This window comes from Pleurodeles waltl, chromosome 5 (assembly GCF_031143425.1).
Source record: "Pleurodeles waltl isolate 20211129_DDA chromosome 5, aPleWal1.hap1.20221129, whole genome shotgun sequence".
NCBI lineage: Eukaryota > Metazoa > Chordata > Amphibia > Caudata > Salamandridae > Pleurodeles > Pleurodeles waltl.
The window spans coordinates 113,429,155-113,683,640 of record NC_090444.1 but is presented as its reverse complement, the minus strand read 5'-3'; the positions used below and the strand labels follow the sequence as shown (position 1 = coordinate 113,683,640).

Sequence of the window (254,486 nt, the reverse complement as noted above, 5' to 3'; positions counted from 1 at the left end):
CCGTCGCACAGCTTCCACTCCGCCGGCTCGATTCCGAGCCGGCTTCATCGTGGAAGCCTCTTTCCCGCTGGGCTGGCGGGCGGTCTGAAGGCGACCGCCCGCCAGCCCAGCGGGAAAGTCAGAATTACCGCGGCGGTCTTTCGACCGCGGAACGGTAACCTGACGGCAGGACTTTGGCGGGCGGCCTCCGCCGCCCGCCAAGGTCAGAATCAGGCCCTATATGTCCTACCTTATCCATACACTGCACCCTGCCCTTGGGGCTACCTAGGGCCTACCTTAGGGGTGCCTTACACGTAAGAAAAGGGAAGGTTTAGGCCTGGCAAGTGGGTACACTTGCCAAGTCGAATTTATAGTGTAAAAATACACACACAGACACTGCAGTGGCAGGTCTGAGACATGATTACAGGGTTACTTATGTGGGTGGCACAATCAGTGCTGCAGGCCCACTAGTAACATTTGATTTACAGGGCCTGGGCACCTCTAGTGCACTTTACTAGGGACTTAATAGTAAAACAAATATGCCAATCATGGAGAACCAATTACGTACACATTTTAAACAGGAGCACTTGCACTTTAGCACTGGTTAGCAGTGGTAAAGTGCCCAGAGTAACAAAAACAGTAAAATCAGAGTCCAGCACACATCATCAAGCTGGGGAACAGAGGCAAAAAGTTAAGGGAGACCACGCTAAGGATGAAAAGTCTAAGACGTGTCCCCCCCAGCTAAAAGTGGGGAGCAACTACCCAACCTCATGGAAGTTCTCATCACTAAGGCGGAAGAACTTGGACAGACCATCAGCATTGGCGTACTCTGTACCAGGACGATGTTCCACTGTAAAGTCCATCCCCTGTAGGGAAATGGACCACCTCAACAGTTTTGAATTCTCACCCCTCATCTGTATTAACCATCTGAGGGGTCTGTGGTCGGTCTGAACTCGGAAGTGAGTCCCAAACAAGTAGGGTCTTAGCTTCTTCAGTGCCCAGACCACAGCAAACGCTTCATGTTCTATGGCACTCCACCTACGTTCCCTGGGCAGTAACCTCCTGCTAATGAAGGCTACGGGTTGATCTAGGCCCTCTTCATTAAGCTGTGAGAGTACTGCTCCAATACCATGCTCTGAGGTGTCTGTTTGCACAACAAATTCCTTGGAGTAGTCAGGTGCCTGCAGCACAGGTGCTGTGCACATGGCAGCCTTCAGGGCATCAAAAGCGTTCTGGCAAGCCTCTGTCCAGATCACTTTCTTCGGTTGCTTCTTAGAAGTCAACTCAGTTAAGGGAGTAACAATGGTACCATATCCCTTAACAAACCTCCTGTAATATCCTGTGAGACCTAAAAAGGCTCTCACTTCAGTCTGGGTCTTGGGAGGCTCCCAAGCCAGAATCGTGTCAATCTTAGGCTGTAGGGGTGCCACCTGGCCACTCCCCACCTGGTGTCCTAAGTACACCACAGAACCCTGCCCTATTTGGCACTTGCTCGCCTTAATAGTGAGGCCTGCCTTCTGCAGGGCCTCTAACACTCTCCAGAGGTGTTGCAGGTGTTCCTCCCATGTGGAACTAAACACAGCAATGTCATCCAGGTAGGCGGCACTGAACTCATCCAGTCCTGCCAATACCTGGTTGACCATCCTCTGAAAGGTGGCAGGGGCATTCTTCATCCCAAAGGTCATCATGTTGAAGTGGAAGTGCCCATCTGGGGTAGAGAATGCTGACCTCTCCCTTGCCCCCTCAGTTAAGGCAATCTGCCAGTACCAAGATGTTAAATCAAACGTACTGAGGTACTTGGCAGCTCCTAACTGATCAATGAGCTCATCAGCTCGGGGGATGGGGTGTGCATCAATCTTGCTGACCGCATTGAGACCCCGGTAGGCCACACAGAACCTAAGTTCTGGAGTGGCACCAGGAGCAGCAGCCTTGGGGACCAATACCACTGGGCTGGCCCAAGGACTGCTGGAGTGCTCAATATTCCCAAGGGTTAACATTTTGGAGACTTCCTCCTTAATGCAAGCCCTGACCCTGTCAGTCACCCTGTAAACCTTGTGTTTAACAGGTGTACTGTCCCCAGTGTCCACATCATGTGTGCACAGGTGTGTGACTCCTGGGATCAGGGAAAACAGCGAGGCGAACTGTTCCAACACATGGCAACAGTCCCTCTGCTGTTCCTCAGTCAGGGAAGGGGAGAGGATCACTCCCTCCACACACCCATCCTTCTCTCCTGCAGACAGGAGGTCAGGAAGAGGCTCACTCTCTTCCTCCACCCCATCATCTGTCGCTAGGAGCATGGATAGCTCAGTTCGCTCAAAGTGTGGTTTGAGGCGGTTGACATGTAGGACCCTCAAAGGGTTCCTGGGGGATTGCAAGTCTACCAGATAGGTGACCTCGCTCTTTCTTTCTACCACCTCAAAAGGCCCAGTCCACTTATCTTGGAGAGCCCTAGGCTCCACTGGTGCCATGACCCACACTTTTTGTCCAGGCTGAAACTCAACCAGAGTGGCATTCTGGTCGTACCACCGTTTCATATCCTCCTGGCTTGCTTCCAGGTTCACCTGAGCGAGACTCCTGAAGCGGGCAGTCTGGTTTCTTAGTGCCAGCATGTAGCTAAATACATCCTGGGGTGGTTTACTAGGAGCCTTCTCCAAAGCCTCCTTCACCAGACTGAGCGGTCCCCTCACAGGGTGGCCATAGATGAGCTCAAAGGGGCTAAAGCCAAGTCCCTTTTGAGGCACCTCCCTGTAAGCGAACAGAAGGCATGGCAAGAGGACGTCCAACTTACGCCTCAAGGGCTATGACAGGCGCTGAATCGTGCCTTTCAAGGTGCGGTTGAATCTCTCAACCAGACCATTACTTTGGGGGTGGTAAGGTGAACTTGTACGTTACCCCACACACCTTCCACAGAGACTTCATATAAGTGGATATGAAGTTTGTACCTCTATCAGATACCACTTCCTTGGGGAACCCCATGCGGGTAAAAACTCCCATCAAGGCACGTCCCACCACAGGGGCAGTGACCGTCCTTAGAGGAATGGCTTCTGGGTACCGTGTGGCATGGTCCACCAAGACCAGGATGAACCTGTTGCCCAGGGCTGTCTTGGGATCCAGAGGCCCCACAATGTCAATTCCTACCCGTTCAAAGGGAGTACTGACAACAGGCAAAGGCTGGAGGGGAGCTTTACATTTCCTCCCACTCTTGCCACTTGCCTGACAAGTCTGACAAGACCTGCAATGTGCATCTGAGTGCCTGCGCATTAGGGGCCAGTAAAAGTGGGTGACAAGCCTCTCAAAGGTCTTGTCCTGCCCCAAATGTCCAGCTAACGGCACATCATGAGCCAACCCCAGTAGGAAGGCCCTGAAGCAAAGGGGTACCACCAGCACACGGGCTGACCCAGGCTCAGGAACCTTAGGCTCGCTATACAGGAGGTCATCCTCCCAATCAATCAGGTGTGATCCTGGCTCCTTGCCAGCCGCCTGGTCTGCTGCCGCAAACCCTCCAAAGTAGGGCATGACTTCTGTGCTGCACAGAATGCTTCCCTGGTGGGCCCCCCTTCCTGCTGCCACTGCGACAGCTCAGGGACCTCCCCCAGTTCAGCCACATGTTCCCATGTAGGCTCCGGGGCATCACCCTCAGACTCTGCCTCCTCCCGGACCGTGGGAACTTCTGGGGCCGGTTTCCCACGCCCCCTGCCCTTCCTCTTCTTGGCGGTCCCCTGGGCCACTGTTTCAGGCTCCAGGGGCTCTTGACTACCCTCATTGGCTGCCATAGACCGGGTGGATATGCATACCCACCCAAGCAGACCCAACATCTCCAAGTGAGACCTGTGTTCCATCTCCTTCCAAGGGGAATCCTCCAGGTCGTTGCCTAGCAAACAATCAACAGGCATGGTTGAACTCACAGCTACTTTCCAGGAACCTGAGACCCCCCCCCATTCAAAGGGAACCTGCGCCACTCTGCAGAGGCGCTCAGAGTTGTCTACTGCAACTACTTGGTGAAGTACTCGGGGATCAATCTGCTCTTCAGACACCAGGTGACTCCTCACTGTAGTCACACTGGCTCCTGTGTCTCTCGGAGCCTCCACCCTCTGTCCATTGATGGTCACACATTGCCTGTACTTCTTAGTGTTATCAGGCACTAGGTTTCTCTGGACCATCTCACTGTCCCCTAGTGAGACAAGGGTCATTTCTGCTGGTTCCCACCCACCTGAAACCAACTCCTCCCCAAGCGCTACACTGGCCAAACCCTGGGACGGTGCACCAGTGGGTGCCGGTGTACTTTTGGGGCATTTGGGGTCCCCCCTCACATGACCCACCTGGTCACATGCATAGCACTTTCGTGGGGGACCACCTGCCACTGGCTTCCCTTTGGACAACCATGGCTTCTTCTCACTGGGGGGTTGGGAATCCTTACCATGGGAATCAGTTTGGGGCCCTTTAGAGAACTCCCCCTGTTTGCCCTTACCCCCCCCCTTTCTTCTGAGAGGGACCCTGCCCACACTTGGCGTGGTCTCCCCCATACCTCTTTTGGACCCTGGTGCTCTCCCAGCGGTCAGCTTCTTGCGCAAGCTTCCTGGGGTCAGTCAGCTTGCTGTCAATCAGGTGCTGGCACAGCTCTGGAAAACATAAACTGTACAAGTGCTCCCAAGCAATCAGATTGTAAAGCCCCTCATACGTGTTTACCTTACTGCCCTTCACCCAACCATCCAGTGACCTCCAAAAAGAATCAACACATTCCAACCATGTTTGGGTTTCCTTTCTTTTGTAGGATCTAAACTTCTCCTTGTACTGCTCAGGGGTGAGACCATACCTGGTGAGTAAGGCATCCTTCATGACAGGGTAGGTGAGATTTTGAGCATCCCCTAAGGCTGTCAGTGTGTCCCTCCCCTCTGCCTCAAAATGCTTCCACAGGGCTGCCCCTCAATGAGCTTCAGGGACCAGGTTCATGTGGAGAGCTGACTCATAACCCTTGAACCACAAGTAGATATCATCCTCCCTCTTATAATCCCTCACAAGGTCTTTTGGGATGTGTACCCTTCTCTCAGACTACACTGTAGGATTGCTGCCACCATCTCTACTGGACTGGCTTCTATGATCCATCTCTCTCAAGCTAAGCTCAGGAGCCATCGCTAACTTCCTCTCCTCAAGGGCTAGCCTCCTCTGCTCTAATTGGTACTCCCTTTCTGCCTGTCTGTCCTGTAACTCCTCAGGTATCAGACCCTTAGATGAGACACTGCTACCTGCCCTGGAGACCTTCTCCCTGGACATAACAGGCCCACCCACAAAACCATTGTGTACTGAACACTCTTCCTCATCCTCCTCATCTCCCTCATCCTCTGTGTGCCCTTCAGTGCTCTTGGCTGTTACCCAGGCCCTCAGTGTCTTTTGCAGCTCCTCCTTCCTGGATGAGCTCTTAATGGGACAGTCAAAACTTTTACAGAACTGCTTCAACTGAGCTTTGGTATAACTCTCCAATTTCTCAAGGTCAAAGTCAGCTCCAACTGATGCATCTCCAAGTAGAGACATGATGAAAGGTTAAAAAGAGTGCAATGTTCCAAATGCAGAAAACAAGTTCCAAAATGAAGTTCCAGAAAAGTCAATCACAGGATCAGCGAAAAGAGAAACTGAATGCAGAGCAAAAACAGTCCAAATAGAAAAAAAAACAAAAATCACAAGACTGAACTCAAACGGTAGTGTACACTTAATTACTGTATGTCAAGAACAAATACAAGTCCAAATCCCAACCGCTGATCACCAATGTTCAATGTTAGAAATGGGGTCTTTGGTTGACAGTCAGGTTACCCCCTGTTCAAGCAAGGACACTCACTCTAGTCAGGGTAAAAGAGAATCACCCTCAGCTAACCCCTGCTTACCCCCCTGGTAGCTTGGCAGAGCAGTAGGCTTAACTTCAGAGCGCTAAGTGTAAAGTATTTGTACCAACACACACAGTAACTTAAGGAAAACACTACAAAATGACACAACACCGCTTTAGAAAAATAGGAAGTATTTATCTAAACAAAACAAGACCAAAACAACAAAAATCCGACATACACAAGTCAAGTTATGAATTTTTAAAGATTAAACTCAAAAATAGCGCTTAGAAACAAAAATGCTTCGATGAGATGTTAACATGGCGTCGTGACGGAGTCGTTTCCAACAAGCCGACACCAGCGGCGCCGGACACGGAGTCGTGTAGACCCCCAAGTACAGTACCTTCGGTGAAGAGTGAAAATAAGTCGATGCGCGAAGTCGGGGATCGCGGCGTCTGTGCGAAACGTTGAATCTGTGCACTTCGAGCGGCGTCGGTCACGACCTGGTGCGGCGACTTCCACGGAGTCGCGGACTTCAGCGGGGCTGCAGCGGCGTCGGGCCTGCGAAGAGCGTCGCGTTCCAGCGAAGGTCACGGCGTCGGGTGCAGGCGGCGTTACCGGATTCAGCAGCGGCCCGGAGTCGTCCAAAGTGGATTTCCCTGGATTTCCACCAGCTTTCCTTTCAAGGGCCCAGGGACTGGATAGGGCACCACTTGTCAGAGCAGGAGTCTCTCCAAAGACTCCAGGTGCTGGCAGAGAGAAGTCTTTGCTGTTCCTGAGACTTCAAACAACAGGAGGCAAGCTCTAACTCAAGCCCTTGGAGATTTCTTCACAAGATGGAAGGCACACAAAGTCCAGTCTTTGCCCTCTTACTCTGGCAGAAGCAGCACTGCAGGAAAGCTCCACAAAGCACAGTCACAGGCAGGGCAGCACTTCTTCCTCAGCTATCAGCTCTTCTCCAGGCAGAGGTTCCTCTTGGTTCCAGAAGTGTTTCTAAAGTCTGTAGATTTGGGTGCCCTTCTTATACCCATTTTAGTCTTTGAAGTTACCTTTCTTCAAAGGGGACTCACACCTACTTGTGAAATCCTGCCTTTCCCAGGCAAGGCCTCAGACACACACCAGGGGGTTGGAGCCGGCATTGTCAGAGGCAGGCACAGTCCTTTCAGATGAGAGTGACCACTCCACCCCTCCCTCCTAGCAGAGATGGCTAATCAGGAAATGCAGGTTACACGCCAGCCCCCTTTGTGTCACTGTCTAGTGCGAGGTGAAAAACAACCCAACTGTCAAACTGACCCAGGCAGGGAATCCACAAACAAGACAGAGTCACAGAATGGTTTAAGCAAGAAAATGCTCCCTTTCTAAAAGTGGCATTTTCAAACGCACAATCTTAAAATCAACTTTACTAAAAGATGTATTTTTAAATTGTGAGTTCAGGGACCCCAAACTCCACATGTCCATCTACTCTCCAGGGAAATCTACAATTTAATCATATTTAAAGGTAGCCCCCATGTTATCCTATGAGAGAGACAGGCCTTGCAACAGTGAAAAACGAAGTTGGCAGTATTTCACTGTCAGGACATATAACCCACATTACTATGGGCCTGATTCTAACTTTGGAGGACGGTGTTAAACCGTCCCAAAAGTGGCGGATATACCACCTACCGTATTACGAGTTCCATAGGATATAATGGACTCGTAATATGGTAGGTGGTATATCCGCCACTTTTGGGACGGTTTAACACCGTCCTCCAAAGTTAGAATCAGGCCCTATATGTCCTACCTTATCCATACACTGCACCCTGCCCTTGGGGCTACCTGGGGCCTACCTTAGGAGTACCTTACATGTAAGAAAAGGGAAGGTTTAGGCCTGGCAAGTAGGTACACTTGCCAAGTCGAATTTATAGTGTAAAAATACACACACAGACACTGCAGTGGCAGGTTTGAGACATGATTACAGGGTTACTTATGTGGGTGGCACAATCAGTGCTGCAGGCCCACTAGTAACATTTGATTTACAGGCCCTGGGCACCTCTAGTGCACTTTACTAGGGACTTAATAGTAAAACAAATATGCCAATCATGGAGAACCAATTACGTACACATTTTAAACAGGAGCACTTGCACTTTAGCACTGGTTAGCAGTGGTAAAGTGCCCAGAGTAACAAAAACAGTAAAATCAGAGTCCAGCACTCATCAACAACCTGGGGAACAGAGGCAAAAAGTTAAGGGAGACCAAGCCAAGGATGAAAAGTCTAACACATTTGGTATAAGACGTTGGCTATCCATTAATTCCGTTTAGCAACCTTTAATTCTTTGCTGTATTCAAGGATTGTTTTCCAGAGCCAAAAAAAAGACATTTGTTCAGTCTAAGCAGTCCGTGATAGGCTGCATAGTTGTAGTGGAACAGAGAAGTGTTCCTAGAGTTGTACAGGTGGAGGATGTAGCTAGATTGATCACATTCATCACACGCCCAAAACAGACTTTTCCAGTAGGAGATGTAGAGTCTGTATACAAAGAGATGTGCTGAAGGAGAGTCGTATGTACTGCCCTGACTGTCCTTCTAAACCTGGGCTATGTGTGCCCACATGTTTTAAATTATGCCACACGCAACAGTGTTGTTGAGAAACCACGAGCATAAAAGTAAACTCACTGGTTTGTTTTGTTTCATATTTTTTGTTCAGATTTCACTGTTGACATTAGTGTGACATATTAAGTTAGAGCTGTTGTGTTCTAAATTTGTATTTACTTTCATTTGGTTTCTGTTTTCTTTTTTGCTACAAAATGTGATGGCGGTGAGTGTCGACTGGCACTTGGCTGGCGGTGTGCATGGACTGGTGCTTGGCTGGCAGTGTGCATGGACTGGCGCTTGGCTGGCGGTGTGCGTGGACTGGGTCTTGGCTGGCGGTGTGCATGGACTGGTGCTTGGCTGGCAGTGTGCATGGGCTGGCACTTGGCGGCAGTGTGCGTGGACTGGTGCTGGGATGGCAGTGTGCACAGACTGGCGCTTGACTGCTGGTGTGCATGGACTGGTGCTTGGCTGGGGGTGTGCATGGACTGGCGCTTGGCTAGGGGTATGCGTGGACTGGTGTTTGGCTGATGGTGTGCATGGAATGTGCTTGGCCCACGGCTGGCGGTGTGAATGGTCTTGTGTGTATCACATTTGAAAGGTGTGTGAATGGCCTGTTAAGTGGTTTTTGCCTTGTTGCAGCTTTACAGATCATGAGCTGTGAGTCATTGGTTCAGTTTTCTGCCCTTTCAACTATTAACAGTGTATTTCATTTTTGTGAAATCTCTTGTTAACAACATTTTATGTTCTGAACCTTCACTCAACCTTATACCAAATCCAACCATGATGTGTGTCTACTTGAGGAATACATGGTTGTGAAGTAATATTTGTCTTTTCTGTCTTTCTCTGCCAAGGTATACATTGTCTCTAGGGATAATCTAAAGGGTAACAACAAAGGGAGTGAGAAGAGAGAGCTCGCTCACCTTCCCAGATTACTATAAAAAAACCACAAGAAGTGAGAATGCCACCAAGCGTCTTAATTCTGTGATGTCCCAAACACTCAAATTATAAAAATCACAGTTTTTAACCTGTGTACAAGGTTTCCATGATTAAAAACAGGCAATATTGGTGGGTAACCACAAGACAATTTTAGTGTACTTCTCATCTCAGTTGGGAATTCAACTCAGGGGAAAAAAACACTTCACTGTTATCAGGCATTGAAGCCCACCCCTGACACGCTAGGTGCCTCAGATGGGACTCAAATGATGAAGCATGCAACCAACTATGTTGGTGGGTGAGAAGTTGTTTTAACAAAACCTAGGGGCATTCACAAGTTGAGTGTTTAGGAAATTACAGAAGAGACTTTGTAGCGTGCTCTCTTTTTGTCTAGGGATAATCTACCAACTCTAAATATGTTCAAAAACTAGACACACAGGGAAGTACAAGGTGGTGTGCCTCTCATGGGTCCCAACAAGTTTTCTTTCCCACAATGCCCTGCAAACCTCAAAATGTGACTAAAATCACACATTTTCCTTGATTTTCTGTGCCGTCTTCTTCCAAAAACAGAAATAAACCACAAATTTCCTGCCAACTAGCTTTCCCCTTGCTCTCCCCATAAAAATGATACTGTACTTGTGTGGGTGCCCAAAGCAGAGTCAGCCTAAAAACGTATTTTAAAAAACTGTCCTTTTGGACCCTCAAACTCTACACGTTTTTAGTCCTTCCCTGGCGCAGGCACTTAGCCCACCCACACAAGTCAGGTGTCATTTTGATCAGGAGACTGAGGGGAATGATGAGGTTTTCCTCAGATTTCAGAACTTTCCACCACAGAAATGTGAGGAAAATGTGTTTTGTAGGCAAATTTTGAGGTTTGCAATGGATTCTTAGTGACAGAACTTGGCGAGAGCCTCATAAGTTACCCTATCCTGGATTCCCTAGGTGTCTAGTTTTCAAAGATTTACAGGTTTACTAGGTAGGTTTCCATGAGAGCCAGCTGAGCTAGGGCCCAAAATCCACAGCTAGGCACACTGCAAAAAGGGGCTCAGTTTTCAGTGGAGAATTGTGATGCGTCCACATTGCCTTTTGGGCCATTTTCTGTTGTGGGCACTAGACCTACCCACGCAAGTGAGGTATCATTTTTATTGGGAGACTTGGGGGAACACAGAATAGTGGAACAAGTGTTAGTACCAATTGTCTTTCTCTGCACTTCCAAATGTAAGACAGTGCATAAGAAGTCATTTTAAGAAATACCCTATAATTCACATGCTAGTATGGGTACTCACAAATTCTGAGATGTGCAAATAACCACCACTTCTAAACTCCATATGTTGTGCAAATTTTGGAAATACATAGGTTTCCTTGATACCTATTTTTCACTCTTAATATTTTACCAAATAAATTGCTATGTACCTGGTACACAATGAAAAAACATTGCAAGGTGCAGTTCAGTTATTGGCTCTGGGTACTTTGGGTTCTTGGTGAACCCACAAGCTCAAACATCTCCGCAACCAGAAGGGTCCAGTAAATGTAATGGTGTATTGGTTTTGAAAATATGCCTTAGTTAGAAAAAGTTACCAATGAAAAACATAAACACAAGTGGCTGTTTTTTACAAATCAATTTCAAAATGTTACTGTTTCAACTGTTACTTTCTGTAGGAAAACCTTAAAGGATCTACACAAATGATCCCTGGCTAAATTTAGAATTTTGTTAGACATGTATAACGTTTTGGGAGCCACCATTGGTTTCACACCCATTTCTACGACTAACTGGAAGGAGGTTGAAAGCACAAAAAATAGGAAAAATGGGATATGGCCCAATAAAATGCCAAAACTGGGTTGAAAATTTTGTTTTTCTGATTAAAGTCTGCTTGTTCCTGAAAGCTGGGAAGCTGGCGATTTTAGCACCGCAAACCTTTCATTGATGCCATTTGCGGGCGAAAATCAGACGCTTTCTTCTGCAGCACTTTTTCCTCAAAAATCCCAAAAGTAGCTGTATTTTGACATTTTTCTCAGTCCCCTCCAGGGAAATCCACAAACCCTTGATACCTAAAGACTCCTCAGGATGTTGGAAAAAAGGACGCAAAATTGGCATGGATACTTTATGTGGACAAAAGGTTATCAGGGCTTAAGAACAAACTACCCCAAATAGCCAAATAAAGGCTTAGCACGGGGTTGGGGGGTAAAGGCTTAGCTGCAAAGGGGTTAATTTGGCCTGAGCTTGGGAGTTGTTGCAACCTGTGTTAGAAATTCAGGCAGTTACATCTATCGATCAATCATTAGATGTTAGGAAGGTCTGTTGAGTCTCCTTTTTGACTTACCAAGGACTCCTCCCAGTGGCCACAATGCCACCCGTCACGGAAAAGTATACTTGAAAGGTGTCAAGTGCAGAGACATTTTACGTCCTGGGCAAAGTAGGCTCTGTCCCAGGGCCACAGCCTTTCAGGGGGGGCCTTGATAGAGGCAGCTCTGTTCTGCAGACAGTCTGGCCCCGATGACCTTGATTCATTCTTAAACAGATTGCTTTAAACACAGGTTTCCTTTAATTTATTTTCAATGTGGGTGATGTGTGAGAGTCTACTACAGAGAAATTATGCTATTCTTTTAGATCAAAGCAGGACCTCACATATGAGAATGTGTGACAGAGAGTATTTGCAGTACTATGTGTGAGTTGCTGTTGTGTTACGATATTGAAAACACACATCACTATCCCTGAATACTAGAGGTAAACAGATTTAGAATTTGGATCAATGTGCCTGTGCAATATCAATGACCTGGTCAAAGAGGGCATGAGAGCTGAAATTGGATAATAAATTCAAAGCTGTCCGAGCAGGGGCACCCAAAATATGTTTGGCTCAGGGCCCCCAAAATCCTTAAGATGGCCCTGGTCAAGTGTCTCCTGGGTAAGAACACATAAAAGTGGAAAAAACTAATTTACAATAGTATGGCTCCTGGTTGAAGATGAAGATTAGAATTGAAAAAATCTTCAAGGCACCAAACTCGACTTGAGCTCTGGAAAGAGAAAAGAGCAAAGTAAGAATCCAGGCAATGAAATCTAGACAGTCAACCTGTTGAAAACCAACATCTAGAACAGAAAATGTAGCAAAAGGGAGAAGAAAGCAATGAAAAAATAAGGGAATTAATGCACTGTGATGTATCTTCCTCTTTTGACCAGCTCCTTTCCATAGGATGAAACAGCATCTGACATCACAGGAAAAGGCCCAACTGCATTTGGAATATTGAATAAAGTTCCACAGTCAAAACACCACCTTGGGAAGGGCTAGTTTTAGGGCTCGTCCACGCTCTAAAAGTCATGGTATTTATTAATTTGCAGATCTCTGAAAAAGCCCAAGTTCAACAACCCCGATTCAATGCTGGATTCCAGGACCCCGCAACTGCCTTCCATGCCTTGCACTCCAGTCAACTCATTGAAATCATGCTCAGTGACAGTAAGTGTGGAGATGTAGAGATGCTCAGCATTTACAGAGTGTGATGTGCTTGGAACACACATGCCTTCAGTACAATGAGAGCTCCTTCATTTCTTGAATGAAGGCAACCCTCTGTAAGATCTTGACACAGATGTAACTCTAGACCTATAACATGTGTAGTTGCAATGAGCACTTATCCATCCCTTCCCACTGGAAAGAATTTATTTTGTTTGCCGGTTCTTCTCTTCGTCCTCTCACCCTTCCTTTCTAAATGATTGTTATCTTTTTCTGTTTTAATCTTTTAAAATCAGATTTTCGAAAATTGAAAATTAACTCAACATGTTTTCTGTAATTTTGCGTGTTGGACTTAGATAAAAGACCTGAAGGGGCCAATAATGCTAAAATAATAAAAGAAACGCTACAAAATATCACAAGAATTATTAGTGAAAATTGTGAGATTTTGAAGGCAGCACACCTAAAATCAGTTTATTGAGTGTCACACTGAAACAGTTTCAGACTATTAAACCAAAAGCATCCTTGGAAAATGTTGTAATATCAGCCCAATGTTGCACTTACAAAAACCCAGGGCCTCATTTACAAGCCTATTGTGCTGCCGCAGCATCATTATTTTTTTCGTAGCAGTGGCACAGCCAGTGCTCTACACTGCCCCATATTTACAAACTGACGCATTGGGCCCAATGCGTCAGCTTGTAAAGCCCTGCGTCACATTATACCTGAGCCAGTTATAATGTATGCACGGTAGGCATTCCACTGATGCACTGACATCACACTGATCAGTGAAATTTACAACTTTTCACTGCATCACTCTACCACCTCACTGCGTCAAAATTTTAATGCCATCTCAGACCAGGCGTAAAATTAATGCAGGGCTTTTTACAATGGGACTCTCCTCTGTGTTCTGATGCAGCAATGGGTCACTTGAGCGCCAACAGATGAGTCAGAACTTCTGACGCAATAAATCCAGCATCTGTGTCCCATGTCAGATGCAATCATTATCACAACCGCTAAAATCCAACATCGAGGTGTGTAGAGTTTATTGGATGCCATTATTATCGTCTAGTCAACCTTTTGGGTCAAAAACTGGCAGATTTTGGTGCTACTGGTAAATACAGGATCCGGTCCCCTTGTTAAATTCCAGCAGATTTAACCTGCCGGAATTTAAGGAAGGTTGCAATCTTCATGGCACCTGGTAATCACTTGGGGTTAAAAACAACGCATCCCTTGTTGTTGCAAGCCGGGATTGCAATTTACCAACGCAATTGTAATCAAAACCTAACTGGCTGTAACTAATAGAGCAGTCATCCTTCATTATTGGTGACAATTGTAATTTTGTTCAATAAATTAATGCTTTACACAAACTGATTATTTGCAAGTTTTACACTTGTACACGTTGCCAGATATTGTATAGGTGCGACTTTGCTTAAATTCCTAATATGTTGTGTTTCATACAGAACTGAGAACTCGGCGTCGCCTTTACCAGTCAATACATATACTGAAATATTTCTTGGGACACTGCTTCACATGACAAAGAGTACAAGAGAAGAAATTATACTATGTTGAGAAATTCAAAACCTAACAAAGAACACGGGAGCACACAAAATTCACACTGCCGGTACCAGCTTGCAGGTTATCTATAGCGCTCGACTTCGTCTAATGCACTTATGTTAGGTCCAGTCCCAGCCAATCTGAAATAGATAATCTCGAGTTGTATTCAAGACTGCTCGCTTTCCCTGCCCCTAACTGCATTTCCATTCCCATTGGAGGAGGCGGCTTCTTTCTTGCAGGCCAGGTTTTATGGGATGCGCTATCAAATGTTGTAGCAATTAGCTCCACTCCGAGCTGTAAAACACTCCTTTTAAGTGCGGGTGCACACGCATCGCCTTGCTGTTCCAAAGCATCTACTGGGAAGTCTAGTGCAAGAAGAGCAAAAGGATGCTGACCAAATACAATCAAATGTGAACAAGAACTCAAGCTTGGACGGTGTGAGCCGCAGCCATCCTTCGTTCTTCCCACAGTCCTCGGTCACTGAACACAGTTGACCAGCGAGGACCCTAATCACCTGCAATAAGACTACAAACCAGTGCTTAATTTGTAAATGGAAAAGTGCCGGTGCTCAGAGCCCTCCTCTGAAACATGCGGCTGCTGAAGTTAAAAGTGTGAGCGCGGAATACTGAGGCAGCGTGATCCTGAAGCCATCTCGGGCCTCTTCAATCCATTTAAAGCCACTCCCTGTCCCTTCAGCTGACTCTTGCAGCTTTCCGCTTTCTCCCGTTGTGAGGCTTTTTCGTTTTTCTCTTCCTCCGTCTTTCCCATGTGTGTCTTTTGCTCGCAACAAATGCTTGAGGCGAAGACTAAGCCCTGGCCCTCAAAAATAAGTGCCGGTGGTCAGCACCGGAAACAAGTACAAGCACTGGTGCAAACTCATGAATATTAAACATTCATGGATGATGTGGGCAATACTGTGGTCCCTCCCATGCAGCAGTATTGCCACTGCAACGCCAGTGGAGTAACGAAACTTGAGGGGACCCCCTTGCAAACTACACTGAGGGCCTCCCTCCGGATCACTAGGAGCCCTCTGTCCTGAAGAGGCCCCCTGGAGTTCCGGCTCCACCGGCACCGCGGGGGCTGCGGGAGCCTTTGTTACGCCACTGTGCAAGCATCCCTGGAGAAGCGGTCACCTGCCCTTGTGTTATCCCACAGGGGGGTGTTTCCCCCGCTACCTAGACAGGCCACAGGCGCTTATGGGAGGCAGAAACCGCCTCTTGGGATTACAAGCCGACTTACAACAGAGAACAGGTTTGGTGGGGCAGGCGGGAGGGAAGGTATTAAGAAAATAATTAGTATATTTGCTGGGATTAGGCAGTGGAATTGTCTGTGCTCTGTCTGCTGTGGGTCTGTGGCTGCGGGTGAAAGCCTCCATCAGACCATCAAGGCACTGGCGCACGGCGGTGGCGGGACTCCCTTTGGGCTGCTGCAAAAAGGTTTGCAATATTTCTTTTCGTTGGGGATTTTTTCTCCGTTTTATGTGTATTCCTTTAAGGCCCATCCTGTGGTTTGTACACTGCTTGCACGGATTCGCTTTGCCTTAGCCAATGGAATGCTGTTAATGGAAAGATCTGTTTCACTGCCAACAACTGGTTGCATTGTCAGTCTGTGATATCACTCGTATGGCATTGATTATTTGCCGTCTTTCAGGGTGATTTAGACCCTAGTTATACAGCTTTTTTAGGATTTCAGCACAGGAGTTGAGTGCAAGCTGTCCTGACTGTTCTCACTCAACCACCAACCACCATCAGGTGGAACCTGGTGGTAGTTGCTTATAAAAACCAGTGACTCATTGGTCATAAATTGTGTCATAAGGGTGTTTACATCGTTTGCACATATTATTCCCCTATTTTTGGCAAACGGGTGAGAATCAGGTGCAGAAACACACCCAGTCGGTGTTTAAACGCCGATTACTACAGTACGGGTGTAAATGAACAGAAGTTATTTTAAAGAATGACTTATTCGGCTCCCTGTGCCTGGACGCATAGGCACGTGCAGGAGGGGGTAGGACACGTGACACTAATGACGTTTGTGAGCTGTGCTTTTGTAAACAAGGGGGCAACTTGGCCTTCTAATGTAATTATTGATAACATAACCTCCCACTGACCTGCATGAATGCATGGCCCTCAGCATTTCAAGACTTTAATAGCCCTGGCATTGAATTGCTGGTCCAGAGTGAAGTTTCCACTGAAATACGCTGGAATGAAAGAAGAATTTGGAGAGTCATTGCAGGAAAATTGTTCCATGACTGTCAGACCTTTCAAATGAGGGCCACTCGAGAGGTCTAGGCAAGGAAGGTGGCAGCATTTTAGTCTAGTGCAGGGTTCTGCTAAGTCGATCCTGGAGAGCCGGATCCATGCCAGATTTTTAGCATATCCACATTTAGAAAAGAGATGTTTCAGAAATCTACATTTTTCGAAATGTTGATATGCTAAAAATCTGGCATGGGCCCGGCTCTCCAGGACCGACTTTGCAGAACCCTGGTCCAGTGCTTTGTATTTAATGTAATTCTTATATTTCTGCTTATTTTAGACTTTGAAAAGTATGTGCTTGTTGGACGATGAATTTTGTAAACTTCTATGTTCAAGTAATGATGAATCACAAAATAACTTATAGAAATAACAACCCCCAGTGCTGTTTCAAATGCAGTTGTAGCAAATATCAAAGTGAATCTGAATATCTTGTGATCTTCCCTTGTGAAAAATTTGCAAGTGGACATTACAGTTTCAAAATGAGCAGAGCTCAGATTCCTTAGCCTTGTCCAAGCATAAGAGACCCCTCCTTCCACTGTACCCATACAGCATCATAGTTGCAGATGTGTAGTGCATAGAAGAGGGACAGTAGCGCTACAGTAATGGCTCGTCCTGCTCCACCTGAACCTCAAAGACAGCTGGAGAAGGAGCAGAGGTCTCATTGGTAGGTGGAGTGGGGGGATCGGGCCAGGCTGGTGAGTGATGGAGCCAGAAAGTAATCTAGAGCCAGTCAGGGGAAGGGAAACCAGAGATGTCAGAACTATGGATTAAGTTAAAAAGAAAGATGGCTAAATAAAGTTAAAGAGTCAGAGCGGAATAATTTAAACAGAGAACAAATATATACTGGATTACCATGAGTGGTCACTGTAGGATATGACCTTTTCTGTAGGGTTATCCCCAAACTTTTTGCCTTTCTCTCCCTATTTTCCTGACCTTCTTTTTGTAATCAGTGCTAAAGCGCATGTTATCTCTCTCCAAAACTTAGTATGATTGACTTGCACCTGTTTGGCATATTTAGTTTACCTGTATGTCCCTTGTAAAGTGGTATACCATGCTCCCTAGGCCTGTAAATTAAATGCTACTAGTGGGTCTGCAGTGCTGGTTGTGCCACCCACAGAAAAAGCATTCCAAACCTGTCTCAGGCCTACCACTGCAGGGCCTGGGTGTGCAGTTTACTGCCACAGTGACTTGGCATTTCAAACTACTTGCCAAGGCCTAAACTCCCCTTTTAGTGCACCTAAGTCACCCCTAAGATAGGCTGTAGATAGCCCTATGGGCAAGGGGCTGTGTATGTAAAAGTTAGGACATGTACTCTTTTACATGTCCTTGTTGTGACAAACGGCCTATTTTTCACTGTTGTGATGGCTGCTCTTCCCATAGTTTAGCATTGGGAATTCCCTAATATATAAGGAGTAGCGTTGGCGTGTTTGGTATGTTTGGAATGGTAGTGAAAAATCTGTGTCACTGGTGTAGTTGGATTTTGCATTACTATTTTAGAAATGCCACTTTTAGAAAGTGTGCATTTCTCTGTACTTATAACTCCTTGTGCTTTGCAGCCTGCCTCAAATCCACATCTAGGGCAAAGTGACAGCTACACTTTGTGCATACTTTTCAGACAGCCATCACACAGGAGGGGCTGGTGCCTCTGCATACTGTTAGTCTTCTTAGGCTGGGAGAAAGGGAGGTGGGGAAAACTTACATGTGAATAGGTTGTGTCCCTGCCTCATACAATTGGCTGATTTACCCCCTACTGATATCTGGAGCCTGGGCTGAAAGAGGTTGTGTTACACTTGAAAGGGGTTCTTTGAAGTCGCCCCTTGAACAAAGACATGTTGGAGTATGAGTACAGGGGCTCTGACCCCATGTTTTTAGAGCACTTTTGGAACTGGGACTGAACCTCTGTTCGTTGCCCCAAAGGACTAAAATGGACTGCTCTTCTGCTGTTGCCCTGTTGCCTGCTGTCTGTAGTGTGGCATAAAGGACTCACTGGATTGCATTTCTGCTTGTTACACTCCTGCCACCTGCTCCCTGACTTTGGTTTCCCTAGCCACTGCTGGTGCTGCCAGGAGGGACCACCATTTGGACTATTTGCTTGTTGTGCTGGTCTCCTGGGCTGCTGGGGGGACTACCACTCTGCAAGTGGACTATATGTGCTGGCCTGCCTTCTGCTCTCTGTGCCCCCCCAGTGCTCTCAAGGGGCTTGTTGGCTTACAGCCCCCCTCCCTGTTCCCTAGAACCTCAGGGATTAAAAAGGATTTCACCAAAATGGCCTGAAACTGGCTCTGGGACTCATGAGTCCTTTCGCCTGAATACAATCGGCCATGCCGAACCATAAAAAAATGATTGTCTTCTTCCCCAGCTTCCCTAGCGTGTGCAGGGAACTTTGAGCATCTTTATTCACAGTGCGGAAGGCGGAGCATAGTAGATCATCATCTGAGTGCAGCTATAAACCTACGCTCTGCTTGAGGGCAGAGAAACCACTTTTCCTTGCGAGGAGCAGTGCCCCAGTCCACCCAACATTTGCTGTACCTGTGGTGGCTGTGTATGCCGAGGTCAGTCATCGCCACTGAGCCGGATCCCACATTCCTGGGTTGAGAGAAGAGGTCCAGGGCCGTCCGCCATCCCAAGCCAGGCTGGTCATGCTCCACTCCTCCAAGCTGCTGAGTTGCCGGGCAATGCTGGACCCTGCCTCCCACCCGCCGGAGAAGGGAGACCATCATCGTGTCGCCGTTCCTGGACTCAGTATCAGAACCAGGTATTGTGCCACTAAGGCTGGTTCTGTCCAGGGGATTACTAAGGATTGCCAGCACTCGTGCCGGAGGAGCAGGCCTTTCACTTGCTGCTATTCTTTATTTTTACTTGCCTCCGGAACAGGCCTCATCTGGAGGCCACTGGCTTGCCAACGTGGTGGGAAACTTTGTAGATAACCCCCGTGGTGTGATTGTTCCAGCTAAACTTGATCTTTTTGACACTATCCCTGGGACCACAAAATTACTGGGGAATATTCCCCCTTCTCTGCACAATTGGAATTAATATTATTTCATGACCCATGGGTAGCAAGGGCTGTCTAGTCCCTCAGGCTACCTTAGTACCAAGTCATATGCCTATGATGAGATGTTTTATGCCATATAGGAAACTGTTTACTATAGGTACAGAGGTACTTTGAAAAGCTCCTAGGTGAGACATGACCAGTGATATCTGAAATAGCTATTCTCTGTACCTAGGGTGACATTTTAAACTGTATTACATGCCAAGTACTTACTAATGTATGATGATCTGATGCTTGCATTAGCTAGGATAATGAGTACTATTTGAGTAATTACACTGGATACCGAGCTTTTGTGATTCATGTTGTTTGGTCCTGTTTCTGTACAATATACTAGATATATTTTTATATAACCCTGTGTGGAGTTTCTGTTGTTGCATGATTTATTGTGTAACTGGTGTGGGTGTGTTGCGCAAACGCTTTCCACATGACCTCCGGGGATAAGCCTGGCTGCTCTGCGCCAAACTACCAGGGGGTGACCACAGCTTATCTTTGGTGTGTAACTTACTTGTCCTGACTATAGTTCTTGGTACTGCCTGACTTAGGTGCATATCCAGCCAGCCAGTATGCCCATTTCTAACAGTCATGATAAAGAATCTTCTTTACGAAAGAAGTGGGAACATGCACTCAATGAAAAGGCAGCGTACAGTTAAGGTCACATGGCAAAACACATTTCTTTCTTGATTCACCTTCCGAGTTCTCGATGTTGTAATTTGAGATCAAAGAAACTTGATGTGGAGGCATTCAACACTGCAACATCTTTGTGGCCAAGGTTTCAAATGTGCTTATGTGGGGCATTTTTAGTTATCAAGTATGCCTATGTGTGACACTTTAAGGCCATATGTGTGACAGTTTGAGTGGTTCTATAATTTTTTATAGAGCACAGCAGTTATATCCATGAAATAGAATTATTGGAAAACACTGACTTTCCACAATAACATGCTTTAGAAATGGCCCTAAAAGAGGCCAGAATGCAAAGTGATCTTAATAAAAAGTAAAGACAGACTGAAGATTTCAGCCATTCAGGGCACAGGACAACTTGCCATCTATTTCGTGGCTTGCAGCTTTCACAGCATACCCCATATTTAAGGGGGAGGGTGGAATATATACACAGCACACAAATATGTACACACAGAGAATTTCAAATTTCGCAAAATGCTTTGTTTAGTTTTCTCTTGCAAAATGAATGGCCGGTAAACGCCAGTTTATTATTAACAAAACCACTAAAATCTGGTACAAATATGTGGTTAAACCGCTGTAGACTTCTTTATCAATACCACTCATTCTCCTCCCCTTAAAGGTTAAACGATGGAGCAGTACAGCATCCATTTTAGGACATCCTCACTCCTCACTCTTTACCCCTACTTCTCATCCCTGCTTCTCATCCATCATCCCTACTTCTCATCCATCATACATCATCCCTACTTCTCATCCATCATCCCTACTTCTCTTCCATCATTCCTACTTCTCATCCCTGCGTCTCATCTCTGCTTCTCATCCATCATCCCTACTTCTCATTGATGCTTCTCATCCATCATCCCTACTTCTCATTCATCATTCCTTCTTCTCTTCCATCACCCCTACTTCACATCCATCATCGCTACTTCTCATCCATCATATATCATCCCTACTTCTCATCCATCACCCCTACTTCTCATCCATCATACATCATCCCTACCTCTCATTCATCATCCCTACTTCTCTTCCATCACCCCTACTTCTCATCCATCATCCCTACTTCTCATCCATCATACATCATCATTACTTCTCATCCATCATCCTTACTTCTCTTCCATCAGCCCTACTTCTCATCTATCATACATCATCCTTACTTCTCGTCCCTCATCCCTGCTTCTCATCCCTACTCTTAATCCATCATCCCTACTTCTCATCCATCATCCCTACTTCTCATCCATCATACATCATCCCTACTTGTCATCCATCACCCCTCCTTCTCACCCATCATCCCTACTTCTCATTCATCATACATCATCCCTACTTCTCATCCATCATCCTTACTTCTCTTCCATCATCCAAACATCTCAACCCTGCTTCTCATCCATACTTCTCTTCCATCATCCCTACTTCTCTTCCATCATCCCTACTTCTCATCCCTCATTCCTGCTTCTCATCCATCATCCCTACTCCTCAATCCTCATCCCTCAGGCATACCAACACATTTTCAGTTTTGTGAAACACACCTTCACACTGATTGGTTTGTGAAATACTTACATGTAGCACTGAAACACTTGTCCTGGCATTTAATCTGAGTGTTGAGTGTTTGTATATGTGTGGTAGATGGTAGCAAGACTCTGTATTGTAGCAAGAGTCTGATTGCTTGGGTCAATGAGATCCATTTTGGATAGCTCCTGTTTCAACACGCCATCAGATGGAGGATGCCGTAGATATTAGGAGTGTATGGACTATATTCCTGGAGCAGAAGGGAGGATAATTAGACACTGAAGTGAGGTGGGTGTATACAAGGTACCCTTTAAAATTCTATGAGAAGCTTTTAGCAGGGAATTGCTCATTAGTCCAATCTGAGCACCACAATTTTGTGGATGATAAGGTAGATTGGTGGGTTAGCAGATTCTGTTTTTAAGGTTGAGGAAGTTTCAGGACAGGGCCTGCCGTTTTATGTTTCTGTGATTGCTATTGAAGGCTCATAACAGAGAGGTGCAGTTCCTCACATCTCATTGTGCACATGTTTTGGACACTCCTGCTTGGAGCCAGCATCATCAATGTCTGAAGTGAGACCGATCATCTTACACAAAGGCTGGATTGGCAGTGTGCCAGAAAATGCCATTTAAAAGGCAATCACCTCAAACCAGTTCCAGGACTGTAGGCAGTGGATTAATGTCTCCTATCTGGACAATAAGTCTATAGGTGGGGTCCAAGCCTTCCCACTTTCTTCCAGTTCCATTTTCTTCTTGATTAAGGAAGGGCGTGCTTCATAGAATGTTTGAAGACCTGAAGTTATCTAGGACTAGGGTTACTCTGAAAGCTAGTCTCCCAGAGATGAAAAATATCATGTAAAGACCTTATTTTTTGGAGAAGATGTTGGCCGGCCTAGCACAGATAGGAAAGGAGAGTGCCTGGCACTGCAGGAAGAAGATAAACTGGTCAGGAGACGAAATCCAGTCATGTTCCCAATTGCATGGAACACCCAGAAGAAGCTGATTTGAGTTTGTGGGCATGCCCTGTTCCGGCCTAAGCTAAAAGGAATCATGCGACCTCCTGAGTCAAACAGTATTATGTGATAAGAAACCCAGCAATATCAGCATGCCATGCTGGCACCTCTGCCATAATCTCTGAGGGACCTGTTCTGCCACCTCTAATGGGGTGTGGAACAAGACGTAATCACCACTATAGCAGCGGGCCTCTCACAGCCTGGAGGCAAGAATTTCGTAATGGATATATGAATGCTGTACTCAGAAAGTTGTGCCTGTTCATCAATGCCAGGAGAGGTGGGACCACTGCTTCGATCTTGCTCCTGCTGACATGCAACCCATGTGAGTGCAACACTGAACCACATTCACACCACAAGTAAAATACAAGGCCACAGGAGAGACTAAAAGACTGATCTTGCCGTAGAACTGCACCTTGCAAAGCAAACCAAGTGATGATAAGAACTCGGTCACAAGATCAACTGAACTGACCTCCAGGTCTTCACAACGAGAGGTCGCACAATTTTAGCCACTTACTGATGAAGCCTTATCCGTAGCATGTTTTCCTGTACAGTGCTCAGAGGAGATGTTTATGCCTACTATTGGATGCTGTTACTCAGACTTTGGTAGTGCAGTGGCACAATTGTGGTAACAGGACCCTACCCTAGCCTTAGTCCCTAACCTTGACTGTTCCCAGTTGAGCCTAGACTCAAAGGCTCACTATTGCTGTGTCACCATTTAGTGTACAGTTTGCTTAATCCACATATAATGACAGTTTGACATTGACCATCCATTGAATGCTACCATGTTGATCATAACCTGCTGTGTGCCGCTGGCCTTAGTACGCCACAGAAGATCTTACACCTAGGGGGTGATTTACTAACATTTTTCACTGGGTTTGCGTGATGAAAGTGAAGCAAATCAGTACAAAATATTCTTTTTATTTACTTTCGAGCACAAAACTTGTTTTGTACTAGCAAATGACTAAAAATAACACAAAGTAGTGTGGAGCGCTGCATTGCATTACTTAGCGTCAAGAGGGAATTTACATGGGCGTTCCCATGCAACCACCCACCCTCTTTGATACAAAACTGTATCTACCAAAAATGTGAGAAAGGGTTTTGCGTAAAAAAATATCACCTTTTAAAGCCAGGTGTTAAAAGGAGAACTGTTGTCATTTCTCCTTTCTTTTCCTACTTTGCATGTGTGCTGCACACATACAAAGCAGGAAACATTTTAAATGTTGTCTAGGCCTAGTATTTTGTACTGGAAGCCTATAAAACCTATGCTAGACTCTTGCAGTATGGCGCAAAGGGTATGCTTGACGCACAGCAGCCAAAATCATCACCGGTGCTAGGGAGAAGGGAGGCGTGAGCCTTTTCTCTGTAGATATGGCACTGTCCTGCTCACGCACCTCAACACAGAGCAACATTATCGGCTGCTGCGCTGCGTTGCCTGACAGTTTGGTAAATCTGTCCCCTAGTCTTACTTACAATCTAGCTCTTCACAACTTTGTGAACTCTGATGCACTTTTCTACAAGTTTGAAACGCCCTCTAAACTTTCCTATGTTCTAATTTTTTCTTCCCTAAGTGATTCTGAACTGATCTCATTAAAGTCTGGAAAGCTTCAATTATATTTCATTTGAGGTCAGAAATACCTTTGAATGGACGACCAAGTGGATCTTACTCAGAGCTGCCACCAAGGGACCTGCAGCACCGGTTCCACTTACCTACCTTATTTATGAAAAGTCGGCTTTAAGGCATCAAATGAGCAGCATTTGAGTCAATTGATCGATAGACACAGGCCAAGGCTGAGGGCGGTGGGTTTGATCTTTAGAAATTAAATGACTTCGCTTTTTTTTCATTTTTTTCAGAGAAACCACATTTTTGAGACCTTTTTGTCGCTTTCGGCTTCAGAAACGCTTGCAAATGGCGATCTGGCTCAGTAAAAGGGAAGCCTGAAAAGAAGAGCTTTGAACAAGCAAGCTTTTAAAGGCTCTTACAAATTGAAAAACACCATATCCCCTTTATTCCTAGTCTATAGTGGACTCCGTCTGTCTACAGCGGTAGTCGTGGACGGGTGGATGAAGACTCTTGGGTTTATGTAAAATGTGATGATAATGGCTTTCATTAGGACATGTGGAGAGTATTTCTATTTTTTGCCAGACAATGTCCTTAAAAGCCAACTGCATCATGCAAGGAAATTGCTTGTCTAATAGGTTCACTTAATTGCAGTGCCCCTGGGAGGGGGGGGGGGGGGTAGTGGAAATAAAGATTTGCAACCATTGATCGATGAGAGGCAGCTGTGTCCATCTACTTCAAGTGTCCAATGTACCACATACGAATATATCCATTTAGCATCCACCTAATGGTGTTTCGATGGCTATTTCACGTAATAGTCCAGGTCTGTATAGGTCTGCAGCTTTAGTGGAGAGTTCGAAGTCAAGCGTGGGTTGATGATCGAAATGTGGGGGTGAATGTGGGACATAGCAAGACAAAATGATGTGAAGCTTGAGGAGACCAAAATGGCCGCCCATTGTTGCTTTCCCAAGAAAATGGCTGATGTTGCCTCATTTGCCTGTGAGAGTTACTTTTATATTTCTGTGCAGCGAAGACAGGTATTGGTGTTGCACAGCTATGTACAATCTGCTATGTATATCTGCAAAAATTGGCTCATTGGTAGACTTTATGGCAGAAAGGGATTAGTAAAAGATTAAATTAAATAAGATTAGATTAAAATAAACATAAAAGTAGCTTCTGAGCAGCTTCTGAATGAGGAAAGCACATGAATGAAAAATCACACTTTTACCGGTAAACACGACGTGAAAACTGTGAAAGTTAGTGCATAAACTGTTGTGATTTTCAAATTTAGGAAACATTTCAGGAACTCTGCTTATAATTCCATAAAAATTGCCCTGGTGTAGTTCCATGTAAACAAATTTAAAACACACTTTGCAAGTTTTGAAATTTTATTGGGCGGCTTTGGTGTAATAGTGACAGAAGTCTGGTGCAGGATTGAGATCACCAGCATCCTTCAAACAGAATCATATTTTCACTCATGGACTGGGACCAAATGTACTTTTCAGACTTCTACCACAATTTACAACAATTCTCTGGCATCTTCCTTGTTAGCAAGTAGAAAATTCCTGACACCAATCAGAGGCAACCAAAACCTCCCAACTGAGATTATTGATGTAAGCACTGCAGGAAAAGAGAGGGATCCAGCCGAATCCCACATCACCAGCTATTATTAAGCTGGATCTGGGATCCGTCCGCCCCCCCCCCCCCCCCGAATTATGCTGAATTTGACCCAATCTAATTTGTCAACACCTGGGTCTATTCAGCATTGCCTGCACGCAGTGGCATAGCCAGTGTGTCATGTGCCCTGGTGCAAGGAAGGAAATGTGCCCTTTGGCCAGTATACTCTGAAATTCAGCAATAGTCAGGGTTCAGTGGGCCCCAGAGCCTATGGACCCCTGTGCCACTATACCTGCTGCACCAATAGAAGATACTCCCCTGCCTGCACGTTTCCAGCTTCCTGTTGTTTCAGGTGGGCCCAACACAAAGATCTAACTTCAAGGGACATCAGTCCTCTTTTTGTAGGAGGCGCATTCTGTCTTGGAGCTTTCCGGAACCCAACACCTAGATACCAATGCAATGGAGGGAAATAAAAGGATTCAGCTTGTTATCACCTCACAAGTGCTTAAGAGAAACTATGATTTGGAGGCAGGTTTTTAACTTTGTTCAACACCTGTGTGTAAGAGATATGCATTATTTGTACAAATGTCAGATGCTTCTGTCTGTTTCGGTAGTTACACTAATATAATATAGATAACACCTACTAATTTTTTTGTTTTATTTCATTCATCCTAGAGGGCTACTCATCCCAGTGCAGGGTACAAGAGTGCCTTACATCACTCACAAATATTATACAAAGACAATCATTCACACAAGTGTATAACTCAATGTAGGGAAAGGTTACATAAGACAATGAGTGTTATACAGTGTAGGAGTCACATATCATGCATACTGGCGAGCACTATGGGCCACACATACGATCAAAAACATTTTGCAAGTTCCTAACTGCGACTTTTTTTACTCACAATTAGGAACTCGCAAAATGTGAGTCAGACACTATCTGTGATTCCCAAATGGGTCGCAAAGGATCTGCCTCATCCATATTCATGAGGCAGGTCACAGTTTGCGACCCATTGGGAATGGCCGCACTCACAGGGATGGTGGCCTGCTGGGTTCAGCAGACCACCATGTCTATGATTGTTTTTAAAATCCGTTTTCCTTAAAGAAAACGGGATGCATTTCAAAATAAAAAATGAATAGTGATTTTTTCATTTTTTAAGAGTAGGCAGTATTCCGTGGGGCCAGTGCCTGCTCTAAATAAATGTTGGAGCCCACATTCACAAAGGGAAAGGGGGTCCCGTGAGGAACCCTTCCCATTTGCAAATGGTTACCACCTTCTTCACAGTGTTGGTAAAGTGTGAATGTTTTGCGACCTCATTCCAGTCGCAAAACATTCACACATGTCCCTGCGACTCGCTATTAGTAAGGGATGCCCTTAACACACCCCTTCCTAATACCAAATCACAAACCATATTTTGTGAGTCAGTAATTGGTTGGCGACTCACAAAATAGGGTTAGTACATGTAAAAAGGCTTTTTAGCAGTTGCAAATGGCTCAATTTTGTGTTTGCGCCCGCTACAACCTTTCGTACATGTGGCCCTATATGTTAATACTGCTTGGTCCGGAGAAACACAAAGTTAGACTTTAAAAAGCAACAGAGCGGTTGGAGGTTGTCTGTATTTTATTTCTACCCAGAGAAACCCTCCTGCGCAACATCAGAAAAACAAAAGATTTAGAAAAAAAATAAGGTTCTAATCCTACGCCTTGGCATAGCTTTGGAGCCTTATGCCAGTTCATAGGTTCACCTCCCTGATACCAGTTCATAGCTTACTGTTCTATCTTAGCGTAACCTATAAACTGCAATTAACAAAAGGATATCTGTGACAAATGCAGGGGAAACAATGTTTACCACATAGTGCCTTTGCCACGCAAGTTTTTACCGCACATATGCCTTTACACATATGCCATTACAACGAAAATGTAAGTATATATCAGGTAAGTGAAAATTTCACTCTCTATATATATATTTGGAATTAGTGGAAGGATTTTTCAGGGTTTAGGGGTTGGTAAGGGAATAGAGTGGTAAGGGTGATTTTAGGGCTCGAGTGTGGGTAAGGGTAATGGGTGGGAAGGGTATTTTTAGGGTTCAGGGGTGGGTAATGGCACATGGTGGTAAAGGTGATTTTAGCATTTTGGACTGGGTAAGGGTGTTGGGTGGTAAAGGTAGTTTTAGAGTTTAGGGTTGGTAAGGGTATTTGGGTGGTAAGTATATTTTTAGTGTTTATGGTGGGCAAGGGTATTTGAGTGGTAAGTGTGTCAGTAAGGGTATTTAGGTGTTAAGTGTATTTTAGAGTTTGGGGTGTGGAGGGGTATTCTGGTGGTAATGCTATTTTTATGGTTTATTGTGGGTAGGAGTATTTGGTTGGTAAAAGCATTTTTAGGGTGGGTAAGGGTATTTGGGTGGTAAGGGCATGTTTAGGATTTTGTGTGGGTAAGGGTGTTTGGGTGGTAAGGGCATGTTTAGGATTTTGTTTGGGTAAGGGTATTTGGGTGGTAAGGGTGTTTTTAGTGTTTAGGGTGGGTAAGGGTATTTGAGTGGTGAGGGTTTTTTTAGGGTTCAAGGTGGGTCGGGGTATTTTGGTGGTAAGGGCGTTTTTAGAGTTTAGGGTGGGTAAGGGTATTTGGGTGGTAAGGGTATTTTTTTAGGGTTCCTGATGGGTAAAGGCATTCGGTTTTTAAGGCATTTTTAGGGTGTGGAGGTTGAGTTTAGGGTTGATAAGGTAATATATATAGATATTTATATGGATATATATATATATATATATATACATATATATATATATATATATATAGATATATATACACTCATATATATAAAAGCTTATATGTGTGTGTGTGTGTATATATATATATATATAGATATATTTTAGGGATGTTATAGTTAGGCTCACATTTTAAACGTACAAAACCATAGAAATGCGACCTTTTTATTATTTGGTGTAAATCCGTTCAGTACTTTTTTAGTGATTAAAGAAAAAACAAATTTGTATATATAGGGATGTGAAGGCTCTGCAAACCCTCCCGATCTCATGCTGAGATTTGATTGGCAGCTATCACTTCAACAAGGAAGTGTTGGCAGCCATCTTGGGACCCGCCTCCGAACGAGTCCCTGAAAAAAATATATAAAAAAAGGGGCCTGGGTAGGGACACCCTGACACCTTAGCTCTGGTGCTGGGACCCCAGGGCTTAAAAAAGCTTTTTTTTGGAACGGATCTACTGAAAAGTAAAAAAAACAAGAGTGGGCTCCTGTGCTTGAATTAGAAACAGCCCCCAGGGGGTCCGGGTGCTGGGGGTAATTACATTTTTTATGGGTGGGCGCCTGGCCCCCCTGCAGGCCCGGGTACTGCCACCTCCTGGAGGCACTTATCAAAATGGAGGCGGGGGGTCTGGCCACCCGCCCTCCCCCGGCAGCCTCCAGGACCAACACCTCCTCGGGGCTTTGAACTGATATGATGTAGGAGCCGCGCGGCACCCTTACAGCCCCGGGGACTGCCACTTCTCTGGGGGCTCTATTTAAATACAGTGCGGTGGGGCGCACATCCCCCCTGTAATCCCAGGGGCTCTATTTAAATACAGTGGGGGGGGAGCACAGCCCCACTTCAGCCCTGGGGACCACCACCTCCCCAGGGCTCAATTAAAATACAGAGCGGGGGGATGCACAGCCCCTCCGCAGTCCCGGGGACAAACACCTCCCCACGGATTTGAACTGATATGATGCGGGGGCTGCATGGTCCCCCCCACAGCCCTGGGGACTGCCACCTCCCTGGGGCTCTATTTAAATACAGTGCAGGGGGGCATCGCAGCTCTCAAGCAGCAACAACAATTCATGTCAGTGTGAAATACAAGCAAACCCAAAGTGAACCTGTGCTTAACTCACTGGCAGCTTGGCACAAAAGCAGTCAGGCTTAATTTAAAAACAATGTGTTCAATATTTATGCAACACACAAACAATTATAAAGTGAAAACAAATACACCAATGTTGAAAATTTGAAAAAAGTTGAGCAAATTATTTGACACCAAAATGACAAAAATCCCATCAGTAGAACTAGAGATAGGCAATTTGAAAGATTTGGGTAAAAATAGTGCCTAAAAGCACAAGGCACTAACTGTACTAATCTGGTCGTGCTGACCCAGGACAAAGTCAGAAGTTGAGGCTAACCACAATGGAGCATAGGCTGGATACAGGGACTAAATTAGGTCAGCTGGGAGATGTACCTTAAATCCTAGTAGCAGAGTGATGCGCTGTGCAACAGAGGTTCCACGTCAGAGATGTGTTGTACAGCAATGGTTCCGAAGTGGCAGGGCTGCATAGCGAGGTCCTGCCTTGGAGACGCATTGAGCAGCAGCAGTTACAAAGAGCTGCATGGCTGCAATGCGAGGTCCTGCAGGGAAGATGCATCTCACAACAGCTGTTCCAATGTGAGGCTGCAAGGAGTTGAATCATACTGAGTTGGTTCAGCTGACGATCACAGCTGGGCTATCACAGCACATTTAGCACCACTTTCGAGTGTCCACGACTAGAGAGGCACCACTTGGGGGGTAAGGACTCACAGCAGGTAAAGTCCAGATGCAAAGCTCAAGATGGTTCCAGCCTTTTCCAACAATGAGGCACTGATCAGGAGGACAGCTAACTAGCCCCTGGAGTAACTCTGGTGGTCCTGCTTTCAAGATGGAGGTCTAGTACTTCTCAGTCAGGCAGCAGGGCAGCAAAGCAGCAGGGTAGTACCTCTTGCAGCAGAGCAGCATAGCAATATTTCTTGTGAGCCTTTCACAGGTTCAGAGGTGTACTGAAGAGCTGAGAAGAGGGAGACATTTCTAGAGTCCTCCCCCAACAGAGCTGTCTGGAATTTCCTGCCTCCCTGCCCTGGCCCAAGCTTGTCTGGTGGCACAAAAGACTAATGTGAAGCCCGGGGTGAGTGTGCTGAGGCAGAGCTTTGGTGATGTGCAAGTGTGGTAGGTAACTGCTCCTCGTCCACATCTTGACAGATGGCCCATCCTGCAACACCTATTCCCCCTTTGTTTTACTGTCTGAGAGCAATACAGAAAGACCACCTGCCAGCTACACTTAGTCATATGACCCAGGTTACAGGCTGCAGACACCAAATAGTTACGACAAGAAAATGTCAACTTTCTAAAAGTGGCATTTTCAGAATTGTGACTTAAAATTCAACTTTACCATTTTTTGCATGCAATTGTTCAGAGACCAAACTTGACTTTCTTACCTGCTCCCATTTGAACGTTATCACTTATCAAATGTGATAAGGTAAGCCAATATGGTCCTATGAGAGAGGCAGGCCTTGCAGTAGTGAAAAATTAATTTAAGAGTTTTTCACTAACACAACATGTAAAAGTTAAAAGTACATGTCCAACCTTTTAACTACACTCCATCATGTCCTATGGGCTGTTTAGAGCCTACACTAGGGGTGATCTATATGTATTAAAAAGGAAGGTTTAGATTTGGCAAAAGCTTTATTTTGCCACGTTGAAATGGAAGTTTAAAACTGCGCACACAGGTTGCATTGGCACACCTGGGGCACATTTAAGTGGCTACTTAAGTAGGTGGCACAATCAGTGCTGCTGGTCCACTAGTAGCATTTAATTTTCAGGCCCTGGATACATGTAGTACCACTTTACAAGGGGGATACAAGTAAATTAATTGTGCCAACTGGGTGTAAACCAATTTCATCATGTTTAAATGAGCGAGTACAATACTTTAGCACTGATTATCAGTAGTAAAGTTTGCAGAGTCCTAAGGCCAACAAAACAATTCACCAAAAGCAGGAAAAGTAATGGAAAACAGTTAGGAGAAGACCATCCTAAGGCTGACTGGCCTAACAGTACATTTGAAACTTTTCTGTATTAATCTGTTCTCTTTTTACTATGCATGAAGTACACAAAGCGAAAGCTTCAATATTATACATGTAAATTCAAAACACTTTATTCGGTATAAAAATATTCAACCATAAAACAAATAACAATACAGTACATAAAACCAATTAGCAATAAATCAGTATATAAAAATGTCAATCCAAAATTCAAAAAAATAAAAATAAAACATCAATATTGAGAATTATAAAACCATTCTTAAAAGTGCTCTAAATTACTGCGCCAGGTGATAGCTCCCTTCAGAAAAGATCCCAGCCCCCGCCACACCAATACATCATAAGCCATTCGCAACCACAAAAAGGAAGGGCGATATTGCACAAAACCCTTGGGCCTCAGCAGGGGGAATAAAAAACGACACCTAAAAGGTGCATAAAAAACACAAAATAATGTAAAATGAGTCAAAGTCTGCAAAGACACCCCATCACAGGGACATGGTCTAATGGATTTTTCACCATACTGGCCTAGCGGTAAACATAAATCACTTCTAATAACCCCAAGGCGGAATCGTGAAATAAGAAACCTTTCCCTCACATCACTTATCTCTAAAAGATAGGGCTCAGGCTTGCCCCCATCTTAAGCATGATAAAATCCCTACCAGATTTTTTCCTTAAAACCTCCTCCTCTCTTTTGGCCCCCAGGATTCTCAGAAAAGTGTCCTTTACCCAGTTTTTATTTTGGCTGGTCAGACCCTTGGGAGTCTCAAACATGTCAGGCCGCCCCAGTTCGTAGGCCACCTTTCTTATATACATTAGCCAGTGGATATTCTTCCCATGGTCCCAAGCCAAGCAATCCCGTAAAATCTCTCTATTAAAAGAGGCATACTCATTCATCCAAATAGAGATCCATAACAAGAAGGGAACAAGCTGGATGGTGTCTTGTACAAACTCAAGATCTAATTCCAAGTGAAGACAGAAACCAGAGGTGTTTTGGCTAACTCCCAGTAACCTTCTGCAGAAACGGTTTTTTTTCTACAGTGGGGGCTCGGGTATCCATATACCCCCAAAGTGCAGCACCATACAGCAGGATTGGGAGACATTTTCGCCTGTAAACTTCAAGCAGAGCCTTAATGGGTTTATTTCCTACTCTAGCAGCAAAATCAAATGCAGCACCAACTGTAGCATAGAAAAGCATTCCTCTTCTGGCAATACAGGGTTTCCATGTACCTTTATCATCAAAGATAACCTCTAAATATGGGAAGCCGTGGACCCTAATAATAGTTTGCTCTTTGATCTTAAAAGGCATAAAAGACACATAGGCTCTAACTGCTTCACGGAGGCCATTCATAGTGTGGGCCATAATGATCGCATCATCCGCATAAATCAATACAGGGACACTATTACAATTAACCTTAGGAGCATCCCTACAATGTTCCACCAAAAAAATCAAGCAATCCATTTGTATATAAAAGAAAGAGAGTAGGGGCCAGGACGCAACCCTGGCGTTCGCCCCTATTAAGCTTGAAAGCATCCGAACACTCCCCATTTGTCCCCACCCTCACATTTGCAACCGTTCCTAAGAGGAGGTACCGAAGCACCTCCACAATATTAGGATCCATCCCTAACTGATTAAGCCTCTCCCACAGTATAGCCCGATTTACCTTATCAAAGGCACAGCTGAGGTCCATAAAGGCAAGAAAGAGGGTGCCCTTCCTGGCTTGAGTATATTTCCCACTCACCATCAGCAGATTTAGGCACTGTTCCCGGGTACCAAGCCCTTCCCTAAAGCCGTACTGGGCCCGGCTCAGAATTTCATTATCGGCCATCCAAGCCTCAATGCGCCTTAAAATAATCCGGCCCATGATTTCCACTGAAGAATCAAGGAGGGAAATAGGGCAATAAGACTTAGGATCATTCCGGTCCCCCTTTTTAAACACTGGAATGATACAGGCCAATCTCCAAGAGGCAGGAATTCCCACAGTGACTGCTGCACTGAGAACATTTAGCAGGATAGGAGCCCATAACTGTGGACAGGATTTATAAAGATCCATAGGGATCGAATCCGGGCCTGGGGCTTTGTTGCTGGCGCTACCCTGGAGTGCATCCCTGACCTCCTGAAGTGAAAACCTAATAGTTAGATTGGGAGTCACATCAAACTCTCTATCCCAGTTATTTCTTAAAGGGCTTTCCTGAAAAATTCTGCAGAAATAATTTACCCAGACCTCCGGGGCAATATTGCAGCCCAGGCCCTCAGATGTTTCAGTTTCAAAAGAGTCCCTATTTAGCACCTTCCAAAACAAACCAGGGTTCTTAAGCACTGTTGCACGCTCCAATTCCTCCCAGGTTATTTCCTGAAGTTTTAGCTTTCTGTCCCTCAGAGCACTTTTATACTTAACCCTTGCATCTCTAACAAGGGCCCTATCTCTGGGGTGTTCTTTTAGGGCCTTCTTCAAGTTTTCCTTAGCATCATAACAGGCCCTACTGAACCACCCACACCTACACTTACTGGGGGGATGAACAGCTGATAATAGACAGTCTTTAAAGGCTGTGTTTATGCTGAGCATCGCAGCCATAACTTCCTTTGGACTGGGAGTCTCTGCCAGAAGTATACCAGTGATCAGATTTAGGTTGTCACCCACAACCCTTTCTACAACTTGCTGAGTTTTTACCTGTTTCCAACCAACTCTCCTGCCCTGATCTTTTATCCTCACTGATGCAGGCCCACCCCGTCCTAGTTTGCATAAGGCCCCTGGGAGATTAAAACAGACTGTGAGGGGGTTATGATCGCTCAGGAACTTCCCTAGCACTTCTCCTCCTATCACCAAATCTTTTAGTGGTGGGGACACAAAGATGTAATCAATTGTTGAGCCAGACCCTCTACCTACAAAAGTTGGGAGCTGGTAAGTGTCCACCACTTCAATGTCACAGATGTTCAGAAGGCCCATCTTCCTTAGTCCCTTAGTCAAAACCCTACCTCTAGAATCCTGTACACCTTCCGCCGAGTGATCCTCACAATCAGACTCAAAAGGATTTACCACTGTGCTAAGTCGTCCTATCTTTGCATTAAAATCTCCTGACACAATAGCACAGAATTCCAGCCCCCACCTCCTCCATTCTACACTTCAGTATCTGAAGAACTGAAAAAAGGGCCCTGATTTGGCACCCCACATCCCAGACAGCATCATAAAAATTAACCAAAAAGACATTAAAGCTGTTCGGAAAAATTTCCCAGACAAGCAATATAACCTGATGGTTACAGTTAATTTGAAATGCACCCACTATTTTGGAGAAACAGATAAGGGTAATCAGACCACCTTTAGAGCGGCTGCCAAGAGACCGCGCACCCGGGACTGTAAATCTATTATATCCATCCATGCAGCCTGCCCATCTGACCAGGTTTCTTGAAGCATAATAATATCATGGTTAGCCAGGCACTTGACCCATGCCTGTTCAGATAGCTTAGCATCATACCCTGCAAAGTTCCATGAAATAAGGCAATACTGTGTAGCCTTCCCCTCCTGCACCACCCTCGACATATCAGCATTAGGGGATACTACCAGGTTTGCTGTATGTCTCCTAGCACATCGTCAATCCACCTCTTCCAAGTCAGGGTCTTTAGTGAAATCAGCTCTCCTACTGGTTGGCTGTAGGGCACTCTGACCTTGGGGGGGGATTCCTACCGATTTCAGGTAAAAACTCAGCACCCTGTCGCATATGATTATAAAAATAACTCAAAGGGACCATGCCAATTTTTCCCACTCTTGAGGAGGCTAGGCTACATGTGGAGAGAAGCCGTTGGGCCAGGCCGGGATATCTAACATTTATAATAATACAAACCTCATTACCCTCTTTTTTTTGGGGCCCGACCCAATCAATTCTTCTAACAACCAAAATAGCCCTAAGGTCCTTGCATGCAAAATCACAGTTTTTTCTTAGCCAATGGCCAGTTTTATATTCTAATTGGTCCGTGGATTCACTGGAGCCAGGGGCAAGAGCAGGAACGTTAGTCAACACCACCACATAGGGGGCACAGGCCAGGGGAAGCTCCAAACAGACCAACAGGGAACTTTTCTTCAACAAGTACTGATTATGATTTCCACCATTCTGTTAAGAATCCCCCCAACTGCCACAAACCCACTCTCAAGTTGCCTGCCACCACTAGATCTAGTTTCTGCCCTCACACCTGTTGATTGGACAATTGGTGGAAACGGCACAGACTCAGCACAGGCACCCTGTGCCCCAAGGTTTGCAAGTTTTTCCGATTGCCGTGTCACTCTCTCCAAAGCCCTAGAAGCATACTCCTGCAAAAACACCTTCTCACTTGATTGATACAAACAACTGGGACCACGTGACCGCCTGTGAATTGGCTTGCCCTCTCCTGCTCACATAACCAGGAGACTGCTTTTTAAATAGCCAGTAGTTTCGCCACAATTGGAGACAAGATGGCCTCAATCATCTCCTTAAATGTTGACAATAAATTGGTTACATAACAACCCGAGTGCTGGCAAGAGTCAGTACCATTATTCAACCCCAAAGAGCTTTCAAAAAGGGATGATTTCACTTTGGTCCCTGCTTTCTTCAATATCTTTTTCTTTCTCGGGGGAGGGCTACAATTATCCAGGGAGCAAGCCAGGGGAGAGGCCAACAGGAGCCTCTTACTTTTTCTTGGAGGCCCCGGACCACCAAGATCCCTTATTACAGCAGATAGGGCGGTCTCAGGGGCAGCGCATTGTTCTCTCACAAAATGAGTTGCATCCTCATCCAGGCCCCCAAGGGATCACTAACTACAGAAGCATGGCGCCAATCATCCATCTCCATGGAGAGCCTCCTCTCCGCCAGATCAATCTCCTTGGCCACAACCCCAACGGCTCTGGGAAGGAAGGAATCCAAGGTGGTATTTGAGCTCCCCTGCCTTCCACCACCACTCAGGGCTCCAGTTTGCTGACCCCTTTTCCTACCCATCTTCACAAAAAATGTGTCCTAACTGGATAAGTCAGCAAGAGTCACAGATAAGAATGTGATCAATAACTTAAATCTCACAAGGGATCTCATGTACTAAAAATGGCTAGAATAGTCCCAGACTCACCCTCCACACAAGAATTAAGGGGGGTGGCCCAGCCCGGCCTCTGTCAGTCGATGACAGGCGAAGGACGGGTCTGCCTTTGGCCCGGGCTTTGCCCGGGCTTTGTCCGCACGCCTCCCACGCGGCGGTAGAAGTTTTCCCGATATGTAGCGCTGACGGGGCTTGCTCCGCCCCCTGCCTCAGCCACCTTCTGGGACACGGAGTCCCTGTTTCCCAGACAGCAAATGCGCGTCCCGTGCAGCGGTAGAATTTTTCGCGCTATGTAGCGCTGGCGGGCTTGCTCCGCCCCCTGCCTCAGCCACCTTCTGGGACACAGAGTCCCTGTTTCCCAGACAACAAATGTGCATCCCGCACGGCGGTAGAAGTTTTCGCGCTATGTAGCGCAGACGGGGCTTGCTCCGCCCGCTGCCTCAGCCAACTTCTGGGACACGGAGTCCCTGTTTCCCAGACAAACAAATGCGCGTAAATTCATAAGCAGACAATTCTTCAGAATGCGGTTGTTCTAGACTCAATGTCACCAATGGTACTTTAATACTTTTGCCCTGCAAGAAAATCAACCTTTATTGTGTTTAATTTGCTGCACTTGAGCAACCTTTTTAAATGTCCTTCTTTCTTTGATTCTTGTCTTTGTATGTTTGTTTCAACATCTTTCATTCCTTCTTTCTTTCCTTCCTTCTTGATTTTTCCTCCTTTCCTGCTTTCTTTGTTTTTTTCTTTCCATATTTCCTTCTTTCTTTCTACCTTTACTTCCAATATTCTTTCCTGCTTTCTTGCTTTCCTCCGTCTTTTTTAATTTCTTTCCTTTTTTATGTCCTTCCTTTTTTCCTACTTTCTTTCTTTCCTTTCTTCTTTCTTTCTCTTCATTCTTCATTCTTTCCTTCTTTCTTTCTATATTTACTTCTTCCTTGCCTTCTTTCTTTCTTGCATTTTCCTTTCTTTCCTTCCTGCTTTTGTTATTTCTTTCCCTCTCTCATGCTTTCTTTCCTGATTTCTTTCCTGCTTTCATTTTTCTTCCTGTCCTTCTTTCTTTCTTTGTTTCATACTTCCCTGCTTTCTTCCTTTCATTCTTTCTAAGAGGCAGGAGGCTGCCAGCCAATGACAGAGTGATTGGATTTTTGAGGTCTGTGTTATCCAATACCGTTTGATTTTACTAAAATTATGTGTATGACATAGTTACTTATAATAGTTTTCCACTACACTTCATCTATTTCTCGGTGGTTGTGTCATTCACATTTCTCCAACCAACTCAAGCATGCACTAAGGGGCAATGTGTCAGCTCACTTCAGCCATTTGGATGACTTGGTTGTGAGTTACAGCATCCTGTCCTTTCACTATGAGCATATCCACACACAAAGTAGTTACCTTCAGTGCCAGTGATTACTAGGGTACTGTGTGCTTTCTTGAGACCAAAAAACATTTTTGCCTCTAGTCAATGTTTTTTGTAAATTGGTGATAGCCCAGCAGCTTCCAGAACAAGTAAGTTTTGAAAAAATCATGACAAAACAAAACAAGAATTTCCAAAAGGCTGGCGAACAACTCCAGGGCTATTGGCCTTGCCAATGCTTGTTTTAATTATGCAGCGTTTCGCCCTGAGCACTATCGATTGGATTGGAGTTGATTCTTCTGCAGTAAACAATATTTCAGACAGATTTATCACCGGTTTTGTGTAACCATCAGTCTGTGGAATTAACAACAGCATAATTCCAGCTGTGATGAGTAAAGACGTTTGCTATATCCAGTAAAAATTATTCTAAATCGCAATACTCTTTGGCCCTCTCCATCCAGTGTTTGATACATGTCTCTTTTAATGTGGATAGCTCAGTGGGTTACCGCTTTTGTCACAGAGATCCTTTTGTTACTTGCAGTTCATAAGTTTCATTCCTAAATTAACACAGTGACTTTTGAACCAAAAAACTCTTATGGTACCAAAAAACTATTGCACCGGATGCCATCAGCGCCAAAGCCAGTCATGTACGGCAGACCTTGTGAAATATATCGACTGATGCCTTCGTGGCAGACAGATATTCTGTTGCCATCCCAAGAGTCACTTAACCCCTGCTACCTGGAGGGGATGGATTATATTTTGGGTTTTGGTGACTGTGGCTAACACACTGATCGTCTCTGCATAGTTCAAGAACTTCCAAACCATGCCAACACCTTCTCAGATGTGATTCTGATTACAATGAAGACTTCAAGGAATCGACCATGGTTATACAAGTCTGCTAACTCACCACAGAAGGATTCCCCATTCATTACCCAAAACAGGGAAGAGCACTAAACCCTCTCTAACTCCCTGCTCATAAAATTTAGGGGCATATTTACAAGCCCCTAGCATCACCTTGCACCGCCCTAGCATAATTTTTTTAATGCTACGACAGCATTAAGGAGGCCTTTCTCCGGCGCATGCATTGTGCCACTTTGTAAACCCTTGGGCCACATTATGCCTGCGTCAGGAACAAAGTATGCAAGGGGGGCGTTCCGACGCATGGAGGCCCGAACAAATGGTGCAGTGAAATTAACAACATTTTACTGCACCATTTTTTCCATCATTTTTAGTGCTTGCTCAGAGCAGGCAATAAAATAACTCACCCACTTTAATCAATGTGCCTCCCTGTGCTTTGCTGCATTAGCGTAAAAATTTGTGACGCTTGTGAAGGAAAGCACCATAAGAGCGTCAACATTTTTGACGCTATTGTTCTAACGACTGCCATGTTGCGCTGTATTGTAAATACAGTGCAAACATGGTGTCGTTAGGTGGGGCAGGGGCAACGCAAGAAAAGTGGCGCATCTGGACTGATGCACCACTTTCTCGTAAATATGCCCCCTAGTTCCATAGCAGGAATTGTTGTTATGGAATCTTACATTCACCCAGGTGATGTGGCACAACTGGCTAATGACCTGAAAAAGCCACAGTAGGGCCTACTGCTGTGCTAACTTGGCTAACAGCTGTAGATTGCAGTTGTGCAAAAAGTTAATGTAGCCAAACCATCAGTCTCAAACTTTTTAACTAGACTTTCTCCTTAATCCCGCCTATATCATTTATCTGATTCTTCCTTACTACAAGCACTGTCAGGCTGTCTTGTGTGTGGTACTTTTAAAGTATACCAAATGAATAACTAGGAAAATATATTGGAGTTTCAGATTCAATATCATTTCAAAGGGCTGGTTGGTGGTTACCATTTGCACACATCTGCATGCCAATGGCAGCAATTCATTTTCAGCTTTGTATGTCAAAAAATAAAACTTCATGTCCATCAATTGAAGTATTCATATGTGTATAATCACACAATTCTGGTGTACTTTTATGCACAAGTAAATCCCACAGGAGCGGGCTGTGGCCATTCTGTGGTGGGGATACCTGTGAATTTCAGCGAACTCCTGCAAACTTGCCAGTTTTGGCATGTTCAGAAAGTGTGTCCAGCCTGAAAAGGGTCAGAGATTTACTCAGGGTGGTAAAGTGGAGGGAACAGCACCAAAGTTTGTGAGTTTGCTTGCAGACGTAGTAAAATGAAAAATGTAACTAATAAGATAAGTGTAAATGCACTTATGCATTACATTTTCCCATGTATAGACGTACACTTGTTCTATTATCAAAAGCGTGTGCGTCGCCCCTCGCCAGCAGCGGCAGCAGCAAACCTTTTCCCAAAAAACGATCATAAACTGTGTTTATAATTGTTTTTTGGGGAAAAGGGGCGGGGCCACCGGGGTAACGTGCACTGAGGTGGAGTGCACAGCACTGCCTCTCACCGTGCATGTATGTTTGGCCGGCTGTCTTGGGCAGGCCAAACACACATGCGCACAGGACTCTCTCCAGCCCGGCAACATAGTTGCCGGGCTGGAGAGAGCATGCACAGGCTCCCCCAGCCAATCCTGACGCTGCTTTGAGCAGCGTCAGGATTGGCCGCAGAGCAGGCTGGAAGCCTGTGCCTGCAGTCGACGAGGGACTGAGGATCGGCGCGCGGCGGAGGAGGTAAGTGTTTGTTTTTTGTTTTTTCAATTATTTTTTATTATTGTATGTAATTCACTCGCCCCCCGCATGCCGCCCTGCCCCTACTGCTTAGTGCGAGCTGAGACTGGTGAGTACTCTTGTGAAGCTGCAACAGTAGAAACTTCCTAGTGGTATTTTGGCTATTTTCTGTTATATTCAACAAGTCTTACAATTTCATCAAATGGAGGAGTGACCCTAAAGAAGCAACTTTGACTTTCTTTTTCAATGGGGCCACAAAGTACCCTAGCGTGGCACTGCACACACCATAGCCAGTGTCGAGGGCATGATTTGTCTGCTCGTGAATAGAGCAGTTACTAAAAGGACATGCCTGTGGGTTGTCAGGATGGGGACTTTAATTGAGAATGATTGCATTTAATATGTTTACAGAGCTATTTCCATTCTGTAGAGAACAAAAAAATGTATGCCCTTTTTTTAAATAATCCAATCTCTGGAAAATTGTTGCAGGGAGAATGGGTATCAGTAAAAGCTTTATGTCTTAATCATGCGTTTAATTTACAGTGAAGGGTCTCTCTTTTTAGAAGAAATGTTCTTTTGCCCGAGAAATGTTTTGTTTTACACGCATGAGCACAAACACACATCTCAGAGGTAGTAGTTCCCAGTGTGAACATTACAGTGTTTAGACTTACATTTAGAAAGATGTCCGGTATATTGAATTTTAGCAGCTGATTTGAAATCAAAGCTACTAATGTCATTTACAACCTTACAATGAAAAGTCCAGCATCAAAAGCAATTGTATAGTTTACATGTTCTTCTTTTTAAATACCAGGCACCCTGCCCTATGAACCATTTGTGCCTGCCTTAGGGGTAACTTGTAAGTATTGTAAATATTAGAAAGAAAGGTTTAGGCCTCGCATCTAAAAGTCAGACTTGGAATCTTATCTCTGCACACCTTGATTTGAAAGCAATCACTTAAAGATAATAATGCTGTAGTTTTTTTAATTTTTATATGTGTTATTGTGGGTGACAAATTATTTTTGAATGCTAATGATTTTATGATGATTCTACTCGAAGCCAATGAATTATTAAAATGTAACTTGAACCAAAATTGATTTGATGTTTATAATTGTCTTTATTGATGTAGTTTAATCCTGGCACATTTTTGCAGAGACGCCATTTTATTAAAAATGGATGCTGCTTTGGTGTTCTCTTTATCTTGCTCCTGCTTATTGCCATTTCTCCCAATCAATGTTCCCATGAGTGTCTTCTTTCACGACAGTCTTCACAGAGCATACGGTACTGTGACGTAACTGGTTATTTTCATTTGAGCGTTTGTATTGTGAATAGACTTTTCTTTGTGTACTGAAAGTATCAACTTTACAAGGTCCGTCCACTGAAAATTCCAAAGTGGACCTGCTAGCAGACACTGCTGTATGGATTTTTGTTTGAAAATCTTTCATACGGGGCGGGACGGTGCATCCAAGAACCACTGAATCCCATTAGTGTGCAAAAGGCCACTTTAATGAGCAACCCTACAATTGATAAAAAAAACTTCTGCCTCTAATGCCTAACCTCCTAATATTCTCCCAGCCTCACTATACATAGCCAACTCTATACAAAAATCCTGACAATCCTGTCAGTCAAACTTCACTTCTTGCCTCAAGGAACTGCTGTTGACTTTATTCTGATCCTCAATTCATTTGCCCCTACCCCCCACCCCTCCAAATTCTCAACTAGCTATTAAATTGACCAACTTTTTCTGCTGCTATAACTCATTAAATTGACCAAAAACCTGCCCCGCTCCTGCTCACTGTCAGCGATTAAACCTACCCACAAACCCCATCTTACCACTAGATAAACCCCTCCCTACCAACCCAGGCAAAATTATACCTGCCTCATTAAAGAACGGTAGACGGGGAGGGAGGGGGAGAACATTTTTACAATGGCTCCCACTGACCCTTGCAACTGGTGCGTACCTGTAAAATGGCACCTGCTAATGGTTAACCGAGACTATATTCACTAACCCCACAACCCCGACCCACAAACTGTCCAATCAGCTCATCCCTGAGCCCTTGGACCCTAGCACCCACCCAAAACACCTGGAGGGGGAAGTAGGGCATTCTGCCACCCATCTCCCTCCAACAAATCCAGCACCAGGCGTGATGGCACATACAAAAACCACTGACACCCATTTGTGTGCAAAAGACTGCTTTACTGAAACAGGTGCAATCCTAAAATTGATACAAAATGTCTGGCTCTAATGCCTTACATCTTAATATTCTCCCAGCTTCACTATACATAGCCATAACTACCCAAGAAATCCTCCCCGTCACCTAATTATCCCTTCCCAACCCTGTCAGTCAAACTTCACAAACAACACTCTTGCCACCCAGATCACTGTCGCCCCACTTCTTGCTTCAGGGAATTGCTGTTGACCTTTTTCTGATCCTCAGTTTGTTTGTCCCTACCTCTCCCCACCCTCCAGATTCTCAACTAGGTATTAACCTGACCAACTTTTTCTTTTGCTATAACTCATTAAACTTACCAAAAACCTACTACCAGAAAAGCCACAGAGTTCTTCTGTCCCTAGAAAACCTATTACCCACCCCTCCCAATTTTTTCTCCTTTACATCACAAGCTGTAAATGCAGAGAGTCTAGTATGATACCCTTTATCTGCACAAGGTATAGCTCCACACGAACACTGAAAGATGCACCCGTCATTCCTGAAAAACTCTACAAATTCATATTTGATATCCTTGTACTCAAGGAAGAAGAAAACAGCTGTCCTGCAAAACTTTCAAAGCTCCCTGTCTCCCTTCCTGCGTGCTTCTGTTCCATCGCCATGCCAATTCAGAATGGATGGTTTCCAAAATCATAAGCCCTGTAACCCAGAACCTGGAGCAGCAAAAGCCCCAAATGCTGCACCGCTGAAAAATTCTAACCATTCCTGTGGTGAAAAATCAACCCCACACCCTTTCTTTGCAAGCACAGTGCCAACCAACTCACACGGGGGCAGATACCTTGGTTTAGATACACCCTCATGGTGACGCATATACACCCCTGTCTGAGTGATCCGTTTTGGAACACGGTCCCATATCTATGCAGCCAAGGTCAGCACTTGCAGATTCTCCCGCCAGACGCCTTTCCGCGATTTGGATCCCACCACACCCATGACAAAAGCCCCAAAAAAGAGGCACACCATGATGACCGAAAAAAGCAGCGTCTCCCTCTCCTCTTGGTATATGCTCTGGAGTCCCAATATAACCTTCTTCAATATGTCCAATAAGATGGGCTTCTTCACTCATGGTTCTTTACCCCGTTCACAGCCCTATCCTTCAAGCATCCTTCTACCCATCTTCCCCGCCAATGGTTTATAACCCCAGAACAGTTTCCCAAAGAACGCAATACCCCCTAGGATTCCTGCATTGGTGACTGCTGAAAGCCCGTTGTCAATCAGATTCAGTATGAAAGTTACCACATCATTCTGCTGTGAAAGCCTGCCATCATCGTCACTGTGCCTCTCAGCCCCAGACCGCTGAAACTCCTCCCACGCCAGCCTATACTCTTGTCTCTTGGACCTCGAAAGGGAGCCCAAAAGCAACTGCCTCACTCGTTCTCGCCGTTCACCCACAGATGTGCAGTACCTCATTTTTTGACTCGTGTGCCCATGGTGCAAGCCCACGGAACCTGGTCCACTGGAAATGAGAAATTTCCATCCATCAGCAATTTAATATACTGCTCCAGCTACGTGTTGAGCCTTATATGTAACACTCATTAGCAAGCATTCCAGGACAAAAACACGCAACCACACCATTGGGTCTCTTGCAGACTAACTGTTAACCATGTGTACCACAGATATATTATCCACATTAAACCAAACCTAATCGTTGGCAAACCATTGCTCCCCCAAAGAGACAGCCACCACTAGTGAAAAAACATGAAGAAAGACCCTCCTTTTTCACAATTCTTGCCACTCTTCAGCCCACCTCCTGCCCTGCCAGAAGTGACTAAAACCGTGCCCTCCTGCAGCATCCAAGAACAATTGAATAGACCACTCCATCTCATCCACCAGACCAGTCATAGGCACTCCACTTAATTCCTCCAGAAAAATGTGCCAGAGTCGCAGATCCTCTTTCACACCAGCTGTGAGACGTAGAAAATGGTGAGGAAGGCCTAACCCCAAGATCACCTACCCCAGCCTCCTGCAGAAGTACTGTCAGCCTGTACTGCCCTATAAGTGAAATTCAAATGGCCCAATAGGACCTGAATGTCTTTAACTTGTGCCTTCTTTTTCTGTAATGCCTTATACAACAAATCCAAACAGCATTGTTTCTTATCTCCCAGCACCCTGATCTCCATCTTCAGGGAATCCACTGCACCCCCAGAAACTTGATCACCTGCACCGGTCCCACTGTTTTGTCTGGTGCCAAAGGGACCCCCAGCTCTTGCATAAGGCCTTGAAACAAATCCAAACTCCTTTGGCATTCCTGGGTCTCAGCTGAACCGACCAGAAAGAAATCATTCAAATAATGAGTCATGGTGTCTCTTCTTCCAACATGAACAAAAGCGTTTTGTAGGAATTAACTGAAAGCTTCGAACAGAGAAAATGAAACAGAGCAACCCATTAGCAAAGCCTTCTCAAAAGGAAATCATCCCTCAAACTGAATGCACAGCAACTCATAATCCGCTGGGTGAACTGGCAAAAGGGGTAATGCAGACTTAACATCACACTTGGCCATCAACGCAACCCTGCCAAGTTGGTTCATCAACCGCACAGTTGTGTCCACTGACAAATAATGCACCTGGCTACAAACTTTAGGGATACAATTCACAGGCAGTCCCTTGGGCCAAGACAGGTGATGGATAAATCTGAATTCTCCAAGTTCCTTCTTAGACACCACACCAATCGGCAAAATCTGCAAGTTCTCCAAAGGCGCATCCCTAAAGGGGCCTGCAATCCACTCCTGCATCTCCTTCGTCAACTTGTGCCACACCAACTGTTCCTTCCTGCCCCTTCACAGACTTTAGATTTTCTGCAAATTGATGCCCACGCGGTCCCTCATAACACAAATGAAAACCGTCCGAAAAACCAGGCCCCAACAACTCCCTGCTTGCCGAACCCAACAAATTAAGTCAATGATGCAACTTGTCCAGTTTACGTGCCTTTTCCCGGGCTCTGCAGATTCACTTGTCCCCTACTGCAGCCCTCAGGACACACCCATCATTCACTTGATTGTGCGACACCCCCGCTCTGCAGCCCACACTGGGTAAGCATAAGTTTTACCCCACATTTGGAGCACTCATGCTTGTATTTACAAACTTCTCACCAACATTGTCCCCTGTTGTACGGCCAGCATGCCCCTGATGTTCCTGCCTGCCCCCTCCCCGCTGTCCCCACCCCAGCCGAGGTGGGGTGCCCTCGAAAGGGCTTGTCAATGACTGGCCAGCTGCTCGCCATACAAGTTCATGTTCTGGTGTCATGGTCTGTAAAAAGCACTTGTTATCCAAATGTCCCAGATGCCATCTGCATCCTCTGCCAACCTGACCTTTCCTGTCCTTTGTCCCTCCTCGTCCCCTGGGGATCTGTGGCCTGATCCTGTACATACTTACCCTTCTGCAAACGGATATCCTGCTCTGCAAAAGCCTGTGTATCCCTCACTGGTGTCTGTACCCCAATCTCTACACCCCCATCCATCCCTTTCTTATTTGGCCTCAGGGTCAGGGCCCGCACTAAAGCCGTCCAACATAGTGCATGTCTCAGCTCTGCTATGCTGTCAACCAACTTGCCCATTGACTCCGTAGCATTCTGAAAAACCCCAAGCCTCCTCTCCCCGTTAGTGCTCTCCTGTCCCTTCTGCATATCATGTGGGGCCCCCCAGCATTCCCACTCCTGGTCATCCACGATTTCCCCTTCTTCACATTTGTCTACATCAAAGTCCAAATCACGCTCCTCCAAAACCCCACTCCTACAACACTCTGCACTGGTGCTGGGCACCTCTCCATCACCCACCCCGCCATCTCCAAACGGGACGTCATACAAATCCTGGGAAGGGTCAAAACCAGGCAGGTACAGATCCTATACCCTGCCTTCTTTCCACCTGGTCCATTGCAGTCCCAGAGCTGGCTGCACTGACTGGAGATCTGACTTCAGGCCAAGGTTCCAAAACCTGCACTAGACCATCTCAACTGGATCCAATCTGTACCGCCACACCTACTCGTGACACTTGGCTGCCTACAAGTTGTCCCTGACCCACCAGACTGGGCATTACAGCTGGGGGTCCATAACCCAAAACCCACCCCCCTGGACCTCCATCCTTGAAAACCTCTCCTTCCACCCACACCACCAAGAGGGCCATGGCCACCTGTACTAAATCACCCACCTACTCACCCATGGTACCTGACCCACTTAGCAGGACCCTGTCCCCTTGACCCTAAAGCACCCCTACCCTGGCAGACAAATCACTTCCAAAGTGAGTCCTCACTTTCTTATTCCCTTTTCCAATGACCTCCTCTTGGCCTTGCCTAAGGCTTGGAAAACCCACATCCTGAGCCATGGGGGGGGCACCCCATCTTCCCCACCCCTCTGTGCAAGAACTGTTGCTGTGGGTTCATTAACCCCTCACCCTCCTCCAGCCTCCCCAAACATGAATCGCCCTCCTGCCCCACTGGCACCAGATCAGCTTGTGCTAACCGACGGGGACTGGAGAGGTCCAAAGTGCCATCCCCCCCCCCGGCTCCACCCATCAGCGAGGTGACAATGAAATCCCCTGCACGGCTTTGCAGCATCACCTTGCTCACAGGCCGCACAGGAGAGAGGGCTGAGAGATCAAGCACGACAGCCAACGTAGAAGCTGCCCATGTGTGCACCGGAGCCTGAGTCCTTCCCCCAGGTAAGCAACTTGAATTACTGTCAGCTCCCCCGTAGCCCTCCACCCACCACTGAGGGGCTATGCTGGGCTCCATGCTCAACTGCTGCCTGCCGCTATTGATTGCCCTGGCACAAGGAGCACTGGCCAGGGCCGTGACCCTGCTCTCGTGTAGTCACCCGGCGGGAAACAATAGCCTGTGGTGGCTGGCCCGCAACATTCCCTGGGCCCTCCCTCTTGTAACCTTCGACTCACAGGCCATTTGTGATCAGGGGATGCACAGGCTACAACCGCTACCATGACCCTGCCTGCAGCCGTTCAGTTTCAAAGGCCCCATCTGCCAACAAATCAGACGTCCCTCCTTTCCTCAAAGTTTCAAGGGCTTTAAGCACCCTCTCATCCTGGGATGACATGTTGAAACCACAAGTGAAAACCACTGCACAACACAATCAAGGGAAAAAGGAACCCCCACCTCAAGCCAAAGAGTGCTACAAAATTTGTATAACATTTTTATTATGGCTCCCACTGACTCTTGCAGCCGGTGCGTACCTGTAAAATGGCACCCGCTAATGGTCAACAGTGACTATATTCACTAACCCCACATCTCCTGCTTCACAAACTGTCCAATCAGCTTGCCTCTGAGCCTTTGAACACTATCACCTGAGTTAAACTCTTGGGGAGGTAGGGCATTCTGACCACCCACCCAACCCCAAACCGGCATTGTGTTGTGCATCTCCTAACTACGCTGTTGTTGCTGTAGAAGCTGATAAAGTTTCCTTTTCTTAAAAATGGGGAAGCGTTATTTGATTATGTGTGACAATCTAAAATCTAATTTGCTCAATATGTGCTACCACTAGTCATTCCATGTTGAATTTGCAGTTTGTTCTCATCTTGTATTCATAAAATGTGCATGAAACCTCCTGGTTTTGGGGTTGAGCCAGATAAGTTTCCTATTTCTCCTGGAACTCTGTCCAGTCCACTTATGACTTTTGTTGCTTATTGGCTCTTAGAATAATTTTGATTTCTGACTTATGTCCACCAAACTTTCAAAGCATTTACCAGAACCACTGTGCAAGAGATGTCCGCTGGGAAACATCTCTAAATTTGATGAGCGGAGTTCCCTCCCCATGGCTGGAGTAAAGTACTCTCCCATGGCAACTGTACTTAATCTATCTCCTGAAGTGAAGTCTAGGCCATTAGTTGTCTCCAGTTTCTTATGCATTCCAAAGTTATTTGCAGTCATTTGAAACACACATCCAGTCTTAATAGTAATATTATTTGTGAATGCATGAGTTTCTGAAATATTTGTGATGACCATTGTTGCTATGGGGCTTTTAACTCCAGCTCTGTGCAATCTTTTCACTAGTTCTGCTCTCTGAACCACATCATAGTCTGTTATCTATGTGTCACCATATTCTTTCAATTATTTGAAATTACCTTGGTAGAGCAAGGCAGCATGGATAATAATTTGGTTAGTCAGTAGTAGCCAGTATTAGCAGCTGCTACTGAGGGCCTGATTCACAAAGAGCCTCTGCAGCCATAGCAGAGATTCTCTACTCAGGGAAAAATCTCAGCACTGCAGTTTCTGATTGTGGAGACTCCACCATGACTGCAGAGCCTCCGCCACAAGTGCAAGGTTCTTTGAGAATCGGTCCCTCAGTGTTTACCCCATGGTTCTTCAAATACAGCTCCTCCTACCTCTATTCTCACAAACAGGAACAGAAAGTAGACAGTTGTACCTTGTCCAGTATACCACTCCCTGCATTTTCTTAGGCACCTCAGCCGCATATAGGAGACTGTTGATTGGCTATGGGTGGGATAAGGGGTCGACCCAGCGATTATCATCTTGGTGTGAGATGCCACCCGGCTAACCCTAACATTTGATGAATCAAACTTCACATGGTGCTTCTTTCTTCCACCACCATGCTTTTTCTGTCTTTTTATATCACTCTTGTAGTTTCATTTTCATCTCTTCTTTCTCCCGTTGTCATTGTGTTCCTTTTTCTCTTTCTTTTCTATCTCCCTTTTCTCCCTTCACCTCTCTCTAACTCTAGATCAAAGTCTGTTGATGAAAACTAAGCCGTGGACCCCAGAAATGAGTACTGACGCAACCACCAGCACAAAGCAAGCACTGGGCAGTAGCACCAACAATATTTTGTTAATTGAAAAGGCAGTCCGAAAAACAAGTATGAATATTCTCTTACAAGGGCCTGTGAGTAGATGACGATACTTTATTACAAAAACAAAAGTTTGCAATACACCTCCATCGTTGGTGTGCTAGTAGTGTTTGAACCGTGATCCCCATCATATGAAACTGTGGGTGAAAGGCTGCAGCAGCCTGCCTGCATTCAATCCAGCTCCAGCAACTGTTCATTATGGCAGAATCATGAACTGTCACCACAATAACCTTGTGCAGGATCAGACATGCGTTAATTTAACTCCCAGTTTCATTGCAAGCTTTTCCTTCCCTAACATTATCCTCACCAAGCACACGTTTTTGAGTATCATGTCCTTCCCTGACTCCCATCTTCAACAGAGCCCTTGGACTGATCATGGTGAGAAGTCCAACCACAGTAGTGAGCTCCTTAGAGGAAGCCTACCCGTATCTTTGCATGATGAGAACAAGATTCTCCAGTTCTTTGATGACTTCAAAGTCAGTGTTGTCCTGGTGCAAAAACCCCATCTCTCACTGTTCACTATGCTTACTTCATTTGGCCAATGCTTAACTGGTAAAACATATAAGGCCCAAAGAAGTTTTTATGACGTTGCTTTGGGCCAAAATATTCCAGATATCAAGGCTGCCCACTTTTGATTGACCCTCATGTCTCTTTCTGCTTCTACCGTACAATTTCTATGTTCATCCCACTCTAATAGGTGTGGTACCAGAATTTCATTGTCAGAATAGCATTATAAATGTTGGCCGACTGAAGTTATTTACATATATCTCTACTTAGTGGGGCAATACTTTTCGAAGTGATTTTCAGGACAAAATGTTTATGTCAGACAATATTTCTGTAGAGGATATTCTAATACTCCGCCCCCCCTGAAATACCTCGGCAAAAAACAAATCAAAATGAAAATCTCTGGACAACAATTCTTTTACGGAGGTTTATCAAGGGGCCAGGACTATAACATGCAACCCACGTGCTGTAATCCTTCCTTTCTCCCTATGCCAATGTTTTCTCATCTTTCTTTTCCTGCTACTTTTGCCTTTTCTACCTTTATATCTCTTGCTCTGGAACAATGTTTGCTGGTGACAAAAAGTCTTGATCCCTGAAAATTAATGCTAGTGCCCACCACCTCCAACTATTGACACGTATTAAGCACTGTATTTGTTTCTAGGACTCCTTCTCCCTCTTTCTATCATCACTATCGGTCTCCTTTTGATTTCTTCCCTCTATCTCCTCCTCTCTCAGGCATAACTGGTGGCAAGGCTTTATTTTAATGTTTTGTAAATTGTCTACTACAAACTCAGTCTGAATTTCTTCCTTAGAGATTTTCTCTGAAAATTGAAACCCCCTGGTGTCAAGCCAGCTCCAGTTCTTCAACCAGATGCCCCTGTGTATTATTCACTTTCTCTGCCAATGACCTGAAATGAAGCAGAGTGCTCACAAGGCAAAAATGAGGAATCAAACAAGTAGAAGGTCTGATTCCCTCAGAAAGTTGGAAATCTAGGTGAGCTGAAATATACCATCTCTTCTCTTTGATTTCCAACTTTATTTGCATTTGTAAAACAAACACACCTTAGAAATTATGATTCCTTGTTTTTCAAGAATAAGTACACTGCCCTGGCCATATCTTAATTTTTCATGAATAGGTCTATTATTCCTGGAGAGTACCCATGGTGGAAAACCCGCCCGGTTTGACATTATTCTAAAATGATAATTTTCTCTTTATTTTTCCTGTTTTTTTTCCCCACAAGTAAATATTTATTCAATGAGTCAACTCCTTTGTGTAAGTTCCATTGAATATAGTGGCTCTGGACTTCCTTTTCACCCAAAAAGCACACTTAGACATCCAAATTATAATGTTGCTTTGAAAGAATCTTATTCTACACCTTATCTGTCTATCGATGGCTTTGTGAATGAGAACAAAATCCCTGGTGTTACCTCTCAGCATAAACATACCTGTACCACTGGTCTAAATATTGCAGTCTTAAAAAAAAAAATATTCAAATGAAGATGGATCTAGATTTTACCAAACTCACTACAAGCATAAATCCTAGTGGACTGTGATGGTCAGAGACCTTTCAGCTGCACGGCGCTCAGGCAGCCAATTTAATTGATTACACTGAGATTTTAGTTTAGAATAAGTTGCTGGTTTGGTGTTGACATTGACTGACATTTTGATAATTATTTGTTTTGCAGGGCAAGCGTCATTCTTAATGCAATTCTTAAAAGAAGAGGAACCCTGATTGGAATGCCATGGGATGATCAATTGTATTTTCCTGAGGTCCACACTGACTCCCATAATGTTTTATCTTCCTTCCCTCAAAATGGGTGAATTAACAAATTGTTAGAAGAGGAGTATAAATCTCTCCCATAGTACCACTCCCAGCTGTGATAACAAACTTACCCGACCTGGTCATTCCAGGGTGGACAGGATCGACCTGTGAAATCGTGGTTACAAGAACAGTCATTACGTCCTAGGAATGTCTACAAGGTACTTCAAAGATCTCCGGGAAAGTTCTGAAAGTTTTCAAAAGTTTATGAAAACACTTAAACTAAATTAGAATATGCTTTATCAAGCAATCAGATGAGTGATAGTTTTTACAACTATTTTTAGTACTTCTGCAAAGCAGTCATGGGACCTTGCATAGAATAGATCATGACGTCATGAATGTATGATGACTAGTGATCCTTTGTTGCACTTTGAACACTGGGTGCCATTGAGACTTATATGATCACTAAATACTGGAGTATTATTATTATTAGATGAAGCCCCTTTCAAACACAGTCAACTGAGAGCACACAGCTGCAGTTGGGTTCCAGCCTGTTGCATTTCTTCGCACTTGCATCAGAGTATCAAGTTTTGCTCTGATGTTCATGTAGAAATCTGAATGGCTCAAGCAGAGATGGGAGACTGGCAGTTATGTTGCTAAAGCATGAATCTTTTAACAAAGTATGCATCTCTAATACTCTTTGAGTTGAGAAGATGTTTCTGAACATGAACAAAATGTACATTGCGAAATATTGAACCTTACTGAAGACTGTTTGAGTGTAAGAGACTTAAACAATGAGATTTCTCATCCTTGCGATCATCCTAAACTGCCGGATATTGCACAAATCGCGTGCCGTGCCTGGGGGACGCAGCAGTTACCGTGATGCCCCACATGAGAACCCTGGACTTATCCAGTGTGGGGAGTACAGTAACCAGGTACTGCCCAATGGGAAATGTAAGATCATTGCTACGTTGCCACAGCTGGATGATCACAGGTGCCCAGATATGTTCCGCTGCACAGATGAGGTCTCCTACTGGCTGCATGAGAATGAAGAACGAAAACAGCAGATTATGGAGCTGAGGGAGTTGATCGCTGAGCTTCAGGAGGAACTGAGAAACCACAGGCACCGCATCAAAATATTGGAAATGCAGGTAAGAGCTCACCTGGTCTTCTCACGTGAGCTAAACATTATCATTTATACTGGATTCAATATAGTGGCTGATTAACCTGACCCTCTCTTGTGGATCACCAGGTGGCATGGGTTGGATATCTAACTTCACAAAAAGACAAGGCAGGCTCTTTGTAGTTGTAAATTCAGTGTTTGGGTACTCTGAGTGTTCAGGCCCATCACTATCTATCTATCTATCTATCTATCCATCTATCTTTATCTATCTATCTGAATGAACTGATGGAAAGATGGATGCAGAAGAGTAGATTTTAGAATATAAAGATGGTCTCAGTTTATCAAGTTTCACATGTACAATGGCCAGCATTCTGAGCAAGTTCATATATAACATAACCTATTTTCTGACATTGGCAACTGCGGACCAATGAGAAATAATCTGAAATGACTCTCATAATTAGTTGGGATTGCTTGAGGTGTCAATGTAGGTATATAGTTTGGTGTGGATGTGGTACAACAAAACTTTTAACTTGTATGTTGAGCAAACTTTCCTCTACTTCCTTAGGGAGTGCTATAATTCATAAAACCTATCGGTATTGTCAATCATTGATTTCAAATAAAAGTATGAGAAAACCCTATTAGAATCATAGTCACAAATATCCCAGTAAGTAAATATCAATGTTTTTAATTGTGTTTTACAACTGCAGGTATTACAGTAATTACACCAAAACAATTACCTTGCATTTAAAACAAGATATTACATATCTTATTTTGTGTACTAGTGTGATAAAATTAACCACCAACTTGTGGGTTCAAAATAACAATGTTATTTTGACTTAATTATCTATTCAATTATCAGTTTTGCAATAATGATTGACACTGGCAGTGCTGGGTGCACTTGGATGCCTGAGGGTGGCACAATCTGTGCTGCTAAACCCGAGGGGCCTGCCTTAGTACTCCATGCCCTGAGTACCTAAGTACCATTTACTAGGGACTTATAGTGGCAGGTACAGGTGTTGCCAATTGTACCAATGTATCACAACAGTTTTGGGAAAGAGATCTGGCCCAGGGAACTTGGCTAGCAGAGGCCCTGGGCACTAACAACTTTGAATCCACATCAAATACCAGGCAAAAAAGTGTGGGGCTAACCATGTCAAAAGAGGCACTTTCTCACACCACACGGACCCCTCACCCTTGGGCCACAGGAACCACCACCTCCGGGGCTAAATGTAATTTTTTTTAAGCTGGGACCAAATGGATTACCCTGGACCACAGGGGCCACGATTTCCCCGGGGACAAACACTTAATTTAAAAAGGGAGGGGCACATATATATATTCACTAATGAAAACAAAGGTTAAAGTGGAGTTACACGTGAGGAAGGTAGTACGATTTTAATTTACATTAAAAAAAAACTCACCAATTCCCTTAAATAGCACTACTATTTAAAAAAACAAAGAAATTCCCAGATATTATCTGTAAATGCTGACGGAGGTCAACCTCTTCACTTAAAATTGTGGGGCATGTGAAGTATTCAAGTGGGCAATTACATTAAGGTGAATAGAATATTGTCTAAGCCTGTAGTGTGAATCATTATTTCAAGGCCATAACCCTATTGAATGGTCTCACAATGATTGTATGATTGTATCAGTGATATCATCAGATGTTGTTTGAGATGGCATCAGTGATGTCATCAATTATGTCATTTAACATGTCATGAGTGATGAAATATGTGAGGTCACTGCATGGCGGGGGCAGAAGCTATAGTTAGCTCTGTAAGTTATAACTGGTGAATTTCGATATTTTTTTGCTTGAGCCTGTGTCCAAACCCCATGGAAGATCAAGCCCCAACTGCACACAGCTGTCAGACCTACACCCAAGCCCCTGAGGCCAGCCCTCCAGTGGCAGCCAAAGCCCAATTGCTGGTCAATCCACCACAGTGATACAACCCCGAATGAACATTTACCCCCCATTTTTTGTCCGCAGGGGCCTTGCTGAGACCCGCTGCAGTACTCTGGGACATGCAGCACAATGTATGTTTGTTTCTTTATTTGACCATGGGGCGCCTTTCTAGTTCTCCCAGCCACCTTGATGGTCAGGAGATCATGATACCCCTTCCTGGCTCCTGATGTTTTTTTTTCCTTAACTTCAGGACGACCTTTTTGCATTATTAAATGTTGTTTTTGTCTATTACATTATATTTATTTATAATGGATATATTTTTTATTTTCAATATTTTAACATGTTTATGCTGTTATGTTCTTAGGTTTTCAATGTTTTTTTAAATGATTAGGAATAGGAATGGTATATCGAATTCCTTCAAAGTTTAACACTTTCCCTGCTTTTGCTTATGTTTGAGTGGGAGCAGTAAATCTAAAACCTCCAAAGTACAACATTCTCCCTACTGTTGCTTAACTTGGAGTGAAAATAGTAGATCTAACCCCCTAAAGACCAACATTTCCCTGCTGTTCCTCACACTGGAGTGGAATAGCAAACATAACCCTTCCAAAGTCCAATGCTTTCCTTTCTATTGCTTGGATTGGAGTGGGAATTGTCAATGTAAAGCCTCCGAAGTTGAGCACTTTCTTTGCTGTAGCTTAGATTACAGTGGGGCTAGTAAATACAACCTGTCCCACTCCAACACTTTTCCTACTGTTGCTTAGATTGGAGTGGGAATAGTAAATTTAACCCCTTCAAGGTCTCAGAAGTTTCCTACGTTTGCTTAAATTGGAGTTATAATAGTACATCTGACTTCTTTAAAGTCGAACACCTTTGCTAGTGTTGTTCATTTTGACTTACTGTTTTTTTTTTTTTTTTTTTTTTAATGTATTTTTTAATATTATTTACAAAAAAATGTATTTAAATGTAATTTTTGTTTCTTATATTAATTGTATTTTTTAAATTTGTAGGTAATTGTCAATATTTTTAAATGTGATTTATTTCAAAATTATATATATTATTATTAATATATATATATATATATATATATAATATAATATCGAATCATAGTCCTGCTGCTCCCCATTACAACCACCAAGCGGGGCAGTGCTGGACCAGCGAGCGCAGGACCCAGTCAAATATGAAAGCTCTCCCTCGGCAGGATTAGTACTGATAAAGACGGGAGAAGGTCTGCACTCCTGGATTATCTTTTACTGCCAAAGTTTTGCACCATGCAGTGGCTCTGATGAAGACCAGTTGGTCGAAGCGCGTGAGCCCGCCCTAATAAAACTTTGCAGATAAAAGATCATCCAGGAGTGCGGACATTTTCTCATTTTTATCGGTACTTATCCTGACGAGGGAGCACTTTCACATATGTATACATATTTATATATGTGTGCGTGTGTGTGTATTTACATTAGTAATTTAAATGTGCCAAGCAGTTCTAACACCCTTTCCAGGTAACCTTCCCACTATAGAATAATGGGTGTCACATTAAGCACAACACAACAGCGCAATCTTTCTAAAATCACAATAGGAGCAGAGGGTGAAAGTACACTGCTGGCATCTCAGCACCAGTCCTCCCAGACGCATTATGTTCAATAAAGTTCAATGTAATTATTATTACTCGCAAGTAAAAAACGTTCACCACCAGTGTCACTGCAGCCATTGATTGACACCTCTGGACATGTGTCCCAAAGGTAGTTGTCGTTCATCAGCAAAGAGTAGTCTTTTAAATGTGGGGGTACTTGGTATACAGCTCTTAATTTTGTCAGGTCAAGTACCTCTTCAGGCATATGGTGTATCTGTTGATTCATATCTAGAAGGTGCGTACCAGTTGCAGGGGGTACATGTGAAGCTTACGGAAATATTTTAGGATATCCAATCATAACTATACCTCATAAAGTGTATATGGTAAGAATCTACTGTTCTGCAAAATACAATTGCAATTTTGTTCTCCTCTATACTACCACATCATGAATATCTATTCAAAGAACCTCTTAATACAGCTGACATAATGTTAGCTTGCATTGTGAATATGACTAAAGTTGTTCCTATTCTTGAGTCATACAAAAATAAAAACAATCATGAGTACGGTTAGAAGGTGGCATGATAAATAGAGCCACTAAAGAAAGGCTACATTTATGTGAAAAATCAAAAGGGAAACCCTCATTTATAAAGTTTACATCCAAAAAGTGAGAAGAGTCTTGTGGCACAAAAAACAATAGTGGGAACAAGATTATTGTGGGCCCTGAAATTGCCATCAATTACTATGCAGAGCTTTTATTTTATCGAATTATAACTGGGGGGGTGTATTCTATTACAATATGGAAGTTGTAAAATTGACTGACACTTAAATTGACACCACAATATTACATATCAAAATACCATCAAGAGATGCAGACGTGAAGTTCAGAGTACTAGAACTATACTTCCCTATTTGTGCTTACCTGGTTGATTTGTTGGTAGCTGGGATGGTGAGACCACATATGTGCTTTTTGATCGATGTTAATGACTTCACTATTGAGACATAGAACCTAATTGGGAGTCCAACATTTATTTCCCTCCGGGAACTCATACTGCTGAGGAGAATAAGTGTTGTTTTTCTGCACTCTGTGCTAGTAGGTAGCAAAAATGTGGAAGTGCACAACCATACTCTGCCGTAAAGTGGGTGTGGTCAAAAGATTCTACCTGCAGTTTGGTGGGAGAGCTATTTCTACCCCAGATTTACTTGGCCAATGCTTTTACTGCAGCATTACAAGGAGATTAATTATGGGGTTACATGAGTATCTATAAAGCAACAGCCCTACAGAAGGTCTTTAAAAACATATTGAAATCAACTCTCCTCTAGTGGTCCACTGATTGCCATATATTTGAGAGCATTGCTGGAGTAAACCCACATCATATTGGTTCAAACTACGAATTAAACTGTGATCGTCACTATCTTCATGGGCAATAAGGCAGGACTTGATCAACATTTGGAAGACCCTAGACCTAACTCTACCTTGATTCTATTGTATTTATTTGGTATCATCTAAAATCAGCCAGTCTGATATAGATTATGGCAAAGCCCAACAACCAGAAACATGATGTCTAACTAAAAAGAGGAATTTCAATAGTGACATAGATATGAACAGCTCCAGTATCATGAGAGAAACAAATTGTTGCGCCAATTATTAGCCTTGAAAGACAACCCTACTTTATTTGACCTGACCCAAGAGGGAAATCCCCCTTTCATTAACCTTCACCAGGGAATGCTTCCAGTGGCATTGTTGAACTTGAAGAGGGGAGGAAGGCCCTGCTTTCTGCAGCTTATTTTTCAATCAGGCGGAGAGAGAGGCAATCAATGCAGAAGATCACAAAAAAAGGAGAGTCCCTTGATAAAGAAGATCCAAGATTAATATAGACTGGCCTTGCATTCTGTGAAACAATATAATTCAGGATGATAATAAGAGCAGTTTACTCCTTGGTCATGGAAAGAAGTTGTCACTATATTGAAAAGTGTGAAACGTTGAGGCTGGTGAAATCAGTGTTACGATACAAAATTATGTGAATGCACAAAAGTTGTATATTCTAGTAATTGTCTATAAAAACAATCCACACCAAGCTGCTAGTTTGTAATATATTATGCCACCGTGGACGATAGAGAGTTTATTTGAGGAAAATTATATTTCTGATACTGCTACCAGATAATGCATGAATATGCATCAAAGTGAGAGTTGAAAGGTCGTATGAATTTATGCATATTAGTTTCTTGAATCTTTTGTACAATTTGTTAGTTGCATGTAGCACTTTTCCTGTGATTTTATGTGATATATTTTGGATGAAGGAGACGTTTCTTTATTATATGTATACATTTCTCTTCTTCATGAATTGGATGTAGATGTGTTGCGGTTTTTGCTGACAAAAACATATTTAAAAATATTAATAATTGAAGTTAATAGGATAACCTTAGTTTGTTTACAAAGAGGGTCAGATAGGTTCATAGCACTATCAAGCTAATCTTTAGTGGTGTTAGGAGCACTGCTCACATAATCCTGGTAGCTTTCATCATGAGCTGTATTCAAAGATTTCTTATAGCCCTTCAAAACTACTAAACATAAGTCTTTAGGCTTCAGTGGGTAAATATACACCATAGGTTCTAAGCTCGTTTTCACGGAGATTTGATTATGGTGACCATCAAAGAATATCACTGCTCAGAAAGTTTGAACAGCAAGAAGTAAAGGGAATGAGTGGAACAACCTTTTTGGTAACTGCCACGACCCAGTCCTTCAACTGCTGCAAACTCACCGTGGGATGTAGCGACTGTTTACAGGGTGAATTGGCAAGGACAAGATTTCAGATGACACCAGAGAGCATACCAAACTGTATGAGTAAAAAGGACTGTCTATGGAGACCCCCATAACATCTGCAGAAACTGTTTTTCCAGATGATCCAACAAGTGCAAAAGCTGGTTTTAATGTAAGGAAACGTAGGGGCGATTTAAGAGCCCCTAGTGCCTCCTTGCGCAACATTAGTGTCAAATCAATTGCTCAGATATTCAGTGGAAGAGTATTTCAAATGCTTGAACTAACAAGTCGAAAAGATCTTCCACCCATTCGAACTTTATAGATCTTCAGCATTTTGGTCAGTAAAGCAGTGCTAGATTGCAGTGTTCTGAATGGGCACTACAGAATAATCAGCTCTGAAAGAAAGGAAGGTATGGTTTTATTGAAAGCTCTGTGCCCAAGGGAAGCAATTTTTAAGTGCAATCCTTTTCTCAACAGACATCTTGCCATGTGTCCTCTGGCGCCTCAACCATGTTTGATTTCCTTTAGGCAACCCTCAGTTCTTACACACATATTCTGAAGGTGCTAGAGCTTTGCTCTAGGCATGGGCGCACAGGTGAAGTTATAATAATATGTGAGAGGACATAAGCACCACTTACTTGGGCAAGTAAAGATCTCTCTCTTCTGAGTGTTGTTAACGTGCCAACTCCAGTGGTCCACACCTAATGAAATTGAGGCGAAATGATAAATGCTCTTGAATAGAACCCTGAGGCTCTTCACAGTAGTACCAGGTATGGGTGTGCCTGCCAGTTGCAAAGGCCAGAGACCTGAAGACCAGCTTTCATTTGACCTTTCACTAGAAAGTGCTTCAATTTTATCTTTTATCTTCATTGTGTTTAAGTAATTTGGGCCAACCACTTCTGGATGTCCACCAGGCGTTGTTGTTATCTTGCCAATGAATTCAAATTTGAAAAGCAGTTAAGTATCATCAGCATTCCAAAAGTTGAAAAAACCATGGGCCCTAATCAGGATGTTAAATGGCGGCACATACAGATTAGAAAGAACAGTAGTTACTATATTAATGAAGACATCACACATTTAGAAACATGGCATAAATAGAGGAACCATTGAGAGGCCAGGCAGCAGGGCCAGAGTGTGTAAAGGACCACATTCCAAAAATATGGATCTAATGGCTGTCAGCGACCATTCAGCCAGCTGTGTACTCACATGGAAATGGTAACAGCTTTTCACATCAAGATGCTAACCAAGTTGGAAAGAGCACCTGTATCCATCTCTGCACTGCCACCAAACTTAGCAAGGATAGGCACAAAGATTTAGGCCCACTTTCAGCACACCACCAGTCCAGTGTAAACAGTGGTCTCAGACAGGTAGCCACTTTCACAGTCACATTGGTGGTCCATTCTTCATGAATGCTCAAATCTTAGTGTGTGGCTTCAATCTCTAGTGGCGAAGTGTCATCTTATGCAGATGGTTCTCATTTTCATATTTATGTATCCCATCTTGTTCTTCTTGAAGTTGGCAGGTTGGCCTCAGTCATAGGGTAAGAGGCAGTGAGTTTCTCTCGGTTCTGAACAACCTCTGGATTACATTTATTGAGAACAAACAGTAGATGTAACCATTTTTTAAATCTGTGAAACTGTCCTATTGTGCAACTGCTGGTGCGAGCTGGAAAACTTTGTTAATCCAAAAATAATTTAAATAGATTAAACTATTACAAAAGGGGGTGTGTGTGTGCATCCACGTGTGTGTGTGTGTGTGTGTAATGACACATTTATCAAGAACTACAGGAAGAGGTATAGTTGAAAGTGGAAGAATCCAGAGTGGACACAACATCATTTCCAGGTGAACAAGGAGTGTTCTAGTATTTTAGAATTCACATACTAAATGTGGGAAGTAGATGAATAGAATAAGAATCGAGCCACAGTAAGTGCATATTAATAAAATGGAAGAATAGTGGAAAACGTAAATGAGATCCTGCATAGATCATTGAAAAATAATTTACTGGGAAAAACATGTATCATCTTACCTTGATAACGGTTGTTGAGTGTGCTGGTGTCATTTAAATCTTTCTTTATGTTATTATTGTATATGTTAGACTGCTGAATATATACATAAAATGTATTGAGTCAGAAACAAAGAAAACAAACATGGACTCATTGATAGAAGGAATTTCAGATATTTAAAGGGCTATATATAAATTGCTGAACAAATTGATGGAATCATCAACACTGTCACTTAGACCGTACACCAGTGATGTCATCATTAAAAAACATCTAAAACATTGCTATGTCCTCAATAGCTCTTGCTTCACTGTTTAGGCACCAAAATGACCTCATCAGCTCATAAAGGCACAATCACAAAGTGTCAGAAAGCCTTTGAGTGTTTGAGCAGTCCGCTATAGCGCATATGCATATATACGTAGATTACATGGCACACTTCTAAATTGCAAGATCAAGATTGTGTAGCAGTACATTTTGATATAAAGATAACCTGGGGTTTATAAACCCTTCGCTGCCAGTGCCAGGCCTTTCCCCCTCATCTGCCAATCCTTTTTTTAGCTATTTTGGGTAGTTCGCGCTTAGGCCCTCATAACGTTTTAGCCACATAAGCTACCCAATCCACATTTGGTTCCTTTTTCCCACCATACTAGGGATTCTAGAGGTACCCAGAGTTTGTGGGTTCCCCTAGAGGAGACCAAAAAATTAGTAAAAATATTGCTAAAATGTCATGTTTTTTAAAAAAAAATTGAAAAAAGTGCTGCAGAAGAAAGCATGTGGTTTTCCCCCTGAAAATGGCATCAACAAAGGGTTTGTGGTGCTAAAATCACCATCTTCCCAGCTTTCAGGAACAGGCAGACTTGAATCAGAAAACCACATTTTTCAACACAATGTTGGCATTTTACTGGGACATACCCCATTTTAACTATTGTTTGTGCTTTCAGCCTCCTTCCAGTTATTGTCAGAAATGGGTGTGAAACCAATGCTGGATCCTGGACAGCTAAACATTTCTGAAAAGTAGACAAAATTCTGAATTCAGCAAGGAGTTATTTGTGTAGATCCTTCAAAGTTTTCCTACAGAAAGTAACAGCTAAAATAAAAATAAAAATGAAATTGAGGTGAAAAAAGAGCCATTTCTGTCCACGTTTTTTCTATAACTTTTTCCAGCTATGGCAGACTTTTTAAAGCAATATACCATTATGTCTGATTGACTCTTCTGGTTGCGGGGATATACAGGGCTTCTAGGTTCATCAAGAACCCTAGGTACCCAGAGCCAATAAATGAGCTGCACCTTGCAATGGTTTTCATAGTATACCAGGTATACCGCAATTCACTTGGTGAAATATAAAGAACGAAAAATAGGTATCAAGGAAACCTTTGTATTTCCAAAATGAGCACAAGATAAGGTGTTGAGAAGCAGTGGTTATTTGCACATCTCTGAATTCCGAGGTCCCCATACTAGCATGTGAATTACAGGGCATTTCTCAAATAGACTTCTTTATTACACACTGTCTTACATTTGGAAGGACTTGTGGGGCTCTCATCAAGTTCTGTTACCCAGAAGCCCTTGCAAACCTCATAATTTGTCAAAAATAAACTTTTCCCTCACATTTTGGTGCTGCAAAGTTCTGGAATCTGAGGGGAGCCACAAATTTCCTTCTACCCAGCATTCCCCCACAGCTCCCGATAAAAATGGTACTTCACTTGTGTGGGTAGGCCTAGTGTACGTGACAGGAATGCTCCAAAACACTATGTGGACACATCAAAATTATCAATTACAAAATGACCTGTTTTTGTGTGGGTGGGGGGGCACCTGCGCTTTTGGTCCTGGGCTCAGCAGCCATTTAGGGAAACCTACCAAACCCAGACATTTCTGAAAACTAGACACCCGAGGAAGTCCAGGGAGGTGTGACTTGCGTGGATCCCTAGTGTTTACTTAACCAGAATCCTCAGCAGTCTCCCGATACAAATGATACCTCACTTGTCTAGGTGGGCCAAGTGCCTGTGACAGGGAAGAGCCAAAAACATGTCAAAATTGAGGGGGAACCAAAGCAGGTCCAAAAGGGTAGTTTGAAAAAAAACATTTTTATCCTGACAAGTGGGGTAGAATTTTTATTGGTATAGATGCGACAATCCTGGGTGGTAGGAATTTCGTGCATTCCTGCAGATTCCAGAAGGTTCCATCACAAAAATGTGGGGAAAATGTGTTATTTCAAGCAAAGTTGGAGGTTTGCAGGGCATTGTGGGTAAGAAAATGGTGCAGGGTGCATGTGCAGCACACCACCCTGGACTCAATAAGATGTTTAGTTTTCAGATGTGTCTAGGTCTCGTAGATTTTTCTACATGGCAGCGTCCCAAAAGGTGCAGCGGTCATCATTCCAAGTGGGACGATTTTGAGAGTTAGCCAAGCTCTCATGGCCCAAATGTAAAACCAAAACTCAAAATAATCAAATGTCCTATTGCTTGCCGTTGGGATAATATCTTTTAGTGTGCGAGGGTAGAGCTGAAAGACTGTTACTCCTTTCAGTTGGGGTGGGGGCATAACCATGCCCATACTGCTTGGTAGCAACCAACCCATTATTTTGTATTTTTTTTAATTCCCTGGCATCTAGTAGTCTTTCTGCCCCCACCAGGGAGTGGATCGGGGGTAATTGCCCCATCTGCCCACCGGTGGGCAGAACAACTTTGTCCCCAATTATTTGGGGTAGGGGCTTTGGCCATACCCCCAAACTATTTTTTTTTAATTCTTCCCTGGTGTCTAGTGGGCTTTCTGCCCCCCTCGGTGGCAGATGCGCCTTACAAAAATAGGCCGATCGTCCCCCAAGGGACGCAGAAATGGCCAACAGTACTGTGCTCCCATGGGGAGCGACCCTTGCCCAAGGGGCTGCCCCTAAACAAAACACACACACCAATTCCTGGTGCCTAGTGGTTTCTGCCCCCCCCCCCTTAGAGGCAGATTGGCCTAATAAAAATAGGCCGATCTGCCCCCAAGGGCGGCAGAAATGGCCTAAAATACATTTGGCCCCCAGAGGAGTGACCCTTGCCCAAGGGGTCGCTCTCCTCATGCCACTTACAAAAAACCCAAACTCCCTGGTGTGTAGTGGGCATTTCTGAAGCACGGGCTGCAGAAATGCTCAGAGAGACATGAAAGGAAAGGAAAAGCCTTTCCTTTCCTTTTGTGCCTCTCTGGTCACCCCCACCCCCGATCGGAAGAGAAATGAAAGCATTTCTCTTTCGATCGCGCTGGAAGCTCAGCTTCCAGAGCGGTGGAGGCGACCTCTGATGAGGTCAGCGTGCAATCGTGCGCTGAAGTCATCAGATGTCACGGGGGGTCAGGAGGTCCCCTTCCATCCCTGCTGAGGAGAGGGGGGTGGGAGGCCCAGGGGTGGAGTGCTAACGATCCCCCCTTAGTCCGGGTGCAGGACAAGCTGGTTACGTTCTCAGCACCCGAGCGACGGGGCCGAGACGTAACCAACTCGTCCCAGGCACTCAAGAGGTTAACCATATGGAACTCAAAGGTTTGTCTTATTTAGTACACCCGCAATCAAATAAGATATTTATTTGAGATTCTCGTCCAAATTAAAATTAACAATCTCATTTAGAGTCTGGCAGGTGCCTTAACAGCCCATCAGGTTAGTAAAAGTTCTAACCTCTGCACGATAGAAGAATGCCTATCAGACTTAGAGATCCCAAAATGTCTGACAGTGAGCACCTCTCTTCAGTGGAGTTACCACTGCAGCTCCATTACGAGCAGGGATCCTTTGCTGATAGGGCATCATGTTTTTTGTGCCCACTTGGCATAGAGTTTTATTTTTCATGAACCAACTCCCAAAGAAAGAGTCTGATTTTTGCAGAAATAAATAACCATGACCTAACAAAAAAGAGAAATATGTAGGTTCCCTACCCAGAACCTCCATATCTCGCATAGTCGTCCATGGTAGAGAAAAAGAGAGAGGGGCAACCATATAATGAGGCAACCACCATTATAATCTGGTGTCCCATGATAAACAGAATGCCAGGTCAAGCGTTTCTACTACCAGAACTAACAAAGGCTCTGACAGCAGAAACCCAGTTGTCCTTCCACCACTAAATGGGCAAGGGAACCTCCAATTCAACAGAACATCTGCTGTTCTATGTTGCATGTACTATTTTGAGAATCACTAAATGACACTTTAAGTCTAAAAAAAAGTGATACCAATTTCTTTAAGAAAAATAGTTATTGAAAGACTACAGGACAAATTCTTGAAATATACACATTAAGACTGATCATCCATTTGTGAGGTATTTACCCCTAATAACCTCTAATGGTTTGCTTGAAACTTAGCTAAAATGCACCATCAAATAGATTGAGTACTATTTACAAGAGTTATATTATGAGATTAACCCTTTAGAAATATTTGACTGTGAATAGTGCATAGGAAAGGAACTTAGCAAATATTTGCCTTACTATGTATGTTCCGGAAAATTGATAGAAGAACGTGCCCTTTTTCAATTGTTATGAAAATATCTTGTGTGACCTTTTTGTAGGATCATCAAGGTACCTGCCCAGATATGCACCTGTAAGAAGATCGCCAGATTCTTCTGTGCACCATTGATAAAAATATGTAATGTATATTGTCTCCCTTCCTATTAGGAAGCGAAATGTAGCTATCCTGGAGTGCTATTAGATTAGGTTTCCTACAGTACTACTATTTGATGCCTATATCCTATAAACTGAGAATTCCTTTAAATTACAGCAAATATGCTGCTTTATTGTAAAATATAAAAATTCATTTGCATATTGGAATCATTGACCCGTCCGAGAAATGGTAAGGAGCAATATACAGGAATTGTTCAACTATCTTTTTTTTTTTTTTTTTGGTAGTAAAGTACACATTCCTGGATAATGGATTGGCAGATTAGAAATGGGAAAGAAATAGGTTTAGTGTGGGGGAATTGTATATTGTAGAAAAAACTTCAGCTTGTTGTTATAGTGGCAAATAGATCACTAGGATGGAGCAGTATTAAGATGTACATGTATGAAACTTGACTGTATCATTTTTCACTGTCAATGAGGATACAGTTAATCATGGTCAAAGTTGTCAGTGATTTGTAGATGACCATTTCTACATGATAGTTTGTTAGGGATACCTACTGGGGGCAATTCAGTCGGTAGCATCAACTAAGCTGCTTTTGCCTTGGTGTTTTAGACCAGTGGTTCCCAAATTTTTGACTTCTGTGGACCCCTGCTTTATCAATACTGGAACCCGGGGACCCCCACTGAATCATTATTGGAATGCGGGGACCCCCCCACTAAGTCATTATGCAAAGCAGGGGACCTAATCTGTTGAAATTATTACATTTTCTAAGCAGTCGCGGACCCCCTGGGGAGGCTTTGCTGACCCCCAGGGGTCCCCAGACCACAGGTTGGGAACCACTGTTTTAGACTATTGTCTAATCCTGATATTTAAATCTGAGATAACATGTAGATCCCCACTTTATGAGAAAAAATGCAACATAGTGCTGGATGCTCTTATCTAAGAGGAACTAAAAAAACCTATTACTGTAATGAAATTGATAATTAATGAATAAATATTTTTTTAATAAACTGTATAGTGTTTTTTGGATTTATTTCTGACTAAAATCAAATTGAATTGATATACATTGATTACGTAGGGGACATTTCTCATGTGTATGGGGTATTTCTCAAATATATGAAGAGATCACAGATACAAGACATCTCTAAAGTTGCCTACAGGTTGTAATATTTGATTATGGGATATGCCGGAGTGGAGGGGAATGGAATAATTCACAGACCAACTGGGGAAACCCATATTTGGTGTCATGGGGATTCCTAGTAGGTCTTCCAGGCGCTCTTTAAGGCACATTGTGGCTCACATTGTGCTGGGTTATTGTTTGCATATGCTTCATCTCATCCTGCCATTATTGTAGGGGTGCACACTGTTACATCACCATATTTCTGGGGGAGCGCAGACATCCCTTAAAGCAGTGGTTCATAACCAGTGATCCAAAGCCACAAAGCCTTCTCAGGGGGTCCACAACTGCTTTAAAACTTAAATAGTATTAGCAGATTAATGAAACATAAATAAAGCCACAAAATGTACAAATAAAAATTTTAAAACCTGTAAATGTGACAGGACTTGAAATTGGATTCTAAAAAGTAAGTTAGTATGCTCAGATGGATTTGCTAAAGCAGTGCAAGGGCATTAAAGGGACTATAATATGGCTCATGAATGGCGTCAATTGAATTTAGAAAAGCCACAACCTTCCTATTAAAGTTAAAATGTGGATTTGTTTCATATTTATTCATGAATTAAATACATGATTGGATCATTTTTTGCTTTTGTTTAATGAATGTGTGTTTCTGTATATTTTTGTGAATATTTTTGCAGCTCAAATCATAGAAATTGTTTAGGCTGGGATCCCTGGAATTCCAATAATGATTCAGTGGGGGTCCACGGATTTCAGTAAAGATTAAGTGTGCGTCCACAGAAGTCTAAAGGTTAAGAACCACAGCCTTAAAGGATAGGGGATCTACACAAACTGAGAAAAGGGGTGTTTCAGGTCTTCTGTCTGTGGGCTTGTTGCAGAGGGGCATCGGCACATAAGTGTGCACCAGCCCTGCTCCTTCCAGGTGTAAATTACACAATGGGGCTCCGGGCACTCTGTCAATAATAATGAGCCAGGAGTCATGTTCTGCCACTCTCGCAATTAAACATATCTACTATGTGGGAGTGTAAACCTAGGTTCACTGCGTCTAACCATTCATAATATAATAAAGGGTTCCAGTTTTCCATTTTTACTGACTTTGCATGTAACTCAGACAACAAATGTGTTCCCTGTCCGTATGTATTTCTAGAAAGGGGAAAAACTGAAATCAGGCCTTTTTCAGGGTCACTGCACTCTCTGTTGTGACTGCCTGGCTGGCAGCTTTGCACATTAGCAGCATAGGGTGAGATTTTGTAAACATAGCTGCACGCTACTTCTCTGCTTGCCCTACAGTGCTTGTTTTTCAGGTGATTAGTCACCATTAAAGTGTGGTGAGTATACTTTTGGCACTAAAATAAATAATGAACTTCATTTTTTCACCCACAAAAAATAAATAACTGTCTGTCTCTCACACACACACATATATATGTGTGTGTGTGTCGGTATGCGGATTACGCTTTCACTTATTTGGTGTGAATCTGCTCAGTAGTTTTGGAGAAATTTAGGGAAATGCAAATTTGTTTATCTCTGGCCGCAAAGTATTCATGAAAAAAGACGAACTCATGCAGGTAAATGCACAGCTCTGATTGGCTGTCAACACTTCAAACCAGTAAGTGTTGGCAGCTATCTTGGGACTCGGCTTCAGCCTAGTCCCAGAAAAAACAGTAAAAACAAAATAAAAGGGGCGGGGAGAGACACTCTGACCCCTTAGCACTGGTGTTGGGGGGGGTCCCAGAGGGATTTTTAAATATATGGGGCACAGCCCCCCACTGCCCTGGTGACTGCCACCTCCCCGGGGCTTTCATCTATGAATATGCAGGGAGGTCTGGGCTCCCCCCGGCTGCCCTAGGGACCACCACCTCTCCAGGGCTTTCTTTTATATAAATGCAATGGGGCCCGCAGCCCCACCCTGCTGCCCTGGGGACCGCCACCTCCCCTGGGCTTTCCTTTTTATGTATGCGGGGGAGCTGCGGCAAGACATGCACTGCTAATTACCCCACAAATTACGGCTCCCATGACATCTTTGATAACATCCTTGATAATATCAGTGTAATATCTGCAGTAAAAAAAATCTTGAAAAAAACGTGCATGACAGGGCCACAAGTTATAGTTACCTTAGGGCACGAGTTATAGTTATTTGAGGTGACTCTAACTGCTGAATTTCTATGGTTTTGTACGCTTGAAATGTGAGTCTACCTATAACTTCCCTGTAACCTTTGTTTTGTTCAGTGAATTTCTATGTTTTTTGTTTAAATCTATTTCCTAACTATAACTTCCCGGTAACCTTTGTTTTTTTCAGTGAAAAAAAATATATATATACACAAATAAATAGGAAGTCCCATAAACCCGTGAGCACTAATTGTACAAGAGACATTAGTTTAAAACACAAAAGTCAGTGGATGGAAACTTTCCACCAGAGTGGGAATGAAGAGCCTGGATTTCATGTTTGATGGGTCCAAGCCACTTGGCCTCGGATGAGCCTTCCAGGTAAAAGCTGCTTTCATCGGCTAATAAGGCTTACGGAGGTTAAGCCGATTCTGCCAAGCAGTGTTTTCAAACAGTGACAAGTACATCTCTGTACTCAAGACTGCATTAATGCGGGTCACCCTCTCCCAAAGGCAGCCGCCTTTTCTCACATTGTTAAATGACAATGTTTAAAGGTGGGAAGGGCCTGCGGGCATTGTCATTATTGCAAAACGTTCCACCGACCCTGTGGAGACGGAACTTAGGGTGATTTCATTGCATCAGGGAGACGTTATTATCATATTCAGACATTTGCACAAGTTCAAGATAAAATCTGAGGCCAAATTCCTTTCCACCTTTTTTCTGCTTGAATATTCGAAATGGAGGCAATAGAATTTGGATAATGGCAAAGCATGGACCAGACAGATTTCACTAAGAGAATAAATATTCTCCACTCTTCGGATGTTTCATTTGCATTTCCTAAGTTACAAAAATAGTGCAAAATCAGTAACTTTTTTTTTTTTGTTTAGAAAGTTTATTTAACTGATATTTCTTTGTTGAAATATGTTTTCTACTCCTAAAATTATTTACAAGCACAAACAAGTCTTCTGTAGTTTTAGCAAAGGTTATGCTATTCACTCCAGTTTACAGTTGGTGCAAAAGCTGTCCTCTAATATGGGCTGGGGAGATTTGCTTTCTCCTCTCAGGATTACACAAGCAGTAACATTGTTCAAAATGCATTTGCTCTGTTTGTGCACCATCAGAGAGTTGTAGTAATACGGCACCCAGGTGTCTGAAATGAGGCATACATCCATGTTCTAATGAGGCAAGCTCATAGCCGATGCAAATACAGTGAGCGCCTTGAAGCCGCAAGAGTCACAAGCAAGGCAAAGCAACAGAAAGATGGTGTTTTTACCTCTCAAAGATATTGAACATCTTATCATCCAGTACCTACCGTGAAGATATTGAGCACTTTCAGATCCCGGCATTGTTGGGTATATGTAGACATATTCTTTAAAATACCCCTTTTGGAACACCTGTGAAAATTTTTTTTGATGAAGAAGCCCCGCACCACCCCAGGGTCATAAACTATTGTACAAGGCTGGCTTGCTCCTTGAGCTTGCCTGTTAAATGACACCCACAATGGACTTGCAGATGGATTGTTTACAAAATCCTGATCATTATACTTTTTGCATCAGTCTAAAATGTTCTGGGAGGAAAACATGAATTCCCTGTGTTGAATACATGTTTTGGCATTTGGTTACTTAAAATAATTAAATGGCACCAAACACATGTTTGTAAAATAAACATTAAGGAATTCATGTCATATGTTTCACCAGGCGCTTATGTTTAATTTGTCTGCTGTGCAAACTAAGACAAGCACAGACTTTGAACCCGAAAGTGCTTCAGACCTCGTTAATTTAACATGGCTGCAGCTTTAGACCGGAAGTGTCTGAAACACCTTCAGGATTGTTGGTTTAAGGAGTTCTACATCTTTGTGAGGAGATGCGATTGAGAAGATTTCATCCCATAGTCCATGTGGGAAAATGGCTCACTGGTTGACTGGGGTGCAGCAACCACAGTCCTTTTCAGAGTAAGGCACAAGCAACGCCCAAATTAACCTGTTCTCTACCATCTGGTAGCTTTGCACAGAGCAGTCAGGCTTAACGTAGAGGCAATGTGCAAAGTTTTCACACAGCACTTCAAACAGTGATACAGTGAAAATACCACACAAAAATGGTCCCACAACAAGCTAGAAAATAGGGCAACGTTTAATAAATGAAACAAGACCAAAACGACAAGAATCTAATCAGTGGAACTGGAGGTATGCAATTTTAAAGATTTTAGTGAAAATAAAGCATGAAAACACAAATCGCTAACTGTGGTTATCTGGTTGCGCCGAACCAGAGCAACGTCACAAGTTCAGGCCGACTGCGAGGGAGAACGGGCTGGCTACAGGGACCCACCTAGGTCTGCTGAACACAGTACCTTAAATACTGGTGCGTGGTTTGCATGGCATTGCTTTCCGAGACTTCGTGCTGTCTGGCGTTGGTTCAGAGGAAGCTGTGCAGTGAGGCTTTGCAGGGCTTGGCATCGGCTACCATTGGTTCCCTGGAGTTGTGCGGCGAGGCTTTGCAAGGCTTGGTTCCAAGGAGCTGTACAACAAATCTTTGTGGGTCTCATGTCACTTTGCGTCGGTTCCGATGAGCTGTTGTGCGGCAAGGCTTTGTGGGCTTGGCAATGCTTGGCATCAATGCTGATGAGGCTGGCACTTGTGCGTCTAGGCTTTGCAGGGCTTCACGTCGCTTTGTGCCAGATCCAATGAGGACCACAGCAGGGTTTGGCAGGCCCTGGGTACGTGCAGGACCACTCTACTGGGGACTTACAAGTAAATTAAATCTGCCAATTGGGTATAAGCCATTTCTACCATGCTTTAAGATGAAAGCACAAGCATTGGTTTACAGTAGTAAAGTACACAGAGTCCTAAAGGCCAACAAAAGCATGTTCAGAAAACAGGAGTGTGAAGGCAAAATGTCTAGGGATGACCCTGCAGAAAGGGCCAAGTTCAACACTAGTGCTTTGACTTTGTCTTCCACTGTGTTAAGGAGGAGTTATGGCCCAAGAGCAAGAGCTACTGACTTTGGAACGGGGAAAATGGCTCCAATCCTAGTGTTGGGGCACCATCGTGTGATTTTGAGCAAATCACGTAATTTCATCCTGCTAAAGAAATTACATTGTATAACGTAATCGCATGATCGTGTGAAGTGCTCCAAAACCCTTGGGCCAAGTTCAGGCAAACTGCATAAAAGAGGGAATACGTCCCTTTGATTTACATTATTTCTTACTGACAATGTACCTTCATTTGATTTATGTTTTATTTTTATTTTATGTCTACTTTTCTCTGAATAAAAGCTACATTTGGACTCATGCATCTCATGCATGTGAAAGTGTCCTTTTGTGCTTCCAGTATTAGTGTACAACTGTGTCAATGTTTTCCGTGGATCACAGTGACTACTTTCATGGGTGTAGGGTTGGTTATTACAAGACTTGCTGTCCTGTTCCATGGCTATCTGCTTGTCTGTTTGCTCGTTATGAATGTCATTTTCCATAGCTGAATGCTAAGATTTTCATCTGTATGTCTTGGATGCATCTTCCATCTTCTCTATTTTTATTATTTAACATTTTCTGGATCGGTTACATGAAAAAAATCTGTTACAGTTGATATATTTTTTGTTTCCAGGCTATTTCGAATTATTTTTTTATATGCATGAACAGCTACAAGTTTTGCAAAAAAGGGAAATTGGCAAAATACATCCTGCTTTTTTTCAGTCTGTGTGAAAAGGCGAAACTCTGGGGTAAATTTACTAAAACTTATGTAACAGAGTGCAAAAAACACAAGTCGCAGGGCTGTGTTGTACTGTGTTTTTGTTGCTGTCCACCTAGCTTTGGCATACAATCAGACTGCCTAACTCCACGTACCTTTGCATCGTGCAAAGGTGTCTCTGTCATGTCTAGTACAGATTGTGCTCTGGAAGGGCACCCTTCCAGTACAAAATAAGATGCCTAAACAAACTTTAAAGTGCTACACATAGCAAAGTCAGACACAGTTCTTTTTAACGCCTGCCTCAAAGAGGTATTTTGGGAACAAAGCAATGTCTACCATTGTTTCTAGATAGTGCTTTGTGTCAAAAACATTGGGTGGTTGCATGGGAACACCCATGTAACACCCACGCTCCTTTGCATTACTTTCAAGCATCTTTCCACAGCAAAACACGTTTTTATTAAGAAAATCCCCAATATACATATTTTGCTGGTTTGCACCTCTTTTGGGTTGCCAACCTGGCACAAAAACGTTAATAAATCTGTCCTTCACTTTGAAAAACTTACAAAATATACTCAGAAGGCAGACTACTTGCTTGCAGCCAATCAGAATAACCCTGGTACTTACTACCCCTGGCTTGTGTATGGGTCGGTAATATTGCATAGGACCTTGGTCCGTAGTAGGATACTATCTGATATTTGTGCTTTTTTCACATTTTTGATAGGTGGAGGCAGATATCCTGAAAAGGATAAATTTGTCCTGCGATTCACTTCCATTTTGCACAAACTTGATAAAAATGATCCCATTCCATTATGATCTATGGTTTGTACATGGTCAGCCATATGTGACCATGAGTTAATCCTATTTATCAAGAATAACTTATCGTGTATTCAATGTATGAACTGTGGCAATGCATTTCTGTCTTATATTGTGTGTAACCGAGTACTCTACGTAATAATTACTCTTGTAATGTGTGTAAACAATGAGAACTCTATGTAATAAACATCATACAGGAGATGCCCACACGTTGCCAAGAATCACCTCCATTTCAGAGGACCGCCACGGTCATGGTGGTCCCAAAGAAAGTTAGACCCCCAGAGAGATGCGCCTCCTACAGGCCCATCTCCCTATTAAATACGGAGGTTAAAGTCGTACCAAAGGTCTTGGCGGCTAGGCTGAGCGTAATTATTACTAAACTGGTGCATCCAGACCAATCAGGCTTCATACCATCCAGGTCTACGCGTCTGAACCTGTGGAGACTGTACGGAGTCTTACATATGATGAAAGGTCAGAGTAGGGAGCAGGCAGGGAGCAGGCAGCGCTTCTGTCCCTAAATGCCTGGATGGCCTTCGACAGTGTGGAATGGCCCTATATTTTCGCTGTGCTCAAAAGATTTGGGGTTGGCCCGCGATTTTTGTCATGGATCAGATTTCTGTACCGGCATCCAATGGCCTGGGTGAGGGCCAATGCTGCGTTGTTGCGGCTCTTTTCCCTCCACAGGGGAACCCGGCAGGGGTGTCTGCTTTCTCCCATCCCGTTTGCCCTGGCACTCGAACCACTGGCAGCATGGATCCGGCAGGATCTGTTTATTTTGGGCATAGGCTCGGGTGCAACTTGGGAGGAACGTATCTTCCTATACGCAGATGATGTCCTGCTATATGTCACGCAGCCCTGGCAGTGCATTGACAGAATAATGCAAGTCTTTGGTATCTTTGGGGACTACTACGGTTACCGGATTAAGTGGGAGAAGTTGTTGGTCTTCGCCGTTGGCGGGGGCCCCACCCGCCCTGCCCCAGGGTTGTGGTGTGCCAATCTGCGTGGTGGGCTTCAAGTACCTGGGGATATATGTCACTAGGAATCAGGAGTGCTTTTTGAGAGAAAATCTTTAACGCCAGCTGTTGGACTTTTTTGCTAATGCAGGGTCATCCCCAATCTTTTTGCCTCCTGCCTCCTATTTTTTCTGACCTGTTGCTGTTGGCTTTTGAACTCTGAGCACTTTACCACTGCTAACCAGTGCTAAAGTGCATATGCTCTCTGTGTAAATTGTATTGTTGATTGTTTTATCCATGATTGGCATATTTGATTTACTAGTAAGTCCCTAGTAAAGTGCACTGGAGGTGCCAGGACCTGTACATCAAATGCTACTAGTGGGCCTGCAGCACTGGTTGTGCCACCCACATGAGTAGCTCTGTAATCATGTATCAGACCTGCCACTGCAGTGTCTGTGTGTGCAGTTTTAACTGTAAATTCGACTTGGCAGGTGTACCCCCTTGCCAGGCCTAAACCTTCCCTTTTCTTACATGTAAGGCACCCCTAAGGTAGGCCCTAGGTAGCCCCAAGGGCAGGGTGCAGTGTATAGTTAAGGTAGGACATATAGTAATGTGTTTTATATGTCCTGACAGTGAAATATTGCTAAATTCTTTTTTTCACTGTTGCAAGGCCTGTCCCTCTCATAGGTTAACATGGGGGCTGCCTTTAAATCTGATTAAAGTGTAGATTCCCTTTGGGAGCGGATGGACATGTGGAGTTTGAGGTCTCGGAGCTCACAATTTAAAAATACATCTTTTAGTAAAGTTGATTTGAAGATTGTGTGTTTGAAAATGCCACTTTTAGAAAGTGAGCATTTTCTTGCTTATACCATTTCTGTGACTCTGCCTGTTTGTGGATTCCCTGTCTGGGTCAGTTTGACAGTTGGGCTGTTTGCACCTCACACTAGACAGTGACACAGAAGGAGCTGGGGTGTAGTCTGCATTTCCTGATGAGCCATCTGTGCTAGGAGGGAGGGGAGGAGTGGTCACTTACACTTGAAAGGGCTGTGCCTGTCCTCACACAATGCAGTCTTCGAACCCCTGGTGAGTGTCTGGGGCCTGGCCTGGGCAAGGCAGGATTTCACATTCAAAAGAGACTTTACTTTGAAGTAGGCCTACTTCAAAGGGGAAACTGGGTATAAGAAGGGCACCCAAAACCACAGACTTTAGATCACTTCTGGACATCAAGAGGAACCTCTGCCTGGAGAAGAGCTGAAGAGCTGAGGAAGAAGAGCTGTCCTGCCTGTGACTGTGCTTTGTGGAGCTATCCTGCAGTTGCTGCTTCTGCTAGAGTAAGAGGGCAAAGACTGGATTTTGTGTGCCTTCCATCTTGTGAAGAAATCTCCAAGGGCTTGATGTAGAGCTTGCCTCCTGATGTTTGAAATCTCAGGGACAGCAAAGACTTCTCTCTGCCAGCACCTGGAGTCTCTGGAGAGACTCCTGCTCTGACAAGTGGTGTCCTATCCAGTTCCTGGGCCCTTGAAAGGAAAGCTGGTGGAAATCCAAGGAAATGAACTTTGGACAACTTCGGATCGACGCCGCTGCTGAATCCGGTCACGCTGCCTGCAACCAACTCCGTGATCTTCGCTGGAACGTGACGACCTTCGCAGGCCCGACCCCGGTGCAGCCCCGCTGTAGTCTGCGACTCCGTGGAAGTCGCCGCACCACGTCGTGACTGATGCCGCTCGAAGTGCGCGGATTCAACGTTTCGCACAGACACCGCGATCCCCGACTTCACGCATCGACTTGTTTTCACTCTTCACCAAAGGTACTGTACTTGGGGGTCTACGCGACTCCGTGTCCGGTGCCGCTGGTGTTGGCTTGTTGGGAACGACTTCGTCACGACGCAGTGTTAACACCTCATCGAAGCATTTTGTGTTTCTAAGCGCTATTTTTGAGCTTAATCTTTAAAAGTTCATAACTTGACTTGTGTATGTCGGATTTTTGTCATTTTGGTCTTGTTTTGTTTAGATAAATATTTCCTATTGTTCTAAACTGGTGTTGTGTCATTTTGTAGTGTTTTCATTAAGTTACTGTGTGTGTTGGTACAAATATGTTACACCTAGAACTCTGAAGTTAAGCCTACTGCTCTGCCAAGCTACCAAGGGGGTAAGCAGGGGTTAGCTGAGGGTGATTCTCTTTTACCCTGACTAGAGTGAGGGTCCTTGCTTGAACAGGGGGTAACCTGACTGTCAACCAAAAGACCCATTTCTAAGATTGGTGATCAGCGGTTGGGATTTGGACTTGCATTTGTACTTGACATACAGTGATTAAGTGTACACTACTGTTTTGATTGCAGACCACTATGTGACCACATACTACTTGTTTGGTGATCTTTCATTTTTCTCTTTGGGACTCCTTTTTGTTCTACTCCCATGATTTTGCTGATCCCTTGACTGATTCTTTTTACTTCATTGGGAACTTGTTTTCTGCCGTTGGAACTTTGCACTTTTTGCCATCATGTCTCAATCTGGAGATGCAACAGCTAGAGCTGTGTTTGAATTAGGGAAACTGAAGAGGTACTCAGTTGTTCAAATGAAACAGTTCTGTGAAGATCTTGCCTGTCCCGTTAAGAGCTCCACCAGGAAGGGGGAGCTGCAAGAGGCATTGAGGGACTCAGTGAGAGCCAAGGAAGCTGGGGGGCACATAGAAAAATGGATGGGAAAGTGCAGAGTCTACACCGTGGTGTAGTAGAGGTACCTGTTACACCTGGGGGGAGGGTCTCCAGGAGTGGTACTAGTAGGTCCTCTAAGGGTCTGACTCCTAAAGATGTGCAGGACAGACAGGCAGAAAGGGCTCGCCGGCTGGAGGCAGAAAAGTTGAGGATGCAAAGGGAGTACGACGAGTGGAAAAGGGACTTCGAGATAGGAACTATGATTTTGGCTTATGAGCTAAAACTGGAAGAGCTGGCAGTCAGGAGGGCTGAGTCCAGCTGGAATGGTGGCAGCAACAATTTTATATCCAGTGCTGCTGAAGAAGTGCACATGCCCAGAGATGTGGTGCCCTACTTGAAGGAGGGAGTTAACACACGCCAGGAGGTTCAGGGGTATGCGGTAGCTCCAGTGATGCACAGGGTCCTTGAGGTGGATTGGGGAACTGGCATGGGGAGTCATATTCCTACTGGTAGGAGGGACACTCTACTGACTCTAGTTGAGAGTGACAGGGAGAGGGGTTCCCCCAGGTAGAAGTCCTGGTTATGGAGTGTGAAGACATCCCAGAAGAGTGTGGGTTGAGTGTCAGGGACAGTCAGGTACTGTCTCACTAGTCTCAGGAGGGTGATGTGGGGTGCTTTTTCAAGGCTGAGTCACTGGATGGTTGGGTGAAGGGTACTTTGGTTAATTCATGTGAGGGGCTGAGTGATGTAATTGCTGGAGAGCATATGTCTAGTCCTTATTTTCCAGAGCTACGCCAACACCAGGTGGAGTGTGAGTTCTCTGACCCAGAAGCAGACATCTGGGTGAGTACCAGAGGGTTTGAAGAGGCATTTGGGGGTGCTCCTGAGAGGAGTAGTCTAGGAATTTCCCAACCAGGTGAGGTAGGGAAGGATTGTAGTGTCCCAGGTAGGTCCCAGTGTTGTGGGATGGGTGAGGGACCCCATGTCCAGTCTCAGAGGAGAGGGAATGGGGATAGGTTGAGGCCCAAGGCGCCCAATATCCGGTCCCAGGTCCTGGAGGGTTCCATGAGGGAACACCAGGAGGGGAGCCTAGCCTGTACCATAGGGCCATCTGTTGAGGGAGACCCCACAGTGTCAGGAGAACTTGGAGGGGTGGCTGTAGCCAGCGTCCCACAAGTTCTGGTGTCTGGCAGTACCACTCCTAGTGAGGGGGTGCAGAAGTCCAGACAGAGGGTTGAGAGGGGGTTGCGGACCCCAGTGGAGAACCTGAAGGGTCAGGGGTCAGCTCTGAGAGCAGAGCCCCCCAGAGGCCCATGTGAGGCGTGTGACTTTTAAAAAGTGTAAACAAACAAAGCCAGGCCCGCTTCTCTGAGTCTGAGAGATCGGGGCTTCAGTGTTCAGTCAACAAAGCTCACCAGTAGAGGCAGGGTAGAGCTGAAGGCATCCTAGCCAAAAATGTGCTGCTCCCATGACTCTAGCTGGGGTTCAGTTCACTATGGGCCTGAGCACAACCCTGGTGGTCTTCAGACTGCCCGAGTCACGGTGGCAGTCTGACGGCTGCCAAAGCGGTGGTCCGACCGCTTTGGTGGTGGTCTGACCTCCACATTATGACTGTGGTGGTCATGCCTTGGTCAGACGGCCAGCACCGCCAGTTCTCCATAGGAGGGACTGGCAGTCCTAATCGTCCAGGGCAGCTCTGCAAGCAGCGCCGCCCTGGGGATTACAACCCCCCTTCCTGCCAGCGTTTACATGGTGGTAGCACTGCCATGTAAAGGCTGGTGGAGACAGGGCACAGGGTGCCCCATGGGGGCCCCTGCACTGCCACTGCATGGGCAGTGCAGGGGCCCCCCTGGCCAGCCCTGTCGCAATGTTCACTGTCTACATTAACTAAAGCAATAATTACAAAATTAAAAATATTGAACACCAGAAAATTAACATAATTATAATGCAAACATTCCAAATTATATGACATATATACATACAAATATATGAAAAATAACATAAATATACATTGCATTTAAAACGAAAACACTAATTAGTGGTTACCATAAATGGTAACAAAAAGTCAAACTAGTCTCCACAAAAATCAAGGAATTAAATTTAAAAACAGATACAAATAGAAATAATTTCATATTTTAAAAAGACTGGGGCATATTTACAAGCCCCTTGCGTTTCTGGTGCGTCACTTTTTGTGATGTACCGGCAGCGCATCATGCAGACCCATATCTACAAAGGCACGCAAAGCCAATATGCATGGCTTTTCATAGCCTCGTGAATATGGTGTAGGGCAATGCAACACCCATGGGTTGTGACGCATTCCCAGATTTACAAGGATCTGTAAACCTGGGAATGCATCAAAACTGTAACCTGCCCAGGGCAGGCGTAACAAGGAGAAATATCTTTATTGTCCCTTGTTTTTTCCTATTTCTGCAGCACACATCGAGAAAGGAAAATGCCTCCAGGGATTGTTTTTGTCCAGCTTAACAACACAGACCCCCTTGCACCATGGTGAAAGGGTGCTTGCGTTTGCACTAGTGCAGGGGAAAATTGGCGGAAAACCTGCAGCGCTGCCCTACACCAATGCCTTGTAAATATGCCTTGTAAATATGCCCGCAGTATAAAAGGATACAAAAACATGCAATAAAATGCTTCCTCAAAAACAATCGGAGCAGGACAATGCCACTCTTATGTACTGAAATGCAACATAAGGAGAAGAAAGTTAACCCTCAAAGGACCTCAAAATACACCTGGCAAATTAAGATATAAAAGAATAACGTGACATTAACCACAAACAAATATACTTAAAGAATTATACCAAATAACTAGAACTATACTATAGATTTATATTTCCAACGTACAGGTATCTCCACTACAGAAAGACGAAAGCAAGAAAGAAAAAGAAAATTAAGAGACAGACATCTGAAAATCACATGTCCAAAAACGACAAACTCAAAAGTAAGTATTATAACTTAAGCATGAAATTAACATTTAAAGTAAAAAATGTGTATAATAATATAAGTAGCTTAATGTATAATAAACATATTTTTAAAACCAAACACAAATTTAAGACATTCAAAATAAAAAAATAAAAAAGAATACATAATAAACCAACCCAACTAATATATCTATTACCTTCCATCATTCAGTCAAATATATGTCTCATACATGGTCAGTGCCAAAATTCAAACATTCCATTAGTGTATGCACTGTTACCTAACAAAGTGCAACTTGCAATGAAATTCTAATGCACATAAAACAAATAAAATAACAACTATAACCCTCAAAAAAGCATTATAGATTTTGAACACACAATGATTTCTACTATACTGAAAGCACACACACACAGTGTGTGCTACTATCATTTCAACCACAACATAAGAAGACACTTACAGAAACCAAGCCTCAGTTTAGAAAATGCAACTAACCTATAATTTACACATGAAATGAAAAGCCTATAGTTTTGGATGATACTAAACATTTTGGCATTCCAACTGTATCCTCTTATTACCAAAAGCATGAAACACAACTAGCCTCATTAATAGATTTTTTTGAAGATACTTGGGTTGGTCACCTGCATGGACCAGCACACAGGGGCCAACTAAGGCATCATATTCCATTGTTTAGTGTCTACAATAGCACCAAGTCCCAGGAAGCAAAGGCACAAAATGCAGTGGAAGGATGGCACAATTCATTCTTGAAAGAAGCCATCTTACCCTATACCAATTTTTAGAAATATTGTAAAGGAACAACACTATTAGGAATTAAAATTTGAGCAATCCCTTGCCCAAATCAAGCCAAAATATCTAAACAAACTAAGAAAATACATCACACCTTGGTAAGCAAAGTATTAATATTTTCTAACAACCAATCAGTGCCATACCTAGGTTAAATAGCAAGAACCCTACTTTAAAAACCACCACACTAAAGAACAACTAAACTTAAGCCTTCAAACAAAATGAAAACACATAGGCCCTCATTACAACATTGGCGGTAAATCCAGCTTACCGCCGTGCAGAAGAACGCTGCGGTGGCGGAATTCCGCTACAGCTATTACGACCCACAGCTCGGAATCTGTCAAAATCCAGACACCAACACAAGTCCGCCACACCACAGGTCAGTGATAAAATGTTGATAACAAAACTGACACTGTCACGCCAACAGGAATACTCCCACACTATCACTGCCCAAGAATCCACGCGGCGGTCTTTCAACCGCGGTATTCTATAGGGGGTAAACACCGCCGCGCTCAAAATGCACACACATTTACAAAACACAACCACATTGGACAATTTGAAATACACACACCTCATACACACACCACTCCCACACACCCAATCCAATATAAAACACACACCCACATCACCCACAAACCCTTACTACCAAAATTGCAAAAGAAGGCCAGAGAGAGACACCACCAGAAACAACACTAGCATCCACAGACACACAACATTATCACTCACACAACATCCACGTACCTCAGACAACACACACAAACACATCCCCTCACACATCACAACACACACCACCCCACACATCACCCACACCACATCATGGCACCACAACGACACCCCAGGTTCTCAGAGGAGGAGCTCATGGTCATGGGGGAAGAAATAGTCCAGGTAGAGCCAAAGCTATTCGGATCACAGGTGCAGCACACCTCCATTGCTAGGAAGATGGAGCTATGGCGCAGAATCGTCGACAGGGTCAATGCAGTGGGACAGCATTCAAGAACACGGGATGACATCAGGAAGAGGTGGAACGACCTACGGGGGAAGGTGCGTTCCGTGGTCTCAAGACACCAGATTGCAGTACAGAGGACTGGTCGTGGACCCCCATCTCCTCCCCCACAACTAACAACATGGGAGTAGCAAGTCTTGGCAATACTGCATCCTGAGGGCCTCGCAGGAGTAGCAGGAGGAATGGACTCTGGTAAGTCAACTCTTAACTGTTATATCCCCCACCCTACCTGCATGCCATCATATACCCCCACCCTCACCCTCACCCCATCATTCCAATACCTCACATATGTCCCACTATCACAAACCACCCATCCCAACACCAAGCCATGCATGCAACACCAAAGCATTGACACCCATTACCAAAGCATGTCCACTACAGATATCCACACAGACCCCAAACCAAATATCACACAAGGGCCTAGACATGAAGGCAATCACTGGAATTCAGGGTCACTCACCCATTGCACACAATGGCACACACAGATGCAATACTCATGCCTTTACACCCCTGCGTCACCGGACAGGAGGTTCCAGACATGTCCAATCCCCCCACAGAAGAGGCCCACAGTGATGACAGCAGCTCTCTACAACTGGATCAAGATGACCAGCCCGGCCCATCTGGGACCTCGGGACAGTCAGTTCCCCTTACACAGGCACAAGCCACCACAGAGCCTCCCCCCTCAGGAAACACCAGCACAGCACCCACCCAGAGGGCCCATCCTTCTGTCCCTAGGACACGTCAAGCAGCAGTGTGTCCACCACTACAGGGAACCCAGCCAAACCCACCACCCCAAGAAAATCAGGGACCTGGGTGCAGTGGCAGTGGGCACACGGTTCAGGGGACAGAGGCACAGGATAACAGGGGACCTGGTAGGACTGCTGAGCAACAGGGGGAGGACAGGCCCAGGGAACCCACTCTCCAAGAGGCCCTCTCCAACATCATGGGAGACGATGGCAATGGTACTGGCCAACTTTTAGGAGACCCAGTGGCTGCAGGAGGAACACTATCTGGGGATCAGGGAGGAACTCAAGTCCATCAACACCACCCTGGTCACCATTGTAGGGGTGCTGCAAGACCTTGTCAACACCAGGAGGGACACTGTGGCACAACAAGGGGCCCCTGACACTAGCCTCGATGATGAACTGCCCACCACCTCCGCCGGCGCTAGTGGACAGGAGGCACCACCACAGGACCACAACACCAGCACCCCACCCCCTGCAGATGGAGAGCCACCCCGCAAACGGTCCCTGAGATCCAGGAACAAGACAGAGAACATTGCCAAGACCCCCGCCAGGAAATGAGACCCCCCTGAATGTCATCCTTCTGTCCCACTTTGTCACCCTGTCCATCCTTAAACTGCCCTAGCTCCACTTCCTATGCCTCTTTGGACAATGCACCTGTGAAACAAATAGACTGGACTCTGCCATGGACATTCCTCCACCATCACCCCTGACCATTTTACAACCCCCTCCACTTATTTGCACAAAAATAAACACACATCAATCACAAAACAATCTGAAGTCAGTCTGTGCTTTCACAAATGTGTATTTACAATAACAATGGAATATAGCAATGTCAAATGTATTGTCAACATACTGATGTAACACAGCTCTACTCAATGAGGAAATATAGCAGAGGTCACACAGTGGGACCCACATCTGTGAAATGGAGAGGCAAAGTGACAAGTCAGGGTCCATACACTGGGTGAAAGTGACAGACTTATGATAGTTCAAACAGTAGTATGAGATGTGTGAGGCAGTGATATGTTCTTACCTGTGTCTCACTGGAAGTATTGCTGGATAACTTTGTTTCTGATGTCGATATCCTCTTCTTCTGCCTCCTCTTCTTCACTGTCCACAGGCTCCACAGCTGCCACAAGACCTCCAGCTGGACCATCCTCCTGCAGAAAAGGCACCTGGCATCGCAAAGCCAGGTTGTGCAGCATACAGCAGGCCACGATGATCTGGCACACCTTCTTTGGTGAGTAGTAGAGAGAACCACCTGTCATATGGAGGCACCGGAACCTGGCCTTCAGGAGGGCGAAGGTTCTTTCTATAATCCTCCTAGTTCGCCCATGTGCCTCATTGTAGCGTTCCTCTGCCCTTGTCCTGGGATTTCTCACTGGGGTCAGTAGCCATGACAGGTTGGGGTACCCAGAGTCACCTGCAAATGTCGAGGCACAACTTTTAGACACACACTAACCCGTAGGAACAACCCCAGACCCAGACAACTATTCACAGGGTATAGGGTCCTTGTCCTCACCTGTTAGCCTCACACAGTGCCTCTGGAGTTGCCCCATCACATAAGGGATGCTGCTATTCCTCAGAATGTAAGCGTCTTGTACTGAGCCAGGAAACGTGGCATTCACATCGGAGATGTACTGGTCGGCCAAACACACCATCTGCACATTCATTGAATGGTAGCTCTTCCTGTACACCTGTTCACTCCTGCGGGGGGGTACCAAGGCCAAATGTGTCCCATCAATGGCACCTATGATGTTGGGGATATGTCCCAGGGCATAGAAGTCACCTTTCACTGTAGGCAAATCCTCCACATGAGGGAAAACTATGTAGCTGCGCATGTGTTTCAGCAGGGTAGACAACACTCTGGACAACACGTTAGAGAACATTGGCTGGGACATCCCTGATGCAATGGCCACTGTTGTTTGAAAAGACCCACTTGCCAGGAAATGGAGTACTGACAGGACCTGCACTAGAGGGGGGATCCCTGTGGGATGGCGGATAGCTGACATCAGGTCTGGCTCCAACGGGGCACACAGTTCATGGATTGTTGCACGATCAAGTCTGTAGGTGACGATTACGTGTATCTCTTCCATTGTCGACAGGTCCACCAGCGGTCTGTACACCGGAGGATGCCGCCATCTCATCACCTGCCCCAGCAGACCTGCCCTATGGGCGAGAACAGCGAGCAGAGAGTCAGCCAACACTCAGGTATCACAAATTGTCATTAGCACACATTAATTAATCCGCAATGTGCAAGTTACTATGTGTATGCAAGGCCTACATAGGTGTGACGCAGTTATTATTCTTGCCATGTGGCCCCCTGAAATGGCGCCTGCCAGACCTGTAAGGTTGGACAAGGGGATATGAGGTAACTGCGCTGGCGTTCTACACCGTCGCGGTAGGCGGTCGAAGACCGTGGCGCAATCCTGCATTGGTTAACATTGGACCCTATGGGTCCGAGGTGCCAATGACGACGTACGCCGGTGGTGAAGGTACGCACCGCCGTGGACGTGACTCCCATTTTCTCTCTGTTCACCCACTTGATACCTGACCTTCAACAGGAGAGGACCTACACTGCAAGTGCTACTGTGACCTCAGTCTGGAATCGACGATGGCTCATGTGTCTAGGGAAAGGGCCCCTGTCTTCACTTCGGAGCAGTTGGAGAAGTTAGTGGATGGGGTCCTCCCCCAGTACACGCTACTCTACGGTCCTCCAGACAAACAGGTGAGTACACTGTGAGCATGCTGCATGGGCAATGGCTGTTTGGAGTGGTGTGGATGGAAGATACATGGCGGGGGGGACTCAGCCCTGCATGAGCGGATGGTGAGTGTCAGTGCGTCAGGGCAAGGGTGGGAACGTGGGCCAATGACTGTGACGGTCTGGACGGTGAAAAATTTACCTTTTCCCCTGTACTATTCCTCTAGGTCAGGACCCACCAGAAGAAGGATATTTGGTGTGCCATCGCCAAGGAAGTCCGGACCCTGGGGGTCCACCACAGATGGAGCACCCACTGCCAGAAAAGATGGGAGGGCATTTGCCGCTGGAGCAAGAAGACGGCAGAGGCCCAGTTGGGGATGGCCTCCCAACGTGGGAGGGGTGCCCTTTACACCATGACCCCCCTGATGTTCCGGATCCTGGGGGTGGCCTATCCGGAGTTGGATGGGCGCTTGAGGGCATCACAGCAGCCACAAGGGGGTGAGTACAGACACTTTCATCAGACTCTGCGCGCATTACAAGGAGTCTGGGTGGGGGAGGTGGCAGTGGGTTCCCTTAGGCCAGGGTGAAGTTTGTAAGCAAGGTCCCTTGTGAGGCAGGCTATGTGGCACCCCACCCCACCAGTGGTAAGAGCCATCTACACCTAGTCATGCTCCTGTGACTTCCATGTGTGCAGCAATCGGACATAGGTCTTTGTAAAGATGAGTCTTCAAACGTGGTTTACTTCCATCCTTCCTTTATTTCACCAGTTATATGTACAGTATCTCCAGCATAGCCAAGTATAGCACCACCAGACAACAGTTCCTTCTCCTCTCCTTCTCCTCTCCTTCACCTTTCTCACTCCCAGCCTCCTCTCTCCATTCTAGAATTCCATCGCACTCATGACATTCTAGCATTGACCCATCAACACTGCATGACCATCTCTACACTTCTCCCCCCTATATGATATACAACGCATAACAAAACAAAGGGATAAATAAATAATAATATACATATATAAAAATATAAGTCAAAACTACAAGCACTAGCTGATACTAAAGGTATTACCAATATTCAAGAAACATTGCATTCTAATATATCAACGATGAATTTTGCACACACTTCCCATACTCCAGGAAGAACCATCCTCCAAAACTACCACATTTCGTTTGACTTCCTTCACCAGTTGAGGAGCAGAATACTTACTGTCCCCCTTCACCAGCACTCCACTTTTCTTTGTCACTACCCAATCACCTTTATCTACGTGAGTATATTTCACCCCCATCCTTTTGTTATATTGATGGATATTTTTTCTTTGCATCTCTTCTACGTTTTTTCTTATTGCACTCCTGTCCACTCTTACATTCCTTTCCGTTTTCAACCACACCAGGCATTCTTTCACACCAGGCATTCTCCCCTTCAGTGACACAAATGGTGCCACTCCAGTGATTGAATGAGGAGTTGTGCGATAAGTCCTCATCATTTTACATAACTCTTTTTTCCAAGAAAGATGATTAGCTAAGGACAACTGTATATTATCCTTTATCACCCTGTTCACCCTCTCGACTAAACCATTGGCCTGTGGCCGAAAGAGAGCAACCCTCTCATGATTAATACCCATCCTCCGAAAATATTCCACCATATCATGTGACACAAACTGTACTCCATTATCAGACACTATAGTTTTTGGAATACCTTCTTCTAAGAAAACTTCCTCAAAGAATTCTATGACTTTTGCTGTGTTTACGTGGTCAACCATTTTGACCACGAACCATTTTGAGTGATAATCAACTAGCACAATAATGAATTTACTCCTAGTACCCAACCTGGAGACGGGACCAATGAAATCCACAGCTAATTTTTCCCAAGGTCTTTCCGGAAAACTTATGGGGGCCAGAGGAGTTTGTCTTAGAATCTTTGTTTTGTCACTATTACCACAAGGTACACAATATTTCACTGTCTCTTCTACTTGTTTGTCTAATCCAGGCCACCAAAACAATTGTCTTATTTTCCTTTTCATCACTCCACGTCCTAAATGTCCCTGGTGTGTTATGTCAATAATGTGCTTTCTAACACCCTCTGGAGGAATAATTTGATTCTTCCTATATACCCTTCCCTCCAGTATACTCAGTTGGTCCTTAATCCTATAGTAAGAAGACACATCATTATCTTGTTCATCTTCATATGTCCACCCTTTGATTATTTTATTTTCCACCTTATTCATAACCAAATCATTCGCTTTAGCATTCGCCCACTCGTCCTTGCTTATAGCCAGTTCACCCAAAATGGTGCCCACAAAATTCTCAACTACTTCACTCTCAATTTCACCCACATCCACAGGCATCCTAGATAAATAATATGCCACCACATTTCTATTAACTTTTACGAATTCCACATCAAAATTATATTCCATTACAGACAATAACCATCTTGAAATTCGCGGTGTTATGTTCCCTTCCAAACCACGCCCCCCCTTTAAAAATATAAATCAAGGGCTTATGGTCTGTCTTCAATTTAAAAGGCACTCCCCACAAGTAAAACTTGAAATGATTGATTCCCCAGCAACAAGCCAAGGCCTCCCTTTCAATTACCGAATATGATAATTCCGCACCCTGCAATCGTCTTGAAGCAAACCCAACAACATACTCATTACCATCCTTTCTTTGTGTCAAGACCGCTCCTACTCCAACATTACTCGCATTCGAAGTCACATACGTCTTTGCTGTTAGATCAAAGACACCTAAGGTAGGAGCACTCAAAATACATTTTTTTACATTCTCAAAAGCATATTTGCAGTCCTCAGCCCACTCATATGCTACTCCTTTCTTCATTAATCTCCTTAAGGGTTCCACCATCTCTGTAAAATTCCTTATGAATTTGGCACAGTATTCTGCAAGACCCAAAAAAGATCTCAATTCATCCTTGTTTTTTGGTTCTGGCGCTTTCTCAATAGCAGCCACAATGCTTTTCTTGGGTCTAATACCGTTTCCACTCACAGAATGTCCCAGATAGGTTACTTCAGATTTTCCAATTTGACACTTCTCTTCCTTAATAGTTAAGCCCTTTACTTTTAATCTGGACATCACTTCTTCAAATAAAATGTCATGTTCCTTTTCGTTATTACGCACGATCAGAATGTCATCTTGAAAGCATAATACCTTTTCCAAATCCCCGAAAATCTCCTCCATTAATCTTTGGAAAACGGCCGAGGCAGACGCTAATCCAAAAGGCATCCTCTTATAGCGGAATGCCCCCAGAGGTGTTACAAAGGATGTCAAGTGCCTAGAATCTTCATGTAAATTAATTTGATGATATGCTGATGACATATCCAATACACTAAAGATGCATCCTTTCCCTTTTACAGACATCTGGGAAATATTAGGCAATGGTTGTCTGTCCACCCAAATGTTTTTGTTCAAATCCCTAAGATCGATGCATAGACGAATTCTCCCCTCTTCCTTAGGTGCTACAACAATGGGAGCGAGCCATTCTGAAGACTCAATAGGTTCAATAATACCATCTCGTAACAATCTATCCAATTCATTCCTCCACGGTTCTCTCATTAAGTTAGGTATGCCACGCACCTTGTGAACAACCAGTTTAACATCTCTCTTCAAAACTATTTTATGAGAAAATCCTTTCAACACCCCTAGTCTTGCAGAAAAAACTAGTGGATGTTTACGAATTAAAGGATGGCGACAATTTTCCCCAATTTCATTAAATTTTTCTTTTTCCATTACCATTACAGGTTCTTTAGCATTGGGATTCAGGACTATCCCTAAATCTTTCTGGTGGCGCCAACCCAATAGATTGGTACCAAAATCCGTGACATATATTCTTCCTTTAACTGCTCTTCCCTTGAAAGCAATTGCCATCCAAATCATACCTATCATCACTATTCTTTTCCCTGCATACCCCACAGCTTTTATGTCAGGCTCCAACATTTTCTCTTCTCCAGCCTTATTCCATACTTCCTCATAAGTCTTTTTAGAAATGAGGGTAAATAGACTTCCAGAATCCACCAGCAATTTAACTGGAATGCCATTCAACAACATCTGGGCATGAGGTGTGTCTAAAACATTTGTACTTTCCAGATCAATTTTGTGTATCAAATTGTGGACGTTCGTTTTAACATTAGATGTTCAATCAATGAGGTTTTCTTCCACAGTTAATATTATTTCTTCCAGGTTCCCACACACATCCTGGATTTTTTGGATTGCACGTCCGCTACCTTCGTTATTTTTAAACTTGCAAACTTTGGCAAAATGCCCTCTCTTTCCGCAATTGCGACATATAGCACTTCTTGCAGCACACATTTTACTTGATGCTATGTGTCCAGGTGCACCACACCTATAGCACTTTATTTCCCTTGAATCAAATCTTCCCCGATCTGGAACTTCCCAGTTCTTTGTCAACTTTTTCTTCATTCCACCAGTTGTAAGTTTGCTCTTATCCTTTATCTCGTTGACAATATTTTGCTTTTCTTCTCTATTCGGACCTTCTATTTCTTGTAGCCATACAGCTGTGTGTTCCATTGCTTTAGCGATTTGTGCAGCTTCATCCAGATTAGGATCTTTCATTAGTAATTTCTCTCTTATCTTTTTATTGTAAGCACACCTTACAATCTGGTCTCTTATCAGAGAATCAGATAACTGTTCAAAGCGGCAGGACAACGCAAGTCCACATAAGGTTGCTACATATGATGCCATATCTTCCTCAGGATTCTGCATCCTCGAGAATAATTTATGACGCTCTAAAACCAAGTTAGTTTTTGGTGTAAATTGTAAATCCAGCATTTGTAAAGACATTTCAAACATATTGGAGGGCTGGCCATCACCCATACCCAAGGAAACTTCCAGTAGATCCTCATAGATCCTTCTTCCCTCTATACCTAAATGATGAAGAAGAATTGCTTGTCTTCTAATTGGACTGTAACGATCTCCCCCAATTGCTAGCAAGTAGGTAGAAAATATTTTTTCCCACTGTTTCCATGGAATAGATGGTTCTCCAGGAGTTGGTAAAAAGGGTGGTGGTGAAGAGATACTTTGATCACCCATAACTCCTTTAAAATTGTATTCAATATTATTAATTTAAATATTAATTAAATATATGTATAATATCTCAATTTCCAAAGTATTCAACTTCTATATACTCAATTTCTTAGAATTGCATTAGTCTTTCTTCACTTTCTATTATTTTATTATTATTTTTTTTTCTTAGATTAAGAACATCCAGACAAACGAGGTTGACGATTAGACTCCAATACACACATAAGTCCTTCTGTTTAATTTATTATTAGATCCTTCTTGTTATTTATTTATTCATGTAATTAAACGCTGCTCGCGGCACGTTTGTTTTCTTTTAAAAATGCCGGCCGCGTGCTAGTCTACATAGCTGTGGACGCACGCTGTTTGGTGCTTGCGCATGTTTTCTTATGAACAGTGCTCGCCGCGAGTTTCACAGAGCTTCTCTCGCGCGTTTATTTATTTATGTAATTAAACGCTGCTCGCGGCACGTTTGTTTTCCTTTAAAAGTGCCGGTTACATAGCTGTGGGCGCACGCTGTTTGGTGCTCGCGGCATGTTTTACAGAGCTTCTCTCGCGCGTCGCGAGTACAACAGAGCTTCTTTTTCGTGACGCTGTTTACGAGCTGATAATGGTGGCAGCTCAGCTCGCGGCTGCCGCGCGTTACACACGTCCGTTAGAGACGCGATAACACACCGTTAGCGTTGAATTAATAGTTATTGTAAAATACAATTGTAAACTTCAGTTACACAGCGTCACTTTAACTTATAGTCGTCTAGTTCGGTTCATTAACTATTTCTCTCCCATGAAAATATTTAAAGTTCATGAACAAGTTGGTAATGTTTTCTTTGCTCACCAGATCCAACAGATGACGATGTTAGGAGGTTCTTTAGTAGTCTTCACCTTGTTTCTTTCCCTTTCCTTTTTAATTGTTGAATTGTTGATTTTTTCCAGGAGTGGAGATGCTCAAACCGTCTCCTGCACGGTATGGCCCCTTGTCGCCAATGTAAAGAAGAGTCTTCAAACGTGGTTTACTTCCATCCTTCCTTTATTTCACCAGTTATATGTACAGCATCTCAAGCATAGCCAAGTATAGAACCACCAGACAACAGTTCCTTCTCCTCTTCTTCTCCTCTCCTTCACCTTTCTCACTCCCAGCCTCCTCTCTCCATTCTAGAATTCCATCGCACTCATTACATTCTAGCATTGACCCATCAACACTGCATGACCATCTCTACAGCCTTGTACCCCATGGCCTTGTGAATAATCTAGGAACTGTTAGTTCATGGCGTAGTGCTGAGGTCTGCTGTGTCTGTAGTGTCCGCCAACGGGAGTGGTATTGCATGCACTGAACATGTCTTTCTTCTGTCTTCCCCCACCCCTTTTTGTGGTCTCCCTGTTCTTGTGTGCAATAGCATCATCTGGCAGAGGAGCAGTGGCACCGGAGCAGGAGGGAGCTGCATCCCACTTGCCCCTGGAGGGCGAAACAACGGAGTCTGAAGCCACCAGTGGGACGGAGGGAGAGGGAAGCTCCACGGCGGGGACAGGAGATGACAGCAGCGACAGCGACTCCTCCTCTGATGGGAGCTCCCTTGCGGTATCGGGCCCCTCCATGCCCCCCGCATCCACAGGTACAGCCGCCACCCCCTCTACCAGAACCGGACTCCCAGCAGCCCCTCAGCGTGTGTCCCGCGCCCGCTCACCCAGGAGGGTGGGCATCTCCTTTGCCCCAAGCTGCCCTCAGTGAGGAGGCTATTGACCTCCAGAGATCCCTCACTGTTGGGCAGTCTACCATCTGAATGCCATTCAGGGTGTTGAGAGGCATTTGCAACAAACAAATGCATACTTAGAGGGCATTCATTCTGGCCAGGCAGCCCAACAGAGAGCATTTCAGGCTCTGGCCTCAGCACTGATGGCAGCCATTGTCCCTGTGTCCAGCCTCACCCCTCCAACTTCCTCCTCCCAGACCCAATCCCCTGTACCTCAGCCTATCCCAAGCACACCATCAGTGGCTCAGGCAAACATAAGCACCACACATCCCACAGGCACTCACACAAGCATCATACCCATGCAGCCATACCATAGTCTCATCTCTACTCACACCTGCATGCACTACATCTTCAGCCACTACCTCCATCACCAGCACGCCCATCACCCCACACCGCTCATGTGCACTCACCATCCCGACTACCATTCACACATCCCCTGTGTCCTCTACCAGTGTGTCTGTGAGCCCTCCTCCCAAACTACACAAACGCAGGCACACACCCACCCAACAGCCATCCACCTCACAACAGCCTCCAGCCCATGCATCTTCACCCAAATTCAGCAGACGTACATCTCCTACAACCACTACCTCTTCCTCCACTCCCAAACCCCCTCCATCTACCCGTCCCAGTGTGTCTAAAAACATTTCCTGGCTAATATTGACCTCTTCCCTACACCTCCCCCCCGCCCGTCCCCTAGGGCCAGGCTTTCCAGGTCCCAACCCAGCACCTCAGCCACCACATCACCAGGCACAGTGGTGCCAGCAACTGCAGGCTATTGGAGTGCGCCAACCATCAGGGCTACCAATGTGCCTCGGAGCGAGGGCAAGGACATTCCGCCACCTGCAAAACTTAAAAAGTTACCTACATCCCGGAGGGAGAAGCAGAAAACACCTGGCACCAAGGGCTCAGGGAAACCGAAAGGGGTTAGTGGCAAGACAGCAGCGCCACCATCCAAGGTGGGGAAGGGCCAGAAACTGAAGGGCAGGTCACGAGAGGGCATGGTGGCACCGACTGATGGACCAGTGTCACACCTTCTGTCCATGTCGACGCCAACCTGTATGGCGGAGAAGACCGCCACCTGCACCGTCATCTGCACCGCCACAGAGCCCGCCACCAGCACCGCTGTCATTGAGCCCGCCACCAGCACCACAGTCACTGAGCCCGCCAGCAGCACCGCAGTCACTGAGCCCGCCACCAGCACCGCAGTCACTGAGCCCGCCGCCAGCACCGCCACCACAGAGCCCGCCGCCAGCATCGCTGCCACAGAGCCTGCCACAAGCACCACTGCCACAGAGCCTGCCGCCAGCACCGCTCCCACAGAGCCCGCCGCAAGCACCGCTGCCACAGAGCCCACCGCAAGCACCGCCGTGACTGACACCGCCGCAAGCACCGCAATTAAAAAGTAGGACATACAGTTTTAAGTTGTACATGTCCTGTGGTGAAAAACTCTTAAATTCGTTTTTCACCCCTGCAATGCCTATCTCTCTTATAGGTTAACATTGGAATTGCCTTATTATAATTTAAAAGAGTAATTTCCAAATGGGAAGAGACAGGCCTGTAGCCAGAAGTATACGTTTGGGGGGCGGTGCGGGGGGCATGACCCCACATATTTCAAAACAGGCAGATTATTTTTTTATTTGTTTAGCCACAGTATGATCCTCGAGGGTGTTTGGAGGAAATGGGTGACACATTGTAAATTTTAAAACATTCTAGACAAAACTGAAGATAACTGAAAGCCACTTTAAAGGTGGACTGGGGATATTCTGAAAGATTGCTGAAAACATGTGGCCCAGTCTTACAACTTGAGCACATTAGCTAACACCTTACACAAAACTGGATAAGATTTAAAGCCAGAGAATTGTCGGAGAATTGAGGGTCCCTCACAACGGTTCTTTGTGATAGTTTGTGTGCATGTTGCATACAACATATTGGAGCAATCACATCAATCAAAATAGATGTAATTTAAATATGGCTTTACAGAAGATTTAGGGTTCTTGCTATTTATTTTTAAACAAAATGATGACAAATGGCACATGGTTCAATAATATATGATTTAAGGATTTGTGTAAAAGATAACTTTGTAGATTAGGTTGCTGTTGGTCCACTAAGTAATGGTAAGGGTTATGCCAGATAATTTCTCTGAAGAGTGATACATTTTAAAGCTTATCTGACCAAACCTATCAGTGTACTAACTGGATGTCAATGTTAACACAACAAACAGTTGAATTTAATAAACATGAATAGTTTCAACTGATACATATTGGTGTCACACTGTATGACCTAGTAAATATGCTGATACTCAACAGGTGTCAACCAATAATCCTGCAAAAATCTGACCATGACCGTCTATTTCCACTCCGTGATCAAGTACTGCCTCCCAAACACACCCCCTATGTGCTCCAGATATATAACATCAATGCAGTTTGGCATGAGACAGAACTGAGAGGAAGGCAGTCTTTATGAAGCAGCGAAAACAGCAAATGTTTAAACCCAGAGCAGAGGAGCGGTGTCTGGTGATGTTTTAAAGTGCTGAGAATGCAGAGAATTGCCCTGAGAAAGCAAAACAAGTTTGCAAACCTCACTTCCTCCAGAATATTTGTAGAGTTGAGGAGTTATGCCAGATAAGCTTTTCTTAGAGTGGGAAAATAAAAATGTCAGGCGTCTCACAATCTCATGCATACATAACATACACAGCAAAGCCACATGTTTTATAGGCTCATACAAAGTCCTACTAACTTACTCACCTTTGACAGGTTTGGAGAACACGTTGTCAAACTAAAACAAAGTGAGCTGGTTCCAGTTGTTGCTTCTAATAAAAGTGAAGCTGTTTCTTCCAGAAAGCGACTTCATAACTGCTCGTACTCTTGTGTGTGGATGGTGGTATTGCCCTGCTTCCTTGCCACCCAGACCTCACATTGGCACTCCTTAAGAGCATCCTACATGCTGCAGGACATCTCATCCACGGCCTGAAGAAATATGATTACATTACCTCCAACATGATGGAACTCACATTCTGTATCATCTTCAAAACTAGCTGCTTTATCTACAAAGTCATCATTACCAACAGCCACACTAATCTTGCAGACCACCACACCATCTTTCTGGTGGTTCTCACCCACCGACAGCACAAACATGACCAGACTGCACACTAAGAAGAGTATAAAAGAAACAACAAGCAGCAGGGCTTTTCCATCTATAGTCCCAGGATCTAGAAAAAGTTATCCTTATCCTCCCTAACCTCCACAATACTTCTTCAATTTAGGAAAGAGTTAAAGACTCACATTTTTAAAGAACGTCACATCACAAAGCATTAACCATCTACAAACCACCTATCACTCTTTGACTTTATGCTTGTCTTTGGTTCCTGACTGCACTTTGCTGCTATTGGCTAGGTTTGCGCTAAAGAAATATCATACATGCATAAATAAAGGTTACATCAATCATTCAGCCTATGTTCTTAGACTGCAGTAGTGATTATTATATAGATATTAGCTTTAAATATATCATTGACAATACAAACATGTTGTCCCCAAACCTTAGTTTTAGAGTTTATATAAAATATGCACACTTTTACTAATAAATACATGCTTTTCATTGTAGGAAAATATACTCAATACCTCAAAACAAAAGTTTATCAGTGTTACAAATATATTGCTTTGTCCCAAAGTACTAGTTTTTCCCTTTAACAATTGCATGCTTGGTGTCTCAACACTGGTTTGCCATTTTGATCAATTCCTCACATATACTAGTGCCACACATGGATAGATTACAACTTAAATGTCCACTAATCATCATGTCATGCCATGTCGGCACATATGTCAAGATTCAAGAATGCTATGCCAGGACTAAAATTACACTAGTAGGGTACATCACACAATCACCCTTACACATACTTGTGAGAACTTATACCTATCCCAACCTCATACACACACTTACAAAGACACACACAGACATTTCAAGACATATACATATGGAAAATATTTTATTGATCCCTGTGAAATATGGTTTTCAGCATCATAATGACAACCGCCAAACCACTCTGCAGAGACTTAACACTGCCAGCACTACTAGGATTATGTAGCAAAGTTATATAAATAATGCTGCAATTTAATCCAAATTATGCAGCACACATTTCAAATTATGTGGCATATTCTCTGGTAACATTTTCATCTGTTGGAGCTAGAAATATTTTTTGTGAAATCTATTAATTATGCAGATTATGGGGCAAATTACATGGCAAGTGCTGTAAATCCATAATTATATGGTAAACGCTGCAGTCACAGAATCTTATAAAGCTACTGACCCTCATTATTGGCCATTGTTTTATCAACACTTTATTAATGAAAGGTAAACAAAACCTAAACATTCTGATCCCATTAGTACCCGCTGTTAGCTGCATTTTGAATAAAATAGCTTTCAAGCTAAATACCCCTAAAATAAACATGTAATACAAAAACAAGACATAAAGGGTAACATATAAAATGGGCCAATATTGCCATCTCCAGATTATGGCAACATTCACAAGCCAATCAGCCATCAAACCTGTGGTCTATGATGTCACAAGAATCTTTTGATGGCAATATTGGACCAAATAACAAGTTGCCCTAATATATATTCTCACTCTCTCTCTCTCTCTCTCTCTCTCTTTTTCTCTCTCTCTCTCTCTCTCTCTCTCTCTCTCTCTCTCTCTCTCTCTCTATCTATCTCTCTCTCTCTCTCTCTCACTGTGGCACATAATAAACCACACAGCTGAAGGCAAGAACCCCAAGATAACAATAGATCATATTACATGTCATTTGTTATGACTTTTTTATTATCATTTTTATTTTGGGGTAATACGTTTGAAAAACCTTTTTTTTTAGAGAAATTTTTTGAAAATAGTAAGTGAAATACTGAACCTTACCTCTTTGGTTGTCAGCAGAACAAACAAGAGAACAATCGTTATTATTCCAGTTAGGAATGTAGAAAATTAAAAAAAAAACACCCTTCGCTTTGATTTAAAAAAAACATTCTGTATATTGAAGGGAAAGATTGTTGAAGCATGTTATCCTATCCATGCAGCTATCAAGGGCCACTGAACTGAATTTGAATGTTTAGGTTTTGTTGAATGAACAGATTGTTGAATTGTCTGTGTCAGTGGAATTATGCTGTTCTGTGACTGCAGCATGTACTGCATAGTAATGGATTAACCACATTTGCCACATTGTTTTTGTAGCTCAAATGAGTTAAAATGTTGCTACAATATGTGCAGCACAATAGTTTATAATTTGCCATTTCTTGCTGCATAAATCAGATAACTTTTAGCCACTATTTCGTCATCCCTGGCTGCATACTCCTAGCAGCTCTGACTGTGGTGTATATATATATATATATATATATATATATATATATATATGCAAAACAATGTGGTCGATTGAGTAAACAAGACTCCCAGTGAGTTGAAACGCGTTGGTGATTGTTGCGCTGCTCTAAATCTATTTGCTATTTGGGACTTCAAGGAGTGCGATGAATTTTGTTGTTAAATAATATATATATATATATATATTTAGAACATTGGAATGCTGGGGGCTCCATTGAAAACAATGGAGTGCTGCAGGCTTTTACTGGCCGGTAAAAGCCCGCAGCGCCAACATTCCAATGTTCGCTTTGTTCACAGCAACAGCTGTGAACAAAGCCTCACGGAGCCCGAGGGGATTTTAATCCCCTCGGGCTCCGTGAACATTTTTTTTTTTTAATAGAACATTCTGCCCTGAGTGGCAGAATGTTCTAATAGCCTTAGAACCCGCCGTAGCGGGCTCTACCGGCTTTTAAAGTCCCTCTCCCTTGTTAAATGCCCTCGCCTTCGGCTCGGGCATTTAACGCGGGGAGCGGGCCTTTAATAGCCGGTAGAGCCCGCTACGGCGGGTTCTAAGGCTATAATATATATATATATATATATATATATCATCACTTTACTCTGCTTTTGAAGAGCCTTATCCAAACAGGGCGGCCGGCGCGCAGGGACGGAGCACCCTCGCACACAAATTCCAGCAATATCTCCTCACAGAGAAAAGCGCCGTACCAGATTCACGTTGAAATTAGGTGCTTTTATTTCATTAATCAAATCACGGAGGCAACAGAAGCAGTTATTCCTTTATTCCTTTTCAGAAGCAAGTGCTCTCTTGAACCTGACGCGTTTCGGCTGTTTGTGTCAGCCTTAATCATAGGTTTCTTCTATTTGAAAAATAACCACGTGATACTTGGCCTTCCACTTATATCATGGCGTTTAAAGTCACAGAATCACTTTCATGCTTTTCAAGATATCACAGCCGTAGTGCACTAATTAATTATTCGGGTCAAAGTACACTTCCACATCCATTATTATCTCGAGTTATTGCTGTCATATATTCACTTCTCCTAGTATCATCACTGTATTTCCATGCATAATGTTTTTATCAATTATTGAAGAGCTTAGCAATAAACATCTTCCTATTTTACTAAAAAGTGTCTTTGAATGTCCTTTACTATCACATGACGAACAGCTGACCCTGTTTGACAGGCCTCATAAATATATTGAAGTTTCTGCGCTTTCGGTGCCTCATGAACAGCCGTGAACCAGTGAATGAAATAATATATCACATTCACGTCCCTTGCCCGATTTCATTTAATACTGTATTATTGTCATTAATTTCATGGTCGGTTGACCCCGTACCTTTTAAAATTTCAGTGATACATACACATATAAGGCCTCATTACGATCACCAGGACCACGTTGGCGGTCAGACCACCGCCAATGTGGCAGTCTGACAGCCATATTACGACCGTGGCATTTGCGCCACAGTCGGACCACCAGCACCGCCACTTCTCCTCCACTGAGGGGATGGCCTGGCTGGCCGTGCTGGCGGTCCTAATCTGCCAGGGCAGCTCAGCAAGAAGCGCTGCCGTGGGGATAACGAGTCCCTTCTCCGCCAGCTTTTACATGGCAGTAGCCCTGCCATGTAAAGGCTGGTGGAGACGGGGCGAGGGGGCCCCCATGGCCAGCCCATAAAATGTTTAACTGTCTGCTTTGAAGACAGTGAAAAGCGCGACAGTTGCTGGTGCACCCTATGCACCGCAACATTGCCGCCGGCTCAATTTCCCACTGGGCCAGCAGGCAGAAACTTTGTTAATGCCTGCTGACCCAAAAGGAAACTCGTAATAGGGCCCGTGGGAAAGGGACTGCACTGGCAGTAACCTGACCGCGGGACTTTGGCAGATGGCCTTTTCCGTCCGCCAAAGTCGTAATTAGGTGCATATTGTGCCTGGACAAAGCTATACCTCTATGACAGGCTCAAGAGAGAAACACATGTCAAGGGTTGCTTTTACTCATTCCAAGTTGACTCAGATTTTATTTTACCAATCCAAATTTATAATACTGTGCCTGGCATAGATGAAGGCTTTTGCCACTTTTTAAGCTCAGCATGCATAGCTCTAGCTAATCTATCTGTAAAGTCTTTGCTGTAAAAATGGCAATGTCTTTGTCACTTTTTAGCTTGTCATGGATGGCACAGCGCTGATCCTATGCTTAAAACTTTGCTAGAGAAACAGACTTTTGATGTGAGCAAATTCAGTGTGCCAGTGGTGTTGTAGGATTTTCTGTATTGGATTTGCTCTCAACAAAACTTTGGAAAATACCCAGAGTTCCCTGCATTCTTTTTGCATAATTGATGGTGCAATCTAAGACTGAAATGCTATTCTTTTGAAGTTATACCTCTCTGAAGAGCTCCAATAAGAGTGAAACATGTATCAGGAGTTGCTTTTATTCATTCCAGATTGGCTTGGTTGGAATTTTACCAATCCAAGGCAATGATTCTGTGCCTCAAGTGGTAAAAGGCTTTTGTTATTTTTCAGTTTAGCATGGATGTCACAAGCTAATCCTATGCGTAAAGGCTTTACTGTGAAAATGGCAAAAGGTTTTATCAGTTTCTAGCTCGGCATGGATGGCACTGCGCTAATCATATGCTTAAAACCTTTGCTAGAAAAACAGACATTTGAGGTGAGGCGATTCAGAGGGTCACTGGTGTTGCAGGGTGCTTTATAAAGGAGATGCGGTCCATCAAAATGTGTACAATACCTAGAATTTCATTTTCTGCTTCCTTTTTTGCATGGTTTATGTGGCACTCTCAGACTGCTGTACATGTACCATATTAAGAGTCTTGCTCTGAATGCCTTGTGGTTCTCACTTGGTTCCTGTTCTTGCCATGTGGGACACCGTGTATTACTTACAGTGTGACTGACAGTGAAAGAGCCTATAAAACAGCCAGCCACATACATGTGGCTTGAGCTGCATGGTGAATGGTCGTGCAACATATACCACGCGGGTAATTACACTGTAAACATGACGCAGGGCTTGTAATTGGCTTTTTTTCGCTGCCATACAGTGCTCTACTCGAGAGCCTCAGGCTGCGTTTTCAGGCCTTAGATCACTAACAGAGTGCAAGTGTGTCAGGGATCTATACAACACAAATAACGCGTGTGTGATAGACTGAGCACAGACTGCAAGCCATTCACACATGCAGTTACTTTCTTCTCTCTCTGAGTGTCTCGTTCTGTGGTGCTTATGCAGTTCTACACAAATTTAGACAATTTGACAAGTTACACAATAGAGTGAAATGGGAAGACTTCTAATGATGCACTGCATGGACTCCCATGAAGCAAGCCATCTGTCTTAGAACTTGTGGCTGAAGTATCTCAACAAGGACAGTGTGCAAATATCTGCTTTGTAAAATGTGCAGCCTCTCCCAAAGTTGTCTCTTGATGCCGACCTCAAGGTGTACTGTTAAAAAGCTCAGGGTACTCATTTTATAGACTTGGGAAAGATAAAGGTTAGGCCTGGGCAAAATTTAGTTTATGATGTCACATAATTTCCTTCATTTCACTTTACATTTTTTACACAAAATGCCTAAGATCACGGTGTAATATGGTAAATTTCATTTATGTAAAAATGTGACTACAAATCTTGGGAACAAAGAGAATGAATAGAACATGAGTGGCTGTTTCTTAAGTCACATGCAGTTGTTCACTTTTTTAGTGTGAAATTTACCTTCACATTCAAAATTAATTTAAGGACCCATTTCATGCTAAGAAGTGCGCAAAATGCTGGATCCGCATTTAGATAATTTTGTTTAATTTCGACAAAGAAAATTATGTGAATTTCACACACGCCTACTAAACCACTGGACCTTGACCACACACCTAGACAGAGGCTCCAGTAGTGGTCGAATTATTGCTCTGAACTACCAGCCGAGGACCCACTCCAAGATAACTTTTTTTACATAGGGCCTCTTACCACAGTTTGCAGTTTATAAGGGGTGTGAAAAAGAGTTCTTACTATCACCTAATTTAAAACTACTCAACTTACCATCCTCAGAAAACTGAGAGTTTGAAATGGCCCTGCTAGAGATTCAGCACTATGACCTGAAGACCACAGAACACCTGAGGTGCTGAAGAAAGACTGCTTTACAGAAAGGGCAATAAAGACACAGCAATGTCTGCCTCAGGAATTATCATCTCAAATACGGCCCATTTAGGTGCACCAGTATCTCTATCCTCCTCCCTTTCACTTGCCTCTCCCTTTCTATCACTGTCATTCATTCCATTATAGTTTTCCTTTCATTATTGTCACATTCTCCCTACAACTTCTCAAGTTCTTTGCCATCTTTTTCTTCCTTTTTCACATCCCTTACCATAGTTCGCAGTCCCTCCCTCTAGTTTGTAAATGTGCAAACTTGAATCTGCGGCAGCAGGTGATCTCGATGCTGGCCCTACTTATCTGACCAAGGATTCCTGTTTTACGGAATAAGAGACCCTGCTCTATAGAGGAAAGGAAGCGAAAACCCTTAAAACCTGTTAAAGGGAAAGAGGGACCCTAAAGTACACCTTAATCAAACGCTAAAACTGAGCTGGTGGTAGGGAGGTGGGATTGAATCTGACGTAAAGCATGGGAAATATTAGCAGACCGACCAACTTCGGAAATAATGTTTCAACTCAGAGTTCTTTCGAAGGGCCACTAAAATGAGGTCAATAAATGGGACTAAGTGGTGTATTATCCAACAATGTGTTTGAAATGCATTGCTGAAAAGCAAGTTGTTCTCAAAGGAAGTTATAAAATATTTTGATTACTCCTCTACTTCACATCTCAGGCTGCACCTCTCACCTAAGAGCCATCTTAAGGATTTTTGGTGCCCCAGGGTAACATATTCTGGGGCACCCTCTCTGAAAAAAAAATGAATTTATTACCCATTTCATTTAACTCATTGCCTGATGATACCAAACATACTGACTGCAATATTAACTTTCAGAAAAGGAGGTATACCAACACAGCCAAAAGCTGAAGGTATCAGGAACCCATCATCTAAATATTACAAAAGGAAAGCTTTAACAAGCATTGATCAAAGGAAAGCTTTAACAAGCATTGATAAAGGCATTTCTTTTTGCGCTTGGATCTAGATTTTTTGTCTCACAATAACATTTTATATGAACTTCACTATCAAACCAACAACCTCTTCCTCTCATTTTAGGGAATACACAATAAATGTTGATGTGGAGGATATTTAGGAGACTAGTGAACAGTATTAAAAAAAGACACATGCACAGGCTTATGTGCTATATATACATAATCACAATTAAATCTGCCTCCTCAATTGGCATTCTTGCTGGAGGGCATGTGTGCACTTTACATGTGCACCACTTTTTCAGGGTGCAGCAAGGGGGGCCTTAGGTTGAACGTCACCCTTGCTTTAGCATTTCCTAATTTGTGATCTCCTATTAGGAAATTGCAGATTAGGAAATGCTAAACCATTCGTACCATAGGAACGAATTGTTTGGTATTGTCTATATAGCGATTTCCTAATAGCGATTCCTACACCGTAGGAATCGCTGTTAGGGAATCTCTGTTTTCATACATACCGTTTTGCATTTCTTAAATAGCGATTTCTAAGGAGTCTCTATTTAGGAAATGCTAAATAAGTATTTTGTACATCAGGCCCTTCGTCTGAAGTGTAACAGTGAGTACAGACTGATGTGCACATTCTTGATGTCCATTAATTGATAGCACGTAGAGATGTCAAAGCCTTCTACAGCATAATAGTATGTATGAGTGTTGGTCTGTGCACATGGGAGCCTGTGTGTCTGTTTCACCTGTGTGCATGAGTGTCTGAGTGTTTGTTGATCAATAGCAAACATAATAACCACCTCTAATTGACAGCAAAGACTGCATCCCCCATCCATAACATTTGTTAGGCTTTAAAAGAGAGAATTCAGCTCTAGGTGTTTGTGAGATCTAAATCCACAGATGGACAGAGGGACCTCTAAATGTAAACCAACACTCCCCTTGACCAGTAGGCTATTCTTTCAAAACAATGGCTCCATGCTTTCATTACAATGACTATTAAAGGTATGAAAATGCCACTTCCAGCTCCAGAAAGAACTGACTTTGAACAGGGATTACTAATGGAGGCACACAGCATATAGCCGCACAGACATCCATGATCACACTGTTAGCAGGTGCGCCTGGGTGGTATTGGTGACCATATGGTGCATGTTGGTCTATGTGCATGGATGCCTTTATGTTTGCGGTTCTGTCTGTATGGGTGTCTGTAGGTCAGTGTCATTGGTTGCCTAAATGTCTGTGTTTCTGTGTGTGAGTGCCTGTATTAACTGTTTTCTCTATATATGTAATTGTATACATTTCTGTAGGCTTTATATGTTGATGAGTCCCCACATGCTGCATTCTACTGTGTACATATGTTATACAAGCCGTGCTTCTTCGCTTTGTCACACTTTTTATTTTATGGGAAGAGAACAGGTGCAATTGGTGTATTCTTCTTGGCTCTCCTTTCTTACACATTTAAAAAACATAACTACAAAAGCATTGTTAGAAATGGGGTTTCTGGCTGGCTGGGGTATGCACCTCAGCCAGGTAGAAACCACCCACTCTAGTCAGGGCAAGGGAGTTACACGTCCAAGATAACCCCTGCTCATCCCCTTGGTAGCTTGGCACGAGCAGTCAGGCCTATCCCAGAGGCAATGTGTAAAGCATTTGCACAACACACACAGCACACGTGAATCACAATCCCCACCACAAAGGAAACACAACACCAAGTTATATGAAAATATACTGTATTGTACACAATGCAATTATTAGACCAAACATCACATATCAGTAATATCCTGCTACCTTAGCAGTTGTCAGAACGTTAAATATTAGTTACTCTGCAGAACTAGCAGTAGTCACATATAACACACAGGTTACTTAGTATTCTGCAACATAAGCAGTAGTCAGAAAACACGTTGGTACACCAAAGCACTTGTCATAGAAATATCATAAACGCCCATATTAGGAACATTATAAAACGTATGGCAAGTCAGAAAAACATATTAGCATGGTATGCCCATAAAAGGAACATTTGTATACACATATGAAACATCATGAAACAGGTAGGCAACATATAAATCACTAAAGTCTCTAAAAAAAACTTATGTTATATATATTATCTCTTAGTAGTACCTGGTTTCCATGATGAGGCACCTCCAGTGCCAGGAGAACGAAAAATGGGGCCCCTGGCGCTCCTCTGCGCCAAACGGGGCCCTCTTAGGAGTTCTGAGGTTGAGGGGGGTGGCATGCACCCCCTCAGGATTAAGGATGGGCCCAAATTCCAGCAAGCAATTAGGGAGGAGGGGGCGCCATGCACCCCCTCTGCCACCGGTGGGGGGCCTCACCCGACTCTCTGGGGGCCATCAAGGGAGACCTGCAGCGCTGGGGGCCTCCAACGAGGCTTCCGCCCCGCCCGCGGTCTCAAAGGACAGGCCAAGGGTTTCGTTGGGGCAGGGGGAGCCTCCCGCAAGACTTCCTTTCCCCCTGCCCATCCAGAAGTGACCAAAAAGGGGCCCGGTGGGGTGGCTGGAGCCTCCGGTGAGGCTGCCTTTCCCCCACCCGGCTTCTGATTCACACGGCGGCCGTCACAGAGGGCAGGCACCAGAGTAGGTGCCTGCCTGTCTCCCCCGGGAGCGCTCCTTAGAGCGCGCTTCACTCCAGGGGCACGATAGGAGTGCGCTCGCTCCTCTTCATCTTTTGATGGTGCCCCTGGGGCACAGAGAGGTAGTACGTCCTCGCGCTTAAGATAAACAGCTCCCCTGGGCTGCGGCTGTGATTTTTCCACAATGTTGCGCTTAGGACCGCTTTACACTGTGGATGAGCCCGGGTCGCAGCGGTGTTTCTGGGCGGTAAGGAGCGCTCTCAAAGCGATTTGAAGAATAAAAGGTGAAGCGCTTTCCAAAGTGCTAGTTTTGTCAAGTATTGAAGCACTTCTCGTGCTTCACATGGTTGCAGGGGTCAGGGGCCACAGCACCCTGCCCCTGGGGAGCAGAGTTTAGGAAAAAGGAGCACAGGAGACAGTACCTAGCAGCAGGCCAGCGCAAGGGGGATGCAGGCAATTCCTTACAGTGACCAAGCAGGTCACAAGGCAGCACAGCAGCAGCAGTCCATGGCGGTTCCTGGTGAGTCCTTCCAGGCTTCTGTGCCCAGTTCCAAAATGTCTCCAAAGTGTGGGGAAAACTCCCCTGTACTTATACTCAGTCTTTACAGTTTGTTACAATGGAAGGGGAGAGGAGGTTCTAATCAGTTACAACTATTTCTTAAGAGTGCCCCCTCTCTCCTCCAGCACAGGCTCCAAACATCAGTTGGGGATAAACAACCCTATTGTATGAGGCCAGGGCACAGTCTTTACAAATGTAAGTGTGCCCCGCCTCTCCCTTCTCTCAGCCCAGGAAGACTATTCAGCATGCAGATGCACCTCTGTGACACCTCCACCCTCCCTGTGTACAGGCTGTCTGAAAAGTATGCACAAAGCCAAACTGTCACTGTGCCCAGACGTGGATTGGAGTCAAGCTGCAAAACACCAGAGTCATAAGCACAGAGAAATGCGCACTCTCTAGAAGTGTCATTTCTGTATTAGTGATAAAAAATACACCTACACCAGTAAGCAGTATTTCTTATCACCATTACAACCATACCAAACATGCCTACGCTACCCCTCATAAATCAGACAATACCCCTTACACATAAGGGCAGTGAGACACCAAGTAGGAAGTTTGTCACTACCAGAACACGCCACGCAACCTGGCGCCTGTCCTGCCTTCTACATACATAGCACCCTGCCCATAGGGCTAGCTAGGGCCTACCTTAGGGGTGACTTACATGTAGTAAAAGGAGAGTTCTGGGCCTGGCAAGTAAATTTAGATGCCAGATCCCTGTGGCAGAAACTGCGCACACAGGCCCTGCGCTAGCAGGCCTGAGACAGGTTTGAAAGGCTACTTCAGTGGGTGGCGCAAGCAGCGCTGCAGGCCCACTAGTAGTATTTCATTTACAGGCCCTGGGTATAGAGATACCACTGTACAAGGGACTTATAGGTAAATTAAATATGCCAATTAGGTATAAGCCAATCATACCAACTTTAGATGGGAGAGTACCTGCAATGTAGCACTGGTCAGCAGTGATAAAGTGCTCAGAGTCCTAGAGCCAACAGCGAGAGGTCAGAAAAAATAGGAGGAATTAGGCAAAAGGTCAGGGGGTGAACTTGCCACAAGGGTCAGGCCCAACAAGCATGGTTTATGGTACGTTCACTTCTCATGATTTCGCCCAGGCCTGAATCCATCCTGGGGGAGGGGGCAGCAGACTTGAACAAAATGCTGTAGAGGAAGCTTCAGGAAAGGCAACATGGAAAGACAATCAGGATATGTTGGTAACGCAAAGGGATTACAGTTAATTCAGAATTAAGCATTAGAACATTAAGAAAGAAGGCCAGCTCACAGACTGATATCTTCTTTCTCCATATCATTCTTTAAATGATCACCAATCCAGAGTCCACTTCAAATGTTTACGTAGGTTCCATGCCACAGAAAGAGGTAGAATGAAGAGATTTCAGAGGTGCGGCTCTTGGGCAAGCTGGCATAGCATGTTGAGCTGACGCCCATGCTCCTACCCACCAGCATCACTGGGACCCTGCTGCTACTGCTGTCCCACGATGCCCTGCCTCACCCTTTTATGGTAGGACAGTCATAAGTATTCTAATAGAAGCATAGTGCACATGCCCAGCCCAACCTGTTAACCCTTACAACAGTCATGCAACAAACCAAGGCTCAGGCCACGAGTATCAGTGACAATATTTTGTTTTAGATGTTTTGTTTTTAAAGCTCAATTTTTTTTTCAGGCACAGCTGTTAGATAGAAAACCAGTGCTGTTCCATTGCTCCGGTCAGATATCAGGTGGCCCCGGGAAGGTGTGGTCCCTGGCCATGTGCCCATTTTGCTCATGCCTTAAAACGTCTGTGACTCACTTATCATCTATGTCTTTGCAGTCAGTACTTCTATCCTGCACAGCTAAGCTTGAGGAGAGACCCAAAAGCAGTATATTGATGCTTCATGTCATCTTGCTGCAGTGCCCTCATTGATGGTAGTGAGGCTGTAGCTTGCAAGTATTGACTCCATCCCCAAGCAAGCACAAGCCATTAGTATCATTCAGTGCGCCAGTTTGTGCAGAGCAACCTCAGCCCAGTCCCCTTGTCTCTCCCCCTGCCTCACTCTCTTACTCTGGAGACAATTTAAGGTTCTTTTGCTTTCACAATTGGTAAGGCAGGCAGGGCGGAAGCAGCAGATCACATGCACTATTTAAGATGTCAAACGTAACTATATTTTGAAATAAAAGAAACTCAAAGGTCCAGAACTTTCAGGTCTGGGCCCCAAACCCCCAGCCCCATCCCCCGGGCTATGGCCCTGGGAAGAGATGATCCCTTCAAGTTGGGTGAATTCCAAATCACAATTTAAGATCCTTACTTATGGTGAGGTCAGATTTTAAAGTGGAATTCTGAAAATTTAATTTTCTTGCTTTAACCATTTGGTGCCTGCAGCTCATCTCTGATCACATTACTTGGTGAAATTGGCAGTTAAGCTTTGTGTATTCTTCCTAGACAGTCACACACAATGGGAGCTTAGGTGTGACTTGATGAGACATCCTAGGGAGGATGGGAGGAACGGGCTGGACATAGCCTCACTTACACCTGAATAGGCTGTGTCTTGTCCCCACACAAAGGGCTGCATACCCCCTGTAGCTAGTATGGAGCCAGGGCAGGGAGGAGAGGGCATCTGTGTACTTCTGAGGCATTTCTTTGAAGTCTCCCCCACATCAAAGGCACCACTGGTATGAGAAATTGACCTCAGACACAACCACTTCTGTACACCTCTTGCCCTGTGGATTGTCCCCCAGGGAGAAAGACTGCCATGCTGATGAAGTAGTACCACTCTGCTGGACTGGACCCTGCTGACCTGTTGCCTGCTGCCTTCTTGCCCAAGAGTGATAAGGGTTGGACGTGTATCTCTTGAACCCAAAACTCAGAGTGACCCTGAAAGCTAGTTGGCTGGCCTTCTGATTTGAAGTCTCAGGGATATAAAAGACTTCTAACCACCCTTCTTCTGCACCTGTACTCTGCCATCTGTGAGTTTACCCTGCCAAGTGGTGCCACTCCAGTTCTGGACCATGGAAATGGGCCTAAGGTGCTTTCCAATGCAACTGATGCTGAGGGATGCAACCCCGAGCAGAACCAATGCATCTCCTCGGCTGAGAGGCGCATCCTCAAGTAGAACTGATGCATTGCTGCTGCGTGGATTGAAACCATAGCAAAAGACTTGCATTGCAGCCACATCACGCATTTTGGATTCAACATCTTGCCCTCAGAGCAGCCACTGTGTGATGCTTCCCCAGAGCAGGTACTTCCATCTCTCGTCAGCAGTCTCAACGTCAACACATTGTCTCGACTGAGCAACGCATCCACGACACCGGCCTTCGCATCGTAAACCCTATCAATGGCATTCTCATCACTGACACAACAGGACCTCGCACCGCAGCCTTGCCGCATCTTGAAACCGACGCAATGCCTCGGCTGCGCGATGCATCTTCAACGCTTATCCATGCAATGCTCTGCAACCAGAATTTAAAGTACTTTGTTCAGAGGGCCTGACTGGGTCCCTGTAGCCAGCCTGCATTCGATCACAGGTGGCCTGAATTTGTGACTTTGTCTGGGTCAAGGGCAACAAAATATCCCCGGTTGTCATTTTATGCTTTTAAGCACTACTTTACAGCTTATTCTTTAAAAATTATTAACTTAAATTTTACTTATTGTTTTCTTGTCAATTTGGTCTTGTTTATTTTGTTACATCAAGCTCTATTTTCCTAACTTCATTTGGGAATGTTTTATGTGGCCTCTTCACTGTTTTACTGTTTGAAGTGTTGCACAAATATTTTACACATTTCCTCTAAATTAAGCCTAACTGCTCGGTGCCAAGCTGCCAGGGGGTGAGCACAGGTTAAATTGGGGTTTGCTTGTACTTTATTCTGACAAGAATTGTGGTTGCTGCTTGACCTGGGTTCACACTCCAGTCAACCAATAACCCAATTTCTCACACTGGTGGGCAGCAGTGAGGATAGGACATGTGTTCCGCAGCGCCATACAGTGATCTGGAGTACACTACCATCCCATACCTAAGACCAATTTGAGTTTAAATTTTCCCTAATTGGCCTTCTTGCTTTTCAAAATTGATTCTTCCTCTACCAGACTGTTTGTGTCTGGATTGAATACATGCAGGAAGCAGTGTGCACTCCTGCAGCCTGCCCAGAGGAGCCGGTGGAGAGGAAGGCAAAGAGGGAGTACAGGCTGGAGATTGCTAAGCTCAAAATGGAGGAAAGGAAGATGGCCATGGAGGCAGGGCAAATGAAACTGGTCATGGAGGAAAAAACTGGTCATGGAGGAGAGAATTGCCATGGTGCATTTCCCTCATGAGAGGAGCCTCGATGAGCTGGAAATCAAGGCCAGATAGGCAGAGTCCAGTAGTCACACTGGAGACAAGAGGTACCATATTCCCAAAGGTCTGGTGCCTGACTTTACAGTAGGAGATGACATTAACAAGTGGTTTGAGGCTTATGAGATTGCCATACAGATGCAAAAGATCCCTGAGAGGGATTGGTGGGGGGGTAGTTTGTGGAGGCATATCCCTAATGAAGGGGGGGACACCCTACTACCCCTAGAAAAGGAGGACAGGATGAGGTATCTCCCCAGGAAGGAAGCCCTGTCAGGAAATGTAGGGACAGTCATAGGCTGGCCCAACATACTTAGGGAAATCATAACAAGGGTAGGCTCGTCCCCATCAGAAGAATGAGGGGGGAGATAAACAGAAAAACAAGGACTTCTGTAAAAGGCCCCAAACTAGTTCCTCGGGTCAGGATTCCAAAACCCTAACTGAGAAAAAGGAAAGATAGTAGGCCTTCAGGGAAGGCACCCACCCCAAGTGTTATTAGTGTCAACAAGAAGGACACTTCAAGGGGAATGCCAAGTGTCCCAACTGAGCACAGCCCCCCACTGGTGGGCAGACACTTGGGCTGGCTAGAGTAGTGCTTGGGGAGGAGATTATCCCAGATAGGGGGACAGAGTAGAGGTTATCCCAGTGTTCCCGGGTGATGGAGAGATGGTACAGAGAACTCACATGCCTAGTAATACTAGAAAATACAGGCAGTAGATCTCCCAATAAAATGGCTAGGAACTTAGGTGTCGTCGCGATGAAGTCTTATCTATGACGGATCAGGTCGTATCCACATGTGGCACCTGTTATGGTATCATGTGCCTCCTCAGGAGAATCTTTCAGCTTCAGCCTCTAAGCTCAAGGAAGACGCTTACTCAAACTCTAATTAGTTGCTTTGACTATAGTAATGCCTTAACTTTAGTGGCCAATGAATCTTCTCTCTCCAAAATGCAGGTTATACAGAACACTGCAGCCCTTATTGGTCAATAAACTGCTGCCAGGTGTGCCATCAGCTTCCTTACTCCGAACCCTTCACTGACTCCCTATCAGGAAAAGAGCAGTGTTTAAACTGCTCTGTTTGACTCAGAAGTCCCTGTTCAGTAAATGACCTAGATACCTACAGGAAAAACTTACTTTTTACTGCCCAGTCAGAAATTTTAGATAAAAAAACAAAGGGTTACTATGCCTGTACCATATCTGTACATCAAAATACGGTAGTCGGGCCTTTTCCTATTTGGCCCCCTACCATTGGAAAAGGCTCCCCTTGTACATTTGCTCATATACAGACTTCTCTGGTTTTAAAAAACAACTTAAGACTTGGTTATTCTAATCTGTCACCCACCATCTGACTCCTGCTACAGTGCAGAGATGCCCCTTAGGGGATGAGTCGCTAGCGCTATATCAAATCCTTATTAACATAACATACCCATCAATGGGCGAAGGGTGAAGGCTCTTAGAAACACTGGGGCCAACATGACAACCATCAGATGTTATCTGGTGACCTCAGAGCAGGTAGTCCCTAGTGCATTCTACCAAGTTGTTGCAGCTGACAAGCATGAGAGTCACTATCCAGTGGCTCTGGTTCCCTTTGACTGAGGGGGTCTCAGGTGCCTTGAGGGTAGCTGTTGGTCTGTCTGTGACTGTGGATTTTCTGCTTGGCAATGATCTAGAGCACATCATCTGAGAGGAAGTGTAGTTCAGGTCCTAATTGGAGATCTTAGGGTTGCCTGAGTGGGTGTGCCAGACCACACGGTTTATGGTACCCTAGAGAGCCTACAAGAATGGCCCAAGTACCTGCCAAGAAGAGGAAAGGCAAGGGTCACGCGAAACCCGCTCCTGATACTCCCATGGTCTGGGAGGAGGCTGACCCTGAGGGGTGGGGAGTGCCAGGGAGCCTACAGGGCCGGATTTCGCTGACCTGGGAAACCTACCTGAGCTGTCCAACTGGCAGAAGGAAGGGGGTCCGACCAGGGAGAAGTTCTGCAAGATGCAAAGGGAATGCTTTCCTCTTGTGGACCTACAGCTGCAGACCGAGGCCAAGGCAGCTGGTGACACCCCGGATGATCACCTGATTTACTGGGAGAATGATCTCCTGCATAGTGAACCTAAGGTTCCTGAGCCTGTTGTAACCCGTGTGTTGGTGGTCCCTGAGTGATACAAGACCATCCTCCTGGAGCTGGCTCATGATGTACCCCTTGCATTTCATTTGGGGCAGAACAAGACCATTCACATGCTTGTTATCCACTTTTACTGGCCTCAACTAAAGAAGGCCTCAGATGTGTTCTGCAGGTTCTGTCCTATGTGGCCAGTGGCAAGTCAGGTTGGCAGGGTAAGGCTCCCCTGCAACCTTTTCCTGTCATTGGTCCCATCTTTGAAAGGGTGGGCATCAACATCATTGGGCCTCTGCACCCTAAGACAGCCATGGGCAGGTCTTGGTGTACCATGCCACTCAGTACCTGGAGGTGATCCCTCTGAGGGCAGTGTCTGTGCCTGCAGTGGTCTGTGCACTGATGGGGATATTTACCCATGTGTGGTTCCCCAAGGAGGTGTGGTCAGACCGGGGTACCAGCTTCAGGTCAGAGTACATGAAGACCATGTGGAAGGAGTGTGGGGCAACCTACAAGTTCTCAACTCCTTACCACCATCAAACTAATGGGCTTGTTTAAAGGTTCTACAGGACCCTAAAAGGCATGATAATAGGCCTATCAGATCCCATGAGGCAGAAGTAGGACATCATATTTCCATGCCTTTTATTTGCCTATAGTGGCTGAAGGAGGTTGGCTTCAGCCCCTTTGAACTTCTGTATTGGCACCCTGTGAGAGGACCTCTCTGTCTGGGGAAGGAGGGCTGGGAGTAATTGCCCAGTAAGGCCCCCTAGGATGTGGTCAGCTACGTGCTGGCACTCAATAGCCAGACAAGGCGCTTCTAGAAGCTAGTGCTGGAAAATCTAGCTGCCAGCCAGGAGGACAATAAACAAAGGTATTACCAAAAGGCCACTCTGGTCGAGTTTCAGCCTTGTCAAAAAGTGTGGATTATGGAGCCTTTGGAACCCAAGACCACTGGTCTGGGACTTATGAGGTGGAGTAGCGAAAGAGTGATATCACCTACCTGGTGGACATCAAGACACCCAGGAACCCTTTAAGGGTCCTCCATGTCAATTGCTTCAAACCCCACTATGGTCTGTGGTCTAAGTTAACCATGCTCCTTGTCACATATGATGGGGTAGAAGAGAAGCATGAACCTCTCCCCAGCCTCCTTCCTTCTAAGGAGCAGGATGGGTCAGTGGAGGGTATCTGCCTCTCTCCTACATGGACCGTAGAACAGTAGAGAGACTGGTGCCAGTGCTGGGGCAATTTGCCTCTTTATTCTCCCTTACCCCAGGACTCCCTACATGATGTACCCATGATATTAATACTGGGTACAGCATGCCTGCAAAGAGTAAAATCTACAGCTTATCTGATAATGTGAAAGCCAGCATTAAGGAGGAGGTCTCCAAGATGCTAGAGCTAGGGGTTATTGAGCCCTAAAACAGCCCGTGGTTCAGCCCACTGGTGTTGGTCCTCAAAGCTGCTCATCTAGGTGTCACTCCAGAACTAAGGTTCTGTGTGGACTACAGAGGGCTCAACGCGGTCACCAAGTCTGACACACACCCCATCCCCAGAGCTGATGAGCTCATAGATTGGATAGGATCTGCCACATTCATCAGCACGTTTGATTTAACATCTGGGTACTGGCAGATTGTCATGACTGAGGAGGCCAAAGATAGGTCTGTGTTCTGTACCCCAGAAGGGCATTTCTAGTTCCGGGTAATGCCCTTTGGGTTGAAAAACGCGCCTGCCATCTCCCAGCGGTTGGTCATCCAGGTCGTGGCTAGGTTGAAGAACTTGTGTCAGCTGTCTGGATGACACTGCAGTTGTTGGAAATGGCCCTCTCCACAGGGTCACCCCCAAACTTGTTGCCTTCCTCCTTCTACACTTTACTAGATTGCGTCACAACTGGAGTAGTGTGGTTTTGGCATCTGGCATCACTTAAGGTTATTCTAACCTACTTATTGCTGTCCAGAATTAATACCGAGTGTCTGCAGGGCCAACGCGCAGGGATTATGATGTCATTTCCTGTGATAGCTCCATTATTCTAGGCAGCATGCGTGAAACCTGAACAGCTTTACGTCTTTTTGTTGTCAAAAATTACATTGCTCTGAAAAATCGTCAGTGTTTCTTAGCGCAATGCAAACCACGCAGCTTTTCAGTTTTGCGGTGCTTCCGCATTCAAAATGGTTTAATTGATTAGCAGTTCATACTGTGCGATTCCGTAGGGAGGTGTTTTTTTATCCCCCTCTTCTCTGACATTAAGGGCCACGGTACACATTGCTTAGCATCGGTCATCCTGGCTGAAATACAATCAGGGTGCGGACTTGATGGAAAGGTCTTTCCCGCCATCTAGCGGAAGATTGAAATTGTGCAGTCGTCTAGCTTGAAGGTTTTCTGTCAGTCACGTCAAACTCTGATTCTCTCTTGCTACTTTGTGGGTTTAACTAGAGATAATGACTCAAAATCAAATAGGGTCACATCGGGTTTTCAAGGGGTAATGTTATACCAGAGTCCTCACTCTGTCAGAACGGTTTGAAAACTGAAAATTCCAGATCACCATTAACATAGCTGCTAAGGTTTCAGATTGCTATGTGTGACATTTTCATAATTTCAGTGCAATTATGTGTGACGTTTTGACGACTATGAGTGACACTTTCTTTCAAGCAAAATCATGCCATGAAGAAGAAGGAACAATTTAAATATCGTATTATACTGAGAATGCTATACCTCCCGTTGTACACCAGCAGCACCTTGTGGGCTTTGATAAACACTACTTGGCGCACACCTAGCAAAGTGAGAAACTGGAACAAGAAGGTTTTACCGCACTTCAGGACTTGCGCGACAATTTCAAGCATTGCAGTAATGCGGAAAAATTACTGGAAATGTGTTATTTTAACGTGAGATGCGTGACACTTGGCATGGCAGCATTAAAGACCGAGGCAACACCCATGGGTTTTGACACATTCCCAGATTTACAAGAAGCTGTAAACCTGGGAATGTGTCAAAACTGTGCGCCTCGGAGGCTTAACGAGGAGAAATAACTTTATTTCTCCTCATTTATTCCTCTTTCTATGTGTGCTGCACTCTGCAGCACACATAGAAAGAAGAAAACACCTTCATTGATTGTTTTTGTGCAGGAAGGGGCCCCTTCCTGCACAAAAGCAATTGTGCCAACAATGCAGACACCGTTGCACCATGGCACTAGGGTGCCTGCATTGGCACTAGGAACCAATTTGTGCCTGTGCCAGTTACGTTTTATGTTTACTGGCACAGGTAGAAGAGACAGGAATACCCCATATTTCATAGATACGGCACATTCCTGCCCTTTCCTTTTGACGCAGGGCAGTGCAGCAAAGTGACTTCCTGCACTGCCCTGCAGCAAAAACTCATAAATAAGGCTCTGAATTTGCTGTGTTTATAGAGCTCTATCAGGAAATCTATGCAGCTGTAAAGGCCGAATGAAAAGCTTATAAGCTAAGTGCAAAGGTGGCCAAATGAGGTCCATAAAAGTTGGATTGAAGCTAGTGGCTAAGCACTGGTTAAGTAAATGAACTCCATTTACAATCTTTATAAAGAGTGTTTATCTCCTTTGAATATCCTGAAATCCTTTCCTGTATCTGGCAATCCTGGACCCGTGTCGTTGCAGAATAAGCAAAAAACGTTTATGCGAGACAGATCAAATCTGTAATCAAAGAGGAGGTATCCTTTTAACTACATCTGATGACAAAACAAGTGATGGATCCAACTGTTATAGATGCAACAGAAGTGCAACCTCTCCCTGAAGGACTGCAAAAACAACATGGTACTTTTCAATGCCAGTGTGCTGGATTTTCTAACAGACATGAAGAGGTTACGGGCCTCATCTAAAATTTGGTGAGCTCCATTCCATTTACAAGGGTGGCAGAGGCCAGTATCATTCATCATATTTAGAGATCTCAGCTAGTCTGTTGGAGCTCCTTGTGTCTTCCAAGGTGGACAGCTCATGAACATATGTAGGTCGTCTTCCACAGCCATTCTGCATTTTCTGCATGATACATCGTGGGCACCCTGAAATTTACTCAGCCTCTGCGGGGTCCATTATAACCTGCTGAGGATGAAGCTTCCTTTTCAGGGGAGCAGGATTCACAACTTTATAAACAATGTGTATAGATAGTTGCCATAACTTATCCAGATTATTTTGTGGTAAACATCCTTCTGAGATTGCACATGGCTACATGATACTTGGTTCATCCGCTGTACAAAGAGCTCAAAACCATCTCGCAACTTCCTTCTTCCCACTTTTGTTATCGAAAAATCTACTACTCCATACTTACCGGATCACTCTGCCCTGACTTTTCAGTTGCACACCATGATTGTAGTTACATGTAGTTGAAGCTTGACATCAACCCTGTCCTGTCTTTCACCAGCTCTTCCAAAGGTTTTGAAGCTGATTTCTTGACCAAGTATCACCAGCACATAATGGCTGCTTCTTTCAACTTCTGGCTAATTGTGCCTATCATAAATGCCTGCGTTCCTGGAGAATCCCAGAATGGAGACATAGGACTGTATTATGGTATGTCCCATTTAAGCCTAATATTGTTCCACATTTTGGCATTCGTCGGGGGGAGGAGGGTCTAAAGACGAACTTTCCTAAAGGATTTAGGCACTCCAAATTTATATAAAAAAGCTCTATCATGATTCATTTTCTCTTACTATAAATCTTAACATCTGATCTCTGGTTTCAACTGCACAATTAATTATCATGCGGGAGTTCGTAAATTGGAAAGCCCAGCAGTACCACAAGAAATCTGAAACTGCAGGCCACCTTTTTCTAATTTCCTTCTCAACTCTTTTCAAGACAAGCTAATGTCCTCAGAGACCCACATAAAGCAAACCATTTTGCCTTTAAGTTTAGGTATTTTCCCACTTATCAAACTCTAATGACATATTGTTAAGCAAATAGGTAATCCTGGGAAGAATAGTAATTTTGATTAAGTTGATCCTTCTAGAGATAGTAAGGGGCAGGTTCAGCCACTTTTTCAATAGCAGTTTGATTACTCTATAGATTTTATCCAAGTTTCAGAATGCAATTTTTCTGATTCCCTGAGTTGTGAAAATTTCCACATACCTCATTTCATTCACTTTAGTTTGTGAGCATACCTCAGGGAAGATCTTACATTCCATATCTCTATTTTATCTTTATTTAGTTGATACCCAAATAGCCTCCCAAATTCCGATGCCAACTTCTCAACCTGTGTTTCTGCATATATAATAATATTCACTGCATAGAGGGATACTTACCTGTCATATTAATTATATTTGAAACAAGGAATAGCTACATTTTGCCTTAATCTCTGAGTGAAGGCTTCTATATACAGATTAAAAAGCAGGGGTGATAATGGGTACCCCTGTTTAATACCTCTGTCTATAATATGTTTTCTAGATAAATAACCATTTATCAAACCCTTTGCTGTAGGTGCCTTATAGAGAGTTTGGATCATCGCAAAGGCCTTAAAGGCGATATCACATTTAATTAAGCATTCCGGGAGAAAGGCCCAGTTCACCTGGTCAAAATCCCTCGCTGCATCTAAAGTTATAAATGATAATGGTGCTTCATACCCTACTGCCAGGTCAATCAGCAGATGAGTCAAATTGCCATAATTGATGCAAAATGTTACAGTCTTTGTTGAGCAATGAAATGGGCCTTTTGTAGTTACATTTTATCAGGATCTTACTGGGTTAGTGGATTAACAATACAGTTGTCTGCTACCAGTTTATGAAGATCTTTTCATTTTCTTGCAGTATTGAATTAAATAGCAACTTTGACAGTGGAATCACAGCTCCCATAACCCTCTTACACAATTTTCCTGGTATGCCACCAGGGCCTGTCTCCTTGCAATTATCTAGTCCTATTAAGAATTAAGAGAATGATCTAATTTTCAGAATTAATTTTTAGAACTAACAATAATTTTTTGAATATAGGAATGTATGGCACTTTTCAGTAACATTATTAGATTTGTACTATTGGATTTATATTTAACATAAGCAATGTATATATATAGATATTTTTTTCTATTTATTTCTTTTTCTCTGTTAAGACAAGAATTATGTCTTGAGTTTGTATGACCAAATTAGAGAAACATTTCAGATTGATAATAAGTGACTTTTATTTGAGATGTATGGTGATTGGTCAGAAATGCCACCATGGGATTATTTAAAGAGAGCCAACATGGCGTTTGACAGGTTGAAGAAGGCGGCAACGCCGAAACACGTCCCTGTAGACGATTAAATTAATGAACTGAGTTTGTGGAGTGCTGTCTTTCTTCCTAAGTGCGGGAGAAAAGTGCTGACATAATACGCGTTGGCGCGCGTATCGAGACAGGCACCTTTGATGGTTTGGTGCTGGAAAGGAAACGCCGATCCAAAGTGTTTAATATATATATATATATATTTGCACCGTTTTTTCATCAATAATTTGTCTGCTAATGTTTCACTTATAATTTTAATCACGTTGAAGAAGTTGTCATGTGTGCTGTAATATCTGGAGTAATTAGCAGTACATGGTGAGGGCACGAGTTATAGTTACATTAAGGCGCAAGTTATAGTTACTTAAAATAACTAACTATAACTGCTGAATTTCTATGGTTTTGTACGAGTAAATTCAGAACCTAACTATAACGTCCCTGTAACGTTTGGTTTTTTAAGTGAATTTCTGTTTTTTAAATTCCATTTCCTAACAATAACATCCCTGTAACTTTGTTTTTTTCAGTGAATTTCTACAGTTTTTTTAACGTGAAGCAATTTTCTTTGCTATGAGTTAATCCAACCACCACCGCCTGCGACTAGGCCTTGCAGCCAACCCCTGTAACCAACAATAACTGCACTGCGCTGTGCACGGCCTTTGGGCATGCACAGCCAGGGTTGGCCACAGGGCTTGACCGCATGGCCCTCCCTCTTGGCCCTGGGGACCCTATCACCCGGGCCCCGGCCTAATTATTTTTTTTTATTTTGGGAAGGGAGGGCCATGTTGCCACCCTCCCTAGAGTGGATCTCAGCCCCCGGGACCCCATCCCCTGGGGCCCGGCCACGTGACCTGGGTACCCCCCAGGGCACCCAGTCACAATGTTTGGACTGTGGGGGGAGCCTGAAGGCCCTCACGGTCCCCGCTGCCTCCCGCCTCCTGCAGGAGCCAACATTGCTGTCACAGAGAGGGAGCTGCTAAAGCAGCTCCCTCTCTGTGAGAGCAGTTTCCTCTGTCTCCCTGCCTGAACCTCTGCTTGCAGTGAGAGAGTACCCTGGGACATAGCAGGAGCTGGCCCTTGGGGTGGCAGTCCCCAGGGCCATCTGTGTCTCCTCAAGGGGGGCTGTTTGGCCCCTGCCAACAACCTTCGTCCCGGTGAGGTGGTGGTCCCTGGGGCCCGAAACGGACTACGTTCACTTTGTTATTGTAGGCCCATGGGGTGCCAGTCCCCAGTGGCTGCGGGGGGGGCGTGGCCCCCCTGCACTGTAAAAATTGATAACCCTGGGAAGGTGGTGGTCCCCAGGGCTGCAAGGGTGCCCGTGGCTTCCCCACATTCTATTGGATTTAAGCCCTGGGGAGGTGATGGTCATTGGGGCAGGGGTGTCGTATGGTCCCCCGCATCAAATTACTATTGAGCTTATATAATTAGATGAAGAGTACTCCTAACTTCGTGTAAATCACCAATATACACAAGGTTAGGAGGACTCTTCATTGTGGTTATCAAATACTGAAGTTCCATACGTCATTTTCACCATAATTTCAAGAGAGTAGAGGCTTTCTAAGTATACAAGCCCTGAAGAAGTCGATGGCATAATAGCTGTTAAGGACGAAATATGTGTTGGCTGCATGGAGAGTGTGATCTTTGTACCTGTAACACTGTAAAGGAAGAAGTGGAGAAACTTCTGTGGACCAAATAAAGAGACATTGGAACAGTTACGATTCCTTATTGGGCTTACTTGATCTACTTCATAGTTAGGAGTGCTCAGGACTATGTTATTTGGATTTTAATCCTCCCTTTGGGTTATGAACTGGGTTGTTAGGCAGTCAAGTCTTCCCTTGTACACAGTGTACAGATTGATCATTCGGACATATTCCTGGATTACTTTGTGAAGAACACACGTTTTGCCTGGCCGTCAATTTGCTTTTATTTTATAGTCAGAGTACATAGATGTGAAGTTAAGAACAGTAAATCTATGCTTACTTGTATGCACTTACCGTCATGGAATTCTGGCTCTCGATATTTAGGTATTGATAAGATTTTTCCTCTATATTTTGACATACAGTCGTGCTAGATGCCCCTTGCTGAATAATTCCAAAGGCCACTACAGGTCTTGATAAACTAGGTGAACCAGCCTAAGTAAGAGCAGCTGCAACAGGAGAAGGCAGGGCATGATGTGGTTTAGGCAGGCAGAATGATAAACCAATGTCATGGAGGGTGCATAGTGTAACGCAGGGATTCTGATTTTGCAGAACTGTGCCTTGGGATAACAGAACGTCAGAATGCAGGTGTTGCACCACTTCTGCCAAATCAGTACTGTCACACCAAAATACCAGACTAGCTCACAGGGCCTCACTTGCCGTCCTAACCTTACAGAGTGACAAGTAATTGTGGCAACTGAAAAGGCACAACACTCTAGCCCCCTCTGTCAGGAAACAGTGGAAAACAGGTCAGTCCTTTTCATATATAATCTCAGTCATATATATCCATAGGAACAGTGAAAAAGACACAATGAAAGTACATCACATATTTATTGCAACTAACATAGTATATTATGAAGCAAATTAGATGTGATTACAATACTAGCAATAATTATGAAAATTAGAATAGGAGTTAGAAAGCTGTATAACACAAGTCAAGTGTTCCTCATAGGAATGTACAGACAGAATCCCAGGAAAGTGGCTGCACAGCAAGTTAAAGTACAGCGCGTTTCAAAACAATGGTACAAAAGAAAAAATGTCCAATGTACAACAAATCAAGGGAAAGACATTGTGATTTTTAGAGGGCTAAGAAATGAGGCATAACTATAGTAAGTCCATGTAGAGGCCTCATGACAAGTGCTCCAACAAAGAGACAACGCAGGCAGAAGATGCCAGTGGAACATCCAGCATGGTGGTATGCATGCTGCATTGGAACAGTGAGTGAGCTGCTGGCAGCATGATTTTATTTATTTATTTATGAAAACAGAACATTAATTCTTTGAAGATCTTGGTAAGATATAAATAGCACCAACATATTGATCCAGTATAGCTCTGTACTGAGGTTCACCTGAATAAGGTAAAGTCATCTGTGCAACATGAGTGGGAACAACATAACTCTCACAACAGAGGATTAGGAGAAATCCAATAATATGTTGTGATGTTAAAACGATGAAGACCATTGAGTTATGGTCAGCAACTGATTTGAATGCATGAGCTAATACCAATGTGAAGTCAGGGCTCACATTGTTTAATAGCAGAACTATGTCAGAGGCAGTCCACTCACCCAGAATAATGAAGTAGTCAATTCCAAATGTTAATAAAACATCATGTATAGGGACTAGAGTTAAATGTTATCAAAGTGCAAGGGTTGAAACACTACTTATAGATTTATTTATTTGTTTATTTATTTATAGATATTTGTAAAATAAACAAAAACTAATACAAAATGTGTTCTAGTGCTTGCCTAAATGCTGTCAGGGATGAAGGATGAGCTGAAAAAGAAGAGTTAGCACATGGGCATCTCAAATAGATATATCTTAAGAAGTTTACAAAGACTGAAGAGGTCAGTGGTAAAGCACAAGTGTGAAGGCAAGGGATTCTAGGCTTGGGTTGGGTTACGGAGAATGGTCTGCCACCTAGCTGGGCTCAGCAAAAGCGAGCATGGGGCATTCACGAAACTGCCAGCCTGGGAACATGAAGGCTTAACAGGAGGTCAGCATACTAAAAGCTTTTGCAGGTAGCTATGTGGAGCTCCAAAAAGAGCGTAGGGCCAGATGTATCAAGATTCCAGTTAGAGATTCTCAAATAGCGATTTTTAAGAAATCGCTATGTAAGAAATGCAAAAAGCGATGTATCAAAATTGAAAATTGCTAATATCGATTTAAAAGAATTCACAAAAGCAATTTGCGAGATGCAAATACCGAATCGCAAAAAAAATTGCGATTCGGTAATTGAAAATCACAAATAGTGAAAACGGCAAACCAGAACAGCCTGATGACATCACAACCAGGAAGTGAGTCAGCCCATGCTGTTTCCAGGAGCCACACCCACAGGAGCAGGGAGAGAGACACAGCCCAGCACCAGGGAGCCATCATTGTGAGCAAGCCAGGACCAAACAGCAACATGGCCAATGCTGGGAATGGGAAGGAGAAGGGAGACAGGAAGAGGAAGCCCAAATTCAGTGAGCAAGGATTGGAGGTGCTCACTGAGGAGGTTGTCATGAACCATGACAGACTATTTGGCAAGAACTCACTTCAAGTACCTGAGAGTGAGAAAAGGAAACTCTGGTCTGACATCCAGACAAATATATGCACAGTGGGTGTTGCGCAGCGCTCTGTGGAGGAGATACGCAAGCAATGGTACGACTTGCATTCCCGTGCCAAAGAAAGGGTGGCCAGCAGGGTTAGGGAGGCAAGGAGCACCGGAGGCGGACCATCCACCTAGACACCGTCCACCCCCAAGGAAGACCTGGTGGAGTCCACACTGCTTCCAGAAGCTGTCAGTGGCGTTACTGACATTGACACCTCAGGGACACCCAGCACCAGCAAAGGTAAGGCCAATAATTATGTGTATACCTATATGTGCATGTACAAATGCCCCTTAGGAAACAGATATTAGCTTGATGCACAGTGAAAAGTAGTCCATGTCACATCTTACATACAACACAACTATGCCTTATGGGAGTGGTAGTACACAACCCTAAGGTGAATACACCACATAAATGGCAAGATAATGGTCAGCCGCATAGAGAATCACCACACAGGACTTATAGTGACACGATTTAATTGTACATTTAAAGCAACAATGCGACATTATGTGAAAAATGCAAAAACTGACATGCTGCACATTGTCCTTGCAGATGCCCCGGTCCCTGCTGCTGCAGGATCTGAAAAAGTGGGGGAACCAGAAACACAGCCATAGTCTGACTCAAATACCAGTGAGTCCTACAGTATTGTACCTACTAGACGCAGGGCAAGGGTGTTACCACTCCCAGAGTATAACCTGGACTCAGATGAGATGCCAAAAGACAAACCCACGCCACCACCAGAGGCTAGTCCCACAGGAAGACAGCAGTCCCTGCCCCAGCGCCAGCGACAGTCAACGCCCCTCAGGAGGCGCCACGATGCGGGCAGACAGTGCACAGATGAAGGAGAGGGTCCATCAATCTTTGGCGGCCTTGAAGCTTCCATGCTGAAGGTGCAGCGCCTGCAGTGCAAACACATGAGGTCACTGCACAGACAGTTTGTGTCTCACAATTACAATATGGGGTTACTACACAAGCAGTTAGAGACTCTGATTGAGGGACAGCAAACAGCAGCTGAAAACACCAAGGAGTTGACACAGGCCATTGGGTAACTCTGCACTGAGATACGGCAGGAGCGCGTCAGCCAGCGCAGGCGCCATCACCAATTCTTGGGAAGGTTTGATAGCTTCTGTAGATCCGTCAATCGGCTCGCAAGTTCAATAGCCTTGATATCACGGCGTGCCGTGGCCACACAGGTGGAGATGGCACATTGCAGTCGGGACATTGCACAGGGATTGGTGCAAATAACCAATGTACTGGATGCAATGCAAACAGCACGCACTGCCACAACTAGCGAACTGGGTGTTGGGGACAGTGAGGAGTCCTCTAGCCTCAGCAGTCTGACAGTCCCTGTGATTGATCCGAGGCGTCACAGTGCCAGACACAGTACTGCATGTGAACCTGCAACTAGAGGTGCCAGCGAGGGCGCAGAGCACTCAAGTGGAGTGCGTGGACTTAAGAAGTGATGTGGAGGGGTACAGGGGACCACCTAAACATGTAGCAATACAGTTATACTATGATGCTAATACTGTGACACTGTTACTCTTTCATGTCTGCCTATTGTGCATAGCTGTGTCCTATTGACACATTTGTAACCTGAAGTCAAGGTAATTGTTAGACTTTTCATCCTTGGCGTGGTCTCCCTTAACTTTTTGCCTCTGTTCCCCAGGTTGTTGATGTGTGCTGGACTCTGATTTTGCTGTTTTTGTTACTCTGGGCACTTTACCACTGCTAAACCAGTGCTAAAGTGCAAGTGCTCCTGTTTAAATTGTATGTAAGTGGTTCATCCATGATTGGCATATTTGAATTACTAGTAAGTCCCTAGTAGTGTGCACTAGAGGTGCCAGGGCCTGTAAATCAAATGCTACTAGTGGGCCTGCAGCACTGGTTGTGCCACCCACATAAGTAGCTCTGTAATCATGTCTCAGACCTGCCCCTGCAGTGTCTGTATGTGTATTTTTACACTGTAAATTCGACTTGGCAAGTGTACCCACTTGCCAGGCCTAAACCTTCCCTTTCCTTACCTGTAAGGCACCCCTAAGGTAGGCCCTAGGTAGCCCCAAGGGCAGGGTGCAGTGTATGGATAAGGTAGGACATATAGTAATGTGGTTTATATGTCCTGACAGTGAAATACTGCCAATTTCGTTTTCACTGTTGCAAGGTCTGTCTCTCTCTCATAGGATAATATGGGGGCTACCTTTAAATATGATTAAAGTGTAGATTCCCCTAGAGAGTAGATGGACATGTGGAGTTTGGGATCCCTGAACTCACAATTTAAAAATACATCTTTTAGTAAAGTTGATTTTAAGATTGTGCGTTTGGAAATGCCACTTTTAGAAAGTGAGCATTTTCTTGCTTAAACCATTCTGTGACTCTGCCTGGTTTGTGGATTCCCTGTCTGGGTCAGTTTGACAGTTGGGTTGTTTTTCACCTCACACCAGACAGTGACACAAAGGGAGCTGGGGTGTGATCTGCATTTCCTGATTAGCCATCTCTGCTAGGAGGGAGGGGTGGAGTGGTCACTCTCATCTGAAAGGACTGTGCCTGCCTCTGACAATGCTGTCTCCAGCCCCCTGGTGTGTGTCTGAGGCCTTGCCTGGGCAAGGCAGGATTTCACAAGAAGGTGTGAGTCCCCTTTGAAGAAAGGTGACTTCAAAGACTAAAATGGGTATAAGAAGGGCACCCAAACTTACAAACTTTAGAAACACTTCTGGAACCAAGAGGAACCTCTGCCTGGAGAAGAGCTGATAGCTGAGGAAAAGGTGCTGCCCTGCCTGTGACTGTGCTTTGTGGAGCTTTCCTGCAGTGCTGCTTCTGCCAGAGTAAGAGGGCAAAGACTGGACTTTGTGTGCCTTCCATCTTGAAGAAGAAATCTCCAAGGGCTTGATGTAGAGCTTGCCTCCTGTTGTTGAAGTCTCAGGGATAGCAAAGACTTCTTCCTGCCAGCACCTGGAGTCTCTGGAGAGACCCCTACTCTGCTCTGTGGTGCCCTTCCAGTTCCTGGGACCCTGAAAGGAGAGGCTGGCAGCCTAAGGACAAAAATACACGCACCGAGCGCCGTGCGGAGAAAAGATCGACGCGAATCCGATCGCGGCTGAGAAAACGACGCGACGCCGGTTCCGCAGCTGAGAAACGACGCCGCAGGAAACGCGACCGAAAAACCGACGCCCGGAACAGGAGAAACGACGCGCAGCATCGCTGACGGAGGCTGAGAGATCGCACCCTGCGCCGCGGGACTTTCGGATCGTCGTGTGGTTGGCTTTTTCAACGCGCACCGCCGTGCCGAGTTGTTTTCGACGCACACAGCCGTGCAGGGTTACTTTCGACGCACACCGCCCGTGCGGGGTTATTTTTGACGCAAACCAGGTACATTTTCACGCTAGCCGCGCTAGTGTGGTGTTACAACTACCTAAAGACTCTTTTTATTTTAAACCTTTAAAAAATCATTACTTGACTTGTGTATGTTGGATTTTTGTCGTTTTGGTCTTGTTTTGTCTAGATAAATATTTCCTATTTTTCTAAACTGGTGTTGTGTCATTTTGTAGTGTTTTCATTAAGTTACTGTGTGTGTTGGTACAAATACTTTACACCTAGCACTCTGAGGTTAAGCCTACTGCTCTGCCAAGCTACCAAGGGGGTAAGCAGGGGTTAGCTGAGGGTGATTCTCTTTAACTAGAGTGAGGGTCCTTGCTTGAACAGGGGGTAACCAGACTGTCAACCAAAGACCCCATTTCTAACATTGGTGACCAGCGGTCGGGATTTGGACTTGTATTTGTACTTGACATACAGTAATTAAGTGTACACTACTGTTTTGATCTCAGACCACTACGTGACCACATACTACTAGTCTTGTGATTTTTGTTTTTTCTACTTGGACTGTTTTTCTCTGCATTCAGTTTCTTTTTTTCGCTGATCCCGTGATTGACTTTTCTGGAACTTCATTTGAGAACTTGCTTTGCTGTTTTTGGAACTGTGCATATTTTTTTAACCTCTCATCATGTCTCAGTCTGGAGATGCCCTAGCTGAAGCTGCTTTTGACTTGGAGAAATTGGAGAGCTACAAAGTGGCTCAGTTGAAGCAGTTTTGTAGTAATGTTGGCTGTCCCATTAAGAGCTCATCCAAGAAGGATGAGCTGCAAAAGGCGCTGAGGGCCTGGGTGACAGCCAAAGCAGCTGAGGGGCACACAGATGAGGAGCCAGAGGGGGAAGAGGAGTTGCAAGTCACTCACACTGATGTAGTGGGTGGGCCTGCTATGTCTCAGGGGAGAATCTCCAGGGCAGGTAGCAGTGTGTCCTCCAAGAGTCTGACACCTGGAGAGTTACAGGACAGACAGGCAGAGAGGGAGTACCAGTTGGAGCTGAAAAAGCTCAGTCTAGAGATGGAACAGAGGAAGCTGGCCCTTGAGGAAAGGAAGATAAACATGGCTCATGAGCTCAGTTTAAAAGAGATTGATCAGAGGAGTCAGTCCAGTAGGGATGGTGGCAGCAATTCTACAGTGCAGCCTGAGAGAAGGGTACACATCCCAAAAGACCTTGTGAGGGATTATAAGAGGGAGGACGATATCTACTTGTGGTTCAAGGGTTATGAGTCAGCTCTCCACATGAACCTGGTCCCTGAAGCTCATTGGGGGGCAGCCCTGTGGAAGCATTTTGAGGCAGAGGGGAGGGACACACTGACGGCCTTAGGGGATGCTCAGAGTCTCACCTACCCTGTCATGAAGGAGGCCTTACTCACAAGGTATGGTCTCACCCCTGAGCAGTACAAGGAGAAGTTTAGATCCTACAAGAGAAAGGAATCCCAAACATGGTTGGAATGTGTTGATTCTTGTTGCAGGTCACTGGATGGTTGGGTGAAGGGCAGTAAGGTAAACACGTATGAGGGGCTTTACAATTTAATTGCTTGGGAGCACTTGTACAGTTTATGTTTTCCAGAGCTGCGCCAGCACCTCATTGACAGCAAGCTGACTGACCCCAGGAAGCTTGCACAGGAAGCGGACCGCTGGGAGAGCACCAGGGTCCAAAAGAGGTATGGGGGAGACCACGCCAAGGGTGGGCAGGGTCCCTCTCAGAAGAAAGGGGGGGGTAAGGGCAAACAGGATGAGTTCTCTAAAGGGCCCCAAACTGATTCCCAGGGTAAGAATTCCCAACCCCCCAGTGAAAAGAAGCCATGGTTCTCCAAAGGGAAGCCAGTGGCAGGTGGTTCCCCACGTAAGTGCTATGCATGTGACCAGGTGGGTCATGTGAGGGGGGACCACAAATGCCCCAAAAGTACACCGGCACCCACTGGTGCACCGTCCCAGGGTTTGGCCAGTGTAGCGCTTGGGGAGGAGTTGGTTTCAGGTGGGTGGGAACCAGCAGAAATGACCCTTGTCTCACTAGGGGACAGTGAGATGGTCCAGAGAAACCTAGTGCCTGATAACACTAAGAAGTACAGGCAATGGGTGACCATCAATGGACAGAGGGTAGAGGCTCTGAGAGACACAGGAGCCAGTGTGACTACAGTGAGGAGTCACCTGGTGTCTGAAGAGCAGATTGATCCCCGGGTACTTCACCAAGTAGTTGCAGTAGACAACTCTGAGCGCCTCTGCAGAGTGGCGCAGGTTCCCTTTGAATGGGGGGGGGTCTCAGGTTCCTGGAAAGTAGCTGTGAGTCCAACCATGCCTGTTGATTGTTTGCTAGGCAACGACCTGGAAGATTCCCCTTGGAAGGAGGTGGAACACAGGTCTCACTTGGAGATGTTGGGTCTGCCTGGGTGGGTATGCGTATCCACCCGGTCTATGGCGGCCAATCAGGGTAGTCAAGAGCCCCTGGAGCCTGAAACAGTGGCCCAGGGGACCGCCAAGAAGAGGAAAGGCAGGAGGCGCGGGAAACCCGCCCCAGAAGTTCCCACGGTCCGGGAGGAGGCAGAGCCTGAGGGTGATGCCCCGGAACCTACAGGGGAACAGGTGGCTGAACTGGGGGAGGTCCCTGAGCTGTCGCAGTGGCAGCAGGAAGGGGGACCCACCAGGGAAGTATTCTGCACAGCGCAGAAGGAGTGCCCTACTCTTGAGGGACTGCGGCAGCAGGCTGCAGCCCAGGCGGCTGGCAAGGCGCCAGGTACTCACCTGATTTATTGGGAGGATGGCCTCCTGTATAGTGAGCCTAAGGTTCCTGAGCCGGGGTCAGCTCGTATGCTGGTGGTACCCCAGGGCTTCAGGACCTTCCTACTGGGTTTGGCTCATGATGTGCCTTTGGCAGGACATCTAGGGCAGGACAAGACCTATAAGAGGCTTGTCTCCCACTTTTACTGGCCCTTGATGAACAAGCAGTCAGCTGCTTATTGTAGATCTTGTCAGACTTGTCAGGCAAGTGGCAAGAGTGGGGGGAAATGCAAAGCTCCCCTCCAACCTTTACCGGTAGTCAGTACTCCCTTTGAAAGGGTAGGAATTGACATTGTGGGGCCTCTGGATCCCAAGACAGCCATGGGCAACAGGTTCATCCTGGTCTTGGTGGACCATGCCACACGGTACCCAGAAGCTATTCCTCTAAGGACGGTCACCGCCCCCGTGGTGGGACGTGCCTTGATGGGGGTTTTTACCCGCATGGGGTTCCCCAAGGAGGTGGTATCTGATAGAGGTACAAACTTCATATCCACTTATATGAAGTCTCTGTGGAAGGTGTGTGGGGTAACCTACAAGTTCACCACCCCTTACCACCCCCAAAGTAATGGTCTGGTTGAGAGATTCAACCGCACCTTGAAAGGCATGATTCAGGGCCTGTCAGAGCCCTTGAGGCGTAAGTGGGACGTCCTCTTGCCATGCCTTCTGTTCGCTTACAGGGAGGTGCCTCAAAAGGGACTTGGCTTTAGCCCCTTTGAGCTCATCTATGGCCACCCTGTGAGGGGACCGCTCAGTCTGGTGAAGGAGGCTTTGGAGGAAGCTCCTAGTAAACCACCCCAGGATGTATTTAGCTACATGCTGGCACTAAGAAACCAGACTGCCCGCTTCAGGAGTCTCGCTCAGGAGAACCTGGAAGCAAGCCAGGAGGATATGAAACGGTGGTATGACCAGAATGCCACTCTGGTTGAGTTTCAGCCTGGGCAAAAAGTGTGGGTCATGGCACCAGTGGAGCCTAGGGCTCTCCAAGATAAGTGGACTGGGCCTTTTGAGGTGGTGGAAAGAAAGAGCGAGGTCACCTATCTGGTAGACTTGCAATCCCCCAGGAACCCCTTGAGGGTCCTACATGTCAACCGCCTCAAACCACACTTTGAGCGAACTGAGCTATCCATGCTCCTAGCGACAGATGACGGGGTGGAGGAAGAGAGTGAGCCTCTTCCTGACCTCCTGTCTGCAGGAGAGAAAGATGGGTCTGTGGAGGGAGTGATCCTCTCCCCCTCCCTGACTGAGGAACAGCAGAGGGACTGTCGCCACGTGCTGGGACAGTTCGCCTCGCTGTTTTCCCTGATCCCGGGAGTCACACACCTGTGCACACATGATGTGGACACTGGGGACAGTACACCTGTTAAACATAAGGTTTACAGGGTGACTGACAGGGTGAGGGCTTGCATTAAGGAGGAAGTCTCCAAAATGTTAGCCCTCAGGGTTATTGAGCACTCCAGCAGTCCTTGGGCCAGCCCAGTGGTCTTGGTCCCAAAGGCTGCTGCTCCTGGTGCCACTCCAGAACTTAGGTTCTGTGTGGACTACCGGAGTCTCAATGCGGTCAGCAAGACTGACGCACACCCCATCCCCCGAGCTGATGAGCTCATTGATCGGTTAGGAGCTGCCAAGTACCTCAGTACGTTTGATTTAACATCTGGGTACTGGCAGATTGCCTTAACTGAAGGGGCAAAGGAGAGGTCAGCATTCTCTACCCCCGATGGGCACTTCCACTTCAATGTGATGCCCTTTGGGATGAAGAATGCCCCTGCCACCTTTCAGAGGTTGGTCAACCAGGTGTTGGCAGGACTGGATGAGTTCAGTGCCGCCTACCTGGATGACATTGCTGTGTTTAGTTCCACATGGGAGGAACACCTGCAACACCTCTGGAGAGTGTTAGAGGCCCTGCAGAAGGCAGGCCTCACTATTAAGGCGAGCAAGTGCCAAATAGGGCAGGGTTCTGTTGTGTACTTAGGACACCAGGTGGGGAGTGGCCAGGTGGCACCCCTACAGCCTAAGATTGACACGATTCTGGCTTGGGAGCCTCCCAAGACCCAGACTGAAGTGAGAGCCTTTTTAGGTCTCACAGGATACTATCGGAGGTTCGTTAAGGGATATGGTACCATTGTTACCCCCTTAACTGAGTTGACTTCTAAGAAGCAACCCAAGAAAGTGATCTGGACAGAGGCTTGCCAGAACGCTTTTGATGCCCTGAAGGCTGCCATGTGCACAGCACCTGTGCTGAAGGCACCTGACTACTCCACGGAGTTTGTTGTACAGACAGACGCCTCAGAGCATGGTATTGGAGCAGTACTCTCACAGCTGAATGAAGAGGGCCTAGATCAACCCGTAGCCTTCATTAGCAGGAGGTTACTACCCAGGGAACGTAGGTGGAGTGCCATAGAACGTGAAGCGTTTGCTGTGGTCTGGGCACTGAAGAAGCTAAGACCCTACTTGTTTGGGACTCACTTCCGAGTTCAGACCGACCACAGACCCCTCAGATGGTTAATGCAGATGAGGGGTGAGAACCCAAAACTGTTGAGGTGGTCCATTTCCCTACAGGGGATGGACTTTACGGTGGAACATCGACCCGGTACAGAGCACGCCAATGCTGATGGTCTGTCCAGGTTCTTCCGCCTTAGTGATGAGAACTCCCATGAGGTTGGGTAGTTGCTCCCCACTTTTAGCTGGGGGGGACACGTGTTAGACTTTTCATCCTTGGCGTGGTCTCCCTTAACTTTTTGCCTCTGTTCCCCAGGTTGTTGATGTGTGCTGGACTCTGATTTTGCTGTTTTTGTTACTCTGGGCACTTTACCACTGCTAAACCAGTGCTAAAGTGCAAGTGCTCCTGTTTAAATTGTATGTAAGTGGTTCATCCATGATTGGCATATTTGAATTACTAGTAAGTCCCTAGTAGTGTGCACTAGAGGTGCCAGGGCCTGTAAATCAAATGCTACTAGTGGGCCTGCAGCACTGGTTGTGCCACCCACATAAGTAGCTCTGTAATCATGTCTCAGACCTGCCCCTGCAGTGTCTGTATGTGTATTTTTACACTGTAAATTCGACTTGGCAAGTGTACCCACTTGCCAGGCCTAAACCTTCCCTTTCCTTACCTGTAAGGCACCCCTAAGGTAGGCCCTAGGTAGCCCCAAGGGCAGGGTGCAGTGTATGGATAAGGTAGGACATATAGTAATGTGGTTTATATGTCCTGACAGTGAAATACTGCCAATTTCGTTTTCACTGTTGCAAGGTCTGTCTCTCTCTCATAGGATAATATGGGGGCTACCTTTAAATATGATTAAAGTGTAGATTCCCCTAGAGAGTAGATGGACATGTGGAGTTTGGGATCCCTGAACTCACAATTTAAAAATACATCTTTTAGTAAAGTTGATTTTAAGATTGTGCGTTTGGAAATGCCACTTTTAGAAAGTGAGCATTTTCTTGCTTAAACCATTCTGTGACTCTGCCTGGTTTGTGGATTCCCTGTCTGGGTCAGTTTGACAGTTGGGTTGTTTTTCACCTCACACCAGACAGTGACACAAAGGGAGCTGGGGTGTGATCTGCATTTCCTGATTAGCCATCTCTGCTAGGAGGGAGGGGTGGAGTGGTCACTCTCATCTGAAAGGACTGTGCCTGCCTCTGACAATGCTGTCTCCAGCCCCCTGGTGTGTGTCTGAGGCCTTGCCTGGGCAAGGCAGGATTTCACAAGAAGGTGTGAGTCCCCTTTGAAGAAAGGTGACTTCAAAGACTAAAATGGGTATAAGAAGGGCACCCAAACTTACAAACTTTAGAAACACTTCTGGAACCAAGAGGAACCTCTGCCTGGAGAAGAGCTGATAGCTGAGGAAAAGGTGCTGCCCTGCCTGTGAATGTGCTTTGTGGAGCTTTCCTGCAGTGCTGCTTCTGCCAGAGTAAGAGGGCAAAGACTGGACTTTGTGTGCCTTCCATCTTGAAGAAGAAATCTCCAAGGGCTTGATGTAGAGCTTGCCTCCTGTTGTTGAAGTCTCAGGGATAGCAAAGACTTCTTCCTGCCAGCACCTGGAGTCTCTGGAGAGACCCCTACTCTGCTCTGTGGTGCCCTTCCAGTTCCTGGGACCCTGAAAGGAGAGGCTGGCAGCCTAAGGACAAAAATACACGCACCGAGCGCCGTGCGGAGAAAAGATTGACGCGAATCCGATCGCGGCTGAGAAAACGACGCAACGCCGGTTCCGCAGCTGAGAAACGACGCCGCAGGAAACGCGACCGAAAAACCGACGCCCGGAACAGGAGAAACGACGCGCAGCATCGCTGACGGAGGCTGAGAGATCGCACCCTGCGCCGCGGGACTTTCGGATCGTCGTGTGGTTGGCTTTTTCAACGCGCACCGCCGTGCCGAGTTGTTTTCGACGCACACAGCCGTGCAGGGTTACTTTCGACGCACACCGCCCGTGCGGGGTTATTTTTGACGCAAACCAGGTACATTTTCACGCTAGCCGCGCTAGTGTGGTGTTACAACTACCTAAAGACTCTTTTTATTTTAAACCTTTAAAAAATCATTACTTGACTTGTGTATGTTGGATTTTTGTCGTTTTGGTCTTGTTTTGTCTAGATAAATATTTCCTATTTTTCTAAACTGGTGTTGTATCATTTTGTAGTGTTTTCATTAAGTTACTGTGTGTGTTGGTACAAATACTTTACACCTAGCACTCTGAGGTTAAGCCTACTGCTCTGCCAAGCTACCAAGGGGGTAAGCAGGGGTTAGCTGAGGGTGATTCTCTTTTATCCTAACTAGAGTGAGGGTCCTTGCTTGAACAGGGGGTAACCAGACTGTCAACCAAAGACCCCATTTCTAACAGTAATAAAGATGCTAACTACAGAAATACATATTATTGAAGTGGAGTTGTCATTACTTACATCAAAAATGGTTGCGGGTGATGTCAGCACGTCTTTGACTGCCCTCTGCATCACTGCTCCTGTCTGCTGGTTGAAGGGGTGGTAAGGGATCATCATCCTCATCTGAGTCCGGCTCCATGAGTTCCATTGGTATGCCCCTGGTGGTTGCTATGTTGTGCAAGATAGCACATGTGGCCACAATTTTGCATGTCATGTCTGGGCTGTACGGTAGTGCACCTCCACTCTTGTGGATGCACCTGAAGCGGCTCTTCAGCAGCCCAAAAGTGCGCTCCATCACATTGCAGGTTGCCCTGTGTGCAGCATTGTACCTACTCTCTGCTGGAGTTGCAGGGCTCAGGTAGGGCGGCAGCATTTAGGTGCGCACAGCGTAGGCACTGTCTCCTGAATGCACAGAGAGTAAAATGAGTACTTGTGATATCTGACGTCACACTTACATCAATGCAACATTGTAAACTATCAAATTACCTAGTAGATATCCTTCACCAAACTCCCCAGCTAACAGTCTTGTGTGAATCCCGCTGTGGCAAAAGATGTACGAGTCATGTGTGCTCCCTGGGTATCTGGCCACGAGATCGGTAATGATGTAGGAGGCATTGCATATCACCTGTATGTTCATACAATGATGTTTTTTTCGGTTGTGATACACATACTCGCTGGCCGATGGTGGACATATTGCTACATGTGTCCCATCGATGGCACCTAGGACATGTGGGAACTGTGCTATCTGGTAGAAATTGATTTTAGTTTGTTGTAATTCCTGTGGGGTGCTGGGGCATCTTATGTATTGTTGTATTCTGCTCAGCATGGCATTGAGAAATACGTTGAAAAATCTAGTGAGGGCACTCCGTGATACCCCTCCAGCTGCTGCTATGACCCCTTGAGAGCTCCCTGAGGCTAATAGGTGCAGGGAGCACAATACCTGCACATGGGTGGGTATACTATTGGTCCTGTGTGTTTGCGCTGCAGTATGGGTTGTAGCTCAGCTATCAGGTCAAGTATCATGGCTGAGCTTTACCTGTACTTCTCATAAATTTCCTACTCAGTCTGGTCAAAAAGGGTTATGCGCACTCTGAAAAAGCGCTCCTGTCTCCTGTCTCCTCCTCCCTCTCCTCAAACCTGCCAAGATCCTCATTCTCCTCGCCATGACGTAGAGTGCATCCATTGTGGAAGAGCAACTGAGGCATTCTGGGTCTCTTTATATATGTTGCACCTGGTTACCACCTGGTTTCAATTTGTGGTAAATTGCATGTGCAAAAGGCCATTCTGCGAATAATCGCTATTTGCGATTTTTTGATGCATCGCATTGCGATTCGTCTTTTGCGTGTCACAATCAGTGTATGGCAATTAGCATCCAGATTTAGCATATCGTTATCTGCGATTCGCTAATCGGTGTCGCAATTTGCATTTCGCAATTAGCGATTCGGTAATTCTTATAGCTATTTGCGATACGCTGTTTGCGACACGCAAATTCATGTCTCAATGGCAAAAATCGCTATTTATACGATTCCTTATTTTCGCACTGTGAATGCCTTTCATACATCGCAAAAGGCATTTTTGCATTCGCAAACGGCCATTTGCACCGTTTGCGAATGCAAAACCGCTTGATACATCTGGCCCTTAGTCAAAAAGACACAGAGCTTTTGTGACTAGGCATTGTAAAGATGCAGGTGAGTCGAGATGCAAGCTCTTCTCTTCAACTAAAGGTGAGATGGCCTGGGGTGTTCTTTATGCATGAGGTCGGTAGGCAGGCTGAGACAAAGAGAGTTACAATTTCTACGTGTGATAGCATAAGTGAATGAGCAACCACCTTTCTACGGTCGGCTGGAAGAAGATGACTGATGTGGGAGAAAAAAATTTACAAACATTAAAGATCAGATGCCTAAATATATTTTAAGCATTGCAAATCAGATAACATATGCCAAACATAAATACAGAAAACGAACTCCAATTTTTATAGACGTGATCGACTATATTCTAGGAAAAGGACACAATACAGTACAAGAAACATGAATCTAAATTGAGGATCATAACTAACTACAAAAGGTAAAGTCAACAAACATATAAGGTGTTCTAACAGCATTGGAACTTGTTAATGTAGGATAATGACTTATCAAAACATGTAACAATGAAACCCACTATTATATTCTGAAGAGGTCAAACACTAAGAAATTCCCTATGTCCTGGTAACACATAAATAGTTCAAAGTAAAATGGGAAAAACTATCCTGATTGACCTCAAAGGTTTTTATAAATGTTCCAACTGTATCTGCTGTCAATATTTGCTGGAAAAGTCACATTCCTATTGGTCATTTTTTTCTGCCCCTATCGTTTCTTTGTATTTTTTCAAATTTGTGTAACCATTTGTGGTTCATTGTTGTTTTTTTGTATTTTACTTTGTCCCATCTTATGATATTTTACTAGTAATTTTTTACTATAAACCCTGATAAAGTGATAAACTAATGAAAAAGTAGCAAAACGTGTTAGTTTGAGGTGCCTAGGGGCATATTTATAATCCCCCAGCATCATCTTGAGCCACATTAGCGTGATTATTTTTGACGTTAATGTGGCCCAACGAGGCAGAAATCCCTGCTCTGTATTTACAGAGTGGCGCAATGCATGCATTACGCCACTCTGTAACCCTGTGCGCTACATTATGCCTGCACCAGGCATAATGTATGCAAAAGGGGCGTTCCACCGTTGGGGTGGCGAAAAAATGGCACAAGTTAATCTATGAGATTTCCTTGCGTCATTTTGTACGGCACTTTTAACTCCTGCTTAGAGAAGACGTTGAAAGGGGGCTTCCATTATCTAAAATGGGCCCCTATGTACTCTACAGGAGTAGCACCAATATTTTGGTGCTACTCCTGCAGAGTACATCAATAGCGTCATGAAAAATTATGCAATTGCCCCCTAACCTGCGCCATGGTGCACCGTATTTTCAATACGGTGCACACATGGTGACGGTATGGGGGGCTAAGTGGTGCAGGGTGCCCCCAAATGTCAAACTGGCTTGAGTTACTAACTGTCAAACTTTATACCACAATCTTTATTCAACAGGATAATACTCAGGGCCTCATTACGAGTTTGTGATTCAATCGTTGGACTACCAATATGGCGGTGGGAGGTAGCTGCCAAACCGGTGGCCTCCCCATCGCCGTATTATGAACTACCTGCTGAGCTGGGCGTCACCGACAGTGCAGCGGCATTGGCCTCGGCTCTCCCTGGTTCCGCCAGCACGCTAGGAATGCACAATGTCTGCCATGGCCGACAGTGTGCACTCCGAGTGTGCTGACAGGGGGCCCCTGCACCGCCCACGACATGGGCAGTGCAGGGGCCCCCCGTGGCCCCGTCTCTACCTTCCTGCCAGACTTTCCATGGCAGTGCTGATATCGGCTCTGTTGTCCTTGACCACAACTTGCACCACCGCCAACCCATTGGCATCCATGATCCTAGCGAGCGGTGGCAGTGGTCTTGTGGCTGTCCGACCACCAGCATCGTAATCTGGCGTTGGACCTCCAAGGTTGAAGACGATGGACAGCCACTTCAGGTATGGCAACCTTAAGACCACCATACTCGTAATGAGGCCCTTACTATTTTGAGCATCATGTTCTTTTAATATTGACTTTGGGAACCTGTATATCTTGATAATGTTGCATATGCTTTCCAGTAACTGGTAAATGTGAATGGTAAGCTGGATAGCAGGGCAGCCAAATAACTGGTGGCCTGCGATTATCTTTTCTTGGTCCATCTCTCCCAATTTTGGAATACTCCCAACTGCAAAAACAGCTGCATTAGCAAAGTTTCAACCTTCTTCTGACAAAGCCAGTTGTAGTCCAATGACTTGCAAGTCCTGCATAAGGTGTAAATGTGATTGGGGCTGCAACTCTGCCCCTGAGGCATAAGGAGATGAGAGATGAAAATAATTTAATATGTTTTGAAAACTGGTAAAACACCTCTCTGCAAAATTTCCAATGCTCTTCGTACAGTATATCAAACACCCTTGCCATCAAGTCTTGCTTTATCATGCCTCGCACCCTCTAAACTAAGCCGTTAATTGAGGCACACATTTTGAGGTTTGTAACTGTACTCTGATCATGGTCACAGCTTCTACAGCAAATGCTGGATCTCCGTCTGAATGAAATGCCCAAATTGCAGTCATTGCAACCAATACCACTTGAGGAGGGGCATTTCAGTGTGGCCACATAGGATAGCATATTAGAATCAACCAGAAGAAACTTCATGAATATGCATGCACATACACACAATATGTGCCGACAAATAAGACTACAGTCAGATATTGGGATTCAGGTCCTACAACTTGAGTGGAAACATGTTAGCCAGGCGAAGGGTCATTGCATATGTCTTCTGTACCAGATTTGTCATTATTTCATCACTGTGTACATTCTGGACAACATTAGATCTAGTATGTCAGATTACACTCCCAAATTTCAGTACAAGCCTGTAGGACAGTCAGGCTTAACTGCAGGGAAAAGAGTGGTATTAATGTACGATGACAATGTACTATCCTCCCCTGAATCGGGAAATCAGTTAGTATATACTTTATGTTTTGTTTAGCTTCTGGAGCTAGTAGATTTTATTCCTGCACCTGAGGGTCACGCCTTAGAGGAATGACAAATCGAGTTGCTTCTCTATCTCAGACAGTTTGATTTTCATGTAGGGGAGGCGCTTATTTAGAAGCTTTCTCCCCCTTAGATATGGGAGACACTGACGAGAATATCTTGACTGTCAATTTATCCATCTGAGGGGCTTCCACTGCAAATTATGGAGCAATTTAACGAAAATATCATCTTTATGTTAAGTTGTATGTCTCATTGTATTTTGAATTTTCTTCAGTAAATCTTTTCAGGTGAATCTGAGTTTCCTTCAGACGTGTCAACCCAGATAAACTCAGTGGTTGCAGTTGTTTCCAGATATTGCTGGAGATTCTGGCAGACTGCAGTAAACTGCTTTGCAGGAGGGCTATCGTCCACTAGCTGATCTATCTACTTTTGTCTAGAGTTGGGAGTTGTAATCTGAGTTTTTTTCATCTCAGTTAATGCTGGAATCTTTTTCCTGTGATTGCGACTGGCCTTTATCAGGAATTTGTGTTTTGTATATTCCTCAATTTTGAAGTAATCCACTCAATTGCTCCTCTTTTCTTTGGAATATCTGGCTGATCACCTGCCATGCACTATCATTGGTGGATATCGGGAATAGCTATCATCTGAAACCTCTCTGGTGGTGTTTAGTCCTTACAACCCTGTCGCTGATAACCTTCACAGCTCGTATTTCCGTGATAAATGATCCTGGATCTACAGTTGGAGTCCAAGTCAGGTTTTGAGGTGTCTTTCTGTGGCTTGTTTTTATCCTGTCCCTTATCTCCAGTGGCCCCTGCTTCAGTTTTGGTTTGAGATGAGCTTTAGAAGGACGAGTTCCTAAGATATCCCTTTGCATGGAAGCATAAATCTGTGATATTATCATAGGTACCTCTGCCTCCTTTGTTTGGGACTGTGTCTTTGGTGTGTAGCTAAAAGAACTGCATCACTCAATAGCATTTTAGAAATTTAGTTAAAGATGTCAACAATTTCATCCCCAGATGTACTGCAGGAGCGCTGTAAGGAAATGCCTCCTTGGCATGGTTACCCCCTGACTTTTTGCCTTTGCTGATGCTATGTTTTGAATTGAAAGTGTGCTGAGGCCTGCTAACCAGGCCCCAGCACCAGTGTGCTTTCCCTAACCTGTACTTTTGATTCCACAATTGGCACACCCTGGCATCTAGATAAGTCCCTTGTAACTGGTACCTCTGGTACCAAGGGCCCTGATGCCAGGGAAGGTCTCTAAGGGCTGCAGCATGTATTATGCCACCCTGGAGACCCCTCACTCAGCACAGACACACTGCTTACCAGCTTGTGTGTGCTAGTGAGAACAAAATGAGTAAGTCGACATGGCACTCCCCTCAGGGTGCCATGCCAGCCTCTCACTGCCTATGCAGTATAGGTAAGACACCCCTCTAGCAGGCCTTACAGCCCTAAGGCAGGGTGCACTATACCATAGGTGAGGGTACCAGTGCATGAGCACTGTGCCCCTACAGTGTCTAAGCAAAACCTTAGACATTGTAAGTGCAGGGTAGCCATAAGAGTATATGGTCTGGGAGTCTGTTTTACACGAACTCCACAGCATCATAATGGCTACACTGAAAACTGGGAAGTTTGGTATCAAACTTCTCAGCACAATAAATGCCCACTGATGCCAGTGTACATTTTATTGTAAAATACACCACAGAGGGCACCTTAGAGGTGCCCCCTGAAACTTAACCGACTATCTGTGTAGGCTGACTGGTTCCAACAGCCTGCCACACTAGAGACATGTTGCTGGCCCCATGGGGAGAGTGCCTTTGTCACTCTGAGGCCAGTAACAAAGCCTGCACTGGGTGGAGATGCTAACACCTCCCCCAGGCAGGAGCTGTAACACCTGGCGGTGAGCCTCAAAGGCTCACCCCTTTGTCACAGCACCACAGGACACTCCAGCTAGTGGAGTTGCCCGCCCCCTCCGGCCCCCACTTTTGGCGGCAAGGCCGGAGAAAATAATGAGAATAACAAGGAGGAGTCACTGGCCAGTCAGGACAGCCCCTAAGGTGTCCTGAGCTGAGGTGACTCTAACTTTTAGAAATCCTCCATCTTGCAGATGGAGGATTCCCCCAATAGGATTAGGGATGTGACCCCCTCCCCTTGGGAGGAGGCACAAAGAGGGTGTACCCACCCTCAGGGCTAGTAGCCATTGGCTACTAACCCCCCAGACCTAAACACGCCCTTAAATTTAGTATTTAAGGGCTTCCCTGAACCTAAAGATTTAGATTCCTGCAACTACAAGAAGAAGGACTGCCGAGCTGACAAACCCCTGCAGAGGAAGAACAGAAGACACCAACTGCCTTGGCCCCAGACTTACCGGCCTGTCTCCTGCCTTCCAAAGAAACCTGCTCCAGCGACGCTTTTCAAGGGACCAGCGACCTCTGAATCCTCCGAGGACTGCCCTGCTTCGAAAAAGACAAGAAACTCCCGAGGACAGCGGCACTGCTCCAAAAGAACTGCAACTTTGTTACAAGGAGCAGATTTAAAGACCCCTGCAACTCCCCGCAAGAAGCGTGAGACTTGCAACACTGCACCCGGCGACCCCGACTCGACTGGTGGAGAACAACCAACTCAGGGAGGACCCTCCGGCGACTCTACGACTGTGAGTAACCAAAGTTGTCCCCCCTGAGCCCCCACAGCGACGCCTGCAGAGGGAATCCCCAGGCTCCCCCTGACCGCGACTGTCCGAACTCCATTTCCCGACGGCTGGAAAAGACCCTGCACCCGCAGCCCCTAAAGAAACGGAACTTCTGTGCAGGAGTGACCCCCAGGAGGCCCTCTCCCTTGCCCAGGTGGTGGCTACCCCGAGGAGCCACCCCCTTGCCTGCCTGCATCGCTGAAGAGACCCCTTGGTCTCCAATTGAAACCTGAAGGAAACCCGACGCGTGTTTGCACACTGCACCCGGCCGCCCCCGCGCTGCTGAGGGTGTACTTTCTGTGCTACTTTGTGTCCCCCCGGTGCCCTACAAAACCCCCCTGGTCTGCCCTCCGAAGACGCGGGTACTTACCTGCTGGCAGACTGGAACCGGGGCACCCCCTTCTCTCCATTATAGCCTATGTGTTTTGGGCACCTCTTTGACCTTTGCACCTGACCGGCCCTGAGCTGCTGGTGTGATAACTTTGGGGTTGCTCTGAACCCCCAACGGTGGACTACCTTGGACCAAGAACTGAACCCTGTAAGTGCCTTACTTACCTGTTGAAACTAACAATAACTTACCTCCCCCAGGAACTGTGAAAATTGCACTGTGTCCACTTTTAAAACAGCTTATTGTGTTTTATGTAAAAAGTATACATGCTAAAGTAATGATTCAAAGTTCCTAGAGTACTTACCTGCAATACCTTTCAAATGAGCTATTACATGTAAAATTTGAACCTGTGGTTCTTAAAATAAACTAAGAAAAGCTATTTTTTATAACAAAACCTATTGGCTGGATTTGTCTCTGAGTGTGTGTACCTCATTTATTGCCTATGTGTATGTACAACAAATGCTTAACACTACTCCTTGGATAAGCCTACTGCTCGACCACACTACCACAAAATAGAGCATTAGTATTATCTCTTTTTACCACTATTTTACCTCTAAGGGGAACCCTTGGACTCTGTGCATGCTATTCCTTACTTTGAAATAGCACATACAGAGCCAACTTCCTACATTGGTGGATCAGCGGTGGGGTACAAGACTTTGCATTTGCTGGACTACTCAGCCAATACCTGATCACACGACAAATTCCAAAATTGTCATTAGAAATTGATTTTTGCAATTTGAAAAGTTTTCTAAATTCTTTAAAGTCCTGCTAGGGCCTTGTGTTAGTCCCTGTTAGCATTTCTTTTAGAGTTTAAAAGTTTTTAAAAGTTTGAATTAGATTCTAGAACTAGTTTTAGATTCTTAAAAGCATTCCAACTTTTAGAAGAATAATGTCTAGTACAGAGATGAATGTGGTGGAACTCGACACCACACCTTACCTCCATCTCCAGATGAAAGAGCTAAGGTCACTCTGTAACATAAGAAAAATAACAATGGGCTCCAGACCTACCAAAGTACAGCTCCAGGAGCTGTTGGCAGAGTATGATAGAGCCAACCCCTCTGTGGATAACACAGAGGAGGATGATAGTGAACTGGAGGAAGAATCCCCTCCACCAGTCCTATCTAGGGAGAACAGGGCTTCTCAAGCCCTGACTCCAAAAATAATAGTCAGAGATGCTGGCTCCCTCACAGGAGGGTCCAGCCTCTCTGAAATCACTGAGGATAACTCCAGTGAAGAGGACATCCAGTTAGCCAGGATGGCCAAAAGATTGGCTTTGGAAAAACAGATCCTAGCCATAGAAAGGGAAAGACAAGAGATGGGCCTAGGACCCATCAATGGTGGCAGCAACATAACTAGGGTCAGAGATTCTCCTGACATGTTGAAAATCCCCAAAGGGATTGTAACTAAATATGAAGATGGTGATGACATCACCAAATGGTTCACAGCTTTTGAGAGGGCTTGTGAAACCAGAAAAGTGAACAAATCTCACTGGGGTGCTCTCCTTTGGGAAATGTTCACAGGAAAGTGTAGGGATAGACTCCTCACACTCTCTAAAAAAGATGCAGAATCTTATGACCTCATGAAGGGTACCCTGATTGAGGGCTTTGGATTCTCCACTGAGGAGTATAGGATTAGATTCAGGGGGGCTCAAAAATCCTCGAGCCAGACCTGGGTTGACTTTGTAGACTACTCAGTAAAAACACTAGATGGTTGGATTCAAGGCAATGGTGTAAATGATTATGATGGGCTGTACAATTTATTTGTGAAAGAACACCTATTAAGTAATTGTTTCAATGATAAACTGCATCAGCATCTGGTGGACCTAGGACCAATTTCTCCCCAAGAATTGGGAAAGAAGGCGGACCATTGGGTCAAGACTAGGGTGTCCAAAACTTCCACAGGGGGTGACCAAAAGAAAGGGGTCACCAAACCTCCCCAGGGGAAAGGTGGTGAGACAGCCAAAAACAAAGATAGTAAAGAGTCTTCTACAGGCCCCCAAAAACCTGCACAGGAGGGTGGGCCCAGAGCCTCTTCACAAAACAATTCTGGGTACAAGGGTAAAAACTTTGATCCCAAAAAGGCCTGGTGTCGTAACTGTAGTCAGTCTGGACACCAAACTGGAGACAAGGCCTGTCCCAAGAAAGATACCACTTCTAACTCCCATCCAGCTAAAACTGGAATGGCCAGTCTCCAAGTGGGATCAACAGTGTGCCCAGAGCAAATCAGGTGTCACACTGAAGCTACATTAGTCTCTGAGGGTGGGGTGGATTTAGCCACACTGGCTGCCTGGCCCCCTAACATGCAAAAATACAGGCAGCAACTCTTAATTAATGGGACAAGTGTAGAGGGCCTGAGGGATACAGGTGCCAGTGTCACCATGGTGACAGAGAAACTGGTTTCCCCTGGCCAATACCTGACTGGACAAACCTATCCAGTCACCAATGCTGACAATCAGACTAAAGTACATCCCATGGCAATGGTAACTTTAGAGTGGGGAGGGGTCAATGGCCTGAAACAGGTGGTGGTCTCCTCAAATACCCCAGTAGACTGTTTGCTTGGAAACGACCTGGAGACCTCAGCATGGGCTGAGGTAGAACTGAAAACCCATGCAGCCATGCTGGGTATCCCTGAACTGGTGTGTGTCAAGACTAGGGCACAGTGCAAGGCACAGGGTGAAAAAGTAGAGCTGGAGTCTGGAAAAATGGCCCAGCCTACCAAGAGAAAAGGAAAGTCAGCTGGGAAACCAGCTGCAACACAACACCAAAAAGAGAACCTATCTTCTCAGGAAGAAGTTCTGCCCTCTGAGGGAACTGAGCCTATGGAACTGGAACCTTATCAGGTTGAGCTCTTAGGCCCAGGGGGACCCTCAAGGGAAGAGTTGTGTAAGGGACAAGAAACCTGTCCCTCTCTTGAAGGCCTTAGGCAGCAAGCTGCTGAAGAGTCCAAAGGCAAGAAAAATGGAACACATAGGGTCTATTGGGAAGATGGACTCCTGTACACTGAGGCAAGAGATCCCAAACCTGGTGCCACTAGGAGAGTGGTAGTGCCTCAGAGTTTCAGAGAGTTTATCCTGACCTTAGCCCATGATATTCCCCTTGCTGGGCATTTGGGACAAACCAAGACGTGGGAGAGGTTAGTCAACCACTTCTACTGGCCCAATATGTCCCAGAAGGTTAAGGAGTTTTGCCTCTCCTGTCCCACCTGTCAAGCCAGTGGTAAGACAGGTGGGCACCCAAAGGCCCCCCTCATTCCACTTCCAGTGGTGGGGGTCCCCTTTGAAAGAGTGGGTGTGGACATAGTTGGTCCACTAGAACCTCCCACAGCCTCAGGAAATATGTACATCCTAGTAGTAGTGGATCATGCTACTAGGTATCCTGAAGCTATTCCCCTTAGGTCGACTACTGCCCCTGCAGTAGCCAAGGCCCTCATTGGTATCTTTACCAGAGTGGGCTTCCCTAAGGAGGTGGTGTCTGACAGAGGTACCAACTTCATGTCAGCATACCTAAAACACATGTGGAATGAATGCGGGGTGACTTATAAATTCACTACACCATATCATCCACGAACTAATGGCCTTGTTGAGAGATTCAACAAGACATTAAAGGGCATGATCATGGGGCTCCCAGAGAAACTCAAAAGGAGATGGGATGTCCTCTTGCCATGTCTGCTTTTCGCTTACAGAGAGGTGCCTCAGAAGGGAGTAGGATTCTCACCCTTTGAACTTCTGTTTGGCCACCCTGTAAGGGGACCACTTGCTCTTGTTAAAGAAGGCTGGGAGAGACCTCTTCATGAGCCTAAACAAGACATGGTGGACTATGTACTTGGCCTTCGCTCAAGGATGGCAGAGTACATGGAAAAGGCAAGTAAAAACCTTGAGGCCAGCCAACAACTCCAGAAGTTGTGGTATGACCAAAAGGCTGCACTGGTTGAATTTCAACCAGGGCAGAAAGTCTGTGTTCTGGAGCCTGTGGCTCCCAGGGCACTTCAGGACAAATGGAGTGGCCCTTACCCAGTACTAGAGAGGAAGAGTCAGGTCACCTACCTGGTGGACCTGGGCACAAGCAGGAGCCCCAAGAGGTTGATCCATGTGAACCGCCTTAAGCTCTTCCATGACAGGGCTGATGTAAATCTGTTGATGGTAACAGATGAGGACCAGGAAGCTGAGAGTGAACCTCTCCCTGATCTCCTCTCATCAGACCCTAAAGATGGCTCAGTAGATGGAGTGATCTACTCAGACACCCTCTCTAGCCAACAGCAGTCTGACTGTAGGAAGGTCCTGCAGCAGTTTGCTGAACTCTTTTCCCTAACCCCTGGTCAGACCCACCTGTGTACCCATGATGTGGACACAGGAGACAGTATGCCTGTCAGAAACAAAATATTTAGACAGTCTGATCAAGTTAAGGAAAGCATCAAGGTGGAATCCACAAGATGCTGGAATTGGGAGTAATTGAGTACTCTGACAGCCCCTGGGCTAGCCCAGTGGTCTTAGTCCCCAAACCTCACACCAAAGAAGGAAAGAGAGAGATGAGGTTTTGTGTGGACTACAGAGGTCTCAACTCTGTCACCAACACAGATGCTCATCCCATTCCTAGAGCTGATGAGCTCATAGACAAATTAGGGGCTGCCAAATTCTTAAGTACCTTTGACTTAACAGCAGGGTACTGGCAAATCAAAATGGCCCCTGGAGCAAAAGAAAAGACAGCATTCTCCATACCTGATGGGATTATCAGTTCACTGTTATGCCCTTTGGTTTCAAGAATGCCCCTGCCACCTTCCAAAGGTTGGTGAATCAAGTCCTTGCTGGGTTGGAATCCTTTAGTGCAGCTTATCTTGATGATATTGCTGTCTTCAGCTCCACCTGGCAGGATCACCTGGTCCACCTGAAGAAGGTTTTGAAGGCCCTGCAATCTGCAGGCCTCTCTATCAAGGCATCCAAATGCCAGATAGGGCAGGGAACTGTGGTTTACTTGGGACACCTTGTAGGTGGAGGCCAAGTTCAGCCACTCCAGCCTAAGATCCAGACTATTCTGGACTGGGCAGCTCCAAAAACCCAGACGCAAGTCAGGGCATTCCTTGGCTTGACTGGGTACTATAGGAGGTTTGTGAAGGGATATGGATCCATTGTGACAGCCCTCACAGAACTCACCTCCAAGAAAATGCCCAAGAAAGTAAACTGGACTGTAGAATGCCAACAGGCCTTTGACACCCTGAAACAAGCTATGTGCACAGCACCAGTTCTAAAAGCTCCAGATTACTCCAAGCAATTCATTGTGCAAACAGATGCCTCTGAACATGGGATAGGGGCAGTTTTGTCCCAAACAAATGATGATGGCCTTGACCAGCCTGTTGCTTTCATTAGCAGGAGGTTACTTCCCAGGGAGCAGCGTTGGAGTGCCATTGAGAGGGAGGCCTTTGCTGTGGTTTGGTCCCTGAAGAAGCTGAGACCATACCTCTTTGGTACTCACTTCCTAGTTCAGACTGACCACAGACCTCTCAGATGGCTGATGCAAATGAAAGGTGAAAATCCAAAACTGTTGAGGTGGTCCATCTCCCTACAGGGAATGGACTTTGTAGTGGAACACAGACCTGGGACTGCCCATGCCAATGCAGATGGCCTTTCCAGGTTCTTCCACTTAGAAAATGAAGACTCTCTTGGGAAAGGTTAGTCTCATCCTCTTTCGTTTGGGGGGGGGGTTGTGTAAGGAAATGCCTCCTTGGCATGGTTACCCCCTGACTTTTTGCCTTTGCTGATGCTATGTTTTGAATTGAAAGTGTGCTGAGGCCTGCTAACCAGGCCCCAGCACCAGTGTGCTTTCCCTAACCTGTACTTTTGATTCCACAATTGGCACACCCTGGCATCCAGATAAGTCCCTTGTAACTGGTGCCTCTGGTACCAAGGGCCCTGATGCCAGGGAAGGTCTCCAAGGGCTGCAGCATGTATTATGCCACCCTGGAGACCCCTCACTCAGCACAGACACACTGCTTACCAGCTTGTGTGTGCTAGTGAGAACAAAATGAGTAAGTCGACATGGCACTCCCCTCAGGGTGCCATGCCAGCCTCTCACTGCCTATGCAGAATAGGTAAGACACCCCTCTAGCAGGCCTTACAGCCCTAAGGCAGGGTGCACTATACCATAGGTGAGGGTACCAGTGCATGAGCACTGTGCCCCTACAGTGTCTAAGCAAAACCTTAGACATTGTAAGTGCAGGGTAGCCATAAGAGTATATGGTCTGGGAGTCTGTTTTACACGAACTCCACAGCACCATAATGGCTACACTGAAAACTGGGAAGTTTGGTATCAAACTTCTCAGCACAATAAAAGCCCACTGATGCCAGTGTACATTTTATTGTAAAATGCACCACAGAGGGCACCTTAGAGGTGCCCCCTGAAACTTAACCGACTATCTGTGTAGGCTGACTGGTTCCAGCAGCCTGCCACACTAGAGACATGTTGCTGGCCCCATGGGGAGAGTGCCTTTGTCACTCTGAGGCCAGTAACAAAGCCTGCACTGGGTGGAGATGCTAACACCTCCCCCAGGCAGGAGCTGTAACACCTGGCGGTGAGCCTCAAAGACTCACCCCTTTGTCACAGCACCGCAGGACACTCCAGCTAGTGGAGTTGCCCGCCCCCTCCGGCCCCGGCCCCCACTTTTGGCAGCAAGGCCGGAGAAAATAATGAGAATAACAAGGAGGAGTCACTGGCCAGTCAGGACAGCCCCTAAGGTGTCCTGAGCTGAGGTGACTCTAACTTTTAGAAATACTCCATCTTGCAGATGGAGGATTCCCCCAATAGGATTAGGGATGTGACCCCCTCCCCTTGGGAGGAGGCACAAAGAGGGTGTACCCACCCTCAGGGCTAGTAGCCATTGGCTACTAACCCCCCAGACCTAAACACGCCCTTAAATTTAGTATTTAAGGGCTTCCCTGAACCTAAAGATTTAGATTCCTGCAACTACAAGAAGAAGGACTGCTGAGCTGACAAACCCCTGCAGAGGAAGAACAGAAGACACCAACTGCCTTGGCCCCAGACTTACCGGCCTGTCTCCTGCCTTCCAAAGAAACCTGCTCCAGCGACGCTTTCCAAGGGACCAGCGACCTCTGAATCCTCCGAGGACTGCCCTGCTTCGAAAAAGACAAGAAACTCCTGAGGACAGCGGCACTGCTCCAAAAGAACTGCAACTTTGTTACAAGGAGCAGATTTAAAGACCCCTTCAACTCCCCGCAAGAAGCGTGAGACTTGCAACACTGCACCCGGCGACCCCGACTCGACTGGTGGAGAACAACCAACTCAGGGAGGACCCTCCGGCGACTCTACGACTGTGAGTAACCAAAGTTGTCCCCCCTGAGCCCCCACAGCGACGCCTGCAGAGGGAATCCCCAGGCTCCCCCTGACCGCGACTGTCCGAACTCCATTTCCCGACGGCTGGAAAAGACCCTGCACCCGCAGCCCCCAGCCCCTAAAGAAACGGAACTTCTCTGCAGGAGTGACCCCCAGGAGGCCCTCTCCCTTGCCCAGGTGGTGGCTACCCCGAGGAGCCACCCCCTTGCCTGCCTGCATCGCTGAAGAGACCCCTTGGTCTCCCATTGAAACCTGAAGGAAACCCGACGCGTGTTTGCACACTGCACCCGGCCGCCCCCGCGCTGCTGAGGGTGTACTTTCTGTGCTACTTTGTGTCCCCCCCAGTGCCCTACAAAACCCCCCTGGTCTGCCCTCCGAAGACGCGGGTACTTACCTGCTGGCAGACTGGAACCGGGGCACCCCCTTCTCTCCATTATAGCCTATGTGTTTTGGGCACCTCTTTGACCTTTGCACCTGACCGGCCCTGAGCTGCTGGTGTGATAACTTTGGGGTTGCTCTGAACCCCCAACGGTGGACTACCTTGGACCAAGAACTGAACCCTGTAAGTGCCTTACTTACCTGTTGAAACTAACAATAACTTACCTCCCCCAGGAACTGTGAAAATTGCACTGTGTCCACTTTTAAAACAGCTTATTGTGTTTTATGTAAAAAGTATACATGCTAAAGTAATGATTCAAAGTTCCTAGAGTACTTACCTGCAATACCTTTCAAATGAGCTATTACATGTAAAATTTGAACCTGTGGTTCTTAAAATAAACTAAGAAAAGATATTTTTTATAACAAAACCTATTGGCTGGATTTGTCTCTGAGTGTGTGTACCTCATTTATTGCCTATGTGTATGTACAACAAATGCTTAACACTACTCCTTGGATAAGCCTACTGCTCGACCACACTACAAAATAGAGCATTAGTATTATCTCTTTTTACCACTATTTTACCTCTAAGGGGAACCCTTGGACTCTGTGCATGCTATTCCTTACTTTGAAATAGCACATACAGAGCCAACTTCCTACATTGGTGGATCAGCGGTGGGGTACAAGACTTTGCATTTGCTGGACTACTCAGCCAATACCTGATCACACGACAAATTCCAAAATTGTCATTAGAAATTGATTTTTGCAATTTGAAAAGTTTTCTAAATTCTTTAAAGTCCTGCTAGGGCCTTGTGTTAGTCCCTGTTAGCATTTCATTTAGAGTTTAAAAGTTTTTAAAAGTTTGAATTAGATTCTAGAACTAGTTTTAGATTCTTAAAAGCATTCCAACTTTTAGAAGAATAATGTCTAGTACAGAGATGAATGTGGTGGAACTCGACACCACACCTTACCTCCATCTCCAGATGAAAGAGCTAAGGTCACTCTGTAACATAAGAAAAATAACAATGGGCTCCAGACCTACCAAAGTACAGCTCCAGGAGCTGTTGGCAGAGTATGATAGAGCCAACCCCTCTGTGGATAACACAGAGGAGGATGATAGTGAACTGGAGGAAGAATCCCCTCCACCAGTCCTATCTAGGGAGAACAGGGCTTCTCAAGCCCTGACTCCAAAAATAATAGTCAGAGATGCTGGCTCCCTCACAGGAGGGTCCAGCCTCTCTGAAATCACTGAGGATAACTCCAGTGAAGAGGACATCCAGTTAGCCAGGATGGCCAAAAGATTGGCTTTGGAAAAACAGATCCTAGCCATAGAAAGGGAAAGACAAGAGATGGGCCTAGGACCCATCAATGGTGGCAGCAACATAACTAGGGTCAGAGATTCTCCTGACATGTTGAAAATCCCCAAAGGGATTTTAACTAAATATGAAGATGGTGATGACATCACCAAATGGTTCACAGCTTTTGAGAGGGCTTGTGAAACCAGAAAAGTGAACAAATCTCACTGGGGTGCTCTCCTTTGGGAAATGTTCACAGGAAAGTGTAGGGATAGACTCCTCACACTCTCTAAAAAAGATGCAGAATCTTATGACCTCATGAAGGGTACCCTGATTGAGGGCTTTGGATTCTCCACTGAGGAGTATAGGATTAGATTCAGGGGGGCTCAAAAATCCTCGAGCCAGACCTGGGTTGACTTTGTAGACTACTCAGTAAAAACACTAGATGGTTGGATTCAAGGCAATGGTGTAAATGATTATGATGGGCTGTACAATTTATTTGTGAAAGAACACCTATTAAGTAATTGTTTCAATGATAAACTGCATCAGCATCTGGTGGACCTAGGACCAATTTCTCCCCAAGAATTGGGAAAGAAGGCGGACCATTGGGTCAAGACTAGGGTGTCCAAAACTTCCACAGGGGGTGACCAAAAGAAAGGGGTCACCAAACCTCCCCAGGGGAAAGGTGGTGAGACAGCCAAAAACAAAGATAGTAAAGAGTCTTCTACAGGCCCCCAAAAACCTGCACAGGAGGGTGGGCCCAGAGCCTCTTCACAAAACAATTCTGGGTACAAGGGTAAAAACTTTGATCCCAAAAAGGCCTGGTGTCGTAACTGTAGTCAGTCTGGACACCAAACTGGAGACAAGGCCTGTCCCAAGAAAGATACCACTTCTAACTCCCATCCAGCTAAAACTGGAATGGCCAGTCTCCAAGTGGGATCAACAGTGTGCCCAGAGCAAATCAGGTGTCACACTGAAGCTACATTAGTCTCTGAGGGTGGGGTGGATTTAGCCACACTGGCTGCCTGGCCCCCTAACATGCAAAAATACAGACAGCAACTCTTAATTAATGGGACAAGTGTAGAGGGCCTGAGGGATACAGGTGCCAGTGTCACCATGGTGACAGAGAAACTGGTTTCCCCTGGCCAATACCTGACTGGACAAACCTATCCAGTCACCAATGCTGACAATCAGACTAAAGTACATCCCATGGCAATGGTAACTTTAGAGTGGGGAGGGGTCAATGGCCTGAAACAGGTGGTGGTCTCCTCAAATACCCCAGTAGACTGTTTGCTTGGAAACGACCTGCAGACCTCAGCATGGGCTGAGGTAGAACTGAAAACCCATGCAGCCATGCTGGGTATCCCTGAACTGGTGTGTGTCAAGACTAGGGCACAGTGCAAGGCACAGGGTGAAAAAGTAGAGCTGGAGTCTGGAAAAATGGCCCAGCCTACCAAGAGAAAAGGAAAGTCAGCTGGGAAACCAGCTGCAACACAACACCAAAAAGAGAACCTCTCTTCTCAGGAAGAAGTTCTGCCCTCTGAGGGAACTGAGCCTATGGAACTGGAACCTTATCAGGTTGAGCTCTTAGGCCCAGGGGGACCCTCAAGGGAAGAGTTGTGTAAGGGACAAGAAACCTGTCCCTCTCTTGAAGGCCTTAGGCAGCAAGCTGCTGAAGAGTCCAAAGGCAAGAAAAATGGAACACATAGGGTCTATTGGGAAGATGGACTCCTGTACACTGAGGCAAGAGATCCCAAACCTGGTGCCACTAGGAGAGTGGTAGTGCCTCAGAGTTTCAGAGAGTTTATCCTGACCTTAGCCCATGATATTCCCCTTGCTGGGCATTTGGGACAAACCAAGACGTGGGAGAGGTTAGTCAACCTAACCTACTGGCCCAATATGTCCCAGAAGGTTAAGGAGTTTTGCCTCTCCTGTCCCACCTGTCAAGCCAGTGGTAAGACAGGTGGGCACCCAAAGGCCCCCCTCATTCCACTTCCAGTGGTGGGGGTCCCCTTTGAAAGAGTGGGTGTGGACATAGTTGGTCCACTAGAACCTCCCACAGCCTCAGGAAATATGTACATCCTAGTAGTAGTGGATCATGCTACTAGGTATCCTGAAGCTATTCCCCTTAGGTCGACTACTGCCCCTGCAGTAGCCAAGGCCCTCATTGGTATCTTTACCAGAGTGGGCTTCCCTAAGGAGGTGGTGTCTGACAGAGGTACCAACTTCATGTCAGCATACCTAAAACACATGTGGAATGAATGTGGGGTGACTTATAAATTCACTACACCATATCATCCACAAACTAATGGCCTTGTTGAGAGATTCAACAAGACATTAAAGGGCATGATCATGGGGCTCCCAGAGAAACTCAAAAGGAGATGGGATGTCCTCTTGCCATGTCTGCTTTTCACTTACAGAGAGGTGCCTCAGAAGGGAGTAGGATTCTCACCCTTTGAACTTCTGTTTGGCCACCCTGTAAGGGGACCACTTGCTCTTGTTAAAGAAGGCTGGGAGAGACCTCTTCATGAGCCTAAACAAGACATAGTGGACTATGTACTTGGCCTTCGCTCAAGGATGGCAGAGTACATGGAAAAGGCAAGTAAAAACCTTGAGGCCAGCCAACAACTCCAGAAGTTGTGGTATGACCAAAAGGCTGCACTGGTTGAATTTCAACCAGGGCAGAAAGTCTGGGTTCTGGAGCCTGTGGCTCCCAGGGCACTTCAGGACAAATGGAGTGGCCCTTACCCAGTACTAGAGAGGAAGAGTCAGGTCACCTACCTGGTGGACCTGGGCACAAGCAGGAGCCCCAAGAGGGTGATCCATGTGAACCGCCTTAAGCTCTTCCATGACAGGGCTGATGTAAATCTGTTGATGGTAACAGATGAGGACCAGGAAGCTGAGAGTGAACCTCTCCCTGATCTCCTCTCATCAGACCCTAAAGATGGCTCAGTAGATGGAGTGATCTACTCAGACACCCTCTCTAGCCAACAGCAGTCTGACTGTAGGAAGGTCCTGCAGCAGTTTGCTGAACTCTTTTCCCTAACCCCTGGTCAGACCCACCTGTGTACCCATGATGTGGACACAGGAGACAGCATGCCTGTCAAAAACAAAATATTTAGACAGTCTGATCAAGTTAAGGAAAGCATCAAGGTGGAAGTCCACAAGATGCTGGAATTGGGAGTAATTGAGTACTCTGACAGCCCCTGGGCTAGCCCAGTGGTCTTAGTCCCCAAACCTCACACCAAAGAAGGAAAGAGAGAGATGAGGTTTTGTGTGGACTACAGAGGTCTCAACTCTGTCACCAAGACAGATGCTCATCCCATTCCTAGAGCTGATGAGCTCATAGACAAATTAGGGGCTGCCAAATTCTTAAGTACCTTTGACTTAACAGCAGGGTACTGGCAAATCAAAATGGCCCCTGGAGCAAAAGAAAAGACAGCATTCTCCACACCTGATGGGCATTATCAGTTCACTGTTATGCCCTTTGGTTTAAAGAATGCCCCTGCCACCTTCCAAAGGTTGGTGAATCAAGTCCTTGCTGGGTTGGAATCCTTTAGTGCAGCTTATCTTGATGATATTGCTGTCTTCAGCTCCACCTGGCAGGATCACCTGGTCCACCTGAAGAAGGTTTTGAAGGCCCTGCAATCTGCAGGCCTCTCTATCAAGGCATCCAAATGCCAGATAGGGCAGGGAACTGTGGTTTACTTGGGACACCTTGTAGGTAGAGGCCAAGTTCAGCCACTCCAGCCTAAGATCCAGACTATTCTGGACTGGGCAGCTCCAAAAACCCAGACTCAAGTCAGGGCATTCCTTGGCTTGACTGGGTACTATAGGAGGTTTGTGAAGGGATATGGATCCATTGTGACAGCCCTCACAGAACTGACCTCCAAGAAAATGCCCAAGAAAGTAAACTGGACTGTAGAATGCCAACAGGCCTTTGACACCCTGAAACAAGCTATGTGCACAGCACCAGTTCTAAAAGCTCCAGATTACTCCAAGCAATTCATTGTGCAAACAGATGCCTCTGAACATGGGATAGGGGCAGTTTTGTCCCAAACAAATGATGATGGCCTTGACCAGCCTGTTGCTTTCATTAGCAGGAGGTTACTCCCCAGGGAGCAGCGTTGGAGTGCCATTGAGAGGGAGGCCTTTGCTGTGGTTTGGTCCCTGAAGAAGCTGAGACCATACCTCTTTGGTACTCACTTTCTAGTTCAGACTGACCACAGACCTCTCAGATGGCTGATGCAAATGAAAGGTGAAAATCCAAAACTGTTGAGGTGGTCCATCTCCCTACAGGGAATGGACTTTGTAGTGGAACACAGACCTGGGACTGCCCATGCCAATGCAGATGGCCTTTCCAGGTTCTTCCACTTAGAAAATGAAGACTCTCTTGGGAAAGGTTAGTCTCATCCTCTTTCGTTTGGGGGGGGGTTGTGTAAGGAAATGCCTCCTTGGCATGGTTACCCCCTGACTTTTTGCCTTTGCTGATGCTATGTTTTGAATTGAAAGTGTGCTGAGGCCTGCTAACCAGGCCCCAGCACCAGTGTGCTTTCCCTAACCTGTACTTTTGATTCCACAATTGGCACACCCTGGCATCCAGATAAGTCCCTTGTAACTGGTACCTCTGGTACCAAGGGCCCTGATGCCAGGGAAGGTCTCTAAGGGCTGCAGCATGTATTATGCCACCCTGGAGACCCCTCACTCAGCACAGACACACTGCTTACCAGCTTGTGTGTGCTAGTGAGAACAAAATGAGTAAGTCGACATGGCACTCCCCTCAGGGTGCCATGCCAGCCTCTCACTGCCTATGCAGAATAGGTAAGACACCCCTCTAGCAGGCCTTACAGCCCTAAGGCAGGGTGCACTATACCATAGGTGAGGGTACCAGTGCATGAGCACTGTGCCCCTACAGTGTCTAAGCAAAACCATAGACATTGTAAGTGCAGGGTAGCCATAAGAGTATATGGTCTGGGAGTCTGTTTTACACGAACTCCACAGCACCATAATGGCTACACTGAAAACTGGGAAGTTTGGTATCAAACTTCTCAGCACAATAAATGCCCACTGATGCCAGTGTACATTTTATTGTAAAATACACCACAGAGGGCACCTTAGAGGTGCCCCCTGAAACTTAACCGACTATCTGTGTAGGCTGACTGGTTCCAGCAGCCTGCCACACTAGAGACATGTTGCTGGCCCCATGGGGAGAGTGCCTTTGTCACTCTGAGGCCAGTAACAAAGCCTGCACTGGGTGGAGATGCTAACACCTCCCCCAGGCAGGAGCTGTAACACCTGGCGGTGAGCCTCAAAGGCTCACCCCTTTGTCACAGCACCGCAGGACACTCCAGCTAGTGGAGTTGCCCGCCCCCTCCGGCCCCGGCCCCCACTTTTGGCGGCAAGGCCGGAGAAAATAATGAGAATAACAAGGAGGAGTCACTGGCCAGTCAGGACAGCCCCTAAGGTGTCCTGAGCTGAGGTGACTCTAACTTTTAGAAATCCTCCATCTTGCAGATGGAGGATTCCCCCAATAGGATTAGGGATGTGACCCCCTCCCCTTGGGAGGAGGCACAAAGAGGGTGTACCCACCCTCAGGGCTAGTAGCCATTGGCTACTAACCCCCCAGACCTAAACACGCCCTTAAATTTAGTATTTAAGGGCTTCCCTGAACCTAAAGATTTAGATTCCTGCAACTACAAGAAGAAGGACTGCCGAGCTGACAAACCCCTGCAGAGGAAGAACAGAAGACACCAACTGCCTTGGCCCCAGACTTACCGGCCTGTCTCCTGCCTTCCAAAGAAACCTGCTCCAGCGACGCTTTCCAAGGGACCAGCGACCTCTGAATCCTCCGAGGACTGCCCTGCTTCGAAAAAGACAAGAAACTCCCGAGGACAGCGGCACTGCTCCAAAAGAACTGCAACTTTGTTACAAGGAGCAGATTTAAAGACCCCTGCAACTCCTCGCAAGAAGCGTGAGACTTGCAACACTGCACCCGGCGACCCCGACTCGACTGGTGGAGAACAACCAACTCAGGGAGGACCCTCCGGCGACTCTACGACTGTGAGTAACCAAAGTTGTCCCCCCTGAGCCCCCACAGCGACGCCTGCAGAGGGAATCCCCAGGCTCCCCCTGACCGCGACTGTCCGAACTCCATTTCCCGACACCTGGAAAAGACCCTTCACCCGCAGCCCCCAGCCCCTAAAGAAACGGAACTTCTCTGCAGGAGTGACCCCCAGGAGGCCCTCTCCCTTGCCCAGGTGGTGGCTACCCCGAGGAGCCACCCCCTTGCCTGCCTGCATCGCTGAAGAGACCCCTTGGTCTCCCATTGAAACCTGAAGGAAACCCGACGCGTGTTTGCACACTGCACCCGGCCGCCCCCGCGCTGCTGAGGGTGTACTTTCTGTGCTACTTTGTGTCCCCCCCGGTGCCCTACAAAACCCCCCTGGTCTGCCCTCCGAAGACGCGGGTACTTACCTGCTGGCAGACTGGAACCGGGGCACCCCCTTCTCTCCATTATAGCCTATGTGTTTTGGGCACCTCTTTGACCTTTGCACCTGACCGGCCCTGAGCTGCTGGTGTGATAACTTTGGGGTTGCTCTGAACCCCCAACGGTGGACTACCTTGGACCAAGAACTGAACCCTGTAAGTGCCTTACTTACCTGTTGAAACTAACAATAACTTACCTCCCCCAGGAACTGTGAAAATTGCAGTGTCCACTTTTAAAACAGCTTATTGTGTTTTATGTAAAAAGTATACATGCTAAAGTAATGATTCAAAGTTCCTAGAGTACTTACCTGCAATACCTTTCAAATGAGCTATTACATGTAAAATTTGAACCTGTGGTTCTTAAAATAAACTAAGAAAAGCTATTTTTTATAACAAAACCTATTGGCTGGATTTGTCTCTGAGTGTGTGTACCTCATTTATTGCCTATGTGTATGTACAACAAATGCTTAACACTACTCCTTGGATAAGCCTACTGCTCGACCACACTACCACAAAATAGAGCATTAGTATTATCTCTTTTTACCACTATTTTACCTCTAAGGGGAACCCTTGGACTCTGTGCATGCTATTCCTTACTTTGAAATAGCACATACAGAGCCAACTTCCTACATTGGTGGATCAGCGGTGGGGTACAAGACTTTGCATTTGCTGGACTACTCAGCCAATACCTGATCACACGACAAATTCCAAAATTGTCATTAGAAATTGATTTTTGCAATTTGAAAAGTTTTCTAAATTCTTTAAAGTCCTGCTAGGGCCTTGTGTTAGTCCCTGTTAGCATTTCTTTTAGAGTTTAAAAGTTTTTAAAAGTTTGAATTAGATTCTAGAACTAGTTTTAGATTCTTAAAAGCATTCCAACTTTTAGAAGAATAATGTCTAGTACAGAGATGAATGTGGTGGAACTCGACACCACACCTTACCTCCATCTCCAGATGAAAGAGCTAAGGTCACTCTGTAACATAAGAAAAATAACAATGGGCTCCAGACCTACCAAAGTACAGCTCCAGGAGCTGTTGGCAGAGTATGATAGAGCCAACCCCTCTGTGGATAACACAGAGGAGGATGATAGTGAACTGGAGGAAGAATCCCCTCCACCAGTCCTATCTAGGGAGAACAGGGCTTCTCAAGCCCTGACTCCAAAAATAATAGTCAGAGATGCTGGCTCCCTCACAGGAGGGTCCAGCCTCTCTGAAATCACTGAGGATAACTCCAGTGAAGAGGACATCCAGTTAGCCAGGATGGCCAAAAGATTGGCTTTGGAAAAACAGATCCTAGCCATAGAAAGGGAAAGACAAGAGATGGGCCTAGGACCCATCAATGGTGGCAGCAACATAACTAGGGTCAGAGATTCTCCTGACATGTTGAAAATCCCCAAAGGGATTGTAACTAAATATGAAGATGGTGATGACATCACCAAATGGTTCACAGCTTTTGAGAGGGCTTGTGAAACCAGAAAAGTGAACAAATCTCACTGGGGTGCTCTCCTTTGGGAAATGTTCACAGGAAAGTGTAGGGATAGACTCCTCACACTCTCTAAAAAAGATGCAGAATCTTATGACCTCATGAAGGGTACCCTGATTGAGGGCTTTGGATTCTCCACTGAGGAGTATAGGATTAGATTCAGGGGGGCTCAAAAATCCTCGAGCCAGACCTGGGTTGACTTTGTAGACTACTCAGTAAAAACACTAGATGGTTGGATTCAAGGCAATGGTGTAAATGATTATGATGGGCTGTACAATTTATTTGTGAAAGAACACCTATTAAGTAATTGTTTCAATGATAAACTGCATCAGCATCTGGTGGACCTAGGACCAATTTCTCCCCAAGAATTGGGAAAGAAGGCGGACCATTGGGTCAAGACTAGGGTGTCCAAAACTTCCACAGGGGGTGACCAAAAGAAAGGGGTCACCAAACCTCCCCAGGGGAAAGGTGGTGAGACAGCCAAAAACAAAGATAGTAAAGAGTCTTCTACAGGCCCCCAAAAACCTGCACAGGAGGGTGGGCCCAGAGCCTCTTCACAAAACAATTCTGGGTACAAGGGTAAAAACTTTGATCCCAAAAAGGCCTGGTGTCGTAACTGTAGTCAGTCTGGACACCAAACTGGAGACAAGGCCTGTCCCAAGAAAGATACCACTTCTAACTCCCATCCAGCTAAAACTGGAATGGCCAGTCTCCAAGTGGGATCAACAGTGTGCCCAGAGCAAATCAGGTGTCACACTGAAGCTACATTAGTCTCTGAGGGTGGGGTGGATTTAGCCACACTGGCTGCCTGGCCCCCTAACATGCAAAAATACAGGCAGCAACTCTTAATTAATGGGACAAGTGTAGAGGGCCTGAGGGATACAGGTGCCAGTGTCACCATGGTGACAGAGAAACTGGTTTCCCCTGTCCAATACCTGACTGGACAAACCTATCCAGTCACCAATGCTGACAATCAGACTAAAGTACATCCCATGGCAATGGTAACTTTAGAGTGGGGAGGGGTCAATGGCCTGAAACAGGTGGTGGTCTCCTCAAATACCCCAGTAGACTGTTTGCTTGGAAACGACCTGGAGACCTCAGCATGGGCTGAGGTAGAACTGAAAACCCATGCAGCCATGCTGGGTATCCCTGAACTGGTGTGTGTCAAGACTAGGGCACAGTGCAAGGCACAGGGTGAAAAAGTAGAGCTGGAGTCTGGAAAAATGGCCCAGCCTACCAAGAGAAAAGGAAAGTCAGCTGGGAAACCAGCTGCAACACAACACCAAAAAGAGAACCTCTCTTCTCGGGAAGAAGTTCTGCCCTCTGAGGGAACTGAGCCTATGGAACTGGAACCTTATCAGGTTGAGCTCTTAGGCCCAGGGGGACCCTCAAGGGAAGAGTTGTGTAAGGGACAAGAAACCTGTCCCTCCCTTGAAGGCATTAGGCAGCAAGCTGCTGAAGAGTCCAAAGGCAAGAAAAATGGAACACATAGGGTCTATTGGGAAGATGGACTCCTGTACACTGAGGCAAGAGATCCCAAACCTGGTGCCACTAGGAGAGTGGTAGTGCCTCAGAGTTTCAGAGAGTTTATCCTGACCTTAGCCCATGATATTCCCCTTGCTGGGCATTTGGGACAAACCAAGACGTGGGAGAGGTTAGTCAACCACTTCTACTGGCCCAATATGTCCTAGAAGGTTAAGGAGTTTTGCCTCTCCTGTCCCACCTGTCAAGCCAGTGGTAAGACAGGTGGGCACCCAAAGGCCCCCCTCATTCCACTTCCAGTGGTGGGGGTCCCCTTTGAAAGAGTGGGTGTGGACATAGTTGGTCCACTAGAACCTCCCACAGCCTCAGGAAATATGTACATCCTAGTAGTAGTGGATCATGCTACTAGGTATCCTGAAGCTATTCCCCTTAGGTCGACTACTGCCCCTGCAGTAGCCAAGGCCCTCATTGGTATCTTTACCAGAGTGGGCTTCCCTAAGGAGGTGGTGTCTGACAGAGGTACCAACTTCATGTCAGCATACCTAAAACACATGTGGAATGAATGTGGGGTGACTTATAAATTCACTACACCATATCATCCACAAACTAATGGCCTTGTTGAGAGATTCAACAAGACATTAAAGGGCATGATCATGGGGCTCCCAGAGAAACTCAAAAGGAGATGGGATGTCCTCTTGCCATGTCTGCTTTTCACTTACAGAGAGGTGCCTCAGAAGGGAGTAGGATTCTCACCCTTTGAACTTCTGTTTGGCCACCCTGTAAGGGGACCACTTGCTCTTGTTAAAGAAGGCTGGGAGAGACCTCTTCATGAGCCTAAACAAGACATAGTGGACTATGTACTTGGCCTTCGCTCAAGGATGGCAGAGTACATGGAAAAGGCAAGTAAAAACCTTGAGGCCAGCCAACAACTCCAGAAGTTGTGGTATGACCAAAAGGCTGCACTGGTTGAATTTCAACCAGGGCAGAAAGTCTGGGTTCTGGAGCCTGTGGCTCCCAGGGCACTTCAGGACAAATGGAGTGGCCCTTACCCAGTACTAGAGAGGAAGAGTCAGGTCACCTACCTGGTGGAGCTGGGCACAAGCAGGAGCCCCAAGAGGGTGATCCATGTGAACCGCCTTAAGCTCTTCCATGACAGGGCTGATGTAAATCTGTTGATGGTAACAGATGAGGACCAGGAAGCTGAGAGTGAACCTCTCCCTGATCTCCTCTCATCAGACCCTAAAGATGGCTCAGTAGATGGAGTGATCTACTCAGACACCCTCTCTAGCCAACAGCAGTCTGACTGTAGGAAGGTCCTGCAGCAGTTTGCTGAACTCTTTTCCCTAACCCCTGGTCAGACCCACCTGTGTACCCATGATGTGGACACAGGAGACAGCATGCCTGTCAAAAACAAAATATTTAGACAGTCTGATCAAGTTAAGGAAAGCATCAAGGTGGAAGTCCACAAGATGCTGGAATTGGGAGTAATTGAGTACTCTGACAGCCCCTGGGCTAGCCCAGTGGTCTTAGTCCCCAAACCTCACACCAAAGAAGGAAAGAGAGAGATGAGGTTTTGTGTGGACTACAGAGGTCTCAACTCTGTCACCAAGACAGATGCTCATCCCATTCCTAGAGCTGATGAGCTCATAGACAAATTAGGGGCTGCCAAATTCTTAAGTACCTTTGACTTAACAGCAGGGTACTGGCAAATCAAAATGGCCCCTGGAGCAAAAGAAAAGACAGCATTCTCCACACCTGATGGGCATTATCAGTTCACTGTTATGCCCTTTGGTTTAAAGAATGCCCCTGCCACCTTCCAAAGGTTGGTGAATCAAGTCCTTGCTGGGTTGGAATCCTTTAGTGCAGCTTATCTTGATGATATTGCTGTCTTCAGCTCCACCTGGCAGGATCACCTGGTCCACCTGAAGAAGGTTTTGAAGGCCCTGCAATCTGCAGGCCTCTCTATCAAGTCATCCAAATGCCAGATAGGGCAGGGAACTGTGGTTTACTTGGAACACCTTGTAGGTGGAGGCCAAGTTCAGCCACTCCAGCCTAAGATCCAGACTATTCTGGACTGGGCAGCTCCAAAAACCCAGACTCAAGTCAGGGCATTCCTTGGCTTGACTGGGTACTATAGGAGGTTTGTGAAGGGATATGGATCCATTGTGACAGCCCTCACAGAACTGACCTCCAAGAAAATGCCCAAGAAAGTAAACTGGACTGTAGAATGCCAACAGGCCTTTGACACCCTGAAACAAGCTATGTGCACAGCACCAGTTCTAAAAGCTCCAGATTACTCCAAGCAATTCATTGTGCAAACAGATGCCTCTGAACATGGGATAGGGGCAGTTTTGTCCCAAACAAATGATGATGGCCTTGACCAGCCTGTTGCTTTCATTAGCAGGAGGTTACTCCCCAGGGAGCAGCGTTGGAGTGCCATTGAGAGGGAGGCCTTTGCTGTGGTTTGGTCCCTGAAGAAGCTGAGACCATACCTCTTTGGTACTCACTTTCTAGTTCAGACTGACCACAGACCTCTCAGATGGCTGATGCAAATGAAAGGTGAAAATCCAAAACTGTTGAGGTGGTCCATTTCCCTACAGGGAATGGACTTTGTAGTGGAACACAGACCTGGGACTGCCAATGCAGATGGCCTTTCCAGGTTCTTCCACTTAGAAAATGAAGACTCTCTTGGGAAAGGTTAGTCTCATCCTCTTTCGTTTGGGGGGGGTTGTGTAAGGAAATGCCTCCTTGGCATGGTTACCCCCTGACTTTTTGCCTTTGCTGATGCTATGTTTTGAATTGAAAGTGTGCTGAGGCCTGCTAACCAGGCCCCAGCACCAGTGTGCTTTCCCTAGCCTGTACTTTTGATTCCACAATTGGCACACCCTGGCATCCAGATAAGTCCCTTGTAACTGGTACCTCTGGTACCAAGGGCCCTGATGCCAGGGAAGGTCTCTAAGGGCTGCAGCATGTATTATGCCACCCTGGAGACCCCTCACTCAGCACAGACACACTGCTTACCAGCTTGTGTGTGCTAGTGAGAACAAAATGAGTAAGTCGACATGGCACTCCCCTCAGGGTGCCATGCCAGCCTCTCACTGCCTATGCAGAATAGGTAAGACACCCCTCTAGCAGGCCTTACAGCCCTAAGGCAGGGTGCACTATACCATAGGTGAGGGTACCAGTGCATGAGCACTGTGCCCCTACAGTGTCTAAGCAAAACCTTAGACATTGTAAGTGCAGGGTAGCCATAAGAGTATATGGTCTGGGAGTCTGTTTTACACGAACTCCACAGCACCATAATGGCTACACTGAAAACTGGGAAGTTTGGTATCAAACTTCTCAGCACAATAAATGCCCACTGATGCCAGTGTACATTTTATTGTAAAATACACCACAGAGGGCACCTTAGAGGTGCCCCCTGAAACTTAACCGACTATCTGTGTAGGCTGACTGGTTCCAGCAGCCTGCCACACTAGAGACATGTTGCTGGCCCCATGGGGAGAGTGCCTTTGTCACTCTGAGGCCAGTAACAAAGCCTGCACTGGGTGGAGATGCTAACACCTCCCCCAGGCAGGAGCTGTAACACCTGGCGGTGAGCCTCAAAGGCTCACCCCTTTGTCACAGCACCGCAGGACACTCCAGCTAGTGGAGTTGCCCGCCCCCTCCGGCCCCCACTTTTGGCGGCAAGGCCGGAGAAAATAATGAGAATAACAAGGAGGAGTCACTGGCCAGTCAGGACAGCCCCTAAGGTGTCCTGAGCTGAGGTGACTCTAACTTTTAGAAATCCTCCATCTTGCAGATGGAGGATTCCCCCAATAGGATTAGGGATGTGACCCCCTCCCCTTGGGAGGAGGCACAAAGAGGGTGTACCCACCCTCAGGGCTAGTAGCCATTGGCTACTAACCCCCCAGACCTAAACACGCCCTTAAATTTAGTATTTAAGGGCTTCCCTGAACCTAAAGATTTAGATTCCTGCAACTACAAGAAGAAGGACTGCCGAGCTGACAAACCCCTGCAGAGGAAGAACAGAAGACACCAACTGCCTTGGCCCCCTACTTACCGGCCTGTCTCCTGCCTTCCAAAGAAACCTGCTCCAGCGACGCTTTCCAAGGGACCAGCGACCTCTGAATCCTCCGAGGACTGCCCTGCTTCGAAAAAGACAAGAAACTCCCGAGGACAGCGGCACTGCTCCAAAAGAACTGCAACTTTGTTACAAGGAGCAGATTTAAAGACCCCTGCAACTCCCCGCAAGAAGCGTGAGACTTGCAACACTGCACCCGGCGACCCCGACTCGACTGGTGGAGAACAACCAACTCAGGGAGGACCCTCCGGCGACTCTACGACTGTGAGTAACCAAAGTTGTCCCCCCTGAGCCTCCACAGCGACGCCTGCAGAGGGAATCCCCAGGCTCCCCCTGACCGCGACTGTCCGAACTCCATTTCCCGACGGCTGGAAAAGACCCTGCACCCGCAGCCCCCAGCCCCTAAAGAAACGGAACTTCTGTGCAGGAGTGACCCCCAGGAGGCCCTCTCCCTTGCCCAGGTGGTGGCTACCCCGAGGAGCCACCCCCTTGCCTACCTGCATCGCTGAAGAGACCCCTTGGTCTCCCATTGAAACCTGAAGGAAACCCGACGCTTGTTTGCACACTGCACCCGGCCGCCCCCGCGCTGCTGAGGGTGTACTTTCTGTGCTACTTTGTGTCCCCCCCTGTGCCCTACAAAACCCCCCTGGTCTGCCCTCCGAAGACGCGGGTACTTACCTGCTGGCAGACTGGAACCGGGGCACCCCCTTCTCTCCATTATAGCCTATGTGTTTTGGGCACCTCTTTGACCTTTGCACCTGACCGGCCCTGAGCTGCTGGTGTGATAACTTTGGGGTTGCTCTGAACCCCCAACGGTGGACTACCTTGGACCAAGAACTGAACCCTGTAAGTGCCTTACTTACCTGTTGAAACTAACAATAACTTACCTCCCCCAGGAACTGTGAAAATTGCACTGTGTCCACTTTTAAAACAGCTTATTGTGTTTTATGTAAAAAGTATACATGCTAAAGTAATGATTCAAAGTTCCTAGAGTACTTACCTGCAATACCTTTCAAATGAGCTATTACATGTAAAATTTGAACCTGTGGTTCTTAAAATAAACTAAGAAAAGATATTTTTTATAACAAAACCTATTGGGTGGATTTGTCTCTGAGTGTGTGTACCTCATTTATTGCCTATGTGTATGTACAACAAATGCTTAACACTACTCCTTGGATAAGCCTACTGCTCGACCACACTACCACAAAATAGAGCATTAGTATTATCTCTTTTTACCACTATTTTACCTCTAAGGGGAACCCTTGGACTCTGTGCATGCTATTCCTTACTTTGAAATAGCACATACAGAGCCAACTTCCTACAAGCGCACTCTGCACATCTTGCATCTACCTTTATAACTCAGGCAGTACCTCATGTCTAGTTGTGCATATGTTCACAAACACATTTCATTATGTAACATATTCTTGTGGATTGCATGCCTTAATAGGGAGATATCTGAAGTTCCTTTTGGGAATTAGTTTGTCGTGTACTGATCTAATAGGTGTGTTTAGTGAATGACTTAAATGTAAGCGTGGGCTTTAAACTACACTCCGCTGGCGGAGTTCATAGGGTTTTGCCCACTTCGCATTTCACTTGGCGCTCGGAGTTTGGCACAAACTGCAGCATTCGCTGCGTGGCAGAGTTTACCACCCACCTACTAGTTGCTTGGCGTGACGCAGCACAAAATATACAGCGCAGACGCAACAAAGGTCTGCGGCTCCTCCTTCTCACCCGCTATTGGGCTACCTCAGTTCCCGTTCGGCTCTGACCCACATTAATTTTTTTTTTAAACCAAACACTTGGCTGCTAGGTATGGTAGGGCTATGCCGTGGCTGGATAGCAGCCCAATGGCATGCTGGTCGGTACTTGGCAGAGATTGGGCAGCTGGAGGGTTGAGGGTGGGATCAGTGGCTGGTCACTGAGGACCAGGGGGCTGGGCTCAGAGCGGGCAGTACAACCAGACTACTACCACGGCCAGGATCTGTAATGTTGCTCCTGCAGCCTATTCCAGGCCTCCGCCCTGTGACCCACATCGGGGGCTGGCAACAAGGACTGTGGTGGCATCTCCACCCTCGTTCTGCCCAGGCTGCTGCTCCTGCCACAGTGTGAGCTGGGCGGTCGGGGAATGAGAGACCCGAGGGCCATGGCACAGGGACAGACAGCCAGCACCGTAGAGTCACCACTAGCTGCCAGCACTGCCGAAGTAAGCTCAAAGTCCATAAATAAGCTGTTCTAGTGTAGTGTGGTGTGGTTGTAGCAACCACGTTGTTTTAACTGTCTCTCTATGTCTGTGGCTAGTCTCAGTCTGTCCAGTTTATGGGCATGATCTGACGTATTTTCAGATAGTCGATGCACTTATGGGGGCATATACATTGATGTCTTCTGTACAGTGTACATGTTTTAAGGATGTGAGTGCACATCTACAGATGGCTATGTCTATGTGTTGATGAAAGCTGAAACCCCTGTGTGTACATTGTGTGCACATGTCTTCAGTATGCATTATGGACCTATACACAGGATTGCACCTTGATGGCTGCAGGGTGTACAATATGTGCACACAACTTTGGTGTGCATGTGTGCATGCCTTTACAGTGGTTGGTGTGTGCAGAATCAGTTACTAGTGTACTGGGAGCGGCGAGCTGCGGATGGCACCTTGGAGCAGCGGTATGCTTTTGTTTACCAAGTGAAAGTGGACCTTCTCTCACTACTCTGCTTGGGAACATGTGGGCAGCAATAAAGAATTCTGTGCCTATTAGCCACATATTCACAGTACATGATGGGTTTTCAGATTTAGGCCTATGCACAATTGGCAGTCCTTGCAGAGGCATCTATTGTTGTGCAGAGGGGGGCAGGCGTGGCTGCATTTAGATTCGTTTGTGTCATCACACCACAGAATACTACGGATTTCATTCTTATCTACAATTTCTGAGCTGTCTGTGTTATGTTTCGGTTGATGAAAAGAGCTGGCCTATTCCCCTGCAGCTCCTTTAAATGCATTGTCATGTTGTTTGAGCCAAACATCATCTCCTGTGACCAGATGGGCGGAACTCCGCGGAATCGAACAGAGTTTTTATATAACTCCACAGAATTCCATAAAGTGAAACTCCACCCACCTCTACTTAAATGGGTAACTCATTCCTCTTGCTTTGACATCTTCCATCATGATTTCTATATTCTGTAGCTTATGGTCCATGCAGATGTAGTTTGAGTTATCATTGTATTTGTTGCCGTACCAATGATTAGGAAAATGTATTATTTAAGCCACTGAAATGTTTCTCATGTATTGTTTCCTGTGTTCTGGGTGAGTGGTATACCGAACAAGACAGGCTAGAAAGGTTCCTTTAACATTAGATGCTTCTCTTAGCAGGTCTAACTATGTGTAAAACCATGGCAGGTTTTCATGGTAAGTTATCAATTTCTGCAACTGCTGGTCTGGGGACTTAGTTACTATATATTTAGTAAAAAGTCCTGTGTAGCTTCACATTCAATCCATAAAGAAAATATCTCTTTACCACATAATGCAGTTGTCATATACAACAAACAGAATATCTCTAATTAGCATTTCAACCAGTCTATGAGTACTGTTCGTACATATGCAGCTCTCAATAGTTACCATGATTAAATTAATGCAGATGTTTCCTTTAAGCTTAAGAAAACCTTTTAAGAAGAGGGAATACAGTTCCTCTCCAAGGGAGGGAATTTAACTCATGCCAATTGCATGTCTCCATCTCAGTAAGCAGTGTAGGTTTTTAGGTTGTAGGCCCTCGGTGACCCTTAGCTAACCTTAGTGTCCCACATTTAGTGCCACTCTCAAAGTCAAGGCTTTGGCCAGGGACCACAATTATATCTTGGAGGCCCTTTGAAGCAGAGAGAGCCAATAGGTGTCCCACAAACCCTAGCTCAGGCAGCACAAGAAAGAAAAGCTGTGCACAGACTTAGAATCGGACCTGCCAGAGACCTTAAAAATATTTGTCAGTTGGCTCACCCTAGCCGGCCCCACAACTTATAATAAACTCAAAGAACTATATTACAAGTCTATACTATACACCAGACTATTACAGGATGTGCAGAAAAATAATAGCAGCGATCATTAATACATTGACAAGAGTGAACACTAAAGAAGTATACAAGATGAAAAGCCCAACCAAATTTTAACCCATGTAGAAGTGTGTTTATGAGAATATGCCATTGGGTTCTGCTGAGAGGCCTGCATAATAAGAAGTGTAATAACAGAGTTGCATACCTGTGCAAGGCTGAAAACAGCCATTCTTGAAGCAGCCCATGCGCACTCATGAGCAGTGTGAGACCTGGCATCCTTGGAGTGGTTGCCCCTGTCTTTTTGCCTCTGCCTCCTGTATTTTTGACTCAGCTGGATTTCACTTTTTCTGGTTTTGGTACTCTTGGAACTTTACCACTGCCAACCAGGGCTAAAGTGCAAGTGATCGCTGTTTAAATTGTGACTATGAATGATTATTAATGATTGGAATATTTGATTTACTAGTAGGTCCCGAGTATAGTGCACTATGTGTGCCCAGGGCCTGTAAATCAAATGCTACTAGTGGGCCTGCAGCACTGTTTGTGCCACCCACATGAGTAGCCCTGTAAACATGTCTCAGATCTACAATTGCAGTGTCTGTGTGCAGTTTTAAACTACCATGTTGCCAGGCCCAAATCATCTTTTATAGTACATGTAAGGCACCCCTAAGGCAGGCCCTAGGTAGCCCAATGGGCAGGGTGTAGTGTGTTTAAAAGGTAGGACATGTACTGGTGTGTTTTACATGTCCTGATAGTGAAATACTCATTCGTTTTTCACTTTTGTAAGGCCTATCTTTCCTATAAGTTAACATGGGGATTGCCTTTACATATCTTTTACATGCAGTTTCCCATTGGGAGCAGGTGGAGAAATTGAGTTTGGGGTCTCTGAACTCACATTTTAAAAACACATCTTTTGATAAAGTTGGTTTTTAGATTGTCTGTTTGAAAATGTCACTTCTAGAAAGTGGGCATTTTCTTGCTTAACCATTCTGCGTCTCTGCTTGGCTTTTGAATCCATGTCTGGGTCATACTGATAGCTGGGCTGTTTGTGAATTCACTCTAGACAGTGACACAGAGGTGTGTCCTGCATATCCTGATGAGTCTTCCTGGGCTAGCGCGGGAGGGAGGAGCTGACACCTGCTGTTGAAAGGGCTGTGCCTGACCCCTCACAGTACAGTCTCCAATCCCCTAGAGTGTGACTGTGGCAGGGCTAGGAAGAGGCATGGTCTTGTGCACTACAAAGAATTTCCTTTGAAGTTTGCCTACTTCAAGGCAGAATTGGGTGCCAAAACTTCAACATCACCGCACAAAGCCAAGGCTGCCTGTCCGTAAATTGACGCATCCCTTCCTGCGAGGAAAGAATCGACACATCGCTCACCCGCCGGGGAAAGAATCAATACACGGCCTCACTTGCGAGTAAGGAATCAACGCATCACTTGCTTTTCTGATGCACCCTCACCGATGAGGCTTTATTTTTTATGCATAACAGGTACTTTGTGCTAAAACCACGCATCCATTGATTCTTATGGAATAAGACTCTTTTTAAAATTTAAAACATGATATCTTTACTTGTATATGTTGGTTTTTTGTCATTTCTGTCTTATTTGCTTTAGATAAATATTGACTACTTTTCTAAACTGGTGTGGAGTGCTTTTGTGGTGTTTTCAAAGTGTTATTCTATGTGTTTGTGCAAATACTTTAGACGTTGCCTATGAGATAAGCCTGACTGTTTGTGCCGAGCTACCAAGGGGATGAGCAGGGATTATCTTGGGTTTGTGACTCCCCTGCCCTAACTAGAGGGAGGCCCCCTACTTGGACAGAGTGTAAACTGACTGCCAACTAGAGACCTCATTTCTAACAAGCAGCATAGTGATATAACGACTTCAAAGCATTATTGTTTGAGAAAGATATTGTCTCTGCAACAACAAATTAGCAATTTGTAATAAGTCTTTCAATGTGAAAAAACATGACAAATTTGGTCACTCTCTTTTTCATGATATGCATGAGGATATGCATTTAGGAAGGCACACCAGTGAGGCAAACATTGACATATGAGTTTATATCAAAGGCAATATACATTAGAAGTAGCATTTGATCATTATACATTTAACTGTTATGTTAAACATTGTTCCAAAGGAGAAGTGTTTGCATCCATCTGAGATAATCGCATCACAAACAGTATAACTGTGTTGTGAAGGAAAAGAGGGGGCATTAGACTATTGAAGATAGGTCATAGTTTAGACCATAGGGCTTAGACCTAGCAGTGAACACAACAACACTTATAACTCCTAAACCACCAGTTTTTCTACTGCTGTTTCTGTTACAGAACTCATGGCAATAACCAGGATCTCTTTAATTGTTTTAGAAGAAGATCCCTATATAGCAGATAAATTACCTGTTCCCTACATGAAAATATTGATCTTCCTACACAAGGGAACCTCTTAAGCAAAAGGAACAATCAAAGATTGGCATCCACGTATATCTACCACTTAATCTTAATGAATTTGATTTATCCCGGAATGTGAGTGAGTGATCTGACCATGATGACACATGCACATTGTCTTGTCATAGGATGACCCTGCGGGTATGCTGATTTTAGCCGGTCAGTTGCTACAGACGTGGAGGCCTTTATTGCTACTGGTGGTGCACTAGATTGCCTGAAGGCTATGAACCTTGTATTGATATCACTGTTGAGCTTATAAGAGACACATCTCATCTCACAAATAGATCTTTGTGCTGGTTTGTTGGCATCTATGTGGGGCTGCCTTAGACATCAAAAACTATAGGTGTTAGCCAACTGCAATCATGAAACTTACTGTAGACACTAAAGAGTAGCTTTGTTAATTATACTTCTATAAACAATGCACCAAATAATAGAACAGCCAGAAAAGAGCATTCTTTAAAAATATATGGCCTCGCCAGAAATGCTGACTCCATGTATGTAAATGAATATTGAATTTGGAAAATAGAAAACAATGTATGCAGGTTTAATATAGGTTACAAAAACAGCAGCGTAGCAATAAAATCATGAAATCATATCTGTCACTTGTCCTTCTAAGACAAAAGCTTTTAAAATATGGGTATGAAAAAGGATGAGAGAATTGTGTGGATCACCCTCACCTTGTTGTTTCTCTTGATTATAACCTAGTTACCTTTTCCATAACTTTATTTTCAGAAAAGCATGTTTTATGGGATATCACAACATTAGGGCTGACCTTGCCTGCCAAATGAATGGAAAAATAAATTACTCAACAAAAAAGCAATTGCCACTGAAATGTATTATGTGTAAAGGCTTCTCATACAGATTTATTATGGATAGCCTGCAAAGCTGGCTGAAATCTACCATCTGGTGTGTCAAAGGGGCCAGTCATTCCATCCCCTCTGCATGAGAGATTGAAAATAAACTTTATAAGGGCCAATCCGTTTGTCCTCTCCAATTTCACTTGCAAACTCCATGGTGACACATACGACCCATTGAGGATCTCCTTTTGTGTGTTATCCCCAGAACGAAGAAAGAAGCAGTCGCAATACCACAGTGGAGCGGAGAATCCGTGACCTGGAGCAGCGGTCCCACGAATCCCACACACTACAGCACATCCAGGCCACGCTGATTTACGACATGCAGGCGCAGATCCACAACCTGTCCATGATGGTAGAATTGGCCCGACACAACCCAACGTGCATGGCCTCCGCGGATATGAGAGCCCACCAGGATGTGCTGCACTCAGGTCACAGAAAATGACAGGAATCAACAGGGTGGTTTACATGTGGAATGTGGGAGTATACATAGGCACCAGTGGTGTATGACTGAATAATGGTAAAATCTGACTAACGTGTTGATATGTTGAATTAAAATAAAGTTTTCATTTCACTAACCAGATATAATTCTTATTTTTCTATAAATCATGTAGTGCTGTCCATTGCAGTATACATAACGAGCTGCAACTCCAGCACAAACATAATTACATTCTAACACAGTTTATGGAATGCAAGACATACCAAAAACCTTTTACAGACCTACAACCATGGTCAACTATTGAAGAATTGTTTCCTTTCAAATTCCCTTGATCATTTAAAATATGACTAAAAGTGGTACAGGATATTCATGTATGGGGATTGACATGACATTCAATTCTAAATTTGAAAGGTTTTAGCTATTTTCTCACTTCCAACCCAACAAAAGTTGGCAAAGCTAATATCTGCACCAATGCATGTGGTACAATTATTTACAAGAGTAATTGACAAGCATTGCACGAACCATTGATGTTTATCACTGTAAAGTCTGCTCTGTAGGCTGGGAAATGTTAATGCTGTGAAAAATAACAAAAATTGCTTTCTGTATGGAAAGCATAGGAGATAAAGGATTGAATGTGGCAAGTACACTTGATGATTAGAGTGCAATTTTCAGATGTAAAATAGTCCCTGATGCATTCCAATCGAAGCACTTTCCGAAAGGCAAAATATTACACCATATAGCCAATAGTTTAAGGTGAGATAGTAATGCTCCTCGAGCCAAACCCCACTTCTATTATTAAAGAACTGGAAACAAAATGTCTTGTAGAAAGCTGTGCTGTCAAGCCAGACCTAAAATGGCTGGCTCAGTCTTTAAACAACTTCCAATTTGATTGGAAGATGCAAGATGAGAAAAATATTTGCTTACGTTTTAATAACTGTAGTGCAGGAATGCAGGGTCACATATTGTCAACCCTTTTTGTACCAAATTTTATAATATTGAGACTATTTTTAAACTGACATAGCTTTTAAGTCCGCTTTCCATGGCAAAACAACAAACACTTTCTCTCCAATATTGTGCTCTCTCGAAGCAAATATATTGTCTTAATTTTACTGCAAAATGTGTAAAATATTAGGGTTATTAGGGTTGTTATGGGAGATTGAAAGTGAAAGCCTGAATCCACTGGCGCTTATGATGGGCATGGCCATGCGTTTGTGGCTTCCAAACATTTTTTGCAACTATATGTTTGGATTTTACATTGATTTTATGAAGTCCATTGTAGTAAACCAGTATTGCTCAGTAGAGAGCCAAATAAGGGAGAGCTGTTGTACTTCTGAGAAGCAGCAATCTGTAAATGAACTGTTAATAATTAGCTAGTTTCAACAACCTCAGCATAACAGGTTACTAAAGTTACCGTACAAACAATATCGTTTTTCACCACTTTTTCTGAGTCATATTATTATAAGGAATGGAATCACAAACGTTAGTCGCACAACCTGCAAGGCTTTCTTTAGGATGCTTTTGACTCCTATAAATTTCCTTCAAGCCTTAAATAGGCTATTCACATAATTAGTCTCTTTTATTTCAGTATTGATAATTTGTACCTTCTGCTTCATTTCAACAATCAGTGTCACTAAAAGCCAAACTGTTATGGACTGTTAAAACACAAACCACACTGTCTTATAGTTTGACATGAGTGAGCATAAATTATTTAAAGGGTGGGAGGGAAACATAATGCTTCTTTGATGTCATTTGAATAACCCCAGAGGTATATAAATGATCTGTCTGATATCTTTTTATGGGTTTATAATTAAAAGACACTGACACAGTTGGATGTAAACAGCTTTGTATATGAGATTGTGAAAAAAATATGTAAGCAGCAATTGCACTCTTGCACCAATGAATAGTGCAATATACCTATATTTGGAAGACATTCTTTGGTCATTATCTAATGTTATTCAAGGGTATGAACCCTCCTAGATAGTTACTGACTGTTTCTGGAACAAAAGGACTTGAAGGAAAGCTAAACCCTCTTCACCACCATAATCCAATAATGACTTATTGAGTTTTGCCATAGTTGAAATTTTCCTAAAAATAGCATTTTTAAGTAGTATTTTAAGATTAAGATAGGGATGACATCTTTGCTAAATTATTTTTGGTGATTAGACACTGTCATTTAATCTGTTGGTCTCTGAGGCCCTGGCAGAGAAAATAATGTTTTTTTTAACACCTCAAGGGGGGGGGGGGGGTGAGACTGGCCTTTGCAGATTTGCACAGTATATTTCATCTTAATGCTGCGTGGCGGATGGCAAATCCCTGCAGAGCAGTGAGCTGTTTTATTTAAATCCTGCTGAAAGTAGCTTGTTATACAGGGCTATGCGACATTTACAAAAATAACCAATCCAGTAGCATGGTGGATAGGAGAAAGACAACATTTTGTTTTTCCCAGCAATGATATCTTTTTGTGGTCCATAGTGATAGGCATTGTAAAAGATTCAAATAGTCCACCAATAATAAAACAGGCTTGAACATGTAAAGCAGTTATAAAAGAAGCATAATTATCCACAAGAATTTCAAATTATCTTTGATGTTGTGAAATCCTAACAATAAATATGCAATCCCTTGTATGACTTAGCAACGTGTATATGAAGGGCACAGGAAGCACAGATATGCAAGCTGAAAATGTGTATGTTTATGTGTTGAATAGACATGATACATTCGAAGAACTGCCCGATAGACTGTGGTGATATCTACTACAGTGGGATACGGAGATCTGGGGTCTACACAATCATGCCTTCCATAGGCGGGATGCCGACAGAAGTCCTCTGTGAAATGGACACTGAAGGTAAAAAAGGCACACCCATTCCTGGTTGGGCAAGTGTGGGTATTCAGAAAGAGGCTGTCGAGCAGATTTGTGCCTTTGTAGATTGACTTCAATGTGATAGCAATATGATGAAAATATATTTGAAGAAAAAAGGAAAGTACACTATGATAGCCATATGATGACAGTATATTGTAGGAAAAAGGAAAAGTAGCTGAACTGTTTTATAGACAATGTGAAGCCTGAGAGGAAGAATGAAGAGGATGATTATTTTATCCATTTCTTAAATTATGCCATGGTGACAATTTTTAGATCTAGGCTAAAAAGAGCTCCACGTTTTTATAGGCAGACCTGTTGTTTCCAATACATTACTTAGCCCATGGCCCTCATTACAAGTAGCCCAGTTTTATGTGTGACAATAATCTTGCACTATAAAAACCACCACCAAGGCGTATGGAATTTACCATCTGTGATACATATCTCCTTGTTACAGGTTTTGTCCCTAGAAGGAGGCATAGCATGCAGATTTTGGTGCTTACTGCTCCCAGATCTAGATGTCCCAGTTTTTACCAAGCACTTCCCCTGATATATATCCCAGCAGGTTTGGACTGCTGAAATTGATCCAAGGAATGCTCCTCTTTTCGCACCCAGCATGCACCATACGTGATAAAAGCTGCAAAACACATAGGGCCAGATGTACAAAGCCTTTTGCATGTCGCAAACTGCGAAAAACGCAGTTTGCGGCATGCAAAAGGCCGAACGCGATGCTCATTCACAAATTGCGAGTCGGTACCGACTCGCAATTTGGGAATGCGACTCGCAAATAGGAAGGGGTGTTCCCTTTCTATTTGCGACCGCATCGCCATTCAGAGTTGCTTTGTGACCGCGAATGCGGTCGCAAACCAACTCGCAGTTACCACCAGTGTCACACTGGTGGTAACTCATTCGCAAAAGGGAAGGGGTCCCTACGGGACCCCTTCCCCTTTGTGAATTCCAAAAAAAATATTTTTTCAGAGCTGGCAGTGGTCCTATGGACCACTGCCTACTCTGAAAAAAACGAAACCAAATGGTTTCGGTTTAGTTTTCATTTTGCAGCTCGTTTTCCTTTAAGGAAAACGGGCTGCAAAATGAAAAAAAAACTGCTTTATTGACAAAGCAGTCACGGACATGGAGGTCTGCTGACTACAGCAGGCCACCATGCCTGTGAGTGCAGGGACTCGCTATGGGGTCGCAAACTGCGACCCACCTCATGAATATTGATGAGGTGGGTCTTTGCGACCCCATAGCAAGTCGCAGAAGGTGTCGGTCAGACTCGCAATTTGCAAGTCGCAAAATTGGAGTTTACTACATCTGGACCATAATTCCGATATGTGCCGTAGCATGGAATTACTGTGCATAGTTAGGGTTATCGGGCCACTTGTATTGAGGGCCACAGAATGGGCTTAGGTCAGTCTCTTGCTTAAAATAGCATGGCTTTATTGTCTGTTTCACTTCCCTGCTCTTGATTCAATGGTTGTCTTCCTTGCAAAGTAGCATTTAGATTTCACAGAGTTCTGATTGGTTAAAGTATACTGCCAATGCTGAGATTCGCCTTTGCATTTATAGCACATGTCAATTAAGATTTTCCTCCCTCCTTCTCTGCTCCCTCCTCCTTCTGTTTTCACCTCATGCCTCTCTTTTTCACACCCATCCTTTCACACTCCTCACCCAGTGTTCTTTTTGTGACCCTCCATTCCCCTCATTACTATGTGGCTGGCCACTGTTCTATCAGTTGGTTGGCCATCTTAATTGTTTTTTAACTATTTTGAGATAACCATTAATGTCTATGCACAAGCATGCTTGTGCGGTGTGCATCTATGAATGGTTTTGTTTTTATTGTAACCAAACCCATTCAAACATGGCTGCTGGGGATGTACACACACTCACAATAGCCATCTATGAATAGGATTTATTAAAATACAACAAACTGCATTATAAGATGGAATCCGCAGATGTACAGATATCCATTGTGGTCAACCTTAAACTGTATTTGTTAAAGATTACAAAATATAATAAGCTTGCTTATTTTGTGTAAAATTCCACTGAAGTCTTTTCATGTGTGGCAGAGGCACAAATATGTTGCTCATTAATCGAGGGTGCAGGTTTAGTTGCAGTAATCATCTAGTATGAGAAGGATTTGTTTCTGTCCACGGTATACCATTAAAGCATATCTTTGACAGTGGTGCTGGACGAATGTACACAGTAGGGGTGCTGTCATCAATATTACATCACTGAAGTCAAAAGGACTGTGAAAAATCGAAGAGTTTTACAAAGAACAAGTCCAGCAAATGAGCCCTGCTCGTTCAGTAGGAGAGGGGTAAAGGTGTGTTATGTAGCCAGTGGTATATTTGGGAGTACACTGTTGCAAATATATTAATTACGCTTGGTGTGGTAGCGCACTGTCACTTACAGACTGCACATTCCCCATTGAAATGGCTAAAACATTTCACACTGATATGCAGGTTTACTGATAAAACTATACAATGCACAAACGATAATGTGTGGAATTCGGGTTTCAGCTAATATTCGTTTTTGCACATCACCAAGTAAAGTGTCTTGATTTGTTTTGATTTTATGAAAACCTTTCTTTCCAACAGAAATACAAAACATGCGCTTAATGTGCGCTTTTCTAACTACAGATGTGTTGAAATTACTAACACCCAACAACCTTTCCTTTCACACTCCCTGCACCCCAGCAGGATTGTCACATAGGTTGCTTCATAACATCCTCTCTTTTTGGGGTCGGAGAAAGAAAATACCAACCTCCATGTTGAACAAATAAGTAAACACTTTGTCGGAAGACATAGCCTGACATTTGACCTCTCTCTTTAAACTCACAGCAAAGGTGATAAGATAAAAACAAAATATGAATGCATCTTGATTGCTCATTCACCTTCTGAACTCCAGCAAGGATATCTTGAGGATGATGAAGCATCCCCAGCACCCCTACTCTTATCTTCTTAGCACCTCCAGCTAAGCTATTGTCAGAGTTCATGCGGCAGCCGTGCTAGAACAACATGGACACATGGGCTTAATGTATCTTAATCTCCACGCTGTGAATCAACGTCTTCAAAGTTCTGACTAACAGATCTCCTAGTTTGTGCTGTGTCCATTCTGTGTGAGGTGGTCCTTTGGTGGTGTTTCTGTTCTGTGTTCTCCATGTGCATGTGTTTCTTTTGTGCAGTTCTTGGCCTCTCCTGCTTGCATCCTTACCCTTTTGGATGTGAGGAACCAAGAGGTTATGATAACAGAGATGGAAACAGATAAAGGGCAACATTAGAGACGTGAGTAGAAGAACAGCCTAATCACAACCAGAAGTCTGGAACTATATGTGGGGAGAGAGTACATTAGAGTCTTTGGCTATTGATCCGTGTAGATAAGAACAGCAGTCAAAGAACCCTGCAGAAGCATGTAGAAGTGAAAGTAAAAGACAACGTTATAGAGGAAGATCAACAGAAGAGAAGCAAAGAGAGGAAAGAAACAGTAAGTGGGAAAGCTAGAAATAAAATGTTTAGATAGAAAAAAGTAAAGAGAAGAACTATAAAAGAAAGGTAAAACGGTATAAAAGTGATGACACTAAAATGAAAGAAGTAGAGGAACAAAGTTGCAGAAGGTGCAGTGGCACCGGGGCCCAGAGCCTAAGAGGGTCCACCGAAACCCGATTAATGCTATATTTTATAATTGATACAGCATCCTCAGGGCTGTTTTCCTTCTTTGCACTAGGGCCCATGACATACTGGCAGAGGTGCACTGCAGCTGCCCACCAGATCCAACAACAGAAGGAAAGTATCCTTAACACTCCACACCCTAAGAACACTGCTGAGGCCAGCAGCAGACATGCCACCAGGACAGAAACACGACCCTGTAGGTATAGGGCTGACCCTCTACATATTTAGAGGAAATACACTTTTAATTAGGTGACCAGGGGGGCTAAATGATTCACCAAGACCCAGCTCTACTGTCTTTAGTCACATGACCAAGATCAAACAGTAAGCCTACATGTTCTGTATTTAGTCAGAGAAATGACACCAGCACCACAAACCCTTTAAATGTTATTACACTTTGATGCCAATGATCCAGAGCCTTAATCCTCAAATGAGTAAACATTTATTGACAAAGTCAAAATTCAAAATGAATACAGCAGAAAAAAGCAATGTTTCTGAAACATGCCAAGGAAATACACAATATATACTGGATTGTTACAAATCTACTTTTGACACATAAAAGTTGCTAATGCCCTTATATCAATCCTATACTTGTGCAATGTTTTTAAAGGGTATAAACAACACATATTTCCTTCTTGCACAACTCAATTACCCTGACTTTTTATAAAACACACATTGCTGTTGAGATACAGAAAACATTTCTATTTAGCTTCTTGAAAACATGAACAGCTCGGAAAGCCACGAGACAGTCCAAAGATATATTTTTGTACTTGCCCATGTTTTGACTCAAAAAGGACAGACAATCTGACAGAATTATGCACCAAAATAAAACACTGCATGTATTTTCTTGAGCTCTTGGGCACAGTAAGCTGCCTTGAATGTTAACCAGAGCCCTTTCAACTCATTATAACTTTCAATAACACAGACACTAAACTTTGAAACAAAGTACAAGGACACGTTGTACTACTGCACAATCTAAAAATAAACCCGCACTGGAATCTCAGAGTTCTGTACCATGCCGGTTTGTAATAATTTACTTTGAGTGGTCTCAAACTAACTCTGACCTGACAATCTTTGTCATGGAACTCCAACTATGTTTTTCTCAATCCAAATATGTAATGTAAATTTATGCCCATCATGAGGGGTATTTCTGTATCTGCACTTCCACTCTTTATTTCTGTTCCTTATTTTCCAATTGATAACTTTCCCAGTTCACTTTTCTTTATGGAAGAATTGCATGCATGCCATTAAATTACTAACTACAGCCCACAAGCAGTTTGAATATTTAGAAGGCTGTATTACATGTTCCCATAACATTAACCCCTCACATCATTCAGCCAGATACAAAACTGATGTAGAATTGTTACGTGTCCTAAAAGGTCAAGGATACAGTGATTTCTTCTGCTCTTCTGGTGCAGGTGGATACGTAGCTATCACAGCCCTACTGCAGAGGAACTGGCCAGAATGGAAAATTAAGCCCAGATTGAGCCAAGAACCAAGAGAAATCAAACAAAATATCAGAAGGGCACCCTAAGTCCAAAGAGTATTGGCAAGCTAGGCCGCCAGTCTTTTGGCAATTCTTGTTTTGTCATGGATTTTACAAAACTTTGTTGTTCTGGAAGCTGCAGAGCCTTTGTCAATCTAAAAAAAAACATGGACTAAAGGCTAAAATGTTGTGGTCTCAAAAAAGCACACAATGCTGTAGTACTCCCTAGCACTGAGGGGAACTACTTTGTGTGTGGATGTGCTCTTTGTGAAAGGGCAGCTAGACGTTAGCACATAGTGAAGTCAGCCAATGGCTGACGTGGGATGACACGTTGCTCCTGATACATGCTGTACTGGGTGGAAGAAAAATGTGAATGATACAAAAACAGAATAATGGATGAAGCCTGGCTGAACACGCCTAGAAGGAAGTATGATATACACATCATTTTAGTAAAATCAAAAGGTCTTGGCTAACACAGACTTTACAGAGGCAATCAGGCTGGATCGAAAGAAGGCGAGGAAGAAAGAAAGAAAAAAAGAAAGAACGAAATAATAAGGAAAGAGAGGAAAGACAGAAGCAAAGAAAGAAATAGGAAAGAATCAAAGAAGGAAAGAAAAAAGGCAAGAAGTAAAAAAAGAAGGAATGACAGACAGCCAGTTAAGCTTGAAAAGATAGAGCATCCTCATGAGGTTATATTGAGAGTTCATGTGAGCTGCTGGTATGCTGTGAAAAAGCAGCGGTCAGATAAACAAATGCCACTTTAGAAGGAATTTACAAAATAATTTTCAGGAGACAGGAACTGATAACGCTGGAATATGCCCTGTGCTCACGTCTCATAGAAAGTGTCCTGCTATCACAACATGTTCTACAAACAAAGAGAACACTAAAGTAATATAAACCCCTTTGCCTCCAGGCCTTTTTCCCTCTCAGGTGCCAGCCCTTTTTTTGGCTATTTGGGGCAGTTCGCGCTTTGGCCCTCATAACATTTTGTCCACATAAGCTACCCACGCCAAATTTGTGTCCTTTTTTCCCAATATCCTAGGGATTCTTGTGGTACCCAGAGTTTGTGGGTTCCCCTGGAGGAGATAAAGAAATTAGCCAAAATACAGCAACATTTTTATTTAAAAAATAAAATGGGAAAAAAGGGCTGCAGAAAAAGGCTTGTGTTTTTCCCCCTGAAAATGGCATCAACAAAGGGTTTGCGGTGCTAAAATCACCATCTTCCCAGCTTTCAGGAACAGGCAGACTTGAATCAGAAAACCAAATTTTTCAACACAATTTTGTAATTTTACTGGGACATACCCCATTTTTACTATATTTTGTGCTTTTAGACTCCTTCCAGTTAGTAACAGAAATGGGTGTGAAACCAATGCTGGATCCCGGAAAGCTAAACATTTCAGAAAAGTAGACAAAAGTCTGAAGATCGGCCTAATAGAAATAGGCCGATCTGCCCCCAACGCGGGGCAGAAATGGCCTAAAATAAATTTTCCCCCTCAGAGGATCGACCGTTGCCTAAGCGGTCACTCCCCTTGCATGAAATTGGCGCAAAAAAAAAATCCCTGGTGCCTAGAGGTTTGTGTGGACGTGCTCCTTCTGATACGGCTACATGCAGTCACTCAAAGTGAAGTTAGCCAGTGGCTGAAGTAGGCTGACCCATTGCACCATGCTGTATGCTGTAGTGGGCAGAAGCAATATGTGAATGACACAACAACAAACCAATGTGCGAAGAGAGGTGGCTGACAGCCCATTTAAGTAGGTATATTATACATATAACTTTTGTAATATCAAAAAAATGTTAAGGTCTTAGCTAACAAAGAGTTAAAAAAAAGGGCCAGATGAAAGGCGAGAGGCAAAAGACACAGAGTTCTGTTTGTGTCCTACTAACATAGGAGGTTTATGTCACTCTTTCTTCCCAGGTTGTGTTCTAGGATCATAAGAGTTACCCCCACTGGACAAATACCAAGTGCTCAGCTGTTCTTATCTTTCTATTAGGAGGTGCAACTACAATTCTCAGTGTTTCTGATTCTCAGGAATTCTTCTGAATATTTTTCAGTTCTGCAGGGAGTCAAGCCTACAATATTGTTTTTAACACTGACTATAACATGCCTGTTATATTCATCTTGCCCAGGGAAGGTTTCGGGGGTACAAAAAAGTACAAAACAGGCACCACTATGTCTGTGGTTAAATACATTGTAAAATGCACAATTAATATTCATCTGTATGTTTTCTCTTCTGAAGAATTACTCTGTGCTTCCAAATATGCATTGGAAGTGCTGCTAACATTTTCTGCTAAATGGAACCTACTACTTTGCATCTAAAAAAAATGGTATTGCTTCTCTTTTAATTTTGTGATTCCAAAGGGCAATTAAAATACATGGAATAGAAGAAAAGCCATCCTTGTAATTTGTGCTGCACTTAACAGCTATTAAAGTTCAGCTGGTACTTTTCTACCTTGTCTTGTGTGTTTTAGGCCAGCTGTACTTCTTCAGAATGTGACAGCTAGTAAAATCAAACTTTTAAAACATTAATGGCACTTTTTGCTAGAGTCTGCTTGTTTCCACACGCACTCTTAGCACCATGTATCTTTGTGTTTGTATTCCAGTGTATAAGAAATGTATTTGGGATTCTGGATCAGTTCTAGTGTCACTCAAACAACAATATTGCTTCATGCATACATATTTTAATATGATATATATATATGTGTGTGTATATATTTATAAAGATAGATAGATAGATAGATAGATAGATAGATAGATAGATAGATAGATAGATAGATAGATAGATAGATAGGTTCACTGAAAAAACAATAGTTAACCCAAAAAAACTGAAATATGCCAGTTATAGTTTAGTCAACTAACTATAACTTGCACCCTGGATGCATTGCTTATGACCTCACTTTATGCATCACTCATGACATATTAAATGTATGTATACACTTAATAGATGAGTGGTGATCCCAATTATGTAAAAATGGTGATTCTTTTGCTTAGGTGACATCCATCTCTGGAGTCAATTGCAAAGCATATGATGCTTGGAAATGCTCATCTACTTTTCACCAGCAAATGAACTGTCCTATGCTTTTGGAATGTGAGATCCAATTGGACATACATTTGTATTTCTTCCATGCTCCTATTATTTTTTTCTTTGAAACTGGACATTTTGCACTTCCTGATTCTGCTGCTTACTCCTGGTACCATCAGGGCCCATATCACAAATAGGTGTACTTTCCATGTTTGCACTAATTTGCACCTTGAAGCAGGTGCGCCGGGTGCAATCATGCAAAGTGCACCCTATCAGGAATAATGCACGGTTCTTGGGGCAGCCGTGAACTCGCACTACCCCCAGAGCAGCACATTCAAGACAAATACAGAGCAGCTGTTTTAAAGTTGCTCTGTGTTTTCTGTGCAGGAGGCAACCCACCTGCACTTTTAAAAAGGATTACCGATGCCATTGCAGGCGAGTGCAGTGATTTGCGGCAGCTGCCTGCAAGGGTAAGTCTGGGGGTCCGTTAGACCCCCTTCATCCCTTTAGAGGGCTGCATTTAGAAAGCACACTGAAGGTTCGCCACCTTTTTGTGGCGCACTTGTGAAGCGCCTTCTAAAGGCATGCTTGCCTCTGCACCCATGTCAGTAATAAAGAGCAAAGAATACGGCAAGGAGAGTCCCTCATTTAGATGGGGCCATGCCCCCAGGCAAATGAGGGACCGCCCTCTGATGATAGCGCTGGTGCCATATGTGCACCAGCGCTATCTATATTTGGAAGGGGCGGCACCAGGCTCTTGCTGCCCATTCTGTAATTCCAAAGTGCCCCAGGGGTGCACAAAGCTGGTGAAAACACCTGTTGTGCCCCCGGGGCACTTGTGTAGGACAGCCCCTGGATGGAAATACCAAAACACTCGGGGGCATATTTATGAGAAAGTTCCTTTCTTGATGCACCACTTCTCTTGCATCGCCCTTACCCCACCAAACGACACCATGGTTGTGCCATATTGACAATACAGTGCACCATGGCGGTTGTTACCACAACAGCATCAGAATTGTTTATGCTGTTGGGGCGCTTTAATGTACTAGCGTCAAAAATATTGACGTTAGTGCAGCAAAGCACAGGAAGGCCCATAAATTTTAATGGGTGTGTCATTTTAACCTCTGCCATGAGCAGGCATTAAAAAGATGGAAAAAATGGTGCAGTGAAATCTAGTAAATTTCACTGCGCCGTTTTTTCGTGCAACCCTGCTTCAGAACACCCCCTTGCATACATTTTGCTTGCCGCATGCATAATGTGGAGCAAGGGGTTGCAAAGTGGCGTAATGCATGTATTGCACCACTTTGTAAATCTGGCACGGGGGGAAGGCCACCTTATCACCACCTTAGCATAAAAAAAAGATGCTATGGCGGTGCTAAGGGGGCGAAAGGGGAATGTAAATATGCCTCTCAGAATGCAAGCCTTAATATTGACGTGTACTTGACATTGCCTATGGTTGGGCTTAATTGAGTCTGATATTCACATGCTCGTTACCAGCATCCCGAAAGGACCCTCTCCCCACGCTGATAACTGTGTGAGGATCTTTCTGCTCCTAAGCCATTTACCCATCATACATGGACAGCTGTCCTGCACTATTTACCTTAGTTGATTCTTCTTCATTTTATACCTCTTTCTCAGTGTACCTATCACACCACTTCCAGCTACATAGAGCACTTCTGTTTTATATAACATCACTTTAATAATACTGCACGCATCACTAGAGTTACAACCACCTCGTGTTTGCAATCATTCTGTTCCACCCACCAAGAAGGAGGTGATTAGAACAGTTTTCATTAATCGCCCTTCCTATCAAATCCATTTGAAGGTTTCTCATCTGTTGGCTGCCCCCATCCCACCCAACACCTCAAAGAATACATTGTTCATTATTTCACTTATTTATTTTAAAGTGTTTACTTGATGCATTTGCTGAGTTTACTATGTACAGATGAGGGTCAATACTGCCTGCAGGTCGTTTCCTTATCTTTTGTACTAGCCTGGGCAGTAAAGCACTGGTCATACTGGTACAAACACCAGGTGGCAACCCTACTGCCAGAGCTGGATGGGCTGCCAGGGGCCAGCCATGTGAGCACTCCATAACCCTGGTGTATTTTCTGCCTCCTTAGTGTGGGCGCGTTGGAACATATTTACCAGTGTCAATAGTGGTTTCTTGTTCAGCCCTGGCCACTACCACATTCACTGAATGAATTGTTACCAAGACAGAAGTATGAACCTTTGTTCTAAATTCTGGCTCATTGATCAGAGTGCTGAAGGTGCATATATAAGTTGTATGTTGGAATGAGGCATGCAGAAATATTGTCTGACATAAATGTTGATCCTAAACATTGGTTATAGAAGTATCATCCCATTGGATGTATAGCTTTTATTAGCAGCTCCAATAGAGCAATACTTTTGTAGACATCATTTAGGAGACGATATACAAATCCATCATTCCAGCATGCCATTACACTTCTTTGCCATGAGAGGACCGTGTGGTCCTTTGAGCACAAGAGGGAGTTTCTATCATGTCAATGGGCTCTAAACTAAGAAGCAAGCTGCTTCCACAGCTGAGAAACATCGGATCACACACTATTTGGACGAAAGCTCAGAAGAATGCTATCTTCTCTGCACCTACTTTTGAGTTGAGCTGGTCTTCCTTCCTTCTTCTAGGTTTTATTCCTTGGTATCAAGAAACTGATTTGGCATATGTTACCCTTTACAATAAATTATGTCAAGATAAGTCCTTTTTCGTATCTTCTCACCTAGAATAATTGCAATGGCAACTACTTATCACATTCCATGCTGGGCGGATGGTAATATGAAAGAAAATAGATACATGAAACTTAAGGGTGACTTTAGATACATCAATATTTTGAAAACATGTTTCATACATCAGACCAAAACTAGGAAAATACTCCAGAATCCTATTTTTATACATTCCTCATTTCAGTTCTCAAAGCTTTGATCCAAAAACAAACAATGAGTGCATTCTCCCATAGTCCTTGTCAATTACCAGGTTACATGAAAAAATACAGTATATTTCAGTTTCATAGCCCATGAAGATTTTATGGTAGGAACAGCAATAATTGTCTTATATTGTGCTATATACTATGTTATCATATAAATGTAATTATATTGTAAAAGATTAATATTAATTGAGTGTATCTCTCTATAAATAAACACATATGATTTCAAAAATGTTTACATACCCATCACTCTCTTCCAGGAGGTGGGTGGACCGTCATCCAGAGACGACAGGATGGGTCAGTCAACTTTAATCGAACCTGGAAAGAGTACAGAGAAGGCTTCGGGGATTTAAGTGGCGAGTTCTGGCTTGGAAACGAACACATTCATAAGATAACCAGCCAGGGGGATTATTCTTTGCGCATTGACCTGGAGGACTGGAGCAACAAGCATAAGCATGCATTCTACCAGAGATTCAGGTACAGAGGGCAGAGAAGAAACAAAGATGGCATGAGCATCAATCACGCATTCTACCAGACACTCAGGTATTTAGGGCTACCAGCCTCAAAGACACAAAGAGATCTGGACTAACAAGAACAAGAGATTCTACCAGAGATTCAGGTACAGAGGGCAGATGAGTACCCGCCTCTAAGAAACAAAGAGGGCTTGAGCATCAATCACACATTCTACCAGAAACTCAGGTACATAGGGCTACCAGCCTCAAAGAAACAAAGAACTCTGGAATAACAAGAATAAGAGATTCTACCACAGATTCCAGCACAAAGGGCAGCCTCAAAGAAACAAAGAGGGTTTGGGCCTCTATCACACATTCTACGAGAAATTCAGGTATACTGGGCATATCATTAATAGTCACTAAGAAACAAAAGGTACTGGATTAATATGGACAGGCATGCATTCTAACAGGTATTAAGATTCAGAGGGCAGATATGCACCAGCTTCTAAGAAACAAAGATGGTTTGAACATCAATCACACATTCTATCAGAATTTCATTTATTTAGGGCTACCACCCTCAAAGAAAGAAAGAGCTCTGGACTAATAAGAACAAACATGCATTCTACCAGAGATTCAGGCACAGGGGGCAGCCTAAAAAAAACAAAGAGAGTCTAGGTATCAATCACACATTCTACCAGAAATTCAGGTAAATCGGTCACATTATTTCCAGCCACTAAGAAACACAAAGGGGGTCATTCTAACTCTGGCGGGTGGCGGAGGCCGCCCGCCAGAGTTCCCCCTCCAGAACACCGCTCCGCGGTCCGAAGACCGCCGCGGTGATTCTGTGTTTCCCGCTGGGCTGGCGGGCGACCGCCAGGAGGCCGCCCGCCAGCCCAGCGGGAAACCCCTTCCCACGAGGAAGCCGGCTCCGAATGGAGCCGGCGGAGTGGGAAGGGTGCGACGGGTGCAGTTGCACCCGTCGCGAATTTCAGTGTCTGCTAAGTAGACACTGAAATTCTTTGTGGGGACCTCTTACGGGGGCCCCTGCAGTGCCCATGCCATTGGCATGGGCACTGCAGGGGCCCCCAGGGGCCCCACGACACCCCATACCGCCATCCTTTTCCTGGCGGCCGAACCGCCAGGAACAGGATGGCGGTATGGGGTGTCGGAATCCCCATGGCGGCGCAGCAAGCTGCGCCGCCATGGAGGATTCCTAAGGGCAGCGGAAAACCGGCGGGAGACCGCTGGTTTTCCCTTTCTGACCGCGGCCAAACCGCCCCGGTCAGAATGCCCTTGAGAGCACCGCCAGCCTGTTGGCGGTGCTCTCGCGGTCGTTGACCCTGGCGGTCAATGACCGCCAGGGTCAGAATGACCCCCAAAATGACTGGCTTAACATGCACAGGCATGCATTCTACCAGATATTCATGTTCAGAGGGCAGATAAGCACCAGCCTCTAAAAAACAAAGAGGGTTTGAGCATCAATCACATATTCTATAAGAATTTCAGATATACTGGGCAAATCATTGTCAGCCTCTAAAAAAGAAAGAGCACTGCAGCAACAAGAACAAGCACACATGACACCAGAGATTCACATTTAGAGGGCGCATTGTCACCTGCACCTAAGAAACAAAAAGCACTGGCGCAACAACAAGTATGCTTTCTGCCAGAGATTCATGTATGGAGGGCACATCATCACCAGACTCTAAGAAGGAAAGAGGAGGGGAGCAAAAAGCATGCCCTTTAGCAGAAATTTGGGTACAGATGGAAAGTCATCATGAGACCCTAAAAAAACAATTAGACTTAAGGTGCGCGCAAGCGCACACACACACACACACACAGATTCTGCAAGAGATTAAAGAGCAGCAGGCACATCATCACCATCCTCTAAGAAACAAACAGCACTGGAGCAATAAGAACAAATATGCATTCAACCAAAGATTCAGGTATGGGGAGAGCACATCATTACCAGAATGTAAGAAAGAAAAAGAAGGGTAGCAACAACCACAGACACATATTCTACCTTAGAATCAGATTCAGAGGTCAGGTCATCACTGACCTCTATGAAAGCAAGAGGCCATGTATAACATGCATAATGTAGGCACCAATGGTAGATCAGCACCAGTAAATATCCCCTGGTTCAGTAAGGTGCTATAGAAGGATGTGTTCCTCCAGCTGCAATCTCATCCAGGCACAAGAAGAAGTTAGAAATCCGCCCCAGTGAGAGATGCAAGGCTGCTCTGGTCAGGCTATGGACAATGCGTCAAAGTAGACTGATTCGGCAACATCAGTAGTGAAGATCACATTAGATCTGTACACATCCCTATATATTGCAGTCCAACACTTCAGTGAACTGTCCCCAAAACAGTGGCTAGAGCTTCTACCAAATTGAAAGGGCTATCTATTTCATACAAGAATAGAGTTTAAGAGTTAACTGGGAGTTGTTTAAATCATCTGCTTAATTTGCCACATGAAAACTCTCTCAAAGTCTGTTTATGTGGCTAATTGTATTTAATGTCTACATGAAACTCACAGAGCTCAGTTTACAGAAAAAAAGAACATCCTGTTTCATAAATATGTTGTTAATATGTGTGTACCTCCACAACTTTACATAATCTGACCATTCTAGGAGAAACATGTGTGACCGACACCAGCACATAAAAGTATGATAATCGGTTTTTAACTTATAAGATCAAAACCTTGATACCATCCTTTCTGCAAGACTTGATATCTATTGAACAATAAATCACTGCTACAGCTAGTTTATGATTCTTTAAGGTCTACCTCTAAATACATTTTTCTTATCAAAACCAAACACTCTACTCTAAATTAAACTAGGTTTTCCTCAGCACCAGAAAATAAAAGTTAGGACTATGATAAGACCGACATGATATGCTTAAAAAGGAATTGCTTGACTGCAACTTCTTAATTATTGTCTGTATTTTATTGGGATCCAGGCCCCACTACACGTGAGAAACCTCTGTTTTATCCCAGCAAACAACAGTATTATTATAAACATTTTTGTTTAATTTTAAATAACATCAATAAAGATGGTGTTCAGCCCAACTTACACACAACTGAACATTAGTCTTACTCCTTATTAATAAATAGTTTATCCAGTCCCTCCAATAGCCTGTCAATTGATTTTTCAAGACAAATTTATTTGAAAGTATTTGTACAGATTTTTGAGTTTAGAAGATCCACAGTAAATAAGTAGGTTCAACAAGTCTGTTCCACTTAACAGGACGGAGAGCAAACAACATTCTGCATCTGTTCCGGTCATCAGGGGTACCTTGCAACCACCGAGAGTGGTGGGGCACGCATATAGGTAGGGGTGGGTGCATGCACGTGCACTATAAGAAAATCAAAAATAACTTACCTTGCTTGAAGTTGGTGATGGAATCGTTCTCCTCGCTCCGGTTTCTTTCTTCGCTCCAGCCTCCATCTCAGGCCCCACCATCTACCGTAACCAATGCTGGTGCTGCTCTCATGCTGGTAACCAATATGAAAGCAGCACCAAGATTGGAGGTAGCGGCCTCTCCTGGTGCTCCTGAGGGCATTGGGGGCCCGGGCTTTCTCTAATCGAGCTGTCTTAAGACAGCTTGGTTAGAGAAGTTTAAAATGAGCATGTCTGGCTGGCCGTCACAAGACTGCTGTCCAAAGGGACATGCGCACTTTAAACAAGTGCACAGGCAGCCCACCCTCCTCCCTGCTGCTGGCACTTAAGTAGTCCCTCCCCGTCCTGACACTCAGTTCAGGACGGAGGATGAAAAATAAAATGGTGATAAATTAACTGGGGGCATTTTTCCCAGGGGGCGAGGCTCCTCCGCTCTAATGGAGGGTCCATTCCTGCTGGTCACTCCTCAGCTACTCTGTTACTGCACGTCACACGCCTCGCATTCCACATTCCAACTCCCACGTGCCCCATACCATGCGCCGATCCTGCATATTCTACCAAGCTACCACAAAGACTCATTTGGATTAGTTTCCCAAACAGCATTTGCGCGTACCACATCTATTACTCACAGCTTCACTTAATGCCTCTTAAGCAGTGTCAAAGTAGTGCTTTCTTTAAGCTGTCTTTCAGTTTCACTGTAGAGTAAATAACTCTAGTCCCCTCCTTCTTTTAGTCCATTTGAATACAAAATATCTAACAATGTATTCAACTATTCTTTCATTGTACCAGACTGTTCCTTCTCTCCTCCATTTTCAGATTTGTGAAAGATTTTCCAAAACTAGAAAGTGCAACTGATCTGCTAACCCATTGTGAATCCTTTCATCTTTATCTAGCAGCATTGAGAATGAAGCAAACCATTACCGCCTCAACGTTGAAGGGTTTAGCGGCACGGTGGAGGACTCCTTTGCATGGTACCACAACAAGCAAAGTTTCAGCACCCCAGATTCAGGCAACATCTGCGCTGAGATCTCCCATGGAGGCTGGTGGTATCATCAGTGCTTCTTTTCCAACCTGAATGGAATATACTATAAGGTAGGAATAGATACAAACAGCTCAAATACAGAGAGGAAGGGGTGAACCCATGGGGCAATCTAGAGGTGGGTAGGAAGGTGAAGTCAAAACGCACAAGTCCATAGACTACATGGGTGAAGGGAGCTATGAAGGAAAACAGTGAAGTAGGAAGAGATGGAATTTGTGGTATAAATTTTGAGGAAGAGATAAACAAAACCCTATTGAAGAAATCAAATCTTATTACCTTTTTCCTTGGAATCATGTTATACCTTTAAGCTTGGCAAGTTCAAGAATGTTGTTGTTTAAAGTTCCTTATCTTTGTTGTGTCTTAAGTATGCAGATTCCAGGCTAATCAGGTGTACAATGGCTGGTGGGGGAGCACCACTCTAGTTTCTCGAATAAAACACATCTTATTCTCTACTGTGGCTCCTGTGCTTACAAGATTGGTGACGAGGATGGTACACGTTTTATTCAAGACGCGACCCAAATGTGGTGGTCCCTCACCAGCAAGTGGACAGCTCACCAGCCAGAATCTCCACACTTACTTATCACCTCCACCTGCTGACCTCTTTGTAAAAGCAGTGACCATGCAGACGTAACGTCACATTAGTAATAATGGTCTTCAATCTTATCAATCCGGATGCCATCCTGCAGCAATCGTGACCGCGTGTCTTTTGTGCATCATGCATTGTGCACCCTGGATGCTGGAGGGGTACCTTCTGTCAGTTTTAGATGCCTCTGGGCACTTGAAATGATTCTCCCTAAAGTATGGTACCAATACTTACTGTCTTGTATTCTCTCAAGGGCTACTAGGAATTTGTCCTGAAATGGAATGCCTCCATTCTGTCAGACCATTGTCAGTATACACAGACATGCCCTCATCCAAGACTGCCAAATACCTCTGGGGCTCCCTACTGATTCTCCTTTAAACATGATTTTCATTCTGCACACAGAGCTAATGGAAGACCTTATTACCTGGGGAGGTCATTCTCAAACATTAATGCAAATGTGGCGGAAAACTGTATTTTAACATTTGAATAGTGGGAGCTCTATTGAATACATTGAAGTGGCTCAAGGATAATAATTGTTGACCTAGACCTTCTTCTCCACGATTCCCGTATATTTAAGAAAATAGAAAATTCTGCCCTCAGGCGGTAGAATATTCTAATAGTATTATAGCCCTTCTGGCTACAACGGCTGATGATGGCCCTCTCCCTTGTTATATTCTATAAACATGCCCTCTCCGGTGTTATACGCCCTCAACTGCAGCTCGGGAAGAGGACTTTTAACAACCACGATAGCCCTTGGCTTTGGGCTAAAATTCTTCACTGGATGATGTCGCCCACTCAAAGTGCTGTCTCTCACTATAGGATGCTTCATGTACATTTAAGTAACTTTACAATCTATAACAATTGTGAAATGCTGGACCATGTTATTTAACTTTTGTATAACGCTCCACTGCCACAATAAACCCTCTATAAAGTCTGAAATATAAAAATAATTTAAGTAAATAATTACAGAAGGAGATGTGCAGTAAAGGTAGAAAAAGTGGATGGTTATTTTTATATCAAGTATAAGAGGATGAAGATCATGTGAGCTGGGCTTAGGGCTGGAAGTGCACATTAGGACAGGTTAAAGATTTTGACTGAAATTTAAAGTAATGAGTGGCTGCTATAAGAAGTTAGTTCAGAACAAATAGAATACTTAGTGAAGTTATGTTTCAATTTTAAACACCACACATGTATCTGTAGGCAGAACTGCACTGTATTTAAAAACATTAGAAAAACACTCTCTAGGGGCGTGGCCAGCAGCCGATGCAGTAGGACGCGAATGGCCGAGCTCCCGCCCAGAGATCCCACATCCCTAACAATCCTGAATAGACGGACGCCCCAGTGGGATTGGGATCCCAGGGAACGCTTCTATAATCCACCTGGACCCCAGCTGTGGGCCCCGAAAATGGCGTGAGTGTCTAAAGGACGCCGTTCGAGTCCCTGCTCCTAGAGGCCTCGAACAACTGCGAGGGCCGAGACAATATGGCGGTGCCCAGCGCGCGGAGATAAGGGAATGCCTACAGTACAGTGGAAGTCCCGCAGGCCGGAAAGAAGCACCTGCGTGACCCTAGCAGCCCTGCCTAACTGCCAACCAGACTGTCCAGTGAGCGAGAAGTCAGAGGAGGACCGAGGAGACTGCTGGAGCTGCGCAATTGGCAGCACTCATGCAGAGCGGCAGCAGAGACGAGAGACAAAGGTGAGGAGGCAACAATGTGATCGAGCCCCCAGGTGCTCCCCCTGTGATCAGCCTGGGCCCCCGCTGCGGGCCCTGAGGGCGGCAGGAGTGCATAGAGGGCACAGAGTGGGTCCCTATACCTGAGGCCCCCGAGCAACTGCGAGGGACCGAAACAAAATGGCGGCGCCCAGAGCACGAGAATAGAAAGGCGCCTACAAAGCAGCAGAGAACCAGCGGACTGGAGGAGTGACCCTGGAAGAACCTCGTGATTCTGGCTGGCTGCCGATAGACCTGTCCGGTGGAAGGGGAGACTGAGGAGGACCAAGACAATTGCGGAGGCTACGCGATGGACAGATCTTCCACATAGCAGAGACGAAGGCGATGGACATAGGTGAGGAGGCTGGATTACGAGGCAAATAGCGCTGGAGGAGCTGCTGGGGAATGTAGGAAGCCAATTGCGGTGATCACATTGGAGGCAGCAGAGAACCAACAGCTGCCAGACACGCAGCAAGTCTAAAAGGGCACCCTGAAGGCAAACAGTAAGGTAATGCGACAGGAACACTAGAGTGCCTTTGAAGCCGTGGGGGAGTCTGGCTTTGCGTACCCCTGGCCCTAAAACACTGAGGGGCCCATGGTCTGGGGCCCGGAGGACCAGAGGTGGCTGCAGAAACATCACACGTACCCGGACAAGAACCCATCAATGAGAGGAACACCCAGCCTAGCATGACAGTGTGAGCTGACACACAAGATGCTCTAAAAGGGCAAGGAAGAGGAAGGGTGCACAATCCCGCTGAAGTAGCGTCCCGAGGGGCCCTTGGATGGAGGGACACAGAGCGCACGTAGACTAGAAGACCGCCATCTGACTGGAGTAGTGCCTGTGAGACCACTTGCCCCTAATTGCCGCCAGGGGAAAGATGACTTTAAAAAAAAGACACAGTGAGGGGGCAGCGGAGGGTAATGGAACGCTTTCAACGAAACTGAATACCGTGACGGAAGAACCCACGTGGGACCCCACGCTGACGGACATCTTGCAAGCCATCACAACCACAAGAAAATCACTTGACACCAAGATAGATGCACTGGGAGTAGACCTCAACATCCTCAAGTATGACCATCGGAGATTGGCCGAAAGAGTAACCGCGATGGAGAAAACACTGACAGAGCTTAACCCCAAGGTAGGCTCCTTGCAGACCAGGCTAACAACGATGGAGACGAAGGTGCGCACCCTAGAACGACGAGCAGAGGACAGTGAGAATAGGTCCCAGAGGAATAATATCCGCATCATAGGAATGCCCAAAATAATGGAGGGGAGGGATGTGTTATCTTACCTGGAGAGTTGGCTTCCAGAGGAGATAGCACCAGCGGGACTTTCCGCCTTCTGTGTGCTGGAGAGGGGGCATAGGGTCCAAGCAAAGCCACTGCAACTTAGAATGCCACCAAGGCCTATATTAGCTCATCTCTTACATTACCGTGATCGCAACCGCATCCTGGCAAGGGTGAGAGAGTAAAGTGAGATAATGGTGGACAATCAGAAAGTGATGATCTTCCTGGACTTTACTAAGGCCATACAGAAACAAAGAGCAACGTTCTTTGAAGCAAAGGCGAGATTCAGACATTTAAATGTGAAATATGCCATGATGTTTCCTGCCCGTCTTAGAATCTCCGCGGCTGAGGGGACGCATTTCTTTCACTCACCCAAGGAAGACCTCCAAGAGCAACCTAGACCTAGCCGTACATCTCTGACAGACAAAAGCGCACGGAAGAAGAAAGGTAAAAAGAGAGTGCGAAGCCCCAATGGGGGCACACCAACTAAAATGGAGGCACGAAAAGATCAGAAAAGGGTGATAGAAATAGTGGCTGAGATGAGCAGGAAGAGATGAGAAGGCACCAGCCCGATGGTGACAGAAACAAATAGCGAGGCCTCCATATCAAGCAGAGAGGGTTTGTCGGACTATTCGGAAGACGACATACCCAAAATCACCCACAACATGGCAGATGAATGCTTTTGAGACTAATGAACATGTATTAAGCATGATCTAGCATCTGACGGTGGGTGTGGGGCATTCTCTACTCACTATATATCCAAGAAGCGCACTGGTACGAGGGAACTAGTTGTGCAGCTATTGGACATGGAGAGACAGATCTTAAGGGGGACGACTGCTGGAATATTAGTGATGGCTACCTCCACTAACCTGGTCGGAGACCAGAGACCAGAGCTGAGGAGCAGATATAAGATGGGAAGGTTTGTAGGTGGGGGGAAGTCGGTGGGATGTCGACTGTTGATTGCATCCAACCCCTCAACATTGATTGGTGGGCATCTACTTCAGTATTAAATTAAGTGTTATAGTTTGGATAGGAGGGGGGACCCACTTGTCCTGAGGAAGGGTATAGTTTTGGGGATTGTTCACAGTTAGCCTGTTTGGGGAAAGGGGAGTCGGGAGTCACGTCACCACACAAATTATACTAAATGCAGGGGCTGAGAGCTCCCAGAAGGGCACTGGACCCAGGATAGCAGGACTGAGATAAAAAGGGATAAGATTACACATGGCAGACACTACAACATATAAGGTAATCACTTGGAATATTAAAGTGATGCATACCACGGCTAAGCGATATAAAGTCCACTCCTATCTGCAGCGTAGAGGAGTGCAAATAGCCTTCCTACATGAAAAACACCTAACAGCCCAGGAAAGGCTAGCGTTACAGCGCAGGTGGTGAGGTCAACTATATTACACCACGAACTCTGCATATGCGTGAGGGACGGTGATCTGGATTCTGACGGGGGTACCGTTTCAGTGTCTGAGTCAAGTGATAGACTCAGAAGGTTGATATGTGGTAGTAGAGGGTAGATTAGACGGCCGAGATGTGGTACTGGGTGGTATATTTTGCCTGAATGTGGATCAAACATAGTTCTTCGATGGCATATCCAAAGTCTTGCCCCCGTTTCTAATGGGCCCCATAATACTGGAAGGGGATTACAATTGTATAGCGGATCCTACCCTGGATAGATCGCACCCACTCCTTCCAAGCATGCAGACTGAGAGAGTAGTCCAAGCCTTCTCAAAGTGGCAACTGGAGTGGGGGATGATAGACTCTTGGAGAAGGCAACATCCCATGGATACTGATTATTCTTACCATTCAATCATATATGATTTGCACGTCCGATTAGATGCTATACTATGCTCCCCAGATATATATACTCAGGTACATGCAACAGAGTATCTGACTCGCACCCTATCAGATCACAACCCACTCTTACTCTGTCTTAATTGGGGAGAAGAGTGCCCCAGAATTCCGAAGTGGTGATTGCGCTCAGAAACTCTAGAGGACCCAGTATTCCGAACTGCAATAGGCATGGCTATTATATACTTAGAATCCGCTGTAGCGGACTCTACCGGCCATTAAAGGCCCGCTCCCGCGTTAAAGGCCAGAGCTGAAGGAGAGGCCCTTTAACAAGGGAGAGGGCCTTAAGTTGGCCAGTAGAGCCCACTAAGGTGGGTTCCAAGGCTATTAGAACATTCTGCCACTAGAGGGCAGAATGTTCTATTAAATAAAACACATTTCTCACAAAGCCGGAGGGGATTAGATTCCCCTCAGTCTCCATGAGGCTTTGTTCACAGCTGGTGCTGTGAACAAAGAACACTGGAATGTTGATGCTCCAGGCTTTTACCAGCGAGTAAAAGCCTGGAGCACTCCATTGTCTGCAATGGAGCCCCCAACATTCCAATGTTCTAATACTCAATATTTTTAAGAAAACACGGGTACAGCCAACTAGCCCTTGGCAGAATGGAATGCATTCAAAACAGTAATTAGAGGAAGATGCATCTCAGAAGTGGTAGGGGTCAGGAGAACTTTATTCCAAGAGGTCTTGACAGCAAAGACAGTGCTCCAGGAAAGTGAAAAAAAAATTCCCGGCCATCTGGAGCTCGACCAGGAGCTTCTTGCTGCAAAGGAAACCGTAGCAGCTAAGGTAAAAAAATTACGTTGTTTTGACCATTGAAACTATATGGTGCAGGCCCACGCTGAAAGAGATCGTACAGGCACGCTATTAGCTTGGCTGGCGAATCCCACCAAACGAGGATCAGTTATTGTGGAACTTGAAGCAGAAGATGGCTCGAGACAATATAGACAAAAAGAGATTCAAACAATATTTCGAAAATACTATGCACAGCTATATAGAGCATGTGCGCGACTCCCAATGACAGAACTGAGGGAGTTACTGGATACCCTACAATTACCACGATTGCCCCAGAGCAAGTAGGAGCTAAAATCACAATCCAGGAAGTTCGGGCGGCGATTAAAATCATGGCCAGAAATAAGGCACTGGGTACCGATGGGATCTCTATTGAGTTTTATGACACTTATAGAGAAGCCCTAGCTCCCATACTGACCAATATGCTTAACGTGGCCAAGACCATTGGTGTACTACCACAATCTACCAGAAATGCCCTAATTGTTCCTTTGTTAAAACCAGGCAAAGAACCCCATGATAAACAAGCTTATATGGCGCTCTCAATGTTAAATACAGAGTATAAAATCTTAAGCAGGATCCTGGCAACGCGTCTGTTGCCTCATGTGACCCTATTGATCCACACAGATCAATCAGAATTTATCCCAGGGAGAAGCCCAGCACATAACATACGGCGCCTCTGTGCAGCCCTGAGGGCAAAAACATCCGGTAGGCAGACAGTAGCAGTTCTAGCAGTAGACACAGAGAAGGCCTTTGACAGCCTGGAATGGCCCTTTTTATTTAGAGTGATGGAAGGTTTGGCGCTAGGGGAGGCATTCATTTCCTGGACCCGTTTACAGTATATAGACCCGACGGCTAGAGTCCGAACAGGACGTCAAATATCTCAAGATTACAGGGTGGAGAGGGGTACTAGATAGGGGTGCCACCTTTCTCCCCCATTATTTGCATTAGCCCTAGAACCCTTGGCATGCTGGGCCCGAGGAAGGACGATATATCGGGGATTGGAGGTGGATAACAAGGAACACTATATTGCATTATATGCAGATGATATGCTTCTTTTCCTCTGGAACGCCCAGAGAGACCTCCCATGAGCGCAAAATATGCTGAAGCAATATGGCTTCTTGTCAGGACTCCAGTCTATTCCCAGTACAAGCAAATGTCATAACCCCGGATGATCTAGGACCCTTGCCTGACAATCTCGTTCCTTACTTACCTAGGGGTCCACATATACTACCGCACAGATGATCTACTGGATGGCAATCTGGGTAGGGCCGTGAGAGGCCTGAAAACAAGTATCTCATTCTGGTCCACGCTACCAATTTCTGAAGCAGGGAGAGTGGCTCTTCTACAAATTGTGGCAATCCCCAGGTTGCTATTCTACTATACAACATCATCCCTCTGGGTTCCTAGGGCATACTTTTGAGAAATGGATAAGATGATAACAGGAATCATATGGGGTTCCAGTCGCCGCGGAGTAGCTCTGACCACACTGCAGAGACTGAAAACAGAGGGAGGTATGGCAGTCCCAGAGTTTGAGGCTTACTATCTGGCAGCCCAGCAGCAATGACTTACACAATGGGTAGCGGGAAGGAGAACACCGGGAGGATCACTTCCCATATTGGTCCCTGAACTAGTCGCTTTGTATAGATTGATTCTACAGCTCCCAGACACTGGTAGCGAAAACAAAACTGAATTCCAAGTTACACAATGGTACTGAGCAAGACACCTCTGGAAAATACCCATACAGATCCCATACTCTCCAGACATCCTGATAGGATTTCTGGAGGAACTTCCACATGGAGGATCTTGGAGAGGGTTGAGGTCCTGGAAGGAAGCAGGTGCGACCGAGATGAGAGCTCTCTATGATAACGGAGCGCCCCTTCCATTGGAGGAATTTAGGGCCCTGTACGAATAGCCAAGAAGTCACTTTCCACTACATAGAGCAATTATGGAAGCTATTAAACAACACTGGAAGGCCGGGATAGAAGAACCATACCAATCAATTAGTTGTCAAAATCTAGTGATGGTCTCAGGGACGGTCAAAGAAGTGACCTGCATATATGGGAGACTAAGAAGGGAAGTAATGAAGACACTAGAATTCCAAAGGATAAATGGGAAGCAGACCTTGGTAAGGTGATTGGGGACAAAGACTGGGAAAACATCCAATATAACACAACGATGGCCACAACAAATGCCCGGTTTAAGCTAATTAATTTCTATATACTACATAGAGCATACCTTACACAGAGAAAATTAATAAAATGTATCATATCAACACAGCTAAATGCGCATTTTGTAATGAAGTAAGCACCTCATTTTTTGACATGCTCTGGGGGTGCCCTGCGCTGGGGGGCTTTTGGAAGGGAATCACGGACATACTCTTGACTATTTTAGAAAAAGAGGTCCCATGTTTGGCGGACCGATGCTTGCTGAGCTGGTTCCCACACACATCTAAAAATAAGATCACTAGCCGATTCCAAGACTTAGCCTATGTGCTCGGAAAAAGAGAAACAACCAGAAATTGGAAGAGCAGTGGGGGTCCTCGCATGGCTACTTGGAAGACAGAATTCACCAAATGGGCGGGATACAAGTCAGATGTTAGACTCAGAGAGGCCAAGAGGGGACGTACTCCACTCGAGGGAGCACAGGCATGGGAGGCATTGGCAGATACCGTCAAAGATTAGGAGATCTGGGGAGCACAAACCTCATCTGGGTGGAGTGGGAGGTGGACCACAACATAAGAAATGTTGGTGCCCATCTACGAGGGTGGGTAACATCCCAAAAATGACAGCCGAAGAACGGCCAGGACCACACACCACCTGCAAATAATGCGGATAGTGGAAATCCCTGTGCCCTAACATCAAAAATTAAGTGGAACGAGATGCATGAATGGTGAGGTGGCTAGGACATTACCACAGAAGGGGTGGGGGGAAGGACGGGGTTTAACAGTTATGAAGTTTGAGAAACGATACACTGACCACACAGTGACACTAGGAGAGAATTCAGGAGAGGGCGACTACACTATATTGTAGATTAGACTTATAAGAGCTATCCGGATATAATAGGAGGTACTAAAGACCCTCTTGGAATTACTACCGACGACAGACTGTTGTTTCGGTTTTGATAATGTACTGTATGTAAGTATTGATGCAAAAAATGCAATAAAATTCTGTTATAAAAAAAAAAAGAAAAACATTCTCTAGATTCAAGGTTCCCATTATATATAGAATTATCTTGTGATCCTGACTTCTCTCTCTTTCTTTGTGTCTGTCTTCTTTTTTCCGTCTCATGTCATTATATCTCTCTTTATGTTTGTGATACATCTGTCTGCAGGGTGGCAGGTACGTGGGGAAAGGACGTAAAGCACTGGGACCTGATGGAATTGTGTGGTACACCTGGAAGGACACAGATTACTACTCCCTGAAGAAGGTCACCATGATGATACGTTCTAGAACATTTCGCCCTCACATTTCCCCCTGAAACAGACGCTTGGTCAAGAGTGCCTAGTTCTCATGAAAGCATTTTTTCATGCATGGGGCAACAAAGACATCTACACCAGAAGATGCAGCTGAAGTGAGAGGAGTTCTTGACCTCTGTAGGTTACAGAACTCTCTGAGTGCTGTGGATAACTGTGGATTTCCCTTCCTAATCAGAGTGACAGAGCATTAAGTCCCAAAAAGTATGGGGGTGAAGCTTGAAAAAAAAAAGGCAGTTTCCACCACCACCTACAACAGTTAAAAGATAGACTGTTGCCTGCAGGTGTCACATGAGGATACAGGATGGTGGAAAACAGCATCACACAAAAGTAACCCCTACGCCTCTAAGACATTTACATGGAACACATCGGACAAGGAAGATTGATTTGATTCTCTCCCTGAACAAGATATTAAAGTGTTTAAATCATCAATAAGGTTGAACTGGAGCAGAGGTTTCTTCGTTATTATATATATGTAGCAATCTGAACTTTCTTTCAAAAATCTTCCTAATAAGATAAAATCAATCAATCAATCAGAGAATTTGTAAAGCGCACTACTCACCCGTGAGGGTCTCAAGGCGCTGAGGGAGGGGGGGCTGCTACTGCTCGAACTGTCTTAAGATGTCTCCTGAAGGTGAGTAGGTCCTTAGTCTGACGCAGGTGGGTGGGAAGAGTGTTCCACGTCTTGGCGGCGAGGTGGGAGAACGATCTGCTGCAGACGGTTGTTCTGAAGATGCGTGGGACGGTGGCGAGGGTATCATGACACTTACATAAGTTACACAATTTAAATTGATGATGGTGTTGTAGAATGTTAGAGTGACTTTATCATAACCTGGCTGGATGAATTCTGTAATCGATCACACCATTTAGAGAATGAGTTTGTGACCCACTGCCCAATGATTTTGTTGAAAAACCAAAGTGCTGAGCATTTATGTGGTCTCATAAAAGATTTTACCCTATACATTGATTTATTTTGCACAAGACCTGCATCGTTACCCCGTGGCCACTGTTTAGCATATCTGACCACTTATCAAATATACATTATTTACTCTATACAACCTATGATGTACGTTTGAGCACTAGAGAAGGGTCTATCTTGTCACAGACCCTCAAATGCACAGAAAATGGAGTAAAGGATACATTTGTGAGATCCCACACTGTCACCATGTTTGGTGGTCACAGATAGTTGGGTCGTATTTGGATTCACATTATACTTGGAATTGACTTTGAATATGTGTGAAGTGTGACCGGGCATAGTCCTGCTGTAGCAAACAATCAGGTGAGTGTGCACCACATGTGCAATGAGTTTTGCTGCAGAGTCAACAAGTGTCTGCATGTTTGTAGCATAACATGCTTCATAAATAGAAGTTAAACACACCATGTGATACACATCAATATGGCTGATCCACAAAAATGCAATACAAACCGAGTTTTGGGGCTCAGGTTATGTGTTGAATTGACTGTAGTTGGGGCAGCTGATGGCTATATTTAATGTCGACTTGGCATTGTGTTTAATGGCCACGAATCATCTGCAGTTTGGACAAACCAAATGCAATGAATGCAGTGAACATCTTAGGTTTTGGCATGTAATATTTAATGGAGAGATGCAGTGTGGACATCATATTTCCAGTGGACTGCTTGTAATGAGGCGTGTTCGATTGAAAGCTGCAGGCAGTATTTTTGGTTGTGGGAAGATCCAGTTCTGCATCGAAGGTCCAATGTGTAAGCAACACTTGCCCATGGAAGTGTCTGCTGTGTAGGCATCTTCAATACAATGGTAGGTTCAGTGTTTGGGAACCAAGTGTGCAGCTGATGGGCTTCTGCATGTTGATGAAAGGCAGGTGTCACGTGGTCACTTACTGTCTGGTGGATTTTGTTAATTTTTGTATCATTGTGTTTGCCTTTTACTGTTTGCTGTGTAGTAAAAGTATCTGGAACAGCATAGCACTACCACAAGCACGAATGATCATCATGTGCACGGCTGACATCTAGAACCCCATTGTGCAACACTTGGAAGAATACACACGCTACTTTGCATTCATGATTTGGTTTCTCTCATTTGTATAAATTTTTTCAGTAAAATGCTACCACTGAGAAATGTCTTATATTGTCTATATTTTCAAGACGGTACTACTTACGTAGTTCTATATTATTTTCAAAAGTTTGCTTTAAAGTTAAAGTTCATAGTTCAATGATGGAAAAAATCAATGCAAATTTTAAAGTTGCTTTGCGCCCTCCCAGTACTCGCCCTTCCCCTGGCAGATGTGTCTGAGCTATCATGAAGAGAAAAGAGTGAAAAACAGTTCAAGAGTTGAGAAGGAATGCGTGTCCACCTCAAATCCAAAAGGAACATAGATGGAAAAGTCAGAATGCACAGAGATGGTAAAGCCAATAGGCTCTTGAGGGCTATCTCAGCGGTGGTAGCGAGGGAGGGGCTATGACACATATGTGCTGACAGCCAGAGTGAAGACCAAATGACTGATGTTGATGGGAGAATGGTTGAGGTGAATCCCATGTCACAGTTTTAGCCCCCAATATTCCCATATCTTGGGCAGAGTGGATGAGTGAAGAAAAAAGGCATTATGTGGTGGTGTCCAGATTGATGGAAATATTCTAACAATGCTTGTAAGGATAAGCGTAAAGGAGCCTCCTCATCTGCATTCATGCCGATGTAAGTGGTCACTTCATTGCCAGCTTTCTGCCGTTTCGTGGCCAGCAATGGACAGATTATGGTCAGTTATGGAGCACTTAAAAAAGATGGCATTGATGTTCTACACCGCCCACCGGGCATCAAACACTCTCATTTTCAAAAGTTCACCATTAGAACTAGAATCTTACGTCTAGATTTACAAAGGGTTTGTGGTGGAGGAAAGTGACGCAGAGTGAAGCAAAGATACGCAAAGCAGTTTATGCTAGGCACTATGCAGCACAAAAAGGTGGCAACATGCTCTTTTTTCAGCACAAATACAGTTTTGCGTTGCTTTGCGTCAAGGGGGTGTTACTGGGATGCAGCAATGCAAATACCAGTGGGGGCTCCTCCATTTGGGCAGAGGAGCATCACCCCCCCCGCCAGCAGCGCCAGCTGCTTAACCTTTTAAAGAAAACGATAATAAACTGCGTTTAGTATTGTTTTCTTTAAAAGGGGCGGTGCCACGGGGTGACGTTCCCTGAGGGGGAGTGCCCAGCACTCCCCCTCAGAGCGCGTGTGTGTTTGGCCAGCCGTCTTGGGCCAGCCAAACACACATGCGCAGTAGGCTCTCTCCAGCCCAGCAACTGTGTTGACGAGCTGGAGAGAGCCTGCACAGGCTCGCAGTCTGCCTGGGAGAGCCCAGCCAGGCACTCTCAGCCAATCCTGACGCTGCTTTGGGCAGCGTCAGGATTGGCCGCACAGTAGGCTGGGAGACTGTGCCTGTGCAGCCAGAAGGGAAGAGGAGCGGCACGGGACCACGCCGAAAAAAGTAAGTATTTTTTTTTTAATTAATTTAATTTTAGGTGTCCCCCCCGTGCCTCCTCCCCGCCCCACCCCTTCCACGGCTCGCTTGCCGCTAATGGCAAACACCTATAGTTTTTGACACAAATCCTTATATACTATGATAACCAAACTGGGCTTTGTGTCAATAGCTACCTCCTATTTGAAACAGGTGCAAACAAGAGGTAATGTATTCATTTCCCAAAAAATTATATGTTACATTTTTGCTGCAGTGAACAGCGCACATTCAATGTGTGGGAAATATGTAAGTTTGTCCATTCATAGGAATGTGATTTGGAAGGGTACACTTCCATTACTACTCCTAGGGTAGACAGCGCGCTCTCCACTCTGAAGCATGCTGTGGGGCTGTGTGTCAGGCAAGGCAGCCTTGCAAGAGATCCTGATGATGGGATGACAGCACCAGCAGCCAGTCTTAGTAGATATGACTCTGCACTGTTTTCCCCCTTGTGCAATGCAGCTCAGGACAGCAAAGCTGAACGCTGCCCTAGATGCCATTATTTCTGTGCGTAAGATGCCCTTTCGCAGGTCCAAGGTTTTGTGAATTGGGCCCATACCATGTGTGTAGTGCTTCTTGGTCAGAGGCTAGTCTGAGGCTTGCAGCACCTGCGACGCACACACAACACGTTAATATAATTCCAGTTCAGTGGCTGCACCTGGATCAGCTTTGGAAGGATGCCAAGCAATCATCCCAGCACACAACTCTACAACTGCTCCGCCACTCGAGTATTTATGAACTCTGCTGTTAAATGTGGGAGGGGATGTTTTGCTTTTGACCACATGACCCCAGGTGCGTCCTGTACTGCTACATGTCGACCTGGGTATTTTTTAGAAGGAGGAATGCATGGAGGAAAGTACACAGGGTTTCCACTGACTGATGAGAATTAGATAACAGTAAAATGCTACTCTGCAAGGTGCGCAAAGACACATGGCAGACAATTCACGCACAAATGAAATGAAAAACTACCACAACTGTTCAGTGGTGGCCAGTAATTTTACCAGGGAGGGAAGGGGGGCAATCATGCATACATACAAGTCACTTACACCCATTCATTCATACACGCACACACACCCATTCACAACACTTACTAATAAACACACATACATTCACACATGCACACACACACACCAAGCATAAAATGAACACTTAAAATTCACCTCAATAACAGCTGTCCGACAGGGAGGCCTTGGTTCCAGGAGGTTTGGGACTGCTTCCTTCCCTCATTGGCTGACCTATGAGGGAAGGCAGCAGTCCCAACCTCGTCACAGAGTGAGATGGGGTCAGTGACACTGTTGTTCCCACCCCACTCTGTGACGCGGTGTCACTGAATGACACTCGGCCCTGGGCACTTTGGGACACTTCAGGGCTTAAAACTGAAGCACCCAGTCCTCCTCCCTCATCACAAGACGGACGGCCTCAAGGCACTTTTGCCAGACTGAGGAGGTCACAGCCACAGGGCTGTGAAATCCTCAGCCTGGCAAAGTTCAGCTCAGGCAGCCAGGTTGGCAAATGCCTATATCCTGGCTGCCTAACCTGAACCAGAAGAGTGTCTGTCAGGCTGGCCTTTGTTCAGACAGACAGACACTCTTCTTGTCTGGAAAAAGATGGGGGGCATGGCACCTGAGCCCGTACAGATGGGCCACTGCTGCAACTATTATTGTATTCTGTAACATTTAAATTGTGCTTACTACCATCATGTGGGGTGCTGAAGCAATTGCCTACTTAGAAAGGATGCCACGCTGTATTGTAATGTAAGGTGAGGTGGATTTGTAGGGCGCTGCTTGTCGCCCTTGAGGGCCCCCAGGCAGTGCCTACATTATGTAGGGTGTCTGGTTTGAAGGTGGTTTTGTTTGTTTTGATCCTCTGCGGGTGGTGTTTTCATGCTGTGAGTGATGACCACAAGGGAGTTAGGGAATGCCGCGCTTAGCAGTGAGATGGTTAAGTGTGAGAGAAGAGTGTGCAGTTTATGTTTGTTTGTAAGCTGGCTGTTTTAATAGCTCTGCAGATCCCTTTATATAATTTTTTATGATCACAGTCCCCTAAGCTGGTTACCGCATATGGTTGTCCATTCAGTGATTTTTGTTTATGTTTTAAATCCTTAGTAGGCATAGGCTGAAGGGAGAAATGTATAGGAGATATGTGATGGCCCTCTTTACTGACATCCCTTACACAACTGTAATTCTGAGAGGGCAGGAAGTGGTCCTAGAATGTAATAAGTTGATTAGTAGGGGCCTGCAGTGGTGGATCCTGTTAGAGTCCTCTGGTGCACAGTGGCATGTAGTAGATCTCTTTACTTATGCCATGCTCTTAAGATGGAAAGACAATGCAGTTGATAGTAAAGCTGAAGTTTATTCATCACAAATCAGTACATCTGCATTCTTGCCACACAATCTCAGCTCTCACTGACACTTCTCAACATGCTAAATGATCCTTCGCCTCAAGAGTCTGAGGTTCCTACCATTCAATAGGAATCATGAGGGACAGCAGGCGGTAAGTACCAAGATGTAAAATATGAACAGAAGGTAAGTATCAATATGTAAAATACAACACATGCCTGTTCAGTTGGTGATGGGTGGTTTGTTGCTGTGTTCTGGTATAGTACTAGGTGGTACGCATGACCTTTAAACGGTATGTGAAGGGCCAAGCAAATAAGGAAATTATTATGCAGCCTGATTCAACTACACTTGGCTGTACGACTGCACAGTCATGTTTTCATCTCTCTTCTAAATTGTGAATGCTTCTGGGTTGTTCAAACCTTGGCCGGCAATGAGCTCCAGAGCTTGGAGGCTTGGACTGAGACAGTACTGCCTCCCAGGGATTTCTTATAGTAAGTTGGTATGATGATCCGTGGTGCAAGCCCGGAGCACATTATCATGAAGTTTGCATTGCTTGTATTACATTTGTGGGTATAGTGGCCATTTAAATCTGGAAGCTCTGTGGAATGCTGCAAAGTGCCTTGAATATTGCTCATCTGGCTACAGGTGCCAGTGGGGTGCTTGCAGGAGTGATGCAATGTTTTCTCTGGGATGGAGGCGGAGAAGGAATCTTGCGGCTGCATGTTGGATTAGTTCTAGTCAAGTCAAGAAAACATCGTCTTTGTTCGGCTTTCGCCAAAAAGCAATTTAAAAAAGAAAAATAACCGCACATAAAAAATGTGTTATATACAATAAATTAAGGACTATGGATCTTTAACAAACAAGCAGGATGGCACACTAATAAAGGTTGTAAAATAAAACATTACGGACATTCTCATTATTAAAACAAGCCTAAAATGGACAAATATAAAATGTCTGCAAAATTTAAAACTTGAAAACTCATTTCATCCATTCATTTTAGGACACAGTAATTCATAACGTTTTCTAATGGCAAATGCACTTTTGATAAAATTTAGAACTGCATGGTATATTTCTAGTGAAGATCATTTTTGTAAATATTCCATTGCTATCAGAAATTGCCTAATATTTGCCTTGCGAAAGACAGGAAATAAAAACAAAGATCTTGGGTCAGGGTAAAAGGGGCAAAACAGCAACTAGTGACGTGCTCTGTTTCACTACATTATTACAAGGACAAGGAGGTAATTAGTTCTGCTATGTACACTGTGTCAGAAAAGCAACCTTAAAATGAATTAAATTCAATCTGAGGAGTGTAATCTGAGGAGATAATAGCAGTAAATGGAATCTTCAATCCATAATAAGTATGGTACTACTTTTCTAAAACTTAAAATATTCAAGTGTCTCTCAATAGACTACATTTTCTGTGCTCTCCGCAATCATTCATTCAAACGGTGCTCAAAAAGCACCGTTTCACAGTCTCTATAGAATTTACCCCTAAATTTTGTGGATTAGTACACATTTCGCTTAGGCCTAATTTTTGGGAGGTCGCTTTTGGATATGCCAGCAAGGGTATTTTATTTCCATCACTTAAGGCAAGACGGTCAAACATGGATATCCTTACCAACCCTGCCTCTGGGTTCTGCCAGCATTCAATCCATAGGAGAAGGAGTGCCACTCCCATCTGATCTTCCAGAAATGGCAGACCCAAGTCCTCACAGCAGATAAAGTTTGCTGAATGTTTTGGAAGAGCAAGCAACCTGCACCTGAAACCATTTTTTAGACACTTGAGTGAATCTGCTTCATAAAACCGCCAAACTCCCGCTCCATAGAGAGCTGCTGAAATACATTTTGTTTCATAAAGAGTTATCAATTCAGCTATTGATTTATTTTTTATTTTGCGGGTAAAGCGGAAAATGGCTTCAATATTCCTATCAAGTTGTTGAGCTTTTGATAGAAAGAGGGATTTCCACGAGAGGGATGAGCTAAATGTTAACCCTAAGTGATTAACATTTTTAGTCATTTCCAGGGGTACCCACCCCCATTGTTAAGTGTTTTGATTTAGTGCTAGAATGCCCACCTGTCATAATGCACAACTTGGAATAATTAACTTTTAGGTCCAAATCCTGCATAAAATCCATGAAAAGATCCAATAACCCCTGCAGACTATTTGCTGTACGGGCGATCAATAACGCATCATCTGCATAAAGCAGAATTGGTATCAGGAGATCTCCCATCTTTGGCATATCCCTACCTAGCCTTGTTAAATAATTAGTTATTCCATTGATAGGATTCATCCCTGTCTTCCACCTCTTAGTGAATCTATAGATGTTTTTTTTTCTCCTTAAGGGCCATAACAAACCCTAACTTTCAGGTCGTGGTGCAAGCACTTTATCAGTATAAGAAGTTCTGGATCCATCTCTATATTCTGCAGTACTTCCCAGAACTTTTCACGATTAACTAGATCAAATGCACTTTAAAAATTGATGAAAGACATATGAAGTGCCCCTTTCTTTGCCTCACATAATTACTTATAATAAGGTCGAGATTTAAAGCTTGTACCACTGTACCTATGCCATGCCTAAAGCCAAATTGAACTGTTGATATTATTGGTTTTTGCAGGAGTCTCTAATCGGGTCAAAATCACCCGCCCCAGGATTTTGACAGTTGAGTCGATAAGGGAGATTGGTTTATAGCAAGCTGGTGATGGCTTGTCTCCCTTTTAAATAAAAGGGACTATCGTGGCTGTTTTTCAAAACTCAGGAATAATACATGCAGTTGCGCTTCGTAACACATTTGTTAGCGCGGGGGCCCATATTTGAATGTTAGATTTAAAAAGGTCAACTGGAACCCGTCAGGGCCTAGTGCTTTCCCTGGGGCAGATTGATTAATGGCCATAACAAACTCATTTAATTTAATAGGTATAGTACATTTCCATGTGACTAAGTCTAAGGTGGAAGACCTGCTTAAGTTGTTACTGGGTTGTAAACATCTTCCTGTTGGCTGGAAGATCTCAGTAACATGTTTCACACACGCATCTTCCGGGATCAGAGATTCTACCTTAGGACAATCATAATCGGAAAAATACGGGTGATTTATTACCACCCAGAATTTGGCGCTGTCCCTTAACTTTGCAGCAAGCAGTGAATCATCCCGAGCCTTTTTCCTTATCTCCCTTTTCCTTTGTTCTAATGTATCCTATAGTGGGATCTAGCATTGTGCATGTCCACTAAGGATCTAAGGGTTGCTTTAAATGTGGCTTTCAAATTCTTATGAGCAGCAGTGCAGGCCATGCTAAACCAATGGTATAGTGGAGTTTCACGCTCTACACTATTGATAATAAGCCACCTGCAATTGCCCTACATAAATGGTCTAACTTTGTAATAAATTGTCCGGTGATCCAAATTTTCTTTCAGACAAGATAAGATGGAATTCATGTTTTCCTTATTTATTTTTTGGGTGACCTTCCCAGGGTGAACTTTGTCCCATTTGACTCTCAACCCTGTATTCTTTGCCTAGACTATCATGCAACTTTTATCTTTAAGGGTAATCCTTCATTTACCTTTTAATGTGATAGTCAGGTTGTGGTCACTAATACTGAAATCCAAAACAAAGGAAATGGCTTCTGCGAATATCTGTATAAAATCGATAGTGCTACCTAAGGAAGCTCTTGTGTAAGTAGGGGGTGACTGGCACTTCGATGTTAATATCTCACAGGAGAATATTAAGTCATATTGTAATACTAAGGTGTTCAAAGCTTCACCTAAGACAGAGTGTTTATAATGGGACATAATAATGCCATTTTTTACTGGGAAACAACACAAAAGATTTTTACTGACAGGGCATAATATGTTAAAATCCTCCACCCAAAGCAAAACAACCTCTTTATTTAAATCCAAATAAAAATTCTCAAAAAAAAAATAGCAAAATCATCAGTCATTACACACAATGGTTGGTTTAACACATTACCATAAAAATTAATCAGTAAAATATCCAGCGCCCCAACCAACTATATTAGGGAGACCAGGAAAAATGGAGAGGACCATTTAAGTGTGACTTGGGCAGTGGATGTTTGAATGGAAACAAAGGTGGCATGACCACCCCTGGCCCTTCCTGCCTCAGACTGAAGTGTCGATTGGAACAATGCGTAATAGCCATGCATATAGAATGGTTTAGTCAACCAAGTTTCTTGGATGCAAATAATATCGAAAGAGGATACAAAGCTTAACCAGTCAGGATTTTCTATCTTTGTGCGGGCGTCTGCAATGTTCCAAGAGACTAAAGAAAAGCCTTTTAAGCCCTCATTAAGGACCACATGTACATCAGAACATTGCCTATATAGTGACATGATTGGTAGTGCTGCCCAGGCATGGGGGGTCAAATTCCAAGTTCCCTTCCATCAATTTAGCATCAGTGACAGTGGGCAGTCAATCATAGCCAGGCCAGTTAAGGGTTCAAATTGGTTTATAACGGGTACGATTGGGTGAAGTTGAGAGTATGTCGGGGGACTTTGTGGGTTTTGAGTCATTTGTGGCATCAGGTGGGAGGTCAGTGGTTATTTGTAAAAGTAACCAAGCGGCAGAGCTCAAATTCCTTCTTGGTTTACTGACAAGTGGTTCAGTTGCTGCATAATATATTGAACAAAACCTGGGTCTTTAATGTTCAAAACTATACAGCCACCATTTATGCTTTTTCTTGACCACCTACCCAACTCACCCTTCTAGCATATAGAATTTTAATCACAGTGAAATCTAGATTTTACTCACAGACAATGTGCAGATTTAATTATTAGTGTCTATGTATGTTTGCTACTACTGTGAGGTAAAAGTGGGATGTTTTCCAGTATTACCACATATGTGTGCTCTCCGGTGGTAATTGGACAGGACCTTCCATTGCGCCAACTAAATTATGACCCATGGTCTTATTCTCTGATGTATCCACACATTTTACCCCTTATTTTTGTTGGTTAGAAGGATTGACCATACCCTGTGATCTCCCAGACTGAGCCAAACCAGCCTTTGTATGGGTTACTTTGTTTGAGGGTGCCTGAGGTAGCTCCTCTACCTCAGCACCCTGGCAGGTAGGCACCGTAACTTGTGTCATCTGGGTGCTGTTACCAATAGCTTGGTCCATCTTGTCTGTAATCAAGGTTATTATCTTACCCTCCATTTTCTCACAAAAGTATTAACAGGGAGCCCATCTTGAGAAGAAAGTCCTCCCATATATCTTTCCACAAGAATGAACGGCTTTGTTTTTTGGGGATTTTACTTGATTTTTCTTGTGGCCTTCTGAGTGATTGAATTTACTCTTTTTCTGCCCTCAAGTTGTTTTCATTCTGTTTTTTACTTCCCTTCTTTTATTAAGTGGGGGGGAGTTTGATAGCAAAGAAGACTCTCTGGTTGGTGGATTCTCAATATCATCCTTTGACTGGTTGTGGAAATAAAGTTCTTTGTTTAATACCATTGGAACTACAGATGGTGACTCAGTACTATGAGAGTTCTTGTTATTATCTATAATTACAATGAGCTCTAAGGGTGGCTGTTGTGCAAGTTTCTGGGCTGCATCCATGTTTCCTTCCATTTGTCCCAGCTCTGATGTTATTACTCCCATAACCATAAACAGGTAATTTGTGATTGTCAGTCAGGAAGGGGGTTGGGCGCTATCATTGCCTGCAGAAAGACCAATTTTCCTTTTCTCCATAATTACAATATTTTTTAAGTAACCTTACGTCTTTGGAGGTAACACTGTATCTCCTACTATATTCAAATACTTTTCATAGGAATCAGCCATTAGATATTTGTCTGTAGATTGCTGGGTTGGATGGGTCAAGGTTATTTTTCTTGAATAGTGGTCTAAATAAGGAAATTTACAACTTGGGGAAGGTAGATCATAGTTCCAGGGAATTGTTGAGTAAGGGTTTAGCTGCCTCCTCTGCACAGGTTGTATGAAGGGTACCTGTAAAGATTTTTGGAGGTGCTGGATCCAAAGGTGATAGTTATGTACTGCTTGTAATAATGATGGTGTGAAATTCCTTTGCTGAGAGGGTATTAAAAGTATTATGGGGTGGAAGATTGGTGCTCTTTCTCTTTGTAGTGGCTGAGTCATCATTCATCCATTCTGCTACCTTTCCAAGACAGGTGTGGAAATCATCCATGCTAAGGATAAACTCCAGTGGCCACTTGCTTAATTAAATCAGCTATAACAGAGTGCTCTGTTGCTAGGTATAATCCCTGCATAAAAACAACACCTACTGATTTCATGTCAAGACAGGAGGCTAGCATTATGTATAAACGTTTATTCACTCCCTCTGAGCAGCAACCTTCAAAAGCTTCCAAAATAGAACATAAAACATAACAAAGCATTTAGAACTCTCATTCCCATACATACTCCTTCTCCATATTCTTCCTCTTTTGTTTGCTGCTTCTGAGCAGAGAAGTACTTTTGTGTTATGTTGTTTTAGTTTGGTTTGTGAGATTATTGATGAGTGGTGCAATTTATGTTTTACCCAGTTTATGGGTAGAGTATTGTGTATGTTGTTTAAAATGTATTTTATAATAGTTTGAGAATAGGTTTAATGCATGTACGATTGTTTGTAGTCATGTATATATTTTAATAATTATTTGTATTTGTTGGTTATCTATGTTTTTGTCACATTATTCAGTTCCAATCTGGTACAAGTGAGGAATATTAGCTGTTAACGTCACTGTGTTAGGGGGTTGGGATGGCAAAGTCTTTTTACCGGCGTGTGATTGATTTTTTTTTTTCTCGTGCTACTTTAGATCGGTAAGTGCAGCAATCGAGAAGTCTTGGAAGTCAGTCGCTTCTGATTCTTCTCCTTTTTACAGAAAGTAGGCCTTGTTTTGGGGTGGTCTACACACAGTTGATGTGTTCTTTTTTCTGTGCATTTCAAACAACTCAGCCTATTTTTTGAGGAAGTAGATGCGCATGGCCCGTTTCCCTGGCAACATAATGCTTTTAGCAGTGCATTACCGGCCAAGAGCCAGTAAGAAATTGTATTACTCTGAGGATAGCGTATTCATATCAAAGAATTTGGGGGAAAAAATTATAAATATTTTCAAATAGGAATTATAATTTTATACATTTTAATCAGTTGCATGCATGGGACTGCTGGGAGCCACCCGATGCCACGGTCCTGATTTGCATCAGACGGCTGTCAGATGTCCCCTCACATGGCACTGAATTCCAGAATCTGTGAGAATCTACAAACTTCATACTACCCAACGTTGCCCCACTTGTGCTGATAAAAGATCTGCCCCACTTGAGTGGCTGGGCCTAGTGCCAGAGGAAGGAATAGATACAGCCAAGGGCAATAGGAGTCTCCATGCAAGGGCTCCCATTGTCGTAGGCTTGATCCATTCTTGTCACAGCACTAGGCCAGCCACACAAGTGGGACAGCATTTTTATTTACATAAATGGGGCAATGCTGTATGGTAGGAATTTTGTGGATTCCTGCAGATTCTGGAAGTTTCCATTCCAGAAATGTAAGGAAAATGTGTGATTTCAGGAAAAGTTTGAGGTTTGCAGGGCATTGTGGGTAAAAAAAAAACTAATGGGATCCACGCAAGTCACACCATCCTGGATTCCCCTAGGTGTCTAGTTTTCAAATATGTTCAGGTTGGCAAAGTTTTTCTAGGTTTTCTAGGGTCCAAAATCTAGAGGTACCCACATCGGAAAAAGAGCCAGTTCTAGAGGGTCAAATGTGCTGCATACATGTGCTGTTTTGACCCATTTCCTGTTGCGGGCACTAGGTCTGTCCACACTAGTGAGGTACAATTTTTATCGAGATAGTTGGTGGAATGCTGGGTGGAAGGGAGTTTGTGGCTCCCCAGAGTTTCTGGAACTTTCCATCACAGAAATGGGAGGAAAATGTGTTTTTTTATCAACATTTGCAAGGATTCTGGGTATAAAACTCGGTGAGAGCCTTGCAAGTCAGCCCACCCTGGATACCCCCAGGTGTCTAATTTTCAAACCTGTACAGTTTGCCTAGATTTCCCTAGGTTTCCCTATCCACATTGGAAAGAGGGTCAGTTTTTGCGTCCATGTTGCCTCTTAGTCCATTTTCTGTCGCCAGCATTAGGCCTACTCACACAAGTGAAATACCATTTTAATCAGGAGACTTGTGGGAGCATAGAACAGTAGAACATTAGTTATTATCAACTGGATTTTGCTACATGTGTGCCTTTCAAATTTAAGGAAGTGTATAAAAAAGATGACATTTTAGAAAATACCCCCCAAATCATACGCCAGTACTTGTACTACCAAATTCAGAGAAATAGAAATAACCACTGCTTCTCAACTCTAATTCTTGTGCCCATTTCAGAAATACATATGCTTTTCCTTGATACCCATTGTTCACTCTGCCTATTTCGATATAAGAATTGGTCTATACTTGGTATTCATTGAAAACCATTGGACTGTGCAGCTCTGTTTCTGGGTCTGGGTACCTTTGATTCTTGGAGTATCTACAAACCTTATATATCCCCACAACTAGAAGTACTTAGTGGATGTAATGGTATATTGCTTTTGTCAATCAGCCATTGTTACAAAACGTTACAGATAAAAATGTTGTCACAAATGCCCATTTTTTCCTACTCGTTTTCAATATTTCTTTATTTCAACTGTTGTTTCCTTGGGAAAACATGAGGGATCTACACATGTAACCCCTTGCTATATTTGGAATTGTGTCTACTTTTCAGAAATTATAGCTTTTCTGGTTCACCCATGGGTTTCACAATGGTTCCCACTGCAAACTGGAAGTACGTTAAGAGCACAATTAATAGGGAAAATAGGCTACCTCTTACAAAAAATGCTAAACCTTTGGAACAAATTTTTTTTTTTTGTATTCAACTCAGCATGTTCCTGAAAGCTGGGAAGATGGTGACTTCAGTACCTCAACCCTTTCATGGATGCTATTTTTAGAGCAAAAGCAGACACATTTATCTTGTGCACTTTTTCCCTGTTTTTATAAAAAAACTCATATGTTTGCTATATTTTGCCTATTTCCTCAGTTCCTTCAGGGGAATCCACAAACCAGAAAAAAGGGCATAAATTTGTCATGGATAGCGTATGTGCACAAAAAGTTGTGGAGGCCTAAGCACAAACTACCCCAAATAGCCAAAAAAGGGCTCAACACTTTGGGGAAAAAGGCCTAGCAGCGAAAGGGTTAAATAAGGAATACTGTTATTTATTGATAAACTTTAGTAAATTGAAGTACATATAACCAAGAAAACAGTTGAGGAATGTAGTCAGGAAGGTTTGTTTAGAAAATATGTCAGTATGGAGACACAGGCTGCTGTTCAAGAAACCGTTAAGCAAGTTTTAGGTAAGAAAAGAGAATTAAGAAATATAGAGGAGGAGGGATATATATTTCCATTTCAGATGAAGAGGACCTTCATAGAGGTCTTGGAAGGAACGGTTTTAAGAAAAGGAAACATGATTTATCCAGTACAAAAGGAGTCTAAAGCAGCTCAATAAGAATGGGTGTCCAAGGCAGAAAACATAAAGGTCAGTTTAACATTAAAAGTGATTATAATTCAAAAGAAGACATTGGGATGCCAGGGGAAAGATCTAATTTGGATGAATATATCCTAGATTTAGATTATCAGGATGGTCTGGATGAGGATAAGAATAATGACATAACTAGTAAAATTAAAAATAAAGATATGGTTACCTTGTTGGATCCGTTTGGGCAAAAGTTATTTGATCCTAGAGATATTAGGCATCCCAGAGGTAAAGAACAGTGGCCATTGGACCATGTCTCCAACTACACTGAGGCCAGATTATGGAGACCTTTAGAAAAGGAGGAAAGAAATATTATGGGGGCAAAGTGTTCTCACCCTATGATTGATGATAAAGTAACTTCAACCCCTAATTTGGATCCTGAACTTATCACATACTTGTGTAAAATGAGGGGGAGACCCAAGGGGGGCCAGGGGTGGAGAAATCCCTGAAACAATATCAGGAGAAGGGCTTGGGCATATTGGGTCCTTTAAAGAAAATATATGAGGCTACTGAAGATGTCTTTTTGAAGGGCCTGGATGTGGATATTACTTTATTAAGAGGATGGTGTCAACGTGCCATTTGTTTTGTAGGCAATGGAAACGCAAGCCTATTGGCAGAAAGGCGCAAGACTGTGTTGATGGGCAAAAATCCCAAAATACGTGATTTTGCTCAAAAGAAGTCCAGTGATGAGGCAAAAGGTTTCTTTTTTGGAGATGGGATGGTTAAATCTATATCCAAATATGTTCAAATGTTCACAAGTGTAGATAAAGTGCATTTGTTATTGCGCGAGGTCTTTTTAGGCAATTGTTTTTTTATGGCAGGGCTGGTAGGGGAGGGCACCCCTCCGGCCACACATACTATAAAACCCAGCAGCAGAATACAGGAAATAGATATTACAAAGAGTACCAAGTGTTCAACTTTTATGCCCATAGGGGAATAGGAAGAGGTCACACAAATAGAGGGAGAGGACACACTCCAAAGTCAAGGACAAGGTGAGTATGAAGACTATATCGGGTTTTATCCTAACAAGAGTGGGAGAAAGGTTGACATTTTTTAAAGAGAAATGGAAGGAGATCACATACGATGCATGGGTGTTACAGTCTATAGAGGGTTATCGAAGAGAGTTTGAAACAGAATGATTTCAGGTGAAAAAGCCAAACAAATTAAATTTTCAGGTAGACTTATAAAAGATTGTACAGGAAATGATGCAAAAAATTTGATCATAAGGTTAACAGAAGAAGAGACGATATTTGTGACTACTTTAATTTGGGTGGAGAAAAAAGACAAAGGTTGGAGACCGGTGATAAATTTGAGAAATTTGAATCAATTTGTAACATATCAACATTTCAAAATGGAGGGAATACACTAACTAAGAGATATGCTTAAGGATTTGGATTGGATGGTGAAAATGGACCTCAAGGATGCCTATTTCACGATTCCAATAGCAAAGGAAAGTCAGGGATATTTGTAGTTCAGATGGAAGGGACAATTGTATCAATCCCAATGTCTATAATTCGGTCTGTCTGCAGCACCATGTTTTTTTACGAAGGTGATAAGATCAATAGTGGGCTTTCTAAGACAGAGAGGAGTAAGGATGATTGGTTACCTAGATGATACATTGCTAATGAATCTTGGTGTAGAGGAATTGACGGAACAGGCACATTTTGTGATGAATTTATTTCGGGATCTGGGTTTTATAATACATTCAGACAAATTTGTACTGATTCCAACACAGAGGTTTGAGTTCTTAGGATTTGTGATGGACTCAGTGGTAAGTCAATTACAGTTGCCCAAGAAAAAGGTGAAGAAGATAAGGCAGGGGGTAAAGTTATTATCAAGAAAGGAGGAGGCAAGTTTGAGAGAATTAGCCCTAGGGATCGGTCTTTTATCATCATCAATACAAGCTGTATTTCCAGGACTGCTTCATTACAGGGCCCTTCAGAGTTTGAAGACTTTGGGTCTAGGAAAAGGCTTGTGCTAATGGGTATAGGTGTCTCTGAGCAAGGAGGCAAGAGAGGAATTGGTTTGGTGGAAGGAAAATTTGGATGCCTGGAATGGACAGGCTATTTTGGGAATGAAACCGGATTACATTCTGGAGACAGATGCAAGCAGTTCAGGTTGGAGAGCTGCATGTTCAGGTCAGGAGACAGGTGGAATTTGGAATATTTTAGAAAAACAGGAATGCATAAATTATCTAGAGATGCAGGTGAGTTTGTTCTCCAAAGTTTCAGGAAGAAATTGAAAAGGAATTCTGTGTTATTAAAGATGGACAATCTGACTGAGGTGACGAATATAAACGAGTTGGGAAGAAGCAGGTCCCAGAGATTTTCAGAATCCGCAAAAGAGATGTGGGAATTTTGTTTGGAACACAAGATAGAATTGAAAGAAGAATATTTACCAGGTATTCCCAATGTGATAGCGGATTGAAATTCACAGAATGTGACAGATGACAGCGATTGGAAATTGTGGGAGGATATTTTCAAAATAAATAATGAGAGTTATGAGACCTTTAGTGGTGTATCTATTTGCTACTAGACTGACTTTTCAGTTACTGAATTATATCAGTTGGAGGCCAGATCCAGAAGCAATAGTGGTAGATGCATTTTCGCAGGATTGGAAAGGAATGAGAGGGTATTCATTGCACCCACTCTCTATGATTCAAACAGTATTAGTACAGGTGAGGAGACAGAGTTATCAGTTGGTTTTAGTCACACCGTTTTGGAAGACTTGGGCTTGATTTTCATCAGTAATGGAGATGGCGATAGAGACACCATATTTGATAAGGTCATGCAACTGTCTTTTACTAGAAGTGGAGAACAAGGAGCATCCTTTAGTCAAATTGGGTTTACTCAACCTTCTAATTTGGAGAATATCAGGTGTTCAGGAAGATTCTCACATCTTTTTTTAGGTTAGTGGTGGCAGCTGGTCATTCATTACAGCAAGGTTTGTCTGTGCGAAGGAGCCCTTTGATTTGTAGAATAAAGAAACGGATTTGGTTAAGCAGACCACCTGCAGCTAAGTATCAATCTTTCTGGAATGTAGATTTGGTATTGCAGTTGTTTGCGAATTGTCCAAGCTATAGATATTTTAGAAATGAGAGAGTTAACAGGGAAGTTAGCAACTTTACTATGTCTGATTTCTTTTAGAAGGGTTACAGATGTCAGGGATTTAGATGTATCACATTGGTTCTTTCAGCCAGATGGAGTAATTATCAGAATTTGCAAACAAACAAAGACTATGTCAAGGACTATGTTTTAGCCTAGATATGATAACTCTCCTAATTTGTGTGTCATTAGATGTTTAAAAGAGTATGAAAGTAGGACGTTGGAAAAGAGAGGTGCAGGAGTGGATCAGTTATTGATATCATATGTGAAACCATTTAAAGCAGTCACAAATGCAACTATTGCAAGATGGGTGAAAGCTATAATGAAAGATGCAGGTGTGGATTTGAGAAAACTTACAGTGTATTTTGTCAGGCAGCCATGGCAAGTAAGGTTTGTATGATGGGGTGACGTTTGGAAGATTGGTCCACTGCTGAAACGTTCAGGAGATTTTATTTTACAGCAATAGATCATGTTTCAAATTGTGTTTTGAAAGACTTTAAACATGCATAATGCTAGCCTCCTGTCTTGACCTAAAATGATGATTCGTATAGGTTAATTGAATAAAGAATCGCAATTTTACTAAAGACAAGGAGACTAGCATTATCCTGCCCACCCTCCCTTTAAAGAAGGAAGTTTTGGTGCGTAGAGACTTTCAGTACATGCTAGTTTTATTTTTAATCTTGTGGTTGTTTGTAGTAAGTGTGCTTTTGGTTTCCAAAGCTATAAGGATACATAGATATATGTTTTGCTTTCTTTTACAAATAATTAGTAGAGGATAGTGAATGTGATACAGGGGATTAGCAGAATCACAAGACTAAACAGAAGATTCAAACAAAAGAGGAAGAAAATGGAGGACAGGGAGTATTTAGGGGGTGGGAGTTCTAAATGTATTGTGATGTTTTAAGTTCTATTTTTGAAGCTTTTAAAGGCTGCTGCTCAGAAGGTGTGAATAAAAGTTTATGCATAATGCTATCCTCCTTGTCTTTAATGAAATTGTGATTCTTTATTCAGTTAACCTATAAAAACCTTCTTTCTCATTTGTTCTGCATGCAGTTCGAGATCTTTATCCAGTTTTTCTTGATTGGCAAACTTCCATTACGACATTCAACAACCCATCCTTTGCTGCAGCTCAAACGCCATCATCCACAGAGGCTTCCCTCAGTCAACTTCTCTTCTCTATCAACTGGTATCTCATGTTGCTCGGCACCACCATCCCCAACAACTAATTCATGTCTGCCCAGTTTGGCTTATACACCTCGCACAATATTTTTAGCTCTTCTTAGAATTTTGGAGAACAGTTTCTTAATGCTAACAAATCTACAATCAAAGGAACCATAGCTGATTTAATGCCCCATTCGCAGTTTCAGGCGTGTACTTACACATGCATGGCTTAATCTTTGAGCAGGGTCACGACTAGGGTGGCATATGGCTGGGTCCAAACTGGGGTGGCGTGGTGAGCAAAAAAATTATGGATTAAGCCCAGGTCTGTGACTGGGGGTGAACATTTGTATTGTTCAGCATTCCCTCCATCATCCGTTCTTTTTGCTTTTGTCGTCCTAAGTGGGAATGGTTTTCCCAGATGTGGGTTCCATGCTCACTGTGCCACTGGATTCAAGCAAGCCTGGCTGATGAGAAATGATAGCCCGAAACCGGTCCCAGGATGCTTGTTTATGGTTCATGGGGGACCTGGATTGGCAGTTCGGGCTGGACTGTTCTCATGGGGAGCAGGGTCAAGACTGATTTGCATATGGCTGAGTCCAAACTGGGGTGGCATGGTGAGCAAACAAAATGGAATAAACCCAGATCTGTGACTGGGGGTGAATGTTTGCATTGCTCAGCATTCCGTACATTATCTGTTCTTTTTGCTTTTGTTGCCCTAAGTCGGAAGGGTATGACCAGACATGGGTCCTGTGCTCACTGTGCCACTGGATTCATACTAGCCTGGCTTATGGGAGATGATACCCCGAAACCAGCCCCATGATGCTTGTTTCCAGTGCAGGTAGGACCTAGGTGGGCAGTTTGTGGTCAAGACTGATTTACATATGGCTAGGTCCAAACTGGGGTAGCATGGTGAGCAAAAAAACAATGGATTAAACCCAGATCTGTGACTGGGGGTGAATGTTTGCATTGTTCAGCATTCAATTCATCATCTGCTCTTTTTTCTTTAATCTTTGAGACAAGCGTATGCTACTGGCAAGAACAACCATGAATTAATGGATTAATAAGAAAACCAAACCAAACCATATTCTCTTCGAGTTTTCCCTTCTCATTGTTCACATAGAAAGGTGCGGGGGAATTAGATTCATTCTGTGAGGAGGATACACACAGAGCGCAATATTTTCCCCACCAGTCAGAAAGCCTCAAAACTACAAAGCAGAAGGAAACGTGCATTCTGCTCGTATTCCAGTGAGTTCCCTGTATGTTTTTAAAGTTTTTTTCTACTGACAATGAATGGCCTTAAATCAAAAGAATGACATAGTGGCCACCTGAAAAGTGGTGATTATAGTAATGGGAACATAGTGATCACCAGAAGAGTAGTGATAGTAATAATGGTTGGTGTTAGACCTGACAGCCTTAGGGTGGTCACCCCTAACTTTTTGCCTGCCTCCCTCCACTTTTTGGACACTGTTTTTGCTGGCTTTTAGACTCTGCGCACTTTACCACTGCTAACCGTGCTAAAGTGCATATGCTCTCTCCCTTAAAACATGGTAACCTTGAATCATACCTGATTGGACTATTAATTTACTTATAAGTCCCTAGTAATGTGCACTATATGTGCCCAGGGCCGGTAGATTAAATGCTACTAGTGGGCCTGCAGCACTGGTTGTGCCACCCACTTCAGTAGCCCCTTTCCCTTGTCTCAGGCGTGCCATTGCCAGGCCTGTGTGTGCAGTTTCACTGTCACCTCGAATTGGCATTTAAAAGTACATGCCAAGCCTAAACCTCCTCTTTCTCCACATATAAGTCACCTCTAATGTGTGCCCTAGGTAACCCCTAGAGCAGGGTGCTGTGTGGGTGAAAGGCAGGACATGTACCTGTGTAGTTTACATGTCCTGGTAGTGTAAAACTCCTAAATTCGTTTTTGCACTACTGTGAGGCCTGCTCCCTTCATAGGCTAACATTGGGGCTGCCCTCATACACTATTGAAGTGGTAGCTGCTGATCTGAAAGGAGTAGGAAGGTCATATTTAGTATGGCCAGAATGGTAATATGAAATCCTGCTGACTGGTGAAGTTGGATTTAATATTACTATTCTAGAAATGCCACTTTTAGAAAGTGAGCATTTCTTTGCACTTAAATCTTTCTGTGCCTTACAATCCACGTCTGGCTGGGCTTAGTTGACAGCTCCTTGTGCATTCACTCAGACACACCCCAAACACAGGGTACTCAGCCTCACTTGCATACATCTGCATTTTGAATGGGTCTTCCTGGGCTGGGAGGGTGGAGGGCCTGTTCTCACACAAAGGACTGCCACACCCCCTACTGGGACCCTGGCAGACAGGATTGAACTGAAAGGGGATCTGGTGCACTTCTTAGCCATTCTTTGAAGTCTCCCCCACTTCAAAGGCACATTTGGGTATAAAACAGGGCCTCTGCCCTACCTCATCAGACACTTGCTGGAGAAGAAACCTGAACCAGAAACCACATCCTGCCAAGAAGAACTGCCTGGCTGCTCAAAGGACTCACCTGTCTGCTTTCTACAGAGGACTGCTGCCTTGCTGTTGGACTGCTGCCTTGCTGAACTCTTGTCTGGCTGTGAAAGTGCTCTCCAAGGGCTTGGATAGAGCTTGCCTCCTGTTCCCTGAAGTCTCAGGACCAAAAAGACTTCTCTTTTTCACTTGGACGCTCCGTGCGCAGAAATTTTAGACGCACAGCTTGTTCCGCGGCGAGAAAAACGCCGCACACCGACGCTGAACGACGCGATGCCTTCGGGACGACCGGAACTTCGACGCACGGCTTCGCAAGGACAACGCCGCCCGACCTCCAGAGGAGAAATCGACGCAACGCCTGCCGTGAGATCGAAATTTCGACGCGCAGCCCCGCAGAACGACGCACAGCCAGAAAACAAGCAGGAAAATCCACGCACAGACCCGGGACATCTGGTAATCCCCGCGATCCACAGAAAGAGACTGTCCGCGCGCCAGAAAAAGACGCACGGCTTCCCCGCGTGAAAAATAACGATGCAAGTCCATGTGTGCTGGGGAGAAATCGACGCACACACCCTTTTTCCACGTATCTCTTCTTCTGTGGCCCTCTGAGGAGATTTTCCACTCCAAACCAGGCACTTTGTGCTTGAAAGAGACTTTGTTTGCTTTTTAAAGACTTAAGACACTTTGACCCGCAACTGGCAAACCGCCAAAAACCCGACATCCACAAAAGTCCGCCACACCAAAGGTCAGCGAAAAAATGGCGATGACCAAACCTCCACCGTCACGCCAACAGAAATACGCCCATACCATGCCGACCCACAAATCCACGCAGCGCTCTTTCAAACGCGGTATTCCATTGGCGGTACACACCGCCGCAGTCAAAATAAACACACACATAGAAAACTCAGCCACATTGGTCAGTTTGAAATACACACACCTGATACACATACTAACACCACTCCCACACACCCAACACTATATAAAACACACACCCACATCACCCACAAGCCCCTACGACCCGAAATCATTAACGAAGGCTAGAGAGAGAGAGCACAGAATAGACAATCCCACAACACAGAGGCACACAACACCATCACCCACACAGAATACACGCACCAAACACCACACACCACCACACACACCACACTCATCACCACAAACGCCACCCCACACCTCAACCACACCACCCCATGGCACCCCAAAGACACCCCAGGTTCAGTGACGCCGAACTCAGGGTCATGGTGGAGGAAATAGTCCGTGTAGAGCCCCAGCTCTTCGGTGCACAGGTGCAGCACACCACAATTGCCAGGAAGATGGAGCTATGGCAAAGGATAGTGGACAGGGTTAACGCGGTAGGACAGCATCCACGCAATCGGGAGGACATCAGGAAGAGATGGAACGACCTACGGGGGAAGGTGCGTTCCATGGTATCAAGGCACAACATTGCGGTGCAGAAGACTGGCGGCGGACCCCCACCTACTCCCCCAGAATTTACAGCATGGGAGGAGGAAGTCTTGCATATCCTGCATCCTGAGGGCCTCGCAGGAGTAGGCGGAGGAATGGACTCTGGTAAGTCAAATCTTCACTACTGCTTCCCACCCCACCCCACCTGCATGCCAAATCATACCCCCACCCTCACCCCCACCCCATCACACGAACTTCTTGCAAATGGCTCACCATCACAACCCACCCATCCCAACACCAAGCCCTGCATGCGACCACAAAGCATGGACACCCATCACCAAAGCATGCCCACTGCACACACACATCACCCCCACAAGCCACCCTCACAAAAGCCCCCACAAGGGAATGCCTACACTTGGGTACACGGACACCCACCCATCACACGAAATGCCACACACAGAAGCAATAACCATACCTTTATACCCCTGCAGGACCCGAACGCCACCACACTGCCACGGAGGGTCCAGAGATGTCCATCCCACCCCCAGAAGAGGCCCCCAGCAATGACAGCAGCTCTGTCTCCCTGGAGCCAGATGACCAGCCCGGCCCATCGGGGACCTCTGGACAGTCGGTTCCCCACAGACAGCCACAGGCTACACCAGACCCAACCCCCTCTGGGAACATCAGCACAGCTCCCACCCAGCGGGCACATGCCTCTGTCTCCAGGACACGTAAATCAGCGGTGTGTCCACCACTACAGGGCACCCAGGTTGACCCACCACCCCAACAACAACAGGGACCTGTGGACAGTGGTAGTGGGCACACCGTCCAGGGGACAGAGGCCCAGGAACACAGGGGAACTGGGAGGGCTACTGTGCGACAGGGGGGGGACAGGCCCGGGGAACCGACTCTCCAAGAGGCCCTCTCCTCCATCATGGGAGCATACCACCGCTCCCAGGAGACGATGGCAACGGTACTGGCCCGGTTCCAGGAGATCCAGGAACTGCAGGAGGAACGGTACATGGGGTTCAGGGAGGAACTGAGGAACATTGGTTCCGCAATGGGGACCATCGTCGTGGCCCTTACCCAGATCGTCACCACATTGCGGGACCATGTGGCACCCCAAAGGGCCCCTGTCACTAGCCCAGGTCAGGAACAGCCTACCACCTCTGCCGGCGCTAGTGGACAGGAGACCCCCACACAACGACAGGCCACCAGAACCCCACCTCCTGCAGAAGAAGAACCACCCCGCATGCGGAACCTGAGATCTCACAAGAAGACAGAGTAGGATTGCAAGACCCCCGCCAGCCTAAGATACCCCCTGATGTCATCCCACTGTCCCACATTGTCACCCTGTCCAACCTTGAACTGCCCTTGCTCCATCCTTCCCCAGGCATATGGACAATGCACCTGTGCGACTGAGAACTGGACTCTGCCATGGACATTACTCCACCCCCACCCATCACCGTTTCCCAATCATGAACCTATATGTAGCACTTAAAATAAATCACTTATTGCACTTAAAATAACAGGAGTCTGCTTGTATTATTAACAAATGTATTACACATAACGGTGCAATAATGTCCAGTTACTTTGTGATGACAACATACCAATTTCAATAAGCTTTAGTCCATGGGCAAACAAAGCTGAAGTCAGGCAGTGGGTCATACAGCTCTGAAAAGGGAAGGGAAAGTCACAAATCAGTTAACAGGAACTGGGGGGAAACACAGACAGTGGAGACGCATGAGGCCTTAAGTAAATGTAAAATGGCGTGGCTGATTCTTACCTGTGTGCTACTGAAAATATTGTTGTATGACTGTATCCCTGTTGTCTGTGTCGTCCCCATCGTCTTCCTCCTCTTCACTCTCCACAGGCTCCACAGCTGCTACAACACCACCATCTGGACCATCCTCCTGCAGAAAAGGCACCTGGCGTCGCAAAGCAAGATTGTGAAGCATACAGCAGGCCACGAAGTCCCAGCGGACGGTGCCTAGGAAGGACAACATGGAGCACAGAGTCAAGCAACCCACAGGTTCGTTCACACAGCTTGCACAGTACACGAATCACCATGCATTGAAAGGCTTGTATGATTGGCAATGCAAGGCCTAGGCCTGTGTGACGCAGTAGAAATCATGCCATGTGGGCCCTTGAAATGGCGGCTGCCTGACCTGTGAAGTGTGACAGTGGGATGTGAGGTCACTGCGCTGGCGTGGCACACCGTGGCGGTAGGCGGTCGAAGACCACGGCGCAAAGCAGCATTGGTTAACATTGAACCCTATGGGTCTCAGGAGCCAATGACGATGTGCGCCGGCGGTCGCGGCACGCACCGCCGCGGTACGCACCGCCGCGGGCGTGACCGCCATTTTCTATCTGATTAATCACTCGAGACCTGATCATCCACAGGAGAGGACCTATACTGCAAGTGCTGCTGTGACCTCGGTCTGGGCGATACAATGGCTGCTGCGACTGGGGAAAGGGCCCCTGCCTTCACTTCCGAAGAATTGGAGAAACTTGTTGATGGGGTCCTCCCCCAGTATGCGCTACTCTACGGTCCTCCAGACCAACAGGTTAGTACACAGGGTGCACGTTGAATGGGCTATGCCTGTGTTGAGTGGGGTGTATGTAAGATGGTGGGGAGGGGAGCGAATGAGGAGTGCAACGCACGAAAGATGAGAGCATGTGCCACATGGCAAGGTTGGGGGGGGGGGGCCACTCACACTGACCAGGCAGAAAACTGATGCGATTTCCTTTACCACCCTGTACATGTCACATAGGTCAGCGCCCATCAGAAGATCGACATTTGGCGTGCCATCGCCAAGGACATCTGGGCCCTGGGGGTCCACAACAGACGGGGCACCCACTGCCGAAAGAGGTGGGAGGACATCCGCCGCGGGACCAGAAAGACCGCCGAGTCTCTGCTGGGGATGGCCTCCCAACGTAGGAGGGGTGCCAGCCGCCAATTGACCCCCCTGATGTCCCGGATCCTGGCGGTGGCCTACCCCGATTTGGATGGGTGCGTGAGGACATCACAGCAGACACAAGGGGGTGAGTATCAGCACATTCTGCTATCTTTGCGCGCAGTGAAGGTGTCTGGGTGGGGGAGGAGGACTGTGGCTATCTCCAGGCCAGGGCGCATTCTGTAGGCTAGGCCCCTCCGTTAGACACGGCCCTGTGCCCCCGCCCCCACCTCTGTAGGGTGCCAAGTACAGCTATCCATGGTCCGGCCTCACCCATGTGTGCATTTGTCGTCCATAGACCTGTAGGCCTAGTCACAATAACTGAGTAGTGTACCCCGATTGCGCGGCCTAGTTCAGGGGGCTTCTGTGTCTGTCCTCTCCGACAACGGTGTTGCCAATGCATGCACTCAACCTGTCTTCATTTCTCCCCCCCCATTTTCTTTGTCTTCCTGTTCATGTGTGCATTAGCATCATCAGGCGGAGGAGAAGTGGCATCGGCGCACGAGGGAGCTGCATCTCACATGGCCCCGGAGGGCCATACAACAGACTCCGAGTACACCAGTGAGACGGAGGGTAAGTGGAGCTCCACAACGGGGACCCGTGGAGACGTCAGCGACACCGACACGTCCTCGGAAGGAAGCTCCCCAGCGGTGGCGGCAACATCCGTGCCCACCGCCACAACAGGTACAGCCGCCACCCAGCGCACCAGCCCGGCCCTCCCAGCAGCCCCTCAGCCTTCGCTTCGCTCCGTGCCCGCTCGCCCAGGAAGGCGGGCATCTCCTTCGCCCCAGGCACCTCAGGCCCTGCCCCAGTTACCCCTGCTGCCGTCAGTGAGGAGGTCATTGACCTCCTCAGGACACTCATTGTTGGGCAGTCTACCCTTTTGAATGCCATCCAGGGTGTAGAAAGGGAGGTGCATCGGAGCAATGCATACCTGGAGGGCATTCATTCGGGTCAGGCTGCCCATCAGCGATCGTTCAACGCTCTGGCCTCAGCACTGACGGCAGCCATTGTCCCTGTCTCCAGCCTCCCTCTTCTGACTCCCTCCACCCAGTCCCAGTCTCCTGTTCCTCTGCCTATCCCATCCACACCATCAGACCAGCCTGCACACACCTCTACACCCAAGTGCAGCTTATCCAGACATAAGCACCACAGATCCCACAAGCATTCACCCAAGCAACATCCAGATGCAGACATGCCAACAGCCACTACCACCTCTGTGTCCCCCACCTCCTCATCTCCCTCCTCCCTCCCTGTGACGTCTCCACTCACACCTGCATGCACACCACCATCAGCCAGTACTTCCATCACCAGCACACCCTCCATTACAGTCCGCACACGTGCAGTCACCACCCCCACTGCCATTTACACGTCCCCTGTGTCCTCTCCCAGTGTGTCTGTCACCCCCTCTTCCAAAGCACACAAACGCAGGCAGCCACCCACCCAACAGCCATCCACCTCACGACAGCCTCCGTCACAAGCACCTGCACCCAAAGACAGCACACTTGACTCTCCTACAACCACCTCCTCTTCCTCCACTCCCATACCCACTACACCTACCCGTCCCTGTCCTTCCCAAGTCGTTTTCCTTTCCAACCTTGAGCTCGTTCCAATCACTGACCCACCCCCTCCATCTGGTAAGAGTAAAAAAAGCACCTCAGCCACCACCAGCCCTGCATCTACTGTGACCATAGTGCAGGGCTATTGGAGTCCACCAGCTCCTAGGGCAGGAACATCGGCCAGCAGCCAGGGGACAGCCAGCCCACCCGCTGGGAAGAGGACAAAAAAAAAAAAGGCCCGGCGCGACAAGACTGAGACGGCTGCCACCAAGGACAGTAGCCTTGCCCCGTCACCTGCCACATCATCCAAGGGAGGCAAGGGCCACAGAGCTTCAGCGAAGGAGGGCAAGGTCAGCAGGGCGGAGAAGTCAGGCAGCAGGCGAGCTGCCCAGGAGGGCCCCACCAGCCCCATTCCGGTTGTGACGGACGACACCCACGGGCCCAGGACTCCATCACAGGAGGGCCCCGCGACCGCAAGGTCGGATGGCGAATGAGCGGGAAGTCTTGCCCAGGTCTGGCTCCATAGACACACAGGACAAGCACCGCCGAACAGGGCCCCGCCGGGAGGAGCACCGCTGAACAGGGCCCCGCCGGGAGGAGCACCGCTGAACAGGGCCCCGCCGGGAGGAGCACCGCTGAACAGGGGCCCGCCGGGACAAGAACCGCTGAACAGGGGCCCGCCGGGAGGAGCACCATTGAACAGGGCCCCGCCGGGAGGAGCACCGCTGAACAGGGGCCCGCCGGGACAAGAACCGCTGAACAGGGGCCCGCCGGGAGGAGCACTGTTGAACAGGGCCCGCCGGGAGGAGCACCGCTGAACAGGGGCCCGCCGGGACAAGAACCGCTGAACAGGGGCCCGCCGGGACAAGAGCCGCTGAACAGGGGCCCGCCGGGACAAGAACCGCTGAACAGGGGCCCGCCGGGACAAGAACCGCCTCGCTGGGCCCCGCCGTCTCTGCACCGCTCCGCTGGGCCCTTCATCTCAAGCCCCGCTCCGCTGGGCCATTCCTGTCAAGCACCGCTCCGCTGGGCCCTTCATCTCAAGCCCCGCTCCGCTGGGCCCTTCCTGTCAAGCACCGCTCCGCTGGGCCCTTCCTGTCAAGCACCGCTCCGCTGGGCCCCGCCGTCTCTGCACCGCTCCGCTGGGCCCTTCATCTCAAGCCCCGCTCCGCTGGGCCCTTCCTGTCAAGCACCGCTCCGCTGGGCCCTTCCTGTCAAGCACCGCTCCGCTGGGCCCCGCCGTCTCTTCACCGCTCCGCTGGGCCCCGCCGTCTCTGCACCGCTCCGCTGGGCCCTTCATCTCAAGCCCGCTCTGCTGGGCCCTTCCTGTCAAGCACCGCTCCGCTGGGCCCTTCCTGTCAAGCACCGCTCCGCTGGGCCCTTCCTGTCAAACACCGCTCCGCTGGGCCCCGCCGTCTCTGCACCCGCTCCGCTGGGCCCTTCATCTCAAGCCCCACTCCACTGGGCCCTTCATCTCAAGCACAGCTCCGCAGGGCCCTTCCTGTCAAGCACCGCTCCGCTGGGCCCTTCCTGTCAAGCACCGCTCCGCTGGGCCCCGCCGTCTCTGCACCGCTCCGCTGGGCCCTTCATGTCAAGCACCGCTCCGCTGGGCCCCACCGTCTCTGCACCGCTCCGCTGGGCCCCGCCGTCTCTGCACCGCTCCGCTGGGGCCTTCATCTCAAGCACCGCTGGCCCATTGACAGTGCTGGTTCTGTGTCGAGCAGGGCTTCAGGAAACACTCTGGGCACCATGCCTCCTCCATTAACAGTGGAGTCGGTAATCCATCTGATGGACTGTGGCTTGGCACTTCCCAGGATGGAACAGTGGGCAAGCCACCCACTGTAGAGACTTGAGAGACTGTGGCTTTCCACTCCCCAGAATGGAACAGTGGGCAAGCCACCCACTGTAGAGACTTGAGAGACTGTGGCTTTGCACTCCCCAGGATGGAACAGTGGGCAAGCCACCCACTGTAGAGACTTGTGAGACTGTGGCTTTGCACTCCCCAGGATGGGACAGTGGGCAAGCCACCCACTGTAGGGACTTGAGAGACTGTGGCTATGCACTCCCCAGGATGGGACAGTGGGCAACCCACCCACTGTAGAGACTTGTGAGACTGTGGCTTTGCACTCCCCAGGATGGGACAGTGGGCATGGAGGCCCCTCGTGAATCTGGCATCAAGGACTCATGTGGCTGAGGTGCCCCCCCTTCCCTTCCCCCTGAGGTGCCTGTAGTTTTATCATCTGATGCCCCAGCAGTGTTCTCTCCAATGGTATCTGGTCTCCTGTGTGGGCTTTGCCCATGTGTTTGTGCACATTGGCCCACGGACTATGGAACTTTGAGGGAATGTGCAGGACTTATTGCCTATGTATATATTGTTGACTATGTTCATTCCTTATTTTTGTATCTTTTATATGGCATATTTCCCATACCTTTAATGGAGCTATTTCTACATATATTTTATAGATCATTTTAATTGTGTCTTTGCATTATTCCGGTGGGTTTGGGGGGTGTCACTCTGACTTGTTGCTCGGCATTGGGGTGTAGGTATTTGTGGTGGGGGGGTGGGTGTATGGCGCATGTGTGTGCGCGGAAGCTTTCCTCCTCCCCCCTCCCCTGTGTCGTAGGTGCAGTACTCACCGTTGTCGTCTGCGCCGGCGTTCGTACTCCTGGTAGATGAGCAGGTAGACAATAGCTGGTAGGATGTTTAATTCGGGTTCCATGCTGTCCTCCTTCCTCGTGGAGTGTGTATAGGTGAGCGTTTTCCCGTTCGTAGTCTGTTTCCGCCGTGTTTTTATCTGCGGGGCTCCCGCCCTGGAAAAGGTGGCGGATTGGTGAGTTGTGATAGGGTGGGCGGTACATTGTCTGCCGCCTGCCTATTGGCGGTGACCGCCGCGCTGTTTGTCTGCCCCGCCGTGGCGGTCGGAGTGTTAAAGTGGCGGGCTGTGTTGGCGGTTCCCGCCAAGGTCAGAATTCCTTTTTTTGGACCGCCTGCCTGTTGGCGGGTTGGTGGCCGCTTTATCACCGCCCGCCAGGGTCAGAATGACCCCCTTTATATCACTTTTCAGTGATATCTCTACAAATTCACATTGCAACTTTATTCATTTTGACCTACAATTATCCTGATAAATATTATATATTTTTCTAAACACTGTGTGGTGTATTTTTGTGGTGCTATATGGTGGTATTGTATGATTTATTGCACAAATACTTTACACATTGCCTTCTAAGTTAAGCCTGACTGCTCGTGCCAAGCTACCAGTGGGTGGGCACAGGATAATCTTGGATTGTGTGTGACTTACCCTGACTAGAGTGAGGGCTTTTGCTTGGACAGGGGGTAACCTGACTGCCAACCAAAAACCCCATTTCTAACAGTTGGTAATTCGTAGGATCAAATTTTAATAAAAAATGCAAAAGTCCAAAACAAGATCTTTTTTCGAAGGGTAAAGGCTGACATCTGCTGGACATTTAGTAATACAACAGAGGCTCACTGAGAAAATACTGAAATGTGTCCATGCTGCCAACAGCACAGTTCCTGGTTTTAAATTTTCTCCCTTGCATATCTTCAATGCCCTCTCATTTGTCAATGTCACCCCCCCTCCACAAAGCTAGGCACCACACTTTTGGGCATGTGAGAGATGTGTGCCCTTCACCCAACCCTCCACCTCAACTCTGCTGCCACCATCTTCGTTGCACAGCACATGTCCCAATTTGGCCATCTTCTCATTAATGGCCAGTTTATTTTCCTCTAGTGCCAGCTTTATCTCCTCCTGGGCTATAGCTTTCATTTTGGTCTGAAACTCCCTCACTGACTGCCTGTGCCCTAGTTCACCTGGCAGACTGCAACATGTATCTTTCCCAGCCATGAAAGATGCACTAGAGAGTTTGTTTTAAGATAGGTCATCCTCTGTCTTCTCCTGTTCTTGGGTTTCTTCATTCTCCTCTAATGGTGTCTGTAGGTGGCAGACCTATTCCCAGACCCAGAGGGTGGTGTGGAAATCCACCCTACTTTATTCCCTGCTCAACTTTGGCTCTCCACTGTCTCCAAATGTTTTTCAGCTCTGTGATGCTAAGGGTCTTTAAAGTAGACAGATTCACCTCCATGTTCCCAAACAAAATGACCCAATCATAGACCTTATGCCAATTAAAAATAAAAAAACAATGTTGCTGTCAATTTAGTATACGGATTGCTAATTTTGGACTTTAAAGCTGCATGGTACTGCTAAACACAAGTTCTGGGTCCCACTGCAAACCTTAATGTGAGAAAGGGGGTTACTACTTGGGTGTATATCAGTCCACCACAAGGAATAAGGCCACAAACATGCAACAGTAAAACACAGTTTAAATAATTTAAACCGGAGGTCAACCCCCTAGTTGCTATGGTACAAAACAGACAGGCTTAGCTTAGGAAAATGTATAAATTATTTAGCAGTAACAAAGCAGTTAAAAAGTCAAATTGCAACACAATAAAAAAACCAAACCAACTTAGAAAACACAAGAAAAATGTATTGAGTAAAATAACTCTAAAATAATTAAAAATCCATTAAGGGGATCCCGATTTATGTATTTTTAAACCGTTTCATTCAGAGTGAAGTTAGAAGTTTCACTTTGGGAGAAAGAAGGCAAAGCTCGCATTTCACGCACTCATGTGTTGGTTGTGTTGGTACTTTGCACACCTTCAACGACAGCAATAGCTTCTCTGAGATCAGGATTTTTTGCTAATATCTTTTCTTGCACATGGATACTATTGGTGAATCGCACCAACTGATCTCTTACATGAGAATCAGTCAACGGATCAAAATCACAGGTGCATGCCAATTCTTGAAAAAAACTTATGGCGTTCCAACAGCACATTTATACTTCTGTCAAAATGTTTTGCCAACATTATAACAGACATTTCATAGATATCCCTCCCATCACCATTTTCCAAACTGTCATAAATATTACGTCCTTCTATTCCCAAGCTATGTAATAAAACACCTTGTTTTGCAATAGCTGAGAACTTCTCCCCCCTACTGTCACAAGATGCCGAACAAGTTTTTCCATCTCTTCCACGGTATGAGAATTTCACCTTCATCAGACAGAAAAATTGGTGGAGAAGGCATGTTAGTCACTGCCATTGTGACAGATGTATACAATGATGCACAAGAACAGGAGAATAATTTAAGGCAGGAATATCCCGGGGAATGCAGTATTGCTCGACCTAAGGAGCAATAACAATTTATCAGTACAAACCCAATCCAGATATTTTCATTAACTTGCATGTAAGCAATGATCTACTTTACTAAGACTGATAACATCTGTAAATAGAGTGTTTTGCATAGGAATACTCAACACCATCTCCAAATGTGCACATCATTTTTGCCTTTGTAATACACACACCAATTGATAGCTGGGACAGGTGTGCATGTCACCGCTGCCTATTGTATGGCAATCCAACAACCAACATTTAACAATTAATGAAAGATGAGATGAGATTGGTCCAAGCACCGTGGTGAACAATTAATTACTGAAAAATGGAAGGTGTGTGCATCACTGTTGGAGAACGCACTGTAGAGGACACACTCGAAGAACATGTCCTCTCTGCAGATGTGCGTGCCACCACTGTTATTGCACATTGCCAAACAACCAATTTAGGGATGCCAGGGCTAGAAATCCACTAAAAAGTAGTTTGTCCACTTAAATTTGTTCTTTTCTGTTTTTTGTGTGTTTTTTTTAAATAATTTCCCTCTAGTGTGAGCATCACTGAATGCACATCAAAAATGGCACCCGCTGCATGCCGCTTCTATGTAAATAAATACACAGTAGTATGCGTATCACTGAAAGACCCCAAAGATGGCACCGCTGTACCCCACTCCTATGTGCAAACATTGGCGGCCGACAACTTTAGGAGGGAGGGGGCGGGCGGGAAGCACACTCACACTCATTCATTCACACACACGCACATCCATTCACAACACTCATCAACATTCAAACATACATGCACGCACCAAACATTCATTTAAAAAAAAACACACACACACTTACCTTCAGCTCGGAGGTAAGACTTTGACCCCACTTGCTGTCCATTGTCTGCCTTTGTTGTTTTAGTTGCAGTTCAAAGACTTGCTGAAGAATTCTCATTTTTAAATAAATGCCAATCATGTGGCTCCTTTGTAACTGGAGTCATTACTGAACATTCAGTAGCTATTGATAGGTGCCTGCAGTGTGTTTTTTTATTTATTAAATATTTCTGCTTCACTGTGCTCCCTCAGTCACCCCTTCATTCATCAGCAACAGAGAACAGCCAAAGTCAGTCAGTACAAGGAATAGTTGCTTGTTCTCCTGCAAGGCCACCATCTTTGTGAGAGGCAAGCTGTTTACACGTGAAGTCATGGCACAATTGCAAAGGTAGCGTTCCAGAGTTACAACAGTCCCACACCTAGTGCTGTCACCCACCCGCAGCACGCCTGTTCAGAGACTCAAACACACCCTGCACCTAGAGGGCATCTCAGACTCCTGGGATAAGGAAGAGATCAGCCTTGGGGCAGTTCAAGAACCCTAGGGCAAGCATCCTGTTCCCAAGGCATGACCTTTATTACCTTCAAGTCTATGTCTGGTGGTTTAGTGGTGTATTGCAGCCGCTCCAGGAACCTGTGTTTGACCTCATGATCACAAGCTCAAGGTGTGGCACGTCCACTCAGCCTTTCTTACTTCTGAGGTTGATAAAATGACTGCCACTAAGCTGGGTAGCCATACACACCTGCAATTGAGAGTCAAAAAGCTGCAAAGGGTGAACAATCATTTTTCAAATAAATATGTGTCATGTTAAGTTGCACTGTGTACAGTAAGAATCCACTATTGCCCTTGTGATACTGGCGGTAAGCACTTGGGAAGCACATGCCCAACTAGTGCTTAATTTGAGCCTGTGGTTTCCTGTACTTGGCACATGCACTTAATTGCCAACACCAGCACTTATGACAATCTGCCACATGTTGGAGATGTTTGTCTAATTTAGAGACGAGCACCACAAAAGTTGTTTATTTAATTCCATATACTTTAGGTATTAGTCAAATAAATTAACAAGCACTGGCAAAGCCAATAGGTTTCACCTATGCAAAATCTATTGGGTTTGTCATTATTTTTTACATGTTGAACAGCAGTTGAGCTGCTCCGCATCATGGCTTAAAGTAAAACAAAAAGTGCTATGACATGGCAAATGCTGACCGTGTCATGGTGCTTTTTTTATTTTTATTTTGTTACTTTAGGCCATGTTTGCATGGCAGCTCAGCTGCTGTGGAACATGTAAAAAAAATATTGTGACAGCTAATATATTTTGCATAGGCAAAACATATTGCCTTTGCCAATGTCTGACAATACTCCTTTAATGACTGCCGAAAAAAGCAGTTATCAAAATAAACAAGTCTGCTGTCTTTCTCCCTAGCACAGCACAACCGTTGGTCTAAAAACTGAATAAAAAATTTGAATTAAAGGCATGCACAGCATTTTTTGTGTGTTGTGCATGAAGATTGTGATAGGAACAGCCACATTACTCTGATGAAAACAGATTTCAGTGTCACACACGTTGGTGGAACGCACAACTCACAACAAAAAAAACACATGCGCCACTTACACAGTGCTCACTGGTGTGGCCAGGGATCACTGTTTTTCAACACATATGAGAAACGTTACACATGGCGACTGTGGGCTTACTGTTTCTTATGGAGAATATGGAATACATTTGGAGAGCCCTGTGCCGTTCAGCCCCAAGTATCCTACAGCGTGAAACTATGAAAAATAAATCTTGCAAAATTACAGAGAGCTCTAGATACACGTATGGAATTTTGTAATGAAAGTCCTTCACTCAACAGTTTTATTGTAGATTTTCAGACACACGTCTTTATGTGTTTGTATATTATGTGTCTGTGCATATTGTGGGCATGTGTGTTTGATGTGTGCGTGTACATGTGTGTACGCATGTGTATTTTGGGTGGGCATGTATTAGTGTGTTGTTTTTGTATTTATATGTGCATGCATGCATGTGTTTATGTATGTGTTGCGCATGAATATATGTGTTTGTGTGCATGCATGTGCATTTATGTGGGGATATTTGGGTCAATTTATAAGACAGTACAGGGCTCATAGTGAGCATATATTTGCTAAAAATTGTTTATTGGGTGAGGGACGGGCAAGCAGAGAAGGGGCATGCAGTGATGGGAGTGAGGTGGTGGGAGGGACGGGCAAGCAGGCAAAGGGCATACATTGGCTGGGATGAGGTGGTGGGAGGGACAAGCAAGCAACGAACAAACGGGGAAAGGGCATTTAGTGATGGGAGTGAAGTTGTGGGAGGGATGGGCAGGCATCAACCCTGAAGGGGCATGCAGCGATGGGAGTGACGTGGTGGGAGGGACAGGCCTGCAATGAACTGGAATGCAGACATTGGAAAGAAAATAAAAATTGAATAAATAAAATACCTTAGAAGACACTGGCCACCGGAAAGCAGTACTTGGTCCAAGCTCCACAGCAAGGACGAAGAAGTGAACCCAAGCAGGAAGCTGGAGGCAGGAGGAGTCGCTGATCAATAGGAAGATAGGAAATAGCAGTGAGTGGGCTCAGGACGTGGGCCCTAGCACTTTTTTGTCAAAGTAAGCAATGGATAATACAGAATAAACATACAGATTTCCCATATGAGATAGTGGGCAAACGCAGATTCAGAGTTCCATAACTTGAGAACAGCCTGAGCTAGCAGTAAAGGGATTCTGAAGTACACGGGGAAGTGGTTTGTTGTGTATATGAGAGGAGGTGTGCATGCATGACATGGAACTGTTTTGAGTTATTTCTAACACGTCTTCTTCTGTAGCTGTGGTCAGAGAAACTGATCAAGGCACTTTTATTACTGTTACTGTAGAATAAGTCAGGGCTTAATTTGAACTGGTGGTTTGAAATGGGGCCCACTGGCGCTTATTTTTGGGGACCGCCACATAGTTTCCTTCATAAGACTATGCCCCGTAGCAAGAGAGAGAAAAACACATCAAGGGGAAATGAAGGACGCAGAAAAAGACTGACAAAATGTGACAAAGGGTGAAAGCAGAAACCTGAAAGACTGAGTTAAAGGGGCAGGGAGTGTTTAGTGATGGACTAAAGAGACATGAGATGAAATCAAGACTACGCAGCTTTTGTATTTAGCACGCTGACATACAATAGCGCTGGCTGCGGGCTTCTAAGCAATACTTTGGGCCCGGCACTTATTGTTTGGCAAATTAAGCACTGAACCCAGCACAACTGCTGGAAGCAGAAGGGCAGACAAATTAAATTGTTGCACATGCCTCTACTGGCCAGACAGTCGAACCCTCCACTGCTCATTCTAAGCTCTGACCTGCCTCTGACAGTCACCGCTTGTGCCTCAGTGACTCTTAGGCCCATATTTATACTTTTTGACGCTAAACTGTGCTAACGCAGTTTAGCGTCAAAAAATTTAGCGCCGTCTAACGCCATTCTGAAGCGCCATGCGGGCGCCGTATTTATGGAATGGCGTTAGCCGGCGCTAGCAGACCGGCGCTGCCTGGTGTGCGTGGAAAAAAACCACGTAGACCAGGCAGCGCCGGCGTAGGGGGAAAATGGCGTTAGGGCGTCTTAAAATGGGGCAAGTCACGTTGAGGCAGAAAAATCGCCTCAACCCGATTTGCGCCATTTTTTTCGACGCCCAGACACCATTTAAATGACTCCTGTCTTAGTAAAGACAGGAGTCATGCCCCCTTGCCCAATGGCCATGCCCAGGGGACTTATGTCCCCTGGGCATGGTCATTGGGCATAGTGGCATGTAGGGGGGCACAAATCAGGCCCCCCTATGCCACCCAAAAAAATTAAAAAATATAAAAAATTATACTTACCTGAACTTACCTGAATGTCCCTGGGGTGGGTCCCTCCATCCTTGGGTGTCCTCCTGGGGTGGGCAGGGGTGGCAGGGAGGGTCCCTGGGGGCAGGGGAGGGCACCTGTGGGCTCATTTTGAGCCCACAGGCCCCTTAACGCCTACCCTGACCCAGGCGTTAAATAGTGGCGCAAATGCGGGGTTTTTTGACCCGCCAACTCCCGGGCGTGATTTTTGCCCGGGAGTATAAATACGACGCATTTGCGTCGCCGTCATATTTTTAGACGGGAACGCCTTCCTTGCATCTCATTAACGCAAGGAAGGCGTTCACGCAAAAAAATGACGCTATTTGCCAATACTTTGGCGCTAGACGCGTCTAACGCCAAAGTATAAATATGGCGTTAGTTTTGCGCCGAATTTGCGTCGAAAAAAACGACGCTAATTCGGCGCAAACGGAGTATAAATACGGGCCTTAATCTCTGAACAGGTCACAGGGCACTATATTGCAAAAGATCTGAACAACACTCACCTCCAGAGAAGCAGACCACAGTGTACACCACACTTCTCCAAGGAGTAGCTCGTGGGCTACTGGTAGCACCCCAGATGCCTGTAGGTAGCTCTCCAGTGTGCAGCCCTGTGAACTAAACTGGGTGATTTTGCTTGGTTGAATTAATGTATGTATACCAAAACTGAAAAACATATTAGAGATGAAAATGTGTGTTTTCTGAAATCATAAGTTGATGTTTATAGAATAGAGGTTCAATTTCATTTATACATAAAAAGCTGATGTTTGAGTAATAAAAACCAAATGGTGTTAGAGAGATGTATTACTTATATTATTACCTTGTGCTAGGGCATTCAGCCAAGGCAATGTGTTACCCATGTAGAGGAATTCCACATTGGCAAAGCATTTTTTACATTACTGCTGGCAACCGTGTCTGACACACTGAGGTTATCACTGCTGATAATTTTGCATGTGGTGGCCACTAATGTAAACTTGTTTATGTGATTACTATGAGATCTCTGATCACATTAGTAGCTCTGGAGGATTCCCATTGAAGGTACGTAGCTCTTATGTCAGAAAAGGCGGGACACCCCTGGTGTGCACGAAGGATAACTGCTGGAGGGGGCAGTGCAAGGTGAAGGGGCTAAGAGGGCAGGTCAGGCAGCATTTCACCTGGAGCTCACTTTCATGATGGAGGAGGGAGTTACCATCGCAGGCTGCACTTTCAGACCCTTGCAAGTGCCTGCGGCTGTTTTTACTCATGGACTTTGTTAAGGAATTAAAGGAATTAGTTTTTCCTGTGTGCTGGTTTTTGGCTGTGCTTTTAGTTTCAAGTCCAGTACCAGAATGGAACATGCAGACAGTCACACAGCTACACCACCCACCAACCCCCACCACCCTCACCGCAGGTTCATGATGAAGTATGCACCTTAATTGTGAGCCGATGGTCATGCAATAAATATTGTAACATAGTTACACTGTGATCGCTTGCAATTTGTATAGTGCCTACTACACATTTAGTAAAGCGCCCACTCATTTGTAAACCTGTGCACTCACTCAATTGTTCATCCACGTATCCAGTCATTCAATCGTTATCTGCATACTCAGCCATCCACCTATCTCCGAACTCACTCATCCATCCCTTGACCCGTTCTTATGTTCATTCATTAACCCATTCGTACTATCTCGGGGGTCCAAGCAGACAGGGCAGCTCAATGACAAGACCGGCTGTAAATGGTGTAGTCAGAGAGCGGTGAGCAGTGCTGCTCAAGGGTTTTGTTGCCTTCTGCCAGCAGTGATGGTACTCATTAAATATTGCTTGTGGTGACTCTTGTGTAGTCTTAAAGGGTATTTTATACAGGATAACACAAGTGTGACCCACTTACAACACTTCTGGGTTTTTTAGCCGACACAGCTCATATGAAAGGTGAATCATGTCCCACATGCAAGTGTGTGGTTGGCTAAAAATCCCCATTCTTGCTGACTATGCATGACAAGAGGCAATAAATAATATAAATCAACAGTTTCAACTGCTTGCAGTGGAAGAAGTGTGTTGTGCATGTCTTGATCAATCTTATGGGTGTAAATGAAAACTAAATCTAGGGAGCTATACCAATACATTGATGTTTGCAGATCGACATGTGTTTCAAAATCCAATTTATGTGACTAGAACATTGTACATATTTGAACTTCCTCTGCATGACGGTGGGGAATGCAATTCTATCAGAATCATTGTTTATATTTTGCAGTGTTCGTGGTTCTAGGGAATGGCAGGGTCATGCAGTGGCTTCTCAGTGGCCGTGCCTCGTGAGACCACCAACCTCTGCCAATCCTGGCTTTTTAGCCAAAAGCACTTTACAGCTATTGGTGCCTGCTGTTAGCATTAAAAGGCTAGAGCCCACTCGGCCAGATACATTAAATGCTAATTTAGAGAAGCTTCGCTGCATGCGCTCACAGGCCATATCAGTATCAATAACATATTTTTTATGTAGTGTTGTGGATTACAGCTTCTAGGTTGCAGCTCTTACCTCCCACACTCTCAGGTGATCTACGCATGTTCATGGTGTGTACAGGACAGCAGGAGACACATGCACTCAATGCGCGGACATAACTCCCTGATTCTACTCTCGAAAAAGTGTCACTCAAAGTGTCACGCACAATGCAATCAAATGTCACACTTACACGCACTGCAAACACAGATATGTCAAACATAAGCCTAAAGCTTGGCAGCTATGAGAGCAAGGTCGGTGGGAGTGTAGGACTGACAAAGTCAGACAGGCCAGGCAGCAGCACCTGTGAGTATCCCCCGGGGGCACGGGGCCAGCGGCCTGGAAGGTGCAGCCTGGCTCAGGACTTTGGGTGGCTGCTGTGGTTGGGGATGTGGGAAGCCGGTGTTGGTGAGGTAGGGCTGGGGTGGACAAGGGCGACAATCAAGTCAGCACTGGCCGAGAGAGCTGCATGGTTGCCTGGGAAGTTCTGCCGAGCTTAAAGGTTCCTGCCCTCATATGGGTCAGTATTTTTAGGGGATTACCTGGTGAGGCGGAGGGGATGTGCAGTAGCCCATGAAGCCCACAAGGCCCTTGACTTTGGAGAAAGATGCCCTGTCCAAGCAGGCTCATAGACTGGGATCTTCTCGGTTCATGCTGACTCTTGCACTGCATCGGGTCTGGGTGCTCAGACGATGGAGGGTGCATGCACGCCTCTCCCTCCCCTCCTCTCTCGCCTCTACCTCTCCTCTCTTCCTTCTCTCTTAACTGTCCCATCAATTCCTCCTCCTCTCATGGCTTGCTTGCCTCCTTAACATTTCCTTTCCCTCCCCTGTCTCCTTCCGGTCTGTGACTTCTTTCACTTCCCATTTTCTCTCCTTTCCTTCCTCTCGGTCACTTCCTTTACCCTTTTGTTTACATTTCTATCCCCTTCCAATCCATCTCCTCTTCCAAATTCTCTTTGTGTCTTCCCATTCTCCCCCCCCCCCTCTAGTATCTACAGCCCTTATCTCTTTCTACTCTTTGTCACCTCCTGCTATCTCTTACCTTCCTTCCCTTGTTCTCTCTGCTCCTTCATTTCCCCTTTTTTCGCTTTCTCTTCTCATCCGTCTTCCTCTCCTTATCTCTTCCACTGTGCTAAACTGACCTTGCCTTGCCAGGATTAGTGAACTGCTCTCTTATGTGGCACTGCACGAGGCATTACTCAGGTGGAGTGTGATGGGCATGTAACAACAGGTCTCTCTGGCTGATACTGTGGCATTAGAGTGACCCTCAGTTCCACTGTCAGGGGTGGCTTGACGTGCCTAAGGCTGTCAGCACTTGGGCTGCACTCTCATAGCCCTCAGTCTGTGTATACTCATCACTCACCCACCCAGTGTCTGCTGGTGCTCAGAGGCATCAAGGGACATGAAAAACACTGCATACCTTCGGCCTCAGTTTAAGAGACCTACATCCAGTGCTTAATTTGTGCTTGTTGTTTCACCGGCACTTATTTTTGCGGGCCGGAGCTTATTCTGCTGCCTCGAGCATTTACTACGAACAAAAGACACATATGGGAAAGACGGAGGAAGAGAAACACGAAAAAGCGTTGTAAAGGGAGAAAGTAGAAAGCTGCAAGAGTGAGCTGAATGGGCACGGAGTGGCTTTAAATAGATTAAAGAGGCCGAGATGGCTTCAGGGTTACTCTGCCTCAGTATTCAGTGCTGGCACATTTAATTGTAGCAGCCATGTGCTTAAGAGGAGGGCTTTGGGCACCGGCACCTTTTATTTTACAAATAAAGCACTTCCTATGTATGCATTTAGTAAAGTTTGCAAAGGCAGCTGTCCAGTGCAATGCACTTTAGTGCATACTCTCCCACTCAATAACACTCACCTGCACTCACTCTTATGTTTACTTACTCTCACTCAGTCTCACTTATTCCGACTCACTCGTACTCATACATTCATAGTCACTAACTCTCACTTACAATCACATTTACTCTCACTTATACCCAATCACTCATGCACTCACTCGTACTCACTCACTTGTTCTCATTCAATCTCATTAATTCTCACAATTCCAGTCACTCACTGTCACCCACTCTCATTCATTCCCACTAACACTTATCCTCACTTGCACACATCCTCACTCACTCATTAACACTCCCTCACTTTCACACTTACTCATCATTTTCACTTGCACTCACTCTTTTGCTCATTCCCGTATTCGCATTTACTCTGAAACGCTCATACTCACTTACTGACAATTTTATTCATTTTCACGCACTGCATGTCACCCACTCTCACTCACTTTCACTAGCACGTTCATACCCACACGCTCACACAAACACATTTTCACCCACACCTTTCCCAGAGCCTTGCACTGCAGAATTGATACTGTGCTGCTCTTGATTATCATGAAACCTAAGAACTCCGAACCTCTTGTTTTGTCCCTTGTATAGTGATAAGGTATTGACCACGAAGTACTAATACACTACACCAGTACACATGCAGCAGATCATGCGTCACTACACCTGGGAAATACTCAACAACTACTGCTCCCCAAGCGCTCCCTCTCCTGTGTCATACTCAGCCTTCTAATCTTTATAGTATATGAAAGGTAAAACGATTGGTATTTTCAATGCTTGTTTCTTGAGAAGGAGGAACAAAGAATTCACCGGCGTACAAAAACATTGTACGAATGTTAAAAAGGTACAAAATGGAGCAAATGCTTTGTTGCACATTTTTTGTTTTTTGGTATTAGTGATGTAGTTAACAGATTTTGTGCACCTCCAAGTTTCATGAACTGTTTTTCACCAGGGTAAACATTGATGCCATCTTCTACCTCACATTGTTGTAATAATTAGTTTGCACTAATTGTTCTGTGCCACACTAAGAACGGAAGAAAACGTTTTCTCAAACTTAATTTCCCTGTTTTAAAAGTGAAAAAATATGTACTGTTACTTAATCAGCAATAATATACCAAATGTAGTTTTCTTAATTTTACTTATAAACTAAAATCCTTATTTGTGAATTTGCCCCAATACCAATCACACTAGCAGTAAAAGGATGCCTAAGAGCCCTCATTTTGGTTCTGTGGCAGTGGGAAGTTTACTTAATCCGGCCTCGCAGTTTGTGCTTCTCTCTCCGGCTTTAATGGGCGTGTGTGATTGCAACACTGAGCCCTGGAACTGGAATCTCCCCTGAGATTTAAATACCTCCTTTGGTTAGAGGTGGAACCGCACAAACTAGTTCCTGAATGTCACCATTCCTGTGCACCTGAAAGTCATCGCCACAAAACACCCAGGCGGGTCTTACAGAAAAGCTAGCAGCTGATGAGCCCCAATAAACCATTTTCACAATTAAATGCACTACTGCTTACTGTTAATTGCATGCATAAAGATATGTCCCACAATAGATAAATTATAGGACAATGAAGGGTGGACCCAGTGTTGCCCAGTCACTTAGTTCCAGGGCACCATGGGTGAAGTCCTGAGTGTATTTTTGCAGCTTAATGGTTCATGGCTGTTGTGGCACTGCTTTTATTCAGCTGGACCATTTGGGCTAAGGCACCTGTTGGCATGGACTGCTAATGAAAATTGCAGGTTTAGAAACACTGGGTCCTATTCACAGGCTGCATACTGTAGTACTAGAATATTAGTACTAAAGTACTACAGCATGCTGTTCACAAACATACGAGTGTAAACTTCAACTTCCGCCTCTCCTGTCTTTTCTATGGGGAGAACCTCACACATCTACATTTACTACTTAATAGTATGTGTGGGAGGGAGTGGCTGGAAGATAGGTGCAAACTGATAGGCTTTTCATCCTTGGCGTGGTCTCCCTTAACTTTTTGCCTCTGTTCCCCTGGTTGATGATGTGTGCTGGACTCTGATTTTGCTGTTTTTATTACTCTGGGCACTTTACCACTGCTAACCAGTGCTAAAGTGCAAGTGCTCCTGTTTAAGATGTGTACGTAATTGGTTCTCCATGATTGGCATATTTGTTTTACTGTGAAGTCCCTAGTAAAGTGCACTAGAGGTGCCCAGGGCCTGGAAATCAAATGTTACTAGTGGGCCTGCAGCAGTGGTTGTGCCACCCACACAAGTAACCCTGTAATCATGTCTCAGACCTGCCACTGCAGTGTCTGTGTGTGTAAATGTGCACTAAAAATTCGACTTGGCAAGTGTACCCACTTACCAGGCCTAAACCTTCCCTTTTCTTACATGTAAGGCACCCCTAAGGTAGGCCCTAGGTAGCCCCAATGGCAGGGTGCAGTGTATGGTTAAGGTAGGACATATAGTAATGTGTTTTATACGCCTGACAGTGAAATATTGCTAAATTCGTTTTTCACTGTTGCAAGGCCTGTCCCTCTCATAGGTTACCATGGGGGCTACCTTTAAATCTGATTAAAGTGTAGATTCCCTTTGGGAACGGATGGACATGTGGAGTTTGGGGTCTCTGAGCTCACAATTTAAAAATACATCTTTTAGTAAAGTTGATTTTAAGATTGTGTGTTTGAAAATGCCACTTTTAGAAAGTGAGCATTTTCTTGCTTATACCATTTCTGTGACTCTGCCTGTTTGTGGATTCCCTGTCTGGGTCAGTTTGACAGTTGGGCTGGTTGCACCTCACACTAGACAGTGACACAAAAGGAGCTGGGGTGTAGTCTGCATTTCCTGATGAGCCATCTGTGCTAGGAGGGAGGGGAGGAGTGGTCACTTACACCTGAAAGGGCTGTGCTTGTCCTCACACAATGCCGTCTCCGACCCCCTGGTGATTGTCTGGGGCCTGGCCTGGGCAAGGCAGGATTTCACATTCAAAAGAGACTTTACTTTGAAGTAGACCTACTTCAAAGGAGAAATTGGGTATAAGAAGGGCACCCAAAACCACAGACTTTAGAAACACTTCTGGAACCAAGAGGAACCTCTGCCTGGAGAAGAGCTGAATAGCTGAGGAAGAAGTGCTGCCCTGCCTGTGACTGTGCTTTGTGGAGCTTTCCTGCAGTGCTGCTTCTGCCAGAGTAAGAGGGCAAAGACTGGACTTTGTGTGCCTTCCATCTTGTGAAGAAATCTCCAAGGGCTTGATTTAGAGCTTGCCTCCTGTTGTTTGAAGTCTCAGGGACAGCAAAGACTTCTCTCTGCCAGCACCTGGAGTCTCTGGAGAGACTCCTGCTCTGACAAGTGGTGCCCTATCCAGTCCCTGGGCCCTTGAAAGGAAAGCTAGTGGAAATCCAAGCAAATCGACTTCGTCCGACTTCGGACCGACGCCGCTGCTGAATCCGGTAACACCGCCTGCACCCGACGCCGTGACCTTCGCTGGAACGTGACGCTCTTCGCAGGCCGACGCCACTGCAGCCTCGCTGAAGTCCGCGACTCCGTGGAAGTCGCGGCACCACGTCGTGACCGACGCCGCTCAAAGTGCGCAGATTCAATGTTTCGCACAGACGCTGCGATCCCCGTGCATCGGCTTGTTTTCACTCTTCACCAAAGGTACTGCACTTGGGGGTCCACGCGACTCCGTGTCCGGCGCCGCTGGAGTCGGCTTGTTGGGAACGACTCCGTCACGACGCCGTGTTAACACCTCATCGAAGCATCTAAGCGCTATTTTTGAGTTTAATCTTTAAAAATTCATAACTTGACTTGTGTATGTCGGATTTTTGTCGTTTTGGTCTTGTTTTGTTTAGATAAATATTTCCTATTTTTCTAAACTGGTGTTGTGTCATTTTGTAGTGTTTCCAATGAATTACTGTGTGTGTTGGTACAAATACTTTACACCTAGCACTCTGAAGTTAAGCCTACTGCTCTGCCAAGCTACCAAGGGGGTAAGCCGGGGTTAGCTGAGGGTGATTCTCTTTTACCCTGACTAGAGTGAGGGTCCTTGCTTGAACAGGGGGTAACCTGACTGTCAACCAAAGACCCCATTTCTAACACAAACTTACTACTAAATGATAGGGGTTAGAGAGAATAAGGAGGGGTTTAGGAAGGGTTAGGGATGGTGGTTAGGAAAGGACATGCATCCACCCACAACAAAGTATTGCTAGTCACCAACTGCACTTTTAAAGTTAGCAAAGCCAAAAGGGACCCAAAAACAGTAAGTCCAGCACCACACACGGCCAGCAACACACCCTCGCATGCCACACAGCTCACCAATTTTAACAATTTGAACAACAAAACAAGAGCTAACCTTGGCCCCCAAAAATACACTTTAACTCTCTCTTTAGTTTTGCTCATACCTAGATGACCCTTATGAGCTAACTGTATCAAAGAGCAGGTCTCAGGCCCAAATCTCCCCGTGCTGCTGCATCGCTCTTGCTCCTGTCTTCATCTTGCTTTTCCCTGTTTTCTGAGTGCTTACTCCTTGCTTTTCCCTTGTTTTCACTGTTTTCCTTGCTTTTTCCCCCGTTTTTTTGTGTCCTCTCCTTGCTTTTCCCTCGTTTTCACTGCCTTTTCTGGGTCCTGCAAGCGCCTGGATAACCAGTCAGGTGATTAGCTGCACTTTACAAATCCTGATTGATTGACTGATTGAAAGACTCTCTTAAGCAGGCTGCAGGTATTCATTTGTGTCCTCTCCTCAACGAATCCTGATGCACAGATAATTTGTTTCTAACTTTCAAACGTTTCCGACATTCTGGATCCAATTTTAGTTTTGCTTTTCTACTCATCTTTAAAGAGCTCTGAAAGTTTCTGCAAAATCAAATCCTTTGCCACAAAATTCCTCCACGCATCTTCACTCACTGTACCATCAGTGATTTCACACACATTGTAATAATCTAGTTCCAAACATCTTCTAACATAATATCACACCACGGTGGTTCAACACAAATCACTGTTGAAAGGAAATCTGCCACACAATTTTCTACATCTGGTATGAAATCAACATGAAAATCGAACTCTTGTAACAAAAACACCCATTTGCAAATTGTACTAGAGTTGGCATCAAGCCCTCTATTCCCAACTACATCTCTCAGCGGCTTATGATCTGTTTTGCAACAAATCCAGTGCCCCCAAAAAATCTCTTAAGTTTTCTGATAGCCAAAAATATACAAAGAGCTCCCCTCCTTATAACTGAATATCTACTTTCTGGGCCTTTTAAATATCTTGATATGAACATGATGGTTCTTTCATTCTGTCCTTTACCTTGTTTTAACACGCCACCCAAACGTTTTGAGCTAGCATCAGTAAGAACAGTGGATTCTTGTAGAGCACTAAAACTTTGCAGTGATGGAGCCACAGTTTGCTTTATATCTTGGAATTGTAGATTACACTGGGAAGACCAAACAAAACCAACGTCTTTCTTAAGCAACTGACACCCTCACTTATCAATTTATGTCTGAAACAGACAATCTCCTTACAACATAGTTTAAACTTAGATTACTTATGTGTGAGCCCTCATTTCCTGAATCTCTCAAGTACACAAATCAAAAGATACTCATGTTCCTCATGTGACACACCATAAATCAAAACATCATCTTGGTGAATTTTCACACCCGAAATACCTTCCAGCACACCTTCCATTTGAAAAGCTGAAACCACAGAAATGAGCTGAAAGGCATTCAGGTGAATCTAAATACCCCAAAAGAAGTGATAATAAACGTTAGATTCATAGATTGAACATCAAGCCTAATCTAGTGATAAGCTGATCTAAAATGAAGAATAGAAAATACAAGGGTAATATCCAGTTGGGTAGAGGATACCTATCTACCACCAACAACTTCTTTAAATCCCTCAGATCAATGTATAACCTCATCTCTCCAGATGACTTGCATGGCAGCACAACTTAGGCAACCCAGTCAGTAGCTTCCACCTCCTCCATGACTCCTTCCTTTTTTAGCTTTTTCAATTCTTCCTCCATTGCCTGCTTCATGGTAATGGTAGCACCCCTCACTTTGCCCACAAAGGGAACAGCATTTTCTTTTAGAACAATGTTCTGTGACTAATCAGTTAAACACCTTAGAAAGTCATTAAACACATCCGCAAAGCACAATGCATTTTAGTGTTGATCTGACACCTGATTGGAACTAAAAATAAAAAGTTCCCTCAAAATGATGGGAGACACACTGTTCAGGTCTAGTATCAAAACTAAATCTTTTTTATGGAACCAGCTGATAATGCTATCACCACTACAAGACACATATAACTTTCCCACTGTAATGTGATCTTTATATTTCATAACCACTTGAAAATAACCTACCAGTTTATTAGGTTGACCACCATAACATAGTAGTTATATCAGGTTTGAATAACTCGACTTTATCTTTGAGGTGCTTTTCATAAAACACTCTTAGCACCGTAGAAATTGTTGCACCTGACTCAAACAACATTTTTACAATGACCCCAATGACGTTTATATAAACTATGGGTCTATTTTGCTTCTGATGATCTATCTGTAAAACTTTCTCACCACACTGAAGATCATTGTACTCACAGTCATCATCAAGCTCTGTTCCTCCTACATCACTTTTCTTATTTTGTACCCAACAATTTCCCCCATAATATCCTTTCCTTCCTCACAACTTACCAATGACTTTCCAAGTGGGACGATTTTTATCATTCGCCAGGTGACCCACAGCACCGCATCTATAACATTTCCTTCCAAACTTCTTTTTAGCAACACAAGTGGTTTCTGTTTTCTTTGGCAGAGGCAGACCCGAACATTCTGTATAGCTAAATTACTATTTCCCCTTTTTAACACATCCACACAAGCAAGAGAATGTTCAGTTTTTTAGCAATATTTAAGACCTCCTCCAGCTGTGGATCATTTTTCTGCCAAAGCTCCTCCCTCACTTTCTCTGTGTTGCACCCCAACATAAGTTGGTCCCCAAAACGTTCTTCTGGAGCCATTTCAAACTTACAAGATGATGGTAGTTTATGTAAGTCTGTAACAAAGTTCTCAGCAGACTCTTGCAGCCTTTGTATTCTCTTACCAAAATGATAACATTCAAGAATTGTGCTTACTTTGGAAAAATAATGTGTGTCTCCGGCATCCAAGATAAAGCCCTGGATTGGATCAGGTGTTTCCTCACCAGAAGAACACAGAGTATCAGGCTACCGCCATTTGCGTCAGAACCCAAAGACTCTTGCTGTGAGTGTCCCAAGGATCTTCACTCAGCCCAACGCTTTTCAACATCTACATGGCCCCGCTTGCCAAGATCACCAAACAGCACGGACTAAACATAGTCTTTGATGCCGACAACATCCAACTGATCCTCTCCGTGCCCGAGGACTCTGCTCAGGACAAGAGAAACTTCCACATCGGGATGAAAGCAGTTGCCACCTGGATGGAGGCCAGCTGCCTCAAGCTCAACTTGTACAAGACAGAGATCCTCGTAATCGGCTCCACCCCTTCTGCCTGGAACAACTCCTGGTGGCCCGGCACTCTGGGAATCACACCCACCCCTACAGACCATGCGCATAACCTGGGCATTATCCTGGACTCCTCACTATCCATGACCCGCCAAGTCAACGCCGTCTCTTCGTCATGTTTCACACCCTATGACTCCTGTGGAAGATTTTCAAGTGGATTCCCTCTGACACAAGGAAGACAGTCACCCATGCACTCATCACCAGCAAGCTGGACTACAGCAACGCACTCTATGCCGGCATCACCAAGAAACTTCAATCAAGACTTCAAAGAGTCCAGAATGCAGTAGCCAGACTCATCCTGGATATCTTTTGACACAGCCACATCTCCTCCCACCTCAGAGACCTACACTGGCTCGCAGTCAACAAGCGCATCACATACAAACTCCTGATCAACACCTACAGGGTTCTGCACAACATTGGACCAGCATGCCTCAACCACCGCCTCGCCTTCTATGTACCCAACAGATGTCTCCATTCCTCCCAGCTCATCCTTGCAGCCGTCCCCAAGATCCGGAAAAGCAGAGCAAGAAGAAGATGCTTCTCTTACCTAGCAGCCCAGATGTGGAACTCACTACCCCCCAAGCTCCGGCAGACCACATCACTGATGCAATTCAGGAAGGACCTCAAGACCTGGCACTTCGACTGAGCAACACACCCATACAGCGCCTTGAGACCCTATGGGTGATTAGCCGGGCTTTACAAATCCATGATTGATTGATTGATTGTCTCGTTTTTTTATACTCACCTCCAATTCACTCAAACCCTCAGCTTCACTTTCTTTGAGATCTGGGAGATGTTCAAGACCATCTTGATCCTTGGGACCTAAACAATGAAGTAAAGGAGAGACCTTCCTCCCAGCACTCAGAGAAGTACCCCCTACGCTGGTATAACGGGCAAATACCTTCTTCCACTTTGCCCATTTTATAACTGGTTCACCAGGAGACATTAAAAAAATGGGGGCAGCGATACATTCTGCATTTTAGGCAAAACTTAATCACTTCACACATGAAGCAATTCAAACACCGGTACTCAACAAAGCACCTGAGGAAAATAGCACCAAACTCCTGTATCTGACCAAGTACCCGAGTAACTACGGCATTCAATTTAGTACCTGAAATAACCAGAAATATTACTTGTGAATAAAAGTCGAAAACATATTATGAAATAATATTTGTGAAGAGGTCCAAAATATTTTTTGAGAAGTTGTCCACTGACACCACAGTACCCAAGAACCAAATACCTCACCCTGCTGAATTGTCCTGTGCTGCTATCGTGCTCTTTCAATGAATACCAGTCTTCTTTTATGGACGTGCGGCATTATATGTAAAGTTTTCCTGACGTTCGCGATGAAACTTACGCTGTTCTTTTCTGGCAAATCTACTGTTCAAGCTAAAGGACAAAACAAAGGTCGTCCACGTTCTCTGTGATCAGTGCATGATTGCTTCCTGACCAGGCAAGATAATGACAAATGTAGATTCCCAACAGACTGTGCATGAGCAATTAGACACTTGATCAACTCACGCCAACACAAGACAGCACAAAGGAACTGTTAACGCGTCCGTCTATGTTAATTTATACACATCAGGACTCGTTTTAGGCCGATGAATCTTTGGGCCCAGTGGTGAGACACCGTAGGACGAGATAACTGATCAAAATATCAATCAATATGTCAATAACATTGTCAACATTTAACACCAAAATATATCTTACTTTAGACATTAATAAACATTCGGCGCAACCATGACCTTTCAGTCATGAATAACCACACCTTAATGAAGTTTTATGAGCTTTATTCCCTATTGATTACAATCTAATAGCAAATGCATCAATCTCAAAGCCAGGAAGCATATAAGCACAGTCACAAGATGACAACCATAATAAGCTTTCAATAATGCAAAGATCAGTAGCATAGACAATCAGATGGATATAAGCAAATCGTAATACATCGAACTTTCTAAAGATACTAGTTCAGCATAGCATCACGTCAGTCACGTCAGTTTGTCAATCAGAATGAATACCTCGTCTAACCTCTAATTAGCATTAGCATGTTGGGCTTCATGCAAAACAATTTTGAACACCAATTTGGAAAACATCTAACTAAGGTCTCTAATCAAAAACATACAGCAGTTGGTACCTAGAAAGAAAAGCAAGTAAGTAGATTTCATTAGCAACATTTGTTATTACCCTCCTCAAGATAGGTCAGCATACAGGATCAGTCTTCGTCTTCAGGACATCAGTTAGATCGCCGTCAGTCTATCTAAGTTAAAGGCAAAGACACTCTCCTCATAAGGAGAAAAGTGTAAGGGGCAGTCTATGGGCAAGGATGGTTTTGTCTAAGTCTCAAGTCACAAAATAGAGTGACAGAGTTTCGGGATGCAATCGATATCATTCCCTACCTAATGTCGTTTGTCTCCTGTGTCATGGGTTTTTATCCCTTTTTCGTGATTCATTCCCCCAAAATTCTATTGGTCAGTCAATACACCCCACCATTGGTAACCTATCAAATTATACATTAAGTAATGCATTTTGTCATTTTTGATAAATCCTTATTTTCTAATTGGTCTTCATAATTGATGTATTTTCGTAGGTGGCTTATCCGGGATTACTTCATCGTCTTTGCACGTATCAGGTCAAAAGTTCTCTTCTTCTCGCTTCATCGTCCTTGGAAGTGTCCATTAATGTTTCAAAGTATATAACTCTTATGCTAGAGGCTACTAACATGCGGATGGGAGAATCGGGTGATGTTGCAAACTAGTGAAGAAAAGAACAATCGCTGGGTCATGGTCTTTTGCAAGTCAGTACACTGAAGAGACAGAAAAATACGCTTTAATATGAGAGCTACACAGCTTTGCTTGACTCACGCTAACTTAAGATATACGAGTTCTAATGAATGCAGTCTTATGCGTTTTAATGTGCACAGCTTTAGCAATCTATGAACGATTACTTCTTACAGTTGACATTAGTTTACACACATGAAAATCCTTTACGTTAATGAATATGTTTCAATGAATATTTTATTTAATGCAGCATTGTTAATCATAAGCATTTCACGTCTATAATATGTAATATCAAAATACGCTCTCTCAGTCCCTCCTCTGATGACGCTCGTCATCACAAAATCTTTTGATCTTAATTTTTCACCTTGCGCATAATACGCATTTCAACATCCTGCCCTTCATGTGAGCTTTCCCATATTTCATTGAACATTTTCTCTCTTTCACTTTCTTTGTTTCTTTTGGTTCTTTTAGTCCAATTTCTTTTCACTTTATCATTAATTTTGCATATTCCCCATAATCCCAATAAACAAATCAGAACAATTAATAATCCCATCATCCTTTTTGCAAGTACCCCATTCCAAATGTTGGTAAACCAGCTTCCCACTCGGGCAATTCCTTTCCCAAATTTCTCCCAAACACCAGGTTCTTTTAGATCCTTCAAATCTGTACTATCTCTAGTAAGGTTAGTAAGCATGCTTCTAATTTTCTTACTGTTATCAGGTATGAATGAACAGCAATGACGTTCATTAAGCATTTTGCACACACCTCCACTCTTTGCTAAAAGAATGTCTAAAGCAAGCCGGTTTTGAAGAGTCATAGCTCTTTCTGCAGCAAGTTCAGTATCCATCAGAAGTATAGCTCCTGTAAAGTTTGTCAGCATGTTATCCACAATAGTAGACAACTTTTGAATTTTCATAGAATTTAGGATAACCCCTACTGAAGGGATTATAGCTCCAAATATGTCACCAATGACAGCCGCCACTGATTCTCGTTTTTGTCTGGTATGTTGTTATTCAGACGTTTTAGGTATTTGTTTTAAGTCATCAATCTGGTAAATCTTTGGGAATACTATTCCCAAATAACATGTCCCATACCATCCCTTAGGGAGACGGTAATATGCATTTAACCCACAGATGTAATAGATTCCAGGAATCGCTGGGTCTAGTCCATTTAACATAAAGGTCCATTTGCTCTGAAACAGAAACACATGCCTACATTCACTCGTTCCCACAAACAAATTATCTTGATCAGATTTCGGTCTATAAATGCAGAGTCTACCTATGTGTAATGCATCTATAGCTAACTTGCCTTGTGTTTTAATTTCAGTATAAGCGTAATCATTTGCATAAGTGCGTTTTCCTAAACCTTTTTCTAATCTTTCTTTTAATGCTTTGCGTCTATCATCTGTGTGATCTAAAAAGCTTTTCTCTACAGGAGACAGTAAGCAGGTTAAATTATTGCGATGTGCATAAGCAGTTCCAAATGTTAGTGTTGGCTCAAAGAATCCTCTAACTATTTTAATATCATGCTCTTTAGCTAACTTATTTAAGAATTCAATAACAGGCACAAAAGAAAACACAACATCTAAATTTGAATAAAAGTATTGCACATGCTCTTGATCATAAAATCTTGTTAATAGCAAGC

General features: G+C 45.1%; 1 protein-coding gene across 2 annotated transcripts; it reads left to right on the top strand.

The window, feature by feature from the left end:
• Positions 1 to 15,635: 15,635 nt before the first annotated feature.
• Positions 15,636 to 202,467, top strand: LOC138295442 (angiopoietin-related protein 7-like). 2 transcript variants are annotated; one of them, XM_069233750.1, is made up of 7 exons: positions 15,636 to 15,723; positions 52,036 to 53,260; positions 171,562 to 171,784; positions 174,497 to 174,634; positions 186,045 to 186,261; positions 190,527 to 190,722; positions 200,231 to 202,467. In XM_069233750.1, the coding sequence occupies exons 2-7, from the start codon at positions 52,904 to 52,906 to the stop codon at positions 200,375 to 200,377; spliced, it is 1,278 nt and encodes a 425-aa protein (XP_069089851.1). In that variant the 5' UTR covers positions 15,636 to 15,723; positions 52,036 to 52,903; the 3' UTR covers positions 200,378 to 202,467. The 2 variants fall into 2 exon arrangements, with proteins under 2 accessions (XP_069089851.1, XP_069089850.1); XM_069233749.1 differs by having other exon boundaries at positions 190,524 to 190,722; positions 200,231 to 202,460.
• Positions 202,468 to 254,486: the final 52,019 nt, after the last annotated feature.

What these genes read in the sequence shown, in the direction of transcription:
- LOC138295442 (XM_069233749.1), top strand. Translation starts at nt 52,904, where the DNA reads ATGAGATTTCTCATCCTTGCGATCATCCTAAACTGCCGGATATTGCAC. An exon ending in TCAAAATATTGGAAATGCAG is followed by an intron (nt 53,261 to 171,561) that starts GTAAGAGCTCAC and finishes TGTTATCCCCAG; the next exon opens with AACGAAGAAAGAAGCAGTCG. An exon ending in CTGTGAAATGGACACTGAAG is followed by an intron (nt 174,635 to 186,044) that starts GTAAAAAAGGCA and finishes ACTCTCTTCCAG; the next exon opens with GAGGTGGGTGGACCGTCATC.